The following is a 288,358-nucleotide window of genomic DNA, read 5'->3' as shown; positions in this document are numbered from 1 at the left end:
AAACCAAGAAAACCAGTTAGGCACCTTAGGCATTTGTGAAAACTTATCTATGATATGGTGGATATTGTCCAAATGAACTTGAACAGTCTGAGAGAAATCAGACAAATTAAAACAACCCATTCCTGGGGACTGTTCACATGCCATATGTTCTTTTAACAATAAATAGTTTGTAGTTGTAAGACTTTGGAGCGCTACAATTTGCACTTCTCCAAATTCTTGGTTGAGTTCCAACAGTATAGATCTAGTCCAATTTTGTTGTTTTACTGTATGCACAGGCCAGCTTAGATATCTCCTTCCTCATTCCCATGGCAAGTCCAGGAACTGGTGGGATGAGTGCATCTACACCTGTAGCAGTGCGTGGATCTTTGTTGGGGTTTTTGATGATCATCTTCTGGCATGAGTCTTCCAGAGAGTGCTGATGTTGGAAGTTCTTTTTCATATCGTATCTTAGTTCATTTTCGGGGTAGCCCAATTAGGCTTTGATCCTCTGTATAAACACAAACAGACCCTTTGCCTACACTTTTATATGCCCTTTATACCCTTGTGTAGAACACGTTGGAAGTTACCACACAGGAACTGCCCTTTTTTTTTTTTTTTTTTTTTTTTTTTTGCTATCACTAATCTACACTTACATGACGAATATTATGTTTACTAGGCTCTCCCCTATACCAGGTCTCCCCTATAAACCCCTTTACAGTCACTGTCCATCAGCATAGCAAAATGTTATAGAATCACTACTTGCCTTCTCTGTGTTGTACAGCCCTCCCTTTTCTCCTACCCCCCATGCATGTTAATCTTAATACCCCCCTACTTCTCCCCCCCTTATCCCTCCCTACCCACCCATCCTCCCCAGTCCCTTTCCCTTTGGTACCTGTTAGTCCATTCTTGAGTTCTGTGATTCTGCTGCTGTTTTGTTCCTTCAGTTTTTCCTTTGTTCTTATATTCCACAGATAAGTGAAATCATTTGGTATTTCTCTTTCTCCGCTTGGCTTGTTTCACTGAGCATAATACCCTCCAGCTCCATCCATGTTGCTGCAAATGATTGGATTTGCCCTTTTCTTATAGCTGAGTAGTATTCCATTGTGTATATGTACCACATCTTCTTTATCCATTCATCTATTGATGGACATTTAGGTTGCTTCCAATTCTTGGCTATTGTAAATAGTGCTGCAATAAACATAGGGGTGCATCTGTCTTTCTCAAACTTGATTGCTGCATTCTTAGGGTAAATTCCTAGGAGTGGAATTCCTGGGTCAAATGGTAAGTCTGTTTTGAGCATTTTGATGTACCTCCATACTGCTTTCCACAATGGTTGAACTAACTTACATTCCCACCAGCAGTGTAGGAGGGTTCCCCTTTCTCCACAGCCTCGCCAACATTTGTTGTTGTTTGTCTTTTGGATGGCAGCCATCCTTACTGGTGTGAGGTGATACCTCATTGTAGTTTTAATTTGCATTTCTCTGATAATTAGCGATGTGGAGCATCTTTTCATGTGTCTGTTGGCCATCTGTATTTCTTTTTTGGAGAACTGTCTGTTCAGTTCCTCTGCCCATTTTTTAATTGGGTTATTTGTTTTTTGTTTGTTGAGGCGTGAGAGCTCCTTATATATTCTGGACGTCAAGCCTTTATCGGATGTGTCATTTTCAAATATATTCTCCCATACTGTAGGGATCCTTCTTGTTCTATTGATGGTGTCTTTTGCTGTACAGAAGCTTTTCAGCTTAATATAGTCCCACTTACTCATTTTTGCTGTTGTTTTCCTTGCCCGGGGAGATATGTTCAAGAAGAGGTCACTCATGTTTATGTCTAAGAGGTTTTCGCCTATGTTTTCTTCCAAGAGTTTAATGGTTTCATGGCTTACATTCAGGTCTTTGATCCATTTTGAGTTTACTTTTGTATATGGGGTTAGACAATGGTCCAGTTTCATTCTCCTACATGTAGCTGTCCAGTTTTGCCAGCACCACCTGTTGAAGAGACTGTCATTTCGCCATTGTATGTCCATGGCTCCTTTATCAAATATTAATTGACCATATATGTCTGGGTTAATGTCTGGATTCTCTAGTCTGTTCCATTGGTCTGTGGCTCTGCTCTTGTGCCAGTACCAAATTGTCTTGATTACTATGGCTTTATAGTAGAGCTTGAAGTTGGGGAGTGAGATCCCCCCTACTTTATTCTTCTTTCTCAGGATTGCTTTGGCTATTCGGGGTCTTTTGTGTTTCCATATGAATTTTTGAATTATTTGTTCCAGTTCATTGAAGAATGTTGCTGGTAGTTTCATAGGGATTGCATCAAATCTGTATATTGCTTTGGGCAGGATGGCCATTTTGACGATATTAATTCTTCCTAGCCACGAGCATGGGATGAGTTTCCATCTGTTAGTGTCCCCTTTAATTTCTCTTAAGAGTGACTTGTAGTTTTCAGAGTATAAGTCTTTCACTTCTTTGGTTAGGTTTATTCCTAGGTATTTTATTTTTTTTGATGCAATTGTGAATGGAGTTGTTTTCCTGATTTCTCTCTCTGTTGGTTCATTGTTAGTATATAGGAAAGCCACAGATTTCTGTGTGTTGATTTTGTATCCTGCAACTTTGCTGTATTCCGATATCAGTTCTAGTAATTTTGGGGTGGAGTCTTTAGGGTTTTTTATGTACAGTATCATGTCATCTGCAAATAGTGACAGTTTAACTTCTTCTTTACCAATCTGGATTCCTTGTATTTCTTTATTTTGTCTGATTGCCGTGGCTAGGACCTCCAGTACTATGTTAAATAACAGTGGAGAGAGTGGGCATCCCTGTCTAGTTCCCGATCTCAGAGGAAATGCTTTCAGCTTCTCGCTGTTCAATATAATGTTGGCTGTGGGTTTATCATAGATGGCCTTTATTATGTTGAGGTACTTGCCCTCTATTCCCATTTTGCTGAGAGTTTTTAACATGAATGGATGTTGAACTTTGTCAAATGCTTTTTCAGCATCTATGGAGATGATCATGTGGTTTTTGTCTTTCTTTTTGTTGATGTGGTGGATGATGTTGATGGACTTTCGAATGTTGTACCATCCTTGCATCCCTGGAATGAATCCCACTTGGTCATGGTGTATGATCCTTTTGATGTATTTTTGAATTCGGTTTGCTAATATTTTGTTGAGTATTTTTGCATCTACGTTCATCAGGGATATTGGCCTGTAGTTTTCTTTTTTGGTGGGGTCTTTGCCTGGTTTTGGTATTAGGGTGATGTTAGCTTCATTGAATGAGTTTGGGAGTATCCCCTCCTCCTCTATTTTTTGGAAAACTTTAAGGAGAATGGGTATTATGTCTTCCCTGTATGTCTGATAAAATTCCGAGGTAAATCCATCTGGCCCGGGGGTTTTGTTCTTTGGTAGTTTTTTGATTACCTCTTCAATTTCGTTGCTGGTAATTGGTCTGTTTAGATTTTCTGTTTCTTCCTGGGTCAATCTTGGAAGGTTATATTTTTCTAGGAAGTTGTCCATTTCTCCTAGGTTTCCCAGCTTGTTAGCATATAGGTTTTCATAGTATTGTCCAATAATTCTTTGCATTTCTGTGGGGTCCGTCGTGATTTTTCCTTTCTCGTTTCTGATAGTGTTGATTTGTGTTGACTCTCTTTTCTTCTTAATAAGTCTGGCTAGAGGCTTATCTATTTTGTTTATTTTCTCAAAGAACCAGCTCTTGGTTTCATTGATTTTTGCTATTGTTTTATTCTTCTCAATTTTATTTATTTCTTCTCTGATCTTTATTATGTCCCTCCTTCTGCTGACCTTAGGCCTCATCTGTTCTTCTTTTTCCAATTTCGATAATTGTGACATTAGACCATTCATTTGGGATTGCTCTTCCTTTTTTAAATATGCTTGGATTGCTATATACTTTCCTCTTAAGACTGCTTTTGCTGCGTCCCACAGAAGTTGGGGCTTAGTGTTGTTGTTGTCATTTGTTTCCATATATTGCTGGATCTCCATTTTGATTTGGTCATTGATCCATTGATTATTTAGGAGTGTGTTGTTAAGCCTCCATGTGTTTGTGAGCCTCTTTGCTTTCTTTGTACAGTTTATTTCTAGTTTTATGCCTTTGTGGTCTGAAAAGTTGGTTGGTAGGATTTCAATCTTTTGGAATTTTCTGAGGCTCTTTTTGTGGCCTAGTATGTGGTCTATTCTGGAGAATGTTCCATGTGCACTTGAGAAGAATGTATATCCCGCTGCTTTTGGATGTAGAGTTCTATAGATGTCTATTAGGTCCATCTGCTCTACTGTGTTGTTCAGTGCTTCCGTGTCCTTACTTATTTTCTGTCCAGTGGATCTATCCTTTGGGGTGAGTGGTGTGTTGAAGTCTCCTAGAATGAATGCATTGCAGTCTATATCCCCCTTTAGTTCTGTTAGTATTTGTTTCACATATGCTGGTGCTCCTGTGTTGGGTGCATATATATTTAGAATGGTTATATCCTCTTGTTTGACTGAGCCCTTTATCATTATGTAGTGTCCTTCTTTATCTCTTGTTACTTTCTTTGTTTTGAAGTCTATTTTGTCTGATATTAGTACTGCAACCCCTGCTTTCTTCTCACTGTTGTTTGCTTGAAATATGTTTTTCCATCCCTTGACTTTTAGTCTGTACATGTCTTTGGGTTTGAGGTGAGTTTCTTGTAAGCAGCATATAGATGGGTCTTGCTTTTTTATCCATTCTGTTACTCTGTGTCTTTTGATTGGTGCATTCAACCCATTAACATTTAGGGTGACTATTGAAAGATATGTACTTATTGCCATTGCAGGCTTTAAATTCGTGGTTACCAAAGGTTCAAGGTTAGCCTCTTTAGTATCTTACTGCCTAACTTAGCTCGCTTATTGAGCTGTTATATACACTGTCTGGAGATTCTTTTCTTCTCTCCCTTCTTGTTCCTCCTCCTCGATTCTTCATATGTTGGGTGTTTTGTGCTGTGCTCTTTCTAGGAGTGCTCCCATCTAGAGCAGTCCCTGTAAGATGTTCTGTAGAGGTGGTTTGTGGAAAGCAAATTCCCTCAGCTTTTGTTTGTCTGGGAATTGTTTAATCCCACCGTCATATTTGAATGATAGTCGTGCTGGATACAGTATCCTTGGTTCAAGGCCCTTCTGTTTCATTGTATTAAATATATCATGCCATTCTCTTCTGGCCTGTAGGGTTTCTGTTGAGAAATCTGACGTTAGCCTGATGGGTTTCCCTTTATAGGTGACCTTTTTCTCTCTAGCTGCCTTTAACACTCTTTCCTTGTCCTTGATCTTTGCCATTTTAATTATTATGTGTCTTGGTGTTGTCCTTCTTGGATCCTTTCTGTTGGGGGTTCTGTGTATTTCCGTGGTCTGTTTGATTACTTCCTCCCCCAGTGTGGGGAAGTTTTCAGCAATTATTTCTTCTAAGATACTTTCCATCTCTTTGCCTCTCTCTTCTTCTTCTGGGACCCCTATAATACGGATATTGCTCCTTTTAGATTGGTCACACAGTTCTCTTAATATTGTTTCATTCCTGGAGATCCTTTTGTCTCTCTCTATGTCAGCTTCTATGCGTTCCTGTTCTCTGATTTCAATTCCATCAATGGCCTCTTGCATTCTATCCATTCTGCTTATAAACCCTTCCAGAGTTTGTTTCATTTCTGCGATCTCCTTTCTGGCATCTGTGATCTCTTTCCGGACTTCATCCCATTTTTCTTGCGTATTTCTCTGCATCTCTGTCAGCATGTTTATCATTCTTATTTTGAATTCTTTGTCAGGAAGACTGGTTAGGTCTGTCTCCTTCTCTGGTGTTGTCTCTGTGATCTTTGTCTGCCTGTAGCTTTGCCTTTTCATGGTGATAGGAATAGTCTGCAGAACTGGGACGAGTGACGGCTGGAAGGACTTCCTTTCTTGTTGGTTTGTGGCCCTCCTCTCCTGGGAGAACAGCGGCCTCTAGTGGCTTGTGCTGCGCAGCTGCGCACAGACAGGGTTTCTGCTTCCTGCCCGGCCGCTATGGAGTTAATCTCCGCTGTTGCTGTGGGCGTGGCCTGGCTCTGGCAGCTGCTCCAAAATGGTGGAGTCGCGTTGGAGCAGGAGCTGCTGGGAGGCTATTTATCTCCGTAAGGGGCCTCCCTGCTCCCTGCAGCCCAGGGGTTAGGGTGCCCAGAGATCCCGGATTCCCTACCTCTGGATTAAGTGACCCGCCCTGCCCCTTTAAGACCTCCAAAAAGCACCCACCAAAACAAAACAACGACCACAAAAAAAAACAAGAAAAAAAATTTTTTTAATTTAAAAAAAAAAAAAAAAAAATTTTTAATTAAAAAAAAAAAAGGTGGTCGTTCGTTTTTCTTTATTCTCCGGTGCCAGCCTCAGGCCTCTGTTCACCGGTCTTTCTGCCCTGTTTCCCTAATATTGGGGTCCCTGTCCCTTGAAGACTTCCAAAAAGCGCTCGCCAAAACAAAGCAGCAAAAAAGCAAAGAAAAAAAAAAAGTGGTCGCGCGCTTTTCTTATGTCCTCTGGCGCCCAGCCTCCAGTGCCTGCTCACTGTTCTTGCTGCCCTGTTTTCCCAGTATCGAGGGCCCTGCACTCTGGCCCGAATGGCGGGGGCTGGGTGCTCGGCAGTCCTGGGCTCCGTCTCCCTCCCGCTCTGCCTGCTCTTCTCCCGCCGGGAGCTGGGGGGAGGGGCGCTCGGCTCCCGCGGGGCCGGGGCTTGTATCTTACCCCCTTCGCGAGGCACTGGGTTCTCTCAGGTGCGGATGTGGTCTGGATATTGTCCTGTGTCCTCTGGTCTTTATTCTAGGAAGGGTTGTCTTTGTTATATTTTCATAGATATATGTTGTTTTGGGAGGAGATTTCCGCTGCTCTACTCACGCCGCCATCTTCCGCCCCCTCAGGTGTTATTTTTTGCAAATATGTAACATAAGAAATAATAGCCACCCTTCCAATTATTTAACGTATCCTTCAATTTTTTGGTATAAAATCTTTGAGGACACACAGAGTTTTTTCTTAATGATGCTAAAGTCAAGGCCAAATGTTGTGTTTCTATTTAAAGTTGTTTGGGTAATGTTATAAAAGGTTTATTAGCAATACACATCTTTCTTATTTAAGTATTGCCCACATAGAGAAATTACTTAGTTTGAATAGACAATTTGATTTTGAACATAGCATTTTAAAATTAAAGGCCTACTAGTGACACAACATCCCCAATTCAGCATCGTCATTCGGTGGAAGAGGAATATGAGGGGCCAGAATTTGCCTGCTGATTTAGTGCCAGAGAATAGTAAAAGCCAAGTGTCAGAACACTTGTTCCAGTTCTTCTTGTATTTTCCATTTCCACAAGAATGGTCAGCAAGATCTTTATGGTTACTACTAAGTGGTTTGAAATGCACAAGAGTGATATTCATGTTATTTTATTGTATCTTAGTTATTTGAAAATGAGTAAGACACATTTATATAGCCATTATCTTTGGCTACAGTATTTGAAAACCAGAATACCCATTTTCTGTCCATACAGATAGTTTTTATATACTAATGGCAGCCATTTAGTATCACTTTTTGGTGAACTTAAGTTTCATGCTATTTAATTTCATGTTATTGTTATTTCTCTTTCCAACTTGATTAATTTTCTATTTTTAAAAACAGAATTCTATCATGAAGTTTAATAATAGAATAATTGTTTTGTGTGTGGAGCTATTTAAAAAAAATCAATTGCATTAGCAGCTCTAGATTCTGAGCAGTATTTTCAGAATATGTTAGCTAAATATGTATATTTTTCAAAGTGCTCTTTTTTTTTTCCAATTAAAACTCTTCCATTTTGGAAGACAATCACTTAGATACAATGCATATCAATTAATAGAATGTTTGGTTAATGATTATATAATAGGTTACATAAAAAGTCTAGGTATTTTACAAAATAATATTTGATTTCTCTGTGGTGTTGGCAAGGTCTGAAAATTGACTTAAGCAGAAAGAAGCCAGTGAATTCCAGTTAAGTCACCATTTATCATTTCTATTGGGAAGATTATGAAATCCATATTTAGATCCAATTCATCTTCAAAAAAAATATGCATTACAAGTAGAGTTTTCCATTGAGAATAAACATTTGGTTTAGACCTGACATAAAGGACCCTGAAAAAAATAGTTAATATAAATTTTCAGTCACTGCATCAATACTTTATGTATAAATAGGAGCTGATATAATACATTTAAATATCAAAGTGTGTAACATTTATTAACTACCAAGAATTTAGAGATGGTATCAATTACATTGAAAGGAGTTGAGATTAAAATTTTATAGCTAAGGGAATTAATTGGAATTGACAACCATTTAGATGGCTACTATTGTTACCAAAACCACAAGTTGGGACATGTGGCTTTGATCCTTTGCACACACAAAAGTTCACAAGAGCTGCTTTTAATAGCCTTTATTCTGTAGTACTTCTTGGTGGGTCATGCAGTATGTTGTAATTTATGTAAACTTTTATGTATACAAATGTCAGATCAAGTACAGTTTTCATTAATTATATTTTAAAATTTGAACAGTAAAGAAAAAGCAGAGGCCAAGAAATTAAATCTAAAAAGAAAAAGAAATATTTATTCTTTTGGCTCAATAATGATATAGTTCACCATTCTTTTCAGTAATAGCAATTCCCTGCATGCAGCTGAACACACTACAAGTAAATATTTCTGTAGTAGGAACACTAAACTTTTGGTTTGTGCAAAAAACAAAAATTTATATCATGTTAGATAATTGCACAGCTTTGCCACCTTGTTCATGGCTAAAAAGGGCAGAGCCCATTATTTCTCTAATAGCGTTAGTAGCAAGAATTAAAAAAATAAGACTACTTTGCATAAGCAAATACTACAAAAGTTGAGTAAAAAAAAAAAAACCTATGACTAAAGGGTTATATTGAGGCAATCATAGTTGGTAGAAAATGATGTACAGTTTGAATTTTTGACCAATATATCTCCTATTGGAATGATAGAAAATATATTACAGCAAAGAAATGCAGAAAACCCATGGTCTAACTTTTATTTTAGGAAATTATCCATTGAAAAGTTATATGGATTGAAAAGTTTGGAATTGTGTTTAAAAATAAAAAGCAAAAGCATAAAGTAAAATAAATTGCCATGTCATCAACCTGAAAATAATTTTCTTATGTACAAAGTACAACAAATAAAATTGATAATATTTTTACATTATTTATATTTAAACAATTTTTGGATATATTTTTAGCAAAATATGAAGTATAAGTTTTGACAATAGTCAATACACAGTATGTATCCTTGAAATCTAGAGAGACACTGTATATGACACTGAAGTTGATTTAAAAATGCAAAAGTAAAGGTGCTTTTAAATAACTGCAAGTTATTCTGCTTGACAGAAAGGACAGAGAGCTGTCTGAATTCAGTCTACCACCACCATGTGACTTCTTCTAACCAAGGCTGGTGAAGAATGGATTGAGTAAAATAGAGCAGCAGAGGCAATATTAACATGCATTAGTGATAGTCTTCAAGCTATTTATGTTTAGTGAACGGCACGGTATACGTCCCTGTTGGAAGGTTGGAAGAGACACACATACTGTGGTTCATATTTGATTTAATAGAAGTTGTTTGTCAGGCTCTATATATATAAGTAAATATATATATTTGCCTAAAATATATAAATGCACCACAGGATAAAATAACTATTTACATAACAGGAGGTGTTGAATTGACATAAGTGTCAGCTTTGCTGAGAGCAGAAGATGGCAAAGCAGTACGGCAGCGGAAAGTGGAACGACTATTCTAAAGGCATATTCTAGATACACTTTTGTAGAACAGATTTATGAGATTACTTATTTGGGAAGCATTTAACCAAAATTAAATATAGAGCTCTGGAACTTAGAATAAAATTTGCACTTGCTGAAAAAGAATGCTTTGCATAAAAATAATCCTTTAAAAATTAGAGGACACTTTACAGGCACATAACTGTTGAGATATAAACAAACAACAGGTTAAAATACTTTCAAAATTAAAGCCATCTAGAAAATGAAAGTACCTGAAATTTTTATCTTTAGAGTTTTTTTCTGGTTTTGAGCAAGAATTTTATGTCTAGGGCAAAACACTTGTCTGATTGTTTGAGAGAGTTGTGGAGTCAAAACATGGGGCTCTTAGATACTTTTTTTAAACTTAAACCTCATTTACAAAAATAGTGACATAGTATTGTGAATAGACTATGAATTAGGAACCAGGGAAATCTAGAACAAATTTTGTAAAAATATGGCAGATATGGAAGTTAAAAATTGAGTGGATGCAAGTACTGTACTAAAGGTGTTTGGTGTAGTTACAATAATCACTTTGCACAACTATCTTTACAGTCTAAGTAGCCGTTGAGTATCTTCTTAGCAGTGTCAGCTGGTAATGAAAGCAGCAACCTCTTGTCAGTGTTGATACCCTGATTGACAGAGTTGTGGTGATGGAGAAGTCACTGTCTTGTAATAGGCACTGACCACGAGTATTTGTTAAAACAGTCAGTTTGGCATAGACCCCTGGGAGTCCAGTTGACACGTCGACTTTACCTTCATGGGCTGTAAACAATTGATCACAAAGACAAGTCTTTGTTTCTTTTTACTTTTGATTTTCCCTGACTTCTTTCCCTTTGTATTCTTTTTCTGGTTTGTCTTTCTCAAACTTCTCTTTGTCTGGCTTGGTCACACTATCGTAGGAAGGAGGAGAGGTGGTAGAGGAACTTCCATCTGTTTTTTCTGGGGTGGAGTTCCCATTTAATTTGTCAATAATCATGTCTTCTTTTATAGGTAAATCAATCCTCCCTTTGATTGCCTCTTTGTTATATTCAGATGATACCTTTTTTAACCTTTGTCTTAAAAGATAACACCTGAAATTACGCTGAATGATAGCAGCAGACACCTCCTCTTGTTTGCGTTTCAAAGTGGTTGTAATGGGCTCATAGGAGACTTTGGAGGGGTTTGATGCCATGAACCTGTCTTCCATCTGTACTCGGAGAGCGTCCATCTCTCCGCTTTCACCCAGAACCCTCTTTGTAAAGGCAAATAGGATGTCCAGGCAGTGGATCCGGTCCCCGCTGACCATGGGCAGGTCCATGGCGATGAGCTGGACTTTGTTTGGCTTTGCGATGAGCAGAGGAGGATCCAGGGCAGCTGCAAAATCGGAGAGTTTGCTGTATTCCATGAACTGGGTGGCGTCGGGGTCGAACTTCTCCCAGACCTCGTAGAACATCTCAAAGTCATCCTCGCTCAGGGGCTCTGCACTTTCCTCAGTAGCAACGCTGAAGTTCTCCAGGATGACGGCGATGTACATGTTCACCACAACCAGAAAGGATATGATGATGTAACTGACGAAGAAGAAAATCCCCACAGATGGGTTCCCACAGTCTCCCTTAACTGAGCTTCCAGGGTGAATTGTGTCAGGGTCACAGTCGGGTGGTGCACTGTTGAGAATAGGGGCTAGCAGTCCGTCCCAGCCGGCCGAGGTGGTGATCTGGAACAGGCAGATCATGCTGTTGCCAAAGGTCTCGAAGTTGAACATGTCATCAATTCCAGCTTCCCGCTTAACATAGGCGAAGTTGGACATTCCAAAGATGGCGTAGATGAACATGACCAGGAAGAGCAGGAGGCCGATGTTGAACAGCGCGGGAAGGGACATCATCAGAGCAAAGAGCAGCGTGCGGATCCCCTTGGCCCCTTTGATCAGACGCAGGATTCGGCCAATCCTGGCGAGACGGATCACTCGGAACAGGGTAGGGGACACGAAATACTTCTCTATCAGCTCAGCCAGAAACATGCCTATGGAAAAATACAGACAACAGCTAAACGGTGAGTATTTTATGCTTATATGAGTGCTTGATCTTTGCAAGATCTATGAAAAGAAATTTGTTATAAGTATAAACCTTTACTAAGAATTTGGATCTGCTCTCTAAATTAGCAATTAAAGATTACAGAGTTTTATTCAATGGTTCTGTCATGAATCAATATGGACTTTTACTATTAAGAGTTATCTCCATACATGAAATGTGGTGATTACAAAGATTATTTCTGAAATCTCCAAATACATTGTTTTCTATTTTTGCATACTGACATTCTTCTGTTTGAGGAAAATGACAATAGTGGTGAACTTTAGAATTACACACATGATGACGCTCAGACCTGATTTCCATGTTACACAGCTGTCAGGCACTGGGGGGCTTTTCCCACAGCTGCAATCTTTGTAATTAAGCCATTCTTACCTACAATGGAGAGAATCACCACCACAAAATCAAAGATGTTCCAGCCTATGGTGAAGTAGTAGTATCTGAGGGAGATGAGCTTCAGCACAGATTCCCCAGTGAACAGGATAATAAACACGAGGTTGATCCTGGATAAAACGAGTGTCATGTATTTGCTCTGGTCGTCCGTCTCCACCATCATGGTGACCATGTTGAGGCAGATGAGGATCATGATGCTGATGTCGAAGGCCTGCCTGGTCACGAAGTCAAAGACCATGCCTTGGAACTTGTTCTGGAAAGAGAGAGAGGACAGAGAAGATTAATATGCATAATTCATAGATAATGATCCAGTAAAGTTGCAGATGAAGTCCTTCTAGAAATGGCTGTGAGATGTACACCCCTCTCGCATTACCCCAAATAATTTCTTATGTTTCTATACATTAAAACAAAAGAAAAAAATTTAAAAAGTCATATGATGAGAACAAAATGTACTTGTTTTATTTAGGCCCCCTGGGAAGACAAACCTGAATAAGACATAAATTGGTGACAATTGGCTGTTAATGTGCATGGGCCTTGTTTGATTTAAATAACTGATTAATTAAAATAATGACAGCTAATAATGACGATTTACAATGTAGGTTAATAGAGACAGATTTTTTGATGGATGAATATCCTAATTCATTTATCAATATTTTAGAAATTTTGGTTTGTATCTAATTTCCATCTCTTGCACCCTCAAAATATGTCAGTTATTTTCTCATTAATTGTACCTTTTCTAACTATGTGTTTGTTAATTTCTCTCTCTTCATCTGTCTTTCTTTTACCTTTGCTTCAACAAAAATGCATGACCTATTTTTTTCCTATCATCTTAGAGGCCACATGCTTTTAAAAATTTCTGTACTCATGTGGCTGTGAAATACATTTTTATTAGGGAAATAAATTTTTAATGATTGAGAATACAAATTTAAAAGAAAATTTCATGTAACCAAAAATCAAGTTCATGAACTGACCAAGGTTAACTATAATATTTAAATGACCATTAGAAAAGCAAGTTTATACCCTTGTGTGACCATGTCCTATCTTTCCCCTTCCATTGCCTACTACCCTAATGCAGCTCCAACAACTGTTAAAAATATGGTTAAGTGAAGTCATTTATACGGTTCACGAGACCTCGTCAAATCCCAGTTCTGGCATGCATATATATGCTTTGTGACTTTGGGTGCACTACTTTACCTTTCTTGATTCTTAGTTTCTTTAATCATGTCCATCTAAGTTAAGAGCACAGCTCTGTGAACATAATCCATCATTGTTATGTCTTTCTGTTATTATGATGCTCTAAAGTATGCATCCTGAATAAGTCTTTTTCTTTTTTCTGTATTTTGGTGAAACAAACTAATTTGACAACACCCTTTTGCTTTCTAAAAGGTTAATCATAGAATGGAGAGAACAAATAGCAGAGGGACCATAGGGATAGGATGGAAGTCTGGAAAATTCCATCCACTTAAAAGGACAAGAGCATGCCTTGTAACAGAGGAGAGGAGCTGGGCGCATTGTTTGGCAGCAGTAGGTGGCCGCAGGGGCATGATGCTTGTTTTGGAAGCAGTTACTGGGAGCTCTTGTGTTGGAGGTTTTCAGCTGACCTACTATAAAGAACATTACCTCTCCTTTAAGAATTTAATAATTCTTATTGAGTGTATAATTGTGAATTGTGAATATGAGCTTCACAATAAGGGCATATTACATCCACCCAATATGTTCCCATCCAGAGCACTGTCCGATTTCATCATATGGAAGTAGGGCCTTGGAATGTTAAAGAGGATGAGAAATTCTTACTGATGGCCGAGGTATGGGCTTCTGAGGTTTCTTGGATCCAAGTTTCTTCATTGCATTGTAATATTTTTTCTGTTCCTCTGTCATAAAGATGTCTTGACCTCCAAAGTAAAGACATAGTATAAAACTGGTTACAATCCCAACATGTGTTACAAGAGCACTTTCACAAAAATATTTCCGAGTTTTTCCTATAATCTTTTCTCAATTTTTAAATGGATATTATCCTTTTCATATAGATATATTCTGCTTTTCCTATTTATGTGAAATTCTGAGTACTTTGATATTATGCAAAATCCATAATCACATAAAACTGATTAGCACAAGATCCTAATTTGATTGTATTATGTTTGGAAGGTGGGTCAGGTGTGTCAAGTTTATTTTTGTAAAGGAGAAAATGTTTTCTTATTTCATTGTTGATAGTTTTACTGCTTTATTCAATAATTTTTCAACTCTCTCTGTGTGCTAGACAATGCACTTGGTATCAGAATTGCATAAAAATATGAGACACAGTCATTCCCATGTGGGGTAGGAAAATGCATAAGGATATGCCAGAAAAAAAAAGCACTGCATAGATAAAAATGAACCCCAAGACTCATAAATAAAACAGGCTTTATGTAGGAGGGTACCCTTAAACTAGATCTTAAAGGATGGTTAAGGGTTTGCTAGGCAAAGCATTCCAGGGAGAGAAAATACCCTGTGTAAAGTGGCAGAGCTACAAGAGTATGGAGTGTTCAGAAAAGGGCAGGGAATCCATGTAGTTATGTGTGTAGCACATCATGGTGGTGATGGTGGGTGGGCGGTGGCTGAGGAGTAGGGAAGAAGATACACAGACAGTGTGGTATGGCAGGAGGTGAGGCTGGAAAACTGGGTGGGGATAATTCCTGAAACTCTCTGTAAGCAAGGGTAAAGCACTGGAGGTTTAGGTCATATTTTTGTGTCAGAAAGACATTACAGCAGCTCTGCAGAGTGACCTGGAGAGGAGCCACCAGCTAGAGGCTGGGCTTCTCTGCAGCTGAACTGGCTGCATAGTGAACTGTAAAGGTTATAAAAATGATCCAGGTCTGTCCTGACTACGACTGTCATGGTTATGCAGATGTCCAACAGACAGAAGCTCAGAATGGAGAAAGGTGAGAGCTGAGTAGTACTTATCTTCTTTTTCTGCTGGTTGAAGTTATCTATGATGACACCAATGAATAGATTCAGAGTGAAGAACGACCCAAAGATGATAAAGATGACAAAATACAAGTACATATATAGATTTTCTTCATATACAGGCTGAAGTTTAACCTAAATGATATTGAAAATATAAAATAATATGTAAGTAAACAATAAATACTTAAACTAAATTAACAATTTGGTGAGTGTTGTCTCTTAATATAGAGCTTTTTTTGCCTTGCCCTAAGATATTTTATGCAAAAAATTTTTTTTTCTAAACCAGTATGATCTAATATAATGGAAGTTTGCGATTTTTTTTGGTATCATTAATCTACAATTACATGAAGAACATTATGTTTACTAGGATTCCCCCTTCACCAAGTCCCCCCCACAAACCCCATCACAGTCACTGTCCATCAGCGTAGTAAGATGCTGCAGAAACCCTACTCGTCTTCTCTGTGTTGCACAGCCCTCCCTATGGCGCCCCCACAACACATGCTAATCGTAATACCCCCTTTCTTTTTCCCCACCCTTATCCCTCCCTTCCCACCCATCCTCCCCAGTCCCTTTCCCTTTGGTAACTGTTAGTCCATTCTTGGGTTCTGTGATTCTGCTGCTGTTTTGTTCCTTCAGTTTTCCTTTGTTCTTATACTCCACATATGAGTGAAATCATTTGGTACTTGTCTCTCTCTGCCTGGCTTATTTCACTGAGCATAATACCCTCTAGCTCCATCCATGTTGTTGCAAATGGTAGGATTTGTCTTCTTCTTATGGCTGAACAATATTCCATTGTGTATATGTACCACATCTTCTTTATCCATTCATCTACTGATGGACACTTAGGTTGCTTCCATTTCTTGGCTATTGTAAATGGTGCTGCGATAAATATAGGGGTGCATCTGTCTTTCTCAAACTGGGCTGCTGCATTCTTAGGGTAAATTCCTAGAAGTGGAATTCCTGGGTCAAATGGTATTTCTATTTTGAGCATTTTGATGAATCTCCATACTGCTTTCCACAATGGTTGAACTAATTTACATTCCCACCAGCAGTGTAGGAGGGTTCCCCTTTCTCCACAACCTCTCCAACATTTGTTGTTGTTTGTCTTTTGGATGGTGACAATCCTTACTGGTGTGAGGTGATATCTCATTGTGGTTTTAATTTGCATTTCTCTGATGATTAGCGATGTGGAGCATCTTTTCATGTGTCTGTTGGCCATCTTAATTCCTTCTTTAGAGAACTGTCTATTCAGCTCCTTTGCCCATTTTTTAATTGGATTATTTGCTTTTTGTTTGTTGAGGTGCATGAGTTCTTTGTATATTTTGGATGTCAGCCCTTTATTGAAACTGTCATTTATGAATATATTCTCCCATACTGTAGGATGCCTTTTTGTTCTATTGATGGTGTCCTTTGCTGTACAGAAGCTTTTCAGCTTGATATAGTCCCACTTGTTCATTTTTGCTTTTGTTTCCCTTGCCCGGGGAGATATGTTCATGAAGAAGTCGCTCATGTTTATGTCTACGAGATTTTTGCCTATGTTTTTTTCTAAAAGTTTTATGGTTTCATGACTTACATTCAGGTCTTTGATCCATTTTGAATTTACTTTTGTGTATGGGGTTAGACAGTGATCCAGTTTCATTCTCTTACATGTAACTGTCCAGTTTTGCCAGCACCATCTGTTGAAGAGACTCTCATTTCCCCATTGTATGTCCGTGTCTCCTTTATTGAATATTAATTGACCATATATGTTTGGGTTAATGTCTGGAGTCTCTATTCTGTTCCACTGGTCTGTGACTCTGTTCTTGTGCCAGTATCAAATTGTCTTGATTACTGTGGCTTTGTAGTAGAGCTTGAAGTTGGGGAGCGAGATTCCCCCCCACTTTATTCTTCCTTCTCAGGATTACTTTGGGTATTCGGGGTCTTTGGTGTTTCCATATGAATTTTTGAACTATTTGTTCCAGTTCATTGAAGAATGCTGTTGGTAATTTGATAGGGATTGCATTAAATCTGTATATTGCTTTGGGAAGGATGGCCATTTTGATGATATTAATTCTTCCTAGCCAGAAATATGGGATGAGTTATGAGTTTCCATTTGTTAATGTCCTCTTTAATTTCTCTTAAGGGTGTCTTGTAGTTTTCAGGGTATAGGTCTTTCACTTCCTTGGTTAGGTTTATTCCTAGGTATTTTATTCTTTTTGATGCTATTGTGAATGGAATTGTTTTCCTGATTTCTCTTTCTATTAGTTCATAGTTAGTGTATAGGAAAGCCACAGATTGCTGTGTGTTAATTTTGTATCCTGCAACTTTGCTGTATTCCGATATCAGTTCTAGTAGTTTTAGAGTGGAGTCTTTAGAGTTTTTTATGTACAATATCATGTCATCTGCAAATAGTGACAGTTTGACTTCTTCTTTACCAATCTGGATTCCTTGTATTTCTTTGTTTTGTCTGATTGCCGTGGCTAGGACCTCCAGTACTATGTTGAATAACAGTGGGGATAGTGGGCATCCCTGTCTTGTTCCCGATCTGAGAGGAAAAGCTTTCATCTTCTTGCTGTTCAGTATGATCTTGGCTGTGGGTTTATCATATATGGCCTTCATTATGTTGAGGTACTTGCCCTCTATACCCATTGTGTTGAGTGTTTTTATCATGAATGGATGCTGAATTTTGTCAAATGTTTTTTCAGCATCTATGGAGATGATCATATGGTTTTTGTCATTCTTTTTGTTGATGTGGTGGATGATGTTGATGGATTTTCGAATGTTGTACCATCCTTGCATCCCTGGGATGAATCCCACTTGGTCATGGTGTATGATCCTTTTTATGTATTTTTGAATTCGGTTTGCTAATATTTTACTGAGTATTTTTACATCTGTGTTCATCAGGGATATTGGTCTGTAGTTTTCTTTTTTGGTGGGGTATTTGTCTGGTTTTGGTATTAGGGTGATGTTGGCTTCATAGAATGAGTTTGGGAGCATTCCCTCCTCTTGTATTTTTTGGAAAACTTTAAAGAGAATGGGAATTATGCTTTTCTGTATGTCTGATAAAATTCTGAGGTACATCCATCTGGCCCGGGGGTTTTGTTCTTTGGTAGTTTTTTGATTACCACTTCAATTTCGTTGCTGGTAAATGGTTTGTTTAGATTTTCTGTTTCTTCCTTGGTCAGTCTTGGAAGGTTGTATTTTTCTAGGAAGTTGTCCATTTCTTCTAGGTTTTCCAGCTTGTTAGCATATAGGTTTTCATAGTATTCTCTACTACTATGTCCATCGTGATGTTTCCTTTCTTGTTTCTGATTTTGTTGATGTGTGTTGATTCTCTTTTTCTCTTAATAAATCTGGCTAGAGGCTTATCTATTTTGTTTATTTTCTCAAAGAACCAGCTCTTGGTTTCATTGATTTTTTCCTATTGTTTTATTCTTCTCAATTTTATTTATTTCTTCTCTGATCTTTATTATGTCCCTCCTTCTGCTGACTTTAGGCCTCATTTCTTCTTCTTTTTCCAATTTCGATAATTGGGACATTAGACTGTTCATTTGGGATTGTTCTTCCTTCTTTAAATATGCCTGGATTGCTATATACTTTCCTTTTAAGACTGCTTTTGCTGCGTCCCACAGAAGTTGGGGCTTAGTGTTGTTGTCATTTGTTTCCATATATTGCTTGATCTCTATTTTAATTTGGCCATTGATCCATTGATTATTTAGGAGCATGTTGTTAAGCCTCCATGTGTTTGTGAGCCTTTTTGCTCTCTTTGTACAATTTATTTCTAGTTTTATACCTTTGTGGTCTGAAAAGTTGGTTGGTAGGATTTCAATCTTTTTAAATTTACTGAGGCTCTTTTTGTGGGCTAGTATGTGGTCTATTCTGGAGAATGTTCCATGTGTACTTGAGAAGAATGTGTATCCTGTTGCTTTTGGATGTAGAGTTCTATAGATGTGTATTAGGTCCATCTGTTCTAGTGTGTTGTTCAGTGCCTCTGTGTCCTTACTTATTTTCTGTCTGGTGGATCTGTCCTTTGGACTGAGTGCTGTGTTGAAGTCTCCCAAAATGAATGCATTGCATTCTGTTTCCTCCTTTAATTGTTAGTATTTGTTTCACATATGCAGGTGCTCCTGTGTTGGGTGCATATATATTTAGAATGGTTATATCCTCTTGTTGGACTGATCCCTTAATCATTATGTAATGTCCTTCTTTATCTCTTGTTACTTTCTTTGTTTTGAAGTCTGTTTTGTCTGATACTAGTACTGTAACACCTGCTTTTTTCTCCATTCTTTGCATGAAATATCTTTTTCCATTCCTTGACTTTTAGTGTGTGCATGTCTTTGGGTTTGAGGTGAGTCTCTTGTAAGCAGCATATAGATGGGTTTTGCTTTTTTATCCATTCTATTACTCTGTGTCTTTTGATTGGTGCATTCAGTCCAGTTACATTTAGGGTGATTATTGAAAGATAGCTACTTGTTGCCATTGCAGGCTTTAGGTTCGTGGTTACCAAAGGTTCAAGGTTAGCTTCTTTATTATCTTGCTGTCTAACTTATCTCACTTATTGAGCTATTATAAACACTGTCTGGTGATTCTTTATTTCTCTCCCTTCTTATTTCTCCTCCTCCATTCTTCATATGTTGGGTGTTTTGTTCTGTGTTCTTTTGTGTTTCCTTTGACTGCTTTTGTGGGTAGTTGATTTTATTTTTGTCTTTAGTTAGTATTTGGTTGGTCTGCTTTCTTTGCTGTGATTTTATATTCTCTGATGACATCTATTTAGACTTAGGAGTGCTCCCATCTAAAGCAGTCCCTCTAAAATACCCCATAGAGGTGGTTTGTGGGAGGCAAATACCCTCAACTTTTGCTTGTCTGGGAATTGTTTAATCCTTCCTTCATATTTAATGATAATCGTGCTGGATACAGTATTCTTGGTTCAAGGCCCATCTGTTTCATTGCATTAAATATATCATGCCATTCTCTTCTGGCCTGTAAGGTTTCTGTTGAGAAGTCTGATGATAGCCTGATGGGTTTTCCTTTGTAGGTGACCTTTTTCCTCTCTCTAGCTGCCTTTAAAACTCTGTCCTTGTCCTTGATCTTTGCCATTTTAATTATTATGTGTCTTGGTGTTGTCCTCTTTGTGTTACTTCTGTTGGGAGTTCTGTGTGCTTTCATGGTCTGAGCAACTATTTCCTCCCCCAGGTTGGGGAAGTTTTCAGTCATTATTTCTTCAAAGATACTTTCTATCCCTTTTTCTCTCTCTCCTTCTTCTGGTACCCCTATAATGCGAATATTGTTCTGTTTGGATTGGTCACACAGTTCTCTTAATATTTTTTCATTCCTTGAGATCCTTTTATCCCTCTCTGCATGAGCTTCTCTGCGTTCCTGTTCTCTGATTTCTATTCCATTAACGGCCTCTTGCACCTCATCCAGTCTGCTCTGAAGTCCTTCCAGAGATTGTTTCATTTCTGTAATCTCCTTCTGGACTTCATCCTTTAGCTCTTGCATATTTCTCTGAAGATCCATCAGCATGGTTATGAGCTTTATTTTGAATTCTTTTTTGGGGAGATTGGCTAGGTCTGTCTCCCCCAGCCCTCTCTCAGTAGTTGTCTGGACTATTTTGGACTGGACTAAATTCTTCTGCCTTTTAATGGTGATAGAGGTAGCTGTAGGCTGGTATCATGTGTGTCAGCTGGGAGAACAAAGTCCTTTCCTGCTTGCTGGATGCCTTGCCCTTCTCCGCTGCCTGTGTCGGTTACCCGCACTCCTGGAGCAGCCTCCGGGTTAATCCCCTAAGCTGCTGTGGGCAGGGTCTCCATCAGTGTAGCGCAGAGCCCTGCAGGGAGTGGCAGGCATGCCACGTGCTCTCTCCCATGAAAGCGCCGCCCCTGCCGGGCAGCTGTGTGCCATCAGTGGCCTTTGGATCTGACCCGGGCAGCTGTGCGCCAGGCTGTCTGGGTGGCTGCTGGGGGCGCGGCTGTTCCTGGGCTCCTCCCCTGCCGCCACTGCCAGTTCCTGCCAGGCCTCTCCCGGGCCCCTCCAGTGCCGCCACCGCCGGCACACACAGGCCGCTCCCAGGCTGCTCTGTCACTGCTGCCGCAGGCTCGAGTGGGCCACTCCCAGTCCCCTCTGGCGCCACTGCCACGGGCTTGTGCTGGCCTCTCTGTCACCGCCGCTGCCAGCCCACGCGGGCCAGCACCAGGCCGCTCAGCCGCCTCCACCGCAGGCTCGCGCAGGCTGTTCCTGGGCCCCTCTGGTGTCTCCTCTCCTGGCACACACTGTCGCTCTCCCACTACTGGGCCAGTGTGTTGGCGTCCTCGCCGGTTGGGGGAATGACTGGCCGGCTGCTTATCGGTGTGAGGGGCTTCAGAGTTTTGCTGCCACCCAGGGGGTTAGGCCGCCTAGAGTTCCCCAGATTCGCAGGTGCTGGGGTGCATGTGTCGGGATGACTTCATCCAGCTGTGGGGTCCCTGTCCCTTGAAAACTTGCAAAAAGCACTCGCTTTTCTTTTGTCTCGGGGCGCCGGTTGCGGGGACCTGCTCGCAGGTTTTGCTTTTCTGTTTCTGTAATATCCAGCACCCCGTGCACCGTTTGTCTGCACTCCTGGTGTGGATTTCTAGAGCTGGTTGTTTAGCAGCCCTGGGCTTTCACTCCCTCCCCGCTCTGACCCCTTTCTTCCCGCCGGGGTCTGGACAGGGGGGCATTCGGGTCCCGCTGGGCCGCGGCTTATATCTTACCCGCTCCATGGGATGCTGAGTTCTCACAGATGTAGATGTAGCCTGGCTGTTGTACTGTATCTACTGGTGTCTCTTTTAGAAATAGTTGTATTTGTTGTATTTTCAAAAGCATATATGTTTTTGGGAGGAGATTTCCGCTGAACTACTCACGCTGCCATCTTGGCTCCTCCTCCCAGTTTGCAATTTTTATGATTGTCCATGAACCTATTTTCCTAGTGTGACTGCATATACTCTTTAGGGTAAATATCAGTGATGTAAACAAGGCAAATGTTTTGAGCCTACTACTAGTCTTAGGATAATTCTTTTTTTTTGCAATATTTTCTATTTGGGTTTGGAAATTCCAACTTTTGGAGATTAGGCTTTAATAACAAAACATTGTCTTTCAAGAGGAAAATTCAGCAAAAACAGATAAATTATGAGGAATTATTCTTATTCCTGTTTTTAAAGTTGAGTTTCCCTGAAACTTGTTTGCTTTTATTGTATTTTTGGAAGCTGTTTTACAGACTGTGGTTTATCCTACTCTCCAGGGATAGGAAGAGACAAGTTACTTGCCCAGTGAGCAACTTTCTCAATCTTGAGAGTTTCAATTTACTGAACCAATCTGGTGTTTTCTGATCTATGCAGTTAGATATCCTTTCATATTAGATATATATTATATATTAGACATATATTAACCAAAATGCCATCATATTGAAGTATATTAGCTTAAAAAGATGATTTCTATATGCAATTGTAAATGTTCTGATTGCATCTAATATATAATTCAGCCTCACAGATAGTCACTACAGAAAATCTAGTAGCTTTAAATAGTATTTGAGTGATAACTTACATCCCGTGAATCAACAGCTGCATACATGATATCCATCCAGCCTTTAAATGTGGCCTGTAAACAACATATATTTGAATTATGCACAAAAAGCTAATCCAAGAATATTGGCATTTTGCCATATGAAAACTTGATAGTGTTATTATAAATACTGTACAAATTTTGTACCATATTATGAAATTTTCTATAAAGAGACTGACATGAATGAAGAAGTGAAATAGATTAAGATTTTATTAAGAGACTGGACCTCATTTTCTTTGTTTCTCTTGGAAGATACTCAACTTTTTTCTACACTAAATTTTAATGAGAGGCTTGACATATGAAACTCCCATTGGAGTCTTAAATCCCTTTCATGCCAAAAGATAAGCTCTATGATTCAAACCTATCATGTATTTAAACACAACTTAATCATTTTCATTAATTAATTATTGATTAGTTAATATACTCTTAAGTAAAAGTTATTAAACATTACACATTTTGAAATACACTCTATAAGATTTGCATTTCCACAAATAGTAAACCATACTCCTTAGAAGTTTTTACAATAGGTTATCAGGCTAATAATTCATAACATTTCATTCATCACTAAAATATGTATATACATTGCCATTTTAATATATAAAATTGCTGCTTTTGTGATGATTGCTAAAGAAAACTGTAAATGGTAATAGCACAATAGTGCTTGATCATATAATGAAAAAACAGGGATCAGAAATGTAAAATCACATCTAAACATACTAAAAGCTGTACTTTGGGGAAAATATATTGTAAATAACTGCAAAACATCTTCACAGTCAAGTGAAGCTAATAGTATAGGTGTTAAACAACTACTTTTGTACTCAGATATTAACGATTCAAAGAAAGAACATTGGTGAAATGGTTTTCTTGAAACATTTTCAAAACATTTTCAAAACTCAAGACAGTAGTGACTTACCACTTGAAGCAATGCAAGATAGCCAGCGCCAACATTATCAAAGTTTACTTTCACGTTTTTCCACCGAGCTTGCTTGCCAAGAGCCTGACAATCACTCAGATTGTTGACTTCACTAACTTCAAACATGTTACCCGTTGTCACGTTAACACAGTGGTAGAATTTGCCAGCAAACAAATTCACACCCATAATGCTAAAAATCAGCCAGAAGATGAGACAAACCAACAGCACGTTCATGATAGAGGGAATTGCTCCAATAAGAGCATTCACAACTACCTAAAAGAGGAAATGAGAAAAAAGGCAGCTTAACATATTGTGATAATGGAAACCATACTTCTCATTAATTTATTTAATGCTAAAATGGGTGTGAAAAGATCTAAATAAAAATCTAGGTGGACAAGTTGTTTCTTCAGATGTTTTCCAGAACATATTTGTTAAGGGAAGCAAACAATGATATAACTAAAAAGCTAAAGGATTTAAGGAAAGCACAATATGCCAAAGTGTGAAAAGAAACAAAAACCTGATACAGTAAGATGGAGTCAGAAAATGTATGCTGGAGAAAAAAGGAAAAAAATGTATTAAATACCAACAGAAGAAATAATCATCATTCAGCAGTACATTTTAATTTTCAAGAGCATTAATGAATGATTGATAATTTGAGAACATGTTTAAACAAACCCTTTACAAATGACAAAATATTAATATTGCCTTACACCTGTACCCTCAGATCAAGTTAACTTTTTATGAAGACAGATTAAGAATTTACAAGGACCTTTTTATCCCTATTGTTAAATCCCAATTTTAAAAAAGTATATTAAATTAGGAGACTAGATAGAATTTATCTCTGGTCATAAAAGTACTGAATATGTCCATATTATTATTTCAAATCTCTTAAATGCTCATTTTGGGGTACATGTTACTTCATCAACCCAAACTGACCTATTTCCTGAAGGAGAAACTGAGTCACCTTTCTTCTCATTGAATTCAGAAGAGATTAAGGTGTATTCTGAAATCCCCAGGGAGGTCAACAGGACCGTTCTATTAAACATTTATATTAAGTGAAACTATTATTTTATTTTAAAATACTATATCATTTTAGAAATCACACTAAAGACTTTTAAATAGACTTCAAAACCTGAAATCCAACACTGTAGACATTTCATATGCTACTCAAATTTTGTTTCTTTTAGAAATCAAGTTATATACATTGTACTTGCCAGATTTGTTTGCTACTAAAATTTGTGTAAAATGATTTTCCCACGTCTCTCATCAAATAAATGAATGATAACGTTTAACCATACTTTATAGCTGGAATGTTAGTCCTGTCATATGACTGAATTAAAAATATCAAATTTAGATTAGTTGACAGACAGGAACAAATGTATAAATTTTTTGTTTTATTTCTATATTTCCTCAAAAAATGAATTATTAATGTGAAACCATGCAACAGATGTGAGCTTAAGTAATGATAAAAAGTTAGTGTGAAAAAACTCAAAAATTTTTATGAATTTTATCTTGTGAATTTATCAAGTAGCAGTTAAATGAAATTATAATGTAAAACCAGGTATTTCTTTGATTATAATACTTTTGGAATATCTGGAGTATGGTTTCATTCTCCATTGTGAGTGAATCTCAAAGTTAAGGCTGAAATGTTTTTATTGCTTCAAACAATCCATCTAATAACATAGAAGCCCTTTGGCCAAGAAGAAACTCAGTATCCACGTGCATATGGAAGCTGGATTAAACAAAACTGGCCTTTGTACTAAATAGTATTTTGAGAGGTGTGGAAAGGGGGTGTGTGTCTATATAAATGTGTACTTTATGTTTAGACACATAAAATATATGCTAAGGAAGAGAGCTAGAAAGGAAAATACAAGTGCTATGGAAAAAGTGAAGCTCATTCAGAATGCTCAGTTAAAGGAGAGATATATAAAACAAACCTGAGGGATTGCCTAAATGAATAATTAATTATCCTAACCCCCTACCTTGGTTTCTTAGGGTATATAGATTTGTAAGAGGCTATAATTTACTATTGTTTTCTTGTACAACTATTATTATTACTCATATTAATTAAGAAGTAAAATACATAAACACCATTTACCTTCATTCATTACCAGTGATTTTTGAGGATGCAAACTTATTGAGAGGAAGTTCATCCCTCCTGGGATGAATGTCAGTAAGAAATAGTTTTTTAAAAATGTATAAGCAATGAAATGAAATAAATAGCACACAGAAATATCTCTGAACTGTCATTAGGAGACCTGAACTCTAGTCCTAGTTCTGCTGCAAACAGTTTCTGAGGGCCTGTTTAATAAACCTCAGTTTCAGGAGGCTAACCTTGGTGATCTCTGATTCTGTCTCTGAAGTTCTATAATTGTATGAAATAAATAAGAGTTTGGTACCCCTCTAAATTTAAATAACTACCTATATTTAATTTGAATGAATCATCAGAGAGCTCTTATTGTTCTTACCCTCATGCCTTCAAACCGGGATAAAGCTCTTAGAGGCCTTAAGGCTCTTAGTGTCCGTAGGGATTTGATGGCACCAAGTTCAGAATAGCCAAGAGCATTGGCTACCAAGCTAACCAAAGAAACCTACAAAAGGAAAGAAACATTCATCAGTCCACCAAGAAACAAACTGTCAACTAAATGCATGGGATGTGGTGCTTATTCTTTAGCACTAACCAAATACAATTTTGGACCTAGCTTGGCAGCCTTTATCTCCCACATAGTGGGACCATTATTGGCAGCTTTATCTCATACTATTGCTTTTCTTACCAGTGAAACTGGTCCTTGCCTATTTGTGTAAACATCTGTAAACCCCTCCAATTAGATATTTCACTCCATGGAGCCGTTTTCAACCTGTGCATATTATCTATGATGATTCAGGATTTGGCTCAAAAGCCAGATCAGATCTTCCATGGGTCTGTGTTTAATATTGATTGAAAACCATGTTTCTCTCCTAAATTTATGTACTATCATGGTTTTTATTTATTTATTTATTTATTTATTTATTTTAGATAATTATTTTTTATTGAAGGGTAGTTGACACACAGTACTATCATGGTTTTATGTTCTAGAGGCATTTACCATGTAGTAGAGTCCCTTGATTAGATATCTTCTCCTCCCTTCCAGGTTACATAAACTTTTCAGGGTCTGGGTTGAAGTGTTTTTCTCTGATTGTGCTTAATATTTGGTTGTGTATGCTTTAGTCAGTGTGTTGGATAGATAATAATGGAATAATTTTACCTGGAGAAACATTTTATCAGACTGTATAGTTTCATAATAATGAAGAAATTTTTATTCTAACTACTGGACTTATGATTTAGAATATAGTATCCCCCATTAAGATAGTACATCTTTCTGATATTTATTCATAAATTTAATTTAACTTAAATACACGAAAGATTAAAGAAGAGGTGTCCCATTTTGGAAGTAAAGAGACTTCATTTGCTGTGATTTTTCTTTCAATATAACATACATTGAACATTCACTATATGCTAGGTTCTGTTCTAAGTGTCTATGCATATAAACCTGAAGAAGTAGGTCACTATTGCTTTTTCACTGGTGAGGAAGTTAAGCCCCCCACTCAAAAAAGGATGCCTAAGTAATAAGATATGGAATTGGAGCATAAACTCAAGTGATCTGACTTCAAAACTACATGCTAACCTCATGTATCCATTATCAAAAATTCATTCCTCATCTGAACCACAAAAACAAAATGATTTGAGTAACCATCTTCTTAGTTCTTAGAAGGATTGTATGTAACTAGTGCTTTTCTTGCTGCATAGGAGATAAATTGGTAATTCATTACATCCACTCGGTGGCTTAAGAGCATTAATTTCTTGTGAAAAGGCCTGTTGAAAATGGGTCTAAATGAATCCTGACAACAATCTAGTGAGATAGGATGAAACCAGTGAGCTGCCCAGGAACACATGGTGTGACGGATAACATCCAAACCAGAACTGAGGCTTCAAAGGCACATGGAGCCACTGTCCCCTCATTGATTAATTTAGCATACGTCTCACAGAATTGAACAGAAAAATAAATGACTAGTGACAAGATAATTTATTGACCTATTCATTTCTGTCTAGTGTCCGCTGCTACAGAACACCGGAAATAAAGGAAAGGTTATTTGGGAATGTGCAGGCTTCTGTGTTCTGGGCTTCTTGCCTCAGGAGGCATTACAGCGTCTTTACGTTTTTGGATCTGCTTTCCAAAAGCTTCCTTCATCTTCCCAACCAAGTCCTGTATTTGAGACCTGGGCATTTAAAGGGAAGTGGCTACAAATTCCTCAACACTCTGAAGTAAAGAAGCTCATGATTTAAAAGGAAAAGAAAGGTAATGGCCGGAACCGGAGAGTATTGGAAAGATAGGAAGTTGTGAGTTCAGAGGCTCAGAAACAACACTTACATATGACTACCCGACACTGCGGTGGCTCCATGTTGCTCGAGAAGCTGGGCCTTAGTGAACTGCTCTTTTTTTTAATGGACTGCATGCCATTTTGTGTAAGGCAAAACGTCATGTATTGAGTTGACTAATGTGAAAAACTTACTATGCTTTAAAGGTGTTTTTGAAAAAAATAATTTTAAACGTTTGTAAGTATACTTAAATTTTGAAGATAATGTTTTCTATTGGTATTCTGCTTTATAATTTACAAGTCATTAATGCTATCTCAGAGTGATCAGATGACTAGACCAAGAAAAGGTAAAAGAGGCAAGTACATAACTAGAATTTAAGTCTTCTGTTTTCAAGGCCAGTGTATTTTCACTTAAGCAAATTTGTCCCCAACCTTTCAGGACACATCCTGATTTCTTTTGTGCTAAATACAAGAGGCACTCTTGCTAATGTGTATAAAGTGTAACAGAAGCTGTTTTGACAAAAACAGAACTGTTAGTACAAATTTACGTGAATCTAGGTACCTCTCTACACAGCAAATATATTAAGCTGTCTGTGCTGGAGGTTAGAGGGGTTTAGAGGGGTTTAGAATGTCTACCACATTCCTATGGCAACTGAGACAAAAGGAAAGGAATAATGTGGGAGAGAGTTGATGTTTCACCCTGGAAATTCTGTGGGTAGTTAATGAAACAAGTGATATAAATTTATTTCCCTTAAAAATGGCTAAAGATAATTTTTAAGTTCAATATGAGCAGTTCAAAAATGAAAGCTTATATGATGATCACCTCCATGTAGTCACATGATACATTTCACTACAAAAGCTTGCATACTTTTTGATGATGAAATCTAGAAGCATTCCCATTAAAACAAGAACTAAAAGAATATGCCCACTACTAAGATTATTATTTAGCACTTTCTGGAAAAGGAAATGCAAATTATAAAAATTAGAAAAGTGGGAGAAGTCGTTACTTGTATATATATTATTGCTGACCCAAAAAGACAAGAAAGTGAAAAATTTTTATAAGCAATAATACAGTTATTTTAGGTACTAATGTGTTTTTCATATTAATTTTTTTTTAATGTGCAGGAATCCTTTGGAACTACATACACTTTATTAACATGTAAAAATTAAAGTATAAGAATGATCTAAAATATTATTGTTTTAAGAACAGTCAGATCCCACCAGATATTAAAACCAATGATAAATCTACAATAATTAAAGCTATTACATTAGTAGACAAATAAATGAAACAAAATAAGGTTCAAATTAGATCCAAGACATACTGAGATTTAGCATGTAGATAAGGGTAGTGTTTTAAATGAGGGTGACAAATAGCTTAAATGAGAAACCATTTTGAGGAAAATAATAATTGGATTCTAACCTCATACCTTTTCCTGAACTAAGTTCCAGATTGATAAAAGTTAAAACATTAAATAAAAATGAAGAAATAAAATTCCAACTATAAAACCAGAAAAAACATAAAATGTTTTAATAATCTTGAAGTTAGAGGGTCTTCATAAATGTGAAAAAAAGCAAGAAAAAAGTACTGATAAATTTGACTCAATCAATGTGAAAAATTTCTACATGACAAAAAAAGGCAAGAAACAAAAATCCAAACAGGAAGAACAGTTGTACCACATGTGACAAAATATTAAATTTCCTTGATATAAAAAGAGCTCCTACAAATCAACAAAAAACATCATTAGCCAAATAGTAAAATATACAGAGTCTCTCTAAACTTTCATTTTAATCTGTCAAAAAACTGTATTTATATACACTCCCTATAAATTCAACTAGGAGGAAAGCAAAGTAATACAAAGAGAATTTCAGAAGAGTCAAGGAGGAGAGTTTTAGCAAATTCTGGACTATAGAGAGTATAGAGAGATTACTTTCTCAGCAGGGCAGAGAGAGCAGAAACCTAAGTCTGTAGAGGCAACTTAAAACATTGTTCCAATGAATTCTTAAAAGGCTCTGGACCTGAAGCACCAAGTTCCTCTAAAACGGGTATGACAGGTGGTGCTGAAAACAATTGATTGAGCATCTCTGTCCAGAAAAGCTGGACACTCTCGAGTCCCCTCATCCACCCACCAGCACGCAGGAGAGCAGAGTGGAATACAGCTTCGCAGCTTACAGAGTGAGATTTTTATGTGCTGCAGAGGTCAGAACATAGACGCAGTAATCCACACTGTGCTTGGGTTTCCCTGTGAGGCCACAGAAGCCCCTTCAATACATAATGCAGTTGTGGGTTTTCCATAGTACTGTAGTACCATAGGGTTAAATATGGACTAACTCAATATTTGCTAGATCAAGGGCACCTGTAACTTCAGTTGCTAGGTGCACTCCTCCCTTTCTACCCCAGAACAGTCTTATTTCCTATTTTCTCTGCAGCTTCTAAAAAGGAGATGGAGCTCAGGTAGTGGTGAGGGCCAGACCCCAAACTGCCATGGGAGTGGCGGCAGAGGGCTCTTGGTGAAGAAGGGAGGGTGGGGACACTGGACAAGGTGGGACTTGGTCAGTGGGAGGGGTAAGGTTTATGGCAGGGATGGAGTGAAGGACGGCCAGTGTCTGGGAGAAGTGAAGGGCAGTTTCTTTGCTGCATGTCAGTCAGCAAAGTCCATTTTTATGTAAGGAAAGTTTGTAACTCAGGCTGCTTCTTGCCTTTGACATCACTTCTATGTTAAATGTTTATAGTTTATTTTTTTTGTCCTTAACTTTGTACATAATTAGAAAATTGAAAATGTTCACAAGCTATGTAAGAGCAAACATTTCTGTCATTATGTCAGAGATCATTATGGTCTTGTTTGTGCAGCAGGAAGCTGGAGATATCGAAGTGCTCATCGCTGGGGAATGGGGAATGGATAATCACTGTGGGCTGCTCTGTGGCACTGAGAGGCCATGTGTTCCACAGGAATTGCACTCAAATACTCCAGAATACCTTTTTTTTTTTTTCTAGTGGAGACTTTGAATCAAGTGATTTCTAAGTTTACTTCCTTGTCTAGAATTCTATAGTTTGGTAATTTCAAGATAATTTAAAGTGAAATAACACTATGTATTATTCATGCTGAAAAGCCAAATCACAGTATCTTTATTAATGCATGCATCATATTTAATCAGTGTATGACTGGAAAAACACTTGATGTGTTGGTCTGATTGATAGTGAGCATGATAACTTCTCTTATGGGGTATTTAATTTAGACTCTATCTGTAGGTTTCATTATTTTTTTCTAGGAAGATAGGAATTGTTTTTGGTATTTTACATAATCAATATGATATTTGGTCATTTAATAGCTAAGTAACTAGTGTGTGCCTCAGTTTCCTCTTCTACAAAATTAGGATCATACCAGTAGATGCCTCAGTGGTTGTTGTGCAGATTAAATGAATTAAGACAAAGGTTAGTTGTTATAAATATACATGAGAACCCTTATCTGTCTTTACTGCCACAGTGTAGAATCCTGGCTGATGAGCTGGTGTGATATCCCATAGGAAGGCCTGTGAGAAGAGAAAAGGCTGTATGGATCTTCCAAAAGGAAGTATTTCATGAGGTCATGAATGGAGGCAGAAAGAATATTTAGTAGGTTATTGCTGGGCTCAGTAAGTCATAGTGGTGTTGGTATGGTGCTGAAGAGGAATATCAAGACCCCCAATTAATTTGTTAGTTGGTAACATGAAGGAGAATTTGCTGATTGATTGGTTTTGAGGGGTGGAAAAGTGGGAGAGGTTGAAGATGTCATTTGACTACTTGACTTCGTAGATATGTCACCACCAGACTAAACAGAGAGTTCAGGAAGAAATACATGATTGGAAGAGAAAGATAGTGAATATACTGAGGAGGAATATCAGTAAGTATTGCTGAGGAAGCAATTAGAAATATAGGGAGAGGATTAAAGATGGCGGCATGAGAGGAGAGACAGAGGCTTCCTCCTAAAACTGGATACAATTAGAAAATATAGTTGGCACAACTAATCCTGAGAGAGCAACAGGAAAGAGGACGCATCAGGCTGCACACACCTGGAGCAAAGAGCAGACCTCAGCGAAAGGGGTGACGTACCAGAGCTGTGACTCCGCGGGACCCGAGCCCCTGCCCCACCCCAGCTCCCCGGCGGGAGGAAGAGAAACGGAGCAGGGAGGGAGTGGAAGGCCTGGGACTGCTGAACACCTAGCTCCGGAGATCTGCTCTGGGAGCACAAACCTACATTTCATGGTGCTTTCATGAGACTCGCGTGACTACCGGATTGGAAAGTTAATACAGGCAGAGTTCCTGGGGAGACTGGGATTCCGGCTGCTTGTAGAAAGCAGGGATCCATATCCGGCTGCTCTGGGACAAAAATTTATACCTGTGTGACTGGCCCCCTGGCTCAGGCAGTGGAGACAGGCACAGGAGCCAGGAGACAGGGAACAGCTCTTTCCTACCCCCAGGCACCAGTACCGCTCCACTGCGACCCCTGACATTGCTTCAGGGGCTGAGCAGCTCCAGCGACTACAGCTTCTGGACACTAGAGGGCGCCATATACAAACATGAAACACCAAAGAAACCTGGTCCAGAGTAAAATTATTAATACAACTCCCAAGAAAGATTTAAATGATATGGACCTCATGACTCTTCCTGAAAGGGAGTTCAAAATAAAAATCATCAACATTCTAATGGAGGTACGGAAAGACATCCAAGAACTCAGGAATGAATTCAGGTCGGAGATCCAGTCATTGAAGAACACGATGGAGGGTATTAAAAGCAGGTTGGATATGGTGGAGGAGACAAGAAATGAAATAGAAACTAGAGAAGAGGAATACAAAGAAGCTGAGGCATAAAAAGAAAAAAGGATCTCTAAGAATGAAAGAATATTGAGAGAACTGTGTAACCAATCCAAATGGAACAATATTTGCATTATAGGGATACCAGAAGAAAAAGAGAAAGAGAAAGGGATAGAAAGTGTCTTTGAGGAGGTAGTTGCTGAAAACTTCCCCAATCTGGGGAAGGAGATAGTCTCTCAGGCCATGGAGATCCACAGATCCCCCTACACAAGGGACCCAAGGAAGACAACACCAAGACACATAGTAATTAAAATGGGAAAGATCAAGGATAAGGACTGACTGTTAAAAGCAGCCAGAGAGAGAAATAAGATCACATACAAAGGAAAGCCCATCAGACTAACATCAAACTTCTCAGCAGAAACCTTACAGGCCAGAAGGGAGTGGCATGATGTGTTTAATGCCATGAAGCAGAAGGGCCTGGAACCAAGATTACTTTATCCTGCAATATTATCATTTAAATTTGAAGGAGGGATTAAACAATTTCCAGATAAGCAAAAGCTGAGAGAATTTACCTCCCACAAACCATCTCTACAGTCTGTTTTGGAGGGACTGCTATAGATGGAAGTGTTCCTAAGGTTGAATAGCTGTCACCAGAGATAATAAAACCACAGTAAAGAAAGTACAGTAGCTAATTACTAAGCAAATGAAAAATTAAATTAACTATCCCCAAAGTCAATCAAGGGATAGTTAAAAAGTACAGAATATGATACATAATATATAAAGAATGGAGGAGGAGGAGAAACAGAAAAGAACCTTTAGATTGTGTTTGTAACAGCATACTAAGTGAGTTAACTTAGACTCTTAGATAGTAAGGAAATTAACCTTGAACCTTTGGTAACCATGAATCTAAAGCCTGCAATGGCAATAAGTAAATACCTATCGATAATCACCCTAAATGTAAATGGACTGAATGCACCAATCAAAAGACATAGAGTCACTGAATGGATAAAAAAACAAGGCCCATCTATATGCTGCTTACAAGAGACTCACCTCAAACCCAAAGACATGCACTGACTAAAAGTCAAGGGATTGAAAAAGATATTTCATGCAAACAACAGGAAGAAAAAAGCAGGTGTTGCAGTACTAGTATCAGACAAAATAGACTTCAAAACAAAGAAAGTAACAAGAGGTAAAGAAGGACATTATGTAATGATAAAGGGGTCAATCCAACAAGAGGATATAACCATTATAAATATATATGCACCCAACACAGGAGCACCAGCATATGTGAAACAAATACTAACAGAACTAAAGGAGGAAATAGAATGCAATGCATTCATTTTAGGAGACTTCAACACACCATTCACTCCAAAGGACAGATCCACCAGACACAAAATAAGTAAGGACACAGAGGCATTGAACAACACACTAGAACAGATGGACCTAATAGACATCTATAGAAGTCTACATCCAAAAGCAATTAGAAATACGGGTTTGGGTTTAAGGAAAAACCAGAATTAAAGGCTAAACATCTCTCCATGTGCTTAAAGTCATATTTTTAAGAATGAAAGATAGTATTTTATAAGCTTTATGAATTAATAGGATTATCTTTATAAACCTGGCCAGTGATAAATTTATCTTATTAATAACTTGATAATGCTAAGAGAATTAAATCCTCCTAAAAAAGGTACAAAGTGGATCCTTCTTACTAGGAGACAATTATAGAAGAAGCCAGTGCACATACCAGACTGTTCATATATAAATATGTCTAGAGAGAGATCAGAGACTGATATGAAATGATAGAAATTTGTAGTTATTCAGTCCCTTTACCTGAAAGTTCTTTTAATTTAATCAATTTTCTTCACAAGAGCTCCAGCTGCAATTCAGGGCAGGTATGTTCATATTAGCAAGACATTGCATTGTTATTCACCAGCATTTGTAGGCAACCATCTTCAGAGTGTAATGTGGAAACTCTGACTAGTGCGACACAGTATTTTAAATAGATCTGTGCCCTACTGCAAAATATGGGGCAGAGAGCACAGTGCTAGAAAGAGGCATCTCTGCCACCTACTTTATATATGACATCTTTAAACCTCATTTTCTCTGTAGCAAAATAGATGCAGTAATAAGACTTATATCACAGGATTGTTAAGAGAATTGACAAATAATTTATAATTAAACAGATACATAGATAATGAGGTTTGTAAAGTAGGGGTTAAGAGAACAGTCATTAGAGCCAAATGATTTGTGTACAAAATCCAGTTTAGCAACTTCCTAGCTATGTTGACTTGAGCAAGTAGCTTAGCTTAACCTTTCTTTGCCTTAGTTTCCCCATCTGTAAAATGAGGATAATTATGGTTTCTAACTCACAGAGTTTTGAAGATTAAATTAACATGTATAAAGTGCTTTCAGCAGCAATGGTATACAGTAAGCATTAAACCAGGGTTATCAGTTTTCATTATTACTAAGGAAGGCTCTTAATTGGTGCTATTCCTACAGTAAGTGCTTAGGAAGTGCTAAGTATATTACTGTGCTACTACCGGTAACAATTATAGCTTCATTATTGAAGATGCTAGTATGTTAAGAATAAATGTCAAGAACTAAGGCAGGGACACTAGATTCTAGATGTTTCTGGCAATTGGAAATATATTAGAATCAGAAGGTGTCCTTATTCTGCTTTTGTTTACTTCAAAAGAGCATAATGAGGATTCTAAGGGGCCTTTGAGCAATCAGGAAAAGAGTTTCTGAGCAGCAAATATCAAGCATTTCTTTTCAACCACATCAGCAACCTGTGCTGTCTATAAAGGAGAAATCATCTATAGGCAACAAATATTTCACGATGGGTTTAATCTTTTACTAAGAGTGTGTTTTGGACATATCAGCACCTTAGGATAATTTAGAACTTAATTTGAAGTTGTTATGATAGGTGCTCAGATGAATTTTTTCAGGGATGACATTTATGCAAAATCCTTAAGGACAGGAAGTCTGAATTTATTTTCAGCAAATTTTGATCATATTTTTAGTTCATTGTGTGGCCAATAACAGCATCTATAGTATAGCTTATATAGTTATAGTGTAGGATAGCTTGTATTTTATACCAAGATAGTATCTTTTTGACCTTTAGATAGGAAAAAAAAAATATCATACAGCATCAGAAAAAGTGGCTAATCTCATGCAGTGTTCTGGTAGACAAAGGCATAGTTTAAGTTGTCTGATTGATTCCAACCTGAATTAGTATACTTGCTGTCTCTATTGCTTCATCCCCATTCTTTCCTTAACCTTTCCAATCAGTACTTTGTCCCCATCACTTCCATGAAATATCTCTTATTCATGACACCAATGGCCTACATTTTGCCAAATCTTCAGTGTGAATTCTCAGTACTCATGTCACTTGACCTTCTATGCAGCTTTTGACATTGATCTTCTCTGGGCTTTTATGAACCCATGCATATTCTGTTTCTCTTTTTCTACTTACTGTTACTTCTCAGTCTAGATTACTGGCTACATCTCTTGCACAAACTCTATAAATTTTGAAATGTCCCGAAAGTTTGGTCTAGGCTTCCTTGTCAACTTCCTTGTCAGCTTATGTTCCCTGACTAGGTGAGCTCATGACTTCAAAGACCACCTGTATACTGATGACCTCAGGTTCATAATCAGGTCCTGGCTTCTCTCCAGAGCTTGAATTTATATAAAATTCAAATCTACTCTTGAATGTCTCATAGGCATCTCACACTTAACATAACCTTTTCCCACCTACCATCCGCTTGCCCTGTCAAACCTGTTCTTTGATCTTTGCCATTCCAGTTAATGGCTTCATCCTCTACCCATTTGTTCAGCTTGAAAGAAAACCTATTTGTTGGACTCTTCCTTTTCTTCATATGACATATTTTATCCCTCAGTAAGTCTCATCACCTTAGTCTAAGACATAATAGAGTCTTTGCTAGAAGATGGCTCCCTAATTAACATGGCTCCCTAATTCATCTCCCTGCTTCAACTCTTTTGCTGTTCTTTCTCCATCACCTGATGTGATCTTTTTAAAACAGATCATATCCCTGCTCACCAGCCCCTCCCTGAGCTTCCCTTTGTAAATATTATTAATATATAATAAATTACATAACACATACAATATATGATCAAATACAATAAAACATGAACTTCCTCCCATGGTCTCTCCGTACCTTTTTGAATTAAGTTTCTGCTAGTCTTGCCCATGTTTCCTCACACACAGACACAATAGTTTTCCTTCTGTCTCCTGAGTGTCCTTGGCTCATCTTTCCCTCAGGACCTTCTCTCTTCCCTCAGGTCTGGGAATGACTGGCACCTTGTCATAGACTGAATTTTTATGTCTCTCCACATTCATACATTGAACCCTAATCCCCAGTGTGGTGATATTTGGAAGTGCAGCCTTTAGGAAGCAGTTAGGTCATGATGAAGGAGCCCTCATGGATGGTATTAATGCCTTTAAAAGATAACCCACAGAGCTCGCTGGGAACCAGAAAGTGGGCTCTCATGAGATACTTAATCTGCCAGCACTTTGACCTGGGACTTCCCAGCCTCCAGAAGAGAGAAATTTCTGTTGATTATAAGCCACCTAGCCTGTGGTATTCTGTTTTAGCAGCCTGAATGGTATAAGACACCTTCTCATCATTATCCTCCCCAAAACACCTTCCCTTGATACTCTAGCTAACACTGTCCACCTGCTGCCCACCCTGCAGTAATCCCTATCCCATTACCCTGTTTCATTTCACAGCATTGATTACCATCTGCCTTGGTCTTATTTTTAGATTTTATTTTACATTTTTCTTATCTGTTACCCTCTCCCATAGAGTTTGAGCTCTAACAGGACTTGATCTGTCTTGTTCATACTTCTTTTGTCTAGAATAGCATGTGCTCCTTCTTAGGTACTAAGAATCCTTATTGAATAAATGAATGAATGTTAGGAGGTTGGATAGATAGCCCACTACAATGTACTACTTTTCACTTACAGCTAGGGATCTGAAGAGATTACATTTTTTTACATAGATAAATTTCTGAAGGTTTGAAAGCATATTTCTTCTGGTTTGAAGTACTTAACTTACATTTCAGATATGTGTTTTGTTTTTTTACTTTCTGTGGCTGATAGCAATATAATTTTTATATATTATTACAATATACCTTATGGACTGTGAAGCCCATTTAAGTATGTTTTGTACTTTCAAAAACTGTTTTTTCTCTGTGTTTACTTTAACATAATGGATCCAGTGATCTGAGAACAAGTTGTTACATGAGGTTACATTGATTTACATATTTCAGCCCCCGCTTTGGGAAAAAGAAGAAAATAGACCCATTTAAGGTAACTTAAGTTGCCCAAAGGTAGAAAGCTTTAGTACCCAATTCTAATCTGCTAATTTAGACTCACTAAAAGGGAATAATTTTTTTGGCACCGTTCTTTGCCATTAAATTTATTCATTTGTACATTGTTAAGTAGATACCTAAGTGTCTCTATTATGTGTCTAAACATACAAACATGACAAAAACCTCTGCTCTTAAGAGATTTTTGCATTATATTCATATTTTCTATATGAGACAAATTTATGGATGTACAAATATATTAAAGTACAATGTAGTGTTTCAGTAAATGTAAATTTTTCGGTAAATGTGGATATTTCAGTAAATTTCAGAATTTTCTGGAAAAGGTCTATCACATTTGTAAATGATCTTTGTATATGACAAAATCATTTTGAACCGAGAGGATTCCTAAATGTATTTACTGTTTTGTCACTTCTGGAAGAAGCTGGAGATTATCAGAGCTAAATCCCAAAACGAGTCTGAAAATGTAATAATATTAGGTTTATAACAGTTAGATAGGAAACCTTTGGGATAAAGGACCACTGAATTGGGAATTAGGAAATTTGGATAGTAATCTTTGTTACTAAGCAGTTGTGCTACCTTAGGAAAATTATTTGAACTGAGGCTTCAGTTTCCTAATGTCTGAAAATAAAGGCTAGATGTTCTTTGAGGTCCGTTCCAGCTGCAGAATATGCAAATGTCACACTTCCCTTTATGGATAGCTTTTCAGGATAATACTGAGATTCATCTCTTATTATTCATTAAAGACCAGAGATTGGAATTGGAAAATGGAAGTCATTTCTGGTCTCTAAAAGTGATTTGGCAGCAGACTTCTTATCCACTGAAAGGGTTAAAACACATTGTGGTTTTAGAATTATATGTATGTATGGGAGAAAGGAGAGTAGAATTTAGATAGGCTCACACTTGTCAAAAATGATAAAAGAATGAATGCACACATACAGCAATCATTGATTCATATTGGCAAGTGTTAAGAGTTAAAAATAAAGTGCTTTATGATGGCTAGGGAACAGCTGGAGAGAGTGCGTCAATTGCCTTGTTTTGTTGGGAGGCTGCGAAGCCTTGTGCACTGGCTTATCACAGACTACAAAGAACCAGATGACTGTCATTTTGCCCCAGTGCCTCTCCATTGCTTGGAATTAAAAAAAGGTTGCAAATCAGACAGATCCCGTAACTGGCAAAGTTCCTTTGACTACTCACCTTAGGGTAATCAGATTCAGAGTAGGGCTCCTACACCTAACTCTTCGCATGGTAAATACGATTAACTACTGGGATATCTAATTACTGATTTAAGAATGTAAATACATTTTATTGTCTCTGTGGGTACGTGGATAAATGAATATAATGAATGGGTCATTTTCACACATTATTTAGTAACATATACTCTAGTAAAGGATTAAAGTGCAATTCTCACAATTCCTGGCCCCAAATCCATCTTGATTTTACCTCCTGGAGATTTTTTTTTAACTGCTAATAAGCCAAGTGCTTAGATCTGTCTAGCAGATTTTTAGCTGTTCCTTACCTTAACTTTCAGAAAAAGAAATGCTGTCTGTTTATGGCATAGAATACTTTCTCTGTGTTTTGTTTTTACTAATGTTCACATTTTTAGGACCCCTTCTGCTCTTTTCCATGAAACTTTTATAATTTCTGTGTTATTGTTTTTTTAAAAATAACTGCATAATTGTATCAGCATTAATGAAACTAGGTTCTCAAAAGTCAAGGTTTTAATCACAGAAATATATGAAATGTCAAACTCGCCTCTTTAAAAAAGGATTTCATAAAAATCACTCAGGATACTTACATCAACGATCAGGAAATCAAGCCAGCACCAAGCATTAGTGAAATATGTTTGAAATCCATAAGCTACCCATTTGAGAAGCATTTCCAGAATGAATATATAAGTGAAGACCTTGTCAGCATATTCTAGCATGGTTTTGATAGTCTTTCGCTGTTCAATGTATATATCTTCAAAAGCCTGTGAATCAAGAATAATTTTATTTTACTTGAATGGCTTGCCTCCCCCAAATACTTGATAAAATGTTTAGTATATATTGGGCACAAAGCAATAATTTGACAATTACTGTCTAATAACATAAACACTGGACATGAGACAAAAATCTAAAGACTAAACTAACAGAAAGTGCTGGCCAGGAAATGTCAGTCTCTACTGATTTAGTACATGCTTTCTTCTTTGCCTGCCACTCCAAAACCTCCAGCTCAATTACCGCTACAAAGACTTGCTTTTAGAGAAGTAAAATGAACTCAGAAAGTAACCAGAAGTTCTAGTAATGATTCCCTGAATGATCTTCCTTATTTTGAAAGAATTGATTAGACCTAAAGAAAACAAAGGACACTTTAAGTCCACAAATGATTATTATGGACATATAAATGATTAATATGATTATTAGAACTGGATGGTATTTAACATGGAAGGTAACAAAGTTATGGAATGTCTCTCTAAATGGTCATCTCAGTGAGGAAAACATCTGTTAGATAAAGACCAGCTGAGAGATTTCATCTGGCTATTCATGGTTCTGATGAATTCTGTACTCAATTTGGTGTAGTTAAATCCTGCGTGCTCTGCACTGCATGGCGCAGATATACCTCCTCTTTGGCTTCCTAAGCTCAGTGTATGCTTGTGTTATTTTCAGAGAATAAGCTATTTTACTAGAACCTGATTCATGCCAACCTGAATTTCACTCACCAGAGCACCACTACTGAGAAGGATCATGAAGACAATGAAAGTCTCAAACCAGTTGTGTTCAACAATACTGTAGCAGGTTTTCCGAAGATTCCACCAGGTCTTTCCTTTACCTTCTTCTATACTTACTTGACAGAATGGAAACTTTTTGATACATCCTAAAAGATACGTTAAATGTAATAAATTAGAAAAATTAATTTAATCATAAATACGAAAGAAATCGTGTTGCTCTCTCTCCGTCCCAGTCTCAGACTGTCACTTTAAAGGCTGAGTATCTGGCTACTTCATTCCCTAGTTGTCTTCAGCATCCCTCTTGTATAATGAATCGTTTTCAGGCTTATATATTCAGCTAGCTACCTGGAATTCAAGGAATTTGTTTACCAAGAGTTGCTTGAGTGTAAGTGATTTCATTCTTTAACACTAGTTAGGATCTCTCTTTGCCTCAAGGCCACTGAAAGAAATAGGGTCTGAAGACACCTTCAGGTTTAGGAGAAACTACTTGCTTAGACTGTTTATTCATTTTTTGATGTGATCCTGGAATTTTACTCCCTTCTTTTCATGCACAGAAAACCTCTGTCTTCCTAGGTATCAGCCGCTATCAGTTTTCCCAAGCTAATTTATTTTCAGCTTCAGTGCTTTTCTTAGTCACACCTATGACTCATCTTGTCAGTCGGTATCTCTGTTCCAGTGTCCTCCCCCTCTTAGTTTTCATGTTATTTCTCACTTCCATCGACTCTTCTGCTCTAACTCTCTGAACTACTTACTACACATCAGATGCAGTCCAATCAAACTGAGTCGGCAAATCTTTATTAATTTGTGTGCAACACACTGCAGTGGTCACTGTGAGAACAACTACTCCTCCTCCTATCAAGGCTTCACAGTGTCAGCTTCCCCAAACAGCTCTGGTCACCGTGCATATTAGCTACATTTGAAACTGTAATGGATGGGGTGTAATTATTGCAGCAACATCAGTCAAATCACAACACTGCCAATAAAATCTGAAGGGACTGCTGTATCACTGAGATGGCATTCCAGAGTTCTATTTATCTCATAGGATTAGCTTCTCCACATTCTAGAGCATGAAAAAAAGACATGTCAAATCATCCTAGTGTCCAGGCTGCTGTAGTATGATCTGCAAGTATAGATAAATTAACTTTTTGGAAGAAAAGAGGGAAACAAAGATAACCATGTCTTCACCATTTCTTTGAAATATTTCCTTCAACTGAAACATATTCAGTCTGTGTAAAGAAAGATGGGAGACTGCATTTAGTCATAGTAGAGCTTGTTTACCTTCAGTAAAACAAGCTTCTGGCTTAAGGTCTTCCTCGGGTTCCATTTCGGCTTGGTCACCTTCTCGGGGTGGAGCAATGTCAACTGTGCTTCCTTCGGATGAGCTGGTTGCATTTAATTTCTGAAAACCAAACCCCATTGCAAAGATGTGATTTTTCTCTCCTTGTATTCAGCTAATTTGGAAACACTCTGTCACAGTATGAAAAATGATAGTGACGGCATATGACTCTATTAACATTATTGATAATTATGTACTAATAATTTAGCATAGTTAAAGTCCTGCTGTAATGTGACTACTAACCTAATTCAGACAAAAAAAGGCTAGAAAGCATTTACTGTGGGTGATTTGGAAAGGACGGATTATACTGATTAACTTGTTTTATAATCTCCATTTGTTAATGGATGCCATATGAAAATCATTTAATACGTGCATACTCAAGCCAAATCAAGAATCGTTTGATCAAAGTTTGGTATGATGATATCCACTACTGATAATATTAATAAAAATGCATCAAATCTAATTGTAATTTCCACCTCTTCCAATGGAAATTTTCAGAGGGCAAAGAACATTACCAGTAGTTTCTAACTACTGTCCATGTTTCTGTAATTTTAGAAAGGAAGAACGGCACATTAACATTAGTCACAGTCATTATATTTCAACTTTGAGCTATATTTTTCTCTGACTTACATAATTTTCTCACTTTACTAGCAGAAAAATGATGGATCTCTTTCTCTCTCCTCTCTTTGCTCTCTTCCCCTCTCTTTGAGCTGTTTAAATGAATTCAATACTTGCCAAAGAATTCTAAATTAAGTGAAAATTTCTTCAAAAGTGGTGTAGTCTAGAATCTGTATAGACTTTCATTAGGAGCATGTTCTGAGTTCTACATTTGATCAGGGTGGGAATTTTTCCTTGAAATAAATCACTGTGATATGCCACATGGCTAGGAAGAGCCACTTTACTGTCGCAAGAATTAATACCTAATAAATACTCTGAGACCACTTGAGAAGACATTTTGGATGTCCAACGTTTTATGGAAACTGATGCAAAGACATGACATACAACACAACGTAGCCAATTTAAGCTTTTAGAATGAAAGAAACAGCTCATGGATATGTTAATGGCTTCAAAGCCTCCATTGACTTTAGTAGCTAAGGGGTAGGGTCACTCTGCCATCACTTTCAGAAAGAGTTAATGTTTTATTGAAAAATACCTAAATGACCCTCTAAACATAGGTCATATTGGATGAAATTTCGCTCAGAATACTTGATTTATTGAAATCATAACAAAAATATAGTTTGGTATTTTACAGTGTGAACTAATTGAAAAGCAATATTCAGGTGGTACTTTCTGTGGTGTTAATTTGAGGGTGAGGTTAATTTAACCATGTCCAACTAAATACATTATGCAATTACTTTAACTTAAAATATAATTCTATGATTAAATACCTCCTAGTACGGAGTATGCTGAAGAGAGAAGTTAGGCTCTCCTTTTTGGCTGATGGTTCTTAGGATCATTATAGCACAAGAATATTTATCTTTAAATTTCCCTACTTTTTGGAGAAGTGGAAGGCCAAGACTATTTTCTTCTCCCAAGATTTTTCTGCTTTTTTATAGCCACAATACCTTAATTCTTTGAAGAAAATCTCACGAAAGCTACCTCTGAATAGAATTGCAGCAGCTTCTGATATAATGAAGAAAGTACTGGATAATTGTTTGGACTCAGCAACTAACTCTTCCCTTGCTATTTCACTTGTGGTTTAGGGGTTGGACATATGGTGTTTGATGAGAGGCAGCAGTAATACCCATTGCATAAATAAAACCAGGAAGAAACCTAATTATTTTGAGATTAGTTATAAAAAGGTTCTTGTTTCGTCTTTCTCTTGGCCAGTCCAAGCTCAGTAATTTCTTCTGAACCTGGTCACGGTCCTCCTCCTTCACAAAGTCTTTCTTTCTTGCATGATTTCACCACACTGAATTTCATAGCATGCTTAGTCCATTACTTGTTTGCTTTGATCAAATACCTGTTTTTTAAATTGAAGTGTCATTGATATACATTTTTATATTGGTTTCAATGTCAAATATCTTTATAAATATATGTATATATAATGTATATGAAACATGTATGTACAAATATATATTTATGTACATATATACCAAAAACATACACACACACATACATATATACCAAAAGATCCAAGCACAGAATAGACACTAAATAGTTATGCTGAGTTTATAAAGAGTGAATAAATGAATGGTTGAATGCATCTTTGTATTAGTTTTATAGAGAGAACTATTGTGGTTAGATGATTTCATCCACTTTGATATATAACTTAATCATGTCTTAACAGAAGTCTATTTAATTGTATTAGAAAATGCATTTTTCTTAATTAATAGGAATTATTTTATCAATAATATCTTAGTGATTAAAAACACATGTATTTCCAAAATGTTTCCCTAAAATATTGGCAGACATTCAATAAAGAAATCTGAGGGAAGAAAGTAGTAAGTATATATGTATGTACACACAAACACACACATACTTTTCCATTTGAAAATTTTAGAGAATATACTCACCCTTCACTTCTCATTTTACCACTGTTAATTGTGAGACATTCAGTTTTTCACATTATAATTGTCTGCCATACACTCTACAGGTGTGTTATATTTAAATACAATTATTAATTTATGGCAGACCCTTCACAGTAACAAGTAACAGCAGCCACTAATCTGAATGACAACTGAATCCACTGTTTATCAAGTATTGACCTCTGGATGTATTTTTGCTATTGGTGCTATCTTTAGATTGTAAATGTCTGTGAATGTGGTTAACATGTTTGAATATAAATAATTTAAATTTCCTGAATGGTTGTGGAGGTTATGCATTCATACATTATAAAGTAGGGAACATCAGTAGTGAGTGAGTTTACCTCTATCTGCCTGGCGTTATGATGCACAACGTGTTTTAAAATCAGAAACCCTGTTTTCAGGGAAGAAACTGCATATATTCTGCTCTTCTCAAACAGGCAGAACCCATATGGGTTTCACTGTTATCCAGGAGTTTTTCTGATTATCAGATAAGCTCTTTAAACTTAAGTTTTGGAAAGTTCCTTAAGGACTGTTTAGACAGAAACTTGTAGACCCTCATGCACCAAAGTTTGTGATAGTTAGTAGGCTAGTGTTCACTTTACTAAAAATTGTTTTGTGAGAGGTTTCTTTCCCTGTGGAGGTTGATATAAAGTCAACTTTTCCTAACTCAGGGGATTAGGCTTATTCATGTTATAATCCTCATAGGTCACATTTTTGTCATAGGAAATTACATATATTTTATTCTGTGAAATTACAGAGATATTGAATCATGTATATAAAATTTCAAAGGTTGTAATTTTACCTTCTTTTATAAATTAAAACTTAGACTGTGTTCTTGCTTAGTTACAATTTATCGATTATGATATGCTTTAGTCAAAGTATACATAAAGAATTTTAGTGTTCTATTTTTAAATCATCTGTACTCTAGAAAATTACTTAAGCATTTAAAATTCTATGCACTGATATAATACTATCTACGTAATCTAAACTTCTTCTCATTAAGTTCAACACCGTGGCATTCTGATAAAAGGGTAGTTTGTGATACATTTTATCATAGCTATAACAAAATGACTTCCAAATTTATTTAAAGGCATGTAACTGATTTAAAAGCAAGTGACTGGTGACAAACACGAAGAATAACTTACTTTCTTTATATTGCCATAGCTGTGATACTACAGTGATATAAAAAAAAAAGCAAAGACACCTGAAATGAAATTTTCCATATGACGGAATGCAATGACTCTACTAAATAAATAAATTAATACTAGTTCAGAAGTTATTAGAAAAATATAAGTAGGTATATAGGCATAACAATAGAAAGCTTCCATAAAGCCATATAGTACAAGTTCAAACTTGTTTTCTTGTACTATTTCCTCCCTATTCCTTGAATATTTTATGGCACTTAAGGTTAGATTCTTCCATCCCTTGTAGAAACTGCTGAGTCTACAGAGGGATGATGGCTTATGCTCTACAGATGCACACTGGAAAGCAGGTTTTAAGATGCAACATTCTCCAGGCCTAATTCAGCCGCAGAAAACATGCCTGGCTGTAGCAGAAGCCTGGCGCAATGCTGTGGAAGCCGCACACGGATCCAAGAACCATGTCCACAAAGACATGGTACCTGAATATGAAGTTCCCAAGGAGGTTATCTGCAAATAACACTCATAAGAACTGACAGAATCAGCACCCAAACAGGCCATGAGACCATTTTCCCCCCATAATGACATGAACACATATAGAAATTCCCCCTTATGGTGAATATTGCTCTTGATTTTTTTATCCAATTAAATAATGAAGTAGAACTTTCAGAGATATGTTAGCAACTGGCCTACTTCCACTGAAATGCGCTCACATTTCATTTATTTTCAGTCAGCTATCAGTTTGAATCTCACAAACTGCTGTATGATTCAAGAGGCAAAAATAAAAGATTCAGCCATTACAGATTGCCTTTAAAATCTAGCCATTTCTCTCAAAACTTCTGGGCCTTGTCTTAAAAGCAGCAGAAGAAAATCTTTTGGTCACGCATCCCATCAGGGCCTTAGTCTGAACTTTTGGATATACATATCCATATCTTGACTTACATTTTGCTTGAGGAACAGGTAGTCCTACCGTGAGGCCACTGGGCTGCTTGTCCAAGGCAGGAAGAATTAGACTAAACATAAAACTAAAATAGCTCTTTTTTTCTGGACCACCTGTTGCTTGGTTAAAAATGTAAACCACAGGTATGTGGGTTTTGTCTTGACATATTTTAAATGTGCAACAGCCCTGGTGCTCCTTAATTTTGAAACTGCCTTAATAAGAACATGATATTTGAAAGTGAAAATAATTACATGGTAGTTGAAGAGTAAGGTAAAAGGGCATGAAGAGGACATGAAGAAGAACAAGTTGGTGTGTTTTGAGGAGATACAGAAAATTGCCATATCAAGTAGCCTTAGCCAGGTCTCATTTCAGAGGAGCACTACTGCCCCGAACCAGTTCTTTAAAGGTCGAGACTGGTTTGAAATGACTGTTTGCATACACATCTGTGCCTCCAAGAGATGCCTCACATTCAGTTTCACAGAGTGTTTGGAAGATGCTGAGACCATAACAAAGAAATTGAAAGCTAGAGGTCTTTATTCTTCCATTCTGATTCTCCAGATTCTGAAAACAGAGCACAGTGCCTTTTCCAGAAAGGCACATGCTTGGGACCTTAGTCAAGCATTTGTTTTCAAAGTTTCCATGAAGGCTTTGAAAATGAGGGAATCCTCTTATAAATGTGGTATAAAAAATAATTTTCCAGTACCATTTATTCTGCTTGTGAAGAAGAAAAAAATCAGATTCTTTCAATGGCTAATAATGTTTTACTCCTTAAATCTCAGAAGACATTGCTATGTAAAACTTGTATGAATCATTAGAGATTGTATTTTTTTTTCTGCTTTTCATAATTTTATATCTAAGTTTGATGCATCCTATAACTAATTCTCAGTTATCCCTAAGGAAGAGGATTTATATAAAAAATAAATCTAGAGATAACTCCATGCCTTGAAATTGCCAATATGCATGAACTTGGCTTTGTAATTTCCCTCCCAGAACCCTCACTCTGGCTGAGATTCCAGTAAGCAATGAGATCAACAGGAGAAAGTTGAGTCGCAAGAATAAACTCGGGGTTTAGTTAACCCATCAACTATAATAATCTTAGGAGATGCCCTTTACTCCTCATGAAACTATCATTAATAAAAAATAGGGCATTTTTGAAGTCTCTTTTTTGCCAGCTCAGTTCTAGGTACAGTAGGGATAAATTTATAGATCAAAGAAATCTTTTAAAATGGGTGCACTGGGCCAATTACTTAATAGTCAAGATGCAGTGAACTTTTCCTTCATATCCTGATGCTTTTCTTCTTCTAATTACTTTGCAGTGATCACTTATGGTTTTGCAGATACACGATTCAACAACTTTCCTAAACTACATGAAAATCCAAGATATGTGGTGCCCAAATGCATACAGACTATGGCCCTTCATATCCAAAAATCCATGATTACCCTGGTCTGCTCTTTACAGAGCCTTTCCCCCCAAACATGGAAACAAACATTTCCATCTGGAGCAAATGAAATATATGGGTTGAAAATTATATTCATAGATCTGAATATAATGATCTGAAAATGGCAGCACTATCAAAAAGAGTCCTGTGAGGCTCATTTTGGTAACAACTTACTTATAAGGGCTGAATCAACAACAACAAAAGGTTGTGGTCTTATTTTAATGAAATTAAAGCAGAGAAATAAAAGAATGCATGCTCTCTTAAGTTCTCGACTATATTGAACTTTAAACATTCCTATCATGTTTTAAAATATAAATCCTATAAAGCATGCAATTATGCTTTTAAAAGTCTAAAAGACTAAACTGGAAAACTCATTAGCAGAATTGAGTATGATGTTGGGACTGTTCATCTCGCCTGACCATGCTGTGATGTGTCAACACGATTTAGCAGAGAGCAGCTGGGCACGTCTAGCACTTCCTTGCCACGGCAGGGGAAGGAATGTAGCTGAACAGCATGCAGACCAGTCAAAATTCATTTGGAAAGTGATTGCACATGTACAACTTGCTTGGGTGACCTGGGTAAAAGTGGTGGCACGAGCCTCTGGCTGGTTAAAAAACACCAGAGCGGCACTCTTGACGGCTCCAGCTTGGTTTTACCCCTGTGAGAAGTAAGAATGGTAAGCAGTGAAGGTCATAGTATGATATTGCTAGATTGTGCTTTGGAATTCAACTTCAAATATGATTCTTAAGAGCATTTATTCTATATCCTTCACCTAAGAAGACAATGAAAATTTTAACAGCTAAATTGTAAGAATCTATACTTATTAAAAATCTCAAGAAATAATGACTATGTGAACTTTAAAAATAAGCAGAATTCTACATTATGTCTTGTAACAAGATTTGTGTAATTCTAAGTTTTTCCAAAATAAGGAGATGACTATTTTGAAATCTGTACCTTCAATTCTTTTACATTTTTTCATACAAAGCTTTATATTTGTTTCCATACCAGCTTGTTTATGTTAGTGGTCCATATATATAGCTATAATATATATATATATGTATATATATATATGTATGTATTATGTAATACACATAACAACAGCAATGCATATTTTTATCTCTAAAACCTCTTAAGGACCCCTTCTTCCCTTCTGTGCTTAGCCAGATATACTTTACTATGAAAATGAATGGAAGGAGTAATTAGCTAGCGTTTTTAACCATCTAAATTAAAGATTAAATTTACTGCCTCTTCTTAAAGCAGAAAAGCATTGCAATTTTTTCCCCCATTCTTTCCTTCCTTCTTTTGTTCCTTTGTCCTTTCTTTCTACTGACAAATATATCACTCTTGGGCTTACCTTGTATGATTTCTTATTTTGTCAGTAAAGCAAAAGGATATTCTGTGCTCTCCAAAGCACAGCTCACGTTTCTTTTTCTACTTGTGGTCAAAAAACTAATAAGTGTGAACCAAAATGTCGCTTTATGACTGTGTTATTTTTAATTTGTGTGTGCATGTGTGTATGAATAGCTGTTTAAAAAAAGTATAACCCAGACAACATAAATACACCTCTGAAATGTAACCTGTGTTCAATGCCAGTAGTCTCAGAAGTTTCAGATCAAAATGGAATTTCACTGCAATGAATCTAAATCAGCTCTATAATGTTAGAACATGCTTTTTTTTGCTTTTATTTTTAAAAGCAGTGTACTTCTAATCTTTGTGAGCATATGTTATTGCCCTATTACTTTTTCAGAGGTGTTTTTGGTACTAGTTTAAAAAATATCTACACGAAATTTATTGTTTAATTTTACTGAGGAAAATAATTTGAAATTTTATCGTAGCTTTAAAAATATTTGACTTTATATTTACCTTAAGGTAATATATTTTAATAATATATCTCTTTGTTTTAAACAATTTCACTCTATTCTAGAATTGGATTCTATATATCCAAAATTAGCTTAGAACAGAATAGAATGACTATAACAGTCACCCAATAAGGAATTCAAATAAATGTTTTCCAGGAATTCATAGTGAAACATTGTATGTCATTCCAAATTTATGATTTTTTAGCCATTAAAAATACATGACAACAAGGTAGAATTCTTATAAGCAATCATTTGAAATATCTGTGGACATTACATATTTTTTTAATTATTCTGAAAACCAGCTGTTTGGTAGGAAGAAATTAAGATATTTATCCAATGTGATAGAACCTATGGTATTAATGTACCAAGAATGTTTCTCTACCTCTTTGGCTTTTCTGCCTCTTTTTGACCCCAAGTAAGTCTTGTCTCTAGTGTTCTCTTATTTTCTCATGATTACTTCTTTGGTGAGCTCCTTAATTTTCAAGGTATCAGGTATTTATGAAATCTGCCTGTTTTTAGACCCTGACCTCTCACCTAGGCTCTGGGTCCCAACACTGTCACTTCTAAGTCAGTATATCCCAGTTGAACTCCTCTTCCCACATAAACCTGGTAGCTTTCCTAAAAAGACCATCTCAGATAGTGGCGTTACCATTTTTCCAATTTCCCGGATTCTTTACTAGGTTGTTCAAATTGCCAGTTAGTCTCAGTTCCCATTCTTATTACCATAGCCCAGAATTTCATCAGCTCATTGCTATCAAATGATGGTTACCACATTTCCCAAGATAACTTGCCCTCAACCCTCACTCTTTGATGTTAAATACATCTTTAACATCTTTGATGCTAAAATAAATTTTCCTATTGCCTTTCCCCTGCTTCAGAGCAGAGATTTAGCTCCTTATTAATTGTGCAGCCAAATTCAAACTCTTCAACTAACTTCAAAGACTACGATCTGAAACCACCTGTGTAAAACCAAAGATGTTTTTCCACCATCTTCTCAACCCATACTTCATTCATGCTGATTGTCTCATTTTTGTGCCTTAATACTAAGCTAATTCTCAATTCTGGCTTTCATTTTGTAGGTTTCTGTTTGGCTTTCTGTTCATATATTTGACCCAAACTTTGAGGCATACTTGAATCTTATCTCTCCTATTTTGCAACTTGCTATGTTCTTGCTGTTCTCAATGCCTATAACCTTATATTCAGTCCTGCAGGATTAAACTTTTTAAGGGTGATTTTGTGAGTTAGTGTTAACTTCCTCGAAGACGTTGAGATTTCCTGAGAGAGTTACCTTTGAACTCTTCTTACCAGTATCCATCAGAGTGCTGAGTACACAAAAAGTGCTGAGTGATACTCTTTATTAATTGATGGTTTTTCTTAAATAAATCAATGTCAGGTGATGGGAAATAAAATTAGAATTGAATTCTTATTTTACCAGAATGAGCAACATATAAATTAGAATTTGATTCACTATGCAGGCTTTGAGTGGAAATCTGAGACAGAATATTATTTTGTATGTATTTTTACCTTTTTAAAAAAATTTCAAATTTACTATTATAATTTCAGCAGCTCTGAACTGTCTGAAAAAAGGATCAGGAGGCTATGAGTTGTGACATTATCAGCTACTTAATACTTAGGTAAATTCCATTGATACTATTCTATTATTTAAAAAAGGATGTTGCAAATGTGCTCACAAAATCAGACATCATTGCTCTGATTCCTATGGTGTCAATGTTACACCCTCAAACTAAAACCTGTCTTTTATAACTGTGTGCTAGACTTAACTCCTACTGGCATTTTAGAAATCCATAAGTACATAATAGTAAAAAAAGTTAATCTTGTTCTCTACAACACAGAATTACAGAATTAATATCATGAAGCTACTTTTATGGGATCCTATGAGTTAGGAACAATTTTCTTTCTTTTTCTTTTAAACAAATAGTAATATGACTTTAAGAGCAGCTTTTCAGTCTACATTTTCACCGTGGAGCTTTTCTAAGTAGTTCTTAGTACTTTCAAATTTACCTGGAAGAATATAGATTTGCTTATCTTTGACTGGGCAAATATGATCAGGGCTACTTGCACTTTTCTGATACATGTAATTCTTTCATAAATAAATAGCACTTTATCATAGTGAATAAAACTTTCAGAGATGAATAAAAACTACATAAAACTTTCACATTAAAAAAAAACACAGCCAAATCTAATATATTACAGAAAAGTAAGGAGATGACACTTTCAGAAAAATCATTAAAATATTTTGATTGATTTTTCTAAAGAGCATAATGTAGTGAAGAACAATTTATTAAATAATATCTCTTTCTTTGGAAGGCCACATTTTTTAACCAGACTTCAGTCGATCAAGATGAACATACTAATTCAGAATGATGATTTCCTATAGAAAGTTGGAATTTCTATGAATGGATTTTCCAGCGAAGAGTATCTCATAATTTTCCAACATTACCATATGTATGACTTTCCATATATTTTTGAATAATGCATATAAACACAAAAATACTAAGTAACCATGGTTCATGGTTATTATAGGAAGTGCAACAAAAACTTTAAAAGCTTGCTTACCTCTTTGCTTTCTTCTAGTTCTGACTCGCTGCTGAATTCCTCAGTATTTAAGTTTTCAAAGTCAGACTCTCCAACAGCAATTGGCACTGTTACAGTGAGGCTGGGGTTGTTTATGAAGGACATGTAATCATTTTCATCGATTACATATTTTTCAACACTGCTTCCAGTACCTACACCACTGGTGGTTCCATTCCCATCTTTAAGATAATTAAGCTCTTTGCTTATTTCAATTCCTGTATTATTGGACATGCAGCTGTCTATTTTGTTGCCTTCATGAATTTCTATAACTTTTGGCTTTCTAAGAAAGGTTTTTTGGAAACACTCATGTATCTTATTTTTCATATAATCGATTCCCTTTTGCATCCTTCCTACTGCAATCTGGAGATTGTTCATTTCATTATCGTCGTCAGTAGCAGCAAGATTGTCTGAGCTAAATGAACTCAACAGTAAGGCCAGAAAGAGGTTAAGAACCTACAAGAAAAAAAAAATTTGCTGTATCAACAGAAAGTGTAGTTAAAATAATAGCTTAAACAGGGAATTGGCAATATTTGCTAAAATTGCTTCAACAAATGCCTTTGAATGCTTATTATATTTCATATACCATGTCTTTCATTACTCACTATTTAAAGGCCCTGATGACTTCTACCTGCTCTGAGGACAAGATGATAAAACAAGTGCCTTTTCTTTCATACTAAGAAGGACCAGAGGAAACCAGAGCTTCTAAGATTTAAGTTGTGCCTATTTAGGGTTGCTAGTGAAAAGACACAAATCCCATTTTTGTGGTTTTGTACAATGAGAAAAAAGATGTTTTCTTTTTAGTCATTTTACTTTTTACCAGTTTTTCTAGGGAATGTCTAGCTTCATGTGTATAAATAATTATTGATTTAATATCCTGATATGTGTTAAAACAATATATTCAAAATATAAATTCCTTTGTCCAATGGCCACAAACTTTTATAACAGCAGAAAATGCAAATCATATAAGGTTTAACACATTTCCCATCAATATATCTTGAAATCTATGTATCCAAACAGTTTAAAAGATAGAGAAAAATCTAAAATTATCACAGGGTTTGGGATAGACCTACATAATGTAAATTACTTTCCTTTTTTTCTTTTGTAGAAAATATGAGGAATTAAATCTCAGAATATCATTGTGATACATGGGGGAAAATTACTCAATTAACTGATAAAATATGATTAATACAGGCATAATTTCACTATAGCTGATATAAAAGAAAACTTATTTATAGAAATATTTTTAGCTTTTAAAGTAGTTACTGAGTTTCAAAAAATGTTACATGGTAGGAAGATACATGCAAAGCAAGAACTCCAATTCGTTTCTTTATTTCTGTACCAGATTTTGTTTAGAACCTAGAGTTTCCCAATTTACTATATGAAAAAATTACATTTATAAAAAATTTCTTTGGAGAAGAAAAAAAATTAATATTATGCCCCCTCAGTGTTAACAGGTGTATCTCATTTTATTCTCATATCAACTATAAGATTTTGCTTTGTTATTCCAATTTCATAGTTGGGGAACTTGTGCTTCAGAGAAGTTGAGTAACTTGCCTATGCTCAGAATGCTAGTACGTGCTTGGATTTGAGTCTAGGTCATTGATAAAGCCAGAGATATGTTACTGTTATCAGGCCACCTTCGTAGCTACTCTTTGATCTTGTTCTTAACTGTTAGCATTTGTAATACATACGTACCACCAGGTTTCCGATCACCATGACCAACATGAAAACAATAAGGCACATGGTCTGGCCCGCGACCTCCATGCAGTCCCACATGGTCTCTATCCACTCCCCGCACAGCACACGGAACACGATCAGGAACGAGTGGAAGAAGTCATTCATGTGCCAGCGCGGAAGTTGACAGTCACTGGAGATCTTGCAGACACATTCTTTGTAGCTCTTCCCGAAGAGCTGCATGCCGACCACGGCGAAGATGAAGACGATGATGGCCAGCACCAAGGTGAGGTTGCCCAGGGCCCCCACCGAGTTGCCGATGATCTTTATCAGCATGTTCAGGGTGGGCCAGGATTTTGCCAGCTTGAAAACTCGAAGCTGTAATCAGGTGAAAAGATACATTTAATAGTAATCATAATTTTGAAAGTTAGACATTTTTTATTAGTATGCTATATTGTAGACCCACCTCTGAGGGATTAACACCCCAAACTATACTGAACAAATTCAAATCCAGAAAAAAAGTGTTAATAATACTGGAATTGTAAATTAAATCATAATATCATTTACATGCAAAAAGTAAAAAGGTAAACTATTTCAGAAGTGGTAAATAAAACATTGCTGATTCATTAACGGATATATCCTTGAGAGCAAATTAATATTTTGATTAAAGATATTTGTGAATTTAGCAAACTAATGCCACCCTCAGACTATATTTTAGAGTAAAAAGAAATATTAAAAGTATGGGTTATGTATTTTAATGGACATTTATAAAATAAAAATAAAATAATATAAAACTTCTAAAAAAGCTTCCTTTCAATTTGAAAAATAATATATTTATAACAGCAGTTTCTTAATTTCCAATAAAATTTTATATATTTTTCAATAAATTTTTTGCTAAATTCAAAGAAGTTTGTTTAAAGTGCTGCTAATGGTCTCACATCTTTCCTCACATGTTCATTTAAAGTAATTCCCACTAATGAAAGTAAGGTTGATAAAAAACTAAGGTTAATTAGGGCCTAAAGTTTTTATTTGCATTATTTTACAGACTTTAATGCACCCAATTTTTTTCAATGAATTTAAAACATAATTTTAGAAGCGCATGTGTGTTTTAAAATGTGTCCTACATAACTAATCATCATGAAGTGTTTCAACCACTTTTATCATTGTTATAAAGTAGTCACACTTAAAGAGAATGTTTATACATTTTCTTAGACTATCACACATGTTGGAATACATTTAAAGCATCAAAGTAAATAACTATAAAAATACACATCAATTCATTTTCAAGATAAATGTTGTGCCAACGAAAGACAGACTGTAAGCATAGTTTATGTAGATACCAGTCTGAATGATCTCAGTACAGATAATCCCTCCACATTTGCTAGGCCAAGCTCCATCAAACTAAGGCTGACAATAATTCCATCAAAGATATTCCAGCCCTCTTGAAAATAATAATAGGGGTCCATGGCAATGATCTTGAGAACCATTTCTGCTGTGAAGATCCCAGTGAAGACCTAAAGTAAAATGAGAGGTCAGTACTTAACACGCATTGGGAAACTTTGACACTACAAGAATATGTAAAGAAGAATATTAATTATGAGTAAAATTATCTTAAATTTAAAGTGAGGAAATGCGACAAATTGATACAAGTTTAGCACTTTTTTAGGGGAATATTGTAAGTAGATTTGTTTTATCTAACTTATTTGCTACATTTCTAAGAAAATGCTGATTTTAAAACATTTCATGGTCCACATTTTAAATCTGATACTAAATAATGCCTACTGAATTATTGCTCTTTTTGGTACACTGTGGTTCTACTGTAATCACAACCATTTTTTAGTATTATTGCATTAGAAACAAATAATATATTATTGGAAATTATATATGAAAAATTATCTTGAATTTGGTAAAAATCGTATTTTCTTGATTTTTCTTAAGGGACACTATCTTATTTCAATAATCTTATCAACACTCCTGAAACAAGAGTGATTTTGACACAAATATTTTATAAAAATATCTCTGGATTCATGCATGAGAATTAAGGTTAATAGAGCAAGGAATTGAAGATTTAATTGAAAGCAGCAGGAGATTATTCTCAGTATGCATATCCACATAATTAAGAATAAGTTATTGAGTGGCTGAATGAATGTCTATTTGGCCATAGAAAGAAAATGAAACAAACTCAAAATTTGTTTTGTAACTCAATACCACAGGCTTAGAGACCTAAGGACATGAAGAGCTATGAAATTATTCTTGCAAAATTCTTTTAAAGCAATTATCTTGATTAACTATCAAAAAGTAAAAGCTGCATTTTATGATTGTCAGGTCAAGCTTACCATTTAACAAGGTAAATCAGCCTTTACCTTGAAGGAACTTTAAAATTACACTATCAAAATTATTTGTTTCTTAAAGTACTGTATAAATTTTAAAAAATGTTGAATCCACTCTTACAAATGTATAAATGCAGCTAACATCTCATTTTCCCAATCACAGAAAGAGTTAAGGGAACTATTACTCATCCCAGATAAAAAATAGCTTAACTCAGTTCTTCATTCATTCACTCAAATAAAAATAAAATATATTTCAGGCAAGCCTAGTACATGAAAATGCAGATGATGGCAGGATACATGTTGAAAAATGGTGTTTCATGGGATTTTTTTCCCCCTGGTGAATGGAAATCAAATTCTGACTTATACAAATGTTATTTCTTAAATAAAGATTCAGGAGCAGTTCCTATTTGTAATATGCACCCTAACTGTAGAAATATATTAGTTAACTGAGTTTTAGAAATTGCCTAGGTTAATCTCTCTTCCCATAAAAAATCATAAGGTGATCTTTTCAGCTCTTCTGAAATGACAAGGTCTCTTGCATATAAAAACCTTAAACTTACATTCTTTCTCTTAAATTTAATCCCAACATGAAACTTGTTTTTAAAAAGAATGTAATTACACATCTACAATTTAAAATCATAGCTATTTGTCTCTCTAATGCTTTCAATTCAGGCCCTAAAAGTCACTGATATTGTTTTTAGTATATTTTAATCTAGGTTAGCCTTGTCAGTAATTAAGAGTTAAAAAATTTTTTTTCTTACTCTAGTAAAGTCAAGCCAGCATACTGGTTATGATACCATTGTTTACATAGTTTTAAAACTCATAGCACCCAAAAATGCTAAGAACAGAAAGAACTGGCAACCTCTGGATACATGTAGTACTATATATATATAATGCCCATGCATGGATTATAAACAGTGCTAATGTGTGATTTGTAAACATACATTCAGTTGCCTTTGAATTTTATGTATCACAAAGAAGTTTGAGACTCAGACACTTAATAAACAACATCTTGGATGTTTATTGTTTAGAATTAGCCTGATTATGTCTTGTCTTCTGCAGAAGCTTTTTGTCTTTTGAAACTTCAGATTATATGCTTTTGTAGCCATTTATTTATTCATTCATAAAAACTTGTTGAGCACCTACTAAACAGTAGACATTGTGCTGGCTTTGAACATACAGTAGCTACTAAGATATACAAACCTAAGATGGCATAAACCTAGTTCATTTAGACCAATAAATTTCTCACAGGCAATGAATTTATAGACTTCTTAGACCATCTTCTTTAATGGGGAGATAAATTCAATGAAAAGTTCCTAACTTATAGTACATGATGACACACAATACCTAGTAAAGTGGAAGATCTAGAAGATCTAAGGATGGGGATGAGAATCAGCCTGGGATTCTGGACCAAGAGTAAAGAAATTTGGAGCATTTGGAGTTTTTTGGGGGGACACAGGGCATGGGATGATCAAATGTTAGGGATCAAGGTCTCAATTCAAGGAAGGTTCTCCTGTTGAGTATTTGACTTAGAGAGGAAAGCTCCATTTTACATTCAAAAGAGAAATTTTCAGTCTAAAGGCTGAATGTGTATTGATCAGCTTGCTTGACAGACTCTATTTGCCCAGACTGACATTCCATTCCTTTATTTTGAGTTTGATGTAATTGTAGCCTCCTTGCTCCAATACTCTTAGCCTCTTGTTTTAACAGTGTTATTGTTATTATTCCCATGCCTTTTGGTTATGCATTTTTAAATATTTTTTGTTGTTTTTAGAGGGTGAAATTGAGATACACTTAAAGAAAATGGTGTGAAATCATTTATGATTTTCTTTTCCTCCATTTGTCATATTGAAATAATTCATCCTTTCTGCAAAGTATGTAAAAGTTCTTAGATTTCTATCACTATTGTATTGCTTAGCAAATTTTATTCAGAAATCAGTGTACACACAATTATTACACATGAATTTCATTAGAATTGTTAGTTTGGAGATGACAAGGCAATTTTATATTATACTAGGAAGGGAGTTTAATGGCCAAATAGCTTCCTTCATTGATACAAGAGACCTGCCAGGTGAATTTGAGGATTTGGCCCCCAAGTGTTTTATCTTTCAAGGAACAAGATCCATTCTTTCTCCCTTTAAGGAGTTAATTATGTCCCTTTTCTGAAATTCTAATTTGTTTCCTACAGCACAATTTTAATTAAAATAATCTTGCTAATTTTGTGTATTTAAGTTTTCATTTTCAAATAGCCTGTAAGATCTTTAGAACAGATACCATGTTCTGAGTTCCCTTCTGGGTCTAGCAGAATAAAGTGAGGTCATGGCCCTTTAGTCACTGATTACAATGAAAATTATGTTAAGAAACCTAATCAGTGTAGGTACTACAAGTCTCCATCTATATTCCCTGAATAAGGAGCTACAGGTTAGTTGGAAATGTTTGCATGATGAAGGGGTGGTCTAACTTACTATGACTGATGGAAGATCTCTTGCTTATAGAATCCCTATGGTTGGCATGTGAGTTTTATAATGGTTGAAATAAAATAAAAAACAAAACAAAATATAGCATCTTAGAGAAACACAGTAGAGACTAAAGTCTCTTGACGCTCAGACTTGATCAGTCCAATTAATAGAGGTGATGTAATTTTTATTTGCTTCAGAAGCAGGATACAAAAAGGGCACACTGATCTAAGACTAAAAGTTCCACAACTCTTTTATGGAATATTGTTTAGTTATAAATTCAACCAAAACCTCAATGTCCTTATTTACAAGGCACTGGTGCAATCATTTAAAAATATAATTAGTCCATAAAAATTCTAAATTTATTTTTGTGAGAACACTATCAACTCCCCACAAAATATGCAATGCAACCATCGAAAGCATGTAATATATTCCAGCATCAGCTAAGTCCCCACGATATAAGGAATACATTCTCTCTCTCTCTGTATAAAACACATATATAATTTTTCATATGTAAATGTTATTTATAAAGCTTGTTAGGAGTGTAGAATTTATGAGAAACTATGAAATGCATAGATGATATTAATAATAAGGGGCTTTCAGCCAATAGAGTCCATTTATACATTCTCCTATGAAAAGTTGTCTATTTCCTGTCATCTGTGCTATCTTGATGAGCCTTGTTTTCCCACCATTACCTCAACTTACCAGTGGTTCTACCACATCTACCAGTCATCAGTCTTCACCACACTTCTCTACCTTATTATCTCTGTACCTACGCGTAAAGTTATTGAATTTTAGAACCGGGAAGGGCATGAAAAAAAATCATCTAGTCTAACGCATTGTACTCATGAGAAAACACACCCAAAAATCGAAGTGACTTTTTTGAGACCTCCCAGATGTTCAGCATGGACAAGTGGACTTGGACCCAAAATCTGTGGTCTACTCCAGTGCTTCTTCAGCTGATAGTTCTATAATACAACCTCTCCTACCCTGAGCTTCCAAACGCAATTGCTTCACCATTAGAATCCAATAAAACCTCAATTTCCTGCATCACTCTCGCAGATTTCCAAAATTTCTCCCTGACTGTTCAACTTCCCTAATTGTCCAATATTTTGGGAAAAATACAGGAGCTAGAGCAGAACTATTTCCATCAATATTTCAAAGAAATGTTAATAGCATATATAAGAGGAAGGAAATTGTTTATTGAGCACATGGTAAATGCCAGGCACAGTGTTAAGTGCTTTCACATTACCTCATTTGACCTTCACAACAACACTGGGAGAAGAGTATTGTTATGTCTGTTTCAATAATAAAAAACAAAGACTCAGATTCTTTATCAGATTTGACCAGATGCTCCAAGATTAGTAATCATCGGCAGTGAGGTCAAACCTAGTTGCGCCTGATTACAAAGCCAGTGCTCTTTCACAAAAACATGCTGCTTGAAGCAGCCCTTTAGGGTAAGAAAACAGCCAGTTGGTTATTTATCAAGCTACAAGCATGCAGGAGATAGAAAGAAAAATGGGACATGACCTCTAGTAATTTCTGATGGATTTGTAATTATGATACAACAAAAGAATGTTTACTATTCAACCATTTTATTCACAAATTTGTTAGGAGTCAACAAAAGAGTGTTTAATGTGGGCTGAATGTCAGTTTAGAGGAGATGAGGCTGCGGTTGGACCCTGATGAATATGAATACTTGAGATGAGGAGATTTGAGTCAGAACACTCTCAATGTGTATGAAGAGAAGAGTGAAATATTTTCCCTTATGTAAACATATAAATTGATAAGTCTCTCTGATGGGGCTGATGGTGGCTGATTAGGAAACAATGGACGATGGAATGGTACAGGAGGACTGGGATCAGATGCGGGGCCTTGAAAGCCTGGAAAGAGTGTTGAACCACAAACATAGACAATAGATACTTTAGCAAGGTGAAAACATACTGACTGCAGGTACTATAAATACCATTTTAAGAGTAGTTATAGGATTAAAAAAGAAATACCTTGAAAGAAGAGGTAATGGGTCATGTCAAGTCGTGTATGAGAAGTAAAAAGTAAGTTAAAATGGCTGTTAAGAGTTCTATGTTTGAAGCTAGAAAGTACTACTAGAGGTAGCACAGACTGAATTGAGATTGTTAGGATTTCTAATAAGCTGTGAGAAAGATGGTCTTTCATCTGTCACATATTGTGTTTCAAGTTATCCTTGAGCAATGATCTGTAACAGTTGGAAATAAAGGACCAGAACAGAGTTTATACCACAAGGGTAAATAATTCCTGAGTTGTTGAGTACATAGAAACATGAGTGAAAGACATCCTTAATAGGCATAAGAAAAAAAGACCAACAAAAGAGGTTGAGATGGAGTGACTGGAAAGATCAGGCACCATTGGAAAAAAAAAAATTCAATATCACTGGTGCCAAAGATGAAGAAAATCTCTAGAATCTAGTGGATGTTCTACTGAGTTAAATAATGCAGTGAAGTTGAGATCGCATACTGGGGTAGACATTTTGGTCATTGCTTGCCCAATATTCCCATTTCTCCTTCTCTTGGGAATTGCTCCTCCACCTGTATGATTCCTCAGGACTACCATGCTTTCACATGACTCCACCCTCTCCTAAGACTGATTAAAGGTCAGCCTCTGACCCAAACTATACCAAACAGTGTCCTGTCCGGAGTCTGAATTGGAACTGAAAAAGAGATCCAGTCTTTTTCCAGTGCAGAGGTTAGAAGATACAAACTCAGTGAGCCATGCCTAAGCATGTTTCCTTATCTAGAGACAAAAGATGCAGTGAACATTTGGGCTAAATCTGAGGTGCTTGCTCAAGCAATTTGACCCAAAAAGTATGGCTAAATTACAAATGCATTTTTACCAACTATTTCTTCTCTTGTGTGACTGCTACTGAAGCATTTTATTAGGTAATTTAATTTGAAACTATGCCCTCTTTCATACAGAAATCAATCTTTTATGAATATTCCCTTCCACAGACATGGTTTCTTTAGAGGCTGTATATATTAAAACTGCATATTTGTGGCACCCAAATTAGTTATCATGGTTTCTCTGGACTTCCAGTCTATCAAGAATGACAGCAAAAATTGTAAAGAGTTTGCAACTAGTAAGACACCATCATCAATCAGCATGAACAATGACCTAAATAATCAGCATTTATACCAGTTGAATTTTAGACCTTATTGCTGAAATTCCTTGTAATATTCTTTTAGATGTTTCTTTCCATAAAGAAAGAGAATTTAATTTGGGGGGTTCCACATAGGACAAATGGATTTCTCCTTTGGTCTGTATCCCCCACCCCTGGCCAAAGGCAGTAAATACATTTCAAATGGACTTACCAGGTTCCCTACAGTCAACACACTGCTGAACTGACCAGTCATGGGGTAGTGCTCCATGGCCATAAAGAGAGTGTTTAAGACGATGCAGATGGTGATGGAAAGATCGACAAAGGGATCCATAACAATCAAGTTCACAAGGTGTTTTATTTTTAACCATGCATCACAGCAATCCCAGATCAAAAACACATTGGCAAATCTATACCAGCATGGTGGACATTTCTGTCTAGATTCTTCAAGTTCTGGAGGAGCGATAAAAAGGAAGAGTAGTCAACAACTACAGAAATGAACTTTTGCTATTACAGATTATACATTATTTGATAAAAATGATGCTCTACTTGGGGATGGAAGTTCATGTTGCTTAGCTTAACAAACTTGAGAAGACAATCCCATTAAATATTTTTACAAAATGTTCATTAAAATGTCATGTAAATAGGCTTTCTCTTTTAAGTAAATGCAGGATATGAAGACTTCCAATTTATCATTTTGCTTCAGACTAATTTCATTACCTAATAACTAGATAATGGCTGATTTAAATACTGTCTTCTTATCAAAACAATTTTAAAATAAGCTTTATAGAAATAGTAAATGTTTTTATAAATGTTAAATACCAATCATTATTGTTTCTACTTAAAGTACCTTTTAAAGAACACTGCCTAAAACTGTGATTCTTACTAATATGTGTGACCCATTCTCTCTATCTCCACATCAGTATTTATCTTGCACACAGTGAGAATGCAGTATGCCCTTATTTTTAGTATAGATTGACCAAAATCTACTTGTTATTCATCTTTGGTCGCATATTTCAGAATTTTAGCCTAACATACAAAAATGTTGCTAGAAATTTTAATGGATGAAGCCTGTAGTAAAATAATTATTGTTACTGTTCAATTAGCCAATATATCAATAGGGCAAAATACAAAATGTAGTTGATATTTTCTAAAGAACATATTTTAGATATATATGACTTACATAATTTAGACTTAAAAAATGACAGTTTATGCAGTATCCCTCCAGACTTCAAGAAGTGGGGACTTATTTAACGAATGACCAAGGAGCTCCTTTGCCAATATCAGGAAGCACTTATGTAAGGTCTCCCTTAGAGGAATATTATGGTTTCTGTGAATGTGGGGGACGGAGGGGAGATCTTTTTTTAGGATGCCTTTTGAAGTGGAGCACAGGTTTTGATAAGTCCCAATGCACTCATATACTCCCTCCACTTCCCTGTCTGGAGAATAGACTAAAGCTTGGAAAAGATGTTATTTTGTGCTTCTACATACCAAGACTTAAAGAAGGGGAGTTTTTAATTATTTGAGGATAATGTAACATATGGTTCAGTCCTCACTGGTATTATATTGAATGGGGAAATATCACTCTGCAGACAAGGAGATGAAAGAAGTAAGGACAACATTAGTTTTTGTAATTAGCATAATAATTCTGTATTCCATACATCATCTATGTAGGTCTATTATATAGTTCCGATCTTGGGTAATTGACTTTGGAAATTCTGTGAGGAGAAGGAATAGTTTTGTAAAGCATATAATAATAGGAAGCTGACCACTTCATAGCCTGCTTCTTACCCTCCATTGTGTTGGTCAGGATGCTGGCTATGCTCACGGCTCTTTGCCTTCCAGAGGAATCCTCCAGCATGTCCATTGAAATCTGGTAAGAACTTAGTCTTCTCTTTCTGACTTCCGTTTCAGTGGTGGTGCCCTGCAAACCAAATACTGATGGCTCAAACCACCCTTTTCAATGAGTAAATACAATACCACATGGCATTTCTTTGGATAATCATGCCACATGCAGATTTCCCAGGTAACAGTTTTCAAGGAATAATAAAATATTTAAGTATAAACAAAAATTATCACAAGGGATACCTTTAGTAAGAATTCACCAGTCAAATGCAATTGTATAGAGCAATTATGTTGCAAGAATATTTTAATTAATCTGTTGGAATTTTCAGGGAAATTTTCATAAGCATGCTAAAGTCATCTATTGTTTCATTTCATTCAGATGCAGTTATTTTCAGTTTGTCTCAAGGTTACTACTCAGAACAGTTGCCTGCCAAAACAAATAATAGGACTATATGGTCCCAAGGTTGAATTATTTTTCTTTGATGCTGCATAGACAGTATTGACATATATGGGCTAATTTGTTTTCCATGCACAAACACAGAGATACAATGAAATGTGTGTACTTTCCTGAGATTTCTTTAATTATTTCTATATGCCATCTTATAAGAAATAAAAACATTTTAGAGTCATTTTAGTAGACACCAAAACATTTTAGAGTTACTGTAATATTAACAAGTATATGAAAACTGCCCATTAGCAATATATTGGTTATATAACATTTAATTTTAAGTATATGCAATTTTCAGAAAATGAGTAGGTCATGATACAATTCTGTGTGAACATACAGCTATAATAATGATTTCGTTGTCAGAGTGCCAATTATTTTGTGTTGGTAGGTCTGCTGAATTTGCAGATGTGTGTTTCATCCCAATCTCTAAAAACTTGGCTCTTTTAATCAAAAGCATTTAAAAGCTGATGATCCCATGAAATTTAGTTGGTTCTAAAATTTCTATTGTTTCCCATTCAATAAATCATATAATATTTTTAAGGATTTTCATTTTGGGGAAGCAGGATGGTATACAGACTGAATTGCACTGTCCTTGATTACTTCAAATTGCTGTAAAATGTCAGTGTAGCTAACATATCTATTATCACCTCTGGCAGAAGTTGTCCAGTAGGTGAGGTTAGAGCTGATGGTCCACCCACCAAGGAAACCACACCATTGCAATCCACAGTGCTGTGCATCTTCCCATTGGCTGGAAGCCCTGGCACCATCCTGGATGACATACTGGCCTGACTAACGTTACTGTTGCGTCGCTCTCCATGTCTGTGCGGCACAAACAGTGAGTCTCTCCGGCTCTCGCTGTCTTCAAATGTACTGTGCTCATCATCGGCAAAGTCATTTTCTGAACCGACATCCTTAACCCGACCTCTGAAGCTGAAAATGCTTGTTTTGCTATTGCGTCGTGGGGAAAACAGGGAGCCACGGATACTTAATAGAGACTGAGGAGAGAGCAAGAAAGAAAGGAATCGGGGGGTGGGAGGAACACAGTTATTTCATAAAAGTCTTAATACTGCAGACTCTATTTGCTTTTGGGTTGGAATAGTCTTGCTCTTAAACACAGGTAATCAAGTTTATAGAGGACAGACATGTTTTGATATGTTGATTAAAGACCACAATGCAAATTTAAGTATAAAATGTTTTTCTCGTTAAGAATCCTGATTTGCAGTTTACTAAGTGCACAACCATTTCATTTGATCTTCACTCTAGTATTGTGAACTGATTTTATATATAATAATAATGTTAGAGGTGCAGAACCTGATGCTGGAGAGGATAAACAATTCTGTTTGGTGGGAGTGGTGGCTAAACAATTATTGGGCCTTCAGTCCAAAATACTATCATCTGAAGGGCATGCAACTTGGAAAATGAGTTATGACTCAAGTAAAACTTGGCTCAAATTTAAAATATTTGTACCAAATAATCACTTTTGGATAATGATTTAAAAACACACCATTATCTTTTTGTTCTCCTTTTTTGGATTCTGAAAGGAAATTAATTTACTCTTGTTTTGGACCTGTTGGTCTCTATGCACATGGGAATGAAAGTCATGAAACTTACCTATGATGCTGTCTTCCAAATTTGCTAATAGTTTTCCAAATGGCTACTAATGATTGACCTTATTTGAGAGAATATATGTCATAGAAAACACAGCAGAGAGAATTCCTAAACTGCTACATAAATTACTATTTATTTAAAATTTAACACTAACTTACAAAAGCAAACAGATACCTGACTTTATCCAAGAGGGTGATGTAGGAGGCAGCTTATCCTTCTGATCTCACTTTAATTTTATTAAAAGGAACTAGGTGATTCCAAAACTTTTTCATTAAATGTAAATAATTTCAGGTACTGGAAAATAAAGATTTAATATGAAGTCCCTTTTCTCACTTCTTGAATGAGTTTTAAACTAGCCGCACCAAATAACTGTTTATTTTAGCCTTGCTGATAGTTTTCAAAAACATCTCTATTTAGTCTGCAAAATCCGTTTATTCCCCTCATCAACAATGACATTCCCATTGCTTAACCCAGTTCATCTCTCATGACCTCTCCTACCTCTCTTATAGCCACAGTGAGATACACACATGCATACACATACATATGCATATGTATCCAAATGCCAGAGGAAACATGCCTGGGCCTTTCCATTCTTCCTCCAAGTTTCAGTGTAAAATCAAATAAAATAATTTTAGTGGAAAAAAACATAGTAAAGGCATACTCCATCAAATTTATTTTTGGTCCGTCTGCCTAATTAGGTCATGTTGATTTTCTTGGGCCCCATTTTTAGCTTTATTTTTATGGCTTTTCCCAGACTGCAAAGTACCAGAATAATCTTTGTTGTCCTCTGTCTCAGTCTGGAAAGATGTTCTGGAAAGATGTTATTCATTAAGAGATGTGCTGTTGCTTTGTATTTGGTTAGAATATCCGCAGGAACAATCGGCCCTCCAGCTTGTCCAACCTGAGAGTATCTTTGTGACACTTAGTTTGCAGAACACATTGGATCACCCAGTGTCAGTCAGTAATTAGACTGATTTCCCAGCCATCAAAGTGATCAAGAAATTAGATATTGTGAAGACATGAGTTCAGCCCTCAGCAGTAAAGAATGTTAATGTTTTTAATCTCTTCACACTCTATTTAAATTATCAATATAATATTGGTTGTGTTTAGACTTGCATTTTGAAAACTTAGTATGTATTTTTAGGTCCCAGGTTTTTGGAATTGGGATTCAGTAAGTAGTGGGTAGGACTCTGGAATCTAAATATTCAGCACACATTACAGGTGATTCTAATGGGGTCACGTCACCCTATACTCACTGTAGTACTACCTTTGTTTTACATTAATCCCTAGGATGGCCTCAATATAATCATCTTAATATACTTATGTTCAGAGACTGTCTTTGGAAATGGAAAGTCAGTCTACACAGTATTGGCTGGGAGTATGTATGGACATACATTATGTCCATAATGTATCTGGTACATGCCTTTAATCTGTGTGTTTTTATGTCGGGGTGTTTTCAAAGGCGTTCCAGATCTTTGAGTTATTTGAAACTTCTATTCTCTCTTTGGAAAGTATAATAATAGGTGTGAGCACAGCTTTCAAGGCAACAGAGACTGAAAAAGAAGATAACAAAAATAGTATTCAGAGAAAATAAGCCAAAAATAACACACTAGAAGATGCAGCAGAGTGGAGGGAATACCCACAGCTGTGGCAGCCCTTTCTCTAGGGAAAAGAAGCTTTTGTATTTACAGGACCAAAAGGCCATCTTTCTTTGACTCAGGCATGCCAAAACATGAATCCCAGGCATCATTTTTTTCCCTTTGTTCTGAAGATAATTATGAACCCTTTCTTTCAATTTTCCATAACAAAAGGGAAAAGAGGAGAAATTAGGTCTGTAAAACGCAATCCTGCGTGCAGGACTGAACTCTAAGTGGGCTGGGAAAAGTCATCATGGAAGACAGTGCAGTGAATTTGAAGATGTTCTAGTGGAAATGTGTGAAGTGAGTATTTGCTGGAAATACTCACTTAATAGCATTTCAGGTTAAATGTGTGTACCTTATTAGTGTTTTCAATAAGTCAACAGCTACAGTTGGTTATAGCTATAAAGCTTCTGCTTTAAAATAAATTGTCCCAGTGTGTCCAAACAACAGATAAAATCTTTGGGGAGATTCACTTTCCATTCTACACCATTAAGGGTGTTCTCATTTTGAACTAAGAACATGTATTATCCATTTAAAAATACGATAATGTAATAAGTGTAAAATAACATTTAAAATTTGTTAGTTGAGGGCAGGGTACCCGTATTTTATGGCTTTTCTGCCTCGACATTTTCAGAAGATACGGCTTTTCGGAACAGTGTGCCAAGTCCATCTTTATGCTCCCTATTCTCACTTCCTTCATTGGTTCTCTTTCCTATTAGAGAGTCCTTTTTTGTTTATACAACCAGAAACCGTAAATTGTTTCTGGTATATTTTTGCTTGTGACTTGTATTAATGCTCCCTACCTGTCTTTACTAGGATATGTAAATATCAACATGAATAGGCTTTCTTTTACTTTTAAAATATCTACCATCTGTCTGTCTACCCACCTATCTTGCTACCTCTCTATCTGCAAATATAAAATGAACCTCATATAACATGTATATATTGATTCTGTTTTTAGTATTAAAACTCTTCCTGCCAACTAACTTCCCTCTGCTATTACCTCTCTGTGGTTCACTGAACACAAGTCTCCCAGCTGTTCCTGAGCATTCTGGCCATACTACAACATCAGGGCCTTACAATTGCTTTTCTAAGAGCCTGGAATGCTCTTTGATGAGATAGCCTCATCTCTCCCCTCCTCTAAATATTTGCTGAAATGTCTCCTTTACAGCGGGGGCTTCCCAAACCATCCTATTTAGATTTATTTTTACCTCTGTTTAGTACTGCTGAGCCCCTGCTTTATTTCCTGCATTATTTATTTTCTCCCATAGAACTATCACTTCTAACATAGTCTGCAGTTTATTTATCTTGTTTATTGTCTGTCTCCCCCTTTAGTATAAAGTTCCATGAGTCAGTGAATTTTATCTTTTTTGTTAATTGAGGTATTTTCAGCATCTCTAGAACTACTTCTGTCATATTGTAGGTATTCAATAAATATTTGTTGATTGGATGAACAAGTTTTTTTTTGAGCATGATGATGAGACAGTGATAGAAATAACACTTTTTAAAAACTCAAGTATATTCATGTAAGTATTGCTATAATGCATATACATTTGTGGTCATTGATACTGTTCGAAAGTTTTTAGTTTCTCTCATTTACAATTCATTCATGCTTTTTAAATACTAAGAACTTTACTATTTGTCACATAGGGTTTCTATATATTGCTTAATCCCTCACATCTCCTTAAAGCAGACATCATTATCCCATTTTACAGAAACTTTACAAAGTACAAGAGATTCAACCAAGGTCATGGAACTAATTTTGAGTTCAGATACGAGCATAAACTTATGTGACATCAATCATTGTGCTATAGTGTCTCATAGTCTTAATCCTAATAGTTGTAAGAATGCAAAAATATCAAGAGACAGTTCACGCCAAAAAATCTGGTCTGAGAAATTAACATGCTCTGTAGAGCTTCAGGTTAATCCCAAATGTTTTAAACGGATTTAATACCACACTATGTTTCTATTATGCAAGATAGTAGATGGATCTCTTGATACTAGCACTGTCTATAGGAAAATGGTTTTTATCTTACACCTTTTTGTGCATGCATATCTTTTTTGTTCTAATACAAGAACTCAAATTATAAGTTAATATAAAGGTTATTTCTTTTGTGAAGTTGTATTTGCATATTCAATATAAATTATAAAATAAACATTCATTGATAACTTGCATATGCCCCTTCCTCCCAACCAAGAGCTAAACACTGTACTGACTTCTGTGCTTATCACTACAATTTGCTTTTAAGTTTTTGTTCTTTATAAGAAGGGTACCATACCCATGGTTGTCATACAGTTTTTTGCTTTAACTAAATTTCTATAGAGTGTCCCTCCAAGTATTATCTTTATAGAGTACAATTCTGACCCATGTTAACATGAGTAGAGGAGTTACTAATTCATAGCACATGGAATTCCAATGGAACCAAATAGTGTTCAAAGCCATAGCTGTACTTACCACAGATTTCATAACTATTTACTCTTTACATTATGCAGCCTATAAAACTTATTAACAAAGAGTTGAAACTATGTGCTCTCTTTGACTTAAAACTGTACCAAAGAATTGGGTAGTTGGCATTAAATCAGAGCAAAAATAGATTGTCAATTTGGTTCTCTTTCAAGAGCATTAGGTCATAATTTCATTCTGATGTATCATAACATGACACCTTATTAGCATAATGGAGACTTATGACAGTACAGTTCTCTTATCAAAAGAAAAAGGCAAAATCCAGATACATTTATTTTCAAAATTCATACATATGTTGCAGTCACAACCTCAGATAATAAAGTCAGAAACCCATGTGCAAAGAAGATAAGTTCATTTGAGGTCTCCAAATAGAAAAGGTAAACAGATTGCAAAACCATCTTACTGAAGGGAGAAGTTTGATAGGTTTTGCTCCCCTCCACCCAAAAAAAAAGCATATTAAGAAATGTGGTCTCAAAATAGTGCCATATTTAAAGCTAACTGCCTTAAATTAAAAGTTATTAATGTTTCAATTAAAGCCCCTTATAAAGACAATTTATGATACAAATTTAAATAACTATGTTAAATGTTAGTTCACTATCCTTTAAATCAGCTACTGCAAAAATATACCAGAACAAAATATAGCATTTCCAAAGCAAGAGAAATGACAAAACCAACTGGAGCACTTAGTGTAAAACCATACCTGATGAGGGGAGTAGAATTTCTTGTCGCTAGTCAGTCGGTTTCCATCCCTGGAGAAAAGGAAGCTTCTTTTGACACTGTCCTCAGACTCAGATTTGGGAAACCTGCCTCCCTCTCCTTTGTTAATTCCTTCAAGACGCTCCCTCTGTCTCCTCTTCTTCCTTCGGTTCCTCCACTCCTTTGCACTTTTGGAGCTTAATTTCGATGCTTCCGAAGAACTCTCCAAGAGCTCTCCCAGCCCACCTACTCCACTGAAATCTCTGGAAGCAGCCGCTGCTGCTGCGACTGCCTATTTAAGACAAAGCCAGGTGCCATTGAGAACATACAATTCTGAAAACAGTTGACTAAGATACAAATTTTGCCATTTTATATTATTGACCATTTGTGAAAATTATGCCTTCTGGTCATTTCATTGTGTTTCACTGCAAGAGAGTTTACTTAAAAATAACACAGTTTTAAACAGCATAAAACGATATGCTAGCCTGTGCATTAGGGCAAGAAAAGTCTGGTTTGGCATATTTCCTGGAGAGGTTTGTTTTGTTTTGTTTTTAAAACTGTTGAGATTAGATTCATTTCAGGGGACAATTGTTCTCTTAAAAATATTTTCTACTCTTTAAAAACAAATATTCTCTAGTGGTGGTTTCTGGCCTGGTTACTATTCTAATTTAATCCATAGGCTTATTTTTCCTGCATGTGTTTGTGAATGACTGATGGATATTTTTTTCCTTCTAAATCTAAAACAAAAAGACTTACCTATTTTTGTGAATGCAAAGCATTTAAAATGTCTTCTATTTTACCTTAGATGAAGGCAGTTAGAATGTATTGGCTAGTTATCCCCTTCCTTTATTTGAATTACATTCAGTACTGTAGTTCACATCCTTGGGGTCATGTTATCCCAGATATTAACATGATTACTTTATTACATAGCACTTCTAGTTTTAAATGTTTATAAATTATTTATTCTGATGATTAAAATAACAAATGATTAAAATATGAATAAGTACCTGAAATAATCATTCAAAGGATATGAAAACTTAATTCAAATATTTTCTTTCAAAAATTTCAGTACTAATTAGACTTAATCATTTTGAATCTTTATACCTACTAAAGAAATACGGCCAGCTCTGAGGTGAAACATAGCAAATATTTTATATTTTCATTTGTATGAATAATATTTTAGACTAGAAATGATCTAAGCATGACTAGAGAGGATACGAAGCAGTAATACAGTGCCTATCAAAGTTGAGTTCTCATTAGGTATATTCCTGTTTTTAAATATAATAGGTAAAGTGGGAATGATTGAATTATGAAGTTATTATTTCAACTCTGTACCTATGTCATTATAAATACAAAGAACCCTAATTTATCTGCCATTTTGTTCTAACCTCTCCACTAGACTATATGCTAGATAGGAATGTTTTCATATGTTTTTGTGCATACTGCCTCTATGCTGGCTGACATATAAAAGGGCTTGGTAAATGTTTGGTGAATAAAGATGCTAAAAGGCATCGTGCTGTCAGTTGTCTCAGACACTGGGGTGGGGGGTGGAAGAAAAAGATATATTTAGACTTGACTTTTCAGGATCTCATAAAAGACTATGTGCTGAGTGGCCTGAATTTAGGAAAGAAAGTAAAATCCATTTATAATGCTTTGCCAACTGCGCTTTAGGTTTCTTCCTGAGGAGGAGCAAACCTTTCTAAGTAGCTTCCATTTCTGAATCTCTTCTTAACTAAACTAAAAGATATATAAAAAGGCTTAAAACTGAAGGTGCTATGATACAAATTCTGTAGGATTAACATGATTGCAGGGATGGGAACCATTGTACTAAATATGTGTTGGGTGAAGCAACACATAAAATGTAACACATACATAGTTTATATTGAATACTGCATTCACTATGCAAACCCAGATCTAAGACCAATATAAGACAATACCTAGCATTTAAATGAAGCATTAATTCAGAATTTGGATATTTATAGAATTGCATATAGTCATATAATCACATTTTTTATGGAATTCTTGATCATTATTATCACTTCTAATATCAGTGATAAAAGATGAGAAATATTAAGGACTTTTATACATATGAGTAAGTTTAATAATATAAATATGTGTAAACAAATGAAGCACCTATATGTAGCATGTTAAATATAATTGCATAATGCTTTGTACATAGAAGGCAAATATATAAACCACTCATCCCTTTTTATCCAAAGTTCATAATTCTCCTTTCCACTCTTATAAGACAGAAACATGCAATACACAGTGTGAATCATTTATTGACTTGTTTGTTATTAGAAACAACAGAAGTGGTGGTCATATTCTCTTGCCATAATCTGAAATCTTGTTCATTTAAATCTCTTCCAGAATTTGTTTTGCATAAGACATGATTTCCCTACTTTTTCTGGTTAACAGTTCAAACAACTCAAAACCAAAACAGATTTTGAAGGCAACAATGGTAACCTCCCGACACAACACATTTTCTGTCACTCATCAACTCAAAGCTGTCACTTGTTCCACTTCCAGCGATTTGCCGATTCCCTCAAAGGCAGATGTTTCCTGTCACCTCCCATGTCTGTGTACCTGTTTATACCCAGCTCTGTAACATGACCAATGTCCTGCTTACTTAGACTAATACTGTTACTTTCACAACCAGCTTGCTGAATTCCTCTTGTAATACATAACAAATATGTGCTTAATATTTACACAGGGAGTAACATTTCTTCCTTTAACATTTCTGTGTGATTCAAAATAGGCTCTATAGCCCTCTGTAAACAATGAAACCACATGACTACTAGTGATGATCTTCCATTTTAAACATAAAAACTAGTTTAAAAATCCCATTCAAAGTACAGTTTTTTTCTGTCAGAGCATGTCATATAGGATATGCTATGGGATATGCTATACTGGTCACTATTAGACATTTAAAGATCACAAATTAACTGCCAAACACAATTATGATGATCTAGGACAAAACATTTGTTTCTTTGTCGGGTTTTATCTTTATCTTTTAAAGTTGCACTTGGTTTGTGAGCCACTGAGCTGAATATGTTATTTTTTCACGTGTAAACAATACTAGCACTAGGAGGTCTCTGAACAGATAATAAATAGAAATGGAAGTGATATTAGGCTTCATGAAGTCATTGGCTAGATAGTAACTTTTGAAGAGTGGCAGGTGGTTTGCAAGATTCAAGTCATACTGGAGGACCAAGTGTCCCTCTCTGCCTCCAGCCCCTCCTTCTGCTTCAACATTAGCTATTTACTGGTCAATGTCACCTATGTCATCAATAAGGAACTAAATTGGCTTGGTACTATGTCACCCTAGGCAGTATTAAAACACTGCAATCCATTTAAATATTTGTATGTGTAAAATTAAAGGTGAGGCAAATCATCATTTGATCAGTGGAATCCAATAACTGACTTTTAAGTAAAAAGAAATGCATTTTTTTAGTTGACCTGATTAGGATGTAGATAATTAGTTCTTTAAATTTCTATTAGATATAGTGCACTTTTATTTTTAAATTAAAAAGTTTGCACCCTTTTCACTGATGCTCTTTAAGATTGATATTTTACCCTAAAATGGCTGAATTTCAGAATACATTTTTATGCCAGTACTGTTTTGTGTAGTATTTTGAAGCACATTGTTTTGTCACTTGAAATACAGTAGAACTTTCTGGCAAGCATGAAATATACTTTATAAATTTTCAAGTATCACTAAATTTGTTTATAGCTTTCCTTTTAAAATCAACTCTAATACTCTTCTGTATGCACCAGGAGGATGAAAATAACAAGCCAGCAAGTTCAGCAAATGTTAAGTATATAGTTTGGCTGGGTAACAAGCTAAGCAGTTCATTAAATTGCTTAAAAATTGGTCAAATCCCTGTCTCCCCAAAACTGCCTCAAAAAAAGGAATGAATGCCATATACTGTGTATGTTCAGAGTAACTCAGAATTATTGAAAACTTAAATTTTGAATCTACAAGAATATATTGTCATTCAAATAATGCTTGAAATATCTGGAATCATCTATCTGAAAAAAATTCACTATGTATCAGAAAGTCACTATGTACAAAAATTACTTGGACTTCTCCTTTTGGCCAACATGTAGTAACAGGAATCAGATTGCTCTCCTTCCTGAAAACTCTAAAACAGACAGCACACATGTAACAATGGTTTTGAAGTCACCGTATGAATGGGGCATTGGGGAGAGTATTCAGAAGGATGTTTACTTAATTAATATAGGGAATTAGCCTTAGACGAAATGCTCTAATCCTACCTTAGAAATCTTCAAACATTGCAAAATATCAAACTGTTTATAGTAATATAGCTATGTCTTCAAAGAAGGATCAAGAATTATTACAGGAGTAGGAAAATACCCAGCACCCAAACAGGTAAAATTAACAGTATCTGGAATTCAAATGAAGATGGTCAGGAATGCAAAAAAAATATCAGGAATATATGAGCAATAATGAACAAAAAAGTTAATTAAAACTGACTGAGAACTAACACAGATGTTAGAGTTAGAAGAGAAGGACTTTAAACAGTTTTTTAAAAACATTATGTTCAAAATGTTAGAGACAGGGAAGATATGAAAGAGCTTTAGATCAAGCTTCTAGATGAAAACTACAATGTCTGAGATGAAAAATATATGGGATGGAATTAATGGGAGACCAGACATTGCAGAAGAAAAGATAATAAACTTCAAGAAAATAAACTTGAAGACATGGGAATAAAAATTATCCAAACTGAAACTGACAAGCTGATTCTAGAACTCATGTGAAGCTAAAAAGGACCTGAAATAGTCAAAACAGCTTTGAAAAGGAAGACCAAAGTTGGCAGCAACAACTATCTGATTTTGCAACTTACTAAATGTGTATAGTAGTTAAGAGAGCGTTGAATTAGTGTAAAAAGAAACATCAATTAAATAGAATAGAATACATAAATAGACCCACTCACATAGGGACAACTGATTTTTGACAAAAGTTCAAGGTAATTTAGTGGAGAAAGGGATGTTTTGTTCAACAAATGGTGCTGGAATAATTAGATATCCATATGGAAAAAAAAAATCTCAAGTCTTAAATCACACCTTATACGAAAATTAACTTAGGATGGGCCATTGACCAAAACATAACACGTAAAACATAAAATTGCTAAAAGAAAAGAATCAGAGAAAAATCTCTCTGATGCTGATTTGGCTAAAATTTCTCATAGAACACCAAAAGCACATTCAAACAGACAAACAAAAAGACTTGATAAACTTTACCAGCTTTTCAATCAAAATTGAAAACTTTCATCGTAAGCGATACTGTTAGGAGAATAAAAAGATAAGTTACAGACTGGGAGGAAATATTTGTAAAGCTTATGTATAAAAATGACTAAAGGATTTATTCCCAGAATATATAAATTCTACTCAAAATTCAATAATAAGAAAATAAACAGCCCAACTAAAGAAAACAGTAAAAGATTTCACAACAGAAATTATACAGATAGAAAATAAGAATGTGAAAAGATGTTCAACATCATTAGTCATTAAAAATATGCAAAATAAAAAAAATGAGATGTCTAGAATGACTAATAATACTGACCATACCAAATGCTGGCCAAGATGTGGAGGAACTCTAACTCTCACTAACATCAAGCAGATTTCACTATGCCTTCCCATGATTTTCACCTTTCAAGTTTTTCTTTTTTCTTTTTAAACAAACACTCTTTGCCTGTGTCTTCTCCTCAAGACATGATGACCCATTTACCATGTCCCCTAGTCCAAACAGCCTTTAATGTTAATGAGAATTTTAGAGTTGGAATTCAATAGCAGGTGCCTTCCTTATATCCTGATTACAGGCTATAGCAAACACCTTTTGTGCTTACAGAAACCCAAAAGTATGATTAAGGGTAGGTACGTCTAAAGTGTTCTTGTTAACATTTGAGATCAGCTAATTTAAGAATAAAACCTCAAATCATAATTAGGGGTGAAACATGAATGATTGGAGATATCTGTTATGTGTTTTTTTCATGTTGAACTGAGTATCAAATTTCCCCCTCAGGTTTCATGAGACGGATGCATAGTTAATCTTATCCTGAATGTGTTTTCCACCCTGAGCTTATTTGTTTATGTATAAATGTATAAAAAGTTCCTTTGACTCCGACTTTAGAAATAATTTTAAGTTTGAATAGCTTTCTCTTTTCTAATGACACCACCTCTACTCCAAATGAGAAACCAGTTCTAATTTTACTTCTGTGGTACAATATCCCTACTTAAAATTAAATAATAATCATAATAATAAAGCTTTGCTTATAATCACTCAGTACCTGAGCTTCTTCCTGTTGCTTTTTAAGCTGTTCAAGCATTTGCTGAAATTCAGCCTCTTTCTGTTCTGCCTCTTCCAAAGTGGCCTGATTCTGCTCCTCATAGGCCATGGCCACCACTGCCAGGATCAAATTCACCAAATAAAAAGAGCCCAAGAAAATCACAAGGACAAAAAATATCATGTATGTTTTTCCAGCAGCACGTAATGTCTAGGGAAAACAAGGGATAATTTCATGAGTAGTTTATGTGATGTTATTAAATAAAGATTTGATTTGCATCTTAGATAGTCAGGAAAAGAATGCTTTTTAGCACCCAGTGTAATCTGAACAAGTTTTTCGGTGTTAAAATACACACTCATACATACACCCCCCCCCCCACAAACACAAAGTCAATTATCTGTGGCTTGAGTTTTGTATCATTTGATATAAACAAACACTTTTCAAATTCGTATATATTTCAAATGTATTGGATATATAGTTGAGCTCCACTGAATTTTTTCTTAGAGTCCATAATGGAGGTCAATATCAAAAGTTAGAGCACTTTCTCTAATTCCTTGGAATGTAGTTCCACTTTCATGCAACCCATACTCCACACCATCTAGCAATAACATCTTCCCTTCTAGCCCCAGTAAGTCATAGGTTTAATTTGAAATTTTTATATAGTTATTTAAAAAATCTTTCCACATGTTCTTTTATATCCATGATTATAAACTCAAAGTCATGAACATTCCTTGTATCCTCCATAGCTCCTAGCAGAATGCCTTTTATATAAGAAGTTTTCAATATGCATGTAGTGACTGGATAAACAGTTTGGATCCTAGGCACACTTGCTTTATACTGGACCCTCCTCTCTATTCTAGAGTGCTATAAACAAGTTCCCATAATTGTCATTTCATATACATTCATAAAATTAAATCCCATGCATGTGAACTTGAGCCTTAGTGCTATGGTTTGAATGCCTGTGTACCCCCCAAATTCATATGCTGAAATCCTAATGCCAAATGTGATGACGGTATTAGAAGGTAGGGCCTTTGGGAGATGCTTATGTCATGAGAGTGTAGCCCTCATGAATGGTGTTAGTGCCTTACAAAAAGAGCCTCCAGAGATCCCTAGCTCCTTCCACCAGGTGATGTTACAGTGAGAAGTTGTCAACTTATGAAGTAGGAAGGGGCTCTCGCCAGAATGTGACTGTACTGGTGTCTTGATCTTGGATTTCCCAGCCTCTGAAACTGTAGGCAATATACGTCTGTTATTTAAGCTATCTAGTCTGTGGTATTTTGTTAAAACATCCCAAATGGACTAAGATACTTACCAACTGGTAAAGGTTCTCCCAATAATCTTGTGTCATGAGTCGAAATAGAGACAAGAAAGCCCAGCTAAAGGTGTCAAAGCTTGTGTAACCATAGTTGGGGTTTCGACCAGCCTTCACACAGATGTATCCTTCTGGACACTGGCTATAAGACGGAAATGGAACTAAGGTCAGCATAGCAATCATAGCTCTTTCAGTCTATGTTGATTTATGGGAATAGTCAAAACCCAGAGTTGCTGCCTGTGATGGATTTTCTTGCCTTCATTTCCAGAGCACTTTAAGTAATTGCTCACAGTGAAAATGTTAGATTAAATTTATTAAGAAAACCGGTAGAAAACTTAGGTGCAAAGGAGTCAGATTCACAGACATTTGGAATGACACAGAGGCAGCAACCCCTTATCATTGCCTCTGACACCATCAATATCTCATTCTTTACAAAGCTGCAGAAATCAGTGATTAAAAATGAAAATCTAGAGAACAGCTGAAGGGTAAGGAACCATTTAATGAGCTACTTCATTAGCCACTTCTTTAGAGTTTTCTAAAATAAAGCTTATATTTTAGAACAATTTTAGATTTACAGAAAAATTGCAAAGAGAGTACAGAGACTTCATATACCCCATGTCCAGTTTCTCCTGTTACTAACCTCTTATACTGGTATGATACATTTCAGTCAATATTGATACACTGTTATTAACCAAAGTCCATGCTTTATTCAGATTTCCTGTTTTTTCCTAATATACTTTTTACTTTCCAAGATCACACCCAGGATACCACATCGTATTTAGTCATCATGTCTTTTTAGGATCCTCTTGACTGTGACAGCTTTTTGGACTTTCCTTCCTTTTGGTCACCTTGATAGTTTTGAGAAGTACTGGTCAGGTATTTTGAACAATCCTTCAACTGAGATTTGTTTGATGTTTTTCTCATTATTAGGTTGGGGTTATGGATTTTGGGGAGGAAGACCACAGAGGTAAATTATTATTTTCATATCATATCAAGGGTACGTATTATCAATAGGACTTATCACTATTAATGCTAACTTTAAGGTTAGCATATTTGTCACATTTATCTATTGTAAATTTACTCTTCTTTTTTTTTCCATATTGTACTCTTTGGAATAAAGTCACTATGTGTAGCCCACACATAAGGAGTGGGAGAGTTATAACCCATCTTCTTAAGAACAGAGTATGTACATAAGTTATTTGAATTCTGTGCATGAGAGATTTATTTGTTAATCTTTCTCTACTCATTTATATGAGTATATACTCATAGATAATCATTTTATACTCTGATTATATTCTAACCATACTTTATTTTATTTTGTAGCTCAAATTGTTCCAAGTTTGGTCATTGGGAGCTTTTTCAGTTGACTCCTATATCTCTTTGGCATAACTCCATGGCTATGTGTGTTTTGTTTTTGTTTGTTTGTTTAGCACTTTCTTATTTTCTGGCACAAGATGCTCCAGGCTCATCTTTTATGTTTCCTTCCCTAATCCCAGAATCAGCCATTTCTCCAAGGAACCCTTGTTTTATTGGAGAATCATATTAGACACCAAGATAAATGTGTGTATGTGTTTGTATATACACATGTATCTCCTTGTTCTGTCAGCTGGGAGCTTAGAAGCAATGACTCTGCCTTAGCAACACAGTTTGCACCCAAATCATGGTTTCTAATACTATCTATTTGTCTATCTATCTATCTATCTATCTATCTATCTATCTATCTATCTATCTAATCTATCTATCTCTCTATCTATGATCGATCTCTACTATCTATCTATCTCCATCCATGCCTAAATTAAGCAAAACATGAGGTCATGTCTCCAACTCTTGTTCATTACCACAGTCCAATTCAAGACTCTTTCCTTTGCTTATCTGTAACTTCTACTCCAAAAGTGGGAAACCTGGCTTTTGTCATCAGCTATCTAAGTAATGGTTCAGTGCCAGTACACATGCATAGTTGTTTCAGAATTGTCAAGCCGTACTACCATGAGAAACAACTTTATCTGCTAAAGTACAGTTTCTTCTGCCTTTAGTCTTACAGAGTCCACTCATTTCTCAGGTTGCTTAGATTAGCACCTATTCCCCCACCTCCTTCAGTGAGGTTATTTTGTACATTTTAACCATATTTAGATACTTTTGTCACATTCTGTGTTTCAACCTGGGATCCCCAACCTTACAAATGATTTTTGAAAAATCTGTGTACATTCTTCACACTATAAAGTTCTGTGAGTTTTAACAAATGCTCAGTGTTCACCATTACAGAACCATGCAGAATAATATCTCTAATCTAAAAAATCCCCGGTGTGTCATCTAGTCAAGCCCCTATCCTGAACCCTGGAAAACACTGAACTTTTTATCCTCTCCCTTGTTTGTCTTTTCAGAATGCCATGTAATTGGGATCATACTGTATGGAGCTTTTTCAGATTGGCTTTTAAAAAATAATGTGTTAATATACATTTAAGGGTCATTAAAATCACCATAACTACCCTAAAAGAGAGACTATATTGCTTTCTCTAATTTAGAAATAAATAAACCCAGATACAGAAGACTTAAAACACTTTTCCATGGTCAAAGAGTTTATAAGGATTTGAACCCAAATATATATGAACTTTAGGACCTGTGCTCTTATTCCCTACACTCTCTTCACAAAAGTTGGGAAAACTACCAGGGAAAAAAAATTCCCCAAAACTCCATCTCTATCACTGGTAGATGTTTTCACTAACACTCAGATCTTCATGGCTATAGCAGTTTTCCATTTTCTAGGATGACTCAAAATACATTCTGTGTAATTTCTGTAGTCTAAGATTACTATTGCTATTCCTTGGCTTCTAAAAACTTAACACTCTCAATCTAGACTTAAAGTTAGTTTACAATACTCTTGGGAAAATATGTTAAGTATGAGAGACTAACAGGATGACTAAGATATTACAGTGTCTCTCATTGTAGAATGTGACTAAAAAGAACTGTTAAATACGCCAACTCAGACTTGGACATACCTTTGACATGCATCCGTCCCTTGGCTTCTTTGTACATAGGGTTTCATGCTATCTCAAGAATACCTAAGTCCCTCAAAGCAGTGTCCCAGCTGGGCTTGCACCATGAAGAACATGTTATATTCTGGATCTTTTCTAGCCACAGCAAAATTCATCCCATCAAGACATACCCACAGCAAGCAAAATGTGCCCATCTTGTGTCCCCTTCCCTATATTTTTTAAATGGCTGTGGTGGGTTTATAGAAAAGACAGACTCTGGGCCTTCACACTTTGGAGTAATAATTCAGGTACATCTTAACTGAAATTCTGGAGAAAAGCTATTCACCCAAAGGGATGATTTTAATGGCTGTGAGTTTAGAACAAAGCAATCCAGTTAAGCCAGAGACAGTACTTCCTAGGCAGGCAGCATACTCCTTATTATATACATGTAAGGCTACACTTGTATGTTGTTTACTATCTGCTTTTTTCCAAGTGTTCTACATCTTTAAAAAAATGTGTTCCTTACCCTGCATCTGAGCCATTTCCACACAGTAAAGGGTCTTTTTGTCCATCCAAAACATAAAAGTGACCTGTTAATATAAAGAATAAACTATTTCATTTCATGTAAACCCTATTGATATTAGGCATAAATGGAAGTTTGACTGTATCACTTATTTCCAAAGTGGACACCAGTTAAGTATATTTACAAAGACGGCTTCAAGCCCACAGCGTCAACTATTTATAGTTGAAAACTCATTCAGGAACACTAAGGTTAACAGTGTGGCAATATTTCTTACTGTCATCTTCAATGTAATCCTTCCAGTTAAATGTACTCATTGTTACATTAACAAATATCCCATTTGAATCCACTGTGCCATTAAAGTAGGAAGTGGTGTTGGTTTCAAAAGCAGAATCGCTTGGGGGCCATTGCAAGCATTTATTCCGCAGGTTGCCCATGAACAGCTGCAGACCAATCAGAGCAAACACGCTCAGACAGAACACGGTCAGGATCATGACGTCTGAGAGCTTCTTCACAGACTGGATCAGGGCCCCCACGATGGTTTTTAAACCTTAGGGGAGAGAACGATAGGTCAGTTGACGAAGAGTAGCATAAGCCATAATGTTTTCTTAACAGTCACTCACATTCTCTTTGCTCACAATCAGTTGCTCAGCTGTTTAGACACCAAAGCTTTATGGACAGCCAAGTGGTTTGAGAAATGGATGAAGAGCAGCTTTTGTTTATGAACAGTGCACTTTCTGGAGGTTCAGAATGAAAGGATAAATATCTAGACAGGAAGCTTTTTTATGTGTAGTTTTACATGCTGCCATGAACATGTAAAGACAAATGAGTTATTTTTCATTTTAGATTTTGTGTTTCATGAAAATGTTTCCCTTCCACCTATTCTTTATACGAGCCTCTAAGTAGCAATGATTCAGAGGAGAACATAATTTAAAAATACTAAAAATCCCATGCCACGTGCTGTTCAATAACAACCTTTTCTCCTTTTTAAACGGAAATTCATTTTCAAAATAGAGCTCCAGTGAATGGTAAAATCCAAATGAGTTAGTGAAGCCATGGCAGCAAAGCTTTTTCAGAATGTAAAAGAGAAAACTTTACATCATAAATGCAAAAAAAAGAAAGAGAGGGAGGAACAGAGTAAAACTGGTATTTTTTATAGATACCTCATGCAATTCTCTGTTAAACTCAAAGACTGACTTTATTAATAAGAATAAAATTTCTAAAATTTTAGGCCATGAACTGCATTGAAACATTGTTTGACATTTAACTCATTTGACATTCTTAAAGGTGACAGGAATAGTAAGCAACAAGGCTAATGATCATAAGTGCAATTTTAACCTCAGTATTATTAAACTAAATTTAAAGTCAGCCCCAGTGTTTAACCTAGCTCTCACCTGGAATGACTGAAATTGTTTTCAGTGCTCGGAGAACTCGGAATGTTCTCAACGCTGAGACGTTGCCCAGGTCCACAAACTCTGTCACGTACCTGTAATAGGGAGTTCACACACAAACACAACACACAAGAAAAGCTGGAGATGTAAGGAGCCTACCATCTTACACCAGTGTATTCTTACCTGGAATTACAGAAATAGTTTTCAGAGCTCTCAGTACTCTGAAAGTTCGAAGAGCTGAAACATTGCCTAGGCTTATAAATTCTGTTACATACCTGGAGAATTAAATCAGAGTTACTGATAGTTTGGGCAAAGTTTATACTAAATAAAGAATGAAAGCTGAGTGTGGTATACAGAGCCCCTTGAGTTTAACAAGTGCAATCGCTGTCGACCTCGGGGTGCCATATGCCAACCAAAAGCTGCTTCTAAGAAATAAAATTTTGTTGCTTCATTTCAGGGTAATTTTCACTAATATGAACAAGTCTGTTTTCAAAACTAGCCAGAGTACAGTTGGCGGTACTAAATTTATAGTCAAAAGAATAACTTCATTCACATGAAGTGGAAGATTATATGACATGAAAGTAATTCCTTTCATCGCTCATTTATCGGATGTTTTTATCTTGCAATATGTATTCTAGTATGTATTCTCGAAATATTTGTGCCATAGTTAATTTGGTAACTAAACAAACTTTACATTTAAAATAAATCACAACAACCTGGTTTATGCTGCAACTATTTTCATTCCTTCGAGCTTAATAAGTTTTCATAAATACTCACGCCATCACAATGACGCTGAAATCCAGCCAGTTCCACGGATCACGAAGGAATGTAAAATCTTCTAAGCAAAACCCTCTTGCCAAGATTTTTATAAGTGACTCAAAGGTGTAGATTCCAGTGAATGTGTACCTAGAAAAAGCATCCAAATAAAAATTAACAATTTCATTTGAACAACTAAAATAGATGTTTTCAAATAAAGCAAATCCTATCCGTTTTTGGGTTTTTCAATTCACTAAAATCTCCATTCCGTACTTCTACTTAGCAATGACTCTACTAGTTTAATTAATCTATAAGCCTGAGTAGAGGGTTAAACTGAAGACATAATATCTTCCCCAAAGGGTCTGATCTTGTTTAATTACTTAGTTTTAGAATAATTGTTTCAGGTGTTTTAGGATAATCATCAACTGGACCCTCTAGAGCAGCACCGTCTGAAGAGAACATAATCACAGATGCTACATGTGTAGTTTTCGAATTTCTGGTAACCAAATAAAAAAGTAAAAAGGAACAAGTAACCTAATTTTCTTATTATATTTATTTAAACCACTATATCTAATATGTTATTATTCCCACAATTAAGATTAGCCAAATTTCCAGTTTCAACAACCACTTGTGGCTAGTGTCACCCTCACTGGACAGTAGTTCTAGAGTTAATAGTTCTTGGTACTTATTTATAGTAAAATATTTCATTCACATTTCTTAATGATTAGAATTTCTTTTAGAGATATTTTACATATCCTGACTCGAAAATCTACTTCCTTTTTTTTATCCTTAGAGCAAGGCATTGAGTTGTAAAACTGCTTCTCTCTTTCTCTGTCATATATGTATACATATACACATATATATATTTTTTGAAAGCAAATTTCAGTTCATTAATATTTTATGTATGTGTGTTTACTTATTTACCAAAATTCAGGGATAAACAAAGTTCCTGAATGGAACCTTTTTCATCAGCTACTATTTCTATGCAATTGAACCAAAACATTTAATCATACTCAAACTCAAATTTCAGCCTCTGAAGCGGTGAACGAGTTTTCCATTTGCTGTTTGATATAGTACATTTCTAGTCCTCCTTTGAGTGTTGACAATGCTAAGTTATTTCTGTTTCTTCCAAAAATAGTTGAGGGTACTTGCTTGTCAACATTGCATTCTTTTAAAAAGTACGTTTTAAATCTATTCTTCAGATTACTTCACCCAAGCCCAAAAGATTTGATTTACTCTTATCAAAATTCATTATATTTTCCACTGTACAAGTATTTTATATGTGAAAAAAATAGGAGAGGTATTTCTGCATTGTTTTCTGTAGAATGTTCTCTCACTGAGGGAACAAAGAAATCAGAGGAAAATGTATGCAGAAATCTTCACATCCATTTTTCCTAAGAACATTCTTCCTCCTTTTTAAAATAATTCATTTGGTTTCATGAGAAATAAGCATAATTGTTATCTTTACTTATGGAGGAGCTGATTTATTAGGAAGAGATGTAATTCACAATGCCAAGCTTCTGTTAACCTGTGCTTTAGTTTGCATCTTTGTGTATTATACATCATCACCATGACATTTCCTTTTGGAGAGGAAACTGGCTTTGTAAAGCTTGTAGCTGGCTATGAGACAGCTCTCATGTATGTTTTAATTGTCATATCAATGATTAGTGCCCTATTGTCTTTGCTTAGGCAATTCTAAATTATCTACAAATTTACTATGAGTAAGATTAAATTCCCTATCCTAGTCTTATTTTTGGAAAAGTAAGAACATTTGTGCATATATTTGAAATGCATGGTGAATGTTGATAGCTGTATAAGGAAGAGAATCCTAGAGCTTAAGATATGATAAAGAGCTTTGCACAGAACAGGTGTTCAGAAATACCTATTAGCAAAATAGCTTGAACAGGTAAGTGAGGATCAAGGGACATTGATCTTTCTTGGTTTGCCCCCACTAGGCCCCAAATCATGCTTTTGATTCTGTGTATGTCACAAGTTTTCTTCCCTATAATTACAATGTCTGTCAAAGTTCCTTGCCTTACATAATATGACCTTAACTATATAGGATGGTCCTTAGGCCATTCTGTGTATGCCACTTCTTTGTACAAGGACTGTTTCTGCTATCAGTGGCTTTTGTTTCCATGTCAGACCTGAATTATTTTTCCACTGGACTCTTTTTTGTTTGTTTGTTTTGGCTCTAACCACTAATATTTTGATCGTTGTCATGCTGTCTTGCTGTCAAATGACAGCAACAAATTGAGCAGGCAGCCTGTGCACATTTTTCCAACTTACGTCAAAAACTTTTGCAAGGCTAAGACTGTTTTCGTAATGGATATAGTCATCTTTAATAGTGACTTTAAGGGGACAGACCTGCATATTCAAATGTACCCTTCACCTATATTTTAATAATGCTATACAAATCAATGAAATTTATACATATTTAAATAATTCAATAATTTCTGCTGGGAAAAGTACAAAAATAGTTTAATACAGGATATACATTTCTTGACTCCCAAATCATAAATGGTAACTGAGAATTCTGTTAAATGGCTTGCCTCAACATGACAACTAGATTCTCAACTAAAATGATTTCTGGAGAGTATTTTCAAGCTACTACCAAAAAAAAAACCTGTAATGTTTTAAGTCACTGACAAATGATCGCTTAGAATAGTGCATTAAATCTTCATAGAAATCTACAAAAACAAATAAAAGTGGCAGTATTTGTCTTAATAACTTATATCCTTTGGATAAAAATATACCAATAAAAAGAACACACTAAAAAAAATTTTTTTTCACTAAACCGAATACCTGATCATAGTAGTATACTAACTATACTATAGTATATAGTATATATATTTTAGGTGATACTATAAATGGCCTTTATACCCTAAACATCTTCTGATTCATTATTATGTTTCTTTGTCATAAATAACTTGATATGTGACTGAAAAATTAGGAGACAATGTTGTTAAAATGCAGAAATGATGTTAGCTAACATACAGTTTTCCCCAAAATATTGATGTTTTAAAACATTCAGGGGCATCTTTTCCCTCACACTTAAACAGAACATCCTTACCAATAAAAGATGTTAACATTAACACAGAAAATTTACTGAAGTGCCTTCTTCAGTGCAAGCAGTGGTCTTAACATGCCCAAGAACTACTGTGCTTTGACCTTTCTCTCTGTATTAAAATACTGTAGCAATATTTTGTTTTGATGACATCATACAAATGTCCCCAGAATCTCCATCTCGAGGGAGAAAAGATGAGGCCCAGGGCCTGTAGCTGCAAAGGAGCCTTATGGCTGTGATTGAGGTACAAATGTCCATAGAGCTTTAACTGGGCCAGTATCAATATGGAATTTTATTGTTTTTATTAGTGTTCTCATTTCAAAGTTTCATAAGTTTTGAGTGATCTTCCTTTAATCATGTTTTCCCCTTAAGCCCTTATGTTATTTTTTGAGCCATGGCTTTACAGACACATTTTCTTTCTTTTGTGGAGCACATCTACATTGTTTTAGCACCATGCTGCATCTAAAACTGTATATCTAAATGTAACTAAACATCTATGTAACTTAAATGCCTAGATGTAATTTTTGTAAATATAATACTATAAAATATAACCAAAATGCTGAATGTTATAATATAACCTTAATGTCTAAATTTCTTTAATCAGTATGTAATAATAATAATAATATACTAGAATACAATAATTTTACCCATCAAATTATTCAAATGGTCATTGTATCTCATCTAAAATGAATAACTCTGAGTCTTAGCTTTTATGCTAAATGATCAGTTTAATTTACCAGCTAGTATGTACTATTTATAACCATGGATTTGTAGAAAAAATACTTACCTCATAGAAGCAAAACTCCCCCAAAGAACTTCCCTTATCTTCTTTCATATTATGGAAATAACTTTTTCTTGGAAATGTGAAGTCTGACTTCAAAAAGTGGGCACCATAAGTCAGACCATAACCACAGGAGATGGCTAAAGAATATTCATATGCATTTCTCATTCCAAGAAGTCATTCCTACTTACTCTACATTCTTTGTCCAATCTGGAGGGTTACTCAAGGTCATGAATACACAGTTGGTCAGAATAGTGCACATGATAAGCATGCTGAATAAAGTAGATTATAGTTAAGGAATAAATGCTAGTACATTATCATGGCCATTTATAATGATCCAATACAAAAAAAATACAGGTTACCTATGAAATTAATCTCACTTATTTATTTTAAAACAATGACAAAAATAATAAGAAACTTCAAAGCCTGTCATATATTCTTGGTCCACTCTATTTTCACTTTACATCATTTCCTCACAAAACTGAATTTAATGGAGATATCTATTTGAAGTAAATGGAAATTTTGAATTCTGATCAGTTGTGTGAAATTGTACTGCAAAGGGAAATGACCATTCTTTAATAAGTTTATACGTGGGAAAGTTGTATTTTAGATAAAATTTTAAATCTCCACTGACTGACAAAAAGTTAATAAGCACAATATAGAAAGCCTGAGAACGTTTATCCTTAGGCACTCTACTAGTTTTAGAGTGATGTAACTCATTCCCTTAGCATCTACAACATAAGAATAGTGGAAAAGACAATTATTTGCTGATAAGTTAATATTATTTTCTAACATTTCATCTGTACTTCAGCTTGTGAGGGAATTCAATGGGCTGTCTAGTTACCATCCTGGGTCTAGTCTGCCACATATTTTGAGGTAAATCTTATATTTTAAAATATGAATACTTTCCAGTATCAAATCATAGAATGACAGAATTCAAATATACCTCAAAAGCTTATCAATCCTATTTGTCCTTTTACAGGGTTAGCTAGTCTTTTGTCTCTCTTTTAGTTTTTATAAGCATGTTTTGAATTCATCTGTATAAAATGCCCATTCTCAAACACTGCCTCTAAAGATCACTTATTTTATCATTACTTATTTGAGAATTTTCTTGAAATCCTCACCTATTCTATCTTTCTACGTGTATCTCTGACTATCATAGCAAATAGTTCTAAGTTAGTGATTTTAAAATACATATTATCAATCATATGCATGGGCACATAGTTTAATAAATATTTACTGAAGGGAAGAAGAAAGGAAGGTCAGAGCACGGTGCTGAAGATAGCCAATTAAGGCATGCAAGTCTGAACATTCAGCAATATAGATAATACTAACCACAGTAGACTATGTTTCCTTAGTAATGGTTATGTATGTTCTAATTAAGGTTCATAAAAGTGTGAAGGAGATTTGCTGTTGTTCCTATTACACAGTATGTTTCACTTATACATTCACTAATGTTAAAGTTGCTTTTTACTTCTAGAATTATGAGTCATTCTATGACCTTGGCAAAGTAGCAGAAAATCAATGAAAGCAACTGATTAAACGTTACCACTAATTTCAAACATAATAAATATTTTAAATGACATTTTCTATAAAATCAACCACTAGAAACAGCATTTAGACAATTCACATGAAAAGGATATGAATGTACCAAAATCTTAATAGCAATTTTCCTAACAGGGTTTAGTGGAGTTAAAATATACAAGGCAGAGGTGGCACTGAATCGGAAAATTGCCTTCCCTTTATTCAATACTATAAAAGTCTGAAAAAGAAAATATGAGAAAAAATTACTGGATTAGACACGTGGCTTATTTGAAGAGCATACACACATGAAAACTTTTTACCTGATTTGTTTGTTCAAGCTTGTTTGTTTGAACCAGTTGGCATATCATAACTGTAAACATGTTAGATGTTTCTTCCCTAATTTAACATATAGCTATAAATGAAGAAATGATTTACTATTACCTAATCTATCTCTAAGGTTCCAGCTTCCTGATATGAAGTGATGATCCTACACAAAATTTTTACCAAGTAGGAAGATAACTTTACATACTCTAATGCTATTTAAAGCTTACCATCTGTCCAGCTTTGGTAACTTTTCAGATTATTCTGTACACATTGCAATTAAAAAAACCTTTTACTAATATTTTAATTACATCAAATCTTTTAACTTCAAAGTTTATGAAGTCTCTCTAGTTTCCTAGTAGTATTTTCCCTACTTTAAAATGTTCAAAGAGGCTAAATAACATGGTTTTGCTGATTCTGTAGATCTTCTGGTAATACTGAGAAGGGACAGCTGCATTGAGAATTTGGCTGAAACACACCTTTTCAAAGGGCATTTCATAGCTACAGTCCTATGACCTGAAACCTATAATCATCAACTTAGCATTTAAGCTATGCTACCCAGTGATTACCTACCATGTCTCCCTAGGATCATCTTTTATTTGTTCCCACCAAGGCATCTCTGCTCCAGCCAATTCAGTCCACTTGCCAGTCCCACTTACAACCTGTGAACTTTTGATTCTGGAAATGAGTGTCATAGAATCCTAGTGGAGGGAGGCGCCTGTGAGGTCTTCTAATGCACACTCCATCCTATTTCAGGTCCATAACAGACCTGCCAAAAAGGTCCCACCTGCAATTACCCACTACTATGTCAAAGTTTCTTACTCCTGTCTGCATATTAGACTCCCAGAAGTAATTTTTAAATTGCCAGTGTTTGAGTCCTACTCAAGACCAATTGATCAGAATTTTTGAAGGACACACACACAGTAGTTTAAAAAAATTTCTTCATGTGATTCTAATATGCAGCTAGGGTTGAAAATTCCTGTTCTCTGGGAATGTCCTTAGCTCTCAAAATCACCTCCTCCATCTGTTTTTCCAGATGAACCACACTGCCTTCTGATCACTCCAACTGTTCCCCTTTACCAGTATGTCTTTAGTATGTTAATTTGCACATATTCCTATGTTGTTTGTAATTACAGTCAAGCAGCAATTTACATGTAGGGTTCATTCCACTGAAGACTAGGTTAGAAATTGTTATGAACCATTGAGCATAAAGAGCCTGTAATCTACTTTTTCTCCATTTTTCCCCTCAGCATTTAATAGCATAGTGTGCAAATAAATATATTTTAATTAAATGTGGGCTTACCTTTAAGACATCTATTCTATATATCCATTTACTTAATAATATGTTTTTACCCTTTAACTAAAGGCTGTATTCCATACATTCATGTTCACTGACAACGTGCTCTGTGTGAATAGGTAGAGAAAAAATTTTTATATTGTGACTATAAAAGGCAGAGAAAACAATTTCTCTGTACATTTCCCTTTTGTTTTCAAGATCATGGAGCCAACCATTGCCTAACCAGCAATTTTCCATCAACTTTACTCTATAAATGTATAAATGTGAACAATTCTATGAAGAAGGTAAGTCAACTGTTCGTTACAAGCACTGAGGTTATCTGCAAGGGACTGGCCTTTGGGAAGACTGTCCTTGATGCCTAAATGCATTAAAGAATTTTCTTGAATTCACAGGATTAGGTCATGCAAAATTACAAACAATATAGATCTCTTTAGGCATTGCACTACAGCCGATCCTGTAAAGTTCACCATAATTTAAGGTGAATTTACCCATGCTTTTTTGAAACAATTTCCCTGAAAAGCCAATTGCCACTTGTAATATTAGAAGAGGATTTTATTTTGAAAAATGTCCAAAAACAGAATGAGCAGGAATGAACTGTTCCTTTAAACATGGAAGCTTCTGCTCCTCTTGCAAGATTATCCCTTGTGGTACTAATGGGATTAGAAATGACATGCCAAGGGCATCTTCACTGAATTTGCAGGTTCTGGAATAGAGCAGGATTTAAAAATACAATCCCAGTTTATTTCTGGAGAGCAAACCTGACACAAAGAAAACCCTGAATCCTGAAAATGAGGAATACAATACTAATATCCTGTATAGGGAAAGAATTACAAGAAAAACATTTGAAATTTAGGGTTCTGATGTTATTGAAAGATGTAACTAAACTGAAAATTACTTAAGGGAATGTCAGATAATTGGATGAAGGATAAATAGTGTCATTTCCTCAATCATGGTCACATGATAAGTAATGATGTAATTAAAGAAAAACGTATTGCTACTAAGGTGAATGGTAGAGCTGAAAGAATGTTACATTGGGTATTGTCCAGTCTGGAATGGCACTGGCTCCTTTTTCCCAGGTAATATACATTCTAGAAGCACACTAAAATTTTACTGTTTGAGGCAAGAATAAGCTTTTACATCTCTGAGGAAGACCACATCAGAGAACTCAAAAATTATACAACCAATTTTTAAAATTTTTCTTTCATTATATTAATAAACACCAACTATAGTTTTGCTAAGTGGTTAATTGCTCTGGCTCTGGAGTCTGATTGCCTACATGCAAATCCTGAATCCACCACATATGGAGTGTGACCTTGGGCGAGTTACTTAGCCTCTCTGGGTTTCACTTACTCATTTGTAAAATGAGGCTAACATACTACCTGCCTTACTGGTTCTTTGAATATTAAATGTTATGCCAGCTAAAGCACTTAGTGCCTGACAGAGTATGAGCACAGCAAATGTTAGCTATTACTATCACTGTCACGATTCTTAAGTTATTACCTGGTCAACTTAAATGCCATTAAATTACATTATGATTTCACTCATCTGAAAGATCAGGCATGTAAAATACATAATTAATTAATGGCAACAGTTACATAATGCTTTACAATTTAAAAATGCCTTTCATTTTCATTATTTCATATAGTGCAGATAGTTTCATACCATATTTTCATTTATTTATTCTACTGAAGTATTGTCGTATTGGTTACAAGTATACAACACAGTGGTAAACAGTTACCCATGTTATTAAATCCTCACTCCCGCTAGGGCAGTTACTATCTGTCAAGGTAGGAAGATGTTACAGAATCACTGGCTATAATTCTCCATGCTGCACTACCACCCCCGTGACCAACTTATATTATAATGGAGAATTTTTGTGCCCTTTTATACCCCTCACCCCACCCAGCCACTCCAGCCCCCCTCCCCCATGGTCACCATCAGTCATTTCTCAGTAGCTGTGAGTCTACTGCTCTTTTGTTCATTTAGTTTAGTTCTGTTTTTTTATATTCCACAAATAAGTGAAATCATATGGTATTTGTCTTTCTCTGCCTGCCTTCTTTCACTGAGCATGAATAACTTTCTAGGTCCATCCATGTAGTTGCAAATGGGAGGATTTCTTTCTTTTTTATGGCTGAATAACATTCCATTGTGTTTATGTACACATCTTCTTTATCCATTCATCTGTTGATGGACACTTTGCTTCATACCATATTTTTAAATTCCAAGACTTCTCCATTAGCTTCTTACATTAGCTTCTTCTGTCCTAAGAATCACAAATTGCTTTTTTCTTCAGTAGCACCTCAGTCTTCAACTTTAAATACACTTCATAAAGGAAAGCAGTGCAGCCAACAGTAAAAAGTCTAGCTGTCTCAGAAGATGGGTCACAGTTACTATGAAGACATCAAGGTCCAAGTCTGGTTCCCAGACAAGGAGGCTGTAAAAACTGCCTTAGCACAGAGAACAATCCTGTTTCCTAGTGGCAGACTCACATTAACTAAACTTGAAAGCCTGACATAGAAACAGAATGCCAGTTTATTTATTTAGATGAGATACATTACTGCTCATGGACTGAAGTAATTGCAGTGACATTACCAACACATTCTTTCCTTCTAAGTAGAACTGTGGTAAGACAAATTAGAATAAGAAGGTTCTTTGCTGAGGGTGGTGTCCAAACAAGCTTAGTAAAGTGATATGGCATGTTTAATGACACCTCTGTTAGGGAGACCAGTGTAGCCGCTCTGCAATGAAGTGACTTTGGTTTGGGGAGGAAATGCTTTCAGGGTTACTGCTGAACATCTGTCTGCCTTGGAAAAATGCCATTTATCTTTATTATTCTTCCCCCCACCCCTTAATCTTACCGATTCCCTTTCTTAAAGACACTTCTTTTAAGAAGCAAATATTTTTAATCATGTCAAAGTCATAACCCTGTTCCCTGGAGGCATGTTTGCAAATATATACTTTGAATCAGTAGTTTTCAGTGGACAATTTTCTCCCAGTTTCTTGGGGGATGTCTCACTGTCAACATGTAATAATACAGTAACTAAACTTCAAATTTTTATTTATCAATTCTGTAGTAAAGTACTAGAATAAATTACTTTCAGAAATCCATGAATATCTATTAAATGTCACCTTTCATGAAAGCAGTTTAAAAGGAGAAAGGAAAGGACTTATTTATTTAAATTTGTTTTGTGAGGTTAAGTAAAGCATTTAAAAGCTGCTACTCAAAGTATGGCCCATGTACTAGCAGCATGAGTCTCACTTTAGGGCTTGTTAGAAATGGCAGGATCTCTGTCCCCACCCCAGATTTATGGAATCAGAATCTGTAGTTGAACAAGATCCTCAAGTGATGTGAATGTACATATAAATTTGAGAAGCATTTCTGCAGAGCAGTCGGGCTAGTTCCATGTCTGAGTGGTTGTCTGCACCTTTAGCCAGCACTGATCTTATGAAGTTAGCAGAATACTGCCTAAAGAACGCAGTTTCATTAGTCACTTCTTTGGTGTTCAATATCTTCTTTAATCCATAAGCCATCAACTCATGGGGTTATTCATTTATCTTTAGTTTTTACATAGAAACTGTTTTATGCATGCTAATGTGAAGCATAAAATGTGGTTATGAAATGCCAAAATGCCCAATTAGAAAGCATAGAATCTGTCATCCATTCTTTTATGTACCTATAAAATTCTGCACAGCCAGTTTAACTTCAGAAACTAGTTAATTCTGGCAAAATTATGTGGTTATGCTAGCATTAGGAAGGCCCAGTCATAGCTGTCGATCTAAATCATATAGAAATGAAGAAAACTTGGAGTTTTTTTGTCTTTTGTTCATGATATTTTTTGCTCAGAGTGATGTTTTAACAATATGTATGTTTTCCAGAATCTAGCCTGTCACAAATTAAGTAAGATAAAGAGAAGCTCCCAATTATATCCCAAATTAGTGAACCTCCCCCCAAAAAATGTATCTCCGAATGACTATGCTTCTGTAGTTACTATCTTCCTGCAGGAGGATGCTTAGTAAAAGGTTATTTATTTCCCTCCAGAATACAAATCTATTGTGATGAAACCTCCAGGCAAATAAAAACTAAAAAGAGAGAAGCACACCATCCCATAGCTCTTCTGCACTGCTGCCATCCTCCTGTCTACCACGTGCTTGAATATGTCACCAGTAACATTTTGCTTTGCTGATGTCGGTTTTAATTCTGACTATCTCAAATGCTGTGAAATCATAGAACTTGTTCATCTCTTCACTTTAGCCACATCTTGACTTCATTCCTTAAAAATGTTTCTTTTATTATACTGTGCTTAAATGTAAGTAGAAACAAAAAGCTTAAATGTTTACTTCAAGAATTAACTTTAGGAGTGTGACTTAATGTTTGGAAGTATAAAATCGACACTTACTTTCTTGCTGATATAGTACGGGTCCAGATCCTCCAATGGCTCTGACACCATCCCCGGAGGGATGTCTCCATAAATAAATGGAAGGTTCTTTCCAGCTTCCAAGTCACTATTTGGCTTTGGTTTGTTCTCATCATCATTGTCTTGTTCTCTCTTGGGCTTCTTGGCTTTCTCCTCTGCAGCACGCTTTTCGATAGCAGCCAGAGATTCTCTAGTGAAAAGGCGGAAGCTCTCGGGTCCTGGGGGTACCAGCAGTGCCTGTGCCATCTTTTCATCCTGCACATTTAATTACGTTTAGCTTCTTGCATAAGAATTGCCTAACCAAAAAAAAAGTCAATGAGAGTTAAGAAAGCAAGTGAGTGAGAGGGATTACGATCAACCCATATGCCACTGAATGTTCTGGTAATCTTTTAAAAAGTATAAACAGTAAGTAGTGCTTTTCATGCTGCTCTACAGATTTTAACTCGGAAACATAATCATTCCATCTACTTTTCAATAAGCCAACTTTGTAAGTCTATCAAAAGTCTGTCTGAGATCTTTGAGCCAAAATACAGCACAGTATACTTTTGGTAAAACAAGAAATGCCAGTAAGACTTGTCAATAAAATTACTTAAGGACCATTATTTCTCCCCTTCCTTTTGTCATATCTTACTTACTTTCCAAATAAGAAATCCTGGAAACAATGCAATGGTATGTCATCCCGGACTCACGAAGTCTCAGGATAGGGAAAGAAGTTTTGCCCAACCCAACCCAACCACTGTTCTGTCAGCATCATTACCACTGATGTCCCAGACAAGGTCTGACCAGCAACAGCGACAGACAAGTCAAAACTATTTTTGTTTACTTTTCACCTTGGATTCTTCCAAGGCATCTTTTGAGGAAATGCAGAATATATTTACTCCCTTTTCCAATCTGCTGCTTTTCAACTGTTCCAAGACAGTTCTCATATTCTTCCTGAATCTTCCATTTGCTGTAGTGGTGAAAAGCATGGACTGTGGAGCCAGACACTCTCTGTTCTGAGCCCTGGCTCTGCCCCTTATGAGCTGCATGACTTTGCAAAATGTAACCACTCAGTTCTTCAGTCTTCATCTATAACATGGGGGTAGTATGAGAACTGACCCCCTAGGTTGTAAGTAATAAATAAATTAGTTTACATTAAGTGCCTAGAATGGTTTCGGGAATTAGTAAGCACTATGTTAGTATCAACTATCATAATCCAATTATCATCAGTTCCTTCAGCCATTTCTGCTGTTGTGATTTCAAGCATCCTCACAATTCAAGCCACTCTCCTTTAAATGAGGTCTTGACTTGCTGAAATCACAGCTGACCATGGAGCACCAGAATTGGGCTGGGAAGTGCAACATACAGGCTAGGCATATTCACACATGCCTGCCACCTGACTGGGAGAAGGCAACATGTGGAGTGGACCTGCTCAGTTTCCCAGGGGAGGGAAAAAATGTCCTATCTGCTGGAAACGTGACGGAACTGTCAAAAATACAGGAAATCAACTACATAAACTTTGAGACATAAGTTAACAGTTACTTATTATGCATTGCATGAAATACCACATTTAAAAGATGAAGATGGAAAACAGGAACAGTTACAACAAAATACAGTGAGTGCCTCAGTCATCGTGTACAACAGTCACAACCCTGGCATCAGAGTAACCAGATGTCATCTGTGACATTTCCGCCATCGCCAGCCACCCGCCCCACCTCTGTATCTGCACTTACTCTAGTCACTGTAGTACTTTATCCCAAATGGCTTGCTAGTTCTTAGCAGTTTGTTGCATGGATATACTGAGGTTAAAGACAATGAGAAATTCTAGATCTTGCAGTAATATAAGTAAAATGGCATAAGTTAGTATATGTGTTTTGAGTTTCTGGTTCCTTGGTCTGTTGCAGTGATAAGAAAGCATTTTTAATAGCTTTGCCTTTTCACTGAATTAGTTTTTGTATGTGACATTTTTATTATATTTTCTACTATTAGGAAGGTATATTCTCAATAAGTTATGAAATATCAGATGTTAAAAGTGGTGCCATTTTCCCTACTAGTTCTGAAGAACTTCTGATTTGTAGTGAAGCTTCCTTCCTTCCTTCTTTCCTTCCTTCGTTCCTTCCATCAAATGGTATATGAATCAGCATATTTGTGAACAATTATTCTATTTTACTAAAAAAACAATCAGCTATTTATTTTGTGCATTCTAAATTAATGGCAGATGGCAAAAAATAGAATTAATGTTTTGAGCCATTCTATGCCAATTTGGATGGCTACATAGCCAATTGACCTCTAGGATGTGTGAGAATAATCACAGCTTTTATACTTTTGAGTGTAGAAGGAGTTTGTGCATCGACTGCAAGCCTTAAACACCCAGAGATGTGTGATCCACCTGTCATACATCACCTGTCAGGAATTGAATGGTTCTTCCTAAGTCCGAAATGAAAATAAAACAGCATGACAAACATATCTTAAGAAAGTTTTATGAAACACAGTTGCTTTCTTAGGGGAGACAAAAGGTTACTTCCATATTTAAGTATTTATTGAACTGATTTCAGTTTCTTTATTGACAGTGAAATGAAAAACATGCAGCAATTGAGATCAGAAATCTGGGTTAGTATTGAGTCTGCCACTAACAGTTTGCCTGTGTCATTTAACTTTCCTCAACCCCAATGTCATTGAAGTACCTTATCATATATGTTGCAACACTTTGCCATAAAGAAATAACTAATTTTATTCATTTAATTGGAAATTCCTGGTTCATAAATTTTAAAACGAAATTAGGTTAAAAATATCCAATATGGATATCTTTACAAATTCCTCTGATTTCTCTGTGATGACATAGAACAAGGTCATCATTTTACTAAATGTTCATGATTTTTACATGAACAAAACTAGAAAATCATGAACATTTATTTAAAAAGAAGCAGTCCTTCACCTTGTTTACTTATCAAGGGCTAGGAAAAAGAACTTGAGCTGCAGTCAAGAGGAAGTAAAAAAGTCTCTGAAATTCCTACACCATTGTCTCTGAATCCAGACTCTCAGCTTTTCCTCTGCAAGGAGATCTAGTGTTTGCCCAATATTTGGATAGGCTGAGACATTGAAAATTACAGTGAGCAGAGCTTCTCATGGCTTTACCTGCAGCTCTGCTGTTTAGAAACTTGTCATAGTTCTTTAGCAGTCTATTTTAATTTCTTTCTGATTCTTTCTTGTTCTTTGTGAGCTTATTATACAGACTCTTACATAATTTTATATTCCTATTAGAGCAGGCTTTTAAAAAATTAATTCCTACTGATGCCTTGGTGTGGAGAATATATTATTAATGAATATGCATGCACTATAATTTATTAAAATATATCAAATCTAATATACCACAATTTCCCCAGAACTCTCCTTTAAAGGACAGAAAAGATCTGAAGGAATGATCTCTTCAATTAAAAACCAGAGTCTCTGGGAATGTGTGTGAGTAAAGCAAATGCATCCCTCTATTAACCAATACAAATATTGTGGTTCAAAATATCCTATTATAGGGATGGACCACAAAATATCAAACCTGGAAAAAACCTTTGGATCATATATTTAGAAAATATTTATTGAGGGACCACTATGTATCAATACTGTGCTAGGACCAGGCACCCCTGGTCCCTGCCTTTGAGCTGATAGTCAAGTGTGAGAGAGAGATGTTTATAGAAATAATTATTAGACAATTATATATAACTGGTTATTGTGTGTGCTCCATACAAGGAAGCTGCCCAGAGAAGGGTTGGGAGGGGTTCAGGAGTGTTTCCATCAGGAAGTGATACTGGAGTAAGTTTTGTAGACTGGTTGGGATTTGACCAACTAGTTGTGGTCATGGTAGAAAGACATGCTAATAGAGATACTCTAGGCAGGGAGACAGCATAGACATGAGCCCAGAAATAAGAAAAACGCCTGGAGAGTTTGGGAAGAATTAAATAGTTTCATTATGGGTGGAGACCAACCTGCCCAAAATGATAGGTAAGAGAAAGGACTGAAAGGTTAAGCAGGATATAGATCACCAAAGGTCTTGTATAGCATGCTCAGGTACACCATGGATGGGGAGTAACATGGTCAATTTGAAGATTAGAAAGATGGTTGCAGTATGAAGGGTAAATAAGTAGGGAGTGATTGTAGAGCAATGGTTTTCAAACATTTTGGTTTCAGGATCCCTCTATACTCTTTAAATTATTGATGACCTCAAAGAGCTTTTGTTTATGGGGGAGTTATCTATCATATATTTACTATATTAAAAATTGAAATAGAAAAATTAAAAAACTTTTATTAACAAACTTAATAATAATAAATGCTGTATGTTCACATGCATAATGGATTTTTAATGAAAAAACTATTTTCCCAAACATAAAGGATCAAAAGAGAAGAATGAATTTGTTTTAAATGTGGGCAAATCTCTTTACTCTCTTAACTTAATGGAATGCAACTAGATTCTTATATCTGCTTCCAAGTTCAGTTCGTTGAAATATTTTGTTTTGACTGAAGTACAAGAAGAAAATCCTCACATACACACATACAAACACACACACAGCTGGAAAAAAGGAGTATTTTAATGGTCTCTTTAGGCAATTGTGAATATTCTTCTTTGATACACACCAAAACTCTACAAATGGCAGCTTTTAAAATTAGTTTGAGTCTGGAATCAGAGACCATATCAATGAGTCTTGCTCTTTGGATGTTTTTTTTTATCATCATGCGTGGATCATTTGAAAAACATTGGCATATTTTATGAAGATTTTCCAAACTTTGGTAAATTTCACTATGTAACATTTAAAAACCACATTTGTTAATATCACCATTGAGCTCATGAAAAAAGTCAGAATGTATTTGAAGGCTGTCAGGCTCCCAGTGGCAGGTAAAAGTTTTCCAAAATACCAATTTCTACTTGAAGGCTCCAGTTTTAACATTGACAACAAATGCCGTCATTTTCTTTTCCTGAAGTGACAAGCTTTTTCTTTGTTCATTTTTGAGAAAATATCTGCCAGATAACCGAGTCTGAATAACCATAGCTTGTCAGTTCTTTGAACTGAAAATGGGGTTCCATTAAAAAAAAAAGGCTTTTTCAGCTCCTGACTCACACAATCCCATGAGTATTTTTCCCTGAGACAACCATAGCACTTCGGGATGCAGAAGAAATGGTCTATGCTTCCCATTTCATCATATAGAATAGTAAAAATACATCATCTTTAAGGTCAAGTGTAATGAAATTCCTAATATTTACTGCATCATCAAAGATGTTCTTATGTGAACTGGCATGTTTTTCCTCCTGAAAGCGTGTGGTGGTGAAGAAAACAAGAACTCCTACATTTTGATGCCACTGCCTTGATTCCTGCTAAGGCATTACCAGTTGCACCCCTGTGACTTTCACATTATCAGTTCAAATGCCAAAACAGGGGGGAAAAAAGGCAAATGACATATTGGTATTATTAGGAAAATAGTTTAGACTTTGAAGCCCACCAAAAAGTGACACAGGAATCCCCAGTTGTCTGCAAACTACCCTTTGAGAACACTGCCCTAGAAGGAAACAGGTGGACACCCCTCGTCTGAAGGAGAAGGCAAGAAAATTTGACTATAGCTCTACTATTAAGGCTCTGGACTGGACAGTCAGAACTGTATCCAAGCCCTAAATCCTGTATAATTTTCAGCTTCCTATCTTTATAATGAAGATAATCACAGCAATGATATTACATAGAGTTAATGTGACATATAAATGAGAAAATGTACCTAGAGGGTGAGCACAGTGCCTGGAAGATACGGCAATCAGTAAGTTAGGGAAGAACCAAACCATGGCCACAGGCCTATACTCAAAGCACAATTAGGAGAGAGAAAAATCAATGAGATTTTGTGATGACTTGATATGATGGATGAAAATGAGTTATAGAGTTAAACTCAATCCCAGACTTCTGGTTTAAGCCACAAGTTGTCATTAGCCCAGCAGAGCAGTAGAGAAAGTGTGTAGAGCATAATAGTCAATTCTGTTTGGGATTTCTTTAGTTGGGGATGTCTGTGAGTGAAATGGATGTGTAATTAAAATATGAGTCTGAGACTCAGGAAAGCCATCTGGGCTGGAAAAAAATATTGATTGAAGAGTCACTGGTTGAAACTGAAGCTAAGAATATGTATTACATTGTCCAGGAAAAAAATTGAAAAGATGAAGAAGTAGGACTCCTGTGACTACCAATTTTTAAGGAGAGAGAGAATTAGGCATTGAAGTCAGAACAGTTACATAGGGACCAATAGGGGAATTTTGAAGATGCTAATTAAAAAGTCTGTGTGGGATTTAACAATTAGTCCAATTCTTTGCCTTATAATAAATGAGGAACAGGTACAGAGAAGTTAGCAACCTTCACTGAAATGTCTTCTGACAAACACAAATTGTGGCCCTGAGGTAAAACATTTTCCACACATTCTATTCTTGACTGACTTTTCCTTTTATATTTGACATTTTTATCTTGAATCTTACTATTGTGTGATTTTATTTTAAAGATCTAAGATGTATATAAATAACTACAGAAAAAAATAGATTTGTGTAATTCACTTCAGTTTTCCAGGGTCACCTATCTGCATGCTATGATACTAACATAAGCTTCTGAAACTATATAAAGCCTTTCTGTTAATGAATCAGAAGTAATATTTGTCAGTGAATCAGAATCTGAGAAAAAAGGCATAGTAAACATTTGAAATATGCTGTGGCATTAATGAAGCAAAGAGAAAATTATTATTTCCATTAGTTATATAGCCCATGAGTTCTCATCTTGCCTAATTCCCAGAATAGCAGACAGTTTGGTAAATTGTATCAATCTATAACCTGTTAGTATCAATAGCCTCTCTCTCTCTCTGTTGGGATTTTTATGATTATGTTACAGACAAAATTGATTAGTTCTGGTCTGTTCCCATGGAAACAAAATTATGTCAGAGGTTGTAAATTTGCCATCTTCAAGGATGGAAAGTTGCTCTGTGTCATACAACTTGAGAGATTAGAAAAAAAAAATCCACAGTGCTTTCATATCCTTGATGATGAGAGAGCGAATTTGGGGGGAAAGACTGTGCCCATTACTGAGGATAGGATGCCATGTTTCCTTGGTATCAATGAAAGAGACTATTAATAAGAAGGGCATAATCTAAAAGATGAGATGGGCCAATTAACTGTCTCTGACTGAAGAAAGTTATTAATTTTTTCCAAAGAAATTCTCATTTTCAGTTAATGATTGTCCAGTATTTGCTCTGTTCTCAGGTGGCATATGTGACTAAGAGCACAATATTTTCCTGAAGGCATATGCGGAGCATTCAGCACATTATAGTGATAACCACCGAACACTCTTCAAGGCAGAATTAAGTATTATTTCCCATATTTCAAAAGAGTTTTGAATTAGCATCTAGTTAGTGTACCTACTTAAATAGGTGGCTTTGAGAATTAATAATAAAAATATAGAAAATTCTTGCTAAATTATTACTGTGTCTCAGACACTCTGCCATGTAATTTTATGTATGTTAACTCATTTAATTTTATGAGGTTGGTACCATTATTATTCTCATTTTACAGATCAAAAACCCTTGGTGCAGGTAGGTTGGATAAGTTACTCAAGTTATAAAAGTAATAAGGAGCAAGAATTTGAACCCAAGTAGTTTGAAAAATAGCTGAGCCCCAACCCTATGAAATAAGATTTTCCATTCATATTTTCTGAAATGGAATTAGGATAAATCAGTAGCCTTATTGGGAAGTTACTATATATAGAGGCCCCTGGTAAGAATGGGATGTGCAACCTAAGAAATGTAACAATATAGTCCTTACCCTTGTTTTAATGCAGAAGATAAACAGGAGTGAGTTAATAACAAACATAAAACCCACATCTAATAGATACATATTCACATATATATTAATCACTTGGAGTTATGTAAAGGTAAACTAAAAGCCAAGGCGAGCTCCTTCTGTGTCATGGCCCTCTTGCCCTCAGGGTGGTATCAAGGAACTGAGCATTATTCCACTGGCCTGAATAAACCTATCCAGAAAGTACCTAGCAACGGTATCACTATGTCATGGCCAAACACAAATGAATTTTAGACTTTCTCTGCCATTGTTCCCTTCCTGTTTCCTAACAATGGCTGTCTATGTATACATATTATTTCTTGATTTGTTAACTGTTTAATGAGAGAATCTTAAAGATTCTGCCTTTCCCTCTCTACCTGGACTCATTGTCATGCCTCTGGAAAAAAAATGCCAAGTATGAAAGCACAAGCTCATCTCTGTTTCAGAACAATTTTTATCTTGGAAATAGTAATTAGTTTCTAGGAAATGATGTTCCCTGTGACTTTGTCCTTATCAGATAGCTATCAGCTTAAAGAGACAGCTAGTAACTAATAACAGATGTTAAGCCAACATTTCAGTAGATCAGCATCATTTGTTTTATTAGTTTCAGAATTTTTCTGTTGTATGTTCACAAACTGAAGTAAATTGTGTGTTCACTGCCCAGCATCCATTCCACTGCAGACAACTCCTCCAAGCCCCTTGCCAGTCATTGGTTAAGGAATAGGTATGTAGTCCAATTCTGGCCAACAAGAGGTGAGGGGAAGTTGGCTAAATACGTGTCTATAAAAGGTATCTTCACTCCTAAAAAAGAGACTGAGAAGGAGACAATTCTCTGTCCTCTGGACCTTATTGCATTGGGGTCTGATACCTGGCACTCCTTCAGTTAACTTACAACCAGAGGGGATACCATTTTGAGGGTGAGGCTGACACACCGAGGGTGGCAGATCACAGAGACAGATTTACCCCTGGGCTCTCCATGGATCGCTCAGCTCTTGAACCCATACAACCTCTGCACGGCTTGTTAGGTTCAATAACCATCCTTTTTGACTAAGACAACTTTAGACAGCTTTTCTAGTTAGGTTCAGCTGATACACTAAACAAATAAATACTCCTCTGTTGGTTCAAAAACTTGGCCAGACCAGAAGCTAGCATACAACCAAATACTAATCACATATTTGGGTGTCCTTTTCCCCATGCAAATAGGTGCACTATGGATCCAATTACCAAATAAATATAACAAAATTCAATTGTATAAATACAGTCCTGGGTAATTTACTAAATACATGGGACAAATATCTCTCTTGAAAGAAAAAGAAATAAAAAGCTGTGTTAGTCTCTCATTCTTACATCAATAGCCTTTGGCCTCAGTCTACTCCCTGAAGTCCTCTCTGCCAGGTCCCTAAGTGTTTGCCTCTCTGCAGGAACAAACTAGTGTGGAGGATGGAAATCACTCCTCTGCCTTCTTTTTGTCTTGATACAGCTCTTCTTTTGTTAGCTAGTAAAGACCCTAGTTTACTTTCCACAAACACAAATGTATGCATGCTAGTAGTTTAGATAGTCACAGCACCTTTTTCCAGAAAAGCTCCAGGCCACTGTTGGGAATTACCTCATATATTCTCATACTATCCCTAGAAGTGAGTCTGTGTTTTTATTCCAGTAAGTCACTCTGCCACAAATTCTTGACAGATACCTCATCCCTGAGGAACTCTGATGTGGCTTGGTGTCAGCTTTCTTGCTCCATGATCTGTGTAGAAAGGGAACACAGGTGAAGTTAGTCCAGCATCTTTGGCGTTTGGGTTGATGTGGGTGCTCCGCCTCTAGGTCTGGGTTTCTGCACTTAGTTTATGTAGATACAGCTCTAGATCAAGAAAGCAGTGTTGTTAGAAAGAAGGTTGTCTGAGCCTTGTGAGCAGCCTGCGCTTGTGAGCTCTAGGAAGGAAGGGACCAGGAGCCAACTGCCAGGATCCTGGGTGGGGGTGGGGCTCCCCTTCCTCCTTGGGCAGCCTTGATTCAATCACTCTTTCTGAAGGCATGCCGGGGTCTTCAGAGCATCTTCCTGCTCTTCACCTCCTACTTCCTCCCTTTGCTCCCCTTTTTACTTCCCCTTTGTTTCTTTACTTCAAATACCAGAAAGACCAACGAGGTAGATCAGCAGAGTATGGGGTCCACATTGGTGTGGTGGGTCCTTATTCTAGTTCTTTTTAAGTTCCCTTTCCTCTCCACCTAAAACTCCATTTGATTGGCTAAACTAAGATAAGACTAATAAACCTTACTCAGTGGCTTCTAAGTGTAAATTTTAGACAAGCAGAGTTAAAAAATACAGCATGCTAAACCAAGGCATATTATTAACCTGACTATAACAACCTGATGTCATATTCCTTTGAGTGACTAGCAATGGCTTAGCCAGTTAAACCAATAATTATTTCAAAGGACAATATATGTAATTTCAAAATCAGCAATTGATATTTAAAACTGCTTAGTTCAGTTCACTTACACAATGTTCATAAGCCAAACTGGTCTTTCATTGTCACCAGTTAATTTCCTTTTACTATTTACTCTGACAAAACAAAACACAACAAAACAAAACATTGAATCTTACCTTTTACTTTTAAACATAGTCTTTTAAAATCATTGTCTCCATAAGAGAGAGAACTTAACTCTGAAGTCACCAATCTTTAATCTGTCAGCAGAATAATCTTTCTAAAATATATATCCTACCTTTATTAAAATTTGTCAGTGGCTCTGTGACTTATAGTCACTTCAGCAGAGTGTACAGGTACCTTTATGATCTGGCCTCTGCCTCTCCTCTCTTACAGTAACACAGAGCTGGCTCAGCCATTCACTAGTATGTGACATTGAACATACTGCCCAACCAATCCAGTTTTTTGTTTCCCATCTGTTAATGGGGATTATAATATCCAGTGAAACAGGGTTGTTAGAATTAAATGAGATTTTATACACACACACACACACACACACACACACACATCCATCCCTGTAAAGTCACTCATACAGTAGTTGGTATAAAGTAGGCTTTCCATAAAAGCTGGAGGTTTTAGTAGTATTAGAAGTAGCAATGACAGTAATAATATTATTATAGTTATTATTTTTCTGTAAAGTGGCAATAATGATACTAATAACAACCATCAGAGCTTGAAACATTAAATTGTTAAATAAACTTAAAACCCCCTTCAATAAGTGTTAATTCCCTCTACTTTATAGCCAAGAACTTAATAAATACTACTTCCCCTCTCTTCACAACACACAATTAACTGGGTTTGCAATACCTTGCTCTCTAGTCTGATATATAATAAGTATGATGTTAAATAACTAAAATGACCATTGAGATATATTTCCAAAATACTTAAAGTCTTTTCTTTGGGGACTTGGAGGGGGATGAACAAGGAGGGTTGAGTATCTGAGAGGAACTAAGAAGTTAAGGGGAAGCAGAGAAATGGAGTTTGAGAAGGCATTCCAGAATGTTCTTATTTGCTCAAGTTCTCTCTTGACTCTCTTCCCTTGTGAAAATCACTGATTCATGAATCAGAGAAATATATCTCATGACCTGGGCTCCAACAGGGAAAGAGTTCTTCCAAACCCAGGTACTGTTGGGAAAGATTAGTGATTTCTACATAGGCCCTCATGCTCCAATTTTGGCCTCAAACTTCAAGTTGCATTATCTATTAATACTATCTTCATCTCAGTCATCCTTAAAAGTAGACCATGGTTTACAGATTAACCATACTACAAAATTAAACTACTGAGTTAAGAGGAGAATGAAGATTCTTTAAAGTAGTTCTGAACCCCATGGAACATAATAATCACTTGGGCTACTTGTTAAAAATGCAAATTTCTGGGTTCAATCTCGGACATTCTGAAAAGCTGGTCTGGAGCAAGGCCCAGGGAGCTGTAAGTTTCCTAAATGCATCTGGTGCCGGTAGCACATGGATTTGAGAAGGCTGCTCTGAAGGAAAGTAGAGGTTACTAGGACTATGAGATGGGTGTTGTATAATCATGGCTGGATTTAGCTCTAATATTCCCAGTAGGTAAGAAAAAGTGGAAGCACATAGGATCACATGGATTTTATTGTATTTTAGGAAAAACAAAACAAAAACTATTCCTAAAAGCTATGTATAAAAAGACAAACTTTCTCCAAGAACTAAGATGAGAGAAAAAATATTGCTTAAGACACAGCATAAGGGACACTAGGTAATATGCTTAACAGATGTCTTAAATTTAATTTCACCGAAGACCCATACAAGGTTAAATCACATCTACTAATGGCTAGTTAAACTTACTGAATTGCATTGAGAAGGTGAGAAGATGCTTCAGAAACTACCTTTAGATTATCTAATACAAATATTGGATGTGGAGATCCCCTTATGAAATCGTCTTAATAGAATTTCAGCATTTTGGAAATTAAGGGGCAGTTCTTCATGCCATGAATGAGTGGTATCTCAAAGAGCCTGATAGAGATTTTATCCTGAAAAGGTGGGTAGCACCACCTTTTGCTGAGGAACCTTTGACAAAGTTGCTTTAATTGTATTGTTTTTATTTCTCTTTTTACTATTAATATTATTCATTGTAATACTAATATCAACAATTGAATTTTCTAGAGATGAGTTTGTTTACATTCCCTTTTGTCTTTACTTTATCCTGACAATTTATTTATCTTTATTTAAGAACTAGTCCTCAGGGTTTTAAAATTCTTTGTCTTATTCCAGCTTCATTGTTTTTAGCCATCATTTTGCCTCTTTAGTTTATCCATTAACTATTTTTGGCCATTTATGCTATTTGCTTTCATTTCAATCCATTTTATCTTCCTTTATTCTGACAACATGATATACCTGCCTCAGAATTTTCCAGATCAAAGCCATTTCTGTCATGCATCAGGCTGTAAAACTCTGGGGACTCAGCTCTTTGGTGCAAAGGCTGAAGTAGATCCAAAGCCTACAAGCTCACCAAGGACCTCACAGACTTTGCCAGCAAGTCCCAGGCAGGGATTCCCCACGGGAAAGGGGCAGCATGCTCTCTGGGTGGGAACACTGGTTGGCTCTTCAGTGTCTCTAATAGTCATTCTCTACGAGCTGCTCACTGGATTTTAAGACATGAGGCCCTTATCACAGAAATAATTAATTTCAAATGGCCAATCGCCAACATATGCAGAAAACACTGGAAGTTTGTCTAGGAAAGAAACCATACATCCACTTTTCTGGGTGCTCGAGAGATACTCCCGGATCAAATCTGTCCATCAGAAAGCTTCATGGTCCATATTAACTTAAAGCTAGGATTGCATTCTGGGAGTTGTATATAATTTATTCCTGCCTTTACTCTTAAAATGTTGAGCCTAGGAGGCTCAGAGCTAGAGGTACATTGTGAAAGAGTAACTTCTTTAATCCACAGTCTTTAACAGGTTTATCATCTACATTTTCTACATTTTCCTTGTCTTCAACTTCCTATTGTGCATGAATTTTTAAAAATATACCATTTTACATCACTTTTTTATAAAAAGGTGGGATATAATAAGTAATAATCAAATTCCTCTAAATACATGACTTAAATGATTTATTTGTTGTTAAGCATGAGTCTATGCTTCTTAAAAGTAAGCCATTTTTTCTAAAGGACTATTCTTAAGTTTATAATGAAGATAAATATTAAAAATTGAGCTTGGAACCCGAGGGTTAGAAAGGATCTTTCGGTCTGCCTACTGTCACTGTTTGGGTGTACAGCCGTGGTCTTTAAAATTTAGCGTCAAAATCACCTGGAAGCACCAGAATCACTGTCTGTGCAAATACAGCTTGCCAGGCCCCACCCCAGAGTTGCTTATTCTGTAGATGTGGGTCGGGCTGCAAAACCTGTATGTCCAACAAGCAGAGAGATGCTGCTGATGCTGCTGGCCCAGGAATCACACTTTGACAAAGACTGGCTTATAGAGTCCAGAAATTTCTTTTTATTGCAGCTAGAAACATACGTGCCAGTCATATTGCTCTCGCTTTAGTAATTTCTCAAAGATGACAGCCACAGCTTTTCAGACCCATTTGTTCATTCACTTAATGTCCTGTGGCGTGATTCCCCTGAACCTGGAATCTTGAAATGATTTATGGTAGTATTTCACAGAAGCCTCAATAGTTTCCTGTCTCCCCGTTTGCAGCCTGATTCCTGTCTAACCTATTTTCACCAGCAGTCCAAGTGAGCTGGGGAAAAAAGAAATCAATTATGTCATTCCTCTGCTCAGAAGCCTCCAGGAGCTACCCAGAGAAAAGACCAAAATCCTACCTACCTACCTAAATCCAGCAGTTGCCTCTAAGGCCTTCCAGTTACCTAGCTAAACCGTCTCCTGCTGTCCTCTTCTTTCACTCCTTTCTAGCCAGAGTGGCTTCTGGCTGTCCCCGCACCTACAGGCACACATACACTGTTCTCTCAGGAAAGCTCTTTTTCTAGGTGGCTGAACGCCTAATTCCTTCATCTGACTTTAAGTCTTGGCCAAAAGTTTAATTACTCAGAGACCAGCTGTCTTCCCCTCCAGCTCCTTACCCCATTCTGTTGTGTCCGAAACACTTATCACCTTATTATATACTACATAATTTGCTTTTTTATAATGTTCATTATCCATTTTCTGTCTCTTTTGGGTAGAAATAATCCTCAAGGGTATGGAATAATTTGTTCACCGGTGAATGCCAAGTGCTTAGAACAATACATGGCATATAGTAGGTGCTCAACAGGCATCTTTTAGATAATAGAACTATTTAATTTTGTTTCTCAAAAATTTAATATATTTTGTTTAATTTACTATTAGAAATTTAAACTACAAGTACTCTTTAGAAAGTCCTATATTCTATTTGTGGCAGTATATTTTATAATAGCAAAGTCTAGGAAAACTGAAATGTCTGTTAAAGTTTGTTAAGTAAATAAAGTAACTTAGTTTTGTATCATACAGCCATTAGTATGATAAAACATAAAAGAAAAAGAGCCAAATGCTCTGTGTCATACTTCCTAGTTGTGAAGTCCTACTTAATCTAGATCAAAATACACACATGGAAATTCTGTTTTATCTCAAAGATATGTGTATAAATATACCAAATTTACTAGACATTCTAAAACAAAGCAAACTGAGGACTTAATGCTTTACTCAAAGAATTCCCCACTCTGGAATGTCTTAGAGAAGTAATAATAATGATAATGAAGAACATGGACTAAGCACTTGCTATGTGCCAGGCACTGATTAGCTTATTTAATCTTCACAATAACCCTTGAAATAAATGGGATTATTGTCTTCATTCTGCAGATAAGGCAACTCTAAGGTTCAGAGAGAATAAGTGTAATGTGTTCAAAGTCATATGGCGAGTCAAATGGTGCCACCAAACCCAGTGTCTTTTTTTCTTCAGAAAAACTAATCAGAGTTTCTCCAAGAATATTTTACCTGTCTGCTTCCCCAGCTCCATCTTACATACTCTCCCACATGTATGCTCTTCTCCAATCAAACTGACCTGTTTGCCATTCCCTGAAAGTCCCCAGCCTCTGTCTCTGGCTTTCAAAAACATTACCCCTGCCTAAGATACCATTCACCACCAATCATTTCCTGTTAAATCCTGCACAAGTGATATTGCCTGCCTCTGAATTTCCATAGCACACACATATTGTTCTAAAAATTTGCATAATCATAATAATATTCTGTCTTGTTATTAAGGATGAGTGTATGCCTTCAACATTTACTATAAAATTGTTTGAAGAAAAGGATTTTATTGACTACCTACCACAGTAACCAGGACATTATTAGATATCTGTTGAATACAGTTATCTAAAACAAATTCATCAAATGCCCTGTCCAGTGCAGTAGCCACTGGCCACATGGAGGAGTTGAGCACTTGAAATGTGGTTAGTGCCAAATTTTGAATTGATAATGTTTTGGGCATATTAAGTTAAATAAAACATAACATTAGTAACATTACTGTTACTTGTTTCTTTTGTCTTTTTTATGTTAACATCTAGAAAAGTTCAAAGTACATATGTGTGTCTCATTATGTTTCTGTTGGACAAGACTGGTCTAGTATTTACCTGTTCCCTCCTTCACCCTCCTCCAAGTGATCACACCCGTCAAAAAAAAAAATGCATGAATTAAGAAAGGGGCAATCCCCCATTCTGAGATGCATTAAAAGGGAGGGGGGCTCTTTCTGGATTGGTAATTTTTCTGTTTTACTTGGTCAGCTTATTGTTTTTGTCTTTAAGTCATAAGATATTGGAACAAGAAACTGTATAGTGAAAAAGCTACGTTGTCCATAAGCAAACATGTGAGCATGATCACGTCAGTTTCCGAAGCAGAAACCACATTTCTATCCTAATATAACAGAATTGTGGGAAGCTCTCTATTGTGAAGGAAATTGGCATTGTGGCAAATAGAAAGCAAACAGCGTTCTGAGAACAATAGCCGATCCTTGATCCGTAGTGCCTCCCTAACACCGGTTTTGCTGTGGCCATGGGGGAGAGCCCTCCGAGTTGCCCTCGGCCTCCTTTTTCCTCCTGCTTGCTGGTGCTGTGTGCTTTAGGCAGTTCTTTCCAGGCAACCACAGACTGTTTACTGACTGTAATCAAAATGACAGCACACTGTTTTCACAACTGAGTGTTATGAGTCGATTGCCTTTTTCACTTGGCAACCTGAGGGAGCTTAAAAACTGGGATCTTGAGGTACAGCTTGCTTCAAGATGGTGGTGCTTACTTCCTCAATGTTACCTGCACTTCTTTGAGGTTTAAACTACAGAGGATGGAGGTTTCTCTGCCTGGAGCAGAGAGGCTGCAATCCCTGCCTTCAGATGCGTGCTGGTGGTAAGCTCCACAGAACCCAGGCTGATTTAGACGGGGCCGAAGGTCAGCCGTCACGTGCTTCCTCCCCAGTCAGAACCTCGCCACGTGAGGCGCCCTCTACAAAGCCCGCTCCGTGAGCGGATGGCTGTAATGCCGTGGAATCTCATCACCCAGAGGTGGGGCCGCACAGGACAGGGTCCCACGATGGGAAAGCGTTCCCTGTCCCAACTTTTTAGAAACAAGATGTAATGAAACGATAAGAGAGGGAGGAAAGCCGCTGGAGGGGAAGGAAACCTGCGATCCAGGTAACCTGAATTCTGGACTCGTCTTTACCATCGCTTCCTGTGACGTACTGAACACTCAGCATCTCAGTTGTTCAATGTCCACATGTGTAGTGGGGGAAGAGAAGGGGAATTGACTAATTCACTTGTAGTGCCTCGTTTATCTCTTAAACTCTAGTTTCTGTGTCCAGACTCTGGGACTCTGAATTAGGTATAGGCTGGCGTTCATCTCTTCTGCCAGAGGATGAATAGCCTCATCCTCTGAACAAGGACCACTGAGCAGTGGACCAATCATGTAACTGAAGTAGGCTGTTGCTGCGTCTGTTAGAGGCTATATTCATATTCAGAGTACTTTAGTGACATAGGTGCTTGCTCAAATTTAAGTATGATTTTTGATGAATTAATACTATGAATGCTTTCAGCAGAGCATAGCTGGAAGGTTGGTTGCTGAAAAGATCTACTCCTCAAATCCCTTCTGACTCTAGATAGTTAATTCTGTTTGCATGATTTTTTCATGAAATGTTAATATAAAAAATCTCATCTGAGAAAAAGTCTACACAAATAGGAATTTTTTATAAAAATAACAAAACTGTCTTGTTTTCAGTGAAATATAACAAGTCATTTGGTTAAATCCCTCCCAATAGGGCCTTTTGAAGTAAAGCAAAGGTGAAAATATCTTTCCTAGGATCGGGATTCAAGATCTAGAGGGTCTGTGTTTTAACTTGAGCCATTGAGCACATCACTGGCACCAAAATGAGAGCAAGGCCTGCGTCACTGCCCCGTGTGAAGGGTGGCCGAGGGCTTTTACTGCTGCAGGAACACTCTGCTGGGCAGTCCCTGCGTGTAAAGATGGGAGGGATGCTGTTCACCCCCTCAATTCTTTTGTGGCTAAAGAAAAGCCAGAATGTCACAGGTAAGAGAAAATTACATGTGACACAAAATCTTACTTCAGACAGGCACTGCAGCAGCCACACCCGAGGAGAGTCGAGACAGGGGCAGCCTTGCTGTTTCGGCCCTTCCCAAGATGGAGGGTCTCACAGGTAAGACCCTGGCTAGCTAGGGCAGCAGTCATGAGAAAAAATGTAAGTAAGATCTGAAGGGAGAAGTTGCAAGGAAGGACAGACCCCAAATCTGGGGTGCTGCTACAGTGTTGCAGGCACGCCACCTGGATTAGTTCCTCAAGGACATAGATAATTCAGGATTCTGATAAAATCGCCTGTGCAAACCTGCACATTGAATTCACTCATTCTTCAAGTGCCTGCCTCCCCTTAAAAATTTAAAAGACTTGTTTTTAGAGCAGTTCTAGGTTTACAAAAAAAGTGGTTCGAAAGCACAAGGAATCCCCCACATCAAGTGTGCCTTTTTATGTCTTAAATATTTAGTCTTCAATTTTTTTTATTCAGGAAGAAATTAAGAGAATAAATAGAAAACATGTTGTCATGCATAAAATTCCCCAAGTTTAGCTTTCCTGAGGTGTATGGATTTTTTTTTAAAAAAGCATGTATTAATATACAATAAAATTGTTCTCATAGGTATTATCTGAAACTTGGCACCACTATAGTCCATTTAATGGGTATTTAAAGGAAATGTGCTTTACAATGACTCAGAATAATTTTAAGACTCCAGGTAAACAACATATCTAACAAACATGTAAGAAAATGATCACTATTGTGGCTTTGGATGTGTACCTTAACTCTTGTGTCCATTTGCATGGAGATCTGCATCATGATTTTTATGTGCCCTGCCACTTTTTATTTCCACCTAAGCATTACCCTTTCCCTTTTCAGAATATGCTAAATGCTTTTGAATGACAAGCTGGCGTGCTTTCCCCCAAATAATCAAGTTAGTTCTCACAGTTGTTAACCGTGTTGGTGGAGGGAATGGTCATATCACCAACACATTTTTTACTCCCTCCATACACTGACTAAATAAGATGACTCTTCTTCAAAAAACATTCCTTCTGTGGTTCAGGTTTTCACTCTGAATATTTTACGAGTTAGTCAATTATATTTTCATTGTAGACTATCCAAGTACTCTTTCTATGAAGGTAGGATGGAATTTTTTTAAGGAAATGATCCAATCGCAGTTTGAGAACCCAAGCACTGTTTCTAGCCTCGAACACAATATTGTATTCCTTTTGTTTACCCAGCTTCCTGCTTCAAAATATGGATATTGTCATCCTGACATATAACAGATCTTTTCTACATGAAGATAATTTTGCTGACCAGGTTGACAGAAAGATAGTGAAGAAAGCATACTTAAATAGCAATATTAAAGGATGCTTTGCTAGAGGAAAGAAGTTAGGATATTATCCATTCTGAAGGACATAGAGGATTGTTTTATTAAAGGCTGCCACAGTCTTCCTCCTAGCTGTGGAAAGGACTATGGAAACCAACATAGAAAAGCAGTTGGGGTGTTAACCCAGCAAATGTCTCCTTTAAAGAGTTGAAAAAGCTGACTCACCTTACTAATAGAATTCCTTTTGAGAAATGCAATTCATTATTAATTCCCCTTAGCTCTTGGGTTAATTCATTTCTTTCTCAGAAATACCACTCTCTGAAAATACATTTTAAAATGCATTTTGGCTTTTAAAAATTTGTTGGTTTACAGATCTGCCTCTCCTCTAAACCTGCCATAATTGCAATTTTGAAAATTAGAAATCAATGTCTTCTTTCCAGCCGTATGACCTGGACATTCAGAGTATCTTTCAATAGACTCTTATTTGATTATTTAAGACTTAACATTCAAAGGAGCAATTTATCAGGTACAGAATAAAGAGAGTGAATCTCTGGCTGTACAAAGTGAAGTTCACAGATGCTTATCTCCTAATATGCACAATTGTTTTTATTGTTGGTTTGCAAAATATGCCATAACCGGCAGGTGGCTTAGCTTTTAAATAGAGGTAAGGATCAGAAGCACAATTTGAAATATGAAACTGCTTAAACATATAGAATAAATACCAGCCTTTTCAACCAAGCTAGAACTGGACATGAATGTTATTTTCTTAAGTATTTGCGTAGTCTCTTAACACATCCACTTATTAGAATTTCAAAATTATTTTGAAGGTCTTTTATGGTTTTCTTTCACTTCTCTAGCCAAGCTTTAATTGGCTTCTATTATTTTTCTCTGCTGTCCTTTAGTCAATTGGTTCTTAAACCCAGTTGCATATTTGAATTATACCTGCAGAACCTTTAAACAAACCCTGATCCCCAGACTCAGCCCCAGAGAATCTAACTGAACTGGTCTAAGGTGAAGCCAGCACTGCCCTTTTCAGGCTCCCCTGGTGAGTCCAGAGTGCAGCCAGAGCTATGGACCACACTCTGAATATGCTCATCATAGTCTTTACCTCTTTCTCTTTCCTCTTAGAATATTTGCATGTCTGTCTCCCTTCAACTTTTTTTTCCTCCTGTCATTTTTACTACTGAGGCTTTAAAAATCTAATTTATTTCATTTCTAATTTTGCTTTTTCTTTCTGATTTTCCATTTACTGGTACTGGCCAAGAAGTTCTTATTCCAAGCACATACATTTGATATGTATTCTTATCTAATACTACTAAGTATTTATGTCAATGCAAGAGAATACATATGACTGTGAATTATACTTTTGTCTGTTCCTCCAGTGGTAATATAATACTATACTTTAATTTTGGTATAAATATGTAAAGATTGATAGTAGAGCCCAATACATTTGTTGAAAATGAATATTAAGAATGGATTTACTTGAATAGTAATCATCAAATGGTCATCAAAATATACCAATATATTTTAAAACTTTGAGACCATATGGGACTCAAAGACAAATATCCTATTAATAATATTTTTTTTACCATTCCACAGCTAAAGGACATATATTTTCCCTAAATTTAAAGCTTTAAAGACAAATTTCAGTTGTACCAGAACAAGGCAAAAGTGGGAATATAGTGTATCACATCAACTAATATATCAGGAACTAGAAATGCACAGCAAGGGTAGCATTAATAGCAACAAAAGAAAAGAAAAAAAAAGGATCAGTGATACAAACATATATATCACTGTATATACAAATATGTGTGTGTGTGTGTGCGTGTGTGTATAAATGTATAAATGTGAACAGGAAAAGCTAAAATATGGAAGGTAATATTCAAAGCTTTGAAATGAAAGAGATGGAAAATGGTGGGCAGTTGGTTGAGCCTGGAGTAATAGACAAGAAATCTGAGTGCAGTTGTGGCCGTGCCTCCAAATACAGACAAGCCATTTCCTCTCTCTAAGGTTTATTTTCCCTCACTGGTAAATACACTGGTTGGATTGTCAAAAGGAAAAAAGAACCTAGCCCAACATCCCTTGGCCACATCTTGCCAGTAGGTATGTCTTATTGGATCTGTCCAGGATTGTAGATAATTTGAAAAAGATGACAACATTTAACAAGCTGGAGGTTTTTAATAAAAATCTGGATTTTCTGTTTCTTTGGAGGACTCATTTGCTCCAACAATCTCCTGCCTTAAGATGGAGTTTCCTCTCTTCAGAAAGGGCCTGGGCTATGGAGTTCCTTAGTCCCAACCTGACTGATTTCACTCATTTTTCTTAACTGCTTTTCCCATGTAGGAATTTCAGTTTGTTTTCTTGAAAATGTATCCTTAAGGTCATTTCCAACCATGATATTAGTTCCATGAAAAGAAAATGCTCAGAGTACTTTGTTTAGGTAGAACCAAAATAACTTAAAAGGGGAAAAATAAATGTCACCAGCAAAACCACTAAGGAGACAGGAAAACTAACAAACAGGTGACCAGTTCTCAAAGACAGGTGTAGGCACCTAAGGTAAGTCCTGTTAAGTCTCACACAAGAATTTTTAGGGTTCTAGTTCAGAAGTACAATGCCACTTAACAGTAAGGCCTGGAATTCAGTGAATTCTTCCCAGTTTGAGCTCTTGGGAAAGGAAAAGGACAGAATGTTCTGTATAACCCAAGTTAAGAATAAAGTGTGTTCTGAATATTAAGAGATTAAAATTCCCCAAAGTGAGCTTCTTGGCAGAAAATGGCCAAAGTTATTTAAAGTGACTTCCCATCTTTGAATTCACCCATTGAATAAAACAATATTGAACTCCTGTTTAATAATTTAAGGACCCTCATTTCTTTCACTTTGCCCTAGCACAGAACTTAATCACATGAAGTGCTCCCTATATGCAGTCTCCAAAAGGATTACAGAAATAACTCAAGACCTTTAAAAGTTTCTTCTGAACTAAAATAACCCCTGATAATTCCCTTACACAACCAGCTAGCATATATATTTATATGCACTGTATTTGTACATAATATATACATTTAATATTGCAAACCTGTTAGTTTGCAGTTGAATTCTTCTGTAGTGGCTAATTATATGTCTGGATGTAGATTCATATTTCAGGTACTCAAACTGCCTGTCAGGCAGTTCATAGAAGAAAGCATGTCTTTGTGTAGGAAGAGAGCAAGATTTTCTTTATTACCATAATCCAAGTAAACAAAAATTAACACTATTTTTCTCTGATATAGGTATCTACACTTGTTATAACCCATTAAAATGTAGCCAATGAGTGTGTTAACTTTACCCCTGAGTGAAGAATATCATATCAAGTAAAGCCGAACTAAAAAGTAGCTTCCTAATAGTAGATAGATATGTGACCTTGCAGCACAAGCAACAATAGTTGGCTTTTATCCTTCCCAAATGTTATAACTGCCTCAAAATAGTTAGAACTACTACGTAGCTCAGAGAGCAAGTTCTATATTGAATTGCCACTAAAATTGTTCATGGGGTAAAATTCAAGTGGAATCAAAGATAATTTAGAATTAAAGTTAATCATAATTTAAAAATAGGTCCTAATGGTGCTTACATATAGGAGTAGTGGGTAATCGATCCTTATAGGTTTGGAAAACTGATAACACAGCCATCAATATTAAGGTGGAATGAATGATATATTTTTAGGTGACAAATGAAACATCAATTCCCAATCCTCAGTGAATTCACAATGTTCCTATATGTGAATGATAATGAGAAAAGGTGATCTGCACAGCCAGCCATGCAAAGGAATCCCACTGTCTAGTCATATGTTCATTCTTTGGTGGAAGAAAAAGCATTTCTCTTAAATGCTTATACGTAATGGGTGCTTTCAGTTAACTTCAACCCTAAAAATAAGGATTCACAAGAGCTGGAATGAACTAGAGTCAAGAAAGATGGACGAACAACAAATTCCAAGCAGAGCCTTGTCTCATTGTGTGTGTGTGTGTGTGTGTGTGTGTGTGTGTGTGTGTGTGTGTTCGTACGTTGAAGCCTCTCAAACTCTCCCCCCTCTGATCTGTCTGATCATGAGCCCACGCAGTCCTCTTGGCTGCCACACAGATGAAACTGACAGTGCAGTTACTTGAGTCAGTTTAAAGAAGCCCAGGGTGGCTGAAGGGGAAGGAATGGGAGGCCTGGGGTGCTGAAAGGACATGCCGGCTCTGGCTCCCAAACATCCCAGTAGCACACAGCTGTCAAGAGCACGAAGCTGCATGTAAATAAAACCTTTAGACGGAAGCAGGGGTTTTACAGTGTGTCAACCATTTCATCAGGGACAACTTGTCTTTCCACCTTTCAGTGATCATGAATCTGATTTAGGCAGCAGAGAGTTTGTGAATTGGTCACATAGTGAAAACATCCAGTCATTTCTGGTTTTTATGCTCTGTAACTTATTGGTCATAGTAGAAATTACTTCATATTTAAACATGGTTCTTGGTGAAACCTAGTTTTCTTTGTGAATCCTCACAAAGGCCTTTTGTCTAATAGGTGTATCTATTAAGGCACGAGTGAAATAAAGCCCTGTGCGCTTGTTAAAAAAAGAAGAAAGCCTTTGAAGTATGATAGTCCATGGTAAGATATCATCGGACAAAAGAATGGTCTTCCAGAAGGTAATGTGACAATTCCATAAACTCTCTGGGAAATGCCCAGGATGTTAGCACTAAGTGATATTACAGGGAACACATTTTTGTTGTTGTTTTTCAGTGAGGGCTCTCTTCCAGGATAATTATTCACTCTTCAACTACAGAATTTCTTGGCAGTTGCATTCTATTCTTCCTGTTGTGGTGGAAGATATTCTATCACCATCACCAATAATGGGGAACAGGGGAAGAGGGAAGGGTGGGCACTCAAGCATGTCACCGGATATATATAATAAACACTAAACAGACATTGTTTATTTACACAATCCCTCAACATATGCATTATCATTCCTATTGAATAGATGATGTAATAGAGGCTTAGAAAGTTTAAATACTTTTTCATTTAATAGTGCTGCTAGGATTCAGTCTGCCAGCCCTTTCTCCTAACCACTTCTCCATATTGCTTCCTGGTCGTTTCCAACATGGAAGGAACTGGCCAAGGACCTTTAAAACTTCTGTATCCCTCTATTTCTCAATTCCCAGGTTTAGAGAGCATCATTAATAGTAATGTATAATTCATTAAGAGTCAAAAATATATCAGGTTACAGTTAAACGGAAAAGGCAATTGGTAAAGACCCAGATAAGTTAGAATCATAGAATTTTAAAACTGTAAAGTGTTCTTATATACCTTTGACTTTTACTCTCATATTTTACAGGCAATAAAATGCACTTCAGTGATAGTGTCTTTACTGAGGTGACAAAACTCATTAATAGCAGATCTTGAGCCAGAGACCCAAGACTTCTAGCTCAGTGCTCAACCTATTTGTCTCTACTACACCACCAAATTACAGTATTATTTTTGACTTTACAAATGAAGTCACTGTTGGATTCTTCTAAAGAATAAGCTACTATAAATCTATCTGATATATCATTTAATCAAAACAGGTTTGATTTCTAAAAGTTTTCAAAGAGCACATTTTGTAAAGAACTCTGTACATTTGCTCTTCATATTGTGACTATGTATATACATAGACAAATAACTAAGAGACTATTGCAGCTATACCAAAAAAGCTAACATTCAAGGCCAAAATACAAGCATCCATTCATAAATGTAAAGAGTTCAATCAAGACCAGCTCTTGTGCTTACTCAGAACAAAGTTACTCTCATTCAGTCACCTGTAGGGAAACAGGGAGTGTACAATACACTCAAGGCAATTAACAGCCATTTCTGGGAGCCCCTTTCAAAGAAACAGTTTTCTTTATATCTCATGGTAGGAGTTCTGAAATACACAAGACCCAGGGCTTTTCTCTTAGGCAACCAGTATTTTATAATATTTTCAGGGGGAATATTATTAGTCCATATAAAATACTAAGTGAAAAATCAGTATTTTTACCATATCATTAGAAATTACAATTGCTTTTAAAACAGTGGCCTCAAGTTCTATTTTTAGACCCTTTTGACCAGTACAGACTAGAAACCCAGATTGAAGTCAGAGGTCTTTATTTTACATAGGGCCCACACTCTTTGGAGTAATTGTGATGAAATATTTCCATGCAAATTCTTACAAGCACTTATGCCTTTATCTTTGTTCTTATTTGCTACATTATACCACCTGTTGTATTTTTGAAAAAAGAAAACCTCTCTGATATTTAAAATCTTCCTTTCAATTAATACCTGTAAATTTTTTGCCAATAATTTCTTATTTTAAACATGATTGTTAATTTAATGAATCATTTGTTTATGCTATAATTTTTTAACTACAGAAAATATAGATTATTGACAAAAGTAAATAATTATTTTCAGCTCAATTGCTCTCCCTGGTAACTAATAATAATAGTAACAACAATAATAGCAACCAGTTATTAAATCTACACAGAAAAAATTAAACAGAAATATATCAAGCTTATGAGACAGTTCATCCAGAAGGTATAATAACCTTTAAGTCAATAAATTAAAAGGTAAATAATATAAAAATGAACATATTAAAATATAAAAGAAATAACACATAATGGAGCATTTAGGGATTATTTTATTATTAGAAGGTTATGGTTAGTTTTGGTGATCTTCTTCCCTCCATGAGAATAGATTATTTTGGAGAAAAATGATAATGTGTTTAAAACAGCCCAACACCTCTATATTGTTATTACTCCCTATTATACATGGCCTCTCCAAAGCTGATAAGTAAAAGACTAAAGCACAAGAATAATAGTGCCAATTTAACTATACATTTATGTTAAAAAATACTGGACACAGTAGACATTTAAATCATGCACATTACTAAATCCATTAGACTATCTTTGTGTAATAAAAAATATTTTCTCTGAATACAATGAATCATAACCACCTGCATATTTCAAAAACACCAGATCAGTAATGCCTAGTCTGTACTATAAGTCACCATTTCTAGACAGAGGATCTTTTCCTTTGAGAGATAAAGGAATAGTAAGCAGTTTACACATCAAATGATGTCTCTGGTTCCTACAATTTATATTAAAACAACATTAGATTAAAAATAGCAACGTGAAGATGATTTTAAAATAAGAAAAATGATTTTGTGGCTAGATTCTATGGTTCAGATAATTAAATGTTTTGCCAGCTTACCTGATAAAACAGAGCCGTATGGATCACAGCATAACAAAGCCCCGCATCCAAGATGGTTAGAGTGTAACGTGCCTTCCTCTGCAGTTGTTCAGATTTTGGGCTACAGAGGTTTACAATTTAATCACAGTATTTTTTTCCTCTGCTTTCTCTGTGGATAAGAAAACAAAGAGACCTTTCGAGAATCCTCTCTTCTTATGCCTCCGCTTCCTGTTCTGAGATTCACTCTATGGTACCCAACATATATCAGAAAACAGCTTTGAGGGGAGGAAAAAAAAAAAAAAAAAAGCTGACAACACTCAACGTGGTACCGCCATCTACTGGCAGACACACAAAACTGAACAAAAGAAAAAACATCACCAGTATAGTTTTTCATGGAGTAAAACATCACCTATCCATTGCCTATGTGTATGTACAAAGGGATTCTCTTACATTCCCAATATTTTCACCTCACAAATATATTTTTTAATTTTATAAATTTTCACCCATAACTAGTATAATAACAAAAAACTACAAATTCTGTTTGAAAATAGGTTTTTAGATAAGCTTATATCCTTCATGTAGAATTTTGCAAAATCTTTCCTGCAGCCTGTGGTGACCTTGCAAAAACTTTTTCTTCTCATCAGATGAATTCTTTCCTTGGAGAAGAGTGTAAATAACGCACATTCACTGAGAGTCTTTTTGTGTAGCTTTTTGGTAAAATATTGATAAAGAATAACCTTTGAATGTGAAAAAGTGTTCTATACTTAAGCGAGACCTAACTAATTTAGACCTGTGGATTGTTCTGTGGTGTGTAAATGGCAAGAGGAACAGTTGAAATTCATCTTCATGAATTAAACTAGTGTTAATATATTATTATATCTATGTCTTTAAAACACTTAAGAAAACATTGCAAGCATCACATAATACATAACCAAAATGAAAATGACTTATCAGTTTATTGAAAGAGATTCCTCAGCTAATCAAAGACTATTCATTTCCTTTGGTCTTTAATATTTAGAGCAAACAAATATAATTTTATTAGTTTATCATTAATTAAATATGTTCATATTGAGGGAGCACTTTAATGTATGTCAGGCACTATGTTAGCTTTGAAAAGACAAAACACACAGTACCTGTCATCAAGGAGCTTATGTATAATGAAGAGAGACAAATAGAGCAAAGACTGTATTTTCAAGCCATGTGCTCTAGGAGTGTTATGTACTTAGTTTGAATTCTAGCCCCCATTTTGCCTCATGGCAGAAAATAAATCTAGTCAGTCCAGTAGACTGGGTCACTTGAGGCTTTTTCCAGTGATTTCAGGTTCATTCTTAACCAGTGCGCAATATTCCGCGTCCACCTTGCTGTCTCACGGGGACCCGGCTAAGCCTAGGAATGCCTGCATGTATGGAGAAAGCGGAGTAAGGCCCCAGCCTCCCTCTTTTTTTATGTGGGCATCCGGTGAGGTGTAGAATCCTTGGGCATCACCATTCCTCCACACGGAAATCTGCCAGTGTACCCCCGTTCCCATTTGGCCCCCAGAGCGGCAAACATCCAGTTTTGCATGGCAGCATCTCTTCCTGACCATTAGTTGTTTCAGGTTTTCTCAGCATTTCCTCTCAGGTAACTTTGTTCCTGTCCTTGGTGAAGGCGGGAAGAAAGACAAGTAGCAGCCTTCTGGGCTCTAACTGGCTGAAGTCAGTCCCATATCCCAGGCATCCACATCACCATCTCTGTTCTACTGTTTCGTTGCATGGAGTGTGAGGTGCTCTGTGGCCTTCAGACAAGTGAGGCACAATCTCTCTTGTGTTAGAATATTCCACTGTCTCATCTTTCTGGCTTTTTAGCTATTCCTCGGTGGGCAGGCTGTGTCGGGGGCCCTTATAACCCAGGTGGGCTGAGCTCCCTTGCTTCCTCACGGACTTCCTTTCCAGCCCCAAATAGTTTTGCTCAGCACTCTTCCTGATGTACCAGTTGTAAACTGGACCCACACATTTTCCTCTCAGATCTCTCTGTCTTAACCTGATATGTTAGTTTGCTAGGGCTGCTGTAACACATTAGTACACTGGGCGGCTCAGACCAACAGAAATTTATCATCTCAGCTTAGATACTAGAAGTTCTGTCTCGAGGTGTCCGCAGGGCCAGGCTCATTCTGAAACCTGCAGGGAAGGATCCTTCTTTGTTCTCCTCAACTTCTGGTGGCCCAAACTGTGGGCTGCGACGGTGTAACTCCAGTCTCTGTCTCCTTCTATTCATGGTGTTCTGTGTCTCTTAATGTTGTCTTCCCTCTGTGCATACCTGTCTCTGTCCAAATTTCCCCCTTCTTTGAGGACAAAAGTTATTTTGGATTAGTGCCACCCTAATGATTTAAATTTAACTTGATTACCTCTATAAAGACCTTGTTTCCAAATAAGGGCATATTCTGAACTACTCAGGCTTAGAACTTTAATGTATCTTTTCTTTGGGGGTGGGAGGACAATTCAACTCATAACACTTAGGCTGATACCTTTTACATTTTAACACAAGAATTTGATGATTCTTTTATCTGTTTCCCATGACAACTCCATTCATGAAATCATAGCCTTGGTATCTGGCCAGAATTTTTGAGGAGTGTTTGAGAGAAGAACTTGAGGTAATAGTGAAGAAATAATAATAACAATAACAAAACCTAACATTTATTCACTATTATGTGCCAGACACTGTTCTAAGCACTTTACATGTATTCATTTAACACTTACTATAGGAGGGATTTTACATTTTTACAGATGAAACAATGAAATATGGAAGGCATAACAATACATCACTTAGTACTTCATGTATCATCTTCCCACACAAGTGATTATAATCGAGTAAGATAACTGCTATGATATAAATATGTACAAGTGCTGGAGGAGTAAAATGGACATGACCTTCCACTGATTTAGACCACTGCTCACACCTTTAGTGAGAATTCATTTCACTGTCTAAGTTCTCCATCATGAGACACTTCTCTTTCTTAGGAAATTTTACCTTTTTTCTCCATTCACAACCAAATTGTCTTTGCTCACCACAGCTTTACTAATTCTGCCAGTCCCTAGCACTCCATTCTAATTTCTCCACTATTAACAATACTTACAAGTATATTCATTCTGATGTCCACTTTTGTATATCCATATACTCAAAAGAGTTTCCTGACAGTGTTTTCTGGGGAACTGATTTTTTTCAGTGATTTTAGGGTGTGTATGTGTGTGTCTGTTTAAAGTATAAAAAGTTTATTCTGAGAACAATGACGGGGAATTATCCTGGGATGAAATTTTGAGGAAGAAAAAGAAAATCAATGCAGTTTATAACAAATTCAACAGACAGAACAAATTTAAAAGAATTATATAATCATAATAAATATATGACAAATTTAACAGAATTATATAATTATATTATCAGTATAAATTAAAAACAAATAATCCTAAATTTGACAGAATTTACATGTTACGATGGAAATACTTGCCTCATCTGATTCATATATTCACTGCTAATATTTTTAGTTGCTCCATAGATCTGTCATGATTAACAATTATTATTCCAAATATCCAAATCTAGAGATTTTATAATTTTGAGATTTATCTTTTAAATTTTCTTAAATATCTTCATTTCATTGCTTCCCACCTCCCCTCCCTCCCCTTGCAGTTTGAAATAATAGTTTCATAGGCCTAGTTCAAACACAAAAATAGTACAAATATTAATATGAAGAATCAAGACAATGTATGGAGCTAAGATGAATACTAGAGGAATAAGAGTATACTGCATCTATGAGGTGAGAATGGATACCTTGAAGGAGACTAAAGTACAATAAAGAGTGCTTATGAATTAGATACATCATAGATAAAGCAGGGGAAAAATCAGCAGTTTGGAAGAAATAAATTGAAGACTTTTTTAGAGAGTTGAACAAGAACACAATAATATGGAAATGTGATTTTTAAAAAGAGCATCAATTCCCTACGTAAAATACCAAGTATATGATTTACAAGAAAAATCTCCAGAAATGAGAAGGCTCACCCAAGTGTTCACTTGATGAAAAAAAACACATATGGAGATGCATTATAAAATTTTTAAACATCAAATATAACAACAATAATCATGTCACCATCAGTTATTAATAACAATAACTGATAGGAAAAAAGGAAAAAGGGCTATAAAGATATGGGGAACATTGTTTTATAGTTTTTTTCCCCTGCCAAGCTAGAAATCAAGTAAATCTTGTATGAGAAACAAATAAAGGTGTTCAAATAATCTGAACTCTAAAATTTTATATCCTTTATATCCTTTTTAAAAAAGTCACTTGAACATATACTCCAACCAAAAAGAATATAAAAGGTGAAAAAGAAAAAGAGAAAGAGAAGGAGGGAGGGAGGGAGGAAGGAAAGGAAAAAAGAAAGAAAGGGGGAAAGGGGGGAACGGGGTGAAAGGAGAAAAGGCAACCAAGGAAGACAAAGATATGACATCCAGAAAACATCTGGATTCATTCATGAATCTGCCTTGTTAAGGAGCAACATCCTATCCCAGGATAGCATTTTTGTGGAGGCTAAAAATGCAATTAGTCCACAATGTAAGATGTAAAGGACATCCACAAAGTAAATATGATGTGAGTATCAAACATAAATGGTATACTTAATTCCTTTTTATTAGCCTGTTGATGTGATGGATTGCATTAATTGTTTTTTGAATGTTGAGCCAATCTAGGTTCTGAACAAAACAAGAAAACAAAGATAATTATTGCAACAACATGCCTAACAGCAAAAAGAAAAATAAATAAATGTCCTCAAAAAATCTTTACTCCTTGTTGCTAAAGATATCCATTTTATGTGGGCAGATTTTATCATTATAAATACAAAAAACAAAAAAGGAAAAGTGACCAGAAGGGCAACATCATTGCTATGATTCGAGCTTTATTGTGGCTTTTGCACTTTCCTTCTGCAGATGGTATAACAGGTGATTTTCAGGTCTTCAGTAAGTGGACCTGAAGTTTAGGTGAAATAGTCAGTCGTTGGCTACAAATATAGGGCTTTTGGAATCTTAGTGTTATCTGACCATACTTCTCAACATATCCTTCATAAATCATAGAAATTCAGAGTCGAGCTAGTAGCCTCTAGTTAGGACTGCTGATTTGGTATTTTTATTCCTTCAGCCTCTAATTCCTTGAGATTTTTAGAAACTTTGTGGGTAGAGCCTATGACTCTAGTTGGTTCTATTTCAACTTCAGAAGCTTCATAGCTAAATAATGCTTTTGCATAACACCTATAAGCTTTAAGATAAAAATTCTCAGACATAAATAAAAAATTCCTGTTCCTAGACCATTTTCGAAACAGTGTTTATAAGAATAGTATTGTCCTGCTGGTCCAGTGAGGTACTGCTACACAACCACCAGAATGAATAAAATTTAAAAGGCTGACAATACTTAGTGTTGGTGAGAATCTGGAGCTATAGAAACTGTCATATACTGCTGATAGGAATGTATATTAGTTTAACCACTTTTAAAAACAGTTTAGCATTATCAGCAACAGCCGGATGTAAATATGCTCTGTGAACCAATGAGTTCTATCTTAGGTATACACCTGAGAGTATTGTGTACAAGAATATCCATGGAAACATTACTGAAAAGAGTAAGAACCCAAATACCCATTGACAGAAGAAGGGATAAAAGAATTATGATATACTCTTTTCCCACCTTTTTAAATGGGAATATAGTTGATACACAGCAGATGTATAACCTAGTGCTCACCACAGTAAGGGGAGTTGCCTCCATAACTTTGCCAAGATATTCTAATATTGTTGGTTATATTCTCTATGCTGTGCTTCCATTCCTGTGACTAATTTATAGTTTGAAGTTGATACTTCTTTATCCTCTTCACCTGTTTCACCCATCCCCACCCCCAGTCCCATCCCCTAAGGTAACCAACAGTCTCTTTTCAGTATTTAAGGGTCTATTTCCTTGTTGCTTGCTTTGTTTTTCAGATTCCACATATAAGTGAAATCATACGGTATTTGTCTTTGTCTGCCTGACTTAATTCACTTAGCATGACACCCTCTACATCCATCCACATCCTCACAAATGGCATGTTTCCTTTTTTTATGCCTGATATTCCACTGCAGTTAAAAATACCACATCTTCATCCATTCGACTATCGATGGGCACTTAGGTTGCTCCCATATCTTTGCTATTGTAAATAGTTCTGCAATGAACATAGGTGTATGCCCATCTTTTCAAATTAATAATTTTGTTTCTTCAGGTAAATTCCCAGAAATGGAATTGCTGGGTCATATGGTATTTATACTTTTAATTTTTTTGAGAAAACTCGATACTGCTTCGCAGTGGCTGTACCAATTTACATTCTCATCAACAGTGTATGAGGGTTTCCTTTTTCTCCTTATCCTTGTCAACACTTGTTATTTCTTGTCTTGTTGATATTAGCCATTATGAAAATACAAATAAATCGAAAGCTATTCTGTGCTCATGGATAAGAAGAATTAATATTGTAAAATGGCCATTCTACCCAAAGCAATCTACAGATTCAATATAATCTGTATAAAAATACCAATGATATTTTTTATAAAGCTAGAGCAACTAATCCTAAAATTTCTATGGAACTACAAAAACAAAATTGAATATTCAAATCTATCCTGAGAAAGAAGAACAAAGCTGCAGGTATCATGCTCCCTGATTGCAAACTATACTATAGATCTGTAATCATCAAAAGAGTATGGTGCTGGCCCAAAAATTGACAGATAGATTGATGGGATAGAATAGGGAGCCCAGAAATAACCTCACATTTATATGGTCAACTAATAAATGACATAAGAGGCAAGAATATACAAAGAGAAAAGGAGGTTCTCTTTAATAAATGGTGCTGGAAAACTGGACAGCCACACGCGAAAAAATGAAACTAGATCATAAACCATACACAAAGGCAAACTCATATGGATTAAGGACTAAATATAAGACCTGAAGCCATAAAACTCATAGAAGAAAACAGAGGCAGTAAATTCTTGAACTCAGCATTAGTAATTCTTTTCTGGATATGTCTTCCCAGACAAGAGAAACAAAAACAAAAATAAACAAGTGAGACTACATCAAACTAAAAAGCTTCTGCACAGCACAGGAAATCATCAACAAAACAAAAAAGCAAGCTACTGAATGGGAGAAGGTATTTGCAAATGACATATCTGATAAGAGATTAATACCCAAAATATATAACGAACTCATACAACTCAACACAGGAAAAGCAAACCAATTAAAAAATACACAGAGGACATGAATAGAATTGTGCTATATTCTTAATCCATAATATCATACAGAGATGAAAATGAAGGGACTAAAACTACTCCCTGAAACATGATAAATTTCATAAATATAACAGCACAAAGTGTTATGATTCTTATTAAATTTACAAACAGGTAAAATCAATTCTGATATTAAAAGTTAGAATAGTGAATCCTTTAGAGAGAAAATAGTCTTTGGCAAGGACTGGTTGAGACTGGGGCAGTTCTAGGGACTGGTATGATGCTCTTTCTTCACATGGGTGGTGGCAAAATGAATTCATTTCATGATAATTCATTGAGCCAAACATTTATGTTTTGGGTGCTTTTTTTTGTATGTGGGTTACACTGAATTTATTTCTAAGTGACATATCAGGGGTTTGACACTTGATACTTCTCCAGGGAGGAAGGAAATGAAGGGTAAAACATGGAAATTCAGCCTTTGCTCTGTATATTTCTAGTTCTGTTTGAACTCTGTATAGTTGTATGTGTGTATTATAACTAAAAAAATACATTTAAGATATTAAAATACATTAAAGGTGTACCTTTATACAATGTTGCTTATTTATCCCTCAGTTGTTCCCTTTTTAAGTTGAGTCTAGAAGTTCAGTTTTGTTCCTTTCTAGGGTTTGCAGATACCCTGGAATCTGTCTTCTCGAAGGCCTCATTCATGCTGCTCCTCAGCTGCCATGCATCTGTCCCTAGCCACCTTGGCAGCAATGTTACTTACCACTGTGCTTGAGTTTATGTTTACTAATTATTGTTAATTTAAGTAAACAAATTAATTTACATTAATTGCACTATGTTCTCTGTACCTTTCCATCACTGTAGTCCGTGGAATCTTCTGCTGGTAAATACAGACACTAACTCACTTTTGCCCAGTGCTTAATATATAAGGTTCTATAAATTATAAAAAGGAATTAATAAATGGTCTTTTTCCAGTAGAAGATAATGAAATACTTTCACATCTGCCTAAGCTTTTTCCTTTACAATATCTCTAAAAGTTGAGAAGAGTAGACATTTTTCACGTTTTTCAGGTGCGAAAAGTTGGTACAAAAAAGCAAAATTACCTGGTAGTAAGAATTGGTCTAAAAAACAGGATAAATGTGAGTTTAAAGCATATTTAGTAGAAAATGTGATTTTATATCAAGAACTCAAATATCCAAGATATAATAACTGTCAAAATATTACTTATTAGATGTGTTTCAATTCAGTAATAGTGTTTTTACTTTTATTATTAAAGAATAACAAAGTAAAAAATACTCCATTTCCAAGTGGTTCCCAGTATAGATTTTCCTCAATGTTGTTGCTAGACAGCTATGTAATTACAATTTTCTGAAAGTATTGTCGGCCACCGTGCCTTTTTAGTTGTTGTTCCCTTTCTGTCATTGTCTTTATCCCCATTTTCTTCCAGCACCTGGCCATTCTTGAAGACTCAGGATAATGAACTTGATACCCTGTCCTGTTCTCCCCAATAATGTACACATCCTCCTCTGTATTCCCCAGAATGTAGCATTGTATTATATAGTTATATTGTATCATATTATGTAGCAGCATTTTTCAAACTACACTGTAAATGTTGGCTTACTTGTTTCCAACCATCCTCTTCAACACTTTCCCACACTCAACTCAGGGTTCCTTGAGAGCAAGTATTATACCTTTTTACTTATTTTTCTTCATTACTTAACATTATGCCTAGCATATAGTAGGTACTTAACAAATATCCGTTATGTGTTGGATGGCATTGTGTCACTATATATACATATTGGTGTCACTATATATATGTATCCATTTAGAAAGCTAGTAATGAGGAAAGCTTTGTTATCTAATACTAGAGTTGGGACAAGATTCTACTCTATTTTTAAAAGATAGGTGCTTCATCAGTAGTATGACAACTTGTAGTAACCTATACCTAAGTGCAAAGTACCAACTTAGTTATAATTTTTCAGTACTACCTTTCAGACTGCTATATAAATTGTTGGAAGTGAGAAAGTGTCATTCATTCAAATAACTAAATATTCTTAGGTGCTTGTAAATGTCCATTATTTACCATGGAGTTTCATTAAGAAAAGGCAGAGGTGAAGCAGATAAGGCCAAATATTGGAGATTATACTTCTCTGTTCTCTCAGAAAAGATCAATGGATAATCTGTTTACCCATTTGCACACACACTCTCCACTCTAGGGCTTTGTGACTAGGCAACAGGCCTTTTTTTTCCTACACAAACTTTGTTAGTGTGACACTGTCAGACTGTCAGATCAGCTAAGCTTAAGGGAAAAATACAGTGTTGTTTATTCCATGAGTCCTTAGCATCTAGTGCTAATTATAAGCAAGCGCTTAGACAATTCACTTATATAGTATCTCATTTTATCTTTTAAAATGTGGTGCATGCAGATAACTGTGCGGATCTATACATGGGTCAATATGAGAAGACTTAAATTTTTAATTTAATATGCTCTTTTTTAATTTTTGAAAATACTTATTTGCACCTACATTACATTTTTACTGTTTGCTTATTAGCATTATTTAATGCCACCACAGTAAAATAGGAAACCATGCTTAAGCAATGTATCTTTTAACTGTAGGGTGAAACCTTTTGAGAAACTTTATGTATGATGTTTTTTTATTTAGATCATCGACTTTAAAAGATGAATTTAGCCAAAAAATTCCCTCAGTTTGTAAATTTACTTTATTGGAGAAAAGAAATTAAAGAAACTATTTTTTAATTGCATTAGTCAAAATTGAAATTATTATGTGTTAATATTTCAGAAAATGACTAAGTTTATGAAGGTAAATAGACTAATGCAACTTTCCAGTGTGCTGTGGGCAGAGGGGGGTTGTTGAGAAAAGTATGAAGATGGGGGTGGCTCAGAGGAATTGAGAGATGCTAACAGAGTCAAAGCTGGAAGGGAAGCAAGGCACTGCATTATTAGGAGACTTCATCTACTAGAGGGAGGCCAAGAGCAGAGGAAAGACAGGCAGAAACACAAAATGTTACAGTGGTAAACCTGAGACTCATCATGGTATACATAGATCGGTTAAAGTGAGGATAGATAACAGTATATGGGTTTGAAAGATATTATAGAGTCTATGTTGTATATATGTATTTCAATTTATATTCAGGTATATGAAAAATAATATTAATAGTAATTTCAACATGAGTAATTACCAGAGTACCTCCACCCATCATATCAAAGTTCCAGAGCTGCATAGGACCAAGGTAGAAGTAATAAAGATAGAGAGAGGTAAGGAGTTCTATCTTTGGTCATATACTTGCATAGGTTGTAAGGATTCATTTTTTTTATTCAGTAAATATTTAGCCCCTGCTGTTTGCCAAGAACTGTTTTTGGTGCTTGGAACATGTCAGTAAACAAAAAATTCCTGCCTCCATGAAGCTGATTTTTCAGGGTGAAGATTTGGACAATAAATAATACTGAAAATAAATTATATAGTATGTTAGAAGATGATTAGTGTGAGTAAAGATACAGAAATTAAAATGTAGTAGAAGGAATTCGAATGCTGGATGGCATAGCAGGTTGTAATTTTAAGTTGGGTGATCATATAGAAGGATTTATTAAGATGATAATATTTAAGCAATGACTCATGTCTTTGGCAAATTTTGTCAGAATCTTTTATGAGGCTGGAAATCTTGATGCCTGTGTTCACATTTTTGGGATGTAAAATTCACCCATTTCTCTTTAAAGTCTTGGTCCTGTAGGCTGCTCCTAGGGAAGAGGCCCTAGGTTTCTATTTCTGAAACACCTACTGCCCTCAGTCCATGCACCAGTTTAAGGGGTCTCTGCAGAAATCACTCACCATCAATTGCTTCTCTAAGTTTCTCTTCATTCCTTTAAACAATAGTCTCCTTCTTGTTTCTTCACACTGCACTTTTATAACTTACTATTTTCTACCCAGTTTTCCAGCTTCAGTAGTTGCAACAAAGTTTGGGGTGCATTTGCTATAAGCCTTGTGTGCTTCCTTTCAGTCCATCACACATCTCTTTCTTCCTCTTGCTTGATGTCTACCTGGACCAGAATTCCCTCCTTTAGACTTGAAACAAACACCATAATACTCAAAGCAGGGGAGTGTACTTCCCTGAGTGCCTGCTGAGTGACTAGATGGTACAACCCAGAAATGCAGGAGGTTAGCTTTCCATTACATCAACCTTGACCATAGGTACAGCAAGTCTAATTGAAAGCCCACAACATAAACATACAAGAAATACCACATTTCCTTACATTCTGCAAACATATTTTATTTAGACTTCAATCTCCATTCCAGTGAAGTGGCAGGAAATTCAAACTGTTATTTTCAGGTCTTACTGCTTCCTTCCCCCATCACCAGAAGTGAAGTCTCCATGGTCTTACCCAATGTCATTAGTCCAAACAATTTACTTCTATTGATTTGTCTATCTGTCCTTTCACCTCTCTGATACTTTGATAAAAATATGCATGGCCATGAAAATTTAATAGCTAGTATTCATTGAGCACAGTGATTGGCATTGTATTAAGGGTTTCATATGGATATTTTTCATTTAATCTTCACTCTATGAAGTAAGTGTTGGTGGTGTCTTCATTTTAAGTATAAAGACGAATGAGGAAAAACCATAAAATGAATTACAACCAAATATCTCTGAGAGAAAGGATTTTTTAATAATAAATAATAATAAAAGAGGTAATGCATTTTTTAACACTGCAGCATTTCTAATCTGGGATCTAATTAAGCAACTTGGAAAAAAAACTGGTAAAATTAAGGACCACAGACAGTAGGAGTGCTCATATCAGAAAATTTTAATTGCTAAGTGTGAAGACAATACAAAAATGTAGGCTACGGAGTTTATGGGTAATGATTCTCAAAATCATCCCACATGAAAAGGGTAACAATGGCATAATTGTTAAGAAAGCACAAATCCTCTAGGAGTTGTTAATTGTGTCTAACCTGGAGACTAGAAAGACAAAGAGGTAACTTTTAAGCATACAAAGTTTTTTCTGTGGAGAAAATTTTCTAGAGATCTACTTACTCAATTATATGGATAAATCCCAACAAGTCTTATCTCCTTTTATCTTTTAAAATCTTTTGGAGAACAACTACATGTTTATTTTCTTGCAATATGTTATCTCCAGCAACACAAGTAGTTGTTTAAGATCTCTATCCGGGAAATAGTAGTATCTTTACTTATTTCTGCAAACTATTCCCCCTGCTATAGACATTTATTTGCCCCAAACTGGCAATGTGTAGTCTTCTAGGAAAATCTGTAACTCTGCTACACAGAGGACAGGTGGCCCTGGCTTTGATTCCTGTTGCTATGGGTCACTGCACACCTGGCCCCAATTGTTCAGCCTCAAGCGAAGCAGGTGGGATGAGGGTGGGCTGTCCTGTGGGACATAAATGGATTCAGCACAGTGCTTTTCCCCTGCACCAGGCAGCCTCACTGAGTGGGTAGGCGGGCACAGGCTATGGGAGGCTCAGGAGGGAGCCAAATAGAAGGACTGATAATGCAAACACAGACTTTAGATTCTAAAATAATTCCTGGCACTAAGTAGGGCTTGGAAGCCACGCACACAGTAGTTAAATGCTGGTTAACACCAAGGCAGGTGCTCTGCATAGGCCGGACAATTGTAAGCACCTGGATAAATATTAGTTGTTGATTTATTCTCACTGTTCTAAGAGTGTCAGTTTCCCAGCCTTCAGGTAGATACTACTAATTTTCTCCATCTAGCCCCTTATTTATTTATTTATTTATTTGGTTTTAAGAAGACAGTAGAGGAAGTAGCAGCCATTTAAAGCAAGGCTGTAGATCACTTGGTCTGGGTAGGTTCATAAACATAACTAAAAGTGTACAGCTTGGTTACCTTTCTCTCTTTTAAGGGTAGAAGTTTCCAGGTAAGAATCTTGTTGATAGACCGGAGACAGGCTTAGTGTGTTTATATGAAAAATCATATAATGCCACTGTCAGTGGCTGCCTTGAGACAGAGAACCTCACCCTCAAAGTTCAAGGCATAATTTCTGACAGTAATTTTGATGTTTTAAAAATAATGAAGTTGGCATTAATCATTTACTCAACAAGTATTTATTAAAAGCTTAAGATGTGCCACCTATTCCGCTGGATGGTGGGACAGGAGTAAAATTAAACCCTGGTGCCTGACCTCAGGAAGCTCACAGACTAGGGAGGGAGAGTGCCAACACGGCAGTTCCAGCAGATGCCCAGCCGAAGGTGGAGGCGTGCACAGGTGTGCCGGGACACCTCCCAGGGCCGCTGGACGAAAATCAGTCTTACTTTTTTACATGTTGTAGGAACAACTTCAGAAATGAGATAGCAGGCTTTACAATGTGTAAATGTCCTGAGGTCAGTCACCTTACACAAAATGGTCTCTGTGAAGTGTATTAATGATGTTTGTAGGAAGGGTTGTCTGCCATTTCTCTTTCACAAGTTGAAGGCATTGCATTTAGGTAACAAATTATATCTCTTGGACAATCTCCATGCCATTTTAAATGTGGTTGTTGCTTGCAGGAAGCAATGAAGGCACTTTCCTAAGGGTTTAATTTACAGGGTGTGTCCTAAGCATTAGCAAAAGCAAAGCCCAGTGCCTGGTAAGAGCAAATAAAATGAGATTGCCATTTAATAAACCATATCTGGAATTGAGTACAAGAATTTCGAGGGCTAGAAGTAAAACTGCTTTTTGAGAGTGATCACATATCTGATAATGTTTTCCCTGAGCACTTGCAAATAAAAAGGTCTCTTTAATGCAGTGCTATTCCATTTATGCATTTAACACAGGGCTAGATCAATCACATTAATAATCAGCATCATTTGGAAAGAAAAGATGTTTGCTAAGCCAGCCTCAATTCATGATTTATTCTTATGCAGGGGCCTTAGCTGGCTATGAAAAAGTTTGCCCAGTTTTCTTTGCCCAATAGCAGGCCTGTTAGAAGCAATGATGTTGTCTTGTCTGAGGGTTTCATCCCTGCTCAAATTCGCTGTGGATTCAGTGAGACCGAGAAATGACTGGATCATTCTTGGTGTAAAAAGGTTTCTACCTGGCTTTATTCTGCCGGTGGTATGTCGAGCACTATAATCATGTCTTCATCCAATAGTCTGCAGGTCCATAATTCACCTCTTTCTTTGCTGCCTCCCAGAGCACTGGGCAGAGATCTTTATAGTGACTCAGTCAATAATAGCTTATTGCCTAGGGCGTGGGAGCAGTAGCCTAGCAGCAGGCCAGTTACACCATCAAGTAGGTTGGGGTCAGGTGAGGATCCTGGCCATAGGAACTTCCATTTTCCCCACAGATGTAAAAATCAGTCAGGATTATTTGGCTTCAAATGACAGAATACCCACACATCACTGGCTTAAGTAAAAAGAGAGTTTATTGGCTTATAGAATTGGTAAATCTAGAGGGTGGTATGGCTTCAGGCAAGCCTGTAGCCAGGGGATCAAATGAAATACTCTGGACCTAGTCTCTCTCTTCCAGCTGTTTCCTTTTCTTCCCAACAGTTGGCTTTATTGAGAGATACAGTCTTCTCCCTCATGCCAAGATGGCCTTCAGGAATTCCATATTTACATCCTCACTACCCTAATCCAATTGAAAAGGAGGTATGCTCTCTTCAAATAGTTCTAAAACTTTGATATTTCAGTCCATTGGCTGATTAAGATCCATGACCAGTCTTAAACCAGGCTTGGTGTCCAAAGGAATACAGGATCCTGACCAGGTCTGTGTTACATAGCCATACCAGAAGCCAAAAGCAGTGCCAATATCACATGGACTACAGGGAAGGGCAATCAGTCAAAGAAAGATCTTACAGAAGAATTGGGGTACAGGCATAAGAAGATGAGGGGATATTTCCAGAACTGCAAGCACAGCGAATATCCACTACAGATTTTCTCCTGCTCACCAAGGATGCTGAAGCAAAGGGAGGATGTCTTGTGATGACATCTAAAGGCCACTAAAATTGTTTTCCCTGGAATTGGTTCTTTGAAAGATTGTCTTGTAGAGAATGTTTATGGCAAGTAAACACACAAATAAATGGATAGCCCCTCTCCCTGGCCCAAATTCAGATACATTTTTAGGCAAAGTCTGTCATAGACACTGTAGGGAAAATGGAAGTTCCTATGGCCAGGATCCTCACCTGACCCTAAACTACTTGATGATGTAATTGGCCTACTGGTAGGCTACTGCTCACACACCTGTTGGCAATGTCCCACTATTGTCAGTGTTACTATATAAAGAGCTCCACCCAGTGCTCTGCTTGGAGGCAGAGATGGAGATGGACTGCAGACTTTCCAGAGGCAGATGGGATTCCAGCACTTGACCTGCTACTGTGAGAATAAAGCTTGGTATAAACCCTTTTACCCACAACATTCCATTGTTGTTACTTGGTCTCACTGAATGCACAGTGAACTTGCCCCAGGTCAATCCCCCTCAGGTGAGACAGACACTCGCATTGTTAGGCAGTATCTTCCTATGTCTGTATTAAAAACTTACTTGTATGTAGAACCTGCCGTTTTTTAGGGTGTTTTCCCATTTATCATTTCATCTGAAATATTGCCCAGGAGTTTTCCGTTTCATTAGCCAAATTAAATTTGCTTTGAAAATACCAAATTGATATATAGAGAGCCAAAGAGAATAATCTCTACAGTGTTTTAGCTTGTGATTTATTCTAAGAAACCAGAACTCTACATTTTTCTTTTTTAGATAGTTTTATTAAATTTGATCCACCTTTTCCTAAAGTTAAAGTTCAATTTTTATATCCAAAACCAGAGCTTTATATTTAACTGTATTGACCATTCTGTTTTTTTTTTTTTAAGAATTAACTCACTTTTCCATCATGTTGAGATATTCGAGGTATAGTTTGTCATGTAACAAACTCTTTATAATCTCTATATTCTCCTCCATCTCTCTATCCCTCTGTCCACCCCATTTTCCATGGCCTGGGGTTAGAATAAAGCTTCAGTGATTTGCTCACCCTTTGCCACAGTCAATTCTACTTGGGGCTTCTACCCATCCCCAGTGCCAGACGGGTGGCATACACTCATGGCTTCTTGGAGACAGGATTTATGATCTGCTTACGAGTTGAAGATGAGGAGTGCAAATTGGGAAAGAGCATAGGAAGAAAGGCCTCTAAATTCTTGATAGATGGGTACAATGTGGAAGAGGAAGGGAAACAAAAATGTTAAGCATGGGTAAGAAAGAAAGATTAAGGGTCATCTAGGTGTTGGGCTTGGCATGTGTATTCTCTTAGTATATTATCAAAGTTAGTAAAAGGGGTGATAAATTCCTTTTTAATCCTTGACTACTGCAATTTGTCTCTATCCCTACTCATCAGAAACCAGTTTCCCTTGGGTCACCAATATCCTAAGGTTACCAAATGCAAGGACATATTCCTGTTCTGTTATTTTATTAGTTGATATTTCTGTGTCGCTCTGGACTCCTGACTTCTCTCTCCATGTGATTCTGCCCTTTGATGTCTTTGGTAATATCATTGATCTTAGTGCCTTGGTAGTCCTTGGTTTCAGTCTTTAGTCATCCAAGTCAGAAACTGAGAGTCAACCTAAACTTACCCCTTATATATATATTCCTTACTCAGCACATGAAATACGATTTTTAAGCAGCTTTGAGAAATAATTTGCATATCATACAGTTCACTCATTTAGAATGTAACATGCAATAGTTTTTAGTATAGTCACAGAATTGTTCAACAATCACTATAATCAGTTTTAGAACATTTCTATCACCCTAACAAGAAACCATATATTCACTAGCAGTCAGTTTCCCTTTCCCCCAGCTTTCTACCTCTGCATCCCCAGCCATAGTCAACTAGCAATCTATTTCTATCTCTGCAGATTTGCCTATTTTGAATGCTTCATATAAATGAAATCATAATTAGGGGTCTTTTTTGATTGGCTTCTTTCACTTAGCATAATGATTTCAAGATTCATCCATCATGTAGCATGTATAGTGTTTCATTCATTTAAGTTATCAAATAATATTCCATTGTAGAGATATATATCACATTTTATTTTTTCATCAGTTGGTGGATATTTGGGCTGGTGCCACTTTCTGGATATTATGAATACTGCTGTAAGCATTCATTGTACAAGATTTTGCGTGGAAGTACTTCTTTTTTATTCTTTCTGCTCTATTTCTAGAAATGGAATTGCTGGGTCATATGTTAAATCTGTGTTTTCTTTTTGAGAAACTGCCGTTTTCCAAAATGGCTGCACCATTTGCCATTCCCATCAGTCTGTAGAAGGTTTCAATTTTTCATTACCATCACCAACGCCTGTCTTTTTAATCTGTTTTTTTAAAATTATTATAGCCATCTTAGTGGGTGTGAACAGGTATCCTGTGGTTCCAATTTGCATTTCTATAATAATTAATGATGTTGAGTGTCTTTTCCTATACTTACTGGCCATTTGTATATTTTATTTGGACAAATTTCTATTCAAATCCTTTAACCATTTTTAAAATGGGTTAGTTTTTAAATGTTGAGTTGTAAAAGTTCTTGGCATACTCTGGATACAAGTCCCTTATCAGATACATGATTTTCAAATATTGTCTCCCATTCTGTGGCTTGTATTTTCATTTTCTAGATGGTGTTCTTTGAAGGACAAATATTTTTAATTTTCATGAAGTCTAATTTATTAGTTTTTTCTTTGTCACATGTGCTTTTAGTATCACACTAAGAAGTCATTGCCTCACCAAGGTAATGAAGATTTACTTGTATGTTTTCTTCTAAGGGTCTTATAATTTTAGCTCTTAAATTTAGGTTTATGACTCATTTTGAGTTAATTATTCTGTACAGTATAAGGAAGGGGTCCAACTTCATTCTTTGGTATGTGGCTATCCAATAGACCCAGCACCACTTGTTGAAAAGACCAATGAGTTTTCTTGGCATCCTTGTCTTAACTTGTATTTAAATACTCTACAGTATATATTTTTAAGTTCTCTCTGATCTCTTCTTTCCATTCTGTTCCTGTGCCTTTGTTATGGCTAAAGCACAATGACAACTAGGAAGGTCCAAATATACATTATTTTAGAAATATGTAGTGTGTGTGTGTAATCCCATCTAAATATATCACCATTTTTTTGTGTATGTGGTGCCTAAATTCCTTATTCATGAGCAGACTGCTTTATTTCACAAAGATTTAAATGAAAGGGACTGGGGAGGATGGGTGGGAAGGGAGGGATAAGGGCGGGGAAAAAGAAAGGTGGCATTATGATTAGCTTGTATAATGTGGGGGTGGGCATGGGGAGGGCTGTGCAACACAGAGAAGACAAGTAGTGATTGTACAGCATCTTACTACGCAGATGGACAGTGACTGTAATGGGGATTGTGGGGGGGACTTGGTGAAGGGGGGAGCCTAGTAAACATAATGTTCTGCATGTAATTATAGATTAATGATAACAACAACAACAAAATAATAATCTAAAGAGCAATTCTTCAGTCCCAAAGAGAAACCACCTTTTTGATTTGTATTTTAGGAAGCAAGTAAAGGATGAGAAGACCAAGTAACTGAGATGGAAAAAGTGAGCCTATTAAAGGGAAAGAGAGAGGCTGGGCAGAACAATGAAATTGTATGGAGCAAAGAAGAGAGAGGGTATGGCAAACTTTGCTTCTCCCTTGTTTTGTTTTGGGTTTCAATTATTAGAGAGTCTTTTAAACAAGAGGGAAGTAATTAAATCTCAGTATTTCAGAAGGGCCTGTTTGGGAATAGTTTGGATATAATATAGTCTTGCTGGAAGACTCATAGACATGAATGAATTTTTGAATCCCAATTATATATAAATATATTTTTCTCCAACCAAGAATAAAATTAACATGAATAAACCTTCTTTATCATGGTCTGTGATATAATTTGTATAAATACCATAGTAACATTTATGGAATGTCTAGTCTGTTCTGGGCATGCTAGTATTTTTGTTTTTTGTTTTTTTGCTTAGTACTCACGACCTTATAAGGTAAAGATGAGTGTCACAGAAGAGTAAACCGATACTAGAAAGGTTAAAAAAAGTGTCCAAGGTCTGTTTGAACTGTCCAACTATTTGAACCCAGATTTCACCCATGGATTGCATTGCTCCAAAGTCCACATTTTTTCCTAGTCTAAGCACACATGAAAGTATTGGCCATATACTTATTCTCTTATTAAGTGTCAGAATCAATGAAAAAAAATGTATTGTTTAGAAAAGAGAGGCAATGTACACCACAGGTTCAGAAAGAGGTGACTCTCAAGCTAACCGTTAGGAGGAGAGAGAGATGATAGAGGTGTTGTACCATAAAGAACAGCATGGAATAAGAAAATAGTCTCTTAGAACACTCACTCTGGACCTTATAAAAGATTGTTTTGATTCATCTCTTTGGGACAAATGTTCTTGCCTGATTTAATAGAAATAGTATTTTCTCTGCAGATACCTTTGAGCCATACCCTGAGATGCAGAGATGTTTCTTGTGAGAACCAGCTCTTCCGGCATGCTCGGATAAGCAGAATCATTCCTCTAAGCCATCTGAAATGGAGCTGAGATACCAATAAGCAAATCATGACACACAAGAATGGAAAAGATAAACATTTATTCCATCCAAACTAGTGCTTACATTAATCTGATTAATTAAAGCATGAATGAAAACTATTTACTTGTGCATGTTGTGAAAGAGCAGCATTAAATTAGCTCTTCACCCTAGGAAACATGCTGTGATTGTTGGCTTTCATTCTGTTTTTAGTCTTACTGCTTTCTTCTTTAAAAGCAGTGGCCTTACTATATTTTCTTGTTACCCAGTAGTTGAAGCTGGGCCATGCATACCCAGAGAAGAGCTTTTCCTTGTCTCAATAATGACCAGACTCAAATAAAAACAGTGTTAAAATAATCATGAAACTTGTCATCAGACGAGCTCATATGCATGCCCACACATAACCACCCAAATGCAAGCAACAATAACAGGGTCATCTTACACCTTTTTGAGGATTTTCAGGGGGTTTAGTTCCCACTTGGGTTTTATCTAATCAACTTTCCTCTAAAAATTTTATAAGCACTAGGTTTATTTCCATTGCATTTACTATGGGGTTTCAGTGGAGATAAATTGTTTATATTGACACTGTTCTAAAGAAGGATGCTTCAGGACTCCTTGAAATACATAAGAAGCTTAAGAATCTGTCAAAATTGCTCATAAAATAGCCTTATGCTCAAGGTCTGATGCTGGCTTGGTTGGAAGAGTCGTATTGAATATGTTAGTGGGACTTAATATGACCATCTCTGTTCATACCTGGGTCTCCGCTCTGTTTAAAGGACTCCACTAGAAAGTATTTAATAGTTTCATAATTGCAGAAATGAAAGTAATAGGTTATAGGATGTGACTTAAAATTAATATCAGCTTAAAATGAAATGTAACTTATAAATAAATTGTGATACTGAGTGCCATAAAATAAAACAAATATTTTGACTATAAAAAATTCCTTGGTAAGAACAGAAATATGCAGAGTAATAGTTTAAATATAACATCAGGTTATGTGTAAATAAATACCAAGCTTACTTAAAATTCAGACTGGGTAGGAGACAAGTGAAGGAGGGGCTTTAATTGATAATTCAAAATGTTGATTATAACATTTTCCCAAATTTAGAAGATGGTTGACCAAGTGATAAATTCATAGAATGTATGCTCTGAAGGGCTGGGCAAAAAGACCCAAAATAGGTTTGGTAAACAGTCGTGTAAGTACGCTGGCAAATATACTTTATACTTTTGTTGTTTTTTCACCTGAGAAACCTCTCGACCACTTCCTTGCTTCCAGTCCCCAATTATTTGTTTGTCATCTGCTCTACTTGCCTGTATTCTGAAATGTATCCCACACTGTGCCCATCATGGTTTAATTTTACTTCTCATCTGTTAGAAGGTGAACTACTTGAAGCTGAGATTTTGCCTTGTTCGTTTTTGCATCGCTACCATAGGACCTGCTAGCAGGTTTATCCAATTGACTGGGTCTACCCCAGGGTCTGGATATGCTCAGACATTTGGGATCGCTGCTATTTAAAGAGACAGGACACGTTTGAATCTTTGTCCTATCTGTTTAAGTCCACATGACTAACACCTAGAGGTGCCAATGAGGTGGAGGAGAGTCCAGGAGCTATTTCCAGGAAGAAAGCATTTTTCTGATCCTTTGCTTCTGCCCACAGTGTTAATAACACTTTGTTCAGCACCCACACTGCCAGTTTCATTCCAGCTGGGAATTAGCAGTCTGCTCTTTGTGTTCCCAGAGATAGACTAAAAGAAGGAGGGGTTGTAATGACAAAATTAAATAAATATGATATTACAGTGTGATGGCATCTTACGTCAATGCTGAGGGAGAAAAACAAGCTCAGAGGTTCTCTTGGGACTGTTATCTAGAACTGTTCACTGATAATTTCAAAACAATTTTGTTGCAGTTTGTTGTTTCAGAAATAACCTCACAACTTTGTTTGATCGATCCTTATAACGACCTTGTGATTTGGGTGATAGAGGGAACTGCAATACTGTACCCAAGATAAGGGAGAAGGGAGTGATGAATCTGCTTTAGATAGTTGGCAAGGTCTGCCCAGGTCTTGAGACTTACAAGATTAGTAGATTACCAGGTAGATGATGAGAAAAAAAAAGAAGGTTCTTAGTGGAGATAATAATGTGAAAGAGGGAAGAGAGACATGAAAAAGTGTGTTGTGATTGAGACTTCCCAGTAAGAAAGAAGCTAATGGTGCACAATAGAGAGTGTGGAGGTAAAGCTGCAAAGGTAAGGCAGGAAGAAATGACATGATAAAGGATCTTGCCTGCCATCCCAAGGGACTGGGACTTCATCCCTGGACAGCAGTGAGGTTTGGAACATTTTATAGCAGGGGACAGCCATAATGAGTTCCGTGCTTAGTAAAAATTATTCAGAAAGCACAATTGTTCATGACTGGAACAGAGGCGTGCAATATTCTCCTGCTTCAAAATTTATACTGTTCATACTTGAGATCCGGTTCCATGGCTCTATCCAAGATGAAGTGTTATTAACCAACCTGTTAACTGTAAATCTAACTTTTTTTCTCACTAAAGGAAACCTTTCTGGATGAAAGTGAGTGAGACTCATACTTTTAGGGATAATCTGAGATATACTTTAAATTATTTTAAAAAGTAATTCTCTGCAAGTATTAGCACTTTATTAACAAATTAAATGTGATACCATCTACAATTAAAACAATGCATCTGACCAGACAGGAGGAAGGCAAAAGAGCAACCAGAGCCCTAGATGGAGAAGCGAAAGAGAGAGATCGGGACCTACTGGCACATGGCAGAAAACCTGAGCTTTGTTGCTGTAACCACAACTGCCAGGAAATTTGTCCCAACAGCAAAACTCCCACTCGTACATTTTAAGCCTTCTGTGCGGGTGCTCTGTTACAGCTTATAGGACCAGATGACTCCTAACTAACAAGTGTTAAAAACACTGACTGTAGTTTATGGACAGTTTTTTAATGTGCTGGTAAAGCATTTTTCTCCTTCAAAAAGTTCAATTGCAGAGAGCCTTTTATGCTAATTTCCAAGAGCATACACAAATTGGGGAGCAGTGAGATAAGGTCTCTGCAGTTATTTTGATTTGTGCTGTTTCCCTTTTGAAACCTATGGGTAGGAACTGCTATATTAGGTTTCACGTCATTAGTTTATTCCATTAGCACTTTAGGATTGAGGCTGGGGGGTTTGCAGAGTGGTCTCCTCTTGAGTTTCTTTTATCCTTTCAGGGGCAGGGGAGTAGATGGGTCCCTGCTTTTATGACCAGAGGCTCTTGATAAATCAGTGTTTCTGATGGTGTGTTCTGTGGAACGGTAGCCCCAGAGACGTTCTAAGGAAACAGGGACTCTAGTTCAAAACTGTGGCAAGTGCTGCTTCTACAAAAAATCTCCCTATTAAAGAATCATAATATACATGAGTGCTTTAAATATCTTGAGAATTCCTTCAGTAAGTAATCCTTCAGTAATTGCTTAATATTTTTAATCCAATGTGAAAGACTGCTAGTTTTCCCCAAAAAGATATTCTCACCTTTTTCCATAGTAATGGAGTTGAAGATGGGAACGTGGTTACCCCACATCTTCCCTTGAAGTGGCAGAGCACTGAGTTCTTACCAGTGGATTGTAACTGAGAGGGTACAGGGGCGACGCCTGCATTATTTACCTAGAAGGAAACAGCTTGTTTTCCACTTTGTCTTCTTCCCATGAGCCAGAATGTGGACATGAATGTCAGCCAACCTCAAATATAAGCATGAGGACGATATCCCAGGAGGGAACAGAGCAGCAGAATGGGTTCCTGATGACCTGGTGAAGCAGACCCTGCCTTCACACACTAAATTCTTACGGGAGAAATAATTTTCTGCCTGTTTTAGTCAGGGTATAACTTTGTTATAACATCTCAGCTTATATCTTATTATACTCAGTATTCCTTAGACATTTTTTGACTCTAGCAATTACCTTCCCCCTTTGTGTAGAAAAATCTATTAACATCTTGAAAAACTAGACTTTCAGGAAACACATTTTAGGCAACACTGAATTATGCCAAAGGATTCTTTAATTCTGATTTGTTAGTCACCACGTGCTTTGAGACAGGACTTGGTACATCATTTTCCTCACCATTCCCTAGCTCCTCGTTGGCACTCCTCGTTCTGGTGACCCAGGACCCAGTGCTATCTATCTAATGGCTCTTCAGAATCCTCCACCAGGTTGCCGGCACCTGGCCAGGATACAAGGAATAAAGGAGATTCTTGAGGATCACATGAAAAGATTGAGGGGCCAGCCCTGCAAGAGATGAGCATCACTCTCACTTACATTGTTTTGCCTGTAAGTCGCATAATCCTATAAGCTGCCAGGGAACTGAGAGTTGTAGTTTAGTTGTGTGTTAAAGAGAAAAATGAAATGGTTTGGTGGACACACAGAATTGTCTCTGCTACCCTGGAGTCTGAAAAATGTCAGAAACTTACTTCCTCAAGTTGGCCCTTTGTCATTGCCTTCTCTTCCAGAAACGCACAGTGTGCTTCCTTGTGGACAGGGCAATGAGACTACTCTTACTATAATTTCCTTGAGGAACTGGAGATCTTTACCATGGTGAGGGACTATCCGTGTAGTGGAAAGAAAACTGGTTTTGGGGTAAGGTGGTAGGACATCCTGTTCTCTCTCTTGAAGTGATATCTCTGTTAAGTCACCTACCTTTTCTGAGGTGTAAATCAGGTTCCTGATTTATTAAACAGGTGTTTAGGTATTTGCTCTGTTCATAGCATCTGGTTATTTAAGAAGCAAAGCTGATCAGAGGGCCCAGCTCTTCCTCATCAGTATAAAAATCCCCAGTACAGAAATCCATTTGACAACACTTTGACAGGGGTTCAAACTCTGTTGAAACTAAGAGAAATTTCTGCCTGCAGAGCAGCTCTGTCCATTAGCTTAGAGCTATCATTAAGTTTTCTTCTTATATTAAGTAAAAGTGTAAAGGTAAAAGCAGGCAAAACTTAGAGACTTGAGTCTTTCCTTTTCACTTGAATTTCTTGTGAATCTATTGACAGGCCCTCTGCATTATTCACCTTTCCACTCAGTCATGCCGCCTGTGGTCTTCCTAATCGTTCCAACACTGTGTTTCATCATTCGGCTCTCTCATCTGCAAGGGTTTGCTCCTGTTTTGGTTTCCTACTCCAACAACTCTGCCCACCAGTCCTGGGGAACCTCAGTAGCTGATCCCCTCTGAAAGCTTCATCTTCTTCGTCACATATGGGTTTGCTTTGTATCTCAATATTCATATCTTTTATTCTTAGCTCACCATCTTCATGTGCAGCCTTTGTCTGTGATAATGTGAATTCAATACCTGGTCTAAACATGATTTCCTCTGCTTCATCTGCTGAATTTGCCCCTTCTTGTTCCGTAACCACATATGGAAACTTCTGCTTGCTCAACCCCTGTTCTTTCTTCCAAGAAAGAGTTGAGTTAAATGTCTCCAAATATGCAGAGATTTCTCCTCTAGGTCTTCCACAGACCTCAGCTGGTAAAAAGGTAAAGATCAAAGTGGGGATTTCAAACCACCTCTAGCAGTACAATGGGACACTCTTGTGTACATGACCACAAAGTATGTGGACAAGGACAGATGAAGTATTCACCCCTGTCCTGGCTGCCATCTGCTCTGCAGGCCCAGACTCTGGCCATCTTCCTATGCTATTTCCAAGGTCACGGTCACCCTATTCTGGGTAGCATTCTTGTCATTTACTTATTAAAGGACCTAGCCCTCGGCAAACAAACAAACAAACCTGGTTTCATCAATATGCCTTGTCATTTCTAGGGTTTTCTAGGTGCTGATGATGGGTCACTGCTAATATTCCCAGTTTGTCACAATTACTGATCCCAGGAAGGCAAAGAGTTTGATATAGTCTGACTAAAACTGGAGCCCTCTTCACTCAAGGATTTGTTGACTCCTGCTCTGTAAGGTGGCTTGGAAGTACGGATGAGCCAACATGCCATGAGGATATTCCTCCTGCAGGGAAACTATCCCATCCATGTTTTTTTCCCCAGGTAACTGGTCTTGCTCAAGTAGGAGGATCAATCAATCAGTGAAATCTCCTTTACAACCTGAACACTTACCTGTGGGATCATCCTCTTGAACTCAGCCTGTCTCACTAACTGACCTTGGCTGGTCACAGTTATGGCATTAGACCTACACAGTTACCGAGGACCTGGCTACCCTGTTCGAGGTATCCCTTCTCCCACCACTGACCATACTATTTATCTCAGATGATACCATTCTGGTGATGGTGTTTCACTCCTTCAAAGGACACATTTAAACTACTACTCTTATCTCCATCTTCCTTTCTACTTTAACATTTCAGACTGACTATATGCCTACAATAATGTGTGTCCACCCAGAGAAATCTGTGTTTCCAGTTAATTTTTAGAACAAGGAGATACCTGCTGGAGCCCCAGCCGAGCCAAGAGCAGGTGGGCTCTCCTCTGGGTTTAAACGCATCATCCAATGAAGCTGGATGCTGCGTGAAGACTATTTGGTGCCCAGGCGACAGAGTTGGTAATTCAGTGACATTTCATTGCTAGGTGTTCTCGCCATTTCTGACATCCCTTATCTGCAGTGATCTGCCTAGATCAAGAAGGTACCTTCCCCGTGACCTCCAATGTGACAGAGGGAACATGAAGTAACTGGCACATTGTGATGAACATGGGTCAAGTGGAAAGGTGTGCAGTGCCACCACTTACCTCCAGAACTTACCAGACGGTACTTCTCCCCAGTGTAAAAGTGAACCTGGGGACACTCAGGAATATCTCTGGGCTTCATCTTCCTCTGCCCACTCCATCCTTTAAGCAATCAGGATCTTTCAGGCCCCATCACTCTGTGGTTTGATTTGGACTTCACTTTTCTCATTAGCCGTGCTGGAAGTTTCTCATACGACTTTGGTCCCTGGAACTTGTTACAGTGCAATAAATTTAGTAAGGGAGAGGGCTGCTTCTAGTGATTAAGGCTTCTCCTCAGTTTAGCCTTCACACCTCATAAAATCGGCAGCAGAGCGCTCTGCTCAATACAATCCCCAGAATTCTAATCATCTTTGATCTCTCCACTCCATCCCATAATCCATTCCAGTAAAATTCTCCTAAAATTCTTTGTTGGGCTGAATTAAGAGTGTAGTTATAATTCTCTACCTTGTGGTATTTACCCTACTGGGAGGTGAATTTGTCAGAAAACAAGATTAGGAATTTACCAAATACAGTTTTTAATAAAAAAAAATTTACCTGAAAATTGCCATTATTTGTAATAATAATGATGATAAGCTTGGAAACACGAAATACTATGAGACGGCTACCAAAAGAAAACATAAAAAAGGATTTGGAGTTTATGATAAATCTTCTGCCGACGGGGTGGTTTCGGGGGGCACCAAGGGACCGTACTTTGACAAAGGGTTCAGAGCGTCAGTGTGCTCAGATGGCTCTTTTTTATGTTGGTAGTTTTTGCTTTAGGACAGAAGCACACTTCCTGATCAGTCATGTCAGGACAACCCGATGAGATTTTGTACCCCCGCCAGGCACTCCTGTGTTTCTGGTGTCGGTAGCAGGGTCCTGGGAGGCTTGGAGCGTGTCTGAACTTCCCACCTGGGGGTCGTGAACAGCTGCCCCCCCATCAGAGCCCCTATGGGAAGAGAGGAGTCTCTGTGGGCGTTTGGGCAGCTCTGTGCTTCTCTTCTCCCACCACTCGCCCCCTCTCCTACTCACTGATCCCCTACTTTCTTCAGTCACCCCGGCCCCTCTGTCTCTATTTCTGCCTCCTCTTCCTGTGTCCCTCCGTCACCTGCTGCAAACCCCGTCACGCACTCGTAAGTGCCCCAGCAGAGAGCAGCCGGCCTGAAGCTGCACACCTCGCACCTCTCCTCCGTCTCCAGCTTGTCCTTTGGCTCACGTGAAGGGGGAAGACCTGGGGCTGAGAACAAAAAGCACATGGATTCTGAAGGTCACCGGAACAGTCTCCGAGTGCCCACCTCCCAGTCTCGAGAAGCATTCTAATAGAACCTGAACACTGAGAACAGAGGTCTGAGTTGGAGCTCAAGGTACATCTTTTACCAGGTGAGGGACATTAGCTTTATTTTTCTCATCTTTATGTGAGAAGAACAAAAAAAAACCTAGTTCAAAGACTTGTAGGAATTTAATGAGATAGTCTATGCAAAGGACTTGGCACTGCTTGGCACATAAGGTACTCAGTAAACATTAGCTATTGCTGAAATTATTGCTGACACCCACACTTTCAAAAGATTATGGCAGATATTCTGCTTGTCAGATTTTGTTTATAGAAATAATACACTTTTATCAGCCTAATTTTTAACTTTCCTTTACTTCTTCATCCATCATTTGCTAATATACTAGTAAATGCCAACTCATACTAATTGTAAAAAATGTGATAAGCTACCCTATTCATCAGTGTTAGAAGGTTTTGAACATGTTGTAGAAAAATCTGCCTTTTCTAGCTTGAAGGTTTGTGATACTGAACGATAACGCTACAGGAGAAACCTTAGATATAGGGTTCAGTTTTTAAAAATTGTTCTGAAGTTGGCAACCAATAATTTAAAACAAGTTAGCGTATTTCAAGGTGATTTAAACTATATAAATTATTCTTTTCAATGTTCTGCTTGGTTGCATTTCTTCAGTGCAGGTATTTTACATGGGAAGAAGTGAAACAAGAAAAATGGAAACAATTATTAGGTACAAACTAGACTCTTAGTCTTCCTTTATTTCTTGAATTGCATGGATGTTAAAAAGGTTGAGTAAAAAGTGGTGAAATTAAGTTTTGATCAATGTCTGAAACTTAATGGAAGTGAAATAAGGTTTACTTACTACATTACTCAGAGTTCTCCAGAGGAACAAAGCCAAAAGAGTGTGTGTGTATCTGTGTGTGTGTAATTTTACATAATTATTATAATTGTTATTAATAAATTATATCATATAGGGATATATAATACATAAATATATAATTATACATAGTTATATATTATACATGTAATTATATATAATATATTCTAATTATATATAATATTATATATTTAATATACTTAAATATATAAATATTTTATGTACACGCACACACACACACACACCCCAAGCTGGAGACCCCAGGAAAGCCAGTGGACTAATTCAGTCTGAGTCCAAAGGCCTAAGAACCGAAGGAGCCCGTGGTGTGAATCTCAGTCCAAGGGCAGGAGAAGATGAGATGAGATGTCTCAGCTCTCATGCATGGAGGTGGAAGAAAAGCAGGAGATGAATTCTTTCTTCCTTCCCCTTTTATCCTATTCAGGCCCTCAATGGATTGGATAATCCCCCCGCACACCGGGGAGGGCCACCTGCTTTACTTAGAGTCCACCAATTCAAATGCTAACCTTATCCAGAAACACCCTAACAAATACACCCGTAAATAATATTTAATTTGGTCTCCCCATGGCCAGTTAAGCTGACATATAAAATTAACCACCACATTTGTTTTTATCCCTAAAACTTGAAGTAATTTTGAAAACCAAGCTGCCAGAATAAAACTCTGGATCTTGTGATTGAAGAGGTGCCACAGAGATATATCGAGAAATTCTGTGTCATTGGTTTTTGTAGCTAGTCAAATGAATGTCGATTCAAGTTGATTTCATATATATATATTATTTCTCTCCCTCTCTGTATACATGCACACACATATATACAGAGAATGGGACACATTGCTTATATATTTACAATGAATATTAAAACAGTTAAAAATATTCTAATATGAGAATAAACTTAAATAAAAAATAAAGTAGTCTCCTCAAAGTCTGTTCAAAGTCTCCCTCAACGTCTGGCAAAAAGTACTAACAAGAAATAAGAGTCATTAAATGATATTTTACCAAAATTTTTTCAGGGCTCCATTGAAAACAATTTAAAAACCTAGTGGTATAATTTCAACATTTATATAGTTAATACAGTATTTATTGAATACCCATTGTATGTCCAACTCTCTGCTTAGGTCTTAAATGATAGTTTAATGGAAGAACATGCTTTTTTTCATACTCTATGTCAGACATATTAATGAGAACATAGGAGTTCACACATAAAATAAATAACATTTCCATAAGTATTAATATAAATGATATGTGTATTTTATGTCTAAGACATTCATTCATTATTTGAGCAGCTTTTATTTTCTAGGCACTGTTTTATGAATCAGGTTTATAGCAAGGAACAAAACAGACAAGCATCTCTGCCTTCACGGAGCTTACATTTTCCTTAGAGGAGGCAAACAATAAGCAAAATGTGTAGTATGTCAGCTGAGTAATACAGGGAAAAATAAGAACAGAGAAGAGGTTAGGGCATGGTTAGGAGAGGCCAGGGTGCAGGTTAGCCACACTGAGGAGGTATCTCTGAGCCATGATCAGGATGAGAGAGGAAGTGAGCCACGAGGAGCCAGTCTAAGAACCTTCCAAGCAAAGAGATCAAAAGGTGGAGACTTACTGAAGAGGTAGCATTTCTACCATGTTTGAGTAACTGCAAAGAGATCAGAATGGCTGGAGTAGAGTGAATAAGGGCAAGGGTAACTAGCAACTCAATCAGAGAAATGAAGAGTCCCAGATTGCCCAGAACATTGTCAACATTTATGCAAGCTTTGGCTTTATTCTAAGAGAGATGCGTAGCTACTGGAAGGTGTAGAGAAGTACATATGACTTACTACTTAAAGGATTACTATAGTTGCTGTGTTAAGAATAGACTGTATTCTGTTGTATCTAGAGGCAAGGGGAGAAGTAGAGAGAGTAACTAGTTTAGTAGATATTGCAAAAATATGAAATAGAAATGATGCTTGCTTATGCCAATGTAAAATAGTAAAGTAATGAGTTGTATTCTGGGTACATTTTGAAGAAGCTAACAGTTTTCACAAACTGATTAGATGTGGAATACAAAACTAAGAGAAGAGTCAAAGGTGACATGAAGGACTTGAAGTGAGCCATTGAAAAGATACAATTGTTATCACCTAAGAAGGTGAATACTGTAAGAGATGCAGAGACTCATTTTAGATAGGGGTGAGTATGTTGAATGTCATTTGAATATAAGTCTGGTTCAGTAGAGAGGGCCAGGCTAGAGCAGTGATTTGGAAGTTTTCAAAGATTGTTTTCTGGTACACATCAATGTTCAAAGGTCAGAAAATGGAGTGAAAACCAGTGAAAGATACTGAGGAGAAACAGCCATGTGTAGAAGAACTGCTATAGTATAGTGCTAAGCAAAGACCAATGTAAAAAGTATTTCAAGAAGGAGGAATTAAGCAAATGTTTCAAGTGCTTTTTAATATTATGATTTAAAATGTATCATTGGATTGAATATGAAGAAATCAAATCTGACATATTACAAACTATCCCCAAATAAACGTTTAGTTAGTTAGTTCATGGTTTTTTGGTTCTGCTGATCCTGGTTAGACTCAGCTGATCTTAGCTGGATTTGCTCAATCACTTGTTTCAGATGCCAGGTCAGCTTGGGACCAGCTGTTCTTGGAAGATCAGAGCTGCAAAACCTGTCTCTGCTCCATGTAGTTTCAAGTCCTCTACCAGGCAGGACTAGTCTTGTTCATACTTCAGATGGGGTTCATACCTCAGAGTAAGCAAAAGCATGAAAGAAATTTTGAGGCCTAGGCTTGAAACTGGAGCAATATCATTTCCACTACATTCTATTGCCAAGTCATGAGGTCAGCCCAAATAAAAGACGGAAATAGAGTCTCCATCTCTTAATGGTAGTTAACATTGCAAAAGACATGAATATAGGGAGGAGAAAAGGACTGTGACAATGTTTATAATGTACCACAGTGATTTTGACAAAAGCATGCTAAAAATGAATGCATATTTTACAACTTTTTAAAAGTTATCACTTATTAATATTCATCTACATGTTTATGATTAATCAAAGCTGAAAGGAATATATATGCTACAAAGGAATGCATGAAAAAAATTCGGTAATTACCTATTTGCTGAGATAAATTGATTTGACATCACATAATCTCATGGTCCTCAAACTGGTATATTGGATGTCTAGCAGCATGTGGTGGCATACCTGAAGGTTCACAAAATCTCAGGATAAGTTAGACACATTTTCCTAATGTCTAGAATTTACCCTTAAAATAATGGGGAAAATAATATTTTAAGAAAAAATAAAGTTATATAAATTATAAAATTCCCATGATTTTAAGGATAAAGTGAGGGTTCAGTGGAGTTTCATGTTTGTGAAATCTCAGCTTTAATGTTATGAGTTTTGGCTTCCTGGCCATCAGAAATGCTTTGCTGGAAAATTTAAGAGCAATTATCTTAATTTATGTACACTGAGAGTTTATAACAGTATCCTCTGTTTTTGCAGAAAATTTGAGATGAAATCGTTATGTGTACATATTTAAATAATTTGGCCTACCAAACCATCTTATTTGTGCTTGTTAATGATGTATTTTTTATACATACAAATATATCTTAATGATAATGTAGAAATAAGAGTAAGGTAAAATTTGGAAAATCGGGTTTGCTCTTCTAATTTGCTTATTAATTAACTCTGGACAAGTTACTGAAGAGTGAGTTTAAGTGTCCTGATCATTCAGTGGGGGGCAGTAATACTGGCACAATCTACATATATAAGTTCAGCAATGATAAAATACTATATAAAGGATCCAAAGAAAGTGTGACTGATAATCAAATTTTTATTAAATTGATTCATTATCATTATGGCTGTTAGCATATATATATACTACATATTCTGTGGATAAAATACTATTTGTATATTTGTATTTTAGATACTATACTTACTATGGGTGATATAAGACTTTTAAAAATAAAATTTATATAAAATATTACAAAGATGACATCAAACCAGAGTAAGCGAGAATCCTTTGAGTGCTGGGATTGGTTTTCAGAACCATGGACAGTGTCACAGCATTGCTGCAACAGCCGAGATTGGGATATCAAAAGACTTTCGTAGGGAGATTTTTGGTTCATATACCTATCCCCAAATTTAAATGTCATTGCTAGAAAGTGGAAGAAAGACTAACTTTTCTTTTAAAATTTTAAAACTGAACGAAGCTTTCTCAATTAACCGTAGGAATATTAATTGAACAAATATATATTGAGCACGTAATATATATCCAGTGTAACTATAGTGTTTACCAATGCATTCTCATGTTATTTCTTCTTTTCTCCCCAAGTATGCTATAATTACCAAATTTCTTATTGCTTGTATTTTGATATCTGTATATTTTAAAATAGTTTTAAAAGATTTTCTAGTCTGTCTTTTAGTAATTTCATTGTCTTAATTTCGTTATCTTGCATAACTTTAACTCTCCAACATCCCCCTGAATAACAGCAATAACAGCACAACACAGAATCTCTCTAGTAACACAGACTTATACAACTTCTCCACAAAGAGGTACACAGTAAGGATAAATTTGATATCTAAAATTATTTGTAGGACATGCATGTTACTTTTTCAGGTGGTAAATAAAATTAAGTATGTCTTAAGGTAAGATAAGCATTACGTTTTTAATGATACTTAGAAGAGCTTCTATTTAATTTAAATATAACATAAATAAATTTAACTGAACCCCAGAAGCAGGGTTGCAGATTTTAAAAATTCACACTTTAGTGGTTTTTGAATGTTTAATTTTCAGTTAATCAAGGTAGTTGATTTCAAATACAGAGGAATCAGGGGTTATCCACCACTTGGTAAATGCGGCATTGCCAAACGCTCCCGAATGAAAGTGGTTCCACTTTTGGCCAGGAGATGGAGCTCTCATGCAAGATGCTGCCTTACATTTATTTATTTATTTATTTTCAGCGTAGCACGCTGCTTTCTAACAGACAGTGGGTACCATCGAGTGAGTGTCAGAACAGAAAGCTAAGCCAGAAGCTGAGAGGATTCTGCGCTCATCTTTCCTTGTTTTTCCTCCTTCAGTGAGGATGCGACACATGTGAGATTTTACTTCTACTCTCGTCAAAATTCTGAAGAACTGCATTGGAGACTATTAAATTCAACACACATATGGATTCTATGCTATGATTACAATTCCTTTTATTTCAGGTAAGCCAACATGATTCTCTCTCTTACCTATCAATTAATTGTTATCTATGTTAATGATAACCCTTAAAGTAAGATGTGTGGCTTTGTAAGCTTGGACTCAGATCTAAAAGATTCCGAAGCCCTAATTCTAGCTGTTCTGCATCTTTAAATATTCCTAGACTGAAAGGAGGTCTGACTCTGACATGCTGTATTTTAACATTTCTTTGGCTTTCTGGTCCCTGGTGTCCATCTGTGGTTATATTTATGTACCTTTTGAAGGTAAAGCTTTCAAAGTGAAGGATGGGTCCTCCTCTCACAGGGAAGTACTGCTCCTTAATGCGGCGAACACATTGTAGAGATGTAATGAAGCAGATTAACATGGCAGTGGCTTTGCCAAAGCCCAAGGCTGAGCATTCTGATAGCAGCCTCAGAGGCACGCCAGCATCCTGAGCCCAAAGGCCTTCTGAACAATTACTGTCGGTAATGATGGTACAGATTATTTATGCTTTTTCCCTATTAGAAAAATATGTGAGTAGCTTCTCCCACATGAAGGAAGATTTATGTAATGTGTTTAATAGACTTGGAACGATAGTATAGATGCTCCCCCTCCCCCAGTGGGGATGTGAGGAGTAAACTGAAAGCAAATAAATTGTAGAGAAAATGGATTTTTCCTAGATTTTGGTGGATTTGTGGCCATTTAAAATAGCTATATTCTAAAAGGTGTCCACATTTTAAATTATTTTTGGTCATGTGACATTAGCTATGCTAAAAAGTAGAATGACTCAGGAGCTGGTCATTGCATGCAACACCCTTGCTTTTCTCTGCTGCTTCTCATTATCTCCCCTAAGTCCTTCTTCTATTATTGTCAAAGTAATAAGAAGAAAGCCATTTAGAAATCCTGCACTTAAAAGTCTGGATTGTCATTTAGATCAATTTAAAATGAAATTTTAAGATAAATGTAAATTATTTTTTAAGACTGTTTTTAAATATCTTATTTCCTCCTCAAGAAAGAGCTGTCTGTATATATGTGTGTGTATGTGTGATGATGGTGGTGGAGGGGGCAGGTGGTGGGGGCGCATCACCATGTTTCTAGCTTGCTGTTTTCCTACAAAAGGTACCTGTGCTGGGTCAGAGGCTGTGAAGGCTATCGGGAAGGACTTTATAGAATGGCTTGGACCACCAAGGAAAAAAATCCATTCTTTTGAGATGTAGGATCTATATAGAGGTTTAAATTTCACATAGCTCTAGTTCATGGTAAGTTTTTGAATCACAGATTTTTAACATTTATCTATCTCATCATTAAACAAAATAACTTTATCAAGAGATTCAAGTGAATTTCCCAGAGCCACATTATTAAATTAGAATCTGAGGCAAGGCTAGAATATTGTTTGGCAGTTTTCAGTGTCTTTCACAGCAGTAACACAATTTACCTCGAGTGTGCGCATGCCCAGACAACACATACCAAGTGTGCTGAGACCGACTGTGTGTGTGCCTCTGGGTAAAACCTGTCAAACAGGGCTTTTTTGTCTACATTACTTAACAACATATAAAGTATTCCATTTTCTCAGGTCTCTTGATAAGGCATCCAAGAAAACTAAAACAACTATGGAGATGTTCTGTTTCTTACTATTTCCCTTTCTCTAATTTAATGAGGTATGTTTTTCTACCCTGTGCCCATGAATGATATGGATGGTCACATACTAGCTCACAGCTCTAGTCCTCCTATCTCACAGAACAAACTGTACATACTGATTAGTCTGTTGTCCCTTATAAAAACATCATCTTATACTCTGGCTTTCCCTCTTTTTTTTTTCACTTGCTGAGCACAGGCTGCAACCTACTGCTTCAGGATCTTGATAAAGGAAAGGGATTAAAATATGTCACTTCCATATACAGTATTTGTAGAGTATCCCACCTCTACCAAGAACTGTCCATGGTAGAGACTGAGACATAAACAAAGGCATGGAGTTTACCTCATAGATTTTAACATGAAAATGTGCATGTAGTATAGATAATACTGTAGCTCAATATATTTTAAACACCAAAATGTAAAATGAGGGAAGGTGAGAAAGGGAATGGGACAGATATATAAGCACCTATCTTGTGCCAGGCACCGTGTGACATCCTGAGATTCAGAATAAGCCAACAGTTAAAGTTTCTGCCCATGAGGAGCTCAGAGCCCAGAGAAAACAATTTTAAGAGGGAATGATAGTTGAATTAGATCTATAAGAGTGAGTATAAATCAATAAAAATAGGAATTCTTTATTCCAGGCACAAAGGCAAGGCAGGCAAATACAAGGACGCAGGGGACTTCCAGGCATTCACGGGGAAACAACGGAGAATGGTGAATAATCCGATCTGATTGGAACCTGAAGATGGAAATTTTTTTCTGGGGCAGCAAAAGTAAGGATAATGAATTTGGTTTTTAATATTATGTATTTGATATACTAAAACATACTCTCACACAGAGATGTTCTGTAAGAAGGTTAAAAATTTTTTAAGAAGGTGAGCATTTTATGTCTAGGTACAAGATTAGAAGGAAAAGCTGGATCTATGGATGTGTATGAAACTATGGCAAGAATTAGGTCACACGTAAGTGAACATTAATGGGAAATGAAAGTGGAGTGAAGACTAGGGTTTAACTTAGGTGGAGTAAAAGGAATCTGCAAAGAATATTGATTAATCGTGGAAAAGTAATAGGAGAAGTTGGAGGAATAACAATGTCATAGGAAGAAAGCAAGCAAATCAGCTACCAAATTAGGGGTCAGGAATGACAGTAAACCCAAGATGGTTGATAAGTAAGAGAATAGGGTAGTAGGTGAGACTTCATTGTCATTATTAGGTCATGGATGGATTTAAACTTATCTTGAGGGGAAGGTACTATTGAGGGAAATATTTTAGATAGGATTAGAGAAGCCTCAGCCCCTTTGTAGAGTGACAATATGAAATCACTAGAGAAATTGAAAGAAGACACAAAAAATGAAGTCCTAAAGGAGATAAGAGAGGGAAGGTTCAAGAATGTCTTTTCTGTACACCGGAAAGAAGGGGTAGGAGATGATACAAATGAAAACTAATGTAAGTTGCTTTTGGTCCCTGCATTAGGAAAATTAAATACTTGCCTGTAAGATAAAGTATCTCTACTTAAGTCAGTTGCTTCTTCAGAAAAGGCTATTTGTGGCATGTGGATTTTCTGGAAGAAATAATTAATTCTCAGTAACAAAACACTTTCCAGTAGAGCATATTTTAGTCACATTAATTGTTGTATTGAAACTAATAAAACTGTTTCACATTAGGCTTATTGTACATACTTCAGTTACCTGTTTCTTATTAAGAATGACATTTAAAAATAGGTTCTATTTTAAGCTTGCTTAAAATTAGATCAACGTTTGTCTATTACATGTATCTAGTTTGATTATTAAGGGATGGTTTGCCAGCATCTGAATTAAGTGTTCAAGTGCCTGCCCTTTCCTCCCTGAGTTTCATTGGTACTTTTACAAGGATATGTGTAAAGAGAAGAGAAAGTCAATTTAATTGCAAAATGCTTTTCCTTAGGCTAACTAACCTCCTTTATGAAACTTCCTGCCAGTTCTTTCCTTCTCCCTTTCTCTGAACAGTTCCAGAATCCTCTTGCTTCTTTCCTCCAGCTCTCTCCTCCGAGCGTTTCCTTGCCCTAGGATGCCATGGAATGGCAGTGTGAAGCCTGGGAGAAGGCACAGGCATGATCAAAAACCCCATCCCACACACTAGCCTTTGAAACAGCTGTTTTCTCAGTTCAGGTTAACTCAGTTCAGTTTAGAAGTGCCTAGAGAGAAATATCACTTCCTTGTTTCTAGACCTGACTTGGTCCCCCTCTGTGGTGAACCTGAGAGTTCAGAGCGGGAGGGACAGAGAAGGAGGCCTGTAGGGAGGAGTACAGGCACAGATGACTTCTCTTCCCTCGGGGCATTAAAGTTTATTTCCAAGGGAAAACAATTTGGAAAAAAACTGAAGAGATTTTAATACAGGTTTTGCATTTTAAAATATGTGGATTTGGCTTTTGCCGATGGCTATTTCACATGTACGTTATCTATAGAATACAAGTTTAATATGACCTTCTCTAATTTTATTTCAATACAACAAAGGTAGCTTTATGAAAAATATGGTTTATTTATGTTGATGAAAGATCTTGCTTTAAGATTCAAAAAAGAAGAGTCGTCGCACCAGAGAAGGCTAGTCAGATCTTTAATCACCAAAACGTAATCTCATATTACATGGGTTTTGTGGAACAAAAGCATTTTACATACATTTCAATGATAACACTGGCAAATTCTCATGCCGATTGAAATATTATTTCTGTGTAGGAAAATATGTCTTGCATCAAGAATATGAAATAAAATCATATTAAATATCAAAAGTAAAAGCTACTTGCTTATCTATCATAGTCACACATTAGTGTCATCTCCCCCTATTGCATTTGGGTTTAGAGAAATTAGTGGAAGCAGAGGTAAAGGTGGACTTTCCAAATCAAAAGTGTAAATTTTTCCTGGTAATATTCCATCAAACTTTTAAATCAAGACCTCCATTTGGAAGAAAAATATAATTGCTAACTACATTAATAATAAAAACATTGCTGTCATGTAAGGAACTTCTGTTATTTGAAAATTCTTGGAGAAATGGTTTAAAAATCAAGAGTATTTAAATATATTTTATGTATCAGAATGTGTTAAAAAAATTTTTGGAACATAAGAAAATCATAATTTTAGCCATTTTTTGTCTCTATTTGCTAACAAGTAATTTTGTACTAGAATTAAATGATCTTAGGAAGCAATAACCCTCAAGAAGTGCTTTGAACTGTTTGAATTATTGTTATAGTTTAGAATAATTAAGTCTTGTATTTGTCTGTAGGATCAGTGGGGATTATAGTACATGCTTTCAGCATGAGCATGTCTTGGTGATAGTAGCACATGAGTACGCAGTTCTGTAACTGCATCATTATGCTCTGCTACATTTTGTGTTGGTTAATATGTATGGAGGAATGACAATGAAAAGACAAAGTTCCTATTAGGCTCCTGTGAAGGGTAGTGGATTGGTTGGACCATCATGAAAAAAGAGAGAGTTTATGATAAAAGAAGACTGACATATCTCTCTTCTCTGAATAACTGATGTCAAAAGATGAAATATCTAAGGCATGAAGCAAGCCAGTCAGGGGGCAATGGTTGGATCTCTATCAACCAAGAATTACCAGCTAAGATGCTTTTCTCCTTTTCTGAGTCTCCCCTGGAATAAGCAACTGTGATCACCCAGAAATTGTCAGGCAGCTAGGATGTGCCAGAGCCGTGATCAGACTTAACACTTGCCATTCCCGAACCAATGGTCCCAGAAATCTAGGAGCCTAATTATATAGACAAGGTGAACAGAAAGTGTCATCTTTTCATATGCCTGTTGGCCATTTGAATTACTTCTTTGGAGAACTGTCTGTTCATATTCTCCACCCATTTTTTAATAGGGTTATTTGCTTTTTGGGTGTTGAGGCATGTGAGTTCTTTATATACTTTGGATGCTAACCCCTTGTCAGATATGTCATTTACAAATATATTCTCCCATACAGTAGGATGCCTTTTTGTTCTGCTGATCATGCCCTTTGCTGGTCAGAAGCTTTTTAGCATAATGTAGTCCCAGTTGTTCATTTTTTATTTCGTTTCCCTTGCCTGAGGAGATGCATTCAGGAAAAAGTTGCTCATATTTATATTCAAGAGATTTTTGCCTATGTTTTTCTCCTAAGAGTTTTATGGTTTCATGACTTACACTCAGGTCTTTGATCCATTTTGAGTTTACTTTTGTGTATGGGGTTAGACAATGATCCAGTTTCTTCTCTTGCATGTAGCTGTCCAGTTTTGCCAACACCAGTTGTTGAGGAGGCTGTCATTTCCCCATTGTATGTCCATGGCTCCTTTATCATATGTTAATTGACCATATATGCTTTGGTTTATATCTGGGATCTCTAGTCTGTTCCATTGGTCTATGGGTCTGTTCTTGTGACAGTACCAAATTGTCTTGATTACTGTGGCTTTGTAGTAGAGCTTGAAGTCAGGGAGCATAATACCCCTGCTTTATTCTTCCTTCTCAGGTTTGCTTTGGCTATTCAGTGTCTTTTGTGATTCCATATGAATTTTAGAACTATTTGCTCTAATTTGTTGAAGAATGCTGTTGGTATTTTGATAGGAATTGCACTGAATCTGTAGATTTCTTTAGGCAGCATGGCTATTTTAACAATATTAATTCTTCCTATCCATGAGCACAGGATGTGTTTCCATGTGTTGGTATCTTCTTTAATTTCTCTCATGAGTGTCTTATAGTTTTCAGAGTATAGGTCTTTCACCTCTTTTGTTAGGTTTATTCCTAGGTATTTTATTCTTTTAGATGCAATTGTGAATGGAATTGTTTTCCTGATTTCTCTTTCTGCTAGTTCATCATTAGTGTATAGGAATGCAACAGATTTCTGTGTATTAATTTTGTATCCTGCAACTTTGCTGAATTCAGATATTAGCCCATACCATATTTTTATATTTGATCAGTCTATCCAAATAAATGGTCCATGAGTTAGGGACCTATGTGTCCGAAAGTTAAAATATAAAAATGGCCCATCAAGTTAGATAACGCACATGAAGATAAGCTGACTGCTTACTGACCTTGATAAATACACCAAGTGAAACACCTAATGACTCTTGTTGAATCCTTAATTATATCACCAGGAATGACATAACTCCATGAATTCTGAACCTGATGTTCTAAGGATGTCAGTTGTCTCTGGAAACAACTGTGCTAGTAAATACATACTGTGATTACAGGCCCAGCAGCTGAAAGAAGCAGAGTATAGGAAACCCTCCCACTCCTGATACAGCTCGATCCACAGGCTTTTGGGAAGGGATCTGTGTTAATGATTCCAGCACTAGTCCTAAATTCTCAGTCAGAATTTCCTACAACCCACCAATTTTAAGGTAAAATGAAGCCTACTAAAATAAATGTAGTAATTTACACAAAACCTATGAGAATATTCAATTTAGCAACTTGGTGGATGAGTGAACATGGAACTCATTTACCAAAGCCTAGAAACTCTAGATAAAACACAATAAAAATGCTTTTAAAATGCATAGTTAGCTCATAATAAATAAAGGGAAGCCTTCTGTAATTAGAAATAAAGAGATAACTAAATACCTCACTGATAAACATGAAAACTGACCCAGGAGTCTGGGGAATAGAAAGAGATATATTTAGAAAAAGGTCCACATTCCCAGAGGGTTTAGTTTTAAAGTTTGTGTAAGACTGTATCTGTTATACGGAGAGATAATTTGAGAGCCCCTGTGTAAAGCATAGAGCTTGAAATAGTTGTATTCTCACTGAAATGAGAATTAGAAAATGTAACCTGTTGATCTAGGGATTCAGGGAAGCTTATCTCTGCCCTGTCTTTCAGGAAAAAAAACTCTTTTAGGAAGAATTAAAACTCTAGGACTGCATCAAGTCACTTTAAAATCTGGATGTATACTATTCTGTGAAAAGGAATTTGTTAGTGTCTAAATTAACCTGCAGGTCAGTATCAAACCAATGTTATCTTGAAGTGTTTTGCAGAAGCTATTGTGAAATTGCTAAATCAGTATATATCTAAATCATTGTAGAATCATACTCTCAAACCTTACACCTTAAAAGAAAAAAATTCTTAAGATAAACTCATAATAAAAACTTACAAACTACGTGAAAAAGAAACCACTATAACGGATATTCAGCAGACAAGAATAAAATAGAGCTAGCATCTCAGGAACTTTGGATAATAAAATAAACTGATATAAGCTATAAATAGCATGTTTACAATGGTAAAAGTGTTGAGGAATGAAAACAAAGCACCATGAAATAATAGGTAGATATTGAAAAAAAGAAACTAAATAGAAATTTATAAATGAAAATTGTAAAAATAAACATTTAAAACTCAGTGAATGGATTAAACAGATTAGACACAATTGAAATAAGAATTAAAGATTTGTGATCGATAGGAGGATTCACCCAGGATGTAGCAGTGGCATTCTTGATATTAAAAAGCCTAAGTATAATTAAAAAGTTTAACAACAGCAAACAAATGGTGTAGAAAGAGGTAATTGAGATAATGGGGAAGATTTGATATTTGAAGATATAATAGCAGAGAAATTCCAGTACTGATGGAAGACATGTTTCCTTGGATAAAAGAAACAAAACAAATGATGAGACTTTCTGTCTTTAACCAATAGAGATTTATTTGTATAAAAAAAGTCTAAAGTAAGAAACATTACTTGGGGTCCAGTTAAGGAAGCCAATAGTAAGAGGCAAGAATGTGTACACAGTTGAGCTGACCAGATGAGAGAGAGCAGTTGAAGAGCAAACAGAGGTGCTGAGAGGGAAGGGGGCACATATGGACCAACATGAGGAGACTCTGGGACAAATTCCTTTAAACTACTTTTATGGTTTCATTGCTGACCAAAACCTACTTAAATTGTTCAAAGCAACAAAATGGGACTGTCATAATTTGGGAAATATATGTATTTGATTTTACATATTTGTTTGTTGCTTTAAAAAATTTGTTATAACTTCCCTTGTTATACTAGTTCAGATTCTATCAAAAAGAGATCAAATATGATACAGTGAAGACTTCTTTGTGTCCCATACTGACCCATTCTTATCATGTCCTTCTCACATCACAGCTACTTGGAATGATGCACAATCTTTGCATTTATATTTTTAAATTATACCCCATATAACTTGCACACACCTATAATATGGAGCACTGTGTAATATATTTAGAAAATTTATGTATACCACTTATAAGTATCATTCCACATTTTGTTTTTTACAGTGCTTTTTAGAATTGATCATTTTGATCTATGGACATATATTCCAAAACTTCTACTGATGTATAGTTTTAGGACTGTTATCACAAATTATTTACAAATTCCATGATGATGGATAATTAGATTATTACCACATTTTTTTTACTATCATAAGCAATGCTGCCAGGAACATTTTTACGTATTTTTCTTCATCTGCATATAAGTTTGTAGGTTAAATTTCCTTTTTGATAGTTTCACCTCTTTGATGATATTCAATAATCTAAATTTCTACCACCAACATTATAATAGTTGTAATCTGTTTTCTTGTACAGAAGACAAACCTATTATAAAATTTTGAAGAAAAATGAATGGAAAATTCTTAGCCTTCATGTGATGAATTTCACCTAAAAAAAGAATTTCAATCCAAGAGTATTCTTTCATTACACAACACAACAATTATTGTTTTTTACTGAAGTTTCATTGATATACAGTCTTATATTGTTTTCAGATATACAACACAGTGATTCAACAGTTACCCATATTATTAAATTTCTTCCCCAATAGTGCAGAACTATCTGTCAGCATAGAAAGATGTTACAGAATCATTGACTGTATTCTCCATTAAGCACAATTATTGAATAGAGTGGATGCAGCATCACCAAAACTGTTATAACAAGAATGGTTCTGTATTGACTTCTTTAAATCTAAAGTTCTACATCTACTATTTAGTTTTTTTAAAAAACACATTATTGTTTAGAACAACTTTAGATTTCAGAAAAACTGAGAAGCTAGTATAGAGTCCCCACATACTCCGCATCCAGTTTTGTCATTGTTAACATCTTATGATAGTAGGAACATTCCTTAAAGTTAATTGGGCATTATTGACATGCTCTTACCAACAGAAAGCCATGCTTCAGATTTTTAAATTTTTATTTAATATCTGTTTTTTATTGTTCCAGAATCCCATCCAGGGAAGATTACCTTTAGTTATCATGTCTCCTTAGGCTCTGTGTGACTGTGGTAGTTTCTCAGACTGTATTTGTTTTTGAGGGCCTCGACAGTTTTAAGTACCATTCAGGCTTTCTAGGATATCCCTACATTAGAATGTGTCTGATGTTTTTCTCATTATTAGCCTGGGATTATGGATTTTTAGAGGAAGATCACAGAGATAAGAGTCCTTTTCATCACATCATGTCAAGGATACATATGATATATCACATGTTGAATATGAATTATCACTGTTGATTTTGAGTTTGACAGCCTAGCTAAGGAAGTGTTTGTGTCATTTCTTCACTATAAAATTATTCTTTTTTCCTTTTTCCATATTGTACTTTTCGGAAGACCCTCATTATGCTCGCACTTCTTGAGGGCAGAGAATTTACATACATTATTTGGAATATCATGTATAGGAGATCTCTTTCCCATTTGTTTAAACAATTTTTTGTTTGTATCATATGGACTCTTGGATATTTATCTTTTTTTTTCAAAAATCTTTTATTGGAATAAAGTTCATACATAATACTATGTGGTTTCAGATGTACAACATAGTAACTGGATAATTGTATACGTTACTAGATGCTTGCTGTAGTAGGTGTAGTTACCCCATTGTCATACCAAGATACTACAATTTTATTGGTTAAATTCTCTATGTTGTATTTCCTCCTATGTCCAACTTATTTTACAATTTTCAGTTTGTACCTCTTTATCCCCTTCTCCTATTTCACCCATTGTCTCACCACCTTCCCTATGGTAACCAACAGTCTATTACCTATATTTGTGGGTCTGTTTCTTTTTTTTTCCATGGAATATTTATCTTATACTTTGGGTTATGATCCAATATAACTTCATTTTCTACTCAAGTTGTCCCAGCTTCAGCCAATGGGTATTCTTTCAGTTGGTTCTTGCATCTTTGACACATACCAATAATGTGGATTTTTCTTTTCTGAATACTTTGTTGTATTCTGTCACTAGAAGGTGTTAACAAGCTCATCTGGTATATTTCATGCCCTAGTCTTAGAATCAGTCATATCTGTAAGGAGCTTTAATTTCTTTTATAGGAGAATGGTAGTGGAAACCAAGATCTGGATACTGGGTAGATTTCATCTTATTTACACAATTAGAATAAAACTAAAATTAGAAAAATGCCATATGCTTTATACTAGATTTATGGAAGTGGCTCCAGATTGGCTGGGGCTTTTGGTAATTCTCATCTCTTTGGTAAATGTGATTTCTTAAATCTGTATCTCTCCAGTGAATTTCCTCTAGGCACAGTTCTAGAGATTTGAGAACTACACAATACTACTGCTGTCGTTAAGTTTGTGTTTCAGTCAATAAAGATAATAATAACAAACAAGTAAATGAACAAGGTAATTTCTAAGGGTAATTCATACAATGAACAACAGAAAACAGAACTGTATTTTTAAAAGGACATGGTTGCACGAGAGGGTGGGCAATTAGCTTTGGCTAGTTAAGGGAGACATCACTGAGGAGGTGACATTTGAGTTGAAATTGTGAGTTGAAATGCCCTAAGAAGAGAGAGGTCAAATCCTATAAAAATTTGTAAATTATTACAAGGGTCTCATTTTCATTCCAAGTGCAACTAGAAGCTATCAGCAGGATTTAAAGTAAAGACTGACAAAATCTGTCAGTGTTTTTAGAATATTTTTCTGATTCTCTGTGGAGAATGGATTATAGGGAAGCAGGAATGATATTAGAGAAATCCAACATAAAACAGTTTAGTAATCCAAGTGAGAGACAGTGGTTTGGACTAGCTGGTAGCAGTGATGATGGAGCTGCATGAACAGACTTCAAGGAATCTTGTGGATAGACATAGTAAGCCTGACTCTGGGTGATAGGACTAAATATGAAATAGCCAGGGTTACATTGATCTTTCAGATCCTCAGTGACAGAGAAGCCTCGGGGAAAATCCCATATTATTTAGCAGTCCCAAGTCAACAAAAAACTCAAGGTTAGATCCCTAAAAACTATCCCTGGCTACAAGTACTACCTGCAGTTTCAGTTTCTCGGTATGATTTCAGTGAAATTTCTACTGGACCACAATGTCTACTTCTTCCTTCCGTTAAATTTAAATTAATTGAATTTTCTCTTACCAGAAAAGTAATATATGTTCACTGAAGTCCATTTGAGAAACATATGCAAGGAAACAAAAGGACATATAATTTATTTCTTTATTTCCTACCGTAACTATATGTATTAGCTAGATGGTAAGTTTTGTATCAACATGTGCTCATGCTGTACTCATTTGTTTTAATCTGCTCTCTTGCTTTCCTTGTCATTAAATGTTCTATTCAGTGATTTTTATGGTTGCATATTAGTCCATTATCTGGGCACAAATAAATTTAGCAAACATCCTACTATTTAACACTTGGATTTTTTCAAAATTCCATTGTAACAAATATTTTAACAAGTAATATGTTAGCTAAATTTTTATATACATTTTTATTGTATTCTTATAATAAATTTATAGGTCTTGAATTGCACAATTGAAGGACATGTATATTTTCAAGATTCTATATGTATAATTGCCACATAAAAATTTTGTATTGATTTACATTTTCTATCAGCATTGCATGCAAATGACAGTTCTTTGTAAGTATGTAAGTATGCCAGTACTGAGTTGAAGAATTAATTTCTTTTTCATGTTTGCTGGTTGAAAATAGAATCTAAAAGTAAAAGAAGGTTGTGAACTCAACAGTCCAAACAGGTTTACTGCTAAACCTAAGAGGGACCTCTCTGTTTTGGCGAGCAGAACAAAGAAGGTGTCTCTTACAGGCTAAGAGGATTTTAATGGCCTCTTAGAAGATATATTTTTATTTATGTGTTATATATATTATATTACATATTATTTATATACATGTAAAACTATGATGATCTCCCATAGATGAATAATTAGAAAGACTGCTCAGACCAAGGCTATATAAATATTCAGCATTTTTAAGTGTTTTATTTTCAGTTTTAGCTTCTCTAATGTCTGTGGAAATAAATATTATGTGCTAGGGATACAACTTTTTTAAACTAATGATTAGTCAGTAGTTCTAAGATAATTTTTTTGAGTAGTATAACTTCCGTATTTTTAAAAAGGCCATTGTTATTATATGTTAGTTTTTAATATCTAGTCAAGCTTTTTCATCAGCATTTGATTCCATATCAATGGCTAATTTATTTAATTTTAATTAGATATGAAACTATAATACATTTTAATGTCAAATGAGAATGGCTCCCTGGGTTGTTCTTCTTTATCATAATATTCTTGGTAAGAAATCATCTTTTAAATTGTGTTAATATGTACGATGACAGATGGTAACTACATTTATTGTGGTGACATTCTGTAATGTATAAAATTGTCTAATCATTATGTTGCACACCTGAAACTAATATGTCAATTATGTTTAAATAAAATAAAACTATCAAAATAAATTATATTAATAAAGATTATAAGTTTACTAATACCCAGTATATTAAGAGTGTAGAGAAATCAGCTCTTTTTGGAAAATGACAGTATCTATCGATATTTAAAAGATGCTTATTTTTGATCCAGTATTGCCATTTCTGGGAATTGGTTTTATAGATATATTCACATCTGGTATTCATTATTGTTTGTAAATAGTAAAAATCTGAGAATGACATAAATATCCATTAGTTGGAACAGGTTTAATGAATTGTGGTGCATCTATATAAAGTTTAGGCTTGCATATACTTATATGGAAAAATGATCAAGAAGTATTGTGACTTGTAAAAAGCAGGTTGTCTCACTGTGGAAATAAAGAAAAATGATAACTGTTATAATTACATATATCTAGATATATTTACATATGTTTAGAATTATTTTGGATGAATATGCAAAGCATTTTTTATAAGTGGTTATTTTTGGGCTCTGGACTTGTTTGGGGAGTTTGGAATGTAGGATATTTTCACTTTATTTTCTTTATTAATTTTGCATTTTTAGTAGCAATCATGCATTTCTTTTGTAGATTAAAAATACAGATAAGGAATTCTCTATTATTTAACATCTGACAAGAAGATAGTGTTTTTCCTGTGTTGTATAATGTTGTAATTTGTATCCAAGGATTTTTCATTTTAGGTCCATACTGCTTGGATGTAACATCATAATCTTTAACCCAAGTGAGATTTTTCTGCAGAGGTTTTATTTTGTATATACTTTGTTCTTTCTCTTTTTAGTATCATAAAACTATTCAAAACTAAAAGCAAACACAGGAAAAATATTGGTTTCTTCATTGGATATGCATCTTCTTAGGAGTTTGCACACATACATAATCCTTTGAAAATAAGAAATTCGCTTGCTGCAGGCTCACTAGCAAGCTCTCCAGCATGACCTGTACCTCAAATCTGGTTAATTTCAGTTTGCATATAGGTGACCTTTCAACACATCTATATGCAAACCTAAAACATCAGTTTAGCTTTCTAGATAGCTTAAATTCCTTTCCTCCAACTGTTGTGTTCTTTACCCTTCCTCAGACACTCACCGCATCGTTTTTATCGAAGACCTCCTCTTTGCCGGTTAACTATCACCTGCCCGAGGACTCCGCTTCGTGCACCCTGCACTGCCTGTCTTTCTAGCTCATTTCATATCAAACGCCGACATTCTTCAACCCAACCAGGACTCCAACACATTGATCTTACCACTCTCTTTCCTTTTATTAACTTTCTCGTCCTCAGGCTAGAAACTCTAGTGTCACCTTTGAGTGTTCTCTTTCTCTCATTCTCATATCTCATCCCTCAGGAATTCCTGTGGATTTTATCTTCGGACTATTTCCAGAATCTGACTACACCCTGCCACCTGCACTGCTCCTACTCTGGTCCAAGCCATCAGGCCTCTCCTGGATTTCTGCCTTAGTTGTTTAAGTGGACTTTATTCTTCTACCCCTTCTCATAATCTGTTCTCAACACAGAAGACATTAGGAAGATTATGCCGCATCTCTGCGTAATGCCCATTTCTCTCACGGTAAAAGCGATCATAATTCCCCTACTGGATTTAGCTCCATTCCATTAGTTCTCTGACCTCATCTCCAATTTCTCTTTCCTTTATTCACTTTTACTCTTTCTTGAATATTCCAGGAACACTCACATCTTTAGGGATGGTTGATCTTCCTGGAAGGCTTTTGCCTCAGATATTTATGACTAATTCCCTCACCTGCTTCAAGTGTGCACTCATATGTCATTTCCAAATGATGCCTACTCTGACAATGCTATTTAAATCTCAGCCCCGTCCCCAGCCCCGTTCTCCTAATCCTCCATACCATGCTGTGCTTTCTCTTCTTTACATTTTTTGCTTTACTCTTCTTTCCTTCCTTTCCCTTACAACTCATTACCTTCTAGCATACTGTGTAATTTCTACCTCCCCTGTCGATAACGTAAGCTCCAAAGGGCCAGAGATCATTGTTGGACACACTGATGTATCACAAGTGCTTGGAATGGCTCCTGCAATACAAAAAAAAACAAAAACAAAAATAATACTTGTTAAGTAAATGAGAGAATCTTAGAAACTTAAATTGTATCTTTTAAGCATGCTCAGGGCTCCCGTGTTTTTTTCTTTCACTTTTGTTGGTCTGATTCACACATACAGAAGCCCAGAAATATGCCTGGTTTTTCACTTGGTATTTATGCCAATAAAAGTGAAATGTGTATTAATGTTATAAAATTAGGCCTTCTGGGAGAATAAACATATCATTAATACTGGCTGATGATGGCCTATTCCTGATTTATATAACAGTTAATGCTTCTCAGGGATTTTACTCTCTGCTTACTTGTCTTTGTTCTAGATTATGAGTTCCTCAAAGTCAGGAACTTTAAACCTTGTATCTGTTTCTCAAGTACCTCACCCACAGTCTGGCACATAAGAAGTTCTAAAAACATTCTAATTTAATCATCAAAAGAAAATACACAAAATTTAATGTTGATTCTGCATATACTATATATTCTGAACTTTCTTGTTATGGATTCCTCTAATTCTTACACAATCCTGAGAAGAGAAATATGTCTCATTTTCACAGATGAGATAAAACTGATGCTTGATACAGGACTCCATTCTTTCTCAACCATTACAGTGTCCTCACTGTCTAATCTCTAGTGACTATATCACAGAAAGTTAAATCTACTCTCTTCTTTACAGATGACTAGAAAAAAAGTTTGCAATGCCAAATTTCTTGGGAAAGTTTATTCTTGTTTTTAGCTTCATGAATAATATGTATGGATTTTATTTTGTTCAATTAAGTTGGGAAAATTGAACATATCCTGTGCTTTTAACTCCTTAACTGTTATGAAATTATTTGCTAACTTAATTTTTATATATAGCCACCAACATTTTTACAACTTTACTGAGATAGAATTGTTATAAAACATTGTGTAAGTTTAAGATATATAACATATTGATTCAATATACTTATATATCACAAAATGGTTGCTACTCTAGTGTTAGCAAACACCTCCATCGCATCATATAACTACCATTAATTTTTTGTAGTGAGAACATTTAAAATCTACTCTCTTAATAACTAACAACTATATAACATTGTTGTCAACTATAATCATAATGTTGTGCATCAGATCTTCAGAATTTATTCATCTTCCAAATGGAAATTTATACCCTTTGACAAACATGCCAATATTTCCCCTTCCCCACCAGGCCTTGCTAACCACCATTCTACTCTCTGTTTCTAAGAGTAGGGCTGTTTTAGATTCCACATATTATGTCATATCATATAGTATTCATCTTTCTCTTACTTATTTCACTTAGATAACACCAAGTCATCAATCTTGTTATAAATGGTGGGATTTCCTTCTTTCACATGGCTCAGTAATATCCCATTATGTATATATACCCCATTTTCTCGATCCATTCATCAATTAGGATACTTAAAGTTGTTTCCATGTTTTAGCTGTTGTGAATACTGCTATAGTAAATGAAGGAATGCTGATATCTCTACAATATCCTGTTTTCACATCTTTTGGGTAAATACCTAGAAGTGGAATTGGTGGAGGATCATATGGCAGTTCTATTTTTAGTTATTTGAGGAACATCCATACTGCTTTCCACAGTGGTTGTACCAACTTACATTCCTGCCAACAGTGCACGAAAGAGTTCCCTTTCTTCACATCCTTTCCTATGCTTATTATCTCCTTGTCTTTTTTATGATAGCCATTCTAAAGGTGAAAAGTGATATCTCACTGTGGTTTTGATTTGTATTTCCTTGATGATTAGTGATGTCAAACACCCTTTCATGTACCTCTTGGCCATTTGGATGTCTTCCTGGAAAAATTCCTATTCATGTCCCTTGTCCATTTTTTAATCAAATTGGTTTTGTTGTAGTTGTTATTGAGTTGTATGAGTTCTTTGTATATTTTGGATATTAACACCTTATACAATATATGATTTGCAAATATTTTCTCCCATTCCATATATTACCTTTTCATTTGTTGATTGTTTCTTCTGCTGTACAGAAGCTTTTTTAGTTTAATATAGTCCCACTTATTTATTTTTGCTTTTGTTTTTTGTGCTTTTGGTGTCATCTTCTAAAAATTGTTGCCAAGACCAATATCAAGATTTTTCCTAAGTTTTCTTTTAGAAGTTTTAGAGTTTCAAGTCTTTAATCCATTTCAAGTTAATTTTTGGATATGGTATTAAGATAAGTGTCCAATTTCATTCTTCTGCATGTACTTATCCAGTTTCCCAACACCATTTATTGAAGAAACTGTCCTTTCCCTGTTGAGTGTTCTTGGCTCCCTTGACAAATATTAGTCAGCTATGTATACATCTATACAAGCGTTTATATCTAGGCTCTCAGTTCTTTTCCAGTGGCCTGTCTGTTGTTTTGCCAGCACCATACTGTTTTGATCACTATAGCTTTACAGTACAGCTTGAAATCAGGAGATGTGATTCCTGCAGCTTTGCTCTTCTTTCTTAGGATTGCTTTGGCTATTTGGGTATTTTTGTGGTTCCATACAAATTTTAGGATGATTTATTCTATTTCTGTGAAAAATATCATTGGCATTTTGATAGGGATTGCATTGAATCTATAGATTGTTTTAGATATTAAATAAAAGTGGTGAGAGTGGACATCCTTGTCTTGTTCCTGATTAGAGGAAAAGTTTTCAAAATTTTACCACTTAGTATGATGGTTGTTTTGGGTTTGTTATGTATGGCCTTTACTAAGTTAAGGTTTATTCCTTCTATACCCAATTTCTTGAGAGTTTTTATCATGAAGTGATGTTATATTTTATCAAGTGCTTTTTCTGCATCTACTGAGATGATTGTATGATTTCCACCTTTCAGTCTATTAATGTGGTATATCATATTATTGATTTATGTATGTTGGACCATTCTTGCTCCACAGTGTTAAATCCAGCTTGATCATGGTATATGATTCCTTTTTTGTGCTGTTGAATTCAGTTTGGTAATACTTTGTTGAGAATTTCCCATCTATATTCTTCAAGGATGTTGGTGTGTAGTTTTCTTTCAGTGTCCTTCTCTGGCTTTGATATCAAGGTAATACTGCCCTTGTCAAATGAGTTTGGAAGTTTTCTCACTTCAATTTTTAGAAGAATTTGATAAGAATTAGCATTAATTCTTCTTTAGCTCTTTGTAGAATTCACCAGTATAACCTTCTGTTCCTGTACTTTTTTTTGTTGGGAAGTTTTTGATTACTAATTCAGTCTCCTTATTTGTTTGGCTTGTTCAGTTTTCTATTTCTTCATGAATCAATCTTCATAGTTCTGTGTTTCTAAGAATTTATTAATTTCTTCTAGATTCCCCAATTTATTGTTTTTAAATTGTTCATAAGTAGTCTCTTATGAGCCTGTGTATTTCTGTGGTATCAGTTGTAATGTTTCCTCTTTCATTTCAGGTTGTATTTATTTGAATCTTATCTCTTTTTTTCTTAGTCTAGCAAGAGGCTTGACAATATTTTTATCTCTTCAAGAAACCAGTTCTTAATCTCATTGATATTTTCTATTTTTGTTTCTTTCTCTTTCATTTATTTCTGCTCTGATCTTTTGATCTTTGTTTTTTCTCTCTTCTGTTAACTTAGAGCTTAGTTTGCTTCTTTTTCTAATTCCTTGAGGTATAAAGTTACATTATTTATTTGAGATCTTTCTTTTTTAAATATAAGCATTTATTACTATAAACTTCCTTATTAGAACTTTTGCCACATACTATAAATTTTTGTACATTATGTTTCTAATTTCATATATTTCAAGATTTAAAAAAATTTCTTTGGCTTACTGATTGTTCAGGAGTTTGTTGTTTAATTTCCACATATTTGAAAAATTTCCAGCTTTCCTCCTCTTACTGACTTCTGGTTATTATTTCAATATTTTTAACTTTGCTGAGACCTGTGGCCTATCATATGATCTACCCTGGAGGTTTTGTACACCTATGAAAAATGTGTATTCTGCCTCTATATGGTAGCATGTTCTATATATGTCTGTTAGGTCCATTTGGTCTAAAGTATGATTCCAATACAATGTTTTCTTATTGATTTGTCTGAGTAATTTATCTGTCATTGAAGTGGGGTATTGGAATCCTCCACTATTATTGTATTGTCCATTTCTCCTTTGAATCTGTTAGTGTCTGCTCACTATATTCAGATGCTCTGAAGTTGGGTATATACATATATATATTACAATGATGTGTTCTTTATCATTGGGCCCTTAGTCATTATATAATGACCTTCTTTGGCTCTTGTTACTGTTTTTGGCTTAAAGTATCTGTTGTCTGATATCAATTCAGTGCTACCACCGTTCTCTTTTGATTTATACTTGTGTGAATATCTTTTTTCCATCCTTTCCCTTTGAGCCTATGTGTGTCCTTAAAACTAAAGTGGGTGTGTTTTAGGCAGCGTGTAGTTGACTGTGGAAAGCCAGACACTGTGTCTTATAGTTATGCTAAGCTTCCCAATACCTACATAAACTGTCTTCCCTAAGAGGTGATTAATACATCTGCTGAGTTCTTGTCATTTAAAGCTCCAATCAGGATGCCATTTGAAGTTTCTTACTTTCATGATATCACTATGTCCTACTTCAAATGACTTCCTAAAATAGCTCCAACAGTTTGTTTTAATATAACTGCCTTAAATAACTTTAAAATTTAGTGTTTTAGTAGACTACCTGGTGATTTTTAAAAGGATATAGATATAGTATACATAATTTTCAGAGAAATAATAAATATAATTGTAGGGAGAGCTCTCTTTCTCAGTCTAACCCTCCCCAACACATATACACACAAAATCCCTATTTCCAAATCTCATTCATAAGGAAATATTACTCCATAAGTGGTTTTTATAACTAGTAACAGAATCAGCAATAGTCACATGCACACATGCACACAAACACACCCAAATACCCATAATCTATCACTCATCATTATCTATCTTCAAAAATGCAACCTAAAAGATAAAATGACCTAGCTTCTATAGGAAGTAGTGAAATGTAGATTACAGTACTCTTCTGACATCATGATAGCAGGGAATATGTGTTTCATAGAACATTTCAAATCCTTAATTGAAGAACTGTTTGAGACAACACTGTACTCAGCCAATAAATTTAACCTCTGATCCTATATAGATCATCATTTTCCCCTAAACTCAATTTCTCAGATTACTGACCTTGGTTAACTCTTTAGAAAAAAATTCTGCTCATTATTAAAAACCAGGAAGAGTTTTTCCTCCAATGAAACAAATGATTATATAATAAGTCAGTAAAATATATTTTACAACTCAAAACACTCTAGGATGTGAGTTGATTTTAGCTATGTTTCGGTATATAATATCTTAGTTTTTGTGACAATGTTTCTAGCAAATGAAGGGAAATGATGTTTCATGAGCTAGTATACTTTACTGCAAGTAACACAAACAGACTAAGAAAAATATTAGCAAAAAAGTAAAAAAACATAATGTATTGGCTGGGTACAGTGTGACTTATAGACCTGGTGTCAGAAGACACATACTGGAATGTTCCAAGAACCAATGAAACATTAGTGATGATTCTGGAGCAGAAAACAAAACAAGCTATAGCAATAATAATAAAAGAAAATAGTCAATGGGAAGTGTAATTCTACATTTAGATTTTCAAAGAGAGTAAAACACTTGTTTTAGGAATTTTATGTGAAGTGCTGCATACGTTAATATGCTGGGTGTCTCCTAGCCCAGTGATTCTGTTACCTTGCATGGCATGAATTCCCCATGCTCTCATAAATTAGCAAATGAGAATTAATCTGAGAAACCTTCATTTTCCCTTGGTCTAGCCACTAATAACTCTGTCAGTTTAAATAGAAAGATTAACTTCTCTACTGCATTTCTTTTGAGTTACAATGTAAATTAATATGTGTTAACTTTACACTTAGTGGTTACTGGCAGAAAAAGGACAGATTAAAAAGAGAGAGACAACTTGAAGAAATCAGGAATTTTAGCATGTGGTTTTCAGTTTGTAAGCTAAGAACTTTCATAACCTTTCATAGTAGGCTGTAAAATGGCCCCAAAGATATCCATGCCTTAATCCCCAGACACTGGGATTGTTACCTTATATGGCAAAAGAGATGCAGGTCTGATTAAGCTAAAGATCTTGAGATGCAGAGATTATCCTGAATTATCATGATGGCCCCTAAAAATCTAATCACAAGACTTCCTATAATGGGAAGGCAGAGGGAGATTTGAATACAGAAGTAGAAGAAGGGATGACAGAACAAGAGGTTAGAATAAGGTGAGAAAGGTTCACGGCCAAGGAAGGTGGGCAGCCTCTGGGAGCTGGAAAAGGCCCAGAAACACGTACCCTAGAGCCTGGAGGAAGCTGTGGCCCTCCCGACACCTAAGGGTCAGTCCAGAAAACTCACTTCTGACTGTAAAGGAATCAATCTGTGTTGTTTTAAGCCACCAAGTTTTTGGTAATTTGTTGTAGCAGCCATAGGAACCTAATACACTTTCCTTGTCAAGTATGAAATGACCAGGGTATCCAGTAAATTTAGAATCCTTAATGCCAATAGCCAGTACTTTTTCTATGTGAGTCAAATTTTGATTATTCAAAGGAAGAGAATTCATCACATATTACCATTGAGCATCTGTTATTTATTCTTTAAGGGCTAATTTGGAGAAGCATGTTGTCATCTTTATAATCAAATGAAAAAGACTAATTTTTAAGTTTATCAATGGTTATCAGGTAAACTGAAGATGTAGGTTGGGTTTTTGATGTTCAACTCATATTTCTTATCATTGTCAAGAAATGTGATTGTGGTTAGTAGTGGCATATAGATATGGTAATGAAAGATCATAGTTACACTTCTAAACAAAAAGAGATGGTATGAAAGATGGTGGTGGAGTTGTGGTCGCGCTGGAAATACGTCACTTGTTCCTCTGCTCTTCTGTGCTGTGCTTTGAGACCTGGGAGGTTCTCTGTGCCAACTGGATCAAGAGGCATCCTTGGCCTATGGCTTCAGGCAAATATGGCCAAAGGTAAATACCAGTAGAGATTGGAGGGCTAGAAGAAAATTGAGTTAGTGGATTTATTGCTCCCAGCCCTCCCTGCCAGATGGCGGTGGTGGAATGTGAAGGCCCCTTACTCCCTCCTGGTTGCGGTAATCATTTCTTCCTCTTGCTTCCTACTACCACTGGCCCTGGGGTGATGTAACTCTAGTTTGTGGGTTTCCCTTAACTCTAACATGCCTTTGTGAACAGTCTTTGTTTGTTTGTTTTAATCTCTTGAATTAAATTCTTGTGTCATCTATTTTTCTGCCAAGAATATTTACTGTAATACAGGTACCAGTGAAACAGTTCACATGAATCAGATTATTTGATCTTCACAATGATCCTGTCAGTTAGGTCTATCATGACCACATTTAAAATATGAGGATGCTTAAAAACATAGTGCTTAAATAACTTGATGGTCACATAGCTAAGACTGTCTAAGCCAAAATAGAATCGTTAAAGAGTTTGTCTCCAAAGCTGAGCTTGCATGTAAATTAATTAATATGCTTTTAAAGATAGTTTCATGTTTTTTGGTGTTTCTGTAAATCCCACAGACAAAACCTAAGTATAGGAAAGTATAGACTAAGTAGAAACAAGTCAAGAGAATTTAGTTCATGTATAGTAAAACTAAACATGGAACACACACAAATTAATTTCCTTATAATTTGTCTGGTCAAGTTTTCTGTGTCTTATGCCATTTTGACAATTGCATTTTCATATTTTCAATTCATAGAGAATTTCAAAGATCTGTAATTTAAAAATAAGCTTTATAAGTCTAACGTACTGTGGTCAGAGAATGTGGGTTGGTCTACAAATTCTACCTCTAGAGTTTATTTTGAGGAGAATTTGTTTACTTAATTGCTTAGTTTGCTTACTGTTTTGTTGTTATATAATTGATCAGTTTTTGAAATTATAAAATAAATTATTTTATTCAGTACAAAGTTTGGTACATAGTTATTAAAATAATAGTAACAGTTGTTTTTTTTCAAATCTTCAGTGCCTTTACTTTGCTTCCATACTTGATCTCTCAAAAACTGAGAGAAATTTCTGTCTTCTGCAATTGCATTGAATTTCTAACAGTTTTGCAAAATAATATACTACTATTAACTTTTTAAATTTATGACTAGTATAAGCTTTATGGGAAGATTTACCTTTATAAATACAAAATTGCCTTATTTACCCATTTAAGTTATTTTTTTGCCTTGAAATATATTTTGTGTCTAATAACATTGCAAACCCTACAGTTTTGTTTGTATTTTTTTACCCACTTTTTATTTTTAATTTTGGCAATTCGTTCCATGCTTCTTTTAAATAAACAGCATCTGTTCAATTTTTGCCTTGTGATCTAATTTGGTACTTTCTGTTGTTTAATTTGAATAAGTCGATTCACAATTCATTATCATAAATGTTAGGTATTTTTGGCCTCTGATAACTTGTTTTGTGGTTTCTACTGTTATCCTTTATTATTTTTCCTGTTTGCCTGTTGGGCTATATCAACCATATTTTTTCCTGCTTTCTTCTTTTCTCCTGCTTTTTTCTAGTTTTGGGAATGTATACGTTGCCTTATTTTCATTTCATTATTTTAAAAGAAATCATCAGTATTGTAAATGGAACAGTGTCTATTAACTGTCCTTAGGTAAATAAAAGTAATTTTTTTCCTTCCCTGTCCAACTGTTTGCTTGCTTAAAAATACATTATTTGGTTATTTCATACTAATATAAAGAAATGTTCTTAATAAGTGTGTTTATAACCATGCTTACAATAATGATTTAAATTTAGGCCTATGGTTTAACTCAATGTCCTAAGAGTTTGTTTTTTATATTACATCTTTCCATCATCTTCTGTAGAGCTAAAGTGTACCTTAGAATCATCTTATTACGAAGGGCACATTTTATTCATGATCTGTTTCCTTGTCTCTGTGTGTGACTGTCTAGTACCCTCATAAAGGAATGACAACTTCAGTATACCAACTGAAAATATTTTTCTCTAAAATATCTTGTTCTTCTATTTTTTGACATCTAATGTGACAAAGATAATATACAGCCAGAACATTGCTTGCGTATTTTCCCAACTTGGAAACTAACCATTTTTCCCTACCAGAAATTTGAAGGATTTGTGTCTTTATCCTTTAAACTTCTCTATCTTAAAAGGACAGGTGCAGATTTGTGGATATTTTCACTAATTTACCTGGTACTCAACTACTCCTTTTGATTTATAGGCTTTTTTCATATAATAAACTCTGTAAGTTATACAAATTTGAATGATATAAAGATGCCATTATTTCTTGAGATTAGAAATTGTTGCAACTGTTATAGTTGCTTTCTTTTCTCCTTCTGAAATGACTCTCTTTAATTTATCATCTTCTGGTCTTTTGCCATATGTATATATATATTTTTTAATAATAATTTCTATCTCATTTTCTTTTTCCTTAAAAACCTGTGAAACTTACTGAATTTGTCTTCTATTTAACAGATTTAATGTGTTCATTTTCAAATCCACTGTTTAACTTTTATGTTATGTGTATGAGTTCACCTGTTTTTAAAGTACCCATGCAGTCCCTGGACTCTTTTGCTGTCAGCATTATTTTCATATTTAAAATATCTCTGGACACTTTTGCTAGCTGTCAGCAATTATTATTTTCATATTTAAAATATCCTCTTAACCATAACTAGTATATATGTCAGTGTTAAAGTGTTGTCTTCTTCTTGTAGTAGTTCTGTTTCATAAAGGGTATCTCTAGTGATTATTAAGAACATGCTCCTTATTTTGAGCAATAACATCTTTTTATCTCTCTGGTGATTTTTTTCTACTTATTCATTCTCACATAGGATGTTCTATGCTGTATAACATTGAGATTTGAGATGGTTCTATCAAATATTGTTGGTTTCCTATATATATATATCTAAAAATCTTTCATGCAGAATTGAAATTTTCAATGTTTTAACTTTGCCCGTTCAAAATCCAGTGGCATAAGGAGAATAAGAGCTCATCACCACAGTGACCGTAGATTTGGCAGCCAGGACCAATCTTGGGAAGTGATGCATTATTTCCTGAATTCAGTTGCCTTCACGTGGAGCAGTATTTCTGTTCTTGGTCTGGCATGGCTGCCTGTACCTGTTGTAAGCTGGGCACGGATTTTGCCATCTGGTGAACATCTCAGAAATACTGATATCTGCAGGGGTCTACCACTGCTGCAAAACTTTCTCTCAAACCCTTGCCGTGGGATCCAGTTGTGAATATGGTGTTCTGTAAGCACACTTTTTCATTGATTTCTGAGTTAATCTGATTTTTCTTATGTCCACAAGCCCTCATGTTTGGCTTTCCTTCAGCCTGCTCCTGCCGGACTACATCGAGGAAAGGACACTTACAGCACATCCAGATCTCTGCCCCTGGTCTCCAGCGATGGTCCCCATTTTCCCTCCTGGCCCATTTCAGAGAGTGCAATGCTGTTTTCACTTGTATCTGGCAGATGAGAGGTGGTGCTTTGGAAGGAGAGCAGTTCGATGTCTGTGATAGAGACTATGTTACCCAAAAGTGAATGCGTTCAAACACTAAGATCATTCATGAGTAAAGGAAAGTAAGAAAATAGAAATATTCACTGTACTTTTATTTACTCAAATAAATGTTTTTATTTACTTAATAAAAAAATTCCATTTTTATAATTTTCACTTCATGTAACTTCTGCTCTCTTTCTTTTTAAAAATTTCATAGCATTTTCTTTTTTTTTGGAGATAACAAATTACTACCAGGGTAAAGAAAACTGAAGTAGGCAGAAAAACAGACCTCTGTTCCCATATTTCCACTACCTACCTATACTCTTAAATTCTTTAGGCTTCTAATTTTATCATTTTTTAATTAAGGTATCATTGATATACATTCTTACAAAGGTTTCATATGAAAAAGAATTTGGTTAGTACGTTCACCCATATTATCGAGCCCCCCCCCCGATACCCCATTGCAGTCACTGTCCATCAGTGAAGTAAGATGCCACGGATTCACTACTTGTCTTCTCTGTGCTGCACTGTCTTCCCTGTGATCCTCCTCACACCATGTGTACTAATCATAATGCCCCTCCATCCCCTTCTTCCTCCCTCCCAACCCGCCCTTCCCCAACCCTCCCCTTTGGTAACCACTAGTCCCTTCTTGGAGTTTGCGAGTCTGCTGCTTGTTTGTTCCTTCAGTTTTGCTTCATTGTTATACTCCACAAATGAGGGAAATCATTTGGTACTTCTCTTTCTCTGCCTGACTTATTTTCACTGAGCATAATACCCTCTAGCTCCATCCATGTTGTTGCAAATGGTAGGATTTGTTTCTTTCTTATGGCTGAGTAATATTCCATTGTGTATATGTACCACATTTTCTTATCCATTCATCTACTGATGGACACGTAGGTTGCTTCCATATTTTGGCTGTTGTAAATAGTGCTGTGATAAACATAGGGATGCATATGTCTTTTTGTATCTGAGAACTTGTTTTCTTTGAGTAAATTCCTAGGAGTGGAATTGCCAGGTCAAATGATATTCCTATTTTTAGTTTTTTGAAGAACCGCCATACTGCTTTCCACAATGGTTGAACTAGTTTACATTCCCACCAGCAGTTCAGGAGGGTTCCCCTTTCTCCACATCATCACCAGCATTTGTTGTTCTCAGTCTTTTTGATGCTGGCCATCCTAACTGGTGTGAGGCAATATCTCATTGTGGTTTTAATTTGCATTTCCCTAATAATTAGCGACATGGAGCATCTTTTCATGTACCTGTTGGCCATCCGAATTTCTTCTTTAGAGAAGTGTCTGTTCATACCCTCCCCCCATTTTTTAATAGGGTTGTTTGCTTTTTGGTTGTTGAAGTGTGTGAGTTCTTCCAATTTTATCATTTTTAAAGTAAAAGAAACCTGTTTAAAAATGTGTATAGAGTAAATAAGCAAGGAGGAATAAGGTTAGTTCTTTGTTTAGAAGACAAGACATTGCTCAACACTCCAGTTCTAGATTACTAGAAAAACAGAAAAGTTATAGACTAGCTAACCAGTGAGCTATTAAGTATATTTTCCTTGGCTTTGTCCTATTAACTTTCTCTGTCCTATTTATTTAATATTACTTGGGGAAGTAAGATATGCAGAAGTACATCAGGTCGGGGTACAGCCGTGAGGTGAGAATGACGCAGGGAATACCCCCAGGGGCCTTTGTTTTGCTCCAGATTACCTCTAACAGAATATTGCTGTTGTTCCGTTACCTCCTTTCATACTTTCATACTTCTGTTTCAGAGTGTCCCAGCACTTTAGTCACTGCATATGGTGTAAAATGTGTTTAGTTGGCTGAAAAAGAGAAAAGGGGTGATCTTTTAGTTCCATTAAAGTTTTGACTTGTAATAAATAGTAATTTGCTGTTAGTATTACTGTTTATCTAGGTATTTACTGCTTAACCTATACAATGAAAGGTGGCTTTGAGTGCTTTGGTTATCTGTGAAATGGAGTGGCCTTTTTTTTTTTTTTTACTTATAATTAATGAAAAAATGTTGGAAGTGAAGAAAAAGTTGCAATACAAAGTATTAAAGCATACTAGTGTGTTATCCAGATGTCTACCCTACGTGAAAATGTTAAAAGGATACAGACGATGGTTCATAAAATACCAAGGTCTGGATGTTTTACTCTTCTGTGTGTGTTTGTTTCGTGAACATCTTTAATAATGATGGGACTCTTTTAACATGTTCCTCCACTCTATCCCTTAGAGAGGAAACTGCCTTTTACTGTATTTTTAAATATTGGTATGTTTTTCCTTTTTCCTTTTTGGTTTCTGGTGAAGCTATAATTCAACTTGACTTTGAATGAAAATTCCACTCCCTTTTTATATGATTGCTTAAAATATAAAGATATTCTATCTTAGTACTATTTCCACATCCAGCCAGACTAACAATATTTATATATAAATATTACTTTCTTGTTTTTTTATTACATTTATTTTTACTATATTGTTTTATATTTCATTTCAGTTAATAATGAATCTAATTTCCAACTCCCTTTTCTGAAAGATACCCCTCAATCCCCTTCTCCTTGTTATAGAAATTTTACTCCTTATTATCGAAAAAAAAGTCTATGATAGTTAAAGGAACTTCAGTGAATTGTGGAACTACTTACCTACTCTTAAAAAGTGAATATATATCTTTTTCTTTTATGAAATAAACAGAATATGCATTGTCGCTGCCCCTCCCCCAAGACAATTCATTCTCCTACTGACTTGGATTCCTTTCTGCAAATGATTCCTCACTGGCACCCCGGATTTTAGTCTCCTCTTGCTCCAGTATCTCAGGGCAGAATACGTTTTCTTTAATACAACTTTCATTCTGTTTTCTTCCATGAATTTGGTGTGAGAAATGCTCTCACTGGTTCAAACTCAATAGAACACGGAGACAGCAGCAGAGCGAGACTTTAATGGCAGTCTTGCAAGGTCGGGTGTCTGGTGAGCAGGCAACTCAATGAGTTACAACAAGCTATTGATTCCTTAGCATGGGAGTCCCTCCCCTAGTTCCTCATTGGCTGAATATTACAGGGTTCACATTCTTTACCGTACATCGCCTGAGCAAGTGATATCCATATTAGGCTTTCTTTACATTTGTCTTAATTGTATTGGCTAGTTCAAAACTTTTTCCGAATTTTTTTTTTTAAGTGACGCACAGCCCACTCTTTCTCAATCTCCTTCTGCGTCCCAGCTGGTACATGTTTCTGACATGTAGGCTTCTTGTTAATTCCCTTTTGTTTAAACGTTAATTCCTCTGGGAATAAATCACATTTAGTTTTATGCCATTTCTAACATTTAAGATGTCTTCACACGGAATTAGACTTCCCAGGAGGGGAAGATTAGGAAGGGCTGGGAAAGACAGAGAAGCCTTATTCCACCTGTGCCTAAGATGCTCCCACAGGAACTTTGTAGTCATTTTCAGCTTCTGCAGCAACTTCTCCACCAATGTGTAAACTTCAAATTATACTGAAGCAACCTCAGAAATGCTCAGATCATCTCCTTCTCATCTCATAGCTTCTGCCTCCTCCTGACATTCATTGTCTCTTGTCTGGTCTTACAATAGCCTTTTATCTTATCTCCTAAAGGGAGAAATCAAGGGGTCACACTCCTGACCTCTTCCATGCCATCGAAGTGACATCTAAGAAATAAACCTGATTGTGCTACTATTCTGAATAATATTCCCCAGGGATTCTCTATGTCTTTAGTATAATATCCAGGTTGCACATGAGGCTACTCTGTCCCCTGTACTTTATACTCCAGTATAAAGTTCCACTGGATACAAAGCCTGGGGAGGTGGCAGTGGTCACAGTCTGATCTGCTAATAGTAGACCTAAAATAAAATTTTGAAATCTTAACACTGTAACAGGAAATAGAGACATGACTAACATTTTACAGTTTACATAGATGATTTTAGTCACATGCAAACATGGTGGTTAAGAACTTGTTTTCAGAAAGAAGGTTGTCCCAGTCCAAATTCTGGCTTCTCTACTTACTAATCTGTCCTTGGGCAAAAAATATACCTGTTTGGGCCTCCATGTGTAAAACAGGGTTAATAATTGCTCATACCCCACAGGTTATTGTGAAGATTGAATTAAATAATACCATGTACATGTAGAACATTTACTACAGTACTTGGCCTTAGTAAAATTTCAGCAAATATTAGCTTTTATTGACTAACAAAAAAATGTTGGTTGTTATGATACACTCTTGTGTTACATTTCTAGGGTATTCAGAGAGAAAATGTTTCCTGCTTCAAGCCAAAGTTGACCTCATATAACAACATCATAATTTCTTTTATTCAAGTGGGAAAATATTGCTAATTTAAGAGTGAGAGATACCATATAATATGTAAATTATTACCTAAATATATATGTTAATTAAAATCAAGTCTCCACAATTTCTGTATTTTTTAAATTATAATTTCTTATTTCTTCTGCAAACAACCAACAAAATCCACTTTTCATCAGTGGTAATTCAAATGGCCTTCTTATTCTTTCCCAAATTTTCCAATCACAACTCTTCTCTTTGTTTTTTAACAATATCTGGTACAGGACTTTTCTCAAAAGATTGAGGTGATCAGGTGAATTTGATCTCTGTTCTTAATCTTAGTTTAAAGGTATTTTCGTACCCTTGCTCTGACTTTTCCCCATACTTAATGTTATTCCTCTTGATGTCAAAGCTTAAATGATCTCTTCTTTGTTCTTGACCCAGTCCTTTCCTCATCTTCCAGGAGAAAGTCCCCTTGAGCAAGTACTCTCTCCATATGTTTAATTGTATTTTGAACTCTGCTTTTCCACTTTCAAGCAAGCACAGTTCTCTTTTATACTGGAAAATGTACACTTTGGTTCTGTTCTGTCTGTTTTTCTCCCTTCAACAATGAATTTCTTAAACAAGTTCTCCTAATTCCTTTATTTCTGTATAACTTAGTATTTGTTCATCCACTTTCAGTACTGTACTAAAACTGTAATCTTAAATATGTATTAGTATTTTCATATTAATTTTTATAATATTTAAGATATTTTGTAATGTATAATTTTCTTCTTGATATCTCACTTTCCTTCTTAAGAGCTTCAGCAAGTTGCCCTTGACCCTTTGTATTCTACTTGACCCTTCTCCACTCTGGCCTCCATCATCTGTCCCTGTAGATCTGTAGGTTGATCTAGGCAAGAATTTTCACTCCAATCCAAATGACCTTTCACTTGCTAATTCCCTGACCTGCCTTGTTTTCTTTTGTAGATTAGAACCAGACCCTGCTTGGGGCTGGGCCTTTCTTCGTGATTTCTGTTCGATTTGGAGTTGTCCCCACATCTGGCCCATCCTTTAAAGCTCAGACTAAGTTCCATCAATCTAAGAAGTTCATCACTTCAGCCCTCAGTGGCCAGAAAGGGATATAGAATATAGCCTTGTTTGGGGGAGATTCAAAATACATTAGTTGCAATCTTGCATCTTATGTTTATTTGTTGTGGCCAGTGACATAAGCTGACTAAAAATTTAGTTTCTTCATCTATCAGATGAAGTTATTCATACTTTCCTGATCTACCTCCTAAGGTTGTTGTAAGTGATAAATAAAATAATATATATAAAAATATTTTGTAAATTTTTAAAAAAATCTATTCAAACTTGTCACTGTTACCACAAGAACTCATTTTCTCCTTGTTAGATGTCTTCTATTATTTCTGTACATTGTTCTCATATACCATTAGTGTACTCAATACTATTATTTAAGTTTCCACATGTTTATTTTGACTACCTAGTTAGGTTTTGAATTCTTTGGGTGCAGGGAATAATGACGGTATTTTGCTCAAAGACCCAAAAGGAGCCAGGTCCCAGTTATCTTAGAGGCATAATTGGGCTTGTACCTAGCGTTGAGGTATAGCTCCGTATCAGGAAAGCTCACATTGTCATCCTGGCCACACGGAGATAGTGCACCGAAGAACTCCGATAGGAACACTATCAGGTGGAGCAGGATTGGCAGGAGAGCGAGCAGACATGCTCGGCTTGTCTCAGTTTACCAGGTTTGTCTTGGGGCAGTCATACAAGACTTACTGGAAAAAAGGAAGTAGAAGAAAGTCAACAGAGCTTGGGCTCATGCCATCTTCTTTAGTTGAAGTGTAATTTGCATAAAATAAAATGTGTATTAGTTTGAGTTTTGACAAACACATTTTCCTTGGAACCACCACCCAAATCAAGATGTAGAACCTCTCTATCTGCCAAGTGCCCTTTCCCAGTCAATCCCCACTGCCTGCAGAGACAACCACTCTTCTGATTTCTATCACCAAAGCTTAGTTTTGCCTGCTCAAAAACTTCACATAAACAAAACCATAAAGTATGTTCTGATTTTTCCTTGGCTCCTTTCACACAATTTTTTAAAAAATTTAACCATTTTCTTGCATGTGTAAGTAATTCTAACATTCTGCTGTTGAGTTATACTCTACTGGATAAAAATATCTTTATTTTTCATTCACGCATTGGTAAACACTGAGTTGTTTCTGGGTTATAACTGTTATGCCATGAACATTCTTGCAGGTCTTTTTGCAGGTATATATTATCACTTCTCTCAAGATTGTCAACAGACTGAATAAAAAGCAAGATCCAGTGATGCCTATTGCTCTATTGTTGATGTTGTACTGTTTTGTTTTTACATTCCACAAATAAGTCAAATCATATGGTAGTTTTCTTTTTCAGCCTGATTTATTTCACTTAGCATAATATCCTCTAGATCCATCCATGTTATTGCAAATGGCAGGATTTCTTTCTTTTTTATGGCTGAATAACATTCCATAGTGTATATGTACCATATCTTCTTTATCAATTTGCTTCCATATCTTGGTTATCATCCATAAATAATGTAGCAATAAACATAGGCATGCATACATCTTTTTGAATCAGGGAGATAGTAACCATAGTAGTGGGGGTGAGGATATTTAATAATATGGGTTACTGTTGAACCACTGTGTTATATACTTAAAACCAATATAAGATGGAATATATCAATGATATTTCAGTAATAAATAAAATCCAATGATGTGTTGTTTTCAAGAGACACATCTTAAGTATACTAATACAGACAGGTTTCAAAGCAAAAGACTAGCAAAAGATATAGCGTATAAACACTAAGCAGAAGAAAGCTGATAAGCTATATTAATATCACATAGACTTCAAGGTAAGGAATGTTAACACAGATAGAAATGGTCATTTGATACAGATAAAAAGGCTGACTTTTAACAAAACATAACAATCTTAAATATGCATGAAAAAATCCTGAGTTTCAAAATAGAAGAAAAAATTGACAGAACTGAAATGAGAAATAGATGAATGCACAATTGTTAGAGATATTAACATTCTTCTCTCAGTAGTTGATAGAAGAAATAGAAAAGACTAGTGAGGATGTAGAAGACTTGGAAAATACTATTAATTATCAAACATGAGGACCTAATTCACATTTATGGATTATCATACCCAACTTCCGAATAAACATTCTTTTCAATTACATGGGGAACATTCACCAAAGACCAATATGCTGGGCCATGAAATAAGTCTCTCATTTCATTTCAGAGTATTTGACTACAGTGGAATTAAATCAGAAACTACCCACAATAAGGTATCTGTAAAAAGCCCATTTGGGGGCAATTAAGCAACACACATCTAAATCAACCCATGGATCAGAAAAGTAATCAAAAAGAAAATTAGAAAATGTTCTTTCTGTCCTGAATGAGAATTAGAATACAACACATTAAAAGTCTGTGTGTTCATGACTTTTAATCATTCTGTTGTCTCCGGAACTGATTAATCCAATTAACATTTCGTTCTCTTCAGAAGACTTGAGGAAGGGGATGGGCGGAGAAGCAGACAAAAGGCTGAGAATCACAGGGATCATGTCCACCACCAGGCAGCACTTGTCATAATGAAGTCACTGGATATTAGATAAACTAATAAGTAAATATCCTTTCAATGTCAGTAAACAGAAGGCTAAACAAATATTTTGCCAATTATTTTTCCCTGATAAATCTCATATGGGGTGGGTATAGTGCTTCCATTCCATCCAGTGATGTACTAGTAAAAATAGTCTGCATGATGTTAATACTGACAGAGATTATAACTAAATAAATTAGACAATGATTAAAGAGTTGAATACAAAACCAAGGAAAGTTGTGAAATCTCTGTTCTGAGATCTGAGACTAAACCATCTGTCTCTGATTTTAGTTCAGTCCTTAAATAACATAAGTAGACTGACTAAAACATCTATTGGGGGGCCTCCTTCTAAATACAAAACCTGCGATTTTAATTAGCGCTGGTCACGGTGTCAGCACAGGGACAAACTTGGCTCAGGGCCCCGAAGAACAGTAGGGGTGTGGTTCTGAATCTAAGTCATACCTTCTAGTTTACAGATTCTTGTATTCAGATGAATATTATCTTTATGTAACTCGAAGCGTTCTCTTCTCTGCCCTTCCCTTCCCTCGCCCTCCCTCCTTCCTTCCCTCGCTTTCTCTTTTTCTGCGTCTTTAATGAAAAACCGGAAGATAATTCAGTTTGCAATTTGTGATCATGATTCGAACTTTTCAAAAAATGTGTGAGTCATTTCTTGCCCTTTGATAATTTTCAAGTGATGAGGCTGCTTTTACAAATCAGTTCTTGCTTTTAATGATTTCAGTATGTTTTGTTTGGCTGGAAGTGAGAAAAATAAGTAGGAAATGTCATTTATGAGTATGAGCCTGGAAATTAATAGGTATAAGGCAAACGGTCACTTTACTGGGAGGCCGTGGTATGTTTTCCTGAGTCTTTGCCCTTTTCCCTTATCAAGCCGGATGTTTCTCCTGCTCTCCTTTGTGGGTGAAACTGGCAAAGCAGTAGGATGCGGTGGGGATCACATGATCTGACATACATGGGCTTCTATGTCTATGTACATAGAGATCGGTTCAAAATGTAACATCTTAGTTCTAACCATATTTTTATAATTCACATACACAATTACATAGGGAAACTTTTAAACATATAATGTGAGAGATCACTTCTTTTCATTTAAAATACCCTTTCTCCATTCATTCCTACAGGCAAAAACTGGTATTTTAATAATATTAAGGAAAAGAAGAAAATGAATAAGCAATGCTATAATGTTTTGCTGTTCAAAAAAATGTTTACTTCAAAGGATCGGAATTCATTCCAACAGCAACCTTTTGGATATGACCAGGACAGGAATTATCCTTGTCCTAGAGAGAAAGAAGGGGGAGAAAAAAGAAAAGAAAAAAAAGGAAAAAGCCCTCAGGGTCAAGAGATAAAGTGAACTGAGGAACAGTAGCCATGCCCTGGTTCTCTGAAGTATATCAGGAGTGACTAGAAGTAAGGGAATTGCTAGAGAAGGTAGCTGTCTACACATTGAAAAGACAAAGGTATTACCTACACACTTTCCAAATGTAAAAACAAAAAGGTTTATAGTGATGTCTGTTTTATAGCTATATCTCTTAACTGGTGCTATTGTCTATTTAAAAAACTGCCTCATGGTCATAAAGATGATCTCTTTCCTAAGCTTTTAAAATTTCAACCAATATTTCTAGGCACTAAAAACAGGCCATGTTTTGCTCTGCTTCTCTGACGTCGAGCAGTTTCTAGCTGCTTAGGTGGCTGCTGTTCTCTCCATAGCCATAGGCTGACTTTGGGTCCGCCCTGCAGATAGCCATCCAGGTTTCGGCTTTTCTGCGCAGCCAGTGTGGATACCCTGCTCCGCCATCCCCCGTGCAGTCAGGCGCAGGCCATGAGCGGCACTGAGCTTTCCTTTAATTCTGCTATGAAATTTTCTTTATTTCTGTTTCCTCTCAGGGTCTGGCTTGGGCTCTGATCTTGACATTTATGGCCCTGGTGTCACCGGTGAAACTGCTGGGAAACCAGATGGCAGCCTAACTGCGGTTGGCAGGATCTGCCCTCGTACTCACTGTCCCTGCTACCTGCTCTACTTGCTTCTTCCTGTTGCTATGTTACTGCCTGGTGTGGTCCTTTTCTTCTTTCCACATTATTTACTCTCTCTAGGCCTTTCCGAATGTGAACACCTTTCTGTCACTCTTCTTGTGCATTTGCTTTGCTCAGAACCCCATCACCCCGGAAGGGTGTTGACTTGGCCGGCTTCCTTGGGGCCTTCGGAGGCTTTTACTTTGTCATTCCTCAGCAAGACTTTCCCTGAGCACCCTTTTAGATCTGCAGCACCCCGCTCTCCTCCCTCACCTCTGACTCATTTTTTCTCTGTGCTGCATGATCTTTTTCCTGCTATATTCTATATTTAACTTACATGTACATAGTCTGTATCACCTGGGATCAATAGAATGTAAGCTTCAGAAGGGCAGAGTTTTGCGTCCTTTTATCTGTTTGGTTAGTTAACTATATTCTGAGCATCTGGAAGAGAACTGGCTCTTAGTTAGAACTTAAATTTTTTGTTGTTAAATGATAAACTGCATTGTAAATTCTGAAAGATTAAGGCTTCTAGCTTTCTATTTGTTCTTATTCATTATGCTCAGTACAGTGCTATGTGTAAGAGCCTGAAGGGTATAGGAAAAAAATCAGGTAAGTAGGATCTGCCATGTGTACTGGATATTTTGCATTGTCTTCTTTAATTTAATCCTCACTATACTCTAAGTCCTTCGCCCAGAGAAGCCCAGTTAGAAAGTAGCAGTCAAACTAGTTCCGTGTGGCTAGTAGCAAAATTACTTCCTTCTTCCCCCCCAGAAACATGGTACCAACCAAAAAACAGCACAGCAAAAAAGAGCCCCTCAAAATGAATGATGTTGCAAAAATCAGGTGTAGCTACAAACTGAGTGCCAAAAACATTTGGGTAGAAAAAAAAAAAACTGCAAATTAGCTCCCTAAAAAGGTAAGTGGCAACTCCAAGAGAAGGCCCTCCAAATTGCTTTAGAGTTATACCAGTCTTGGGTCAAGGGCCTCAACCTCCAAGGTAACTAAATTAAAAAAGAAAACGTGTATCCAGACACGTTTTTATATATTTGCTGAAAATATGTTGTTTACAATGTGAACAAATAGATTCATTCTTGACCCTAAAGAGAGGGAAGAAGAACTTCACACTGTCGGCTCTTCAGTGTTTTCACATTGCAGTCCAAGATGCAGAAGTTCGTTTTTTTTTTTTAAGTTAGATTTTATTGGTAAGACCCCATTTTACTCTGTCTTCTCTGTGACATCTGTTTTACTGTTTTTAAATTATTAATTGAAGTATAGTTGACATATAATATTATGTTTCAGGTGTACAACATAGCGATTCGATAATTACATACATTACGAAATGCTCACCATGGTGAGTGTAGTTCTTTGACCTCTGTTGACTTGGTTATGCAAATGCAAATTAAGTCTCACTTTTATTTCAGTACCACATTTTTATGGAGAAATCACATGATACACAATAAGCACTGGAGACTGGGAGGTAGGCGGTCAGCAAGCCCAGACAAGCTCCTGCCCTTCTGGGGCTCACAGCCACTAATCAGGGAGATACAGTATGTTCCATAAGCATCTTCTGGATTTTGAGTTATCTGTAATCCAGAATTTATGTAAAAAACGTTAATAATAAATTGAATTCAGTCTTCATTTTGCTTACTTTGGTAAAAGATAATTTGAAGCTCTATTTTTATTTTAGGCAATCAGAAAATCTGAAGGTTGGAAATATTTTTGCAGTTGTATCTTCCAGTTTTTTGCCCAAAAAGCATCCTTTCTAAAGTATATACTTGATTACCTCTGGTAATTGAGAATTATTCCTTATTAAAGAATAGTCATTTTGTATCAACAATACTTCAGTAAAAGAGAAAGAATAGTCATTTTGTTTTATGCAGGTCTAAGAATTTGAATATTTTTATTTATATTGAATCAAAAATTTTCTTCCTGTAATATCCATATTTGTCTTAGATCTGTCCTCTAGAGTCACAAAAGCCTGTTGCACCTTCAGATCCCCTTCAGCATGACAGCTTGCTTAATATTGTATCTCTTTGAAATTTTGTTATTTGCCTCTTTAATTGAATATCTACTTAATGCAAAAGACTGCTTTATGTACTTAAAGAGTTACAAAGAGGAGTACATCAGAGTCTTACCTCAGGGCAGTTACATAAATATGACAAATAATGTGTGAAAAACAAGTGCTATTTAGAGTGTGAAAAAGTGAAGGGACAGACCCAGCTGGAAAGGTGTGGAAGTACTCATGGAAAATGTAGTATCTGGGATTCAAGACGGCTATTGTTTTGTTAGGCTGAGTTGGTGATACAGTGAATTTCAGCTCAGAAAAATAGCAGAAGCAACAGCTTAGATGTAGAAACACAGAGATCAGGGTGCAAATTTATGAAAACTTGCACCAAGTTCCTTCTTCTTTATCATAAGGTACTGGCAGGGGTTGGCAGGAGATTAGACTGGAGAGAAAATTTGGATCATCCTTTAAATTCCAGGGAAAGGAATTTATACGAAGGTGATGGGGAATGGGTGAAGATTCTTGGGTGCACCAGATGCAAGGTTATAGTTTCATTAAAACTGACTTAGAATAGTTTTGGCAACATATTAAAGCAAAGAAAAATGTATGTAGAAGGATGTAATATTTCCTTCTGCATACAGTAGAATAATATCATAGTAGTAATAATATTGCGGTATTTTTCTACTTTAAGTATAATGGAAATCCAGAGAATGAGAGATTCCTTAAAGAAAGTTTTCCAGACTGATTGTACCTGAAGAACTGATAAGATCAGGAAGGGCAAATACGTGAATGATGAACTTTTTGGGCAAAGGCAGTAACAAGCATATGTAAATGTATGTGCATGTGTGATGGCAGTGAAGAGAGGAGTCTGAGTTTAGGCTAAATGCACATATTAGGAAAGGTTATGAAAGCTCAAACTTTAATGGTACAGTCACTTATAAAATTCTGTATAACTGAAACAGAAAAAAAATCAGAAACCTAGAATTAGTCTGCTGAAGAATAAAAAAGCTCCTGAATAAATACAGGTTTGGAGCAGTTCATTCATTGGCAGTTTACTAGACAGTGTATCTTAAATGAGGGGTAATGCTGGACAGTGTGGAAAACACAAGAAAGATGGGGTAAGGTGAGGAAGATGAGATAGCAGGGATGATAGACTTTACATAAGTAACTTTAGTGAGAGGTAGACATGATAAGCATCACTAAGGTGTCTCTGAAAAATGGAAAAGAAACCAGCATTTATTAAGCATCTATTATGTCCTAATCATAGTGTTTAACTTTTTCCTATAAATTTGTTTCATAAAACTCACAATGAGCCTTTATTTCTACTGCTGAGAAAATAGAGGTCCAGAGAGTTTGTCTTATTCCAGAAGAAGTCAGGCTCACCCCACCACAGCAAGATTACAAAGAGAAATTAAGCGATTCCTGGTGGGTAATAGCAGTGGGCCTATGGTATTCTACCAGTATCTTTTGTATGGATGGGGATCCAGTGATATAAAAAATCAGATGTATTTCACATTATCCTTCTCAACTTGTGTATCAGTGGTACATTTCTCACTTCTGAGGGAAAATGGGAAAATGAAGTATATTTGGAATTTGAAATCAGACACATACGTGAGTTTAAATGCTGTCTGTGTGTGGCAATGGCAACTTTCACAGCGTTCATAAGTCTAGACGACCACCACATTAGAAAAATGACAAGACCACTACTTTCTTCACAAAACAGTTTGGAGATTAGAGATGACCAATACCAAGAACTCAACAGAGTACTAGAATTCAGGTTGTGTAAATATGACATGAAGAAACAAATCTATGGTCTATTATGCTCTCATTCTCTCATCTCTAGTTCTGTGTCTCAGACACACACATGCACACAAACACGCCCAAATTTTGTATCTAGGACACTTTGGAATGTAGCTATTTTTTGAGCATTGTTATTCATTCCAAAGACCTTCTGCTCCTGGCTCTGCTGTTTATTCTCTCCTGGGGAAGATGCCCACACATTCAGATCTACTACCCCACTGAGGAGTTTAAGGCTGCTTTTATCTAGCCCCCATAAGAGGATGGGTGGGAAAAATTCTCAATCATAATATAAGTTGGTCATAGAGATGGTAGTACAGCATGAAAAATATACCCAATGATCTGTAACATCTTCCTATGTTGACAGATAGTAACTGCACTAGTTGGGGTGAGGATTTAATAATACAGGTAACTGTTGAACCACTGTGTTGTATACTTGAAACCAATACAAGTTTGTATATCAACAATGCTTCAATTAAAAAAAAAGAGTGGGTCAGGACTGAGGGAAAATTTTAGGTAGAAGTTCTCATTATAACAGAAAGAATGAAGAATAAAGAAATCTGAGCTGGAAATATTGTTCCAAAATAATGTGGAACAAATGGAAATGTCTCACTTTCAGGGAATGGCCATATATTAGGAAATGTTATTCCTTACCTAACTATTAAGATAGAGAAATGGAATTCTATGATTCTAGCATAATCTATCCATCAAAAACAAACTCATATGTAATCAGATTAGAGGTGGCCTTCCAGTTGTAAGTCATTCAGGAAGAGTTAAAGCAGTTCATGGATGTCTACTAACATGCATTTAACACATCTGAAGATTAAGAAAGGATGTATAAATTTGTTCCCCATCTACCTTCAATAAAATAATGTTTATATAAACATATAGTCATATCGCATTATATATCATTGATTTTTTCCCAAGAAAGTTGGATGTAAAGTCATTATCAGTATATCAAAATTGAATATTTCCCAGGGATCATCATAACCTTGGTGTGCATTTCTGTTAAAGAAAATCAAAGTGTGTTCAGAAATTTAATATTGAATGAATGCCTCTGCTTTTATAAAGAATATTATTCAGCAAATATAATGTGAATATAAAATACTGAAAATAGTTTTCTTTCATATTGGTACTAAACCTAACATTTACAGAAAAATGTAAGTTTACCTGAACAGTACATACTGAGCCTATGTCTTTCATTTTCTATTATGCCCTGTTCCTAATCTATAGTGGAAAAGCAAGTAAGTCTGGTTGTTCAGAACATTCTCCCTCTTATGGAAATTGTTAGTTACAGAAATGAGCTAATAGATCAAGGCTAAAAAGAGAAAGACATGCAAAAACACAGTGAGTGACAAAAATTTCATGAGAAAATAGACTCAAACCTGTAAAGGAAACTCAAAAATTGGAAAATAATCTTCAGATAACATTTAGCAAATCTTTTTATGGTTTATGTTTCCATCATTATTCTGATGAATTAAAGAAAACTAAAAATCACAATTATAAAATAGAATTAGAAGATCACTTTCAGGAAAAGGCATTCCTTAGTCTTCCTCAGCTTTTCTAACTCTTGAATGCAAAATCTTCTAAGTTTTTGAGCACTTATCCACAATCATTAGTTATAATATAAACTATTAGATAATTATTCCTTATATATGGGATTTAATAAGCCAACAATTTTCTTAGCATAAATTTAACTTTAGAGTACTTAATATTACAAATGTGGATCTTTGTGGAAAGAAATCGAGTCATATACTATTTATTACTATATATATTTATTTTCTTATGACCCAGTCTTTCATATAACTAATACTATTTTTTCATAGATGTCATCATGTGTAAATAACATGGCTTAATTTTTCTTTTATATTTTAATGTAGAAAAATTTATGTTCCTCTTTTATGAGAAAGTTAAAAGAAAAAAGGCATTGAAAGAGAAATATAGAAATGTCATCAGAATTTAGAAATCCAACGTGTAATATTTGTTCCTTTCTCTAAATAACATTGTCTGCCTTTTCTATGATTAATGGGTCTTCCACATAGAGTGTCAGCCTTAAGTTGCAATGCAAAATCTTCTGTCTGAAAAGTAATACAACTGAATGATGTTTAAAAACTTCATGTAACGTATCATTTAGCCATCTCATGTCAGTATGCTGCTGATGAGAGTCAGAACAAATGAACAGCTACTGTGTGTGGCTTCTGAAAACATCCTGGGAAATCAGAAACAAGAGACTGTGATTCTTATCTCAAATCAAATCTATATTGTACAAAAAATCTTTTATATATATATATATCTTTTATAATATATAAATACATTCATAATGTTACTCTTTAAGTATTGAAGCACTGCAAATATGACCAGTTTGTGACCAAAGTACACACTTGTTTGTTTTTGTTGACCATCAGTCCCCCTTTAATCCAGTAATAGTACCCCAACTCTACTTTTGAGGAATGTTTCATACCACCTCCACAACCCTGGCTGTCCACAGGTTTCACGTGAGATTTTCTCCCATTTCCAAGGGTGGGGCATTTGGTTTAGGGAAGATCGTTCAAAGCACAAAACCCAGCATTACTCCGGACAGAATGAATGATTACTTCTGGGATGGTCACATGACCCAACCTGAGCCAATGAGAGTTTTTCTGGGTCCTTGTTCCTAATGGATTTAAGTCTTGGAGGTTGGGAGGCTGAACCTATGAGAGCAACTTTCTACAAGAAGGGATTAATCTGTAGAAGAGCTATCACCATGGAAGTCAGAGCCGAAGGATGCAGCATGACTTGGTGCTGGTAACATTAGCTGACTTTCTCAACCATCCTGTGCCTAAAGCTAGCCCTAGACAATAAACTTGGCCATTTGAATCCCCATCCTCTTTCCTTGCTTCCTTCCTTCCTTCCTTCTTTCCTTCCATCCTTCTTTCCTTCCTTTCTCCTCAGCCAGTTTGAGGCATTCCTTTATTTCTTGTAACCAAAAGAGATTTGTTAGGGTGACTAAAAAATTCTTTTTGCCTATATATTCTTCTTGCTCATTTCCAACAAGTACATTTTTCTAATGGAATTGGTGAAGCTGGAAAATATGCAAAACATATTGATTTAATAATTATGGCTTTCTGGTTATAATTGGTGCCATTGCCTGATTTTTATTTAATCTTAATTTTAGAATTTAGTTGCATGATTAGGTATTTCTTTTTATGACTGAATAAGTTTCACAGATTTTTTAATATCAGTCTTTGAGTCTGAATCCTGCCTGTATGAGCTTAGGTGACTTTTTCTAACCTTGGTGCACTTCCTTTCTTCAGTATTCAAATAAAGACTATGAAAAGTGTTTATTGACAGGGTTCTGAAGAGGATGAAGTCATTCAGGACATACAGACATCTTAGCCCAGCCAGGGTCAGGCACATAGTACACCATCAAATCTTTTTTGGATCCCACTACCTTTTCTGTGTTCTTCTGGTTGCTTTTCAGTCACTTCACTCAGAGATAAAATGAGATAGGTGTCTCATCAGGTTGATTTTATTTCTAGAGCAGGTTAACTTGTATAGCACAAAGGCCATCTCTTTATGAATTAGCAAAGCACCTTATTGCATTTCAGATACTCTGGGGCTGAGGCGAATGTTAAATCCCACTGTATGTAAGACTTCCATTAATACAATTGCTGTTTCACGAGTTTTGATTTTTTAATCCTTCATTGTTTACTTTCTTTTGAATTATTTGTATTAATTGAAGGACTTCGGGGTTAGCAAATAAAAAACAGGAACATAAACTTAATCTGACAACAAAATTAATAATTGACATCAGCAGCATCTTTAGGTTTTGTTCTAAGGAAAGCCTGTAGATCAGAGCTCCATACTAAAGCGTTGGGCTGCTTGAAACACGTCTGAGTGCCTGTGAGGGGTTTCTCGTCACAGTTCCCCGCCCCCTAGTGGTGGTCAAAATCATGCCATTTTGTAGTCCCCACACAGGAAATGCCTGTTCTTACTTCAGTTACCAGAATCCTTTTACAGGAAGTTAGGTGTGGTCTTTGAAGGAGAATTTAAAAAAAAAAAAATGAAAAAAAGGGAAAAAAGCATGATGGAATTTTAGCTGCAGTCTTCTTGGTGCCAGCTTATCAATCCCAAACTCTGAGTGTAAAAGATTCTGCAGGGGTAATGTTTTACTATTCTTATTATGCTTATTCTCTCTCTGTGATGCTTCTCTACCTTTACAGTAGAATCCTTGGGGGAGTCTGCAGAGGACCACTTCCATTCCGAAGCTGCTGGCTGCATGTTTAGGCATGTCTCTTCTGTTAGAGCATCCAGGCACGGCAGTTCCCTCCCTGCAGTGTGCAACCTTCTTGCTTATGCCTGTCGCTAGGCACAAGGGTCTCTGGGGATGGGTGAGGTAAATGAGGGATGTTTTGGAGTCACTGTGGTACTGAGAGGGCAGTTAGCTAGCTGGTAGCTTTAGGGTCCTAATCTACTCAAAAAGGAAAGAAAAGAAGGTAGAAACGATACAGTAGCTTAGGCTATTTTCGATTTCCCTGTTTGATCTGGCATATGCTTCAGAAATGATGTGGCTGTTAATGCATTTTGCTCTTAGAAAATGAACTTCATATGATTAAATGGCAATTCGTATTCTTGTAGAGTGGGGGTTAAAATGGATTGATATTTTTAAAAAAGGGAAAATAGATAAACGATTGTATCTATATGGCATTCAGGAGTCAAGATTTTGGTTGGACTATTTCAAAAAGCTTTGAAGTTCCTGTCCTGGTTCATGGGTAACATATGGAACAGTTGGTGTGCTCTGTTGAGTTACATGTCTTAGTCCAGTAAAATGTGATCAGAATACAGTAAAACTCCATTTGTGTTATTGCAGAGACCAACATAATGGTAGTTTGCTTAAAAGATAAAAACTGTCTTACACTTACTATCTTATTCAAGTCCAAATCTGCTATGTAGCTTTTTCTGAAATGGGCACTATGTGAGAAAATGGGCTCTCTCTACAGCATTTCCCAAGGTACTGCCAATCTGTTAATTTAAGAAGCAATTACCCTAGCTAGCAGCAGGTTGCTAAGCCAGGGGGTCCAAGCTCCAGACCTCTGACGTGGGTGACTTCCTGCCCGGTTTGGCAGGAGCTAGATCCCTTCCTGTGCAGCTTCTGAGCAGTTCCAAATAGTCAGGCATCCCCTTCTCCTTCCCACTCCCTTGCTTTCCAGCAGTATCTACCTGTGTTTCCATAGCCTGGTATTTCAGGATTTCCAGAGCTCTTTACCAGGTGCGTTGATTTTGAATAAGCTCTTAAAGGTGGAAAAGTAGGCCAAAGGGAACACAGGGAAAAAAATGGAGAGATGCATGAGAGATCCTCGCACAGCCCGGGTTCTACAATTTTGAGTGATTATTCATGTCTTGTTTTGGAATCTCTGATTTCTTTTCAAAAAGGATGCTGAAAAAGATGGCTGCCAAAATATTCACACAAGTGAAACAGCAAGCACAAGCCAGTATCCTCCATTTCTGAGCTCTGAATTGGATATTTTCACGTAAAACATTGTAGGAGTGGGAGATTAGATTGCCTCATAGACAGCTACTGAATATGAAAGGTAGATCTCCATGCAAGTAAATGAATGCCTTCGTGACATCCCCTGATGCCAAATACAGCTTACTTAGTATAAAACACAGATAGCCTGGTTTGTGTGTTTTATCTCAGTATCATGCACTTGCCACAGTTGCCTTGTATCAGAATGACCAGTGATTGATTTTCTCTCTCTCTCTCTCTCTCTCTCTCTCTCTCTCTCTCTTTCTCTTGTTTCCATAGCACTTTCTTATGCAAGGAGCTAAACAGTGATTAGAGGAGCAGGATGAAAAGATGGCACAGTCAGTGCTGGTACCCCCAGGACCTGACAGCTTCCGCTTCTTTACCAGGGAATCCCTTGCTGCTATTGAACAACGCATTGCAGAAGAGAAATCTAAGAGACCCAAACAAGAGCGCAAGGATGAGGATGATGAAAATGGCCCAAAGCCAAATAGTGACTTGGAAGCAGGAAAATCCCTTCCATTTATTTATGGAGACATCCCTCCGGGGATGGTGTCAGAGCCCCTGGAGGACTTGGACCCATACTACATCAATAAGAGAGTGAGTTCTCAGTCAAGTTGCCTTTATTTCCCCTACTTTCTAATTGGTTCTGGGCTAGTCCCAGGGATGTCTGGTGAAGAATTCTGTGTCTTCTCCCCTCTGTTTAAGTATCACTAAGATGCTAGGTGGGTCTGAGTGTGTGAGGGACCCATTGTCTTAGAAGTCTTTGGGAAGCATTCATCTGAACCTGCATTCCCAGGACAGGCAGAGAGCTGAAGAGGAGGCATCCTGCAGTGGGGTAAGAGGAAGGGCAGGAGTCGATTCCTCTACCGTGTGGAGAAGCAAAAAGTGAAAACAAGGAGAAAATTTTTTATATACGTATTTTTGCATCTGCAGAGTCATACCTAAAATCCCTTATGATCTTGAGCTCTGTGTAACGTGCTTTGATCTTCAGAGGTTGGACCTTCATACCACAGACTCTGTTCTTCCCGTGGCTCTCCACAGCAGGTGGCTTATTAGTGCCCAGAGAGTGTGATCCAGAAACACACCTGTAAAACCCTGAAGCTCTTGGGAAAACATTTTATCTAAATAAAGAAATGATCAAAATCTCATTTTTGTGCTTTTCATAAATTATAAATACAGCTTAAAATGCTGATGGCAAAACTTGTTAAAGATGCCTTACTTCCTATAGCATTAAATGCAAATTTTCTTGATTTTCTTCTTTAAATTCTCATGTCACTTATCAAATTTAGGAGAGTTTATAGTGCTCAGAAGGAAAAAGCACGTATCATCATGTCATAGGTTGGTAATCAGTGTATTACTATATTAATTTATAAGGCAGTCTTTCTAAATAATGGTCTCATCTTTCTCTTTAAATGTTCTTAATATAAGATTCTAAACTCTGTTTATGTGTTGTCTTTTCTTTTTCAGACATTTATAGTATTGAATAAAGGAAAAGCAATCTCTCGATTCAGTGCCACCTCTGCCCTGTACATTTTAACTCCCTTCAACCCTATTAGAAAATTAGCTATTAAGATTTTGGTACATTCATATCCTTTTCTCAACAAGTCACTTAATATGATGTTGCTTTTTTGACTGAATTATTTAGCTGGGGATTTTTCAAAACTATATGTGTTTGGCCATGTTATGCACTCTTTCCTTTTCTTTCCTCTTACTCAACAGTTAACACCTTGCAAAATGGGATTATCGGTAAGTGAACTACTTTTCCTGTCTTCTCAGCACTGCTCTTCCTGACTCACTACTTCCTTCCCTCCTCTTCTGCTCCCTTGTGAATTGCTTGCTGCATCCAAGACCTCTTCATTAACTGACTGTACTATCAGGCTCTCTTTTAACAAGTCGTCAGATTTAGCCATGTTATATAACAGGTCAACTCCATGAGCTAATTTTCCTTACTCCTTTTACATTTGGGAAATATATACATATTGTGAATTGCACAACTGTATCTTTTGATATGAATCGTACTGCCTTCTGATTTTCATTTCAGCATTTGAAAGCTTTGAATTAGAGATATTTACAACTGTGACTGTATAAACACTAGCTTTTCAAATACTTCCCCAAATTCCTCTCCCAACAGCATTCCCATTAATTTTCTATTTTTTCTTCCTTCTTTCCTTCCTTTCTCTTTCTCTCTCTCTCTCTCTCTCTCTCTTTCTTTCTTTCTCTCTCTCTGTCTTTCTCTCTTGTTGTTATGTTTTATTCAAGTCACAGGATATGCTACAATTATCTCTTGCCAAAGGCTTAATGCCCCTCTACCCATGTATACCTTCATTTTACTCTTCATTCTTTTTATTGAAGTAGCTACTTCCTAAAAATGGGATTGATGTCACCTTAGTGGGAGATGGCAATTTGATTTATTCCTGGAGGTTCACTAGTGTAGTTGTGAATGAGAGGTTTTATTCCAGCTGAGGGACAGTTGTTGGACTTCTTAGCCTTGGGGAAGACTAAGGAAGCAAAGGTTTGCCCGGGACTATGCCAGGCAGGGGCATTTACAGAAAAAGCACAGAAGCCGTGGGATGAGGACTAAGCTTCAGGAACCAGAAGTAAGGTTCCTGATGGGGCAACTGAAATTTAAGCAAAGTCTCAGGACAACTTTTAACGTTTCTTTGAGTCATTCCCTGGGATTCCATGCTATGGTCAACCTAGGGCTTGGCTTTAAGGTTTGCAGTATAAAAGCTCACTGTTCCTAGCAAGCCCTGAACATATTTAAATTAGATAAAGTGAGGAATTCAGGAAATAACATAAGCTTGGTATAGGGAACTATTTCTGTTTCTGCCTGGAGGGGCTGTAAAGTATGTCCCCAGATTTGCCAGGCAATGTGGTGAATGATTTCTTCAGAAGACTGGTCTTCTGGAATTCAATCTCCAATAACCTCTAATTCACCACCACCACCCTCAAATTTTGCATAAACATCGACATATTTTAACTTAATATTTGTTTTATGTTTTAAGATTCAATAATTTCTGTGAGTTATCTAAAGCAATAATATTTATTTACCTCTGTTTTTCAAGTAAGAATCCAGTTGTACAGAGATTTAAAAAAATCTTTGAATTAGCATTAGGAATGAATAAAAAAGTTGAATTTTAGATTTAGGTCTCCTGAATTGTGAATTATGGCCTATTATGTTTTGAGTATTTGCAATCTGTGCACTGAATTAATCTTTCCATAAATTATTCATTGTATTTTAAAGCAATTGTATACTCCTTGTGTAAACATTATTTTTATACGAAATAATGTGAAAACTCAGACAGTCCAATGCTCTGTTCAGAGTAGGTACTGGGAGATTATCTATTGAATAAATAAGAGACTAATGCATCAGAGATTAGAGAGCCCGATGCAAAATATGTGACTAAGTGGAAGGTTTGAATAGGTCAGAAAATCTATTTTGTCCTGAATCAGAATGATGAGATGAATTTTTAAAAGCCTAATACCAAAGAAAAAGGCAGGGGGTTTTGTTTTTAAAGTTTTGTGTGGAAATCATGTATTTCTTTGAAAATGTCACAAAAACTGTCTTTTCTACTCTAGACAAAAAGCTTTGGAGATTAGGGAACCCATGAATCCTACTTCAAGACTGCCTGAAAAGACTCCCAGGGGTAGAGGAGAGAGCAACTTTAAAAGTGCTTATCAGAAAATCTAGGCAGCAAGGACATAGTTTATGGTGGTGGCTCTCTAGTATCATGATACAACTTGAATTGGAAGGTTTGCAACTTGAATTTGAGGGTTTGCAATTGCTTCCCAGAAAAAAGAAAGAAAACCTCCAAGGGGCAAAGTTGTTAGGAGGCCTGCAGTGATACAAGCTGGAATGTGAAGACAGCCAGGTAAATGTACGATTTGCCAGTGAACGGCTGACTCTCTTAGAAACCCACCAAGAGCTTATAGCCACAGATTATGTTCGATGTAGAAAAAGATTTTTAAAAATCTCTAATTGCCTGAGCTAAAATGTATTTCCTATGTCTCATCTTGGGGTAGAGATATAAAAAGAAAAAGCAACTGGTACAGTGTAAGATACGTAAATTCTTCAGTCTTCTGGTGATAGTGGCACACGTGATGGGAGGTCCTAGTAAGCATTGCTGCATGTAACACTGTACAGTTTGCAAGTGATTTTCTCAATGATTTTATCTTTTATTCCTCACAACACAAACCCTAAGCTCAAGTCCTGGTTTTCTGGCTTGAAGCACAGTGCCTTTACTATAAGGGAGAAGTGCTTGGACACGGTGACAGTAAGTCTGGGTACAGTTAAGAGGTCATTGTATATTTATTATCATTAGTTTATAAGCCAGAAAATTGTCATTCACAATAAAGAAGTTTGCATTTTAAACCTAGACCGAGATATCTATTTCCAACAAAAATCACAACTTATTTCTCAAAGATCTGTTTGTTATCTTCATTAGGAGCTGTTGCATAGCAAATTAGCTTTGTTTCTTGATTTGGGCAGGATGAGAATTTATACTTAGGCTTACTGTATTCTTGCTGGGGTAGATTTTGAAAACTGAAAATGCTTCTGATGTGCCTAGTTTCTTGTTTTGATAATTAAATTAAATATGGTTATATTTTCTAGATAATAAGCAAGTTAAAAATAATCCATATTCCTAAAATTCCCTGTCCGAGTTTTAAATATATTTCATGTCAGTTTTTATTATTTTGGCTTAACATGTACACTGTATTTTGCATTTGTTACTCATTCATTTGTACATTTGCAGATGTTTATTAGCTACCTACTATGTGACAGATGTTCCACTAGGCATTGGGATGCAGTGCTGAACAAAATGAAGTCCCTGTCCTCGTGTCGTTGTTCATGTGTATCTATGTGTGTGTTTGGGAGAAGAAAGGTATTAAAAATAAATCATATGTCAGCTAGTGATGAGTGCTATTAAGAAAAATAAAGCAGTGTAAAAAGAGAAAAATAAAGCAGTAGCAAGGTACTGTTTCAGATCACATGGAAGATCACTCTGGCTGCTGCAATGGAGAGTAGACTGCCTGGAGGGATAGGACAGAAGCAGGAAGAGATTGGGGGCCTGCTGCCATTAAGGCAAGGGATGTGAGCGAGTGGCTTGGACTGTGGTGGAAACAATGAGGATGGCAGAATGACACCAAACTTAGATGTGTTTTGCAAAAGAGCTGAAGATTTGCTGAGCAGTTGGATGTGGGGTGTGAGGGAATGTGTGGAGTGAAGGATGACTCCCAAGTGCTCAGTCTGGTCAAGAAAGGAAAATGCGGCTGCTGTTGCCTGAGCTTGGCATGACTTCAGGTGCAGCGATATGGGGAGTAAAATCATGAGCTTGGGTTTGAACGTGTTATTTTGGTACTGCCTACTAGACATTTGGTGGGGGAGTTGAGGACTTAGATGGAAATGCGAGTCCGGAGTTCCAGAAAGGGTTGGGCTGGAGATACCACCTTGAGAGATGTCAGCATACGGCTGGTATTTAAGGTCTAACAAGGGCCTGAGACACTCCAAACCCCACAACCAGTGCAGAACCGCCTCTTATCCACACAGAGTGGGAAAGTGAACAACAGATTTTGATATTAGAAAGCTTGGGTCAAGCCCACCTCTGAGATTTGCTTATTACCTGTAGGACCTTGGGCCAAGTTATTCCAACTGTTTGGAATCTCATTTCTCCATCTATAAAACTCAAATCATAATTTATACATCAATAATAATAAACTATATTAAGTACCTAGCACCATGACTAGCACTTAGTAGGCACTTGACAGGTGGTTGCTATAGCAGTTATTGTTGGCAGTAGTAGCTACAATTTAGCAGCAACTGCTACAAGATTAGCAAAGGAAAACTCTCATATTGCCTAAGGAAATCCACAAAGAATTCTATGCAAATCACGACTCTTTTATGGCTTGACTTCCTAAACAAAGTGTTTACATAGCACCGAGTTTGGAGCTGTCAGTGACCAAAACACGATGTAGTCATTCAACCTTCTTATTCTGCAGATGAGTTCACTGAACCCCAGACATGTTTAGTCACGTTCTAAGCCTATATTTTGTTTCAGCAGCAGAGCTAACACTTCAGACCAGGCCTTCTCAGGCCAGTGCTCTTTGCATTTTCCATCCGACAGAAGAAAACTGATTTCTAAACCCTCGGGTATAAGGTATTGGAGGCATTATCAACATCCCTGTCTCTGTGCATTTCAAAGGTTATTTTCAGTGGCTATACCTCACTAATTCAAGTGGGCTTGTTAGCTCATCCTAAAATTCTATGATATCTATGCATAAATCAAAAACTTTGTGGTTTTCCATGCAAAGAACTACGCAGATCTGTAGGAAAGGAGAGGGAACAACAACTTCCATTTCCCTGCTTTCAATGCTCAAAAGTTATCATGCAGTAACATTGTTAGGAGATCGTTAATAAAGAATAAAACAGCTCAAGAATTAAAAGAATATATATGTCATTTAGTCAGTATTTCTGCTGGCTCAGAAATATGTCCCAATATGTAGACAGGCTTATCTTACTCTGCTTTGAACTCTCCATTTATTTGTTAAAAGAAAAACAACAGGCAAAAGTCTTCCCTCTCTAGTTTTATATATTATGTAAATAATATATAAATATATACACATATTAAAGTAATATATATAAATACACACACACATATATATATAAAGTTAAAAATTCCTCCGCAACTTCTCTGGATATTATATTTCATTACAAAGTTTCTGAACAAAAAACACAATGTCCTTTCCTTCCTAAAGAAAAACAAAGAAATACCCTACATTTTACATTCCACAAATAAATGATTAATATTCATACAAGTATCCTCTTATCATATCATAACTATATCCTCTAAGAGAAATATTAGTACTGTTACTTGCATTTATATAAGAAAACCGATAGTAAAAAACAAAACACCTTGCGGAAGCCCACGTGGTTGGTAAAGGAGGCACTGATCCGTGGCTCATTGCTTTAAAGGTCACGCTGCGTGACCGTGTCTCCGTGGATGTGGGGGTAGGCATGCCAGCTCTTTCATTATCCAAGTTCCATGTCAAAGGCTTCCAAAACATTTTCAGTAGGAACTTGAAGCCTCTCCTCATCGCATACGTGCAGGGAATATTTCAGATTTACAGAGAGCTTAGTAACAATCAAAAAGTTAACCCCTTTTTTAACACTTGGTATAAAAAAATTAATATATTAAAAAGATCCTTTTTTCCTGATACTGTTTAAGGTTAATCTGCTTCTATTTTATTTTATATACCAACGCTTTTAAGGAAATATCATTTGGGATACTCTGTTCTTTTGAAAAATGTACTTTAGCTGACGTCTTGGCCTTTATATTTAGAAAATGATATTTATGCATCTTGTTACTAGTTTTAGTCCCTTGAAATCTGCCTTAATGTGGAGTTTCTACACTTTTTCAGTATATAGTATTACCAATACAAAATCCACATCTATGTAATAGTTTTTCATATTTGTGTATTTGTTACGATTATCCAAAACTGTACTGCTAGAGTCACTCACCAAATTCCAGGAATTTAAAAGTATGTGACTAATAAAATAAATTCAAAGTGATTTTTTAAAAAGTTGATGGATTTTGAAACTATCTAGAGATACCTTTTAAGTCCAAATCAGAAAAACCTGACTCTAGTTATCTATTTTGTTTTAAAAGCAAAACAGTTTTATTTGCTTTCTTTTTTGAATGTCTATCAGGAACTTTATCTTAAGTGTATTTTTTACCAATTTTTAAATTTATAAATTTATTAATATTTTTATTAAATTAAAGTGTATGTTTTAATTAAAAAGTATATCTTTTTAAATGATAGTCATACAACATGGAAAATACATGTTTAAACATAGTGCTTTATTAATTGTGACTTACTGGACAAGAATCACTCTGTTGTTTATTAATATTGAAATATATAGTTTAAATTATTATATATAATTAAATTCTACCATTATAAAGAGTAAAAATGTATTAAGAGTCAGAAAACCATGGCTTAGACCATTATGTGACATAAACCTCATGAGGCCATTAATTTCCACCTAATGTTCCTGTATGTCCTCCCTTTCAAAAAAAAAAGTGTAGAAATTTATGTACTCAATATATGTTAAGAGAAAATTCATGCCCTATTTTCGTTCCATATCAATAAACATATTATGAAAAATTATCGAAAAAGAAAAATATTCCATTTAGTAAAAAAATGAGTTGCAAATTGATTTTTGTCAAATGGCAAGGATATAGTCGTGAATAGTACAGACATGGTCTCGGCCCTTATGAAATCGACTAATAGAAAAGATCAACATTAAAATCAGTCATTGGAGGAATAGTGAAGTGTTACAGGAATGTATAACTGGTATACCTAAACAGGTCATGTGTTATTGTGAATAACTTTTTACTAGAAATCACTTTTAATCTGCATATGAAGAAAAGTATGAGTTGGCTAGGGTAAAGTAGAAAGCATTTCCAGGGAGAAGAGGTGGCATTTGCAAAGACCCTTATTTGAAAAAGAGTATATAGTTCATTAGATGGTCTAAAACAATTAGAATAATAAGGGAGAGTACAATGAAGAGCAAAGAATACAAAACTGGAGGAGTAGATGGGCCAGACCTCATAGAATCTAGACTATGTCAAGACATTTGATCATCATCCTAAGAGTAATGGAAAGCTATTGAAATATTCTGAATTACATTTACAAAGGTTGTTTTGGTGCAGTGTGCGGATAGATTGAAGGGAACCAAACATGGATTCAGAACGACCATTTTGGAGGAAACGGCAATAATGTAGGTTAGACTTGATGGCCACCTGGACCATGTAGTGATGTGGGAATGCAAAAAAAGCACACTGAATCCAGAGAGAGCAGGCAGAATTGAAGTATTTGGCACTAAATTGAATGTGGAGCTTTAGGGAGGGAGAGAAATCCAAGATTGCTCCTAAGTTCCTGGGTAAATCATAGGACGTTTTATAAGATACAGAGATGTCAAAGGAAGGTATTTGTGGGGAGGCAGAAGGGAGATGGGTGGGATACAGGATTTTTAGTTCAGTTTTAGAACTCAAATCTTTTAAATAATTTTGAAGTTTCAATGAGATACATAAGTGCAGGTGTCATTTGGACAACTGAATGTGTGGAGATCAGCAGAGGCTCTAACTGGAGAGAAATATTTGCGATTGGTGGGTACCTAAGTGCTACTTGAAGCTGTGTTGGTTGATGAGCTCTACTAGCGTGAATGTAGCAGGACAGGGTCAAAATGGCTGAGATATTCTATGTCCTTCTTTTCCAAAGGGAATTACAGCATTTAAAAGAATACAAAGAAAGTGTTGCCCACAAGGCATGAAGAAATCAGGGGATTGGGACCTCATGAAAGCAAGGGAAGAGGACATAATGAAAGGGGGAGAAGTCATCCTTGTTGATTGCTGCAGAGAGAGCAAGTCAAATAAGAACTCAAAATTAACCTTTTGTTTTCAGTGACAAAACACGGAAAGTCTGTCATCTTCAGAAAGAAATGCTAGTTAGCTGAGGACCTGATAGATACATGAGGAAAAAAAAAAGATAAACAGCTTTTTGAAGAAGTTTGGCTGTGAAATGGAGAAAAGAGTTAGGGCTGTAAGTATTTAAAGAGGATTGTGGGTTACAGGAAGGTATTCCTTTTTTTTTTTCTCCAAGGTAAGAGAGAATCAAGCAAGTTTACGTTGATAGGAAGAAGCCAATAGATTGACAGATATACAGATGAGAGAAGGAAGAGATAAGAGATTTATAAAGTATTCTGGAGAGGTAGGAGGTGTCCAGAGTATGGGGACAGGGATTGAAAACTTAACCCATTGAAACAGGAAAGAGAAAGAATAGGTCACTTTGGAGGTGGGAACTAGAAATGTCACCGTCTGATGCTGTATCTTTTCTCAGTGAATTGAGAAATAAGGTCATCAGCTTGAGGTCAGGAGGGAGGGAAGAAAGAGGCTGGAGGTAGGAGGTGAGTGGAGAATATTTGGAATTGTCTTTGCAGAGAGTAGGAGATGGAGCTAAGTCAAGAAAGACTATGTTAAGGACTGTTCAGGTTGGGAGCCATGCATTTATAATGTTGCCAGTCTGCCAAGGGAAGTTAGTTTCTCCAGTCAGGCACAGCAGGCTGAAAGACACACAGGATCCTCTAGTTTAATATACAAGTAGTAAATTATCTTTAATTTCATCTTATTTTTTGTTTGTTTTTAGCAATAAAATTTCTTCATTGAAATGGTGTTTTCCTGTGTTCTCTTGGTTGTAGTGCCCTCAAGTGGTTGATCCACATCACTCACTTGTGACTGTTTTCATGGGGATGTATTTGAACAAGCTGTGAATTAAGCATATGCCTTATACTGCTGCTAGTAAAAATGAAAAATCAGTTACTACTTTGACTAGAGACAATTGGCAGTGGAAACAAACTGCCTTTATATATTTACAAAACATTGCCTACTCACTGTCCTATTACTTTGCTTACTTAAAATTGTGTTGATATTTTGTTATGTGCAAGTAATGTGAAAATGATAATAAAAATAAAGAATGAGTAGGGTTATGAATAGCATTTATTCACTCTCTGGGATTTCTATAATGGTGTCCAAATTTACATTGATACCCAATAAATGCCAGCACCAATACCAGCCATCTTCTCTTACTATTCAGAATTTTATGATCAGTTAGAGCATATTATACACTCTACTTAGAAAGGATCTTACTCAAGACATTGCATCAAGGTGACCCTTAGAATGGAGTTACAGTGCATTTAATTAATCTCTTGAATTCTCTTGTTGAATTTTTGTCAGGGTTTACATACATACTGAATTTGCAGTTCAGTTGTTGAGTTGCGTCTGTCATTAAAAATACTTAGATTGATAAATTATTTAGCAGTAAATCCATTTCTTTGAAATTGATATTTTAATTCTTTCTTTACCTAAGTAGCCTCAAAATAGTCAATGGCTTGGCCTGACATGCCTAGATATGGAGTTGTTGGATTATAGAAATGGAAAAAACAAATTCAATAATAAAATAATAGAGGCCTAAAAGTTCTCAACTTCTTGGCGGTGAAAAGCATGGTGGTGCATGAAAGTGAGATTTTTCCATCGTACTTTGCCTTCCTTGACAATATTCCTCTACTTTATTCAATGTGCTCATTATGTGCACTATTCTTACCAACTGCGTATTTATGACCATGAGTAACCCTCCAGACTGGACAAAGAATGTGGAGTAAGTAGAATTAAAAGTATCTTTCAATACTGTTATTCCTTTATATTTCAAATTGTGCATTTAATATCTTGAAACATCATCATTTTTTTTTTAGCTAGCTACTCTAAGACAGACAGGTTTAATCAATGATTCAAGTTCATTTTAATCACTAATTTCCTCCAGGACAAAGCTTGCAGTGGCTTATTCAGAAGCTCAAATTACTGCAGTGTTTTGACTGTCAATATCTGTAGACCTAGATCTTCCTTATGAGTCTCATACTCCTTTGAAGATCATCAGTGATTACTATTATCCAATGATAAAAATTGTACCTAACTTGTATGTTCCTTTTCTCACGGCTATCACCTTTCTGAGTTTTATTAGTATGTTTCATGGCCGTTAATGATGCATGTTTTGTTAAACACAAATGCCTCGTTAATCTTTGGGTTAATACCTGTTTGCTTAAAACAGTCTGAAAGCCAGTGTATTTCAGATAATATCTTCTTATAGAACCATATTATCTGGGCATGCAAACTAATGTGGCAAGTACGATACTCACTTAGTTACAGTCAATGAGAATTTCTCTGAGAATGTGTGTTTCTTTTTGCCTTTAAACCCTTCCTAAGCTCTGCATCTTAGGGAAACCACTGTAGACCTATATGGAAACCTCAAATTTCTGTTTGTTATTGTGTAAGTCTTCTTGAACTTATGTACATGTAAATCACCTAATAGATCTTTAATATAGACTTGGCTATTTTCTCTCAGGTACACCTTTACAGGAATTTATACTTTTGAATCACTTGTAAAAATACTTGCAAGGGGCTTTTGTTTAGAAGATTTCACATTTCTGCGGGACCCATGGAACTGGTTGGATTTCACAGTCATTACTTTTGCGTAAGTATCTTAATACATTTTTCACCCTGGAAGAGTAAATCATTGGAGGGAGCTTTCACTATGTCTTCTTGATGGCTTCCCTTGACAAATCAAGCATTTTTCTTAATTACCATGTGAATTCAGAATATTTTTCTTCTGATCAAATTAGGCACTTGGAGAAATTAGAAACTATAATTACATGTAAATTATATGTCTTTGGTTTCAGTTAGCACTGTAAAGTAATAAAATAGTTTCCCAAGTAACACAGATTATGAATGATGACAATGCCATTTTTCTCTTAATTGGGAAAACTGATGGCAACACTCATTGAAGTTGAAAGGTATTGATGAAAGACCAACACAGACTTAGATTTCCCTAAATTCTGAATAACTCTGGTTTAATTCTACAGGTATGTAACAGAATTTGTAAACCTAGGCAATGTTTCAGCTCTTCGAACTTTCAGAGTATTGAGAGCTTTGAAAACTATTTCTGTAATTCCAGGTAAGAAGAAACTGGTATAAGGTGGTAGGCCCCTTATATCTCCAACTGTTTCTTGTGTTTTGTTATTGTGTTTGTGTGTGAACTCCCTATTACAGATATGTGACAGAGTTTGTGGACCTGGGCAATGTCTCAGCGTTGAGAACATTCAGAGTTCTCCGAGCATTGAAAACAATTTCAGTCATTCCAGGTGAGAGCTAGGTTAAACACTGAGGCTGACTTTAGCTACATTGGTGCTATATAATCACAGCTTTTGTGCATAAGCCTTGTTGCTTATCATCTACTGCAAATAAATATGTAAAAAGCAAGAATCGGTACATCATATTTTGGATGGATTTGATTCTTTGCTCTTACTGGTGCTTCTTTAAGACTGTTCTAAATCAGCCTTCGAGTTTAAACACGTTTTTGCATGAGACATTTGCAGTACCAGGCTACATGGTTTGCATCCTAAAACATCAAGCTTTCTGCATAGAAGCTGTACTGTGAGGCATTCAAACTGACGCAAATTTGACCATTTAAGTCAAAACTGGTAAATTTCTTACCTGCAGATAAATGAAAGAGCAGGGGATAGCATGAGTGCTGCATGGGGCTCAGTTTTCAGATGTCTTCCTTTTTTAACCCATATGCAAGCTTGCAGAATTCATAAATATATAACCCCTTAACTCAATGACTTCAAGATTTCTTACTACTCTATTTATATAGATTTTTCTAAAATCAAATACAAGGTTAGGGAGTAAGACATCTGCAAATAAAAGCGAAATATTTACACAAGGTTGATGTTTAAGCATGAATAACAAAATCATTTCTTTTGCTCTAAGGAGTGTTTGGAAATACACTTTTGGTTCATTTCCATTCGCAGTTTTCTAATGAACATTGGAGTTCTGCTTTCATTCATTTTTCACCAGCTAGCAGGCTTTTCATGAAAACGTTATTCAATCACAAGCATTAAACTGATACTGTTGGCATTCTGCATGACATCTTTATTTTCCAGGACAAGCTCATGATGTTTTTGTAGGTAAAGTAGCTGTTGCATAGTGTATTTACATTCCTCCCTGTGGTTTTAATTGTAGGCCTGAAGACCATCGTGGGGGCCCTGATCCAGTCTGTGAAGAAGCTCTCAGACGTCATGATCCTGACCGTGTTCTGTCTGAGCGTGTTTGCCCTGATTGGACTGCAGCTCTTCATGGGCAACCTGCGGAATAAATGTTTGCAATGGCCTCCAGATAATTCTTCATTTGAAATAAACATCACATCCTTCTTTAATAACTCACTGGATGGGAACGGAACCATTTTCAATAGGACAGTAAGCATGTTTAACTGGGATGAATATATTGAGGATAAAGGTAAGATATATCTTTTAACCACTAATTTGCTTAGTCCTTTAAATATTAAAATATATATGTTGTGGAAGTTGTCACAATTCTGATGTGAACCAAATGACTTAGACCAATGTAAGATAACTCAATACATATGATACATAGATCTTACTCCTTTTTCCTTATCCGTGAATCAACATGATAAATTACCATTTGAAATGTTATCTTTTTCCCAAACCAGTGTTGAAGGCAATAGTGTATTCTGCTATATAAGCAAAAAATATTTATTTGATAGATGTTGATCATGAATTAGCAGTCATCTTAATAAATTGGCAGTTTGAACTATTCAGAATGTTAAGAAAATGGAGGAAAAATAATTTGGCTCTGTTTTGTTGACTCAGTGTATGTATCTGGAAACAGAGAAACCATTCACCAAGATGAAATCTGAATTTATGTACTCATCAGAAAGTTAATCAACCCCAATCCCGCTATTCTTTATTGATGATGGGACAATGTAAACTCAACATCTATCTCTATGATATTCTTATTCCAATTTATCCCTTTGGTGTCCATCATTGTTTTAGAGTTCCTTATCAGTATAGTTTGATTTTATTTTAGGGATGAACATCAAAGTAAAACTTATAATGCCATATACTACAGTATAACTTCTTATCAGTGAAGCCAGGTCCTCTGTCACTTGGCTGACAAGGCCTCTCCCTGTCCATGTACAACTAGCCAGCCGACTTACATTGGTCTCTTGATTATCAGTACTCTCCTGGAATAACTTCTTCTGAGGTATCCTTCATGGTTTTTAGAACCATATGGAATTTTACCCCTTCTCACATAATACTAATGTTTTAAGAGTTAGTGTTCTTATGAAGATTTATACTGGAGAGATTGATATTCATTGGACAAATGAATAAATAAATGATTCCATTATTTATGAGGTTTCCCATTTTTACTTATTAAGAACAACATCACAGTCTTTACACACAAATCTTTTCTCTACTTCTGATTGTTTCCTTCAACTGGATTTCTACTAAAAGAACTTTTGAGGGTCAAAGAGTATGACCAAAGTAAGGCTATGGAGGTAGAGTGTCAAACTGCTACCCAGAGACTGGACCACTGTCCACTCCCTACAGCAGTGGCCGTCTTACAAACTCTCACTAATATTGACTCATACTATGTTTTAGAACTTTTTGGTAGAAGGAAAAGTGTATCCTCTTGTGTCTTCATTATTAATGCAGTAGAATTTAAAAAATATGTTTATTCATATCATTACCAAGTTATATAGTTCATATAATATGAATTATCTGTTGATGTTTTGACCGTTATTCTGTCAGGTGATAGTACATTTTGAGGAATTCATATGAACTCTTTAATCTTTATCAAGCATATTAACATTTTGTCTTTTTTGGCAAACATATTCTCCAGCTTTTGTTTTCATCTTATTGCTTGTTTTTGAAGCCTAAGTGATTTTGATTATTTGGCAATCTAGTAATCAAATTTGTTTTTGTTTTTTCTATTTTTGAGTTTAGAAAATGCTTCTTGATATAGAGATAATAAAAATATTCACCTACTCTGCATGTAAAGTAGTATAGTCTACATTAAAAAATATATATTCTTTATATTCCTATTAATAGCCTTGCTTTTAATCTTTAATATTTAAAAATCAATAATTACTTTTTGATATATGTTGTGAGGAAGGATTTAAAACTTCATGCAAACCTATGACTCAGATTTCCCTTCATAATCATATTAGGGTATTCCTTGAATATAGGTTTTAAGTAGTCCTAAAAATAATCGTAATAATTTTTTTGTGGGGGATATGGTATATAAGTTCTTTAAAGTGTGTGATTTGTATGTGAATATGTAAATACAAATGTTTATTTATGTGTCTTTCTGCAGATCATTTTTGCAACTTATTAAAATTGTATACAAGATATTCCTTAAGAATAAAAACTAGATATACTTATCTCCATAAAAACAAGTTTATCGTGTTCATTTGAGGCAATAATCTAGACAAAACCCAAAACAAAACACTTATTTACAGTGCCATAGAAAGAACAAACACCTAAGTCCACTTTTCTTAGGAAATTCAGTTTAAATTAATGGGGAAAAAATGCTGAAACTATTTTGAGTCCAGGCAAAAAAAATATTTTTAAAATAAAATTTTATTTGCATGGAAGCACTTAGAAGCAGCAGGGCTTCCCTTTCTCTCATTTTTTTGTGCCAAACAAGCAGCCTTAATTTGGTAGCTCTTTTTTTAAGTATCCCAAGGAATTTGAGTTTGCATTTGTAGTAAATGCTGATATGTGAATGCTATAATTGTTATTCCTTCCAAGTTTTTTTTCTTTTTAAAGCAGATTTTCTAAACAATTGTTTAATTGAAAATGTTATATTTTGATATTTAGTGTTCAATTTTGATTAAAATATTCTCATTTTAGCCATATACCTATTTATCATTTTATCCATATACGTATTTATCATTTTATCCATTTTGTTATGGTTGAAAAAATTATAAGCTTTATTGCCTCGTCACAACAATGGAAGCATTTTGAGGGCTTTTTTTTTTGAATGATTCTTTCTATTCCTTGCTTTTTAAATAGGTCATTTTTATTTTTTGGAAGGACAAAACGATGCCCTGCTTTGCGGCAACAGCTCGGATGCAGGGTAAGTGATGTTTGGGTTAGAGTTTGCATCCACACTGCTCTATGGGCCTCAATAACCTGCCACCTTCCACCCATCCAGCCCGTTAGCTCCTCATTCAAAGCCCTCCATAAATTCCACTTCACGCTGACTCTCAAAATAGCTGGGATAAGTGTGGTTTCTCACCTCCTTCACACACTCATACGCAGCAATTATTTTTCCATACTAGGTCACAGCTAATCTGCCAAATTAGTTCAGTGGAAAAATAGAAAAGCAGTACATATATATATATATAAGAAGCTTAAGTTAATAGAATTCATAAGCATGTACTTTTATAATGTGATATTTTATATATGCTAATGTGGTCTCCATGGCTTAAAACGTAAGTGCTCTGAAGATAATGTCAGTATATGAAGGCATGGTGGGTGTACGCCTAACATATTTTACCAAAGTGGTTAAAGCATAGCCTGTAGAATTTGTGTGGATTCAAACCCTGACTGTACCATATAACATCACCTCTTCTTAGTTTCCTCATGCAATAAATGGGTCTAATAATAGGATTCCTGTGAGAAGTAAATTGGTTAGTGAATGTATAGCTATTATAGTATTCAATAAATGCTCTTAATTATTATGATTGACATCATGTGAACATGTATTACTAAGAAATATTGCACCTGGAGCTAAAGCCTAGGAAAAATTCAGAGAAATAGTCACCTTCTCCTGTTTGGCAAGATTTTAGAATCACAGAAGTCTAACGTTCTTTCTACAAAAGATGATGTGGTGGACATTAGTAACTAATACCTCTAGCAAAATTCCCAATGGCAACAGCCTTGGCATTTGGCTCCTATGATAAAGACTGTGTTCCCTTTGTCTCCAGATGGCAGTGATACGTAAAGCAGGCTGATTTAATTCCTTATCTGTAGTGTACTAAGTTCTTTATGTATGATGTCTTATTCAATGCTTGTCCATTTGCGAGGCAGGTTCTGTTACTAGCTCTTTCTTACATTTGAGGTGCCTAAAGATTAGCAAGGTTAGGAAATGACCAGGATCATCAGTGCGCAAGTCTCAGGCACAATATTGAGTCTAGCTTGGCTTGATTATTGAAGTCATACTATGAAATCTTCACAATGTGGAGTCATTCCCTCTTAATGTACCCGCATCCAGCCTTTCTTGAGCCCTCTCCCCAACTGCCACCCTCATATACACACTTCTGCCTTTAGGTATCTTCAGTGAACATCAGTTTCCTTTCCCTGTAGACTTATTTGTTTGTTCATTCCCACAAGCCCCAGAAGTTATTAATCATGATATGAATGCTTTTATAGGAAAACATTATAAATATAATAATGGCAATTATGAATCACAGAGGAATCCACAAATAGACTTAATAGATTCTGTTATTATGTAAATCAGTCCACATAGTACTGAGTTAAGTGCTGGGTAACACGAGAGGAATCTGTTTTCCCTGGTGCCTTATAAAATCGACATTGACATCTATAAAAAGGGGACAGCCAGCCAGCAGACCTGCAGCTCCTGACTTCCTCTCTTTCCTTCAACCTAATTACAGCCAGTGTCCAGAAGGATACATCTGTGTGAAGGCTGGTAGAAACCCGAACTATGGCTACACAAGCTTTGACACCTTTAGTTGGGCCTTCTTGTCCTTATTTCGCCTCATGACTCAAGACTTCTGGGAAAACCTTTATCAACTGGTGAGAACAGATAAAATGATTCTTCTGGGAAGCATGAAATACCAAGATCAAAAGAATTGCTGTAAAATGCTTTATTACTTTGAGTGTGAGCTTATAACATCCTATGTAAAATGTAATCACATGTCTCTTCTATTTTTGCAGACACTCCGTGCTGCTGGGAAAACATACATGATATTTTTTGTGCTGGTCATTTTTTTGGGCTCCTTCTACCTTATAAATTTAATCCTGGCTGTGGTGGCCATGGCCTACGAGGAGCAGAATCAGGCGACGCTTGAGGAGGCTGAACAGAAAGAAGCCGAATTTCAGCAGATGCTCGAACAGTTAAAAAAGCAACAAGAAGAAGCTCAGGTACAGTTAGCAAGCACAGAGCTCTTCTGTGTTTGCTTATCTCAGTTCTCTGATCACACTGGTGTGAGGTCAGTGGCATTTAGTACACAAAACCAGCAGTGGTCGAATTGGCATTTGAAACATGTCATATGTGTTTGGTGGGTGGTAGGAGCCTGTTTGATTATTAGGAGATTATTATTTTATTCCGATGATTATTGTCAATACTAATTGTATCAAAATATGGAGAATCACAATTGTTTTATTGGCATTTTTCTCCTCTTGTGAATCTGCATTTACTCAGGCTCACAAAGTAGTCAGACTTACATGTCTTCAATAGAAGTATTTTCTTAGTCTTCTGGGGAAGGGGAATTCAGTAGGAACTGCTTCTTCATGCATGTCATTAGAGGTGGGAAAGATCAGAATTCCAGAGTCAAACTGACAAGATTATTTTCTAGAGTCTGGAAAGGCAAAGACCTATTTAATATTTATTTTCTATTTGAAGACTGTTTAAATACAAGTTTGTGAGTTGCACAAAGAAAGCACTGGTGTGTAAACACAGTAAATCAGTCTGTTCTCTGCCTCCTACCCTAGAAGTCATTTAATTTGAACTTGAGGAGACTTCAAATAAGGCAAGAATTTCTCTAATTACACTTGTTTGACTTAATAGCATTAACTATTTTTGGCTTTTCTTGTATCCTGAGTACAATTTCCTTTTAACACCGAGTACCCTAAGTACATAATAAATATCAGATAAACAAAATATACTGGAGTAGCAGCAAGAACGTTGAATACTATATCTTTCCCCAAACTGTATTATTGTAATTGACAAGGCTATTCAGAGGCCATGATCTGGGGACCCCTTATATATAATCCGTAATATGTTTTTACTGTGCATTTCTTAGTAAAATATTCAACCTAATCCAAAAGGAGGCAAAGGTTTATTCAAATAAAATACTTGACAATTAAATTCAGTGATTTAGACTGGGACTAAAATTCAGTGTCAAGGGGAAGTGTGATGAATCAGGGTAAAATAGGAAACCTTTATTAAATTCCTTCCTTCTTAATATAGTGTTTAAGTAATAGAAAAACCGTTGTGGTATCTGAGCGTCCTGTTCGTATTATTCGATAATCAGAAAACACAGCATGAGGCCAGAGCTTGAAGGTGTCCCGCAAAGAGACATGTTTCATCTTCCACGGGTCTGTTGATTTTAATTCTTTAACTGGTCCAATGACGATGCGTTGTTTTCCAAACTGTAGACCAGAACGAAGAACTGTCTTTTAAGATCTTTTTTATGATACAAAAGATAAAGTAAGCAGTGATGTGGGCAGAGTTTCCCAAAGTTCGCCCGCAGCTCCCGGTCCTTGTGCCCTTCCAGGCGGCAGCTGCCGCAGCCTCCGCGGAGCCCAGAGACCCCAGCGGCGCCGGCGGGACCGGGCTGTTCTCGGAGAGCTCCTCGGTGGCGTCCAAGCTGAGCTCCAAGAGTGAGAAGGAGCTGAAAAACAGACGGAAGAAAAAGAAACAGAAGGAACAGTCTGGAGAAGAAGAGAAGGAAGACGGAGTCCGCAAATCCGAGTCGGAAGACAGCATACGGAGAAAAGGTTTCCGTTTTTCCTTAGAAGGAAGCAGGCTGACGTACGAAAAGAGATTTTCTTCTCCACACCAGGTAAAAATACTGGATTATGTAAATTGTGTTTTCATCACATTTTTTACAAGATATGCCAGAATTGGGTAGAGATCTAACTGCCTTCCCCCCACCCTCGGGTGGCTTTCTGGATTGTAATGATCATCGGGTGCTGTGGTTATCGCCTCAGAGAATTTGTTTTACAACTTTGGAGAATCCCAGGAAAGCAGTTTTAGGACATAGATCCCCCTGACTGTGGGAGGGTTTGTGGTTTTGAGGTCTCATTAAAGACAGAAACATTTGGGGGCAGTTTTCCACATGAGGACTTGCTGGCTGGTGATTCTCATCCCTTGTTACTTACTGGGTCTGGAGCCAGTGAACCGGGGGGTTTCTGAGTGGCAGCTTCTAAAAGTGAGCTGTGGGCTCTTCCAGACCATCTGTGTGCTTGTTCCCATCTGTGTGCAAATTTCATTTGAAGAGTGTGTTCTTCATGACCCATTTCAAGGGGACCCAAAGCAAAAGTTTTCTAAAAGTATAGCCCAAATTCTTAGGTGGGCATGTGCTATGGAAGATTTACGACACTAAAAAACAAAGGTGTTGAAGTGCACTCGATCGTCTCTCTCGTATTTAATATGGGGTTTGCACTGAAAGAATATGCTTATTTACATAGTGCAGTAAATGTTCATTGGGTGCCTCTGGCTTACGTACCAACACAAGCTGTTGAAAATTTGAAATTTAGAATCCTCAAGAAAATTGTCAGAAATACAGTTTCTCAGAAAAGAATTTCGCCAGTAGTGAAGCCTTAATACACATATATATAGCAACAGTAACAATTAGAACAACACTGGTAGCAATGAGAATGGCTGACACTTAACACAGTGTGCAGCCACTTGCAGTGTAAACTCATTTGAGCCCCTCGCTAGAGCCCTGAGCCCCAGGACGGTCATCATACCCCATCCATAACAGAGCAAGGCAGCATTCTTTGTCAAGTGCCTGTTCTGTGCTTGGCATTCTTTTTACACTGTCATAATTGAACAGCCCTGCATAGTATTATTTTCACTGTCTTTTAGGCCCAGCGGAGTTAAATTGCCCAATGTCATATAATTTTTAAGGACTGCGGTGGTGGCCAGATTTGGCCTGACACTGAAACTCTTGAACTTTCCACTTTATCAGGCTGACTAGAAAGAATATCTTTAAAATCTTATAAGAAAATGTCTGATTTGATTTCGTTGAAAAGATACATACATTTAGGACTATACTGCATATATTTTGTAGTATACACAATCTCACATGACCTTATGTTTGATATGTATACATTTTTTTGTAGGCCAGTCTGATTCATTCCAAGTCCAAAGAGCATCATGAGACAGAATAAATGAAAGGATTAGTGGGCTTGAATTCATAGTTAAAATAGAATTTGTTTTTTAAGTGAGTATCGACTCTCTCATTCATGTTGTCACAATCATGATTCCATTAGTGGAGACATTAATCTTAATAAACTTGAATGAATTCCTTTAAAATCAAATCCCCTTTTTACTGCTTTGGTCATTTTGAAAAGGAAGAAAGGAAAAGAGAAGGAGGGAAAAAGGAGGGTAGGTTACATGGGGTCAAATGGCCTAAATTTCAAACTGAAAAGAACAGGTACCATAGAGTCTCACCAAATTGCTGTATTTCAAATCCAGTAGAACTACTTCTAGGCACAAAATAGTGAAGCCTGAGAAGGTTAGGCTCTGTCCTGCCTTTTTGCAAATTTTTCCCACAGGAGGACTTCTCAGTGTTGTCCTGCCCGTGCTTCTGTTTCTCGGCCAGCTGGGCCTGTAAGTGATCGGCATCTCATAACACTCGGTCCGTCCGGGTCAAACAGCTGTTGCTTCTTTAGTGGTATCTTTACTTTAAAAAATGAAAAAACATGTTGTGTCTGATAGTCAAAACAAATAACTAAGAAGATCGAGAGAGATGGAGTGAGAAAGAAAGAAAAGGAAGAAAGAGAAAGGGATTGAGGAAGGAGAAAAAAAAAGGAAGGAGAGAGAGACTTAGAGAATCCTGAATTCACACTGATGCCACTTTACAAGTCCCTGGAAATAATTCTGAAAATATCAAACTAAGTAGAGTTTCTTAACCTGGGTACAGTGATGAAAGGTCCATTCTTTTGTTAGATTTTTCAGGAGACCATATGCCGAAGTATGAAAAACTGTTGTTTTGTGGTGGCGCGATGGAAAGGCAATTGTGTTGATAATAATTTCTACTTTCATATTGAAAAAAGCATAATGTAGGCTTTTCCTTCAAGATTATACTTTTCTCTAGCTGGATTGTATAAATATTTCTTAGATTCCAATTTGACTTCTTGGTATGGGAGAGAGGAGAGAAAGAAGTCAAGAATGCAATCTCTAATCAAGTCTCAAGACAACCTGGATATTTTACTTTGAAACCTTTATAAGATATAGTTCACCTTCTTAAGTTCTTATTTCTCTCTATTTATAATAAACCAGGAATTTTGTTTTTTAGAGATTTATTTGTTATGGCATTTTTTTCTTACTGACCATCCTTTAGTTGTGGCAGAGCATTTGATTACTATGAATTTATATAATTAATGTAAGCAATGGAAGTTGATGCCAACAGATGGGATGCTATCATTTGCCATACAGCTGCATATAAACTGTGACCTTGTATGGCATAACTCACATGTGAACCTTGAGAAACCTTGTGTGCAATTTTATAACTTACTTCTCTCCAGCCTCCCTGTCAGCTCTAATTGAGTGCAGTACTTGTAGCTAAAATATAAACCCTTACTAAAAGTGATATGTACAAATATTTTCTGCTTTATTTCTTATTTTCAAGTGCCTTTCTTATCTACCTTTTTTTTCCTGAGCTAACAATAACCAGTGGGTCACATATCCTGTAACTATTATGTCCTTATTAGCCAAGTGAGAGTCCCTTGTGAAAAGAGAAAAAGAAACATGAAAGAAATTAAGTAGTCTAAGAGAGACTTAAAAAAAACTACTTATATGGAAAAGCAATAAAAGAGAAAATGAATCTTACTAAAGAAGTTGATGATAGGATGCAAAAACACGGAAACAGGAAAAAGGAAAAATGGCATCTATTGAGGAAGTAGATGAGTCTTCTTAGATGTGCTTTTTTCTGTAAATGACCAGGGACATATAACGTAACAGTGTTTAAAGTTTTTAGATGTTTTATACATATTTATAGACATTGAGGAAAATGATTCTTTAGCTGAAAAAATTGGAAGCATACTTATTAGTCAGACCATGTAAACAATATTTAAGTGCAAAATAATAATTTTGGTTAGCTTTAAGTCCTTTGAGGAGAAAAAGATCTGATTAATAATATTTAAATGTTGAAATTAGTATTCCTTCTATTAATAATCATAGAGACCTAATTCCAGCCAGCTTAAGTAAAAAAGAGAACTAATTAGATCATGTAAAAACTGTCTGTGAATAGCTTTAGCTATGGCTGGACCCAAGGACCCAAAGCATGTTACTATGAGGAAGTATTTCTAACTGTCTCAGCCCAAGGTCTTCCGGTATGGTGGCAGGATGCCCACTGCAGCTCCAAATTTATATTTAGTATTTTTAGCAACCCCAATTGAATGGGCACCTCTTTCCTAACAACTATGAGAGAAAGAGGTGGCTGTCAGTGGACCAGGAAGGGTCCCCTACCCATCTTTAAACCATTCTCCATGGCCAGAGGTATGGAATGCACTCATTGGCTAGACCTGGGTCACACTCTTGCTGGGGGATCATTGCTCAAAGATAATCAGGGTCAACATAAGAAGGAAAAGTTGATACTGAACAAACAAAAACAAGTATTCACTACAATGAAGTTATAAAAATAGACTAGTAATGAACAGGATTCATTGTGCTCCTTGTTGCTGTGCTTAAGAACAAGGTAAACTGCATGATGTCAGTGAGAATGTAGCCATTTAGAAAACTGTTAAATGAAAGTGACCAGATACTTAGTGAGAGCCAGGTTTCTGTAAATATGGTGCTCTTAAGATTTCTTGAGCTAGAAGACTGAAAATCAGGGAATGAATCACAGTTCTTTCAGCTTGATTTGTTTAATTTATTCATGAAGTTTATGAATATTCATAAGATATGCAAAACGAGGAGTTACTGCTCCTTGTACTATAATTAAACAGACATACTAGCAGATTGATATTATTTTCCTCTGTGGTGGGATCTGCCTCAGGGTGTGGTCACTAGTGAGCTCTTACTGGGTATATTTTTGGGTTCAGAGGCTCTAAATGTAGGTGTGTATTTAATTGCTTTGCACTGGATGGTTAGATGAGATGAGCTTTTAGAGAAGAGTCTAGAAAAATTTCAGTTCTAGGTGCTAGAAATGGGTCCAAAAAAATATTGAGAGATACTTGTGACTATCTGAAGGCAAGGGTAAAATAGGAGAAAATGACAGAAAATAAGAAAAGAACTGAAGGGGAAAGGGGGAAAATAAAGCAAGACGAGAACCTAGTAGAAAGTGCCAGCCCACCGCCGTAGTGACCACAGGAGCCCCCGGGTCCACCTGTCCAGTGACTTACCCTTAGGAAAGCCAGCAAATCTGAAACAATGAGTCAAGTCTTGTATGTTTCAGGATGCCAGCTCTGAATTCGGTTGATCCGTTTTGTTTCCCTACTTGGTATTCACAGTCTTTATTGAGCATCCGTGGCTCCCTTTTCTCTCCAAGACGGAACAGTAGGGCGAGCCTTTTCAGCTTCAGAGGTCGAGCAAAGGATATTGGCTCCGAGAATGACTTTGCTGATGACGAGCACAGCACTTTCGAAGATAACGACAGCCGAAGAGACTCTCTGTTTGTGCCGCACAGACACGGGGAGCGGCGCCACAGCAATGTCAGCCAGGCCAGCCGCGCCTCCAGGGGGCTCCCCGTCCTGCCCGTGAACGGGAAGATGCACAGCGCGGTGGACTGCAACGGCGTGGTCTCCCTGGTCGGGGGCCCTTCCGCCCTCACCTCTCCCGCCGGGCAGCTCCTGCCGGAGGTGAGGCCGGGGAAAGTGCTGCTGCTGGGAAGGGGCCTGTGGCTGGTGCAGGCGGGGGTGCTTTCAACTTGCACCTCCAAGAATTTTGCCGAGTCTCTTGTTCAAGGGTTGGTGCAATTAGCTAGGCACTTAGTTTGTCAAATTGTTCTATTCAGACTTTCCTACAAATTAATTTAAAACGTAGGTTGGGTCTCTTAGTATATAATTAGAAGTATTTCTTTATTATTGTATGGGAAGAAGAAAAAGAAACCCTTAGAGGTGTAGGCATATGGAACTTGCCAAAAGGCACTGCAACAAACTAGCAAGCCGAATGCTGTAGTTAACATAATCAAATTCAGTGCAAGAAATGACATGAGTACTCATTTTAAGGATTTTGTTATCACTCTTCTTTGAAAAGGAAAATTTGATACTTCCATTTGAAGTACTGTCACTAAATATATCTAAATCCTGCATGCAACATTCTTTTTGCTGGTCAGAGTGCTGTAACATAGTCAGCACCCCCATCATTGTCCATTTGTCTGGTAAAGAAGTCACTCAAAGTAGTTGGTAAAGCCACGTGTTGTGATTCTTAGAGCAGATTTCAATTTCTCATGAATCCTTTTTGTAAACAAAGTGGCCCTAAATCAAGCATATGGGAAGGGTTTGGACTAAATATCAGACACTTGTAGGGATGTAGTATTGGCATTTCCTTTGTAAAACATAAGGTGTTTTTTAACTGTGGTATTAAATAAGATTTCATTTGCCAATATAAAAATATCCAAGTAATGTCAATAGGCTGTTTTGTAGTTTGCTGAATCATATTAAAATCTTTGAATGACTTTTTTTTTTACACAATTCCATTCAATATACTTGGTTAAGCCCTTTAAGCCACATTACAATCAAAGGGAGTCAGCTTTCAGTCACCTAATAGAGGAGCTTCTTACTTTGGGTTATAGAAATAGTCATTGACCTTCTTCACTTTTATCACATGACCTTTCCCCACTGCTTTTTCCCAGAGAAATGTCCAAGTATCCTGGAGTCAGAGCAAATCATGAGAAAAGTAGAACTTTGTAGTGAAGGAACCAGGAAGAATGCAAAGGGAATGTCTGCTCTCTTTAAAATTAATCATAGCTGACTATGTACCTGGCATTGTCTAGAGCACTTTACGTGTGTTAATTCTCTTAGTCCTCACAACAACCCTTTATCATAGTTACTAGTATTATCCCCATTTTACAGCAGAGGTTAACTGAGGCCTGTGTATGTGGAGCTAAGGTATACTGGCTGTTGGATTTACATTCTATCCATACTGCAATATGGCTTCCCATTAGATTTTTTTTTTTTAACTTTCTTAAATGGAAAAGAAGAGACGGCTAAGGAAATACACTCATTTTAATCTAGTATTTCTCAAAATATACTTCACCTTCAGACCAATTACATCAGAATTCCCTGAGATGCTTCTTAAAAATGGAGAGTTCTCCTTGCCCACTCTCCCAGCCCCTGGCAAGCACCATTCTACCTTCTGCCTCTTTGAGTTTGATAATCAAAGAGTACAAAGTCTTAGTTATGTAAGATAAATAAGTTCTGGAGATCTATATAGCACAGTCCCTAGAGCTAACAATACTGTATTATATACTTAAAATTTGCTAAGAGGGTAGAACTTACGTTAAGTGTTCTTACTGCAAATAACAACAGCAGCAGCAGCAACAGTAAAAATTAAAGGTATGGGAGGAAACTTTGGAAGGTGATGGGAATGTTTATAGCCTTGATGATAGTGATAGTTCATGGGTGTATACTTCTCCCCAGACGCACTGAGGTGTGTACATTAAATACGCAGGACTTCTTATATTGTCATTCATTCCTCAAAAACATGTTTTAAAGAAAAATTGATTCCTGGGCCAATCCAGACTTAGACCAAAAAGGTTGAGAAGAACAGGATCAGGGAATCTTCCTTAACAAACATCCCACGTGGTTCTTACACATAATAAAGTATAAGCAGCACTGATATTGACAAATGTTAATTGAGGAACCAAAACAAATCCACAACTTCTCTGCAAAAATACAGAGAGAATGTCCGTTTGTCAGAGATTAGCATTTGTCAGTAATTACAATAAAACACCTGTCCTATCAGAGAGGATGGGATTAAATCTCCAAAGGCACATCGGGCCCAGTTTGAAGCAAACCCCAGTGAGTCCCTTTATTTCCCCCTCCCTCATGTCCACCCTCAGTCCTGCAGGCAGGTGCTGGGAGGCAGGGCGCTGTACTGCGGGGCAGCAGGAGCTGAAGGTGCAGGCGGAGGAAACAGGCTTTGAGAGACTGCGGAGGGTACATGGGAAAAGAAAAGAAACAGCCGCAGGCAGATGACACCCTTCAAAGCACACAGTATCCTTACTGTACATGGAAATTCAATTGGGGCAATTTAACTTAAGAAAGAATTTCCTCAGTAATATCATTAGAGGTTTTGGAATCTATCATTTAAAATTAGACAGATCTAGGATTGCACTTATAGTTCTGTATTGAATGAAAGGACTAAGTGACCTTTAAGTGACCCCATTTTTCCCTAAAATTTTGCCTCTCTGAATAGGAAAAAAATATTTTAAATTCTGAGAGGTAAACCTTTTGATAAAAAGACCTTAGTTTCATCAGAGAGGAGTTCTTTCTTTTCTCATTAATTTTACTTCTCTTTTATGGTAAAATTAATTATAGAATGACCCTATATGGATTATTATCACCATTAATGACAGTCATATCAATTGAATGGAAATTATGCATTTGAATATACATACATTCTAAAAATGCAGATAAATAAAAATAATGTTAATTACTCATATCACAATGAAGTCAATGTTAGTGAACAGGCCTCATATTGCTCTTTTAGAAGTAGGAAAAACCCTCAGAGAACTAAAAGTGACTTCTTATTCATTATTAGCACTCAGACCTGCCTTTGAAATGCTTGAGTTTTGCCCTTTCTTCCTGTGATAGTTAACTTCCTTGTTTGAGCTCTCAAAGTGGGAATAGATTTCTGCCCATGTTGAAATCTCGATGAATTTATTTTGGAATAGAAAGTATCAGGTCACTCCACCATTATTAAAAACCAAAGACTTGCAAATTGTGTTAACATTTCGGTGCCAAGGATAGGTTGTCTTATGGGTAGAGTTGTTTTAAAATATAAGACAAAGTTATAGATTAGCTGTAATATTTAGATGTGTTATTAAGGATGTTGGGAAATGTTACTTGTCTACAATGAAGAAAAGCATTTTACAAGTGAAATTCACATTGTAGGGGAACTATAATGCATATTAAGGAAACCTTAAAATGTATTTTTGTACATTAAACCAACCACATGATTATATGTCTGTAAAGCTTTAATGACTCAGCCAGAGAGTAAATCAAGAAATAATATGTCTCAATCTCAAGTCCTAGGTAAGACTGGCTAAAATGCTGAAAGGTTATCTGTCCAAGAGCACACGTGGTCCCTCCACCCCAAAGACCCGAGATGGAGGAATTAGCAAATTCCAGTTTGACTGCAAACCCACGCATGCTTGAAGGCTGAGAATCTGATGGGCTTTCAAACACTTCCCAAGAATGATGATTCCAGCAATGTCTTAGTGAGAAAACACAGTGTACATTTAGTGAAGTAGCACTAAACTTGTAGGAATGCTTTGGGTTTTGCTGCCCTTAAGAAAAACGGTTATTTCATTTGAATTTTTACTTTCAGGGCACTACCACTGAAACAGAAATCAGAAAGAGACGATCCAGTTCTTATCACGTTTCCATGGATTTGTTGGAAGATCCTACATCAAGGCAAAGAGCGATGAGCATCGCTAGTATTTTGACCAACACCATGGAAGGTACGTCAGAAGGCTCACAACATAGCTACTTGGTGGTGCTTTGGTAATGATGGAAAATAATACTTCCATAAATTCCAAGAAAATTTTTCCTACATCATCATTATGTCTTTTATTAAGTAAAATAAAATCCACATGCTGCACATGGACTCTCCTGCCTCGTAGAGATGTGTACATACAGCCTCCAGAAAGCCACTGCGAATCCAAGGTGTACTTGGAATGACGCTTTCCTAGATGCGATTCTAAACTGTTGAAGCCTGTTGTGTGCGTGACTTTGAAAGGAGTAGAATAAGGGATGTTTATTTTTATAATGGCGTTAACTTATTTTTATTTACTGCTTGAGATGCAAGTAATGAAATCCCTTTATCTAACCAGAAATATAAGTGAAAAATGTGAATAAGGGTTTGATAGTAACTCTGAAGCAAATTTTTCAAAACTTTGTAGAACCATGTTTGAGTCTCTGTGGTTAGAGTACTACATTATACCGCTTGCTCTTTAATTGCAGATGATATCCGAGTAGGTGGCATAGTGTTTAGAGGTCTGGATCTTAAGTTCAAAAATAATGATTTGGGGGAAAGCTTGATGTATGATCAATTCTTGGCTCTGCCACATGTTAAATGTGTTCATTTGTGACTCTAAACTTGAGTTTCTTCATCAGGAATATGTGAATAATGATGTTTAGGCATAGGGTTGTTGTAAGGATTAAATGAGGCATCATAGGCAAAGCACCTGTGTACCTGACATGTAGAAGGCAGTCAATAAATGTTATTAGTTGTTTCATTTTTGTTGTTTTTGTTAATTCACACATTTGTGCCTCTCCATACTGTAAGTGAATTGAGGCATGAACTATTGACTTCAACTACTTGGAAATACTTTCATATGAAATATATTCTGTCCTCCTCCTTTGCACTCCTTTCCCCTTCTCTCTGTCCCTCTTTTATGACCCTCCCTTTCTGCCCTCTCCCAGGTATGTGTGTGTTGTGCATAGATGTGTCAAAGGAAGAAAAAAAGATGGAGAATGAGAGAGAGCATGCGCACATTCCTTTCTTATTGTCAGTTACAGTTCTGATATTGTACAGATTGGAATCATTCTTCTCCAGTCTGAATGCAAAGATCCCCTGATGCTAATACCATTACCAAAAGCCTAAAAGTCACAACCAGTCACAGCCTGAAAACACGCAGTGTAGATGGCCATATTTCTCACAGCCATGCCAATATTACAAGACCTGATTTTTGCAATGTCCTAATGCAGTATCAGAAATCTTTTCACTGATTTCTATGGAATATTAAACTCAGCACGTTCTTCCCCAACCTCGCCTGCATTAGCTTGCACTCCCTCTCCCCTCCCAGCTGCCAGTAGCTTGCTCCTCCCTGTCCCTCCAGGTAAATCTCTTGAAGATTCTCTGGTCTTCCGCTCCTTGCCATAGCAAAACCACTGAGAGGAAGCTGCCAGTGGTTCTGCTTCTGATGTCAGCAGCATGTCTGCTCCTTAAAGCAAGACGTAGAGAAGGAGACAGGGTAAGTCTAAATCAACAGTCCTGTTTTGCTCTTCTGGTAGCATTAAGTTTGAGCTAATGTAAGAAATTACTTTAAGACATCAACCCACCACAAGATTAGACTCATCCACTAATTAAGATACTGAGTTCAAAATGAGTGCACCCACATCGCCCTCTATGGAGATGAGTCTAATGGCATTTAGGATGTCCTAGAAATATGCAAAACTTAGGAAGCAAGAGACTGAGTGTTTGATTCAGTATCTGCAGAGCTGTTGACTTTGTTTTTTTGTGAGGTTTCCATTTTCTGTCTTTCATTGGTTGTATAGAATGAAAAGCTTACTTTTCTTTATTCAGTTGTATCTAAACACTGAATGTGGCATTGATCTAGGTTGGTTGTTAGCAATGCTTAGCATACCCATGCATAGTGGAGCTGTCATTACTACAGCCCTTCCAGGTGCTGTTGGAAAGGTTTCTTAGGTTGACATTATCTGTTTATTTGAGGATCCATTCTTCTAAGTCTAATCATGGTTTAGCTCATCTTCCCTTGTTATGAGCCAGGCTTGTTGATCTAGCTGGCAACTTCTGTTTTCTTTTTTTGAACTGCAGCCAAGTCTCCATTGTCCAAGATAATGAATAGCCTCCTACTTAATGAAACTGTAGGAGATGAGCAAAAATGGCTTGTTTGCTTTCAAATTTTTTTAATGCAAAATCCATTTAGAAATGTTTCCTGCTTACACCCTCAGAAGCATAGTAGGAGGGTGGGTTAGAAACACCTGAAGAATTGAGAAGGGCCAACAAAAGATCTAGGCTAGGCTATAAATGATTCTCAGTGTGGAAAGCACACCCCGGAATAATGGAGAAGTGGCTGTAGTTCTCATCATGAGTCCTTTGCTTTGTTTCAAAGTGTAAGATGCTCTTCTGGGTGGCAAGGAAGGGTGTGAATAATTGAATGATTTTATTCAAGAACTTTAACAATTTTGCTCTACTTTTTCCTGCTGCCAAGATAAGGAACACAGGCTACACAATTCCTGTTTGTGGATTTTTTTTTTTTTTGCTACACAATTCCTGTTTGCTTCTCTTTATCTATGAAATGACAAGTGGCATTTTAAAAAAATACTTAATTCTAACTGTACATAGGCAAAGAGTTATTTTTTCATTTCTCTTGTTACTTAGTATAAATGATATCTGTAGTATCAGGATAAACAGATTTTGGGGAATCTTAAACTATCTACAAAATAACTAGTGCATAAAAATTGTATTTATATTTTCCCTGTGATTTATGATTCAACTATTCTCTATTGCTTATAAAATTACATACTAAGGAAATGGGAGTAAACTGGAGAATTTTAATATCTAAAGAGATAATTGAAGACTCTACCTTTAATGGAATTCTGTTCAAAATAATTAGGACATGAATTTACTTTAGAGAAATGATAAACTATATTATTAGTTAGTTATGAGTGTTTATCAGCAAACAGAAAATCATTACCTCTGGTCATGTTTGTTCCATCTGGTGTTTCCTCCTTACAAACTTGGGTTCCTAGTAAACTGCACTAGGTTCGAAGGGATATGCCAGATGCCATGGTACTAATACCAAAGTGACTGACCAGAGTCAGTTTTGCCATGGATGAAAAAAAATCTTTCCTTCTCTTTCAGTGCTAAGAAACGCTCTCATATTTAGCAGAGCAGTAATAGGGAGTGTAGCAATGATATTGTCAGAAAAGGAGTTCTACGTACTTTTCCTACTCGAGTTGATTAAGAAATCATCTACCAGAGCAATACAGTAGATAGTTCCCTACTTCTTAATTCTCCAATATTCAGTAGTTTGCCATTATTCACCAAGTTTCAGTATTTTGAGTGTCACCTTAAAGAACTGTGCATTTTTATTTTCTCTCTCCTACTGTTTAGTTGAAATTCTTCTTGAAATCACTGTACTTTTTTCTTAAATATATTTTTATATGAAATAGTGTATCATAGGTTGGGTATGATAGTTATACTTTTAATACACTAAAGTAAATGCACCCCATGAAAACTTATGAGTTCTACATATGTTCCACCTAAAATCTTTTTGTACTCTGTTAGTAGTACATAAATTGCATTTTATGGAACATTGATATATGCTAACACCAAAGATCCCAGTTTCTTAGAATGGATGTTGCCTCTTCTTTTGTGCCCTCTAGTTAAATTAAGAAATGTAGAGAAAAGGAATCTTGTTCAGTTTAACAGGCAAGCCTATATCTCATGAGGCTTAACTAGAAATCTTTTGACTAAGATTGGTGACACTGGCAAAACTATCTCATTAGAAGACCCCAAAATATATCTAATACAAGGAACTGAGCTTCACTGTGATGGTAAAGGTTTTCAGGACATCTTGTAAGAGGAGTTCTTTGATAATATATATACATCTTGCTCTGTCTAGAACATGGATGAGCTTGAAGTATACTTAACACAAGTCCTGCCCGGTAACTTTGAAGATAATTATCAGACAGTTTAATATTGCAGATAGAGGCTTGGAAACTCTAAATCTCCAAATTTCTACATTTGGGAAGTTTACTAGCTTTTCCATGCCCACACTTGCTCTGACAGCTAAGCAATTGTGATTTCCTGCTCCTCCATCAGACTAACCCGTAACACCTTTAAACGACTTCAGATTCTTTTAAAATCACTTTCAATTTAAGCCAGAGGCTGCTTAATAGAAAGTCAGCAGTTTTCATGAATATTCTGACATTTTTCTTCCAGAACTTGAAGAATCCAGACAAAAATGCCCACCCTGCTGGTACAAATTTGCTAACATGTGCTTGATTTGGGACTGCTGTAAACCATGGTTGAAGGTGAAGCACATCGTCAACCTGGTCGTGATGGACCCGTTTGTGGACCTGGCCATCACCGTCTGCATCGTCTTGAATACGCTCTTCATGGCCATGGAGCACTACCCGATGACGGCACAGTTCAGCGGCGTGCTGTCAGTCGGGAACCTGGTGAGGCTCCCTGCTTGCTTTCATGAATCCCACGTTTCACTCTCAGATCAAACACGAATTAATTTGCAGTGCATGCCTGAACAGCAGAATTTTAAGTAATCTCTATTTTAAGAATAAAAATACATGGCTACAGTTAAGCAGTACAAAAGATTAAAGGATTTTATGTAAGAAGTTTGGTCTAGAATGAAATTGCCCAGTCATTAGAAAGATGATTATGAATTATAGAGACCATTGGACCATGAGAACAAAATGCTGACATATTTCTCAGGTATTCAGAATAGATTCTTATGAATATGTGTACATTTTCCAAACAAATTATGAAATATGCCAAGTCAGATAATTTTGAAATACCATTTGTAAAATACCTGAAGATGGATTCTTTGGGGAGGAAACAGCATATAGAGGTTATTATTTATGTTTGCATTTCTCCTATAAATTTAGGAATTTATAAGTGATGAATATTTGCATAAATGTTCACTTAAAATTAATATTAACATTCACTGGATACATAGTAGAGTAACAGAAGTGAAAGTAAAATGATTTTATACAGAGAAAAAAATTAATAAATTCAGACAAAAATATATCGTTAGCCATTTAAGAGGCTTATTAAATTCTCATGCACCAATCAACTTGATAAATGAACATATAAACAGGTTGTGGGTAAAGAGTAAATAATATATTCCAAAGCATAATATACACTATTTTTAGGCTCTGAAGTAACCTTGTTTTTGTTACTACATTCCATAGATCTTAATTGAATCCAAGCATAAAGCTAACATATGCTGACCACTTACTTTGTACCAGACACTTTACTAAATGGTTTATGTAAAATCTTCTCTCTAGGTTCCTTCAAAATCAATCTAGTGTAGATATGATGATTGTCTGTATTTTACAGTTGGGGAAACTGTACCTGTGAGAAACTGACAGAGTCATTGAAGGTCTAAACGTTATATCAGAGACTCTGAAAACTAATTCAGAGACCACTGTAAATTGTAGTAAAAAATCAACAGACCTTTAGAGTAGGAAAGGACAATGACATTACCTAATCCAAATTTCCACCTATATGGGAATGTCTTCAACATTATCTCTAAACCATGAGCAAAGGATCAAAGAAACCCTCATGGAGGTGGGTATTAGGAAACAATTCAAGTGGATTTAAGCAAAAATAAAGAAAATTCATTACCTCTAGTAACTAATGTCCATGCGGGCATAACTCCAGATTGTAACTTGGATAGATTCAGGTTCTCAGCCAATGTCCTTGGGAGTCGGCTTCTTTCCCCACGTCTTCCCGTATGTTTCCTTTGTCTCTGGCTGGGTGTTCTATTGATGACAGCACATCCTATCCTACCAACATAGCTTCCTGAGCAGAAGGACTGTGCTTCCTAACTCGTACCTTAAACAAAGGCCCAAGAATTGAATGTCATTGACCTGGTTGGAGTTCCATGACCATTTCTAAGCCAGTAAGTTACGCTGGTTCTACAGTTAGAACGCCCTATTTGGCCAAACCAGAACCATCACTTATCACTGGAGAGAGAAAAATTATGAGTGAAATTATAAAGAAAAAGTAGGTCTGTCATTAGCAGAAGAAAGAGTGGATGCAGGAAAGACATAAACAACAAATGGACAGTTCAAAGTGGGATTGGTCTTATGTGTTAGGAAAGATTTGTGTTTGAGGTGAATCGTGGAATAATGGAAAATATATGGACAATATATACATTCTTCTCATGTGCATATGGAACATTCCCCAGGATAAGCTATATGTTAAGTTACAAAATAAAACCTCAAACTTTAAGAGACTGAAATCGTGCAAATTACTTTTTCTGACAAAAATGGAGTGAAATTAGAAATCAGTAATAGAAATAAATATGGAAAATTTAAAATATGTGGAAAATTTTTGAATAACCAATGAGTTAAAGAAGAGATCACAAAAATAATTAGAAAATACTTTAAGATGAATGAAAATAAAAACACACCAAGTACATTGAGTACATCATAGTCAAGCTGATCGAAACAAAAGAAATGTTTGGAAGCAGCTAATGGTAGCGAGTAGTAGATGGCAGTAGCTAAAGGGAAGTTAAATGCACTGAGAGTTTATTTGGTGACACTGGTGGTAGTTTTAAGGTGCAGAAGGACTGAGTCTCAGATGCTTCTGCAAAATCCCAACAGGAAGCAGTCAGTATAGCAGGAAGAGATTGAAACTGAGAGAGTGAATTCTTTCATACATCCAAAGGACACACATACACAGTTGGAGAAATTAGAGCAAAACGGACAATTTTTCCATTTGTTAACAAGAAGAAGAAAGCAAAGCACGGGTTTGGATGTAAGCATTTTGATAGAGGAAAATGAAGAAAATTCAGGTTGACTGACTTCTGTTACCTCTGAGATGCAGAAATACTGAGAGGACAAGGAAAAATGGTTGAAGATAGGTGGAGGATTGAGAAAGTTTGAAATAGTTGTAAAGAAAGAAAACTTCTCTTGGCCAGGAAAGGAAACTTTTTTTCCCCCCCAGAAGTCTTACCACCTGTAGGGCTAGAAGTAACCATGTTTATTACAGCTTATGTGAAGCCTCCATGACGCCAGTCTTGCCTGCAGGACAGTGGGAGTGGACCAACCGTTAGGCAATCATTTGAGGTTTTGAAGGGCTAGAGGGATCAGAGGCAAGTGAACACAGGGAGCTAGCTGAACCTTTCACACAAGAATGTAAAAATAAGAATATTATTTTTATGTCTTAACTCATGTACTCTTCCATCACTTGAAAAACCTCCAAATAAGTAAACAATGAAATACTGATGTGAGTACAAACCATTTTTCTGGGCCTAAACTAATTTTTTAAATTCAGAATTTAATTGTGATTTGTTGGGAGTAAATTAAATTGCTCAAATTGTTTATGTTTCCAAGAGTATTCATTCACATAATAAACAAAATTTCTCACTCAGGTCTTTACTGGGATCTTCACAGCAGAAATGTTTCTCAAGATAATTGCCATGGATCCATATTATTACTTTCAAGAAGGCTGGAATATTTTTGATGGTTTTATCGTGAGCCTTAGTTTAATGGAACTTGGTTTGGCAAATGTGGAAGGATTGTCAGTTCTCCGATCATTTCGGCTGGTAAATTAACTGGGAGTATCCATAACATTTGTATACTTAATTTAACTAGTCTTCGCTCTTGTCTAGTAATAATTATAATTACCTAGTAATAATTATCATATTATTTGAATGCATTTCTAAAACAGAGTAGATCTCCCTACAACTGGTCATTTCTTCTTCATCAGAGCTTTAATGGATAGATAAATTTTATTCAAATGAAAAGCCAACAGCTGTCTCCTTAGTAATTGAATGGCAGGACTAAAGGGGAGGGAGAAAAAAGGAGTCGTAGATGACCGTATCACAATTGAACACCACAATATTTATCTCTCAGTTATGTGGGTTTTGCTTAAACATGCATGAGACTGAGGATGGGCTCACCTTCCTATCAGAGACCCAGGAATTAAGGAGTTGTCTACTTTGCCCCCATTGAAGTCAAGACTCAGGACTGGGTAAAGTGTGCAAGGGAAGAGGCCAGAGCTCCCCATGTATCTGCTCCTTCCCAGATCAGAAAGTCACCAACAATCTGAAAGGAGTGCCTGTCTTATATTTTGTTAATTTTAAAGGGCCTTTCATTTGATCTTTATATTTCATAAGTTTTGGATTTGTTTAAATTAAGAGACAAAATAGCACTTGACGTATTTCTATGTAAACTTTGATATATTTTATTGTGCTGTCACATTGAGTTGGTTCTAACTTTTTGTGATTTATTTTCGAGCAACAGAGGTTGTATATAGTTACTAAAGAGAGGTCCTTATAGTTAGCTTAATAGTGATTAGATTCAAGACTTTGCTGCGAAATCTGTTTAGAATTTCTCTTACCACTTTTCAAAGTTCAAAGTTGAGTTGAGGTCCCTAGAGCTATGGTTTCTTTCCCTAGTCTTCACTGATAGCCATGCATCTTATTTGAAGTTTGAAGGATTCAAAAAAAAGAACACAAATTAGAAGCGACAGTGTGACAACTAATATGGGCACCTACTTTAAAAAATGTTAAGTAAACCTTCACGACACTGTGAGCAGCTTGAGAAAATAAACATAAGGTCTTGCTTAGTATCTCAGGCTCTTTTGCATTAATTATTCTCTGGAAATAAATAAAATATTGGTGATTATATTTACTCCTTTGTGTCTCTTAGATCCATTAAATAATGCACTGTTCTTGACCTGACATTTACTGGAGCATCAAAAATAAAATTCTGCTGCTGTTTATTGTAAATGGTACTTTAGAGGCCTCTATGAGCTGATATAACCACTGTGTTAGACACAGTAGTGGAGAGCCATTTACACACTATAATGAGTTGATTAATTAAGTCACTGATGACATAAAAGTTGATAAAATACAGCTTTTTTACCTAAGTCCCAGTATTTCTTCTTTGAATACAATAGTTCCCTCTTATCTGCAGGAAATATGACCCAAGAACCCCAATGGATGCCTGAAACTGCAGCTACTACTGAACCTTGTATATATGATACTTTTCCTATCCATACATTCCCATGATATAGTTTAATTTATAAATCAGTCACAGCAAGTGAATAACAACAACTAATAATAAAATTATTAGTTTTATAATAACAATTATATCAATATAGTGTAATAATAAAAGTTATGTGGATGTGCTCTCTCTCTCTCTCTCTCTCTCTCTCAAAATATCTTATTGACTGTATTCACCCTTTTTCTTGTGGTGATGAGAAGATGCTAAAGTGCCTGCATGGCTGAGATGAGGTGGGGTGAATGTCATAGGCACTGGGACACAGTGTTAGGCTACTGCTGAGCTTGGGACCATATAGCAGGAGGATCATCTGCTTACAGACCCTGTTGACTGCGGGTAACTGCAACTGTGTAAAGCAAAACTGTGAATAAGGGGTAACTACTGTTGAACAAATCTCATTTAAAATACAGCCTAATGTTACAGCAAGCTAAAGATACAAGATTAAAGTGATCTAAAGATTTAAAGAAATTAGTTGGTATTCTCTTGTACCTATATAATTTGTGTTAATTTTATCTGTACTTGTGCATTTCAGCATGCTATTTCAAGTACACTGAAAAATATATCCATTTTGGACTTTTAAGTAATGAGCCCCTACTCTGAAACAGTCTCTGCTCATTAATCACCATTAATCTTACATGTCTCAGTTACCTGTAGAAAAACAAAAAGAATACTACATATGCTTATGTAAGATTCTGGAAATGTTGACTATTATTAAAATGTCACTTTAAAAAATTGTATAATATAATTGTTTTATTCACAAAATAAACTTTCAGAATGAAAAGGATCCCATTGTATCACATACCTGATGTATTTGCTAGATAATAGCGCACAAATAATCCATCAGCCTGCAGTTGAGACAGTTACGCAATAGGTTTTCTTCATAAATAAAGTTATAGATTCTTTAGAAGGCAGGACAGTAACAGTTTTCTCGCTTTCATCTCCAGCTCCGAGTTTTCAAGTTGGCAAAATCCTGGCCCACCCTGAACATGCTGATAAAGATCATCGGCAACTCGGTGGGGGCCCTGGGCAACCTCACCTTGGTGCTGGCCATCATCGTCTTCATCTTCGCCGTGGTCGGCATGCAGCTCTTCGGGAAGAGCTACAAAGATTGCGTCTGCAAGATCTCCAGTGACTGCGAGCTCCCGCGCTGGCACATGCACGACTTCTTCCACTCGTTCCTGATCGTGTTCCGCGTGCTGTGCGGGGAGTGGATAGAGACCATGTGGGACTGCATGGAGGTAGCGGGCCAGACCATGTGCCTCACTGTCTTCATGATGGTCATGGTCATTGGAAACCTGGTGGTATGTAGTGAAACATTGTCTTCATTTTCAGTGCAAAATAATGTAACCATAAAACAGGTTCTGTTGAGGAATATTTTACATGTTTTGGGTTTTCTTTTTGTATCAATTCTTAATTAATGATCGCAGGAGCGAGACATAGTTTAAACTATTGAAATCCACCTAAATTCACTTTTTAATACTTGTTTATCTTTTATTTTTATTGTTTTTCAGTTCCATTGAGATAAAACTGACATATAACATAAACCTAAAGCATCTTTTGAACCAAAGTTGTCCTTAGTCACTATATTTCTTCCTGTTCCATGGTGAGAGCCATTCCTGACTTGTATCTTTCAGTTCTTGTACTAAAACATAAAAGTGTTACGAAGAATAGTCACTCATTTTATTTATAAGCATTAACAGTAGTATCACTTATAAATGTTTCAGGGTTCCCTGAAAACTGGAATTTTTCAAAATTAATGATCGTCTCAGTCCATTAGAAGCACAATGGGTATTTGGTGCCTAGAAACTACACTTTGAGCAAATAACATTGACTGAGTTGAATTGTGCCATCTCCACTGAGTCCTGGAGACATAGGAAGATGATAGGAAGATGCATATACAGGGCATAGTGATACAACATTTAGTCAATTTTTTAGTCATATTTTATAGTAAAACAGCAAAAATAGGGAATATCTGATACATGTCAAACAAAGTGCTATATGTCAGTTATCAAAATGGAAACATGGCTGTACAGGTGCGAGGATGATCAGAGAAGGCTTTGTCAAGGATTTTGGACCTGAAATATCTTTAATTAAGATGTCAGATTTAGTTTGGTAAGAAAAGGTAGACTGTCTCAAACTAGGGAGAGTGTATCCAGAGGATGGAAAAGGAAGGGACGGTAGGCTCTGTGAGAAGGGTCAGGCTCTTAAACTTCAAGCATCAAGTAATAATTCTTGATTAGGTCCCAGTCCCATAGAATACAGCCAGGACTGTCATAAGCAATAGTTTTAAGTAAATAATTTATAAATTTAATTTCATTCCATATAAAAGTAACCTCCAATTCTCCAAAGGGAAAGGCAGAGAAAGAAAGGCAAAAGATTATCATTTATTTTTATTCTTCCCTAGATTTCATCCTTCTCAGTATTAGCTTGGATAATCCTGACCTATTCTTTTTTTCTGTTTTATTTATTTATTTATTTATTTATTTTATTATGCTAACAGTTTTTTTTTTTTTGGTAGATAATTATTTTTTATTGAAGGGTAGTTGACACACAGTATTACATTAGTTTCAGGTGTACAACACAGTGATTCAACATTTATATACATGATAATTCTAGGTACCAGCTATCACCATACCAAGTTGTTACAATATTTTGACTATATTCCTTATGCTATACATTACATCCTGGTTACTTATTTATTTTACAATTGGAAGTGTGTACTTTTTTTTTTTTGTGAGGGTATCTCTCATATTTATTGATCAAATGGTTGTTAACAACAATAAAATTCTGTATAGCGGAGTCAATGCTCAATGCACAATCATTAATCCACCCCAAGCCTAATTTTCGTCAGTCTCCAATCTTCTGAAACATAATGAACAAGTTCTTACATGGAGAACAACTTCTTACATAGTGAATAAGTTACATGGTGAACAGTACAAGGGCAGTCATCACAGAAACTTTCGGTTTTGCTCATGCATTGTGAACTATAAACAGTTCAAATATGAATACTCATTTGATTTTTATACTTGATTTATATGTGGATACCACATTTCTCTCTTTATTATTATTTTTAATAAAATGCTGAAGTGGTAGGTAGATACAAGATAAAGTTTAGTGTTGTAAGAGAGCAAATGTAGATGATCAGGTGTGTGCCTGTAGACTATGTGTTAATCCAAGCTAGACAAGGGCAATAAAACATCCACGTATGCAGAAGATTTCCTCAGAACAGGGGGGGTGAGGTTCTAAGCCTCACCTCTGTTGATCCCCAATTTCTCACCTGATGGCCCCCCTGCGACTGTGCCTGTCTTAGGTTGTTCCTCCCTTGAGGAATCTTACCCGTCTCTGGCTAACCAGTCATCTTCCGCGGCCATACAGGGAAATGTGAAGTTGGTAAGTGAGAGGGAAGCCTTATTGTTTGAAAAGGTTAGCTTTTTACTTCTTTGCATATTAATGCCCTGTGGCTTCTATGCCCAGCATTTGTCTTGAGGTATCTTTACCACTTGGAAGAATTATGATACTCGGTAAATTTGATATGAGGCACGAATTCTATTTAAGGGTTGTAATTAGGAAGGAAGAAGAAAAGCTATAGAAGTAGCAGGCAGAAGAAAACCTGGGAAGATTGATTATTTCTTTGACATATCTTCTTGTAGAGTAACTTCAGCATGTATAGGTTTTAAACTACTAATCAAATTGCGCACACACATTAACATAATAGGAGTATAGTTACATAACCAAAGCATATCTGTAATTACCAGCCATCTCCAGTGAAACCAAGAAAACCAGTTAGGCACCTTAGGCATTTGTGAAAACTTATCTATGATATGGTGGATATTGTCCAACTGAACTTGAACAGTCTGAGAGAAATCAGACAAATTAAAACAACCCATTCCTGGGGACTGTTCACATCCCATATGTTCTTTTAACAGTAAATAGTCTGTAGTTGTAAGATTTTGGAGCGCTACAGTTTGCACTTCTCCTAATTCTTGGTTGAGTTCCAACAGCATAGATCCAGTCAAATTTGTTGTTTTACTGTATGCACAGGCCAGCTTAGATATCTCCTTCATTCCCATGGCAAGTCCAGGAGCTGGGGGGATGAGTGCATCTACACCTGTAGCAGCGCGTGGATCTTTGTTGGGGTTTTTTGATGATCATCTTCTGTCATGAGTCTTCCCGAGAGTGCTGATTTTGGAAGTTCTTTTTCATATCGTATCTTAGTTGATTTTCGGGGTAGCCAAATTAGGCTTTGATCCTCTGTATAAATACAAACAGGCCCTTTGCTACACTTTTATATGCCTTTATACCCTTGTGTAGAACTCATTGGAGGTTACCACACAGGAACTGCCTTTTTTTTTTTTTTTTTTTTTTTGGTATCATCAATCTACACTTACATGACGAATGTTATGTTTACTAGGCTCTCCCCTATACCAGGTCCCCCCTATAAACCCCTTTACAGTCACTGTCCATCAGCATAGCAAAATGTTGTAGAATCACTACTTGCCTTCTCTGTGTTGTACAGCAACCCCCTTTCTCCCACTCCCCCATGCATGTTAATCTTAATACCCCCCTTCCTCTCCCCCCCCTTATCCCTCCCTACCCACCCATCCTCCCCAGTCCCTTTCCCTTTGGTACCTGTTAGCCCATTCTTGAGTTCTGTGATTCTGCTGCTGTTTTGTTCCTTCAGTTTTTCCTTTGTACTTATATTCCACAGATGAGTGAAATCATTTGGTAGTTCTCTTTCTCCGCTTGGCTTGTTTCACTGAGCATAGTACCCTCCAGCTCCATCCATGTTGCTGCAAATGGTAGGATTTGCCCTTTTCTTATGGTTGAGTAGTATTCCATTGTGTATATGTACCACATCTTCTTTATCCATTCATCTATCGATGGACATTTAGGTTGCTTCCAATTCTTGGCTATTGTAAATAGTGCTGTGATAAACATAGGGGTGCATTGGTCTTTCTCAAACTTGATTGCTACATTCTTGGGGTAAATTCCTAGGAGTGCAATTCCTGGGTCAAATGGTAAGTCTGTTTTGAGCATTTTGATGTACCTCCATACTGCTTTCCACAGTGGTTGAACTAATTTACATTCCCACCAGCAGTGTAGGAGGGTTCCCCTTTCTCCACAGCCTCGCCAACATTTGTTGTTGTTTGTCTTTTGGATGGCAGCCATCCTTACTGGTGTGAGGTGATACCTCATTGTAGTTTTAATTTGCATTTCTCTGATGATTAGTGATGTGGAACATCTTTTCATGTGTCTGTTGGCCATCTGTATTTCTTTTTTGGAGAACTGTCTGTTCAGTTCCTCTGCCCATTTTTTAATTGGATTATTTGTTTTTTGTTTGTTGAGGCGTGTGAGCTCTTTATATATTCTGGACGTCAAGCTTTTATCGGATCTGTCATTTTCAAATATACTCTCCCATACTGTAGGGTTCCTTTTTGTTCTATTGATGGTGTCTTTTGCTGTACAGAAGCTTTTCAGCTTGATATAGTCCCACTTGTTCATTTTTGCTGTTGTTTTCCTTGCCCGGGGAGATATGTTCAAGAAGAGGTCACTCGTGTTTATGTCTAAGAGGTTTTTGCCTATGTTTTTTTCCAAGAGTTTAATGGTTTCATGACTTACATTCAGGTCTTTGATCCATTTTGAGTTTACTTTTGTATATGGGGTTAGACAATGGTCCAGTTTCATTCTCCTACATGTAGCTGTCCAGTTTTGCCAGCACCATCTGTTGAAGAGACTGTCATTTCACCATTGTATGTTCATGGCTCCTTTATCAAATATTAATTGACCATATATGTCTGGATTAATGTCTGGATTCTCTAGTCTGTTCCATTGGTCTGTGGCTCTGTTCTTGTGCCAGTACCAAATTGTCTTGATTACTATGGCTTTATAATAGAGCTTGAAGTTGGGGAGTGAGATCCCCCCTACTTTATTCTTCTTTCTCAGGATTGCTTGGGCTATTCGTGGTCTTTGGTGTTCCCATATGTATTTTTGAACTATTTGTTCCAGTTCATTGAAAAATGTTGCCAGTAGTTTGATAGGGATTGCATCAAATCTGTATATTGCTTTGGGCAGGATGGCCATGTTGATGATATTAATTCTTCCTAGCCACGAGCATGGGATGAGTTTCCATTTGTTAGTGTCCCCTTTAATTTCTCTTAAGAGTGACTTGTAGTTTTCAGAGTATAAGTCTTTCAATTCTTTGGTTAGGTTTATGCCTTGGTATTTTATTCTTTCTGATGCAATTGTGAATGGATTTGTTTTCCTGATTTCTCTTTCTGTTGGTTCATTGTTAGTCTATAGGAAAGCCACAGATTTCTGTGTGTTAATTTTGTATCCTGCAAATTTGCTGTATTCCGATATCAGTTCTAGTAGTTTTGGGGTGGAGTCTCTAGGGATTTTTATGTACAGTATCATGTCATCTGCAAATAGTCACAGTTTAACTTCTTCTTTACCAATCTGGATTCCTTGTATTTTTTTGTTTTGTCTGATTGCTGTGGCTAGGAACTCCAGTACTATGTTAAATAACAGTGGAGAGAGTGGGCATCACTGTCTAGTTCCCGATCTCAGAGGAAATGCTTTCATCTTCTTGCTGTTCAATATAATGTAGGCTGTGGGTTTATCATAGATGGCCTTTATTATGTTGAGGTACTTGCCCTCTATTCCCATTTTGCTGAGAGTTTTTATCATGAATGGATGTTGAACTTTGTCAAATGCTTTTTCAGCATCTATGGAGATGATCATGTGGTTTTTGTCTTTCTTTTTGTTGATGTGGTGGATGATGTTGATGGACTTTCGAATGTTGTGCCATCCTTGCATCCCTGGGATGAATCCCACTTGGTCATGGTGTAGGATCCTTTTGATGTATTTTTGAATCCGGTTTGCTAATATTTTGTTGAGTATTTTTGCATCTACGTTCATCAGGGATATTGGTCTGTAGTTTTCTTTTTTGGTGGGGTCTTTGCCTGGTTTTGGTATTAGGGTGATGTTAGCTTCATAGAATGAGTTTGGGAGTATCCCCTCCTCCTCTATTTTTTGGAAAACTTTAAGGAGAATGGGTATTATGTCTTCCCTGTATGTCTGATAAAATTCCGAGGTAAATCCTTCTGGCCCAGGGGTTTTGTTCTTTGGTAGTTTTTTGATTACCGCTTCAATTTCGTTGCTGGTAATTGGTCTGTTTAGATTTTCTGTTTCTTTCTGGGTCTGTCTTGGTAGGTTGTATTTTTCTAGGAAGTTGTCTATTTCTCCTAGGTTTCCCAGCTTGTTAGCATATAGGTTTTCATTGTATTCTCTAATAATTCTTTGTATTTGTGTGGGGTCCGTCGTGATTTTTCCTTTCTCGTTTCTGATACTGTTGATTTGTGTTGACTCTCTTTTCTTCTTAATAAGTCTGGCTAGAGGCTTATCTATTTTGTTTATTTTCTCAAAGAACCAGCTCTTGGTTTCATTGATTTTGCTATTGTTTTATTCTTCTCAATTTTATTTATTTCTTCTCTGATCTTTATTATGTCCCTCCTTCTGCTGACCTTAGGCCTCATTTGTTCTTCTTTTTCCAATTTCTATAATTGTGACATTAGACCATTCATTTGGGATTGTTCTTCCGTTTTTAAATATGCTTGGATTGCTATATACTTTCCTCTTAAGACTGCTTTTGCTGCGTCCCACAGAAGTTGGGGCTTGGTGTTGTTGTTGTCATTTGTTTCCATATATTGGTGGATCTCCATTTTGATTTGGCCATTGATCCATTGATTATTTAGGAGCGTGTTGTTAAGCCTCCATGTGTTTGTGAGCCTTTTTCTTTCTTTGTACAGTTTGTTTCAAGTTTTATGCCTTTGTGGTCTGAAAAGTTGGTTGGTAGGATTTCAATCTTTTGGAATTTACTGAGGCTCTTTTTGTGGGCTATTATGTGGTCTATTCTGGAAAATGTTCCATGTGCACTTGAGAAGAATGTGTATCCTGTTGCTTTTGGATGTAGAGTTCTGTAGATGTCTATTAGGTCCATCTGCTCTACTGTGTTGTTCAGTGCTTCCGTGTCCTTACTTATTTTCTGCCCAGTGGATCTATCCTTTGTGGTGAGTGGTGTGTTGAAGTCTCCTAGAATGAATGCATTGCAGTCTATTTCCCCCTTTAGTTCTGTTAGTATTTGTTTCACATATGCTGATGCTCCTGTGTTGGGTGCATATATATTTAGAATGGTTAAATCCTCTTGTTGGACTGAGCCCTTTATCATTATGTAGTGTCCTTCTTTATCTCTTGTTACTTTCTTTGTTTTGAAGTCTATTTTGTCTGATATCAGTACTGCAACCCCTGCTTTCTTCTCGCTGTTGTTTGCCTGAAGTATGTTTTTCCATCCCTTGACTTTTAGTCTGTACATGTCTTTGGGTTTGAGGTGAGTTTCTTGTAAGCAGCATATAGATGGGTCTTGCTTTTTTATCCATTCTATTACTCTGTGTCTTTTGATTGGTGCATTCAGTCCATTAACATTTAGGGTGACTATTGAAAGATATGTACTTATTGCCATTGCAGGCTTTAAATTCGTGGTTACGAAAGGTTCAAGGTTAGCCTCTTTAGTATCTTACTGCCTAACTTAGCTCGCTTATTGAGCTGTTATATACACTGTCTGGAGATTCTTTTCTTCTCTCCCTTCTTATTCCTCCTCCTCCATTCTTCATATGTTGGGTGTTTTGTCATGTGTTCTTTCTAGGAGTGCTACCATCTAGAGCAGTCCCTGTAAGATGTCCTGTAGAGGTGGTTTGTGGAAAGCAAATTCCCTCAGCTTTTGTTTGTCTGGGAATTGTTTAATCCCACCATCATATTTAAATGATAGTCGTGCTGGATACAGTATCCTTGGTTCAAGGCCCTTCTGTTTCATTGCATTAAATATATTATGCCATTCTCTTCTGACCTGTAGGGTTTCTGTTGAGAAGTCTGACATTAGCCTTATGGGTTTTCCTTTATAGGTGACCTTTTTCTCTCTAGCTGCCTTTAAAACTCTTTCCTTGTCCTTGATCTTTGCCATTTTAATTATTATGTGTCTTGGTGTTGTCCTCCTTGGATCCTTTCTGTTGGGGGTTCTGTGTATTTCCGTGGTCTGTTCGATTATTTCCTCCCCCAGTTTGGGGAAGTTTTCAGCAATTATTTCTTCCAAGATACTTTCCATCCCTTTTCCTCTCTCTTCTTCTTCTGGTACCCTTATAATACGGATATTGTTCCTTTTGGATTGGTCACACATTTCTCTTAAGATTGTTTCATTCCTGGAGATCCTTTTGTCTCTCTCTCTGTCAGGTTCTATGCGTTCCTGTTCTCTGGTTTCAATTCCATCAATGGCCTCCTGCATCCTATCCATTCTGCTTATAAACCCTTCCAGAGTTTGTTTCATTTCTGCAATCTCTTTTCTGGCATCTGTGATCTCCCTCTGGACTTCATCCCATATCTCTTGCTTATTTCTCTGCATCTCTGAATTCTGACCTATTCTTGAAGTAACAAGAAACATGAACAGTGTATAATACAGAAATATGAACAGTGACTTAAGACAACAAACATTTATGATCTTGTACTTTCTGTGGATCAGAAATACAGCAGCAGCTTAGCCGGGTGGTCTGACTAAGGGCTTGTCATAGGTTGCTATTAAGATACTGACCAAGACCCCAGTTTTCATGACTGAGGCCAGAGGATTGGCTTCCAAGAAGGCTCGCTCATGCTTATTGGCAGGCGGACCTCGTCAGTTTTTGACTATTGGTCCGAGGCCTCAGTTCCTCTCTACGTGGACCTCTCCCTGGGGCTGCAGAGGGGATTCTCCCAGAGTGGTGCTATGAGAAGGCAAGGGGAAAGCCTTCTTTATTTTCTAACCTTGAAGTCACATATCGTCACTTCCGCCATATTCTGTTCATTAGAAGCTAGTCACTGAGAAGAGCTCACGCATAAGATAAAGGTCCCTTATCGCTTATAAATGTTTCAAAGGCTTTGACCCTTGAAGGGAAGAATATCAAATAATTTGTAGATATATTTTAGAGCCTTTGCAATCCCCAGTACAACTTGCTTGCTTTCAGAAAAGTCCAAGATTGCGTAGAACAGAAAGAAACATAGGGTTATACAGAACAGAAAGAAAGAAAAATTCATAAGTTTGTATTACAGACTTGATTTGATTTCATATATATATTTGGCATACATTGGGAGAAAAGAAGAAAAGGCAGAGAACAGAATCCTTTATGAAACAATGAGCAAGCAAGGATTCATGGTGGAAGTAGTAGAAAGTAAGTTCAGGGCCAGCCTTGTAGACTTTAATTTATGAAAAGACGTGCATAACAAAATTGGATTTTTTCTTCTATAGGCAATTCAAAGCTACATATGGCTATTAGGAAAGTGGCAATAGTGAAGTGGTGTTTTATTAAAATTTATATAGCAGGAAAATGCAGAATGGATTTAAGACAAATCATGTATCACATATCATCTATTAGTTTACTGAAGAAAGCATCTCTTCCTAATACATAATCACACAGAGGATTCAAGTGGAAAAGAAAATTTCAGGAGTATCTATACCTATGGATGACATTTAATATTAACTTGTATTGCTATATATACATAAAAAGATACAGTCTGGATTATAATCTTTTCCATAAATTTAACTTCTGTACCTTTAGGGAAAAAAATTAAAGGCTCTCCCTTTTTGACTATCAGTTTTTAGAAGTTCCTACTTTTGTGATATATTCTAGGTATTTTTTGGAGTAAGTAAGGTAGTAATAACATCTGTCTCATGTACTATTATTAAGGATGTGTGTTCATATCACATTTGCTTAAATAAGACTGAATAAACTGGACACACCGCCTTCTCCAGTTCTTCCTCCTCATTCTCACCAGAGGGAACAGTCCCCCCGAGGCAAGCTGGCATAACCCCCTTTTGGCATAAACTTCTATATGGTGCTCCAGTGCAAGAGGTGTGGTAGTCCCTACCATGCCTGATCCACCAGCCAGCCAGAGGTGGGGCCACAGACTGCCCAACACTCTAATTCTAAAGGGAACGGGGAGCAGGCCATACAGTCTTAACAGAAAATGACACATTTATAAATGGTGAAGTTGCCCCAGTGCTTTGAAGAGAAAATGTAAGTCGGATCTCACTCTGGGAGGGTTGATTGATATGTACAAAGAAAATTTTCCAAATAGAACAGTTCATTAATAAATCTTAAGGAACCAAATCAAGAAAACAATTATGGCACCAAAATTCAGTTTTACTATGGAGAAAAACAAAATGTAGCTTAATTGAACAGAACAGAAAGAAAAATTCATAAGTTTGTATTATAGACTTGATTTGATTTCATATATATATTTTGTCTTTTTATCTGTTCTTCATCCAAATTATAAATTCAAAGGAAGACCACAATAAAATACAATTTCATTGGTAAATTCCAGAAGTAAAGGAGTGGTATCAATATCAGCAGCCATGGTATAGTAATTGAGAGATGTCAGAATAGACTCACAGATTTATATTCAGTCCTTATTGGATCTTACATGTTTTCACTTTTCTTACTACCACTGGTAGTATTAATTTGCAACTGATTAGACAAAGGAGCTATAAGCCTCATTAGCTTATTGAAAAGATAGGAACTTAGCAAGAATGTAGCATCCTTTTCATTGGAGTTCTACTTAAAATCTTTTCTCAGATTCCTCTTCTGTACTATTTATTTTTTATTTACTCCTTTATTACTATATCCTTCCTTTGTTCTATATGCTTGAATAATCAGCGAATAACAGACTTTATCAATCATATCCTGAAAAAAATTGCATGACATGGTCTTTTGCCCAAGGGGGTACCTGATTCTTAGTAGATTACCTCTTTTTGAGCTCATACAATGGGCTTAGAGTCACTAATCTTTTCATTCACTCCTATCAGTAGGACCTATTTTTGGAGACCCAGGTTAGGGACAAATTAGTGGTCTTATTCATGGCGATATCTTGAATCTACAATCTTTAACTTGATATTAACATCATTATTACTGTATAATAACCATTTCTTTGTAGTACTTGCAACAATTGTATAAATCTAGTGGCCACAATTTTCTGAACCAAAAATTGAGACTTGATCTAGCAATAGGTATATTTTTTTCTAACATGGAAAATTATCTAACTGCAAAAGCTGGCACAAATACATAAAAGTAAAATCATATTTATAGATATTGGAGTTATCTTTGGTTTTAGGAATAAAATTATAATAAATTATCCATGTCCTGGAAAGTCCAGGTTACATGGGTAAAATATTTAGCATCCCAAATAAAACTTTTTTTCTCTTTCACTGTACAGTTATCTAAATAACGAAAATTTCTCTTTTGGAACTGAACTTAATATAGAAATTTCATACATCAGTGGTTTCAGTAATTTTGCAATGACTCTAAAGGAAATAGTGTTAATAGTATAATTTAATATTGGCCAGGTATTTATTTCATTTACCTTTTTTTCAGGATAGTTTACCATGAAATAGAAGGAATACCTATTAACAGAAAACAAGGTGTAAGAACAATCTTGGAAACTTTATAATCAAGAGCAAATGAAACAACAGAATGTTTTGATCACCTATTTTTGTATTGTGTTTTAGGTTCTGAACCTCTTCCTGGCCTTGCTGTTGAGTTCATTCAGTTCTGACAATCTCGCTGCCACTGATGATGATAATGAAATGAACAATCTGCAGATTGCAGTGGGAAGGATGCAGAAAGGAATCGACTATGTTAAGAGGAAACTACGTGAATTTATTCAGAAAGCCTTCGTTAGAAAACAGAAAGCTTTAGATGAAATCAAACCTCTTGAAGATCTAAATAACAAAAAAGATAGCTGTATTTCCAACCATACCACCATAGAAATAGGCAAAGACCTCAATTATCTCAAAGATGGAAATGGAACTACTAGTGGTATAGGCAGCAGTGTAGAAAAATATGTCGTGGATGAAAGTGACTACATGTCATTTATAAACAACCCCAGCCTCACTGTGACGGTACCAATTGCAGTTGGAGAATCTGACTTTGAAAATTTAAATACTGAAGAATTCAGCAGCGAGTCAGATATGGAGGAAAGCAAAGAGGTAGGGACTCTAAGTAAGAAGATAACTGGTATTATGTATCCTTTAAGCTATTAGACTATTTTAAATTTATGTTTTCTTTCTATAAGGAAGTATCTATTGACATATGTTCTATGGCAAAATTGGTGATAGAAAAATTGAAAAAGCGGTAGCTAGACAAGTGATATGCTAATTTTGAAAAATATTCACCATTTTGAATTCTTGATAATATGCAAATTAATATGAATTTTTCTAAGTGTTGAAATATTTCAAATTTGTGAGAATGCCTCAGTTTATCCACTTTTATCCTTCTAATTCTCCCACAGAGGTGGTTTCTTGTATATACTAGAAAAATACTTGGTGAGAAGACAGTTCCAGTTCTCATTTTGCTACATTCTTGGCTCTTATGAAATACTTCATAAAATGTCATCTTCTTTCATTTGCTCAGGTGTATTTATTCATGGAAAAATCTGATTGGGATTTTGGCTTGATATGTACGTATAGTTTCATGTTTCCTGAAGTAAATGATTTTCTTAAGGAAATGAAGTTAGAGATAAAGAATCATGCTGAAAATCGTTTTAACCCTACTGAGCCACTGCATGCTGTCTAAACAAAACAAAAACTTATTGTACATTATAGAATTTAAAATTCTGAATATACCAGCTACAATAAGAGTCTTGGTAGTTTAAAGTATTCTTTGACTTACTATAAGAGTATGTAAACCAGAATATGTTTTTGGTTTATTTATAAGTTAATAAGCACATAGCTGGGGGTAAAGAGAAGAAGGAATTTAAACCCTTAGTGTTTAATTGTTTAACTGTACAGAATGAGGACAGAATTCCTAGTAATGAAAGCTTGCATAAACAAATAAAAATAACAACCAAAAGCAAAAATTCATCCTTTCTTGTCATTTGAATTGATTGGTAGAGAAGAGAAAGGCCTCTGCTATTATAACATTCAAATCACAAGGCAATAGATCCTAATTTCACAAAATAACTGATAGGAATCAAGGGGAAAATTATACAACTTTATGAACATGGGGCATGGAATTGCTGTAATTAGTTGAACTCAAGTGTTTACTAATAAGATCACAATTTTAAAATTGAATATCTTAAGATCTAGTTAATAAAATTTTGGATGAGCCCTGTTGGACGGGCTATGCTGAAAGGGGGCCTAGTTTCAGACAGTGTGCAGTACGAGAAACTCAAGTCGGCGTTTAAAAGAGCATTGGGTCATTCAGTTTTAATATATATTCCACTCTGATTATTTTGCCATTATACCTAATAGTAAATATTCCCCTTACAGTACAGAAAGTCAATGTTTACTTTTATATGTATTTAATTTTAGCTTGTCGTATAAACTAAGAATGAATTATAATGAATCAAATGTTGAAGCCATCAGTCAGTTTAAATTTTTGGCTAAGTTTGTGAAGCTTTTGAGGTGTGGTTGACTTGACATCCAGTCGTCTTAATTTTCAGAAATTTTAAAGCCTTAGACTTCTCCAAAAAAGTATGTATTCTGCCTTGTCTCAAACCATTATGTTTTTTCATAAGAGGAATAATCTAGTAAGGTGGGGCCTATAGTAGGAAAACCCAAACCCCTAGGCCCTTATCATTACATTTTTTCATTTGTTTTCTAATTGAGTTACTCTGAAATAATATATGTGAAGTCAGTACTTTGGAATTTGAGGCAGAGAACTGATCTGCCACTTGGAAGTAGAAAGAATTATTTTATTGCTTTAGCTGGATTGCCTTTCAATACATTCTCACTAGGGTGACTGTTAACCGGAGGGTTAAACTTTATTATTTGCAGAAATGTTCAATTATGGCTTTATAGAAAAATCCTAAATATAAACTCACAAACTAAAAAAGGATTAGGATAATATTCTAGGAAGGAAATATGTGCAGGTTTTAACCTTTTAGTATTTTAGCTGGTAGCTGTATACAGGAAAACAAAAGAGAATTGAAACAGTTGTCCACGAATTCCAAATATTCCCACCTAAAATATGTTTGGTGTTCTGTCTTTTTGTTATTTTTGTCTGGTCATTTTCTTAACTGGTGGGATGGGGATTGTGCATTTAAATATCACCTATGAAGTAGTAAAAAAATGGTATAATATTCATTGATATTCTTGTCTAAACGATTTTAAAAAATTAAAGGAAAAATGGGGCACTTAAAAATTTTTTGAAAATACCTAAATGAATTCCCTTTTTATAAAGCAAATTAACCAACTGGACCCAGAAGTTGTTTAGGTGTTTGAACTAAATCTTCTTCACTGTCTTTGCTAACTTTTTATGATTCTTTAATAATTTTCTGTGGATTCTCTAGAACATATGATGTCATAATCACATGTGGCTTAACTCTTAGTTTGACTATACTTAAGGTAAATCCTTTCATGCTCTGTGATTTTGAATGACTGACTTTTCTTTTAGAATTGTAATAATATTGAAGCCATGCTTGAATAATTATTTTTTGAAGTGAAATTTACTAGTGCAATGTGGTGACCTTCACTGCTTACCATTCTTACTTCTCACAGGGGTAAAACCAAGCTGGAGCCGTCAAGAGTGCCGCTCTGGTGTTTTTTAACCAGCCAGAGGCTCGTGCCACCACTTTTACCCAGGTTACCCAAGCAAGTTGTACATATATAAATATGATCAGTTTTTAAATGAATTTGACTGGCCTGCATGTTACTCAGCTACATTCCTTGCCCATCCATCAGCAGTAAAATAAAAACACACACAGCCTGCTCTTCGGCTGAGTCATATAAAGCATGGTCAGCCAAGTCTGGCAACCCTGACTTTGAAAAGTCATGATTTACCTGCTAATTTCCTTACCTAGATTTTAATAGACAGCGTATTCAGTGAAAAGTTAAATTTGCATGCCTTCATGGATTATTTAATTTCCATTGAACACTGCACAGTTTTGAACATGCTAAGGGCCTAAACAAGAAATGTAAGTGCTCTTTGAAAAACTCTTGCAGGCAAGCTTTCTTTCCCCTGCCCTTCGTTTTTTTGTATTTAAATATCACCCCAGAGAGTGTGTACTTTGTTGGTAATGATTTGTTCAATGCTAAGTTTTTCTAAAGGGTAATCTGCAAATTAAAACAATCCCTTATTCACGTGCAGACCTCTAAAGGATGTTTTAATGTGATAATGATGTGAAGGAATTGAAATGCATATGATTTGGCTACTAGCAACTTGGTACATCTTTTATGTACTTCATTTTAGAGAAAAACAGCGTCACTTTATTCAGCTATTGACCAAACAAATTTTGCATTTAGAATATGATTCCCTGAAGATTCTGTTTATATTTATCCTTAAAACTCCTAAGACTGCAAAAAAAAGGAAATAAACATCTTGTGTACACCAAAAGAGTAAGACAGACAGTGTGATAAGTGGTATGTTCATTCTGAAAATAGATCTGACATCCACATTCTTCATCCTTGTGCTCCTCTGTCCTTCATGTTTCTGTCTCTCCTCTATTTCATCCAGACCTGCTGGGTAACTTTCTCCTGAAGAATATTATGTAAATATATCACCCACTGCGTACTCCTATTTAAGAAGAGAATTATTATGCTCTCTTGGCGTTTGGGTGTTTTTCAATGAAAGGGCCTCCCTTGTCATGTGACTGTGGCAATGAGCCTAACACCATCCTGCGAGCTCCATTTTGTGGACCTTTGCATTTTCTGATGTTGAAATTACAGCTTTATGCTCAGATGTGTTAATCAAATTGCTGAATCAGATTTGATTATTTCTTCACGAAATTTTAACCAAATACTTTGTTACTTAGATGCTGTTTCCTCTCCTTTTGCCATTAAAACTGTAAAACATCCCTACCAAGCACATTTGGCTCTTTAAAAGGAAACAGTGATAATGTCCTTCTGGAGCGTTTTTTATACTTTGAAACAAAATATTCAGTCACTGGCAGTCTAGAAGCATGGAAGACAATGCCTTCTATATTGGAGGAATGATATGAAATGGGACCCAAGATGTATAATTGCTCACAATCAGTACAGATACATATATACACTAGACTAGAGAGAATCACTTTTTCCAATTATGTATTAATTCTTCAGAAGAGATGGCATTTGATTCCTTAAGATAATGGCTTGTTTTTCACAGTTTCTTAGAAGGAGCCAAGGTTAGCCTCCTTATTTTCTGAGTACCCCATTTCCCAAGTTCCTGTGTAGAGAAGTGTGTGAGGAAAGTGATGATCAGATATATTGCCTATCAGTTTTATTTAGGAAATTTAGTTGGATCAAGTATGGCAGAACACATTCTAAGCAGAAACTGCTGAAAATTGACTTCTTTTGTTCTTCATTCTCACATTATTACAGTTTCCAATTGCCTTGAATACATCTGTTTCCTGTTCTACAGTACTAGGAGCTGGGAAGGCAGGAAAGATGTATAGGGAGGATTTGGGAGGATTTTTCAGTAGGAATCCATCTATGATTTTATCCTAAGGAATGTTTAATCCTCAAGGGAATGTTTTCTAGTGGGATAGTGATTAAGGTAGAAAAACCTCTAAATATCCTTAATGTAAAAACAAAGTGGGCCTAACATGCAGGTCTTTGGAGCACTACCTATCTACTGAGGGGTAGGCCAGCATGATATAAAGATTACTTTTGCCTTTCCAAGAAAAATATTTAAAATCCTGTTATTTGCAGTTTAGAAAATTTCAGAATGTATCTGTTATAAAGAGAAAACTGATTTGGGGGTAAGGTAGTATAATAGTAATGATATTTTTTATTTTTGCCATCTTTATTAAAAAGGTAACAACAATTCCTTTCTGGTATTAATGTGTCACTTTGACCTTAAACATATCCCAAAGCAAGCAAGACTATCACTCTCATTATTCTGGTGTTAATATATTTCATGTAAAATAACCCAGAGCTTTTTAAATACAGATTAGAATTAAGATCCATGTGGAACAAAGGATTGCCATTCTTGAAGGCCAAAACAGTTAGGTATGAAATACTTGATTTACTCTTTATTTGAAGATATTTTAAAATCCCAAATCCTTTTATTGGATCAGATTAGAACATACCTCTAAACTACATGTAAACTCTACTAATTTTATTTTCTTAAAGTATCTTAAATTCCTAAGGAGAAACAAACATGTTTATGAAAAATTTAATAGGAAGTGATGTTTTCAATCCCTTTTTCTGTTGTGATTAATTATTCTTTAAAATTCTTTTACTTTCTGAAAGAAAGATTTAGTTTGACATGTTGACATTTAATAGTCATTTATCAATTATGTGGAAAGTAAGTCAGAAATGTAGTTTCTAAAGGAACAGAGTGAAATATTGTGTGCCTTGATATTTATTTATTAGATCATTAAGCAAAATAGATTCTACCCTACTTAACTCCTATTGACTCAGGACTCAGCACTCAGAAGAATCCAGCAGATTTTCTATAGGAAGAGCCCTGTAATACAGGGTTTTTATTAAAACTGGTGTTCAACTAATATTTACACCAGAAAGTAAATGATGGCCAGTGCTAGTCATAGCAAATAACAATTGGATGTACGTGTTTAATCTCTTTACTGTCCTGACATTGGAATATATCCATATTTTGGTAACATTTTAACTAGGCAAGGGTACGCTAACAATATCACTCAGTCCACCTGTTTCCTGATAAACAAGCACAGATAATAAAAAGGGGAACCTAAATATCTAAATTTTACTAAAGGGAAACATAAAAGTTGTCAAGTATAGAATTGGTTATTATTTCTAGTCAATTCATATTTTGGTCTATTACTCATGACATTTTACAGTGAATGAGGCCTAGATTTGAGCATTTACAGACAACCTTTATTTGAAAATTATTAAGTACATGAGTTCTAATAGTTCCATCTAATGGTGTGTATTTGACAGTTCTAATTGGTGAATTTGTATGCAGTTAGGATTGATTATGACCATATCTGAACCTAAAGAGTTTTATATTCTTAATATGATTCTTTAGATTTTTTAATGTGCTTTGTACACATTTTAACTTTCAGTCAACATTTTTATGTTATATTTGCCTCTTAAGTAATTTTAAGAAAGTCTTTGAATTGATGTTATCAAGAAAAGTTTCATAAATCAAAATCTTTTGCCTACATCTAGTAGTAGTATTTAAAATAAACTTTTCATAAAATATTCCAATATAAATAGAGCTCTATTCTACATAATACCTACCTGTAAGAATATGAATATAACTTGAATTAACACTAAGTTCACAGTCATGAAACATGGGAATCAACAATATCACAAGCAGTGATATCTACAATGTTTAATTACATATCATGTCTTCTAAATGCTTGAAATTGGTAATGATTGTGTTTACTTGTGAATCATCAAAGAAATTCTCTAGTGAGTCCTGTAAAAATGAGGTACAGAAGAACTAGAGTCCAGCTACTGACTCACTCTAACTTTTGACAAGATGATTAAAGCCACAAGTCCTCTAGACACTGGATTGGCTAGTGTTGCTTCACATACAACTTAGATTCCTTTTTGTAAACCAAATAAAGTGATACTTGTGGCAGGTAGATCTGTACTGTTCCATATCAGGAGGAAGATAGAAAAGAGACTACCTCTCCTTAAAGAGGTTTCAGTTACCACTAGGACTATAGATTCACACATATAAAGGGGAAAGGAAAAATGTTTTCAAAATGATTCAGTGTTAGTTTTCTTGACCCCAAAGTTAAACTACAGTTTACTTTGTAGATCATCTCAGGTCTTAATAATTGGAAAGCTGATATTGAAACAGCAGTCCTAATCCTAAAAGTTGTTAGTCATTACTCACACAATTCAGAATCTTTAAAGATTTGTATTACTCTGAATTTAAGTGAGAATATCCCCCCAGTCTGTATTTGCAGGGTGATCCTCTTCCCTAAAAGGAATGTTTTCCATTTTCTACTGTGAGCTATCTGTAACTAGATCAGATATAACTAAGCTTCAGTTTTTCTGATATCCTATGTCATGTTCCTGGCAAGTGATAAGATCAGTATTTTCAGGTTCCTAATATGTAATGACTTCATGTAAATCAGGTGAATTGGAATGAGAGGATAATTTGGTTATTTCTTAGGCAATTACATGTGTGTAAACACAACCACACATACCAAATAATCTCATTGAAAGACAAAGGATAGGAAATAAGAAATAGTCTAAGAAATTAAAATATTTGTAATATTTTAAGAATAATTAAGAATGTTTATAATAATCTTAATTTGACATTTCATCTTAAAACAAAATATATTCAAATTTTAATGACAATATTATGATTATATGTCTAGTATTGTAATATATTTAGTGAGCAGAAAAAGAAATCAACTTTCAAACACCTCATAATATATAATCTTTAAATATTTTGGTCAACTTAGAAAATAATCCTGTAACTAGTTCTTAGAAGGCAAACCTATCTAAATATTTGTGGTTCTATCATTGATATTATTAAAAAACACAAGACAAAAGCATTTTCAATCTCATATAAATATTTTTACTTAATTAACACCACTGTACCAAGAAAATATTTTATATAAAGGAAATTGTTTCAATAAAAGAAAGGAACCATCTTTCTGGGAACAATCTTCATACAATCCTTAACACAAATATGAGAGGAGCGTTTCCATTACTGACTACAGATGACCATTTTATAGTAGTTCAACATATTTCAGTGTGCATTTTATCATGTGCTTACCTCATCCCCTTTATAAAGTAGCTCTTTTCAGCTCAGCTGTGTCCTAATGTTATGCACTAATGGTAATAACATTGTTAACAGGTCCGAGAATGCTATGGCCCAAACTACTCTGATTCCATGTGGCACTCATACCTGGCCCTGTGTCATGCCTGAAGCATGAGACCAGGTTAAAGATGGGAACTCCTTCATTTATGCTGATTCCACGGGCACCCTGACTTGGCTAAAAGTTCACTGCATTTCAAGATTTAAAGCAACTTCTCTTGATTATATTTTTCTCTTTGTGATATTATGCTGATTCCATGGGCACCCTGATCTGGCTAAAGTTCATTGCATTTCAAGATTTAAAACAACTTCTTTCAATTCTGTTTTTCTTTTGGTGGTATTTGATGTAACAAGGAAAACAAAAAAACCAAAGTTTCTTTTCTCCCCGTATTAACAGGACAAGTAAGAGTGCCAAAGTAACAAGTAGTTTCCAAATGCACAGTGAAACACAGGAGTGCATTGGCCAAAGAGAATGCAAAATACCAGCTCTTGCTATAAAGCTAACAATGTGCTGCTCTTTCCAGAATTAGAAAACTATAGAATACATTTAATAACAAGCAGTGGTATATGTTTTCATGTCAATGAAAAGTGGATAAATTTAGATTGTTGCTGTTTATGTGCATTTGATCAAATCTTTTCTGCATTTGACATGAAAATACACTTGTGCAGCTTTCATTGGTTGGGTCACAATTTTAGAATAAAACAAACTATAATTTGCAAGTAATTTACAAAAACAAGATCACAAGATGACCATCCGCCTCTAGCACCCTACATAAACTCTGCAGGTTTTTATTTCAGACGGACTTCATCAAAAATTATTTAACTTGTGAGCACTGTATTTTTAAAGACAAAAAAATGCGGTGGTCCTGTGTCTAATCTTGTGACCCCCCACCTCTACTAAAGCAGACTGGCATTATGTTTAAGATATTTTAAAATTACAGATCAAGGAAATGCATATGGAAGACTTGAGGGCACAGCTCTTGAATTTTTATACTGTAGAATAAAGAAAATATTTTAAAGACTTTTCTGTGGAATTGATTTTCAGAAGCTAAATGCAACTAGCTCGTCTGAAGGCAGCACCGTGGACATGGGCGCTCCCGCGGAGGGAGAGCAGCCCGACGCTGAGCCTGAAGAGTCCCTGGAGCCGGAAGCCTGCTTCACGGAAGGTGAGCAGCACAGCGCATGCGCGCGCAGACCCCCTGCCGGCCTGCGCCCTCTCCGCGCCCCTCCCAGTCATCCGCATCTAACAACTGTTTATTCGCTTTTGCTTTTTCTGTATTAGACAAAGGTGCTTTTTTAAAAGGCAAGATTTAGTTTATAATCAGACATTCTTATTTTTGTGCATCCTGTTCAACTCCAAGAAATGCTGCTAATTATCTGGGGTCTGGGTGGCCTTCTACCATATCTACTAAGAAAGTAAGCCAAATCACACACGTCCCTCATTTGCTCTAAAAAAGAAAAGAGAAACATTTTTAAAGTTAAAGAAGTAATTTGTTGTTTCCTGTTTTGTCAGATCATAATGGATACTAGTTGATACATGCACATTTAAAACGGCCCATGAATAACAGTTATCCATATCTGTGCAGATCAGAATTTTTTATTAATTGTGAATGACACCAGATAATAGATAACGAAATGCCAAAATTTACTATGAGTTATGGGGCACCATGCCCCTCAGGTAATACCAGGAGGATTTTCTGAAGAAAGTTACAATTACGTTATTTGAAGTATGGATCAAGTCTCTCTTGAACAAAAATATTGTATATCAAGACACCCAAAACTTCTTAGCATTTAACAAAAACACATCTTTTTGCTCATGAGTCCGTGGCCAGCTAAGGTGGCTCTGCTGTTACTGGACGGGCTTTCTCACAAGTCCGAGGTCTTGGATGGGACAGTCGGGCTGACTCAGCTTTGCCCCAGCGTTGCCGCGTCTTCCACTCGCGGGCCAGGCTTGTTCTTGCAGTGAAGACAGAGGAGCGAGAAGCCTCAATGCTGAGGATTTGTCAAGCCTCCACTTGTGGCAGGCTTGCCCCTGTCCCGTTTACCGAAGCCAAGTCAGATTCCGATTCAGTGTGGGAATGCACTACTAATGATACAAAGAAGCATAAAAAATTAGGGCAACAGCGCAGGACATGAAATTCCTTACATTTCCTATACAAATCACTATTGTAGGTATGGAAACCTCTCTCTGAAACCCTGAGAATCACTTCATTTTTAACTCATATTTCAGTAAACATGTATTTAATAATTCATACTATGTCTTAGCCTCAAATTCAATACTATATAGCAGCTGCTTAAGTAAAAGTGTATTTGATAAATAATGACTACCTCAGATTCTTGCTGGTAATTTCATTTTATTAAACTAATTCCAGAAGTGTTTCATTTGGGTTTAAGAAACATGTTAAGTATGAAATATCACCACCGTAATATAGAAAATAACAATAATACATAGATACCCACCAACCAACTTAAACAATCTGTAATTTTTGTAATATTTGCCTCAGGCTTTTTATTTAAGAATAAAACAGATACAGATTAGGCCCCTTTTATACTGCTTCCTTACCCCCATTCCCTTCCTTCCCAGAAATAATCCAGCACCTCAAAATTGACATTATTATCATTCCCACTAAATTAGTCTTTTTCTGTTCAATATCTTCTTTAGGGAAAAAAAAAAAGAATTCAGTTCCATTTACTTCATTACAATGAGTATTTCCAGGGCATGTAGATCTTTCTTGATCTTCTGGGAGACAGAAATATAAAAAAGTATTGCCCTGAAAGAAACAACAAAAATAATACTATTTATTTCTTAAATGAGAAACTAACAACATTCAAAATAGCACTTCATAAGCTTTTCATAAAACAAAGGATATGATCTGGCTGACTGACATTATAAAGTAACATCTGATGAAAAAATATGTGATAAGTATCATAAAATACTATGCTCCTTCAAGATGAGGTTTCCATTTTTCTATTCATTGAATACAAGCTCTCTGTCATGTTTGAAACCCTACTGCACGACTCCTCTCTGCCACATCTCAGAGCCTCCCATTTCCCCCCCATTCTGTGTGCTGCTAGGTCCTGTCAACTTTTGATTCCTGACCACTATGACCACCATTATCTTTGCTCTTATTGAATTGATTGATTTCATAGATTAACTCCTTTCCGTCTTCTTCATTCTATCCATCCAATGCCTTGTGTAGACATAGATAATTCTAAATCAGTGTTCTTATCAGGTAAATAGTCTTGAGTCTTAATTATGTCCTCCATGCAACTTCTAGACTTTCCTGTCATTAATTTTTATTTATATCATTGTTTCTCTGTTCCTGCACAGCTCCATATACTTGACTTGATTCTTAAACATATTTCAAAGTGAGGCCCCAAATCCATTTTCTCTGTTAAACTAAATATCAGCAATTAGCCTCTACCAATGAATTCTCACAATGCCTTATTTATTTTGTGATAATTGTTACTCTGTATTTGTGGGGGAAAGTCCTCTACTTAAAATGCACTTTCTTTAGAGCAAGGCTATGTTTACACATTGTACTATTAGAATTTGTTTGATACGATTCCTTAAATACAGCAGTTATTCAAATATTTGTCGACAAACCTTTGATCTAGTAGTCCACAAATTACACAAAGGTGTTTATGATATTTTGGCTGATTAGAGCCAGAATAAAAGCAACTTAAATATCCAATTAAAGTGGACTACTTATGTAAATTCTGGGAAATCTGGTAATCTTAAAGAAGTATTGTGAAACCTTTCAAAATTCTATTTACTTACAATAAAAAAAGAAATGTTCATATTATACTATTAAGTGAACTAATTAAAATTCAAATATGTATAATGTCCATATGTAATATCACACTCATAGGATAGGGTAGGATTGGAAATAAAAACTTTGTTTTTCTCTTTTTCTATGTTTTTATAATGTAATATAACCCATTGTAATAGTCACATAAACATTTTAAAAATTGTTGAATGAATGATTAAAAAGCTGTACAGATGATTTCTATTTGTCTAAGGAGAGGCCATCTTAGAAACAGTTATTTACAATATGTCAGGTAATAGTGTAGATGAATCTCCCACCAACACAAATGTACATAATCAAAGAGTAATTTTTTTGTTCATTTACTTTGACATATTTTTAGACTGTGTACGAAAGTTCAAGTGTTGCCAGATCAGCATAGAAGAAGGCAAAGGGAAACTCTGGTGGAACTTGAGAAAAACCTGCTATAAGATAGTGGAGCACAACTGGTTTGAAACCTTCATTGTCTTCATGATCCTTCTCAGCAGTGGGGCCCTGGTAGGTGACGTGACCTCCTGTACTTTACCGGAAGCCCTTTCCCTTTCCCTTCCATGAACTTCATGTTTCATGTTTTTAAAATAAAGTGTTTGTGAAGATGAGATATTTTGTGGGATATTTTTAGCACAGTGTGAGAGGCTCAATAAATAGCCCATTTTATTGTTCTAGAGTAGGCTTCAGGTTGAATCCAACTCCCATCAGTATGGTTTCTTATTTAAAGAAGGATCTTTCTGACTTTTAGTCATCAGGGGCAGTTCTCATATTAAGGAGAAGTATGTAGACATGATATGAGATTATCAGCTAAATATCAAACTGCTTAACACCGGCTGCATTTTGCAGGGAATTCATTTTTCCCCTTCATGCTGACTCACTAGTTCCAGCTACAGTGAAAGGCGAATGGTAGAGTCACTTAATTACTGACTAGCAGTAAAGTGAAAGCATTACAAACTTAATTCATGTCTGATTTCATTCAATGGAGTGGTCAATTTGGTCAAAATATTGACTAATATTATGAAAATAGTGTGACCTGTTCTCTCATTTGGTAATGTCAATAGGGCTGCATTCCTCTCATTTTTTTCAATTAGTCGAGGAGTGTTTGGAGGGTGGATTTCATTACGAGGATTATAGCATTGTATCAGAAGGCCTCTAAGCCTGCCTCTGATTTGAGGAAGAATCCGCATCCTGTCCAGGACAGACAGCCAAGAAGGTCTGCTCTGCATTTTAGCGCCATCTGAGAACTCTCTGAAGTCTCATCAGGAACTAGTGCCCTTGTCCAGTAGCTCTTGGTTCTCAATTACACGCAGTCAGAGCTCCCCAAAGTGCATCAACATGCTGGCACAATGTCTGGCTTCCAGGCAACTTCGCATTTCAGCTACAAATCGAGCTGAAAAGGCTTCAGGCCCTTTGTTGAGCCCTGGTCACAAACCCAGATCCTCCTTTTCACCACGAAAGAAAATTTTCCTTTGTCCTTGGGCCAGAACACCAGGTTACCCTAATCGTTTTTCCCGCAAGGAGATCGAGTTAGATAAATGAGCTTTTCATTCCAGAGGGCTCAGGGGCTCCTGAAAAATGAACTCTCCCACCCTTTCCCAAGAGCTCTGCAAAAAGAGTTTCCCTGACATCCACCACTCCCATGCCCAGACTGAGCGCGAGGGGGAGAGCACAGCGTGGGAGACGATAGTCTGTTCCCTGTTCTCCAGGCTAGGGGGCTCCTTGCCTCACGCTTGCATTATGAGAGGGTGGTTCCAGTGACTCTGCCCTGAACAGTTCAAATCTATTAGCAGATGACCTCCTGTCTCCTGCTCTAGAGCGAAGCAGTTGGCAGTCTGTCAAAGTCTGTAAGTTCTTTTAGGGTACCCTCCTACCCAAACTTAAAGATTATTTGGATTCACTGGTTGACTGAAATGCCCAGTCAATAGTCATTTGCCTACAGATAACTGCAAAGCAAGATGCTGCTACGGGAAACCAGACTTAGGCACCTGAGAGGAGGCTTCCAGCACGTTTTTTTCTAATAAGCCATTAATTAGGAACACTTTATGACAATGATATTCAATGGAGTTTTTTCCCTTACAGGCCTTTGAAGATATATATATTGAACAGAGAAAAACCATTAAGACCATGTTAGAATATGCTGACAAAGTTTTCACTTACATATTCATCCTAGAAATGCTTCTAAAGTGGGTTGCATATGGTTTTCAAATATATTTTACCAATGCCTGGTGCTGGCTGGATTTCCTGATTGTGGATGTGAGTATTCTGTGCTTTCTTATTTCATTCCATTGGCATGCAAGGATATATGCTAGTCCTGGCAGTGGGGCCTAGCACAAAGTAGGCCCTCAGAAAACACTTCATGGGCTCAGCTCTAAATGATGATTCCCATTTTCCCAACGAGAAGATGCCTGTAAATATTTTTTGCTGATTTAAATGCACATACTTTCATATATGAAACAGTCAAATGCTGCCTTAAGTGTAATGATTTAGTTTCAAATTAATTCCTAAAATCCCAAGTTATACAAAATAATATATTAAGGTAGAAGTTTTGCTTTTTCTACTCTCACCTTTCACACAAGCATATTTAATTCTGCACAGTCATCTTTGATGTTTATGTCTTCATCATCGCCTGAGCCTGTTGAGAAGTGTTTACCCCAGAGGGGGATCATGAGGAAATTTGGAAGTTGAAAAAGCAAAAGGCACTTCTTGATTTCTATGACAGTTGAAACACATTGACTAAGGACCAATTATTTAAAAGTTTTATTACTCTCCATTGGTGTTGGCAATAAAGTAGATAGAGTATCAGAATATTAGAGGCTTTAAAAAACTGAATATGAAGTTACTCCCTGATTTCTGAGGGAGAATTTTGAGGAAGATCTCACCACTTGTCCACAAATACAAAATATTGGCTGAACAAAAAAAAATTAAAATTAAAAATCATTTTTATTTAGTTTTGGGGATTTACTTCTTAAATGACTATACATTAATAGTTCATTAAGAATGGATAAAGAAAGGCCTTTTGTCTAGAAAAGACTAGGCAGGCCAGTGGGCACGGGAGACGGGAGTGTAGGGGAAAAGAACAGGGAGATATTCACAGTCAACTAAAGGAGGAATTTGCAGGAAAGAGCAATTTGTTAAATAGTGCATTTCAAAGATAATCTGTTGATTGTGATAATTCCTTGGCAATTAAAGACATTTTTAACTTTCAGGATTTTATTATATAAAATCTACATGCTAGCCAAAGGAAAAAAGTGGGCCCTTTCATGGAGAAAATTATTTTTAGCTTCAAGTGGAACAATATCAACTTTTAATCCAGTATAAGCTTTCTAATCACTAAGCAGAAGAAAAAAATATGATACAAGCATAGTTTTTTTACTTTAAGAGTGAAAAATTATTATTTTTCCTTAATCTGCTTAAGGCAAACCTGCTATTAAATACAAAATATAAAGGCTACATGCAAAACACCATCAAAATTTTTCTGGCAATAAAATAGACAACAAATAATACTTAAAACCACATATGTTTGGACATTACAAACAACGGAAAAATATGACAAGGTTATAACCATTCTTTTATATGCATAAATTTAATTGTATAATGGGATTATGGATGATACTTTTTATTTTCTTTATTTTCCATATGTGCTTAGGATACATTGGTAACTTTATGATAAAAAATCTGATGTTTAATATATCTGTGTGATAATAAGGCATTAAGTCAACACTACCTGAATACAAAGAAATTCTTAAGAGAATTGTAATTGTCCTGCAAACTGGTGCTCACATTACTAGTGTATCCTGATATGTACCTTCTCAAATTTAAGAAAACTATTGTAATATATTATGTGTAAGATAAATTCTAGCCAAAATAAGCAGGCGAAGAGAGGCAACAAAGGGCCAGGTAGTTTATTTGAACGCAAATACCCGGGTGAGATTTCCCAGTCTATAGAAATGGAGGCTGGGGAATTCGCACGTAAGTAGACAGGCAGTGAGTTTTTAAAGAAGGTAGGGGGAGGCAGAGCTTAGATTTACAGCGGCGCGAGGACTGGCTAGCCCAAGGCACATTTTTCAGGTTGGGAGGGGGCAACAGCCGGGGACTTTGACACGTCATCAGTGTCTGACATGCTCGCTCCTCCCTCCAGTGCCTCCAGCCTTACATTATACTATTAATCAATATTTTGCTTTATATCAAATATATTTATTGGTATTTATTTTGTTGTGGAACATACAAATATGAACACCGTTTTTCTGGGCCTGTGGGAGCTTGTATCAGCTAGTGAGGGCAGATATGTACACAAGAAGGTGGCCTCTGTGGTAGAAGGGCTGCCCACTTTACTAAGGAAGGAGGGAAGGCTCCAGGCGGGCAGTCCAGCGAGTGCTGGAGTCTGAGGGATGGGAGTGTCAGCAGGTGTGGGTGTGGAGAGGGACACCAGAGTGTCCAGACACTGAGGCATGCCACGCAGGGCCTGCTCAATAAACAGGTTGTCTTTCAGGGTAAGCACAGTGCCACTGGGCGAGGGAAAGTGTTTTGGAATTGGATGATAAGGTAAGGAAGGTAAGGTGGGAAAGAGTCTGAAGAACCTGAGATGCCACCCAAAGAGACTTAGACGTATAATTTAGTAAGGAAGTAGCATGGAAGAATACCTGTGGGAAGTGACCAGGGAAGCTCGCTCTTTCATGGAGAGAAATTGGTGGAGGTGTGAATGATGCAGTGGGAAGGGGATTACTCAGCAGCCAAATGACCAACTAGAAAATTGCTCCAGAAAGAGAAGGCCAAAGTGTATATCCTTTTACACTTAGCTACACAAGTCACAGAAAACTGAATATTGTACCACTTCTTTTAATTAGCCAAGAAATGCTGCCCATGTTCAGAATTTTTCTTATGTCTAACGTTTATCTTTCATCCTTTAATTTATGCCTATCTCTTTTTGGTTCTGTCTTCAGAGAAGTTAAAGTACTGCAGGTGCTCAGACTTTATTTACAGAAAATCTATACAATAAAAGATAATTCAATAACTTTAGTTTTCAATTACCTGTGAAAGAGGATTTACAAACTCCAGAAGTTTAGATATTAGGAAAAATATATAAACCACTTAAAATAAATTTTTATACCTCAGTTCTTTTCCAAATTTTTTATTTTGCTGTATCAGATTACACATGCAAAATTAGTTTGAATAAGTTCAGTTTTGTTGTAAAAATTTTCTATGTGCTTCACTTATTTTTCTTAAAAATATTTTTTAAAAATACCCATTAACACCATACGCTTAAAGCTATGATACTCAACTATTTTCATTTATCTGCTTTTGAAATTCATACACACTTTAGGACAAAATATCATTTCTGAGCTTATATAGTTTTAATGAGTTTTATATGTATTTTCAAAGGAAACCAGATATTTCTGTGCCACCCATGACAGTTTCTCTTTTCCTTTTTAGCTGATATTTTAGAATTTTTATCAACTGCATTAGTCATCTGTGTAAATGACTTAAGAAAACATTGTCCTGGCAATTTCTAGTTATACTAAAACCTCACCTTTTCTTTTTTTAGTTAATTATTTTAATTTGATCTAATTAATGATTTTTATGCTCTTATGATGAAATTTACAGAAAGACAAAGCCACTATTTTGAGGCCCACATCTTTCAGAAATGTGTTTATGTTCAGATTTATCACTGGTTTTGCACAGGTTTCTTATGTATTTATACCAAGTTTTAATTTCCCTTTCAAGTCTGCTAAATAATATATGAAATAATAAAGTTTTATAGCTCAATAGATGAAGATGCCATTCGTGTGTTATTCTTTTTCTTGTTTTATATTCAGTTTTTTAAAAATGTTCTTGTCAAGAACATGCATAGCTTGAAAAGAGAATGTGTATCTTCTTCTTTTTCATAAGTTTATTGCAGTAGTTCTAAAAGTATGGCTCACAGACCAGTATCCTTAGCCTCACCTGGGAAACTGAAGAAATGCAAATCCTCAGTATCCACCTCAAACCTGGTCAATCTGACTCTGCCAGTGAACTGTTTCCAACAAGCCCTCTGGGTGATTTTAATACTAAGGTTTGAGAACTACTGGTTTATTGCAAAGAATAAGGTTGAACTGTGTAAGCGTTTTTATCTGTAAATAAGAAAATTGTGTTGCTCTTTCCATGTAGGTCTCCTTGGTTAGCTTAACAGCAAATGCCTTGGGTTACTCAGAACTTGGAGCCATCAAATCCCTCAGGACACTAAGAGCTCTGAGGCCGTTGAGAGCCTTATCCCGGTTTGAAGGCATGAGGGTAAGACCAAATGCTTTAGAATCTGTTAGAATTATAATTGAGAACAGCCTGACATTCTGTACCTTAAAAAAGACAAATCCGTGGAGAATCGGTTTCTTCTACATTCATACTGATGTAACCAGTCAATCACTAATGTTTGTCAGACGTCTGTAAACTTGACACCACTGGAGACACTCTCGGAATATAATGCCTGAGTTTCTTCTTCTAATTATAAACAATTAGATTGCTTCTAACAAGATTTTTCCCTCTGTGGGAAATCGCTTATGTTGTGTAGGCTTCTGATGTGAGTCAAGATCAGGGACGTTCACTCCATGTACAATGTGCGGGAAATCCCACTCACTGTAATTTAAAACCACCAAATCATTCCTCATCATTTCTTCATTGATCCATAGGATATGTTTTGAGCTTTTTAAAGTCCAAATCTGACCTTTTAACTTTCAAATATGGGCTAAGATGGCTAAAAAGTAGGTCAGTCAGTGGAAACCCAACACTCATTTAGAAAGGTGGTACGAAGGAAGAGAGGTGTTCGGGCAGCCGTTTGTCATCCCCTGGAGCACAAAACCCGGGACCACATACCCGCAGCACTAAGGAAACGGTGATGCCCCGTCTCAGTAAATGTTGCTGTTCGAAAGGAACTCAGAGAAAATAATGCTTTTGTGATATTTGAAAATAGTTACGTAGGACATTCTCTGAACATTGCAAACATAGCCAGAAATGAATGGGGTGTGTAGGTGTGTGTGCTTGTTTGTTTGTGTGCATGTTTGCATAAAAAGGAATTGTTAGCTATTTAATTCTTTTCCCTTCACCAATTTACACTGTTTTGGAGCAGTGGTTTTGATTTTTAAAAAGGGAACCAAACTGTCAGTACTAGAATAATTTTTGTATTTGCTGTATCAAATGTGCATGTAGTTGGACCTAAATACTTAGTCCTTTCTTAGATCTGAGTCTCTTGGAAAATGCATGTATTATTTCTTTACCATCCAGCATTTTTTTTTCAATGAGAACTCTATTAATCAGCACCTGACATTTGTACAGTAGAGCATTCCTGTGGAGAACTTAAAAATGAAGTGTCAACTCTTAAAGTACCTCTGAATTATCAGAGAAAGTTGGAATTCTAGTAGCGATGTAACACTGTTAAGTTCTTTAAAACATACTTGCATTTAAAAATACATTAAAATATGATCCTTTACTAGTAGACTCCAGATGTCACTTTGCAGATGAATTGTGTCTTTTGCCAAGTACCCATTTGGTATTGTTGCTCTAAGATATCATTGCTCATACATTTGTATGTATGTATGTATTTGTACATATTTTTCATCTCATAAGGGATTTGAGGAAGGCTAGTGCATGTATTTCTTATGTGTTACCTACCTATTCATTGATAACATTTATTCCTAATGTAGTTTAGCTGTACTTGTACAAAACAAGATAATTAGCTAAATATTTACTTGAGATATAATTAAGAAATGCCCTGGAAAAGCTTCCCTTAAAAGCCCTATTGGTTAATTGAAAAAGCTTCAAATAGCAGAGCTATCAAGAGAGACCCTGGGACTCAAATCGCAATGTTTTATGAAAGTATAGCCACCCATAGCCAAGCGTATGTTCTGATTATTGTAATCTCTCATTTTATAATTTGAGGATTTTCTTCTGAAAGGGAATTCCACAAAGAAGGATATTTAGGGCCAGAAAATTTAAGTAACTTGTCTAAAGGCACACAGCTAACTTATGATATGAACTGGGATGAATACAGATCTCCTAACTTCAAAACCCTTTTATCTTCATCTCATGTTCTAGCTACACACTCATCTCCTTGCTCCAGAGTTTTTGTACGTAGGGTGCTTTATTCTGCATTGCTTGGGACAGTCCCGGCTTATACTTGCTTTTGTGGAATGATTATTATTAGTGTTCCCTTTCACTCTGGAAACTGACTCTTAACTGCTCTCTTTTACTATCAAATTTTGGATAGTAAATTTAATGGTTTGCATGATTTTATTTAAAACACTGTGGTATGCACATGATGACATTATTTCTACAGTCATGTCACTATTCATACTCTTAATTATTCTTTGCATTTATAATTCCATTTTTGATGAAAATTTGCTACATATATGTTCTTAGCTCTTGAGAAAACATTCTACAATATGAAATATATTTTATACTATTCTGAAGTACAGTTGTAAGATTTTAGTTGGAGCTACCAGACACTAGTTTCTGCCCAATATTTAACTTTTTTTCTTTATTGAAGTACTGTTGACCCAAAATTCAACTTTAAGAACAGATACATTTTTCTATCATTTAACTGTTCTTTTTATGATATTTAAAATAGGTAAAAATAAATCAATATGTGTTGACTTTTCACTTGTTTTTCCTTCTCATTTTGTGTCAGGTTGTTGTTAATGCCCTTTTAGGAGCCATTCCATCCATAATGAACGTACTTCTGGTATGTCTGATCTTCTGGCTAATATTCAGTATCATGGGAGTGAATCTCTTTGCTGGCAAGTTTTATCACTGTATTAACTACACCACTGGAGAGATGTTTGATGTAAGCGTGGTCAACAACTACAGTGAATGTAAAGCCCTCATAGAAAGCAATCAAACTGCCAGGTGGAAAAATGTGAAAGTGAACTTTGATAATGTGGGACTTGGATATCTTTCTCTGCTTCAAGTAGTAAGTAACCATTTTATTATTCCCTGTGATGTATTATTAAACTGAGCCTAATAGTCTTTCTCAGTATTTGCAAATACATACTTCCCCAGGTCTATCTGCCTGGATTCTTCCTCAGTCATTGCTGAACTATCTTTTCTGCACCATGTTGGAAACTGAACAGCTGTCTAGAGTTTAGTTTCCCAGCCTCTGCATTAGGTAACCCAGAACCAGTCCTTTTTTACTGAGATTTCTGTGTAAGTTCCCACTGTTTTCCCCATCCATACTCTGAGCAAAGTGGAGACACTGGCCCTAGGGTGAGGATGGAAAGTTGTTGGGGGTGGGCACGGGGGTGATGGATTTCTGTGTCCCTTCTCAGGTACCAGACAGTATCTAAACCCTCATCAAGTCTCCACCCACCCAAACTTCACTGCCATAACCAAAAACCCCCCACGCTTACACCCATCACCAAAATGCTTACCCCAATTCCCATCTTCCTGCCTGCTGCTTGAACACTTTCAGATAGGGTGACTGCTCTCTTTCAAGTGAAAAACCTTCTTATCAGGTCTAGTGTGTCTGCTATGAATTCATGAAAATCCATTCAGTTTCTCCTTTGGCCACTCTAAGTCACGTCTACATGCTCCCTGAGCTGATCCGCCTACACGTACCCAGAGCTGTGTGGATATTGAGAACGGCACAGCCGGTGACGCCAAGGAACTGAAAAAAAAAGTTTAATACTTGATCTCAAGATTACTTATGTCCACCCAAAAAACCCAAATATTCAAAAGAGTAAATTATAGTTGAATATAATGTTTGTTTTCAGATTAAGAAACCAATCCTTCTTCTGGAACAATTACCTCAAAATAGCATATTCAACAATATTGAGATGATTTTTAAGAATAAACCATCATGATTGATGATTGGTGATAACATTTAGAAAAGAATAAGCAGAAAAGAAAGCATTAAGATCAAACAATGCAGCATATTTTTAAACTTTTCGGATGCTAGTGCTGTAAATGTGAGATTATTTTATCAAATATGAGGTTATATTCTTATAGGCACATCAGCATCAAAGTGTTAGTAGTTGCCCTTGTGAAAGCATATTTTTATAATCTATCATGATTTAATTATAGACATTAAAGATGCATATAAAGATGCTATGGAAGAATATAAAGTTGATGTATTTTCAATGCATATATTATAAAACTTTGCACAGAGTTTAAATAGTAACCCTAAATTATTTTATATGCCTGTTTTTGAATGAATCTTGGTGAATCAATCTGATACTTGTTTTCTAAAATCATAATTTGTCGGTGGGGAAAGAAACTAAATTATGTGACTTTTTCACAGGCAACATTTAAGGGATGGATGGATATCATGTATGCAGCTGTTGATTCACGAAATGTAAGTCTGTTTAGAGGGAAAATTGTTTAATTTGATCCAGTGATTTACAGTTTCCACAGTATTGTAATTTAGTGATATTGTTAATAAAATAAACTATGGGTCAATTTATAGAACACATCTATATTACAAAAATAAAATATTCAGTCTTACATTTTTTCCAAAATTTGACTTGAATGTTTTTTTGCTACTCACTGTGAATCTTGCATCTTTCCTAGTACATAGCATGCGTGGCACCAGGCACTTAAAAATTTGTTGACCATACTTGCAAAATAAGACGCTTTATTTTTGGCTCTGAAAGCTCTGGCCGTTTGTGCATTAGCAGCAGCCCTCACAGGCACTTCCTTCATCTGTCACAGATCTCCTCAGCTTTTTGGTCTTCCTTGTAATGGAAAAGATCTGACTGATGGTGGGAAAAGCACACAGAAAACAATGCAATAAAACCAAAAAACTTAGTAGTGTTTCTCTCTGGGAAGGGGCTCTCACCATCTACCTTATACACATTAGCCCTTTTGAAATTTTAGTACAATTTCCATTAAATTCTCACTATTTAACAATGAGGGGAGGAAGTCATGTTTTGAAAAAATGACCTGGGCTTGTAATATGTTGCCAAAACATAGTCAAGCTCAACATGTTATTTCCCTAGCACCAACAACCAGGTGATAAGTAAATAATGAAATAATTTCTGAGTTATTTTTTTCAACTTATTAAAAAAAGAGAGAGAGAGAGCACAAGCTAAAGGCCCTGCATTATGTCTCTATAGGTATTATCAGGAATACCAGTAATGAGCTTTTTTTGAGTAAGAATTTAGTTCTTAATACTGCTCATTTTGCTAAGAGCTTTCATTATTTCATTAAATCTTCTATAACAATCGTGTCATGTGGTTGATATTAACTATTTTACAATTTCAGCAAAAAGGCTTACTGCATTAAGTCGTAGAGCATGTTTTTGAACTGTAACCACAATGGGCTCCTAACCACTTCCTTCTACAATAGTTTCCTACTTACTTGATTAATTCTTTTGAAGTTCTCTCTCTACCTTCCTTATCAACAGCCTGACATGCAACTTACTTTCAGTTTCTTCCTTAATAACTCAGCAGATTACCAAATACCATAACTCCTCAGCATTCAAGCACTTTACAAGAGACGAAGCCCAACTGGACACTAAAATTATGAAAAATTGCTCACTCTTACTCTCATTAGTCACCAGAGAAATGCAAATTTAAACCAGAATGAAACATTAGCTACACATGTACCTGACTGATAATATTAAAACGTCTGACAATACCACATCTTGCCTAGAGTAAAGAGCAAGAGGAACTCTTCTACAATGCAGGTGGGGGAGGGGGAATGGATAAATATTCCTTTAATAAAGTTGGGCATTATCACATCAATCAATAAAGTTCAGGATATTCTTTAACCCTGCAATTCCATTTTTAACAATATATCCTACAGAAATTTGTGCACATACATAGGAGACTCTAAGTACAAGAATGAACCTAACTTTTTTGCGTGAGACAAAACTGGAAACAAGTCAAAAACAGTAGAAATAAACAAGTAATTGAATATGAAACAGTAATGAAAACAATATATGAATGCAGCATACACAACATGGAAGCATCTTAAAAATGTAATAGAATTATAACAAATGTGTCCACTAGGCCAAATACAGATAAAACTAACTTTATTGTTCAAATGTATGCATAGGTTTTAACACTAAAGAAAATGCACGGAAATAATTACCATAATGGTCAAGATAATGGTTACCCCTAGCAGGGTTAGAAGAGTTTGTGTTCAGGAAGTATACGCCAGGGGTTTTCAAGGTCCTTCTAATGTTCTGGGTTTAAAGATTCACTTTATAACAGTTTATTAAATTTTATACTTAAGTGCTGTGTACTTTTCTGTATGTATTATATTTGAAGACATTCTGAAATATCATTTTATGTCACTGTTCATTATACACACATAAATAAAAGTCTCATCAAAGAATAGGTGTTTACAATATATCTGTTTTTTTCCACTTTACTCTAGTTCATTAGAAAAAATATCATGTGGCCATCATTCTCTAAGTTGATTTCATAACACAATGAGTCATTACCTGCATCCATTACCACCTGTGATTCATTTGCTGAGTTGCTTAAAATAACATCCTGTGAGACTTGAGCTACACATTACAGCCAAAGCTCAAACCAACCCACACCTTTCTTTTTTTAATCAAAAGTGTGCTGGACAAGAGACGGTATCAGACAGTGCCTAACTCCACCTGAGTAGGATGAATCAATAGACTCATTTTCACACAGGAAAGATCCTGCCGATGTACCTATATCCACACATATAATAATGATTCTGGTCTATCAAAAGAAATATGTAATAGGAATCAACCTTTACACTTAGCTATTGTTATCATCCAGGTACTGTTTTAAGCACTTCATATATTAATATATTTAACCTTCCCAACTACTCTATGAAGTTTAGCTTCTATTACTTCCATTTTGTAGATGAAGAAACTGAGTCGGAGAGAGTGAGTCTTGAAGGTTTAACATAATAGTGTGACTGGAACATCTCTTCTGTAGGAAGGGGAAATCCTCACTTGCATGCCTTATGGTGGGGGATCTTTGCTTATAAGGGAATGTGCATTCATTCATCTAGGCATTTATTAGGTAAAATTAATTTATTAATTACTCGGATTTTTCTGTAAGTTTCATTATTTCAAGTCAATGAAATGTTAGATTTCAAGTCTTGCATGTTAGATTTGATGTTTCATAAAACTGTTTAATGTTTGATTTCTTTTCATTCCCTAGTGATTGAGACGTGCTTCAAGAACTGAATATTCACTGATGTCCTTTTTATAACACAAGTAATAGTTCTAATAGTCATTATTCTTCATATTTTGTAGGTAGAATTACAACCCAAGTATGAAGACAATCTATACATGTACCTTTATTTTGTCATCTTTATTATTTTTGGGTCATTCTTCACTCTGAATCTATTCATTGGTGTCATCATAGATAACTTCAACCAACAGAAAAAGAAGATAAGTATTCTAAAACTTCATCTTTATCTCAAATGTGAACTAAACATATCACAGTATTTCTTCTAGGTTCCAAAATGTAATCACCAAAAAAGGACAATATAAAATTCAGACATTATTTTGAGAGATGTAATAAGTTTTAAGTAATTGATAATTTGGTTACCTTAGTATTGATACTTCCAGTATAGAAATATGATTGGCTAATATGACAAAATTTATAGATTAAATATATGCATTTCTATAAATACAGATATTGGCAACATTAGAATGTGGAAGCCAATTTTCACACAATTACTAAGGTAGGTTTTTATAGTTAAAATAGAACATGATTTTAACAAGTTTTGCTTTCATTTCTTTACTTTGGAGGTCAAGACATTTTTATGACAGAAGAACAGAAGAAATACTACAATGCAATGAAAAAACTGGGTTCAAAGAAACCACAAAAACCCATACCTCGACCTGCCGTAAGAATAACATACTTTCCTTCCCACCAAAATTCGTGTTATCTGTCTATCACCTTCACAGACCAAATTGTTAGATATTAGTATTTTTGCAGAACAAAATTTTTACCTTAGCAATGTGACTATCTAGCCTAAATAGCCTATTTATATGTATTTTATATATGCATAGTCTGTACAGATTATACAACATATTGTGTACAAATATATAAAATATATATAAAGAAATGTTTTCAGACTTAGATGCCAGTAGTATTATGTAGGATTGATGCCAGTGAGAAGCTTCTAATAAATAATGTGGAGAAGGAAACATATCCATGCATACATAATGTGGGGATACTGAATGCTCACGGAGTGCACCGGGGACCCATTGGGATAATTGTTACATCTCAGATACACCCTATTTTCTCTCCAACACTACAGATTGAATGGAAATGAAACAAATCACAGAGGGTTTTATTTTCTGGTTTTAAAAAGACCATATTTCCTCCTAGCATCTTGTCTCTAAATCAAATGAAATTATTCTTATTATGACTTTTCGTGGCTATTCCAGTTCTGTACTTGCCGGTGGCTGCTGGTTCTGTTTGGTTGCCACGGAGAATCATTGTCAGAAGAGTCTCTGAGTCTTCCCATCACTCCTGAAGGAATAGTTCAGATATTAAGTCTCAGAACTCCTCCCCCAAAGGCAGACATGGTGCAAGGCAATTCTGTGAATCCATTAGTGACAGTATCAACTTAGCCTTGCCCACGTTCAGTTTGTAAGCTGGCCAAAGGCTCAAAGACAGTGGACGTCTATATTGGATAAAACATAAGGAATGTAAAATTTGACCCTAGTGTTTGAGAAATAATACAATTTGAATGACTGGGAAGAAAAGCAGAGTACATTCCCTATATGAGAAAATGTATACTCCAAAGCCGTGGAAATAAATATTTCAGGAGAGAATAGTGACCTATTTAAATTAGTGAGTGGTATAGACATAAGGTCTTTTGGGTTAAATGAGTCAGTGTTAGCACTATGAGTCTGAAGAAATTGATCTTAAGTAATGCAAATGCAATATGGCTTAAGGTAACTGAATTACCAGTAATGTGAAAAAAAGATTTTAGAGACTGGTATGAAAAGATGATACAGACAAGATAACTCTGGGCCTTAGACAAGAAGATGAACTTTTATACAGGAGATGAATTCATAATATGGGGCATATCAATAGGACTGGAACACAGTGGATAAATGAGCCAATAAGAAGACTCAATGGGATGAGGCAGCTATAAAATACAGGAAAAGAGGGAGGGCATGCAGATAATGAAGAATCTAAAAAAGTTCATGTTTTGTGAAATTATTGGTTCCACTAACATAAATGAAAGTTTTATAAAGGCATTTGGAAATACAGATTTAGATCCTATGGGATGTCAGACTGAGATAAGGATTCTAGAGTTGTCAGAATTCAGTTGAGCTCTGAAGCATAGATTCATTTTTGAATGGTAATAGACAGGACCAAAAAACAATGTGCTGAGCCTGAAGCCTTGGGCAATTCACCACTATAGGAAGAGGTAAATCAATTAAAGAATGATATTGATCAACAAGGCAGTATGTATAGGAGTGATTGAGAAATTTTAAAAACAAAAAATGTTGTTCAATTACATCAAATGATGTATATATTTACCTGGATAGGGCAGGGACATTTAGCTAGGGAAAAGGTCAGTACATTTAGCTAGAGTATTATTGGCGACAATTTGGCAAATTAGGAAACAATCTGGTAAGACCCATCTGTTCAGTCATTCATTAACAATGTACTGTGCTAAACTTTTGGAATTAAATATTGAGCAACACAGACTCTCATTGGTGTAGCATATAGTAATCAAATAGTCACACCAACAAGTGAAAATAGCCAAGAAGGAAAGAATACATTTGGTTATAAGAGCAGATAATGGGGAGAGGGCTGATAAATCAGGGAAGTTAGGGAAGGCTTTGCTAAAGTGATACATGAGCAGAAGACAGAAGAAGAATGAGAAAGTACCAGTAGGCAAAGTGAAGAAAAGAGCCCATTAGAAGGGGATCTCGTATGTGAAGGCCCTGAGGTAGAAAGCCAGTGAGGCTCGAGTGCAGAGAGGAGGGTGCTCACTTGGGAGTATTTTGAGAATGGAGAGGTTAGGCTGGGCCAGTCTTTTCTGAGCTTTGTAGGCCATCTTCAAAAGTTGTCTTTGTATACAGAGCAATGGGAAAGCAGTAGAGGGGACCTGGTCATTTGACGTTTGTGAGATCACTCAAACAGCATTGGTAGAGGCAGTGTGTATGCACTGTAGACTTCTTCTGGAGCTCTTTCAGAGATGATAGGTACCCTGAACCAGAGGGAGTAGAAATGAATAAAAGTAGATGGATTTGTGAGCTGTTACCACAGTGAAAATAAAAGGTTTGTGTATGTATTCAATATGAAAAGTAAAGAAACAAAGATGACTTATGAGTTTCTGCCTTACACAAGTAGATGAATAGTGATATCATGCAGGATATGGAAATGGATGTGAATGGAGAGAAAATTGGAGATGTTAGGTCACAGAATTTGGCAGTCAAAAGGAAAAAAAGGGGAGATGGAAGAATATTTAGAAGTAGTAAAATGAAGTTTTTTAAGATTGAGACATTACATTTGAAGCAAAGCAGGAGTTCTGGAGAGAAGAGATGGAAGAGAGAAGGAATAAATATAGAATACAGTTGCAGACTATGTGGCTCAAGAACAGAATGATCTGGGTTAGGTTTAGAAGGAAAAGGGACTGAGTCCTCTAATGAATTTGGAGTAAGAGAAAATCAAAATAAAATGAAATGCACAAGGAAGTAGAAGAGTTTCTTCTTTACACTGATTAACTTTGATGGTCTCAAAAAGAATCAAGAATAGAGGGCAAAAGATTAGGACATTTCTAATAGGGACAAAGGGTTGCTAATCATTGTCAAAGGCCAAGATAAAGTGAAAGAACATAATTCTTTGGTGAACAAGGCCACCAAGGTTATATAGCCCCTCCAGCATATTCTACACCCTGGACTTAAAATTGGAGACAACGATCAATGACCAAGGATTGGAGTTGTACATTGACGTCACCTTTGAAACACTATGTGGGCAAGAAATCTAAGAAGATTTCTGTTGATCATGTTTATATGAAAATAAAGAATGAAGTTTCTGCTTATAAGCAATTTTGAACTTACTACACTCTACATACTTCATCTGTGAGAAAAATGACACTACTCTGTCCTTGCTGAGCCTCTAAACAACTGAAAGGAAAACTAAAATCAACTAAGAGCAAAGCATTTGTAATATAGTGTTATCAGTTTTACAACAGATATAAGCCCAAAGTTTTCTGAGGGCTTAATACTTAAATCTGAAATAGAATTCACAAGAGAAATCTGTTTTAGACAGAGGGGACAAGACAGATGGTAGAGTAGAACTTGAAAATTTTACTAAGGTTGGTAGGAAGTATCAGAAGGGTAGAAATAAAGGGAACATAACCAGACTTGGAAAGGTAAGTGCAGAAAATGAGAACTAAGAAGGACGGGTGTGGAATAGAACCAGACACGTGTATTCAGTTGAAGGAGACCCTGGTAGTACAGACCCAGCTGAAACATGACAAGTCCAGTCCAGCAGGCCAGATATGTATTCAGAGTAAAGAGCATAATATAGTGAACAGGTCATATTTGGTGTCTAAGAATTTCAATAGGAACTAGTGGAGATCAGAACACTAATATAGAGGATCCAGTTGGGGGAACATTCAGGACCTGGCCAAGCAGGCTATGCAGTGTGTAGGGAGCAAAACGTGAGACATTCTAGCTGAGAAGGTAGAGAAGGTCAGCCTAGCAGCAGTCAGTCAAGGCCCAAAGGCCAGAGTGCCTGACATACTCAGCAGATACAGGCAAAAAAGGGACAAGCAGGGTCCAACAAGCAAAGCTGGTTTCCAAGATGTGGCCTTAATTTCATAAATAAGTCATAAAGCCAGTTGGTACTTGGAAGTAAGGTCCAAATCTGATAGGCAACGGTTGATCTGAATTGGGGACTATAACTTTCTTAAAGATTATTTTATTCTCACAGAAGAGTTACCCCATATAATCTTTACCCAGCTTCCCCTTATTCTGAGATCTTTCAGAATCATAGGTCAGTTATCAAAACTAAGAAATTAACCTGGACACAACATTGTTTAAATAAAATACAGAACTTGGTTGGATTTCACCAGTTGTTCCCTAATGTCTTTCTTGTTGAACTATAATTTCTTGAAGATCTCAGCTGAACTGTAAAGTGGAATTCACAATGCTATGGCTTTGGGGAGAGACTATGGAGGCAGAAATTAGGGGGGAAAAAAAAGACAGAAAAGGCTGGGGTAGTATTTGTTAGGTCTTCAGAGTTAATGTAGATACCCATCATAGGATAGCAAAGCTTCATTATAATGACAAGTTTTTGCTGACTGCCCATCACACATGATGTTCTGGCCACTGAGAACCTACTGGTGGTTTGTAACATAAAGTCACTTTATAAAATCTGGTATCATAAACAGTATAAACAAATACGTTTGAGAAGAGTTGGATATTCCACTCTGCAGAGTTGTCTTTTAAGTATAAAACAAACAAGGTGTGTTTTTATAAAAGCTACATTTTCATATTGCTGTGTTAAAATCAGACCAGCTGAATTTGATTTTTTTGAGTTTCTAAATGAACTCTTAGATACTCTTCGTTCCAGAACAAGTTCCAAGGCATGGTCTTTGACTTCGTGACCAGGCAGGCCTTCGACATCAGCATCATGATCCTCATCTGCCTGAACATGGTCACCATGATGGTGGAGACGGACGACCAGAGCGAGGACGTGACATCCATCCTGCATTGGATCAACCTCGTGTTCATCGTGCTGTTCACGGGCGAGTGCGTGCTGAAGCTCATCTCCCTCCGCTATTACTATTTCACCATCGGATGGAATATTTTTGACTTTGTGGTGGTCATTCTCTCCATTGTAGGTAAGAGGAGGTGCTTTTACTCAATTAAGGAAGTTAGGAGTAAAAATATGTGTTTTAAAAGTGTGAGAGTGTTTTTACTAAACTTCTGCAATCATCCTGAGATTTCAAGTAAAAACCCATTCCTCACTTTGTCATTTCTCTAATTGCATGCTGTGCATGAAATAATGTGGGGAAAAAAAGAACGTATATGTTTCAGCTTTCACTTATCATCTATCTTACTGCAAAAGGCAGTAACTGCAAGTCCAGCTTAGTCTTCCTGTACTTGTCATTCTCCTGTGGTAGAGACATGCATTGCCTTGAATAAATAACTGACACACACATACACACATTAGTCATTAGAAGTAGTCAACCAGTCCGTAAATAATATCTCCTTGATATTTGGAATAGTGCATGTGTATTTATATATATTCACCATATGTGAGCTTCATGTAACCTTTGGTAATATGTTACCTTTTGCAGTAGATATTTTGTTTAAAAAATCCAGAACAGATTCACTATAATCAATGCATATTAAGTGTTTATATATATAGGGCATTAGAAGAGGTGCTGAAAGTGATATATTTAAGACAGGGTTCTGCATTTTCAAATAAAAAAAACATACCTGGGGAGAAAAATAACATTCCACTATTCATAGTACTGCTCTCTGTTACAAGAGAACATTGACACAAGATTCCATCTCATTTGATCCTCACGGAAGTGCTCTGAGGTTACCATAGTGATTAAGTGAATAAGTGATTATAAACTTGGGGGTCACACAGTCCTGGCCGGGAGCTTCCCTACTTCCACTACTTACCAGCTCTGTGACCTACAGCAAGTTAACCTTACCTCACTAATCACTGGTTTTCCAAAGAATATTTCTGTAAGATGTTTTTGTTAGGATTAAATGAGATTATGTCCGAAAATGCACTTAGCACTGTGCCTAGCACAAAGAAGAGGCTCAGTAAATGTTTAACAACAAAAGTTGGATTTACCACCGTATAGTGACACGTAAAATCAAGGGCGAGGATTCCATCCCATGCACATCCCTCTCCAAAGCCTGGATTCTCTCCTTACATCATCTTGCCGTCTTCCAAGTAAAACGGGTCCTAACCATCTCAGAAGGATAAGAAACTCATATTCCTGATCCAAAAATCACATGCCTCACCCATTACTTCTTATGCAAATACCAAAATTAGTATTTTAGAAATATGAATGTATATTTGTGTATATAAATGGATGTACATATATATATAAATATACCTAATACTCATTGCCACATTTTGTAGAACTAATTAGTAATTATTTCAGTAACGTAAATTTTCATTTGCTCCTATTAAATATAACACTATGTTGTTACTGTTTCCATAGGCATGTTTCTGGCTGAGCTGATAGAGAAGTATTTCGTGTCCCCTACCCTGTTCCGAGTGATCCGTCTCGCCAGGATTGGCCGAATCCTGCGTCTGATCAAAGGGGCCAAGGGGATCCGCACGCTGCTCTTTGCTCTGATGATGTCCCTTCCCGCGCTGTTCAACATCGGCCTCCTGCTCTTCCTGGTCATGTTCATCTACGCCATCTTTGGAATGTCCAACTTCGCCTACGTTAAGAGGGAAGTTGGAATTGACGACATGTTCAACTTCGAGACCTTTGGCAACAGCATGATCTGCCTGTTCCAGATCACCACCTCGGCCGGCTGGGACGGACTGCTAGCCCCTATTCTCAACAGCGGACCTCCAGACTGCGACCCTGAAAAAGATCACCCTGGAAGCTCAGTTAAGGGAGACTGTGGGAACCCATCTGTGGGGATTTTCTTCTTCGTCAGTTACATCATCATATCCTTTCTGGTTGTGGTGAACATGTACATCGCCGTCATCCTGGAGAACTTCAGCGTTGCTACTGAGGAAAGTGCAGAGCCCCTGAGCGAGGATGACTTTGAGATGTTCTACGAGGTCTGGGAGAAGTTCGACCCCGACGCCACCCAGTTCATGGAATACAGCAAACTCTCCGATTTTGCAGCTGCCCTGGATCCTCCTCTGCTCATCGCAAAGCCAAACAAAGTCCAGCTCATCGCCATGGACCTGCCCATGGTCAGCGGGGACCGGATCCACTGCCTGGACATCTTATTTGCCTTTACAAAGCGGGTTCTGGGTGAAAGCGGAGAGATGGATGCTCTCCGAGTACAGATGGAAGAGCGCTTCATGGCATCAAACCCCTCCAAAGTCTCCTATGAGCCCATTACAACCACTTTGAAACGCAAACAAGAGGAGGTGTCTGCTATCGTTATCCAGAGGGCTTATAGACGCTACCTCTTGAAGCAAAAAGTTAAAAAGGTTTCAAGTATCTATAAGAAAGACAAAGGCAGAGAAGGTGATGGAACGCCCATCAAGGAAGATAACCTCATTGATAAACTAAATGAGAATTCAACTCCAGAGAAAACCGACATGACCCCTTCTACCACGTCTCCGCCTTCGTATGACAGTGTGACCAAACCAGAAAAAGAAAAGTTTGAAAAAGACAAATCAGAAAAGGAAGACAAAGGGAAAGATATCAGGGAAGGTAAAAAGTAAAAAGAAACAAAGCATATTCCATTTTGTGATCAATTGTTTACAGCCTGTGATAATGAGGTATTAGTGTCAACGGGACTCTCACAGGAGGTCTATGCCAAACTGACTGTTTTTACAAATGTATACTTCAGGTCAGTGCCTATAACAAGACAGGGACCTCTGGTCAGCAAACTGGGGCTCAACACACCAGACAAACAGCATCGACAGGAGGTTTTCTGTTTTCACAACCAGCTGACACTGCTGAAGAGCAGAGACGTAATGGCTACTCAGATGATAGGAACCAATTTAAAGGGGGGAGGGAAGTTAACTTTTTATGTAAATTCAACACGTGACACTTGGTAATAGTAATTGTGACCACTGTTTTATGTTTTAACTGCCATACCTGCCATATTTTTACAAAACGTATGCTGTGAACTTATCACTTTTTTTTTAATCCACAGGTTGTTTACTATTATATGTGACTATTTTTGTAAATGGGTTTATGTTGGGGGAGAGGGGTTAAAGGTAGGAAATTCTACATTTCTCTGCCATATAACTAGATATATTTTAAATGAAGGCATGCTGCACTTCTCATTCACACATGGAAAAAAATCACATCACAAAAGGAAAAAGTTTACTTCATGCTTCAGGATGTTTTTAGATTTTTGAGGTGCTTAACTAGCTATACATGTTTTTAAGGTATCTCATCCAGAAAAATTTTAATGTGCCTGTAAATGTTCCATAGAATTCACGAGCATTAAAGAATTGTTTTATTTTTACATAATCCATTCTATGTACATGTATATATGTATATATGTATATGTGCGTGTATATACATATATATGTATACACACACAGAAACACACACACCATTACAAAGTCATTCCAAGTCCATGACTATTCCAAGTCCCAGCAGCATGACTATAACCTTTTTGATAAGTGTCCTTTGGCATAAAATAAAAATATTCTTTCAGTCCTTTCTAAGAACCTGAATTGACCAAAAAGCATCCCCCACCATAACTTTATAAAGTTGGTTCTGCTTTTTCCTGCAGTATTGTTTAGCCATCTTCTGCTCTTGGTAAGGTTGACATAGTATATGTCAATTTAAAAAAATAAGTCTGCTTTGTAAATAGTAATTTTACCCAGTGGTGCATGTTTGAGCAAACAAAAATGATGACTTAAGCACAGTATTTATTGCATCAAATATGTACCACAGTAAGTAGTTTGCAAGCTTTCAACAGGTACTATATGATGTAATTGGTTCCATTAGAGTTTGAAGCTGTCACGGCTGCATGTTTATTTTGCCTATGCTGCTGTATCTTGTTCTTCCACTGTCAGAAGTCTAATGTGAGAAGCCATCTGTCAGTGGTGAAGTGAGGCGAATCGTCCTGCAGGACCTCTTTCTTCATGTCATTAAGCAATAGGTTGCAGCAAACGATGAGGAGCTTCCTGCTTTCTATTCTTCCAGCCCTAATCGAACATGCTGTGATGGAGAGCCTGAGTGTACAAACATGTTGTGAGCTGCTTAAATCTGTTGAAACTATATGGTTAGAGTTTTCTAAGAAGATATAAATACTGTAAAAAGTTCATTTGATTTTATTTTTCAGCCTTTTGTACATAAAATGAGAAATTAAAAGTATCTTCAGGTTGATGTCACAGTCACTATTGTTAGTTTCTGTTCCAAGCACTTTTAAATTAAAGCACTTCACAAAAAAGAAACAAAGACGAAGATGCAGTGTAGTTTTCTGCTTTTTTATTAGTACTGTAAACATTGCACACATTTCAATGTGAAACAAATCTCAGACTGAATCCAGCATTTATTTGCTTTCAAATAGTTACCAAAAGAGGCTTAAGGAAGGAGCAGTTCATACTCTTGGCTTTGCTTGAATCAGAGTTTCCCCCTAGTCTCTTTATTCAGTAACTCATCCGTCTTTTCCAGCGTTTGCTTACACAGATAGATCTCATTTCTTCCGACCCATGTGGCTCTGGGACTGTATCAGATACGGTACGGGATCCAAGATTGTCTTCACCCGCAAACCAGGTATTGAAATTATATTATCGGTTTCAGCAAAATATTTTGTGTTTCTTTCACAAGCAACATTAAATGTAGATTCTTTATACTAAAACTATTGACTTGTAGTGTGTTGGTGAAATGCATGCAGGAAAATGCTGTTACCATAAAGAGCGGTAAACCACATTACAGTCAAGCCAAAAGAATAAAGGTTTTGCTTTTGTTTTCATATTTAATTATTCTGTCTTTGTTTCTATCTTTGAAATGCCCTTTAAAGCTAAATTCCTATCATGTAAAAATGATCTATCAGAAAAAAATTAATGTAAAGACTACACATTAAATATATAATTCATCTTTAAATTTTTTCATGGAATGGAAATTAATGAAGAAGAGTGTATTGGATATCTAGTTTTAATATTGGTCAAAAACCTAAATATGGTATTGGATAGGGTAGCAGAAAGTTGCAAAAATTAATAAAAGGAATTGACTAACATTTTAAGTGGTGCATCCTTTCTCCTTCCCGTCTACCTACTGTTTTGTTTTGTTTTGTTCTTCTCTTTTCCATTTTAATTCCCTGTGTTCCTAATCTGCTTTTCTATATGCTTTTATATTCCTTCCTTGGGCTCTCAATAGTTTTCATTCAGTATATTCTCCTGTTTCTTTTTCTGTTCACCAGATCTCTTATTTATTACAGTCTGTAGACAGTGGCTCTGTGCACTTAAGCCCTAATAGTTTGTTGTCATGATAAAAAGTCCATACAGCATCTCTATATTCATTTCTACAATTTCCTTGGCAAAAGTTCTAAGTAAGCTCAGATGTCAACTCATCATAATATATAAACAAAGTTCCTAAATGACACAGATTTGGTTTTCCCACTTAATTATGAACAATCCAAGAAATGTTTCTCAATTCCAATTGCATTTTTAGAATTACCTGAGAAGCTTTTTCAGAAATGCCAATGCATGGCCCAAAACCAGACCAAGTGAACTCAACTCTCTTGAGAAGAGCATCCAATTTTAAGGCTCCCCACTGAAACTCATTCATACTCAGGCTTGAGAACCAATGAGTTAGGGTCCCCTTGCCCAATAGGAAAAGAATATTCTGCAGAAAATGTACCTGTCCCCTTCCAGAGTTCATTATATCACTCATTGTGTACAGAATACTGCTCCCAACATGATGGCTTTTGTGTCATCTTACAGTGCAAGGAATTGACATTGATCTATTTATTATCAGGGGTTCTTCTTCTAGGACTGTAGTTGGTGGAAAGTGAAATCTATCAGAATAGTTAAGAGAGCTTCCTCAGAGTGTGGTGCAGTCATGCACCATGGCATCCCAACTATCCCTAGTGCTTAACGGGTGAAATGCATGTGGAAGTGGATGCATATGAAACAGGGATTCATAAAACAGCCACCCAGGTGAATCCTACAAGCCCAGTTGGGGAAGAATCATTAATCTGGACCAATGGGAGGCAGCGCACTTAAAACATACAATCAATTTGTCATTGTCAAGTCACAAATCTAAACAGGAAAGAGTCCCATATTCAACATCTCCATTCTTGGGCAC

General features: G+C 36.2%; 2 protein-coding genes across 11 annotated transcripts; one reads left to right on the top strand and one right to left on the bottom strand.

Annotated features, from left to right (window-relative positions):
* Positions 1 to 8,979: 8,979 nt before the first annotated feature.
* On the bottom strand, positions 8,980 to 122,219 carry LOC130678827 (sodium channel protein type 3 subunit alpha). 7 transcript variants are annotated; one of them, XM_036884368.2, is made up of 28 exons: positions 121,990 to 122,219; positions 105,048 to 105,185; positions 95,611 to 95,924; positions 89,715 to 89,833; positions 88,263 to 88,352; positions 84,245 to 84,373; positions 83,471 to 83,562; positions 82,354 to 82,626; positions 82,083 to 82,146; positions 78,585 to 78,726; positions 77,276 to 77,482; positions 70,969 to 71,256; positions 65,204 to 65,551; positions 64,055 to 64,187; positions 62,478 to 62,716; positions 55,688 to 55,861; positions 54,369 to 54,725; positions 52,656 to 53,126; positions 42,116 to 42,236; positions 40,829 to 40,983; positions 39,926 to 40,099; positions 26,103 to 26,225; positions 23,635 to 23,907; positions 22,704 to 22,757; positions 15,165 to 15,302; positions 14,019 to 14,123; positions 12,207 to 12,477; positions 8,980 to 11,766 (listed from the first exon to the last, which is right to left on the bottom strand). In XM_036884368.2, the coding sequence occupies exons 3-28, from the start codon at positions 95,872 to 95,874 to the stop codon at positions 10,571 to 10,573; spliced, it is 6,000 nt and encodes a 1,999-aa protein (XP_036740263.2). In that variant the 5' UTR covers positions 95,875 to 95,924; positions 105,048 to 105,185; positions 121,990 to 122,219; the 3' UTR covers positions 8,980 to 10,570. The 7 variants fall into 7 exon arrangements, with proteins under 7 accessions (XP_036740263.2, XP_057361460.1, XP_057361459.1 ...); XM_057505477.1 differs by lacking the exons at positions 83,471 to 83,562; positions 89,715 to 89,833; positions 95,611 to 95,924; positions 105,048 to 105,185; positions 121,990 to 122,219 and adding an exon at positions 83,651 to 83,742 and having other exon boundaries at positions 88,263 to 89,228; XM_057505476.1 differs by lacking the exons at positions 89,715 to 89,833; positions 95,611 to 95,924; positions 105,048 to 105,185; positions 121,990 to 122,219 and having other exon boundaries at positions 88,263 to 89,227.
* Positions 122,220 to 155,592: 33,373 nt separating this feature from the next.
* On the top strand, positions 155,593 to 287,940 carry SCN2A (sodium voltage-gated channel alpha subunit 2). 4 transcript variants are annotated; one of them, XM_057505472.1, is made up of 28 exons: positions 155,593 to 155,818; positions 158,069 to 158,200; positions 201,156 to 201,473; positions 202,344 to 202,462; positions 211,995 to 212,084; positions 212,826 to 212,954; positions 213,530 to 213,621; positions 214,502 to 214,774; positions 217,357 to 217,420; positions 218,961 to 219,102; positions 219,244 to 219,450; positions 220,806 to 221,093; positions 225,712 to 226,059; positions 229,754 to 229,886; positions 234,119 to 234,357; positions 237,294 to 237,467; positions 239,874 to 240,230; positions 251,513 to 251,992; positions 260,734 to 260,854; positions 263,838 to 263,992; positions 265,565 to 265,738; positions 269,630 to 269,752; positions 272,139 to 272,420; positions 273,747 to 273,800; positions 276,693 to 276,830; positions 277,187 to 277,291; positions 281,995 to 282,265; positions 283,613 to 287,940. In XM_057505472.1, exons 3-28 carry the CDS (start codon positions 201,207 to 201,209, stop codon positions 284,806 to 284,808), a joined length of 6,021 nt encoding a protein of 2,006 aa, XP_057361455.1. In that variant the 5' UTR covers positions 155,593 to 155,818; positions 158,069 to 158,200; positions 201,156 to 201,206; the 3' UTR covers positions 284,809 to 287,940. The 4 variants fall into 4 exon arrangements, with proteins under 4 accessions (XP_057361455.1, XP_057361458.1, XP_057361456.1 ...); XM_057505475.1 differs by lacking the exon at positions 213,530 to 213,621 and adding an exon at positions 213,343 to 213,434; XM_057505473.1 differs by lacking the exons at positions 155,593 to 155,818; positions 158,069 to 158,200 and adding an exon at positions 199,257 to 199,510.
* Positions 287,941 to 288,358: the final 418 nt, after the last annotated feature.

The sequence above is a fragment of the Manis pentadactyla genome, chromosome 8 (assembly GCF_030020395.1).
Source record: "Manis pentadactyla isolate mManPen7 chromosome 8, mManPen7.hap1, whole genome shotgun sequence".
Classification (NCBI taxonomy): domain Eukaryota; kingdom Metazoa; phylum Chordata; class Mammalia; order Pholidota; family Manidae; genus Manis; species Manis pentadactyla.
Note: the sequence above shows the minus strand (reverse complement) of the source record. Positions and strands in the feature narration are given on the sequence as shown.

Excerpts from the sequence above, each read along its gene's own strand:
- LOC130678827 (XM_036884368.2), bottom strand. The coding sequence starts at position 95,874 with ATGGCACAGGCACTGCTGGTACCCCCAGGACCCGAGAGCTTCCGCCTT. Across the intron at positions 88,353-89,714 it reads ATTAAGATTTTGGTACATTC|TTTATTCAGCATGCTTATCA; the intron begins ATATCCTTTTCA and ends ACTATAATCTAC. Across the intron at positions 15,303-22,703 it reads CAGCTGTTGATTCACGGGAT|GTTAAACTTCAGCCTGTATA; the intron begins GTAAGTTATCAC and ends AATATCATTTAG.
- SCN2A (XM_057505472.1), top strand. The coding sequence starts at position 201,207 with ATGGCACAGTCAGTGCTGGTACCCCCAGGACCTGACAGCTTCCGCTTC. Across the intron at positions 212,955-213,529 it reads TTCACAGTCATTACTTTTGC|ATATGTGACAGAGTTTGTGG; the intron begins GTAAGTATCTTA and ends TCCCTATTACAG. Across the intron at positions 269,753-272,138 it reads CCCGGTTTGAAGGCATGAGG|GTTGTTGTTAATGCCCTTTT; the intron begins GTAAGACCAAAT and ends ATTTTGTGTCAG.